The sequence below is a fragment of the Lithobates pipiens genome, unplaced genomic scaffold, assembly GCF_037356315.1.
Source record: "Lithobates pipiens isolate NorthernLeopardFrog02 unplaced genomic scaffold, aLitPip1_a1.2 Scaffold_8, whole genome shotgun sequence".
Taxonomy (NCBI): Eukaryota; Metazoa; Chordata; class Amphibia; order Anura; family Ranidae; genus Lithobates; species Lithobates pipiens.
In genome coordinates, this window is record NW_027507903.1 from 379,330,164 (window position 1) to 379,618,521 (window position 288,358).

Consider the following 288,358-nt stretch of genomic DNA (forward strand, 5'->3'; position numbering starts at 1 on the left):
CGTTGCATGGACTATGGTTTAAATAGTGGACATTATTACCGTATATACTCGAGTATAGGCCGACCCGAATATAAGCCGAGGCCCCCAATTTACCCCCAAAAAACTGGAAAAAATTATTGACTCGTGTATAAGCCGAGGGTGAGACATGCCTGTCCATCCCTGTGTGTCCGTCCATCCCTGTGGGTCCATCCATCCCTGTGTGTGTCCATGCATCCGTGTGTGTGTGTGTGTGTGTCCATGCATCCGTGTGTGTGTGTCCATGCATCCGTGTGTGTGTGTGTGTCCATGCATCCGTGTATGTGTGTGTGTGTGTGTCCATGCATCCGTGTGTGTGTGTGTGTGTGTGTGTGTGTGTGTCCATGCATCCGTGTGTGTGTGTGTCCATCCATCCCTGTGTGTGTGTGTGTGTGTGTGTGTGTGTGTGTGTGTGTGTGTGTGTGCATGCATCTGTGTGTGTGTGTGTGTGTGTGTCCGTGCAGCCTACCTGTGTCCAGCCTGCCTGTGTCCGTCCAGCCTGTGTCCGTCCAGCCTGTGTCCGTCCAGCCTGCGTCCGTCCAGCCTGCGTCCCGTCCAGCCTGCGTCCCGTCCAGCCTGCGTCCCGTCCAGCCTGCGTCCCGTCCCGGCCCGGCCCGTCCCGAGCCGAGCCTCCGTCCTTCAGCTCTTCGTCGGCGGCCATTCTAGGATTCAAAAGCCGCGCCTCCGTCGGTGATAGGCGGAACACTCAATTTCCCACTGACTACTGGGAAATTGAGTGTTCCGCCTATCGGATGTCCGTGATAGGCGGAACACTCAATTTCCCAGCAGTCAGTGGTCCGCCTATCATGGACGTCCGCTCATCCTCATACTACGGACGAGGATGAGAGGATGTCCGTGATAGGCGGAACACAGACTGCTGGGAAATTCAGTGTTCCGCCTATCACCGACGGAGGCGCGGCCTTTGAATCCTAGAATGGCCGCTGTCTGTCTGCTCGACACGCTGATCGGGCAGACAGACAGCGATGACTCGAGTATAAGCCGAGGGGGGCACTTTCAGCCTCAAAAAAGAGGCTGAAAATCTCGGCTTATACTCGAGTATATACGGTACATATATTGTTGTTTCTTTTTACTATATCACCATTTTTATACATATTTGAAGTGACATGTATGATATTTATTGTACTTTAGCACTGGTTTTGTAGGTTTGTGCATGGATTTAACATTTTAAGACATTGGCAGCCCTGATCACTGAACATCGCCTTCCAGTAGGGAATGGTGGATCTATGAGCGCTCATTTGTATATGTTCTGTGTAGACACATTTTTATGTATTGGGATATTTCCGATCACGTGTGATATTTTAAAATTTATATATATAAATTTATATTATTGCTACTTTTATTTCAAGAACACATATTTTGGAGTTTAGTACATGCAGCAGTGCAACAGATGGCATATTTTTATTTTTGTACTAGAGGTGGTGAACTAGCACTAGAGTATATGCAGCAACTGCAAAACATTTAAAGATCGTTATCACAGAGCTGGCATGATGGACTGGGGTTTATATGGTCAAATAAAAGACAAAACAGACACCCCAAAGAACATATTCATTTATTTATTTCTATGCAAAGAAATACCATCCTGGTATTCTATCAACAACCAGTAGATGGCAGAGAAGGTACACGAGCAGAGTCTATATAAGACCACACATAATGTGACTGAAGTGAAACTACTTCAAGCCATAAAGATGAGTGGTCATATCTGATACTGTTTGTGTAATTCTTTGCAGATATGTACATTAAATTGTTCCTAATCCATGTTAAACTGTGATAGAAAGATCCCTAAACATCTTGAGCAGATTCAGGAAAAGTTTCAGCAGATTTTAAGCAATAGTTTTGCTGTAATTAGAAGTTCAGAACAGCATGTGTGAGGAAAACTGAAAGGGCACAAAAGCATAAAAATGCTGTATTAGTCAGAAAAAATGTTTATTGTAAACACTAAATGGTTATACATAGGTATATTTAAACCTGGTTTATGCAAAGTTATATAAAATTAGAAAGCACATGTTGGAAAACGATATTAAATGGGTAAAAAAACCTATGTACTGGAAAGCTTATGCATTGCTTCATACAGACATGCAATGTGCACCATCTAGTGGTCAAAAAAAGAGAACCGATCGGTACAGAGAGGGGAGGGAGGAACCCTTTGTTTAAGGTTTGTTTACAAGTGATCAATTTGACGGAGTGATCACGTGGTAAATGGCTTCTATCAGTGGCGGTTTACCGTGATCCATGATGCACTGGGTCCTCAGGACACAGTGGTCACGGATGTTCCCGGGTGAATGCCCCAGGGGGTGCACGGGAGCAAGATTCTGGGAGGACATCCATGGACATCCACACAGAAAAACACAACTGCGTTGTAGCCATCTTTCGGCTATGGAACGGTTGGCAAGTGGTTAAAATATAATAATGTTCATTGTTGTAACTATGTTTTAAAGTATTTCAGTCAAAATCTATACTATATATTATGTTAACGGTTATGAGCAGGTGACTATAAAAATTTTATATATGTATTATTAAAAAGTGAAAGTGAAACTACTTCAAGCCATAAAGATGAGGGGTCATATCTGATACTGTTTGTGTAATTCTTTGCAGTTCCCGCCGAGCTGATCACTATTTTGAGACAGGTAATATTTTGGGGGCTCGTCTTCCCGGGATTCATTGCGTTACCAGTGAGAGGGAAACGCGAGACAAGTGTGAGCCTACTGCAGAGCTACAAGGAGAGTCATGTGTGTCATCTGCCTTGTGAATGCAAGTCTCCAGAGTTCAACAGATATGGCATCTCCTTGTCGTACGTTGATGTGGGATATCCGGAAATAAATTAATCTGCTTAATAAAGAACTACTGCATAGTCTCGCTATTACACTGGAAGATGAAAAAGATGTGGACGTTCTATCAGTTACTGGTACCAAAGAAATGGAACTCGTTGAATTTATTGAAGACTACTTGAGAAGTGTTCAGCTGGAAAAAGTTAGAAGATCAAGGTATGTCTTACCTACTCATCATCAAAGACAAGATCAATGAACTAAAACTTAACAAGGAAAGTACACCAACTGAAGACATTGCAACCACTGTAAAAAAAAAAAAAGTAGTGGGACTGTAAGGACTGAACAGGTATCGGAGGTGGTGAGATTAACTGATGTTGTTGCTTTATTGCCACATAGAGAATTCAAAATGCATGGTGGTGTAATTTCAGATCATGGTTCAGACATGAGTTACAGTAACGTGTGCAGACAAATTGAAGAGGGTCTAACAGAAAAATTCCCTGAATCTGAAATTATACGCACAGTGTTGAGAATAATCAAACCTGATCGTTTTAAAGATATGTTGACTGACAAAGATAATCTTACTGTTGCTGAATTGAAAAGGTTTTTGAAGTCACATATGAGAGAGTGAAGTGGTAATGAGTTATTTCAGGACCTTAGCAATGCTACCCAGCAAGAAAGAGAAACAGCACAACAATTTGTTTACAGGCTAGTGGGGTTAAAACAAAAAAAACCTGTCTACATCACAACATGATAGGCGAGAGCTTAAAGCGGTAGTAAACCCTCCCACATCAATAAGATTTTCACAATATTATGAAAGACATGTTAATTAAGAAACGATTGATCACTGTGTATATTGATAAAATGTTTATCTTACTGCATTTATAGATTATTTTTTCCATGTTTATCTTGCATATTAGCTAGCGCCATCTCCATTGTGGTCTTCTGCATTTGATTTCATCTGTATTTCCGCCCACAGTACATAATAGTCTCAGTAATACCACGCATGCACACTAATAACATAGCCAAGCCTCTTCTTCATTTCCGGTTACTACGGAAATGAGGCATAACAACTCACAGCTTGCTTGCGCCGTCTGTCTTTCCTGTGACGTACGAGTCACAAGGTTACCATGATCGTCTTGGGGATGAAAATTTAGAGGAAGCATCGCAGGATGTTGGGGCTGACGTCTACAAGAGGAAACGACACAGCCCCGACATAGACACAGAATGTTTCCGGCAGGGTCTCGGCTTGCCGTATTTATCGAGGATACAGCGCATGTGCGTTAGACCTAATCACTGTGCAATATATCGATAAGTCGGAAAGGAAGCCAGTAGGTAAAAAATAAATAATGGCAATACATTGGTATTATTATAATACTGTATAAAATTAAAAGTCATAATTTTGAGTATACAACCGCTTTAACTATGACAAAAAACTGGTGCAAGGTGTATTCCTTCATACACTGTATCAGGGACTAAAACGAGAAAAATTCTAATGTTAGATGAGATATCAACGCTTAAACAGTGCACCTAAATATAAACCTCTTACTGTTCATTCATCACAGACAACAGGGAATAGTGAAAAAGACACAATGCAAAAGAGAGTTGAAGGAGATGCTTGAGCAAATCACACTGTATTAATGGAACTAACAACACAGGTCTCTGCTTTCACGAAGAACGTGGAAAAGATGATGAAGCAAACTCCTGTTGTTGCAAACCGAATGACTAAGCCACTAACCAATGTTCAAGTTCACGATACAGCTCACTGCAAACCCAGGTGTGATGATTGCATCAAACTAGGGAGTCAGAACTACCATTGTTTCTACTGTGGTTGGACAGGACGCAGAACGGTTGATTGCTTGAAGAAAAGAAGGCAGTCGGGAAAAAGATGGTCACTGGGAAGGGACAACCAGTGACCACCCCAAATGATCTGTCCCATGCAAAGGTAAACAGGGTATTCACTCACCGGTCAACTAGAACACTCCCAAAAGAGAATGGATTGTCCAAACAATACATAGCACAATTAATTGAAGGAAAATGCCTACTGTCATACTGTGTCCATCAACTGCCGGTTGACATGTTGATGGACACATGATCTCTGGTCAGCATTGTTGGGAAGGCATGGTAAGAAAAGTTTCTACCCAGCGTCTCCATTAGGCACATACAAGATTTACTTTGTAATGAGAACTTATCCATTACAGCTGCAAATGGTTCTATCATTCCATTCATCGAATGGATTGAAGTCCGCCTGGAATTCGAAAGTAGTGGACATGGAAACTCAGCCATCTATGTGCCAATGCTGGTAAGCAACTGCTGTAATGACAATTCAAGTTTTGGGTTTAATGTTATCAAAGAATTGATCAGAGAAAACCGTGACTGACCAAACAGCACCCAAAACCTATCTTGCTGAGTGAAGCTATGAAAGACCGTTTATTCGGGAGCACTGATTTTAAGGACGATTAAAGTGAAAAAAAAAGTGAAATATTACTTTAAATATCGTGCCTGGGGGGGTGTCTATAGTGTGCCTGTGAAGTGGCATGCGTTTCCCGTGTTTAGAGCAGTCCCTGCACAAAATTACATTTAACGAAAAAAGGATGATATGACTAATCAAATTAATGTGAAGATAATAATTAATATTATACTCTTTAGGAATGTGATGGGGCCTAATTTGCTCGAGCAAATTAAGCCCCATTGGAGGGGTATTAACCTTGTTCGAGAACTCACAAAACAAAAAAACCCAGTGGATTTACTTAACAGATGTTTTAAATCTGAAAGGTCTGAACATTGAACTTGACATAAATTGTTTTATTAGTGATACGTAACTCTGTTTGCCATTGAGTAATTTCTAACATTTATATTTATATTTCGTGTTTAGGTGTTAAAGGGTGTTATTTTTATTTTTATTTTTATATATTTAAAATTTTTATTTTTATTCATTTATGTTTATTTAGTTTTTTTTATTATATATATATATATATATATATACATATATATATATATACAGTGGTGTGAAAAAGTGTTTGCCCCCTTCCTCATTTCCTGTTCCTTTGCATGTTTGTCACACTTAAGTGTTTCGGAACATCAAACCAATTTAAACAATAGTCAAGGACAACACAAGTAAACACAAAATGCAATTTGTAAATGAAGGTGTTTATTATTAAAGGTGAAAAAAAATCCAAACCATCATGGCCCCGTGTGAAAAAATGATTGCCCCCTAAACCTAATAACTGGTTGGGCCACCCTTAGCAGCAACAACTGCAACCAAGCATTTGCGATAACGTGCAATGAGGCTTTTACAGCGTCCTGGAGGAATTTGGCCCACTCATCTTTGCAGAATTGTCCTAATTCAGTTACAGTAGAGGGTTTTCGAGCATGAACGGCCTTTTTAAGGTCATACCACAACATCTCAATAGGATTCAGGTCAGGACTTTGGCTAGGCCACTCCAAAGTCTTCATTTTGTTTTTCTTCAGCCATTCGGTGGTGGACTTGCTGGTGTGTTTAGGATCATTGTCCTGCTGCAGAACCCAAGTTCGTTTCAGCTTGAGTACATGAACAGATGGTCGGACATTCTCCTTCAGGATCTCTTGGTAGACAGCAGAATTCATAGTTCCTTTTATCACGGCAAGTCTTCCAGGTCCTGAAGCAGCAAAACAGCCCCAGACCATCACACTACCACCACCATATTTTACTGTTGGTATAATGTTCTTTTTATGAAATGCAGTGTTCCTTCTACGCCAGATATACTTGGACACACACCTTCCAAAGAGTTCCACTTTTGTCTCATCGGTCCACAGAATGTTGTCCCAAAAGTCTTGGGGATCATCAAGATGTGTTGTGGAGAAATTGAGACGAGCTTTGATGTTCTTTTTGCTCAGCAGTGGTTTTCTCCTTGGAACTCTGCCATGCAGGCCATTGTTGCCCAGTCTTTTCCTGATGGTGGAGGCATGAACGCTGACCTTGACTGAGGCAAGTGAGGCCTGCAGTTCCTTAGACGTTGTTGTGGGGTCTTTTGTGACCTCTTGGATGAGTCGTCGCTGCGCTCTTGGGGTAATTTTGGGCGGCCGGCCACTCCTGGGAAGGTTCACCACTGTTCCATGTCTTCGCCATTTGTGGATAATGGCTCTCACTGTGGTTCGCTGGATTCCCAAAGCTTTGGAAATGGCTTTATAACCCTTTCCAGACTGATAGATCTCAATTACTTTCTTTCTCAATTGTTCCTGAATTTCTTTGGGTCTCGGCATGATGTGTAGCTTTTAAGGATCTTCTGGTGGACCTTACTGTGTCAAGCAGCTCCTATTTAAGTGATGCCTTGATTGTGAACAGGTGTGGCAATAATCAGGCCTGGGTGTGGCTAGAGAAATTGAACTCAGGTGTGGACAACCACAGTTATAGTATGTTTTAACAAGGGGGGCAATCACTTTTTCACACAGGGCCATGATGGTTTGGATTTTTTTTCACCTTTAATAATAAACACCTTCATTTACAAATTGCATTTTGTGTTTACTTGTGTTGTCCTTGACTATTGTTTAAATTGGTTTGATGTTCCGAAACACTTAAGTGTGACAAACATGCAAAGGAACAGGAAATGAGGAAGGGGGCAAACACTTTTTCCCACCACTGTATATATATATATATATATATATATACATATATATATATATATATATATATATATATATATATATATACATATATATACATATATATATATATACATATATATATATATATATATATATATATATATATATATATATATATATATATATATATATATATATATATATATATATATATATATATTCATTGTTTTCATTTTTTATATATTTGTTTTATGAGATGGACCCTTCTTTTCATTTATTCACGAGATACTATCTTTTCACTATTAGTAGGCATCTTTTATCATTAGATTAAAAATATTAACCTTCCCCCCCCCCCCTCCCTCCATCGCATTACTAAAGAGTATAATATTAATTATTATCTTCACATTCATTTGATTAGTCATATCATCCTTATATTAATTTTATTATTGTTTTAATGATAAAAAATAAATACACGGGCATTTGTATGGATATGATGTAGAACATTAAAATAAACTTAAGAGGTAGGACTTGTGTAAGTTTAGATTCAGATACATAGTCACACTCAGTTGTAATCAAGCTGACAGTAGATTTAGTCCCCATACATAGTAATATCCAGATCGTCTGATGCGATTGCATCATACTAGTCTGATATATTAGGAAGAAATGTGGTATAATACACCCTATAGGGATTTAATTGTAATTTAAATTTTAAATTTTTTTGTTTGAAATAGGAGTTAGACCCCGTGTGTGTAATATATTATTTAATATATGTTTTTGTATTGATTTTAAATGGATTGCTCCCGCATAAACAGTGGCGAGCCCGACATTCTGTAATTTTGCCTGTAAGAATAGGCTATATGTATAATTATAGATGTTTACATGAAATGTTTTCATTTTTACCTAAGATCATATATAGTTATCATATGAAGTTTTATATTTGTATATCCTGGATAGGCTTGTGGATGGCTTTATGACTAGACACACGGAGTCCTTGATTGTTTACAGTCCCGGTGGTGTAGATAGGGACGTGATTCCGATTGGATCGTATCCCTGTCACTCTAGCTGTGGCGTGCGGTCATTGGGCCTCGTGGCGCATATAGGCATCCTTCCGGTGGTGTGTGTTGCACCCTCCGAAGAAGTCGGAAGTGACGAAACGCATCAGGGCGTAATACACACTGGAAGTGACGTGTGCGTTCCGTGCACCGAGTTTTGAATAACCAAGGCACCAGGAAGTAAACCAATCTATAGAACGGACGTCCGCGGTGACCGTGGTATATCGAAACAGGGAAAAAGGCACAGTACACATTTTTTAAAGCGATTGTTCTGTTTGGTACGCATAATTTATTTATATGGGTGGTTCTAATAAAAAGGTTAAAGCAATATCAAGCTATGTTGGTACATTCTTGTCTTTTATATGAAAAACACCGGACCTCCCATTACTGAGACATCTAGCGGCCAAGGAGTAATTTGTTTGATTTTATGAAGGCTCAAATGCTTTAGAATTTTGGTGAGTGCATCCCCAAAGGGGGCTCTCGTTTTGGAGCACAAAAGGTGGAACCTGAGGTGGAAGCTGTTTGTATCTCTCTCCTTTTCACAAACTGAATTGTATCCAATCACCATTATTTCATGAGCACTGAATGAAGGTCTTCTGAACAAGACTCGCATGTTTAAGCGCTGCTATATATAATAAGTGGACTCTTGATTTTAGGATTTGAGCTTTTTATATATTCTCTATGATTTTATGTTATAAATAAGCAGCAACTACTATTTCTATTTTTATTCATTTGTATTTTAATTGTTTGTTTAGTGTTTAAGTAGTGTCTACTCACTTAAAGTATATCTCATCCTAAAGAGCTGAGCAGTGTGCAATTGTGGTTAGGGACATAGAATTTTCAGCACGCAGGCTTTGATTATTTTTTTTATTTGTTTAGCAAAAAATAAAAACCATAGAGGTGATCAAATACCACCAAAATAAAGCTCTATTTGTGGGAAAAAAATGCTAAAAATTTCATTTGGGTACAGTGTAGCATGACCACGCAATTGTCATTCAAAGTGCGACATCGCTGAAAGCTCAAAATTGGTCTGGGCAGGAAGGTGTTTAAGTGCCTGGTATTGAAGTGGTTAAAACTGCTTGCGGTTTTAATGAAATATCTGGTTCTGGCAAAATGGATGAAAATCATTGATAAAAATGGCATGGGTAGCCCCCCTGCCCATTACCAGCCCCTTTGGGTCTTGTACGGATATTAAGGGGAACCCCATACCCAAATTAGAGAAAAAGGAAAGGCGTGGGGCACCCAGGCCCTATATACTCAGAACAGCAGTATACATGTGGTGCAAACAAGACAGGGACTATGTAGATTTGTTGTTAAGTAGAATCTGTTTGTAATTTTAAACTGGTACATTTTTAAAGTGTAGCTCCAGTCAAAAAATCTATTTTTAAGCTTTTTGGAAAACATAGGGAAGGGTTATCACCCCTGTATAATTTTTTTGCCCGTCTGTCTTTTTTCATCTCATTTTACTGTTGTTTCATTCCGTTTGCAAGTAGGAGATGTTTGTAAGTTGGATGTTTGAAAGTAGGGGCCTGCCCTATATGCTTTGCAGAAATGGGGGCCTAAGGTGTAGGTGTTGCCACAACACTGTAAGCCCTCAAAGTGACTCTTGGTGGGCGCTGGAGCTCCCTGCTGTGAACAATTATATCAAGAATTGTAATTACATGCCATTGTTGAACAGTGGTAGAAAAATTGGGCCTTTGGTGGTTGTGGTGGTGATGCTGGTGCCACAACACTATAAGTCCTCACAGTTACTCTCGGTGGGCGCAGGAACGGGCCCTGCTGTGAAATATTATATCAAGAATTGTAATTACATGCCCTTGTTAAACAGGGGCTGAAAAATTGGGCCTTAGGCACTGGTGCTGGTGACATGACACTGCAACCTCTCCCATATACTCTAGTTGGAGTGTAGGAATGAGCCCTACTGCAAATCATTGTACTCTAATTACACGCCCCTGTTAAACAGGGGCTGAAAAATTGGGCTGGTGGCATCACCCAGAACCAAAAATGTTCTTCCAAGATATCAGAAGGATCATTGAGGAGGAAGCGGATGGTCAGTCAACATAACAGGACAGTCACTCAGCATCAGCATAGGCAGTCGTGAAGGGATGTGACATTTCTAAAAAACATTATTTGGTTACATCAGCTTCAGGTGCTTGGCAGCTGGTGGTGATCCAAGACTGATTCATCTTTATGAAGGTCATTCGATCAACCGAGTCGGCGGTCAGGCGCACCCTGTGATCAGTTACAAAGCCACCAGCAGCACTGAAGGTGTCCAGGACCAGGAGTTTGTAACCTACCAGTCTTTGGGAACGCGTTGCACAGACCTTTCTGCAAGGCCTCCCGGAGATATCTCATCCTCTGCTCCCTCTGCGACGGCAAGATAAGGTCCGCAACCTTACCCTTGTACCGTGGATCAAGGAGAGTGGCCAGCCAGTAATGGTCCCTCTCCTTGATCCAAAGAATACGAGGATCCTTGCGCAGGCTTTGCAGGATCAGGGAGGCCATGCAGTGTAGGTTAGCTGAGGCATTCGGTCCTGAGTCCTCTGGGTCACTAAGGACAACATGATCCACAGCCACCTCCTCCCAGCCACGTACAAGTCCACGTGTTTCTTGGGACTGTAAATCATCCCTAATAGACTGCTGCTGCTGCTGCTGATGCTGAGTGCCAAGCTCCACCTTCATGCTGACACAAGCTTCTTCCTCCTCCTCCTCCTCTTCCTGTGTGATAGGTGGGACAGCAGGAACACTGTCTGGATAAAGGGGGCCTTGAGAGGCAAAGAAGTCCTCCTCTTCCTGCCTCTGTTCTGCCTCAAGTGCCCTGTCCATTATTCCACGCAGCGTATGCTCCAACAGGTAGACAAGAGGTACAGTGTCACTGATGCATGTACTGTCACTGCTCACCATCCTTGTGGCCTCCTCAAATGGTGACAGGACAGTGCATGCATCCCTGATCATGCCCCACTGGCGTGGCAAGAAAAAACTTAGCTCCCCTGACCCTGTCCTGGTGCCGGAGTCGCACAGGTACTCATTGATGGCCCTCTGCTGCGTGTGCAGCCACTGCAGAATGGCCAATGTTGAGTTCTACCTGGTGGGCATGTCACATATAAGGCGGTTCTTGGGCAGGTTCAACTCCTTTTGGAGCTCAGCCAGCCTAGCACTGTCATTAAATGATCGGCAGAAAGGCACACAGACTTTTCTGGCCTGCCTCAGGACATCCTGTAAGACTGGGTACCTGCCCATGAACCGCTGCACCACCAGGTAAAGGACGTGAGCCACACAGGGCACATGGGTCAGTTGTCCCTGTCGGAGGGCAGAGAGGAGGTTGGTGCCATTGTCGCAAACCACCATTCCTGGCTTAAGCTGGCATGGTATCAACCACTTCTCGGCCTGCCCCTGAAGAGCTGACAAAATATCTGCCCCAGAAGAGGAGGGGGTGGAGGAGAGAGGTGTGTCACAACCAGTTGTAGTATTTTGGAGGGGTTGTGGCGGAACAACCTCCAACACTACGGCACCTTGCACTGCATCCTTCCCAGCTGCCAGAAGGTTGACCCAATGGGCCGTGAAAGATAGGTAACGTCCCTGGCCATGCCTGCTGGACCATGAGTCAGCGGTAATATGCACCTTACTGCTGACCGCCCTGTCCAGCGAGGCAAGGACATTGCCTTCCACATGCCGGTAGAGAGCCGGAATCGCCTTCCTGTAGAAAAAGTGGCGTTTAGGGACCTGCCACTGAGGAACCGCACATTGCACAAACTCACGGAAAGGGGGCCAATTCTACCAACTGAAAAGGCAGCAGTTGAGGCTCTAGCAATTTAGCCAAGCTAGCATTCAACCGCTGGGCATGTGGATGGCTGGGAGTGAACTTCTTTTGATGGTCCAGAAGCTGGGGCAGGGAAATTTGCCTGCTACAATCGGACATGGGTGTACTGCTAGCAGAGTGCCCGCAAGTACTTGGTATGACACACCTAATTCTACACCTTCATTCCTCTCAGTGCAGGTTTCAGAGAGGACTGAAGGTCTAGTGGGGTTGGAGATCCCAGCTGATGAGGAGCAAGGAGAGGTCTGCTTTGTTCTTTGGTGTGGGTCTTTAAGGTGTGCTTGCCAATGAGCTGCATGGCAGGTCAACATATGTCTGGTCAAGCATGTGGTGCCCAAGCGGCTGATGTTTTGGCCATGCAAGATACGCTTGAGACATATGTTACAAATAGCAGTGGTGTGATCTGATGCACTCGTCTCAAACAAGGCCCACACCAAAGAACTTTTGGAATATCGCACAGAGGCAGCACCGTACACAGGCGGAGCTCTGCGGTGTGATTCAGTCGGTGTGCTGCCCCTAAGCTGGCCCCCGGAGGGCATCCTGGCTCGTTGGAGATGTGCCTCCTCCTTCTCTCTCCTATCAGGCACCCACGTGAAGTCAGTGACCTCACCATCCCCTCCCTCTTCATCACTGGAGCAAACCTGGCAGTATGCTGTAGCTGGTGGAACATGACTGCCAGATTGCTGTCCTTCTTGAGCATCCCCTCTCTCTGCGCTCACGCTACTGCCTTCCTGGAGCTGAGTATCATCATCAGAGCCTTCAAAACGCTGGGCATCCTCCTGGAGCATGTACCCAACACTGTGCTCAAACAGTTCGGGGGACTCCTCAGGAGGACAGGGTGGGTCTAGGGAAGGAGTGACTGATGATGACATTGAGAGGAAGGAAGAGGATGCGTTGGCAGCTGCTTTGCTAGTACCCTGAGCCTGGATGAGAGAGGATGAGAAGGATGAAGAGGGCTTGGTCATCCACTCTACCAAGTCTTCAGCATGATGCGGCTCAACACGTCCAGCTGCCGAAAATAAGGACAAGCATGTCCCATGGCCACGTGCTGATGACGACGTACCACGTCCACGACCAGCACTTTTGTCTCTAGACACAGAGCCTGCTTGCCCTCTTTTATTGGCTCGTGACTGTCTATCTCTCCTTGTTGGCCTTCCAGACATAGTAATGGCCTGTAGGGAGATGGGAAAACCAGCAATTGGGTAGTGTATATTGTGCTGGAGGCACATAACACCCACTAACTCCTGTAGATGCCTGTATGAGAGAACACCAGCAATTAAGGGTAGATACAGTTGTATACTGCACTGGAGGCACACAACACCCACTAACTACTGCAGATGCCTGTATGAGAGAACACCAGCAATAAAGGGTAGATACAGTTGTATACTGCGCTGGAGGCACACAACACCCACTAACTACTGCAGATGCCTGTATGAGAGAACACCAGTAATAAAGGGTAGATACAGGTGTATACTGCACTGGAGGCACACAACACCCACTAACTCCTACAGATGCCTGAGAAAAGAACACACTGTCCCTGCATATCTAGCTCTTTCCCTGCATGCCGGAACATACTACACAAGGCCGCCACGCTGGCGGCTGTATATAGTGTGGGGCGTGTACTAAACTCCCCAGAGCTATAATTGGTCACATGCATCTTGCCTGTGGCCAATTATTGCTCTCTTCGCTGCCGGCGCTGTGATTGGCCAAGCATGTGGGGTCACAGTGCATGCTTGGCCAATCATGAGCCAGCAATGCACTGCAATGGCGCAGTGCATTGTGGGCCATGAGCGCCACACAAATTTGGTGCGAAATGCCCATAACGTTCGATATTCAGTTTATTTGCCGTCACGGTTAGTTGTACTGATATTTATTTTTATCTGAAGCCCATTTCATTCATAGAACATTGACAAACGGTTGCTTTGGTAGTTATACAAGTCTCTTTCTGTAATGATTTCTTTTAGGAGGTCTGTTTCCAATTGACTCAGAGTATGCTATATATGGACAGGAAGATATATTGAGGCTTCGGATAGTGTCACTCTTTAAATGCCCTTTTCTGTATCGTTCATTGAGGGACACAGCTCCTTTAATTCTTGACCTTAGGGTTATCACGCCACCTTCAGGAGAAGACTAGGCAGAACATGTAAAAAAGCAAGACTGTACAGCACCACCCAAGGGGAAGTCCCACGGGCTATACCCCCTCCCCCTGCTTCCTGCAGCCCGGTTTTTGTCTGCCCAGTGTAGGAGAAGGACCAGGCTCCCTGACAGGACCATTGGTCCTGGGAATTTGTAAATTTTTTCTGAAATTTTGATCCTGTGATCAACAGCCGGGCTGAGTGACAGGCTGGATAATATAAATCCTTGTAGTCTTTCCAGCATGGCCATCGAGCGTGAGCAGACCCTAGCTACGCGCTGGGTTCGGTCACTACATGCCCCTTCTGCTCCAGGGGCGGCTGGTGAGCTATATGCTCCTGGGCACACATACGAATGGGCTACTGCTGTCCGTGTCACAGTGTGCCATGGCCAGCAGCCACCCCATACTGCTCAGGTGATGGGTCTGTGGTGAAATGCGTCCAGCAGTCCCAACAGGAGGGGTAAGTATGGCTCCCCCTGACTCGGCAGGAGGGAGCAGCTGGGCATTCCCAGGGTGGTCGACTAGGGGGTCTCTCACTCTCCTTTCCCACTCTCTCCCTCATTCCTTCCTCCCCTTGCTGGGGCCGCTGTGTGACTGGGCATGAGATGTGGTGTATGTACCTGGCTGGGGGTCCTCTGGGGGGGCTCTGGGCCTTGGCGGGGGGATGCACTGGCTGTCAGGGTCCGCTTTTTCTTTCCCTGCTTTTTTTCCTTCACAGTGAGGTACTGAGGTGGTTTGCCATGAGGGGAGGCCGCTGTGTGGGCCATGGCCATTTTGCTGAGGCCACGGCCATTTTCCTGTAGCCCTATTCAGTTTATTTGCTGTCAGACATTTTCTAGAAGGTTCGGCAGCCATTTTCTTGGTGTTTTTTTTGCTAGGATGGCTGGCGGCCATTTTCTTGTAGCCTCAGCACATTTTATCTCTAGGCTGTTGTCTGTATACTTCAGAACGGCATGCTTTTTACTCTGAACACTTAATGACTGACACAGGGCAGAGCAGACGGCTCAGTACTCGGTCAGGGTGGTGAGTATTGTGGGGGTCCCCTCAGTCCGTGAGCAGCTAGGAGGGTGGGACTTTGTGTACTTTGCCTTAAGTCCCTAAGTTGTGGCAGGTGAGTGAGGGTTAGCATGGCGTCATCCCTGCTATTGCAACCGGCTCACCTGCCGGTGGACACTTTGTCGGTGGTCCTGGAGACCTTTGTTGCCAGGATGAACACTTATCACAGTGATACAGGATACCCTGAAGATACAGGATGCAGCAGGAACCGCAAACCGGCCAGCATGCCTAAGGTGTTTCCGTATTTGAATTATTTTGATAAGTTCATCTACAAGGAATGGGGAAGCCCACAATGGGCCTTTTCAGTCTCAAGAATAATATCAGTGCATTACCCCTTTGAGGAGAGCCTCCTGAAAAAAATGGGTGTCTCGTCCGGTCGTTGACCCCCCGGTATCCAGGTTAAATAAATTAACCACGATTCCGGTAGAAGGGACTCCTGCCTTCAAGGACCCTGCCGACAGGAGGGCCGAGGCAGTGGCCCGGTCCATGTTTATGGTGGGGGGGTCAGCATTAAGGCCTTGCCATGGCTTTGGTGTCACAGACGCTTACTGAATGGGCAAAGTTGTAGCACCGTGAATTGGAGAAGCAACAGACTTCGCCGTCTGTGTAGAACTGGCAGATCTGTTAGTGCATGGCCTTAAGTATGTCTGTGATGCGGCCCTGGATACGGTCCCCCTGCTCACAAGAGCATCAGTATCAGCAATGGTGCTACGGTGCCTGATTTGGCTGAAATGCTGGTCTGCGGACCAGGCATCTAAAAAAGCACTGGCGGATATGCCCTTCAAGTTGAGAGGATATTTGGAGCTTCGCTGGATGACATTATTAAAAATGTTACCAGTGGGAAGAGTACCTTGCTCCCACAGTCCAGGAAGGGTAAGAAGCCATGCCATAGGCAAGTGCCCTTTTCCACTCAGAAACGGCTTGTTCGCCCGCCAGGGTCGGCAGGTAAGCGTTCCCAGTCCGACAAGGCACCTGCTGAAGGAAAAAAGAGTCCCTGGTATCGCAAGCCAAACAAGTAAAAATGTTATCGCATGAAGATTTGCCCCACCCGACTCTCGGGTGGGGGGGTCGTCTTTGGGAGTTTGCAGCTCAGTGGACCTCCCTACTGTCCGACCAATGGGTCTGTGAACTGGTTTCATCGGGATATAAGATAGAGTTTCTTTCTTGTCCACCAACCAGATTTCTTTCCCTACAACCTGCGTCTGCTTCCGGTTCGTCGGGAAGTCCTGTTCGGGGTGGGACAGGACCTGCTGCTGTGCAGGGTGATAGTGCCTGTACCGATCCTGGAAAGGTTTCAAGGATTCTACTCCAATCTGTTTGTAGTCCCCAAAAAGGAAGGGGTACGTCCAATCCTGGACTTGAAGGCCCTCAGCTTTGTGAAAGTGCAAAGATTCAAGATGGAATCAGTTCGCTCCGTGGTCCCTGCACTCCATCAGGGGGACTTCCTGGCATCTTTGGATATCAAGGACACATACTTTCATGTACCCATAGGTCTCAGGCATCAGAGGTTTCTGCGATTTGCAAATGGGGAAGAGCACTACCAGTTTGTGGCTCTCCCTTTTGGTCTGTCGTCAGCACCCGAGTCTTCACCAAGGTGTTAGTTCCATTTGTGGAGTTGTTAAGGCAGCGTGGGATCACAATTGTGGGTTACCTAGACGACTTCCTTCTGAGAGCAGCTTCTGCCTCAGAATTAAGGGAGGATCTAGAGATCACCATATAGACTCTTCGGGAGTTTGGTTGTGTGCTGAACCTAAATAAGTCGGTGTTAGTGGCAACTCAATGCCTGGAGTATCTGGGCTTACTGCTGGACTCCTCAGAAGCGAGAGTCTTTCTCCCTTCAGACAAGCTGTAGACTCTCCAAGCTTACTTACTTACCTTACTCTCCGGTAAGGTTGTTGGTGAACTGCAGGTGTGCCAGGGCTTGCTTAGCCCTTCCATTTCTGGGCTGGCTGCTCAGCTGTCGGCTAATTGCCAGCTCTCATCTCTCTCCACAGTTACACAGCTGTTCCTGATCCACTTTCGAAGCTGTATTGTACACTCAATTTCACACTCGAGTCCTGCAAAACGAGATTTTGTCAAAATGGGACAAATATCCATTATCCCTGGATTGTCAAATATGGGTGAGCCAACTAGTCTGGGATTCCCTTCTCTGGTGGCTGAGGTCTCTGGCCCTTCGGTCCAGAAGATTGTACCTTCCTCTCCATTGGACGGTGGTCACAACGGACACCAGCCTGAACGGTTGAGGGGGGAGGGTTGGGTGTACAGTTTGCCCAGGGCCTTTGGTCGTGGGAAGAATTCCAACTGCCGATCAATGTCCTCAAGCTTTGGCGATCAGGCAGTGCTTCTCTATATGGTTAAGGAAGCTACAGGGGCGTCCGGTCAGGATCCAGTCATACGTGGTGGCATACATCAACAATCAAGGAGGAACAAGGAGCTTGACTGCAGCACTGGAGGTCGCTCACATCCTCCAGTGGGAATAGCGGCACGTTCCCGACCCTGTTGGTCATATACATTCCAGGCGTAGAAAACTGGCAGACGGACTACCTAAGTCGTCAGATACTGGACCCAGGGGAATGGTTGTTGCATCCAGATGTATTCCGGCTCCTTTGCCTAAAGTGGGGCACACCAGATGTGGACCTCTTGGTCTCTTGGCTCAATCAGAAGGTGCAGAGGTTTGTGTCCAGGACAAGAGACTCCCGGGCAGATGCGTCAGACGTGTTGGTGGCTTCATGGGGGCATTATCGGCTGATTTATGCCTTCCCTCCACTACGCATAGTGGAGGCCAAGGGGATTCCAGTAATTCTGATTGCCCCAGATTGGCCTCGGCGTCCTTGGTATGCTGACCTAGTATGACTGGTGGTGGATGTTGCTTGGTGGCTGCCTCTGTGTGTGGACCTTCTATCTCAAGGTCCGATACTTCATCCTGCTTTACCATCACTGGATTTAATGGCATGGCTGTTGAAAGCCAGCTGCTAAGGGACCGAGTTCTGTCAGACTCGGTAATTTCCATTATTCTGTGGGCACGGAAGTCATCTGCTCTGAAGATTTACCATTGTACCTGGAAGGCTTACATCACCATGTGTGAGGAGATGGGGTGGCGTCCGCGCAAATACTCAGTTTCCAGGATCCTGCTGTTTTTGCAGCGAGGAGTGGATCAGAAACTTGCCTTAAGCGCTATCAAGGGGCAGATATCAGATTTGGCTGTCTTTTTCCAACGTCCCTTGGCAACTCACTCATTGGTGAGTACTTTTGTGCAAGGGGTTCGACACGTAGTCCCTCCGGTTACACCACCGTTACCTCAGTGCGATCTGAATCTGGTGCTATCGGTGCTTCAGAAATCGCCATTTGAAAATATTAGCGAGATTCCCTTGTTAACTCTCCCAGTTTGTTTTTGCTAGAAAATTACTTTTTCTACTTATTTTTTTTATAATGTTTGGGGGTTCTAACACCCTAGAGAATAAAATGTCGGTTTTTGCAGTACTTTATGTCACACCGTATTTGCAGTCTTACAAGCGCACTTGTTTTGGAAAAAATACACTTTTTAAATAAAAAAATAAGACTACAGTAAAGTTAGCCCATTTTTTTTATATTGTGAAAGATAATGTTACACCGAGTAATGACACCCAACATGTCAAGCTTAAAAATTGCGCCCGCTTGTGGAATGGCGTCAAGCTTTTTCCCTTAAAAATCTCCATAGACGACATTTAAAAAATTATACAGGTGGCATGTTTTAGGTTACAGAGAAGGTCTAGGGCTAGAATTATTGCTCTCACTCTACTCACTCTACTCTAGTTCGTTGGGACGGGGCACATTTAAAATTTGTTTTTCTTATTTTACCTTTTAGATTTTATTTTTACACTGTTTAAAAAAATAAAATAAATCACTTGTATTCCTATTACAAGGAAACATCCCTTGTAAAAAAAAAAAAAGCATGACAGGACCTCTTAAATATGAGATATGGGGCCTCACATCTCATATTTAGACTAAAATGCAATAACAAAAAAAAAATTTTAATTTAAAAAAAAAAATGTAAATGGCCTTTTAAGAGCTGTGGGCAGAAGCAATTGTATGGAGATGGGTGGCGGCCATCTTCCCCTAACTTGTCTTCATACCCAGCTAGTGACAGGATGCTGAAAGGTTATGCTAAAACTCCATCTTGTCTTGTCAGCCATCTTAATATTCACATATTTCCATTTTTGATATGTACAGTTTGAACACCCCTTTAACTTCTCAGATAACTTTCTCAGCATGAGATTCTTCTAACTCATTTGTTCTCACACACTTATCTAAACTTTCACACATTTTCTCAGCATTCCTTTAGCTAGCTTAGAACAATGAACAAAAGCTTCTTGTCTTGACCAGCTGTAATTGTCTTAATATTTACTGCGCATGTCTTATTATGAATTTTTCGTGTGACTTGTAATTTTCTATAAAGACGCTAGGATGCAAAACAAAGTCAGTCAGTTACCAGAATATAGTATCATGTGAGTGTCATCTGTTTTGGGACTTGACTCCAGATATATCTGAAATTACATAATACATCAGATCTGAGGTCTGAGAGGTTGAAGGGACCCACCTAGACACAGGATAAACTCTAACAGCACTGGGAGCTCACCCGGGATGGATGGAGATCTACCCTTAATGGGATTGTAAGGCTACTCTTAATGGACGGTAAGTTAATTATATTCTTATTAAGTGAAATTGACTGGCTGGGGTCCAGGCGTTTGGCTTGGCTTCCATCCCACAGAGATTGTTGGGTTATAGAAACTCTCATAAGTATAGATAAGTTGACCGGTCATGGTTTTGGTGACGTTAGGAGAATTTACAGAGTACTCAAGAGTTTTAGTTCTGTTTGGGACAGAACAGGTGACTGATGGTCAATGTATTGTGTAAACTGTGTATGATTGTATAACTGCTTTGCTTTAAAAGTATCACGCTGAATGAATTGCGTGTGGACTGCTATTTTGTTTCAAGACCCAAAAGGCATACTTGGTGAGTGGTATCCCCGGAGGTTATAAAGCTACAATTTGGGTAAAGCTATTTTGGGAAAGGTAAACAAATGAATGTACATTGTAAAGTTAATTTCACAGGTGGTTTAAATTTGTCTGAAACAAAACAGCAGATCTGTGAGCAAAATCGTGCATTTATTGTATGTCCGAAATACTCTGGAACTTGTTCCAAATTTATTCTGTTAAAGACTTGAAGTGATTGTAGCCGTATTGGTATAAAAAAATATCTTGGACAGTACCAATTTTTTTGTTAAAAGAATCTAAGTTGAGGTATTGTCTGCACCGCTAGGTGGCAGTCAAGCACTGTAAATTGTTCTGTTTTTATAGGAAACCCTAGTTAACCCTTGGGTGGATCATATGACAGGACGGACAGAAGGTCTAGGCAGCTGTAGTCCCTTTCCCCGGGATGGCGCAAATAGATGAAGGGTACACCATATGCACGCCATACAAGGCCACTCTCAAAGAAGGTGCATTTCCTATCTATCACAAACAATATCCACTCTCTAACTAAAAGATGGATGGCATAATGCCAATGGTGAAAAAGTTCCTGCAGGATGGCATCCTGGAAGAAATTATTTCTGCATACAACACACCTTTTAATCCTATAAAGAAGCCGGATTGCTTCTTCAAATTTGTACAGGACTTGAGGGCCATAAATTACCTCATAGTCCCAATAGCACCTATTGTACCTGATGTTCCATCACTACTGTCCTCCATTCCAGCAATAGCCTCATTTTTTACTGTGATTGGTTTAAAGAATACTTTTTTCTCTGTCCTGTAGACAAGGAGACACGGCCACTCTTTGCTTTTACTATGTCAATTGACCAACACAATCGCCAGTTTACCTGGTGTAGAATGCCCCAGAGTTACATAGACTCACCTGTGGTCTATTCTATAGTACTCCACGCCACCCTTAGGCCTTGGACTGCCCCTCGTGGTTCTGTACGGTTGCAAAATGTTGATAATCTTTTGATTTGTAGTTCTTCAGAGGACGACTGCCGAGCTGATAGCTTATACTTATTGAAATGGTTACGTACATGTGGTCACAAAGTGTCTAAGAAAAAATGACAGTGGTGTAAACAGAAGGTTGAGTACCTAGGGTTGTGCTGTCTCCGGGAGTTAGGAAAGTCAGTCACAAAAGAGCTGATGCTATAGTGGGTCTGCCCCGCCCACTTACCAAGAAAGACATGCTAACCTTTCTTGGAATGATTGGTTACTGCCGCCAATGGATACCTGACTGTGCTTTCTATGACAATATATTGAGACAAGCAACCCTCTCTGAAATGTCTGATATTAAAATGACCTGATGAAATGTTAAATGCTTTTGCCATGTTGAAATGTGCAATGGTAACCAGCCCGAGCCTCGGCCTCCCTGATTTTGGTAAAATGTTTCACTTGTTTGCCAGGGAAAATTGCAGAACCATGGCAGGAGTACTGGCCCAGGAACATGGTGAGAGACTGCGCCCTGTTGCTTTTTTCTCAAAGGTGGTTCCAGTACAGGTGCAAGGCATCCTTGTCCAATCCAAACCTGAAAATAAAAAGTTCAAAAAATTCTGGCCCAGCTCCAATTTTGAATGCCTTATTAGGTCTTAAAGGAGAACAGGATCACTTACCACCACCTCATGACTGTACACAATTAATACATAAGGACACTTCACCTAGAGCACATATGCTTTCAGTACCAATCCCTACTGCACAAACAGTTTTTGTTGATGGCTCTTGCAGCAGACCAAGTGATAATGTCTATCATGCAGGATATGGTGTAGTCCAACTGCCGGATACTGTTCTCGAGGTCAATCCAGTACCCTATCAGTCTGCACAGGCTGCTGAATTGATAGCATTAACCTGTGCATGCCAGCTGTTTGCAGGAAAAGGGGTAAACCTTTACACCGATTACAGGTATGCTTGTGCTGCCCCAACGGGGCATAGAATATATATATATATATTTTTTTCCCAACCATTTTCTATGGACGTTTAAGTTTAGTTCACATGCTGCCATCTAGTGACCCTTTGTGGTAATGCATTTGTGTTCTCAAGTTTATTTTTATTTTCTTTATGTTATGACATACTTCCTTTGCATGTAATGCTCCAACCTTCTTCCTGTGTTTTGTATTCTATGTATTCTACATTGTAAGCTACAGACAATATCATCTTCTGACCGCACAATACCACAACCTGTTCATCGGTTTGTATCCTGTCATCTGCTGTAATCTGATGTTCAGAATAAAAGCATCTTGTGGATGGAAATCGATATTGGTGAGTTCAAGCTATCTGATAAAGATCGTCCTCAGTGATTATATCTTCTTATACAGGCCAGGTATAGAGGTCTCACAAGGGATAGATTGCTTCACAAAAATTGGAGTCAGAATAATGCTCAAGGTGTGGTCTGGGACCATGGTGTAATATGGCTTCATAGAGGATATGTGGCAGCAGATGGAAAGAGCATCTCACACTCTGACCTGGTCACAGCATTACTAGATGCAATTCAGTTGCCTTCAAAACTGGCTAACATGCACTGTAAGGCACATACAGGCCAAATGACTTATATAGCCAAAGGTAATGCACTAGCTGACAGAATAGCTAAAGAAGCTGCATCTACACAAAAGGCAGACATTCAAATGCCCATGCTAAAACCTCAGCCATGTTCCCTGAAAGAGACACATTGGATCGTGAAACTACAGATTTTTGCCACCCCTGATGATATTGCACAATGGAACTGTGATGGGATTGTACAGAAGGATCCTAAAACAGGATTAATCTGCAAAGAGGGGAAACTGTGTATTCCTGTTGCTAGCACCCCCCTGTTCATTGCACAATACCATGGTCTGGGTCACAAGGGCTGGAAGGCCACATGTGAACTCCTAGATGCAGATTTTTTCATTGCAGGATTACCTAATCTAGTCAAAGCTTTTGTACGGAGATGTGTCACTTGCATTAGGAACAATCCAACAAACCCAAATAAATCAAAAGCATGAACATCTTGAGTACCCAACAAAGCCATTTACCCATTTACAGATAGACATTACACATATGCCCAAAGAAGGAAAGAAACAACAATACCTTTTGATCATAGTGGACATGATGTCACGCTGGCCAGAAATCTTTGTCACCAACAATGAAAGCGCACAAACTGTGGTGAAGATCCTCACACAAGAAATCATTCCTAGATGGGGATGTCCATTGCAAATAAATTCAGACAATGGCCCAGCTTTCACAGCTAAAATCTGCCAAGATCTTGTAAAAGTACTAAAAATAGACTGGAAATGTCACCTCCCCTACCATCCACAGAGTTCAGAGATTGTAGAGAGAATGATTAGAACAATTAACGACAGGATAAGGAAAGCTACGGGTGGGAATTTTGGCAAATGGAGAAAAGTTCTCCCAGCTGTATTAGCTGAAATCAGAATGACCCCTCACAGTGTGATGGGTTATTCCCCCGCTGAGGTACTCATGGGTAGGCCATTCTCCACACTGTGGGCTAATCATCCTTTGATGGTGGAGAAAGGTGATTTGGAACAAATACAGGAAGAATATGTAAAAAAAAAAAAACGATTGAAACTCTTGATATTGTTGAAAGAAGAGTCACTCGCACCTCTCCTCCTTCACAGGTACCAACCCACCTGTTCCAGGTCAGTGATCAAATTGTGGTCCAGAGGCTTCAGAAAGGTCGATAGCTGCTAGAGGTTCCATTCGGACCATTGACCAAAGTGGTAGCCGTCACCAGGACCGCCATCCTTACCGAGGAAAGTCCTACCTGGATCCATGCCAGCAGAGTAAAGAAGGTTGAGCTAAGCCCAGGAATTGAAGAAAAGCTGAAAAGAGATGAAGCAGGTGTTTTAAGTCCTCAAAAGACAAACACAGAAATAAAGGACAGTGATGTCACTCATTTGACCACAGACTTCTGGGAAGGCCTTCTGCCTTCTGGTGATGTTTCTACTTCTGATCATTGCCCCAGTGTGGATAATAACTAACTGTATCTATCATCCTGATGACTTAGGAACCTTGAAACTCATATGTGGTAAAAGCAAAATACACACCAACCATACTGACTTTCACCTCAGAAATCGCAGTAAAAAGGAGATGTTTCTAATGAATTGATCAAAGAAAACATTTTTTGGGGAAAAATGTTACTGTTAAAATTTAAATATGCTTATGCTAGAAAGTCAGGATATGAAAAATGCTGGATTTGTAGTAAGTTACACCCAGAAAATGCTCAGATCCCACTTTTAGCTGTCCCTTTAAACCTCAAGCCATTATTGGAAAATACTCTAGTTTTAAGTATTAAGAATGTCTTAGAAGGGTACTGCAATCAGAGTATTATGTTTTAGGGCCAGTTCACACCACATGCAGTCCAGTGTGTTTTTTTTTTTGGCATGGAAAGTAGGTTAAATGGTTTTCAATGGCATAGTTCACACCAGTGCGGTCAGTTCCAGTGCGTTCCAGTTCCAGAAAAAAAAAGTAGAACATGCTGCATTTGTTCTGCACTGGACTGTACTGGAACGCTGTAACACTTGTCCTTATTTAAGATTAAGAAAAAAGAGAGGGGGTGGAAGCACTGGACTGCATAAAAAACGCACATGCAGAAAAGCACCTGGAACGCATCCGGACTGCGTTTCTATGGTGTGAACTGGCCCTTACAATTTAGGTAGGACACATGAACCGGAATAGGTATGTGTTCCAAGTCAGTATTTAACATTTCAAAGGGTATTCCCTTCCACACCAGTGATGTTATCATAGGTCATATGTGTAGTTACAAAAATCAATACCTTAACAACACCATTAGTAAACTTACTACATACAAGAATACAACCTCTGGGATACTTGTGAGTAAACTTGTTAGTGCTGTGCTTGAGGCTTTAGCTGAGCCCTAAAGTAGTTTTCTGAGAAGTTTTTCTTCGGGAAACAATACATACAGTGACTACAAGTAGTATTCAACCCCCTGCAGATTTAGCAGGTTTGATAAGATGCAAATAAGTTAGAGCCTTCAAACTTTAAACAAGAGCAGGATTTATTAACAGATGCATAAATCTTACAAACCAAAAAGTTATGTTGCTCAGTTAAATTTTAATAAATTTTAAACATAAAAGTGTGGGTCAATTATTATTCAACCCCTAGGTTTAATATTTTGTGGAATAACCCTTGTTTGCAATTACAGCTAATAATCGTCTTTTATAAGACCTGATCAGGCCGGCACAGGTCTCTGGAGTTATCTTGGCCCACTCCTCCATGCAGATCTTCTCCAAGTTATCTAGGTTCTTTGGGTGTCTCATGTGGACTTTAATCTTGAGCTTCTTCCACAAGTTTTCAATTGGGTTAAGGTCAGGAGACTGACTAGGCCACTGCAACACCTTGATTTTTTCCCTCTTGAACCAGGCCTTGGTTTTCTTGGCTGTGTGCTTTGGGTCGTTGTCTTGTTGGAAGATAAAATGACGACCCATCTTAAGGTCCTTGATGGAGGAGCGGAGGTTCTTGGCCAAAATCTCCAGGTAGGCCGTGCTATCCATCTTCCCATGGATGCGGACCAGATGGCCAGGCCCCTTGGCTGAGAAGCAGCCCCACAGCATGATGCTGCCACCACCATGCTTGACTGTAGGGATGGTATTCTTTGGGTCGTATGCAGTGCCATCCAGTCTCCAAACATCACGTGTATGGTTGGCACCAAAGATCTCAATCTTGGTCTCATCAGACCAGAGAACCTTGAACCAGTCTGTCTCAGAGTCCTCCAAGTGATCATGAGCAAACTGTAGACGAGCCTTGACATGACGCTTTGAAAGTAAAGGTACCTTACGGGCTCGTCTGGAATGGAGACCATTGCGGTGGAGTACGTTACTTATGGTATTGACTGAAACCAATGTCCCCACTGCCATGAGATCTTCCCGGAGCTCCTTCCTTGTTGTCCTTGGGTTAGCCTTGACTCTTCGGACAAGCCTGGCCTCGGCACGGGAGGAAACTTTCAAAGGCTGTCCAGCCCGTGGAAGGCTAACAGTAGTTCCATAAGCCTTCCATTTCCGGATGATGCTCCCAACAGTGGAGACAGGTAGGCCCAACTCCTTGGAAAGGGTTTTGTACCCCTTGCCAGAACCTTGCCTTGCCTTGCCCATCCTCTTTTTTTATTAATAAACATTTACAATATTAGTCTACCTTCTACATGTCAATGTTATTTATATTATACAGGTTAAACTTTGCTGGTAAAAAGCCCCACTCTGGGGACACCATTTTCTTTTTTTGTACCCCTTGCCAGCCTTGTGACCCTCCACGATCTTGTCTCTGATGGCCTTGGAATGCTCCTTTTGTCTTTCCCATGTTGACCATGTATGAGTGCTGTTCACAAGTTTGGGGAGGGTCTTAAATAGTCAGAAAAGGCTGGAAAAACAGATAATTAATCCAAACATGTGAAGCTCATTGTTCTTTGTGCCTGAACTACTTCTTAATACTTTAGGGGAACCAAACAGAATTCTGTTGAATTGAGGGGTTGAATAATAATTGACCCTCTGAATAAACTTTTCACTATTTAAAAAAAAATTAAACAAAGAAATAACATTCTTTTTTGCTGCAGTGCATTTCACACTTCCAGACTGATCTACAGTCCAAATTTCACAATGCCAAGTTAATTCCGAATGTGTAAACCTGCTAATTCTGCAGGGGGTTGAATACTACTTGTAGGCACTGTACATATACTGTAAATATTTTACCCATGGATCCCTGAAGGAGTGAAAGGATGGTGTTATCTAGCACAATTGGTACCAGTCATGTCAGCTCTAGGCCAGACACAGGAACATCACATACGAGTTACTTCAAGTCCAGTACATAGGTTAACTTATAAATACAAGAAAGAAAACCCACCTATGTTTTCTACTTCGGATAAGTCATGGGACATGGTTTCCACCCTGGACAGGATGGGGCATAACCATAATGGACAAATTAAATAACTACACTAGTCTAATAAATGATGTTATGGAAAAAAACTCCTAAGATATAGAACTACTCAATGTCAAGCTCAAAGCAATTAGAAGACAACTAGAGTTAGACGAATTAGCTATTGAAAGCATGAGTGCAGCTCTAACAGGTTTATGCGAAATGACCCAAGATTATGAATGTTGTACATGGTTTCACAATACCAGCCTGGAAATCCCAGACTACTATGACGTTATTAATCAACATCGAATACAGGTGAATTAATTAATGAAACAAGCAAGGGACATAGGTAATTATGGATGGAACCCCTATTCTAGTTTAGGTTTAGGTGGAATGTTTTCATGGTTAATGGACATAGGGATTATGATTATCATAGTACTATTGTTAGGATTGATAGGCTATCTGATTCTCAAGCTTATTTTACTTTGTATTAGCAAATGCACTACACCAGACCAACCTTCTCTTGCATATACACAATATCTGCAGCTTTATGTAAATGACTATAACAAACGTAGCAAGAACCGTAGATTTCAGGAGGATGCGGATCTGTAGATAGTCATTCCATGACTTAAAAGGGGGTTGAAAGGTTATGCAAAAACTCCATCTTGTCTTGTCAGCCATCTTAATATTCACATATTTCCATTTTTGATATGTACAGTTTGAACACCCCTTTAACTTCTCAGATAACGGTCTCAGCATGAGATTCTTCTAACTCATTTGTTCTCACACACTTATCTAAACTTTCACACATTTTCTCAGCATTCCTTTAGCTAGCTTAGAACAATGAATAAAAGCTTCTTGTCTTGACCAGCTGTGAATTTTTCGTGTGACTAATTTTCTATAAAGATGCTAGGATGCAAATCAAAGTCAGACAGTTACCAGACTATAGTACCGTGTGAGTGCCATCTGTTTTGGGACTCGACTCCAGATATATCTGAAATTACATAATACATCGGATCTGAGGTCTGAGAGGTTGAAGGGACCCCCCTGTAACGATATCATGTCCGGGACAGGAGATGTTGTAACTAGTTTCCATGTTGTTTGGAAAGCAGCCATGACCTTAGAATAATCTGAACTCCCCCTCCCTGTTTTAGGAATCCAAAGCTTTTACATTTTCAAAAGCAAAGAAAGGTTATCTCAGCAGAGGAAGCAGAACCAGGCTAGGTCAATAAACAAGGCTCAAGTTGCCTGGCAAGATATTCAGGCCTGTCGTAAAACTGTCACCCTCTCCATTCAGAGAACCAACAGATACCCGTCGTAAATATTTCAAACCACATAGTGCAGACAGATTAGTAAAGTTTTGAAACTTCAACATTTCTATAACTTCCAAAGTAATCATAGCATAGCCATAATATGGATATATTTAGTTTCCTCAGATAATTCCTAACATTTCAAGTCCAGACACCCCTATGTCAGGTCATATGGGAAGCCACTGGGACCCCTTACTCCTCCTAGGTAACCCTGAAATGGGAAACCTGTCATGTGTGGACTTGTTTTGAAGCAAATATCATGCTGATCACTAAAATGGATATCTGCAGTCTATAAACAGTAGAGAGGCAGAGATATGAATATGTATCACAAAGTGTACCTGGGACAGGGTCATGAGTGTAGACACCTCCCAGCAACAAGCCCCTAAACAAGATGATCAGACGATTGGTCACTGGTCGCTGTCAACACCCCCTTTGATTTGACAGAAAAGAGGAGAGGCCAAGGCAATGGGCAGTTCTCCTTTTACCATCCAAGCAGGAACATCTGGCAAGTTTGAGAACCCATTACCTTTGCTCATCGATCGAACTCTGATCAACCCTCGGACATTAATTGCAAGTATTCTTCCTTCCCAATTCTACCTTATTTCTTTGTGGCTGTATATTGTCTTTATTTTTTGAAACATCCTTTTTCTGTAAATGTTTTAATTCGCACCAACCTTGACCTTTTCATAATAAATCCTTATGTTGATAAGTGTTAACCTTGTCTTTAAAGCTCTTGATGCAAACTATAAACGAACCTGTCTCTTAAAAGGGCGCTACTGTGGTAGAGTAAGGCACTGAGCAGACCTGTCTGTGGTGGTAGTGTGTGTTGCAGACGCTTATTCTAAACTTATAATCGGTATTGCTAAAATTACGAGTCCCCCCAGCTCTGTCTTTTAAACGGGGGTGGTGGCAGTTAAAGGGTTAATTGTGTAATTAGCCCAGTGACAATCGCTCTCAGGCTGCCCCGCACCTAGATTGTGGTCCCGCAAGCTGGAAAATCTTTGTGCTGGGTGCAGCTGAGTGTGGCATTGTTACGTAAGTGACAGCGTGGTGTGAGGTTGGCCGGTCCTTTGTCGCCAGTTAGCGAGGAGGGCAGGGATCTGACACCCACGTTCGTCACACCCCCTAGACACAGGATTAACCCTAACAGACGCAATCCCCTCTGCCGCTGCTGACAGCTCCGGTAAGTGGTGGAGGGCACCAGATTATGGCAGGAGGGGGTCCCTTCTCCCGCCGCTGATAAAAGTGATCTTGCGGCAAATCCGCCTCAGAGAAAACTTTTATCTCATAGCAGACCGCCCACTGAAGAAGGGCATACCGGGGGTTATAGCAGCTAGCTGTTGCCATAACAGTGATATCCCCCTTCAAACAGCCAACGTAAAACTGCGGCAGGCTGTCCGTAAGTGGTAAAGAAAAATCTTTATTGTAACCTTCTATACATGACATGGCACAGTTTTAACCCCTTCCCGCCGAGCGTACGCAGATCTGCGTACTCGGCTTCCTGCAGGCATCATCCCAGTACCGTTCTTTTCAGCAGGCGATTGGCTTTCCAGCCATAACAGCCGAACGTCCCCCCTCCCGCCGCCTCCCGCCGCTGTTACCGGTGCTCCGGTTCGATCGGGAGCACCGATTCCGTGTGTGATGCCTCCGGCCGCTGGGGAGGAACTGGAACGAAGCCGTCGTTCCAGTCTCCTCATAGTAAACACGGAAGCGACGTCATGACGTCACTTCCCGTTTACTCGGCTGCCAATGCCGCCGGTTTAAAAAAAATATACGGTATTCAGAATCGCCGTTTTCGGCGATCTGAATACATTGAAGTGTAAAGGAGGGGTGGGGGGGGGTCTTTTAGACCCCCGATCCCTCCATAAAGAGTACCTGTCACCACCTATTACTGTCACAAGGGATGTTTACATTCCTTGTGACAGCAATAAAAGTGATCAAATATTTTTTTTTTTTTAAACAATTTAGTCATTTAAAAATACATAAAATAAATAAAAAACTAAAAAAAATTTTTTAAAGCGCCCGTCGTCCCCGCGAGCTCGCGAAGCAAAGAAAACGCATACGGAAGTCGCGCCCGCATATGTAAACGGTGTTCAAATCACACATGTGAGGTATCGCCACGATCGTCAGAGCAAGAGAAATAATTCTAGCACTAGACCTCCTCTGTAACGCTAACCTGGTAACCGTAAAAAATTTTTAAAGCGTCACCTATTGAGATTTTTAGGTACCGTATTTTTTCGTCAATCCACAAGTGCGTGCGATTATAAAGTGTGACACGTTTGGTATCTATTTACTCGGCGTAACATTATCTTTGACAGTATGCAAAAAAATTGGGCTAATTTTACTGTTTTTTTAATATTGCAACAATCGTCGTTTTATTCTCTAGAGTCTCTGCTAAAAAAATATATATAATGTTTGGTTGTTCCAAGTAATTTTCTAGCAAAAAATATGGATTTTAACTTGTAAACACCAAATGCCAAAAATAGGCTTAGTCATGAAAGGGATAATCCCTAAAAAAACAATACTTTTTCTCTTGACCTTCAGTACAAGGGATGAGGTGCAGGATCATTCAAGGTCACTCAACCTACACCCCTACCAATGTAAAATACAAAGAATGACATCCTAAAATACATTCTGCTACTCCTGAGTATGGTGATACCACATGTGTGAGACTTTTTTTCACAGCCTGACCACATACATAGGCCCAACATCCAAGTAGCACATTCAGGCTTCTAACACATAGCATGTAAATACCAAAAATTACACCCCAAAATACATTCTGCTAAGCAAATGGTAAAAAAAAATAAAAAAAGGGGGGGGGATTACTTAGAATGCAGGGATACTGTCACAGCACAGGCAAAGCATTAGTCCAGATGGCAGGCAGAGATGTGGTCAGCAACAGCCAAAGGAATTGTCCAGGAATTACCCAGGTAGCAGACAGAGATATGCCAAAGTATTGGTCCTGGCAGTAGGCAACAACATGGTCCATAAGCAGGCAGAGGCATAGCCAGTTCAAGTGGCAGCAGGCAGAAATATAAGGCTCTCACATTGCCTAATGTTAATTATGAAAAGAAGAATAACATGGGATGTTTAGATTCAGATACAATGTCTGTTAGTAACGTAAGCACCAAGAACAACAATTCAATAAAAAGATATATATTTATTAATAATATCTTAAATACATCCATAATGCACATTTGAGACCATAGATGGATGCTTGAAAATCAGATGCGTAGATTTGCAGGATTAACCAACATGTTTCACAAAATGCTTCATCAGGGCTTTGCATCTAACAGTGATTTCATCGACATTCCATAGGAAATAAACAGGTCATTAGTATAGTATCAGATATACATTTATACGTTCATTGATAATAAAAACTAGCCTTTTTTTGTATATAACAACAACGACAACCATTAAGTGCTTACCTGGTCTTCAAAAGCATAGGACGCTCTACTGCACCCCCCAACACCATGACCACCCATTAATGGACACCCAGATATGTGCCGATTCCCGATGAAAGCCAGATCCAAACAGGACAGCCAGTGGGGAAGTTGGATCATGCTGCTATCAAAGATCGATCGGGGGGTAATCTAAAGAGATAAATTATAAACATAATACTAAGGATAATTTATATATAGATATAAGTGTAATCCTCATTGCTAGGTAGCATGGCAAGGCAGGAAAGAACTTAGGGGGGGATGTAGGAAGAAGTATTAGTATAAAGAAATAAAGTATATATATACTACACAAGGTATTTTAACCCATGGTTAGCTCTACGGTTTATTAACAATGCCATTAGTTGCAGCCCTGTATAGTCATTTATCCCTGCCGCTGTATATCCTGCATAGTAAACCTAAATGCTAAGAGTAGCCATACTTACCTGATGGAAAAGGATAACAATCATGTATGAAATCCCCTGGTAAGAAAGTACCAGCAGTGGTGTGCAGTGAACTGCACTACGGACAGCAAGATGTGTGTGCCGACGTGATGCCGACACCGCCATCTTAAGAGTCCATGATCCCACCAGAAGTAATGTGTCAATACTGACCCCTGACATCACTTCCGGTCATCCCTGAAGGCGCACATGCGCACCAGCACCAGCGTCATCAGTCACACGCTGAATCAGCGTGGGGAAGATGTGAGGAGGGAGATGGAAAACCTCCCTCCTCACCACCAGGGACGCTCAAACGTCTCCACTAATGGCCACAGCCTTAGGGTATACAACCAACAGGCAATAAATGAGGGGAGTGGAAAATAGTACTCTTCCATGCATGAAGATCAAAATTTAAATAGACAAGGAAAAATGAAAAAACTATGAAAAAACAAGAGAAAACCCAATAAAATAAGCGATCTCTAATAAAACCATTCTTTTGCCTGTAATAAATAAACGCATTGGAAATATAAGTGATGATGCATATCTTATCAGTAAGAATCAAATAAGGATGATTAAGTATGAGGTAATCTACCTTACATACAGACATAAATGTCATCAGTGATATACATCCATTTGAATTGCTGAACAGAGAGCTAAAAAAAAAAAAAAAAAGGCTTATGGCCTCGGTCTGGTAAGAACTGAGGACAAGGGTAGAGGCTTCTTTCCACCCAAATCTCATTGAAGCCTCTGGGTCTCCAGACCCTAATCCGAGATAACAAAAACCCAGAGAAAGCCAAAAAACTGAAAATTGTATACTCACCTTCCGTAATTTTCCTTTCCTGACACATCTTCATGGCAGCACACACTGGGTTGTGACTCCGCCCCCACAACCTGACCGAATTGGATTAGCTATAAATTTGAATGGGAGACCCCCCGCTGCATTCTCTGTATATATCATCACAAAGAAACAGGGTGGGAACTGTGTGCCCGCCATGAAGATGCATCAGGAAAGGAAAATTACGGAAGGTGAATATACAATTTTCAGTTTTCCTGACACCTTCATGGCAGCACACACTGGGAAATAACTCGCCAGTCGGGTGGGTGCAAGTAAAAATAAACTTTAATTCCTTATAATGTGGAAGAATTTACTCTAATGATGGATCTGCCAAAGTCAGTCAAGGACAAGTGAGCCGGGTCCACCTTGTAGTGGGAAATAAAGGTATGCCTGGAGGACCAAGATGTTGCTCTGCATATTGTCTCTGGAGAAACTCTGCAATACGCTGCCCAGGAGGTAGCCACTGCCCTTGTTGAATGAGCCCTGATGCCCTCAGGAAATCGCCAGGCGCTGGGAGGAATATCCCTTTTTAATGATTCTGACCAGCCAGGATGCGATGGTAAGTGAGGAAGCCGCTTGCCCGCATTTGGATCCATGAGGGATGATCAAGAGACAATCTGTCCTTCTAAAAGAGGTGGTAGCAGTTAGGTAATTAATGATGGTTGACCTCACATCTAGTGGGTGCGGATCTCCCTGATCGTTAGAGAAGGATGGAAGAATGATGTCCTGGTTGTAGGTTGAAGGAAGTGGCTACTTTGGGTATAAACCGTTCTGAGGGTCTTAGAACCACTCTGTCGGGAAAGAGAACCAAAAGAGGTTCCGAGATCATCAATTCTTGGATTTCTGACACCCTTTTTGCTGATGTAATTGCAATAAGGAAAGTTAGCTTCAAAGTCAAGTCCCATAGAGAGATTGTCTCAAATGGAATAAATGGAGGGGAAGATAGAGCATGGAGAACTACTGATAAATCTCATGATGGAAAAACTGGTTTCCTGGGAGGTTTGATCTTTAGATAGGCCCTCAGGAACTGGATTACTAAAGGATGGAATGCCCACTTCGTATCCGTTTTGGCTGACAGGGCAGATACTTGAACTTTGAGGGTACTTAGACTCAGACCCTTGTTGACCCCCGATTGGAGGAATTCCAGAATATGAGCAGGTTCCGGAGAAATGCTATTCCATCCCTTCTGTTGAGCCATGGAGCAGAATCTTTCCCAAACTCTAGAATAAATGGTATTAGTCGTAACTTTCCTGGCTTGCATCAGAGTTGATATAACCTCCTGAGAGCAGCCCTGAGCTCTCAGCCTAGCCCTCTCAATTTCCAGGCCATTAGGTGTAACTTTTCTGGTGCTGGATGCAGGAATTGACCTGGGGATAAAAGATCCAGAGTTATCGGAAGAGGAATAGGAGGTTGCAGGTTGAGTTGTAGAAGTGTCGTGAACCACTGCCTCCTTGGCCACAGTGGAATAATTGTGATTACTGTCGCTGAGGACCTCCGGAGCCTGGACAGCAACCTTGCAATCAACGGGTTGGAGGAAATATATACCCCAACCTGAAGTTCCATGGGTGACTCAGACAATCCACCCCCTTCGCGGATGGGAATGACCCCCTTGATAGGAATCTGAGGCATTTTCTATTTGTTGGTGTGGCTGCTAGGTCTATTTCTGGTATCCTCCAGACCTCCGCAAGGAGAGAGAAGGTTTGAGGGTTCAAGGACCACTCTGATAAAGTTTCTCGACTTAGGTAGTCGGCTAATATGTTCTGTGTTGCTGGAACATACACTGCTTTTAAACTCAAAAGATGTATCTGGGCCCACTCTAAAATGGGCCGAACCTCCTCCATCAATGTGGCACTTCTGGTACCTCCTTGCCTCTGAATATAGGACACTGCCACTTTGTTGTCCATGCAGATAACCACATTCTTGCCTCACAGGAGTGGTGCAAACGCTCTTAAGACGTGGAAGGCTGCTCTGAGCTCCAGAATGTTCGAGACTAGGCCTAAGGCCTGAAAATGCCACTGCCCCTGGGCTGCCTGATCCTGAAAATGGGCTCCGCAACCTGTCTGGCAGGCATCCAAAGTGACTACTTCTGGATCCAGGGGGACTATTGGTCTGTATCTCTCGAGAATGCTCTGGTGTGGCCACCACCATATCGAATGCTTCACCGATCTGGAGATAAAGATGGTCTGATGCATCGATACTCCATCCCACTGCCTGAGAAATGAGTTCTGGAGAGTTCTCATGTGCCACTGCGACCACTGCACCATAGGTATGGTTGCAGACATGGACTCCAGTACACTCAGACAGGCTCTGGCTGGCAACTGATTTGTTGACAACAGTGTCTGCATCTTCCGTATTAAAGGTTTGACCTTCTCCTGCGGAAGCTGTATCCTGTTCAACCTGGTGTCTAGGTCTGCCCCCAGAAAAAACATTTTCTGTGTAGGTTGTAAACTGCTCTTTCTCCAGTTGATTATCCACCTGAACTTCTGAAGTGTTGTAAGGAGAATCTCCCGGTGGTGGATCAGAGTTACCTAATCCTCTGCTAAAAGCAGGATGTCGTCAAGGTAATGGTGGACTTGTAATCTTTTTTCCCTGAGAAAGGCCACTAGTGGCAACAGAACTTTGGTTGAATGTCCTCGGAGCTGAGGAGATGCCGAATGGGAGACACCGGAATTGAAAATGATGCTGTTTTATGGGAAATCGCAGAAACTTTTGAAAAGCCGGATGAACTGGCACATGAAGATAAGCGTCCGATAAATCTATAGAACGCATCCAGTCATCTAGATTTATTGCTAGAAGAATGGACTGTAGACTTTCCATTTTGAAAGATTCTACTTTGATGCCTCTGTTGAGCCTTTTGAGGTCTAGCACAGGTCGCAAGGTTTTTGGTATGATGGGACCTCCAGAATTGCTCCCTTCTGTTTCAACTCTGTTCGGTACTTCCCTAACAGATTTCTTTTGGATAGTGAGGATGGAAGTCTGGTTGTCCGGAAGTGATTTGGTGGGAATCTGTTCTTGAATTTCCATCTGTGACTGAATTTGATTGTGGATAACGTTCATAAGTCCTTTATGTGGTTTGACCAAATTTTGAAGACGTTTTTCAGCCTGGCGCCCACCTGAGCCGGGCGGGCGGGGGAATGATTTCTGCTGTTCCCCAGCCGGGGTAGCCTTGGACTTCTGTATCCTGAGAAAGGAAGGTTTTATGTTTTTCCAGTCCCTTCTAAACTCCCTACCCAGACGTTAGGCTCTGGATTCCTGGTATTTGTCTGGCAGATTACGTTTGAAAGCTGGACCTTTCTGTGTTCTGGGTCTTCTATCGGAAGGAATCAGACCTGATTTCCCTCCTGATACCTTGGAGATGGCCGAAATCTAATTTGGCACCAAACAGGTTCGAACCATCATAAGGAATCCTCCACCAATTTGTTTTGGAAGCCGTGTCTGCCATCCATGGTTTTAGCCATAGTGCCCTTCTTGCCATTACTGAAGCCAGCATTGACCTGGCTGAAGACCTTATAATATCTACGAGGCCTCTGCCAGGAAATCTCCCGGTAGTTTGATTTCCTGCAGAGAAGATATTATTTTCCCCATCTCAACGCCATCCTGAAGGTCTTTTTCTATTCTGGATGTCCATCCCGAGATGGTTTTGGCCACTGCCGCTGTGGTAATTGCTGGCCTACAAGCTCCCCCAGCCGTGGAATATGCTTTTTTCAATTCCAAATCCATCTTTCGATCAAGTACATCCCGAAAAGATCCTCGATCGGTAATGTAACGTGACGGGCGAGACGCATTAAAGAAGAGTCGACGATGGGAGCATTGATTAAGGATTTCACTTTTGTTTCCTTTAAGGGGTCCATTTTTGCCAATCTATTGGTAAGACTAGCCCTTTTATCCGATCTCTCCCACTTATCCTTAATGAGATCCTTGAGTTCCTCAATGAAAGGAAATTACTTTTCAAATTTGGAAAATATTTCCACACTTTTGGGGGATTGGTTGCATCTTCCTGCCAGCCAATTGCCTCTTTGACAGATTTTGCAAAGGGTTCCACTAGAGAAAAGTCTAAACCGGCTGACATTTCCTGATCCTCACCCTCAGAGGAAGACTCAAATGCCTGAGTGAGATGGGGGTCCGCTGAAGATGTGCTGGGAACTGCTCTATCCAAAGCTGGTGTTGCTGTCTCCAGTAATGATTCTCGTGCAGATTCCCTTATGAGGTCTGTAGCCATCCTTGCATCTGCTTCCTTCTCTCTGGTAGCCTCATTGAAACAGGAACGACATGCAAGCTTATCTGGCAAAGCTGGAGCGCTGCATACCCAGCAAGCGTTTGCTGCAGGGCGGGCATGGCAGCTTTGATGGTGTGAGGAAGGAGACCTCCTGTGACCTGACCAGCTGTGGTGTGAATGGCTATGCTGTGAATGGCTATGCCTTCGGTGACGTGAAGGAGATCTTGAGCGGCTTCTGCGAGATCTTCTACTTGAGGTATGGCTAGATCTTCTCCCATGCCTGGAACTTGTGGTTCTTGATTTAGCCAGGCTGCCGAAAGAGAAAGGCAGCACTAAGCATCTGGCACTCTTTTTTCCATCTCCCCTTCAATACCTACCTATGTCCGGTATAACCTCTTACCTAACTTGCTGATGGTGGTCTGCGTGGGCAGTGGACTCCATGAGGAACAAAATACAAGACAATCTAGAAAATGTAAGAAAGAATAAATAAGTAGGAGGCGATCGCTATTGCCTCCTACTATGAACTCTATAATTTAATTGTCACTTATGAATAATATATACGTATATATATAAAATCAGAACAAGTCTTGTGCACTTATTTCATCCCATCAAATATGACACTTTTAGGATGTGGTATGACTATAGGTCTGTACTGTTCCTTTGTCATTTTGTTCTTGTCTGTTATATGAGTTTTGACTGGTAGGTTGATTTTCCCAAGGTAAGGTATACAGCTATGTTCGGTCCCCCTAGTATATTCTGGCATCTCTACTGTTCAGGGCCTATTGTGTGAATCACGGGGGTCATCTGTAAGAGTGGTTGATGTGTGTAGCTCTTAAGAGACTTGAGAATATAAATTATGTGTATTCTGTTGTCGTTTGGAAATGCTTCCAACATGCCCATTTGGTAGTAAATTTGTTGGGTGTGTCTCTTGCTATGTGAATCAGTTCTTCCAGTTCAGCGATTTTGTGAATTCTACAAAGCCACTCTCCAGTGGAGGGGGGGGGGGGGGGTTAGGAGATTTCCAGTGTACCGGTATGCATTGCTTCGCTGCGTTTATCATGTGCATGATAAACGCAGTTCTCTTTCCCATGAGGTACAGATTGTGGAATCATTGGGTTTGTGGTCTCTGAAGAGGAGGGAATGAATGATTGAGATCAAATGAGATTGGGGTGTCTTTTGAGAGTAGAGACGTTCAAAGGGGGTTAGAGGTCTAGAGCAGGGGAAGTTTTTGTTTAATTGTCTCAAAAAGTGTTTAATCATAAGATATGGCCAATCTGGTATCTGGGGTTTGTTATGTCTGATTGATAGATATTCTGCAGAGCACAGTTTTTCCTGATCGTAAAAGCTGTGGGCCAAAATTCTGTCATCAGACCAATGTTGTCCTAGAAAGTGGATATGTATGCCTGGTGGGAGGTCAGGATTTCGTTTAATCGGAGTCATAGGTCCAGGAACCGTCGATATAGTCGATTGTTTGCATATCTTGTGGAAGCATTGAACGGTTGGTTTGATTAAAGGGTATGTTTATGGTTCCGTCGGGATATGTCTGTCCCTTATCCATGGTAGAGAAGCCAATGGTAGACTTGAAAATGACTTTTCAAGTCCGACCCAATCTTTTGTAGAACCATGAAGGTTCCAATCCACAATCCTGGTCATGTGTACTGCTTTGTGGTAATTGTTTACATCTGGCAGGCCTATACCTCCTAAGTGTTTGGGCAATGCTAATTGTGAGTATTTAATCCTGGGCCTACTACCTCTCCATATGAATTCAGTGCTCATAGTCCTGTATTGTTTGAGGAAAGTCAGCGGGACATGGATCGGAACGGCCTGTAATATGTAAAGAATTCTTGGTAAAGTGTTCATTTTCAGAATCGCCGCTTTTCCGAACCATAAGAACATTGGTATATTTCAATTTTTGAGGTCTCTTGTAAGCTTTTTTAGTAATGGTAGGTAGTTTTTCGAGTATAGATCTGATAGTTTAGTGGGGAATTGTATACCCAAGTGATGGATTCTGGTTGCCAATGAAAGGGAAAAATTTCTTTGCATTGTGTGACCATGTGTGTGGGTATAGATACATTAAGGGCGCATGACTTTGTGAAATTTATTTTGAGATTAGAGAGGAGGCCAAATTTGCGAAATTCCTCTAGTAACACCGATATTGTGACATGTGGGTTGGAAAGAGAAAGGAGAATGTCATCTGCATATGCAGCTAATTTATATTCTTTTTCGATTGGTGGATATTCCTTTTATGTCAGGATTTAGTCTTATTGAACACAGGATGGGCTCAAGTGGAAGTACAAATAGGATGGGAGAAAGGAGGCAGTCCTGCCTGGTTCCATTGTGGATGGGGAAGGCATTCGACAGGGTGCCATTTACTCTGATTCTGGCTGATGGTTTAGCATATAGTGCTAGTTGGGGGCCGAGTCCTATAGTTTCCAAGACTGCCGCCATGTAGTCCCATGACACCCTGTCCAATGCCTTCTCCGCATCCAGGGATAGGAAAAAGCCTGCTTGGTTGGTGGATGTCATAAGATGGTGTAAATTAATTTCCTTTATAGTGTTGTCCCTGGCTTCCCTACGAGGGACAAAACCTACTTGATCTTGGAAAACCAGCGAAGGGAGTTATGGTAGGAGGCTGTTGGGCAGAATTTTAGAAAAAAATCTTGATGTCCACGTTTAACAGTGAGATCGGTCAGTAGTTAGCTGGTTGGGAAGTGTCTTTGTTGTCTTTAGGTATTACCGTAATATGGGCCTGAAGCATTCCTGGTGTCAGTAGATTAGACTTGGATAAGGCGTCAAAGGCTTTTAGAAAAGGGGTGCTTAAGGTATCTAGAAACGTTTTAAAGAAGACCACTGATAGGCCATCGGGACCCAGGCTTTTACCAGGTTTTACGTTTTTAACCGCTTCTTGAAGTTCTTGTTGGGTGATTGCACTTTCTAGGGCTGCCGAGGACTCTGGGGAGAGTCTCTGAGGACAGTGTTTTGCTAAGAATTGTTTGAGTCTCTTTTGGTGACTGTCCCTATTAGGTGCGTGGTGTAGGAACCATCTCAATTATATAATTTTGTGTAGAACCTCTCAAATTCTAGGGCTATGTCAGTGTTGCTAGTGTGTGTGAGACTCCCTCTGAGGAACGTAATTTGTGAACAGTCATTTTGGCTTTTTTTGTTTGCAGGGTTTGGGCTAGTAAATGACCACTCTTATTTCCTGATTCATAGAATAATTTTTGTGACAATATGTACTGTTTCTTCAAATTGCGATCTAGTTCTTCTTGCAAAAATTTGCGTGTCTCAATAAGTTCTTGATAGGATTTTTGTGCCAATGTACGTTTGTGTATAGTTTCTAGTGTTTTGAGTTTGTGGAACAACGCCGCTATTTTCTTCTTTTTCTCTTTTCTAAGTGTAGCCACCATTAATATAAGTTTGCCTCTTATCACACATTTGTGTGCTTCCTATTGGATCAAACATCATCTGTATCGTTTTCTTTGAAGTAGTCTGTCAGACAGTTTGTGAGCACCTGCACTCTGGATTTGTCTGTCAAGAGCGTGGGGTCTAGTCTCCATATATTGGTCTATGTGGTTGTTTCAGGGAGAATCAGGGTCATAGTGACTGGGTAGTGGTCAGATATGACCATGGGTTCTATTGTTGCCTTGGACAAGAAGGAAAAAAAAGTGAAGTCTTTTTCTTGTGGCTTGAGGGTTTGACACGTGTCATGCAGCAGAAGCGATTGGATGCTGAGCTTTATTTGGCACAGAGCTCTGGAAGGTATACTGGAAGTACCCGTTGAAGTATCGAGAAGGGGGATCGAGAGGGACAGTAAAGTGCCCCCCCCCCAGTATGAGTATGTCGCTTTGGAACATGGTTAGAGTTTGTAAGGTTTTGCGGATAAATGGTACTTGGGCTGTGTTGGGACAGTCAATGTTTACTAGTGTAATTGGTCCATTTTGGAAAGTCCCTTTTCAGGAATATATATCTGCCTTGTTCATCTAGCATGGAGTCAGTGATTGTAAGAGGAGTATTTTTGGAATCAAGTATAGAGACCGCTTTTGTTTTGGAACGTGGCGTTGTGGCATGATAACTGATCGGAAAGGCTTTATCGTAGAACTTTGGGGTTGTCTGTGGAGAAGTGAGTCTCTTGTATGAGTACAAAATCGGCCTTTGTGCTTCTCATGTAAGTTATCACCTGAGAGCATTTCTCCGGTAAATTTAGGACTTTGGCATTGAGAGACAATTTTCAGAGATATATTTGTGGTTCGCTTTTTGGTGTTGTTAGCCATGACATCGCTAGACGGCACTCTACAGTATGTAGGGTCTTTGGAGGAGGGAAGCAAGAAAGGGGGTTGTCTGCAGAAGGCGTTGGGGTGTTGGTGTCTGTGGCCGCTCAGGTGTTGGGGGGGGTAGAGGGGTGTATAGTGTATAGAAGGTGGAAAGGGAGTACAGTAGTCTGAGTGTATGTGGGTGGGGTATTGGTGGGGGGGGGGGGTAGATGAGGTAGGGTGGTCTTTGGTGTTACTGGGGGTGAGTAAGAGCACTTGCTCTATTCACCAAAAGTCAATCTGGTAATGGTCAGACAGTACTTTTGAAGTCCGCTGTGTGTGGGTGTGGTTGGGAAAGGTACTCCATTGAAGTGGAGTTCCCATTCCAGAGAGGTCTAGGTGATTGTTGTGACTATGTTATGGCAGGATATGACAAGAGTGTCTTTTCATATACGGATCCAGGTGGTGAGTAGGATAGGTCTATGTTTATATGTGTGTGGGTGTATCTGCAGTCGTGGTGTGTACGTTGCTGTGTTTGTTATGTGTAATTATTTGTGTGGGTAATGGAACAATAGTTATTGTTTCTTACATGTTGTGCTGTGATGAAGAGCCTGTCAGGTATAAGAACTCATATGCTATTTAGGCAATCCTAACATTATCAATGCAATAAATCGTAGAACTGGTACAAACTTAACATGAAATTCATGAAAACTGTTGTGATTTAATTAAGATTGGGGAACCTTAAACTTTAACATTAGTTTTAACAATAACTTGCCCGCTGCTGTACCAGGTTGACAGCATCCTTGAAGGGAAATTGGAAGAGGGAGTCTAAAGTAAGGGGAGGGTGATCGCTTTTGGGGCAAAGTACATATAGGTGACCAGAATCTGGTCTCTACAAAACCATTGCTTTGTAGTAGAATGTGAGGTTCCCTGCTGTCTAGGAAGTTATTCAAGGAATATTGTTTGGTCTCACGGTCCTGCTTTTATGAAAACATCTTCACGTGCTAGTTTATGAGCAATGGTGTTGACTCATTCACTTATGGGGTCATACTGAGTTATAGGTATGGGGATTCTGCAGAAAATCTTGTTAAAAAAGAAGGCTTCTTGCTTCCCCCTAACTTCAACATCTTTTCCCCACTTAACCCCTTTTTTTTTTCCCCTTGTTTTTTCTTACGTTTTTTTTCCCCTTCTTCCTTCCCACCCCTCCCCTCTCTTTCTTTTTTTTGTTTCCCCCTTTTCCTTTGTTTTTCTCCTGTTTTCATTTTCACCTTTTCTTTATTTCCCCTCTCTCTCCCTATTTCCCTTTTTCTCTCCCCTCCTTTGTTTTCCTTTCCCCATTTCCTCCCTTCTCCCTTATCTTTTATGGATCCCCCCCCCACATCCAGTACATCCCACATCCACAAATATATTTAGCATTTGCCCATTACTTTGTGATGTGAGGTTATGCGACACAGTCGACAGTTTGTAAGAGAAGTGGTAATAGACAAGAAATTAAAAATACTGTGTCTAAAGGACTCCCATATGTGTAAGTCTTGTCATTGTGCTCAAGGTTTTCTCTTGGCCTTACAATTATAAAGCAACTATATCTGTTTTACCTCATCAAGTGAACCCCAGAATGAAGAAAGACAAAAAAACAAACAAAAAAAAAAAAAACATTAAGTCCTGTTCGTTAATCATCTTTCAGTCCATGTAGTCGCCGTAGTAGCTTCTCTCTTCCCCCTTACATCAGGCTTAGGAACAGCAGGTGGGTGCATGCAAGATCCTTTGTCTCAGTTTAAGGGTTGGTTTGAAGTCTATCTGGGTCTCTGTCATGCGTTTTGTCCAGGCCGAAGTCGCATACTTTGTGTAATGAAATGTTAAAGTCAAAGAAATATCATGGAATGCTGTAATTGCCGTGTCATTTTGTCTGTCTCGTTGTAAAAGATGAGTTTGTACCTTGTTAAGAACGTCTTGCCCTGCGATGGTCTGGGGAGGCAGTCAGGCTTCCGTTTCTGGCAATCCCTGGTCCTTTCGGAGGAGACAATGGAGGGTGAGTGCAGCAGTATCTGATGCTGAACTGATCATTACCTGCCTCAGTAATGCCTTCCATGGATGTAGCTTTTCTCAATGGCGGTAGGCCAAAGTCATTGTAGAAGTCTGGTAGTTCCACCAATGGTATGTTGAGGGTCTTGCAAAAGCGTTCCAGGTCCTCCGGCACTCTGAGGTTCGCTGTATGGTTGTTAAAGCTTGCGGAGAGACAGAAGGGAGATTTCCATCTATATACAATAGCTCTGGCTCTGAGCACTTCCAGCAAGCGTCTCACTTCCCTTCTCCTCTGTAAGGTGATGTTAGAAGGGTCTTGGAAAATTTAAATTTCAGAGCCCTGGAACAGAATGCGTCCCCTCTGCCTGGCTTTACGCAGTATTACCTCTTTAAGTATAAAATCAGTTAGGCAGCACACTAGGTCTCTCGGTGGATCTGTGTCTTTACCTCTGGGACTCAATGCCCTGTGTATGCGCTCTATGGTTAGAGGTACTTCAGGAGGTCTCAAGAAGAAGATCATTGAAAATGGCGCCGACTGCTCTGGAAATCTGTGCCGTGCCGCTTCAATCGACTCAGGGAGGCCTCTCACCCGCAAGTTGTGGCGTCTGCCGTGATTGTCGAGGGTTTCCACGTGTCTGTTCACTTCTTGTAGGTGTATGGAATGTGATTCCGTAACCTGTTAAATCTGACACAGAGCGGCATCATGGCGGATTTGTGTTTCTTCTACATCCACCACCCTCACTATGATTGCCTATAAGTCTGTTCACAATTCTGCAATTGCTGCTGCCAAGGTGGATTTTATGTCCATCGCTACAGAGCGGAGGTCCACCAGACTCAGCGGGGAAGCAGGAGGAATCTCTGGTGGAGGAGAGAAGCGCGTGTCTCCTGTTAGGAGGCCTGAGGCGCCATCATGGCTCCCTGTGGTTTAGACCGGAATATGTCTGTTACTTGTTGGCTGGGTAGTACGTCTTGATCCCTGGGTGAGCAGGAGCACATCACCGAGGTGCTCCGGTGTGTACTGGTCATTGCGGGATCCGTATTGGGGCTCTGTAGGCAAGATGCTGGAACTCAGGAACAGGAGCTCTGAGATTAAGTGGCCATCTCAAAACAGAGTCAAGCCAAGCCCTGTTTTTATTTTATTTTTATTTTGTCATATCACATCTATGTCACATGTCACTTACGTCACATTAACACTACACGTGTTTGTTTTAATCTTCAGCACGCATTTATTGTGTAATATTTGAAAGCGCAGCTTATTATTCATTATAGAGGTTTTTACTGTGACAGAGTTGATCACTCTGTGGGAACACTGTGACAGGACACGGTTTGGTGACTAGCTGGGTGATCAGTGTGTATAAAACTTTAAAAAAATGACTATAAACTCAATGATCCCTGGCCGGCAGCACAGATCGTCTCTCTTTCTCCTCACTGACAGGCTCTGTGTGACGAGAAACAGAGCCGATCGCCTGACAACCGGCTCGGTTTACATTACACGATGGATGTGATTGGACATAGTCATCATGTGATCAGGAGGGCCAATTGCAGAGCCCTCCTGCCGAGAGAAGATGCGCTGTGCCCAGGGGACACAGGCACATCGGAATCACGCAGCTGCGTGGTCTCGTTCTGAGGGACATTCCTGAATATCCACTTAGAACAGCAAAGCTCCCACCGCGCCGTTTATGTGTAGTTTATTAAAGTTTGTATTTAGATGGAGACACCCTCTTCCACAGTTCAGTTATGAATGGACACAGTGAGTGATTGATAGATAACTTACTGTGTTTATTCAGAAAAGAAAGGGCCTGGTAAATTACATATTTACTGGCCCCTTACCTGCTTTCCATCCAGAACATTTACCCCCCCCCCCCACCCCCATGCCCGCAGCAGCCAGTGGGAGAGGGAAGCCAGCACTGCTGCAGGTGTGTGCACGCAAGGGGGTACACAGCATGTGGGTAGGGCACGGAGAGATTTGTGCAGGGGGGGGCAACTACAGAAATTATGCCCTGTGTGTCTCTCCCTGCAGCTTCAAGCCAGCGGGAGGGAGAGGTGGAGAAACTGGATTTCAGCTGTTACAGGGAGAGACACACAGGGCATTGATCCCATAATTGCAACACCACCTTACCGATCATCCTCCCTGTCCTGCCCACATCGGTTTCCCCCTGCTGCCTGGGCCCCACTTTGTGCCCGGGTCCTGTACAGGTGCATACCTACCAACTTTCTGAAACGGGAATGAGAGACACCTATTAGCAAAAGTATGTAGGTATAGGACCCCCCCCCCCCCCCACCATGCCCCCTTAAAGGACAAGTGTACCAGAAGTTGATTAGTTAAACCAACTGCTTTTTTTTTACCACCACTATTTATTTATGTTGGCTTTTGGCATTTACAAATGCAGCAATTTAGAAATTGGATGGAAAACAGGTGGCACTCCTTTATCGGCGGCTCTAGCTGGAACTGTGCAGTATGTGTACGAGGTTTGTTGTTTAAAGTGGAATGTTACACATAACAAATTGATAAAAATAATGTTCTTTAGGAAAGAACATACATTCCACATTTATAATTATGCTACCATAATAAGTGTGTGATGTAAATTGTCTCTTGCATTCTTACTGTTTCTTCTTGCTGGAGGCTGCCATTCTGCTGAAGCCCAGAGCCCCTGAACAGCAGTAAATCTTTAGGCTGTCAGCAGATTGGCCTCTACAAATTCGGCACAGTGCCTGAATATAGAGAGCAACTGACCATGTGCAGAGCAGTGTGAGAGAATGTATTACTGGATTTGAAACAGTATAGGCATTTATTTTTAACCACTTGCTTACTGGGCACCTAAACCCCACTCCTGCCCGGATCAATTTTCAGCTTTTAGCGACGTCACTATGACCACAATTGCGTGGTCATACAACACTGTACCCAAATTAAATTTTTATAATTTTTTTTTTCCCCACAAATGGAGCTTTCTTTTGGTGGTATTTGGTCACCTCTGGATTTTTTATTCTTTGTTAATTTTTTTTTTTTAAAAGACTGAAATTAAAAAGAAAAGTACAAAACCATTTTATATTTTGTTAATAAATTTTGCAAACAGGTAATTTTTCTTCTTCATTGATGTACGCTGATGAGCCTGCACTGATGGGCACTAATAATGCAGCACTGATGGGCACTAATAGGCGTCACTGATGAGGTGGCATTGGAGGGCACTGATGAGGTGGCACTGGAGGGCACTGATTGGCAGGACTGATTGCTGGCATTTGCCTCTTCCTCTTCAGGACCAATGTCCCTTCAACAGAAGTCAGTGATCAGCTTTTTTTCTCCTCACACTGTCAGTGTGAGAAGAAAAAAAAAATGATTACCGATCTTCTGTTTACATCACGTGATCATCTGTCATTGGCCATACCATACCAATGGGTCCTGATCTCTGCTACATCAGCGAGGTGTTGTTCCAGATTCATCCAACAACTGTTTACCACCAGGCTGAATGGGGGGAGTCAGCCAGTCTGAGGAATGAAGAAATTTTGGCCCTGTAGTGGTTATCCACAACAACAGCGCATTGGAAATTTAAGAAAGGTCCCATCCAAAAACAAGTGCATACACGACTACAACATGGGGAGAGTGGATTTTAATGAGCAAATGTTACAGCCCTACTTACCCACCAGAAGATCAATCCATTGATATAAAAAATGCCTGTTGCTTACTAATTGTGCATTTTTTATATTCTTCAGTAAAGCTGTTTTTATGGGTTTACACTATGGGATTGCTTTCTATATCTTACCTTTAAGAATTGTGGCTGCAAATATTTGATTGGTCTGGTGGAGCAATCATATCAGCCAGTGGGAGGCTATTATCCCTTTCAGGTGTTGAATGACTATCTGTAAATCATAGTGGCCATTGAGATTTGGCAAGTCATAGTTTGTTTCTTGTGTGCACAGTGCACGAATTTAGTATCATCACAGATTTTTCTCAAACATCTGGGTGTTTTTCTTCTTAGCCTATGAGGATTCACATTTTATGTGACAGACTTTATGGGATTCATTTATGTGGCATCCTAATGTTTCAACTTGATGCATCACTTTGTATGGACGCTGGAAAAAACAGAAACAACCTTACCGTAATTTTCCTTTTGTGATAGACTCCATGGCAACATACGTGTGGGTTAGCCCCACCTCCATAACTGCCCTATAGGACACTTCTGTCCGTGTTCCATAACTAGCCTACTCCAAGCATTGGGAAGGGACTCCTGCTGCCATAGAGTCTATCAGGAAAGAAAAATTACAGTAAGTATTTGATAGTAAATTTTCAGTTTTCCTGAGAGACTCCATGGCAGCATACGTGTGGGAAATAACTTGTCGTACACACCCGGGTGGGCAAATGCTGAGCAAAGAAAATTAATTTAACACCGTCAACTGACAGTACTTGCAAACCAAAATTGACAGAAGATAAGGCAGCTGGTTCAACACAGTAGTGCGACAAAGAAGACCAGGAAGCCACCTTACAGATCAGTTTGTGGCGTAAAGTTGGCCCAAGATGTGGAGATACTCCGGGTTGAATGCGCTGTCACTGCCTCTGGAGGAGTCAAGCCCTTTGCTTTATAAGCCCATTGAATGGTCTGAACAATCCATGCAGCAATGGATCTAAATCGAGGCCCACATTCCTCTGTTTTTCCCGTGGAAAAGGGTGAAAAGAAAATTTGATTGTCGAAAGGGAGCCGTGATTTCCAGATATTGTTTCGGGGTGTTCCCCACATCAAGGGGATGGACATCTTGATTTCCTTCTAGGCCTTCAATAAATCCCACTTGGTCAAAATGAATAGCTCTCGGAAGCTTCAATGTAAGTCTATTCGCTATAAGTTTTGAATATATTCGAAGATCGATGTTTGTCAGCGAGATTGGCTGATAATTTACGCAGAGTGTGCGATCTTTCTCTGGCTTAGGTATAAGTGAGATGTATGCTTGCATACTCTGTGGGACAAATGGCTGAGATAGGGACACTGAATTAAAGGTCCGTCTCATAATTGGGGTTAATAGATCTTTAAATGTTTTATAAAAGTGAGGAGTGAAACCGTCCGGTCCTGGGCTTTTGCCTATTTTTAATGTATCAATTACTTTCCGAAATTCTGTCCCGGAGAACTCGTTTTCTAGACGTTCTATTTCCATTAATGTTAAAGTTGGTATAGCTGTATCTTTTTTATATTGCCTTATATTCTGCCGAAATACTTTGGGGTCGTGTTCTGCTGATTGATTAGGTATATTATATAATTTTGAGTAAAACATATGGAATTGTTTCAGAATAGCTTTTGGGTCATATATCATTTCCCCTACTTCCGTTTTTTACTTTAATGATGGCTGTCGTATTTTTTTTGTTGACGTAGGGCTCTGGCTAATAGTTTACCAGGTTTATTGCCTTGCTGATAATATAATGTGCGATTTCTATCTCTTATCTTTAATGTTTGTTCATTTAATATTGTACATAATTCTAATCGCTTCTCCGTTAATACCATTAATATCTCCCTTTCTGGATTTTGTTTGTGTTGTTTTTTTAACTATGCAAATTCCTGTTGGAGCAATATTATTTTCCTTCACTTTTTTTAACCTGGCTCCATGCTTTATGAATAAGCCCCTCACTATGCATCTTAATGTTTCCCATTGATTAGGAAACTACAGTGATCCCAAACATACAGAAAAATCTACAAAGGAATGGTTCACAAATAAACGTATCCAGGTGTTAGAATGGCAAAGTCAAAGTCCAGACCTGAATCCAATCGAGAATCTGTTGAAAGAGCTGAAAACTGCTGTTCACAAACGCTTTCCATCCAACCTCACTGAGCTCGAGCTGTTTTGCAAGGAAGAATGGGCAAGAATTTCAGTCTCTCGATGTGCAAAACTGATAGAGACATACCCCAAGCGACTTGCAGCTGTAATCGCAGCAAAAGGTGACTCTACAAAGTATTAACGCAAGGGGGCCGAATAATTTTGCACGCCCCACTTTTCATTTTTTTATTAGTTAAAAAAGTTTCAAAAATCCAATAGATTTCGTTCCACTTCACAATTGTGTCCCACTTGTTGGTGATTCTTCACAAAAAATAAAATTTTTATATCTTTATGTTTGAAGCCTGAAATGTGGCAAAAGGTTGAAAAGTTCAAGGGGGCCGAATACTTTCGCAAGGCACTGTACATATTGTCATTTATGTGATCTCGTGTAAAATTCAGTATTGCTGATTGTATTTCAGAGATACATGGTTTATCATACAATAAATTATCATTTAATTTCCATGTTCCTCTGGGTGTATGACTTTTTAACATAGCCATTTCCAAAAAAATAGGGGCATGATCTGACCAGAGAAAAGTACCTATCTCTGAGGAGGAAATTGTGGCTACTGTCCGTGAATTTATCAGACTTCAGATTTCAGACTTTTTGCTGAAGTAACAGTCACCAGGAAGGTGATCTTGAGAGTAAGTTCCTTCACTGGCGTGGCTTACCAGAATCTGATCCGAGCTGGGAAAGAAAATCCAGAACAAGAGGGAGGTCCCACTTGGGGAACCTTGGAACCTTGGTTTCCTCTGAGGCCTAAGCCTGATAGCACCTTTGAAAAACCGTCAAACAAGAGTGTTTGGCTTATGAAACTCCTGTAAATGCCGAAATGGGCAATGCCAGTACCCAAAGTGAACTAGGGACAGGTCTAGACTGCCAGAGCGCTACATGGGTTGAACTTGGAGGACACGTGATCTGTGAACCTGGTCCATATGCATTCATAGACCCTATTGGTGCCATTTCTTCTAGCATTCAGGAGGGTAGGAATGACTTTTTCTGGGCAACCTAAAGCTTTGAGCCTTCCCCTCTCAAGAACCAACACAATAGCTCCAGCCTGAGTGGCAGGGGAACTGAGTGTCAGGAGAGGAAACCATGGTCTGTGGGGCCAGAAAGGAATTGCTATCACCTCCACCTTCTCTGTGCAGAGTCTCTGGAAGAAACTGCAGCATCACAGGCATTGGAGGAAAGGCATAAGCCTTGCAGAATCTCCACTGGCCCCTGAGGGCATCTATTCCATAGACCTGAGGGTCTCTGAGCCTTGAGTAGTACTTGGCCAACTTGTTGCATGGGGATGCAAAAAAGGTAAACTTCCAGCAACACTCCCAGGGGCAATAGCCACTCGAACACCCCTTTGTGGAGAGAAGGATTGTTGGGCCAGTGATGTTGTGCAAGGGGTAGTGCCACATTCAATATTAAAAGAAGAAAGGAAAAGATCCCCTGTGTGGTGGACTTTTAAAGGCACAATACTATTTCAAAGGATTTTAGTAAAGTATATTAATGGTTTCAAAAATATTTATTTAGAAAATGCATAGGAAAAAAAAATATATATATATATATATATATATATATATATATGTATATATAAACCATGCAATGTTTAAACACATCTAAAACGTATACATCATCATACACATAAAATGTACAATACAGTTTTGTGATTTCTCGCACCCAATGCATTTCAGAGTACTAAGTTGCCTCCTTCTTCAGGGGTATAAGCAAGAAGAAACCATATTTCTAGAATAGAATAATGATTGAATAAACACATATATTTGTTTCCTATACATTTTCTAAATAAAGATTTTGTGCCTTAAAAGTCCACCAAACAGGGGATTTTTTCCTTTTAATATTGTATGGCGCACTAACCCTTGCGCAACATCACTGGCCCAACAATAGTTCTTTCAATATTTGGTAGTAGATACCGCTCCCCGTTTTGGCCAGGATTTTGATGCATAAAAACAATATACTAATATATTTTTTTTAAATCATTTTCTAAACTTATATTTTTTAGCTGAAGTGTTCAGCAAAATCTTAAATTTAGAGCCCATGACAGGGTTCACAGGTAATGAATGGTAGTCCCTCATAGGAGGATACCTCAAAGAGTTGGTAATAAAGAACATATTGACTCTGAAATATCCTCCCCATTTTATAGACTGTCAAAGATTTTGGAGAAAAAAAAAAAATCAATGCTATTTTGCCACACCAAGTCTTTTGAAGACTACATTAAGGAGGACATTAACCCCCTAGGTCTCAGAGTTCAGATCTTCCCTGCCCTGGAAGGCCTGGACTCTGAATTTAAAATCAAATGGAAGGAAGTGCTGAAGGTCTGTTCACAAGGCCTACAGAAAATTTTGATCAAGGAATATAGAAAAAGGATCATCAATTTTGGATATAGATATAGTTAAAGTGGTTCTGCACCTAAAAAAAATAAATATTAAAAGCCAGCAGCTACTAATATTGCAGCTGCTGACTTTTAATAAAATCACACTTACCTGTCCCAGGGTCCAGCGATGTTGGCGGCAGATGACGAGCGATCGCTCATCTCGTTGCTGCCCCCGCCGCCATCCTCTGTCAGGGAATCGGGAAGTGATTAACTGCCCGGTTCCCTACTGCGCATGCGCGAGTCGCGCTGCACTTCTCTTCAGATCCCCTGCTGTGTCCTGGGAACTGTGTGTTTCCCAGAACACAACGGGGGGCGGGGCGTCTGCGGGGGTCTGCGGCGGTCTGCCCGGAAGTGGGTGCAGATACTTGGATTATCCAGGTAACTGCACCCCCCTCCCCCCTAAAAGGTGCCGATTGTGGCACCGGAGGGGGGGAGGGATCAGATTAGCAGAATTTCCCCTTTAGGGTGAAGAACCGCTTTAACATCTGTGGTAGGCTTCAGAAATTAAAAACGCAGAAGCCTAGAACAATTAAGAAAAATTAAAACACATTTGGAGGTGTTTAATTTAGATATATTAATCAAAAAGGGACTTAAGTTAATTCGAGATAGAAATGTGTTAAAAGATGGTAGGACTTACAAGTGGACCCAAAATAATCATATACATAAAGGTAATTCCAATAAGGGTAACCTAAATCACGGACAATCTTCCGCTACTATACAAAAAACCCTCACCAATCAAATCTTCCCTTAAAACCCTCTCACAAAATCAAAAGTCACTCATAGCACCAATATCATGGTGACTCTCCCAAAAGGTCAGAAAGCTAAAAAATTAACACTTGAATCACCCTCACATGACTCACTTCCAACCCAACGCACTATGATGAGTGACATGGCAGTAATGCACCCCACTAGTTTGCCTACATCACAGTAGGATAATCTTTCTCCCAAACTAACACTGGAATCACTGAACCTTTTGACACCCTTTCAAGTGATCCTTCTTTTTTTAGAGAGGATTTTAGCAAGCGTTCAGCCCTCATCGCACAATCCCAATACGTACACACAAGTGATATTCTAGTTAATTCAAACAGTACTGATAGATGAGACAAGGTCGATCTCATTATTATCAATCTCTCCTCACATCCACTATCTGAGGAAGAGATAGTGGTCCTCAAAAAAGGGTTACATTTTTGTCCAAACCAAGACCTTGAAAATTTTGAAATATACAAAGATCTTCAGCTTTTCATCTGCAAACTAATTTTAAAAAACGTTTTCACAAGCAGGGAATACTACCTCACTGTACCCCACAAGAAAGTCGAGTGCTCGACCATTTGGTTTCACTTCTGGGAGGAGAGTGATCCGGCCGATCTTATCGACCGAATTGATCTCCAACAGATTTTGGACTTGGTAAAAAAACAAGGTGAGGATCCCAGAGTCAACAGGCCAACACTGAAAAAGAAGTCAGACTTCTGCCCAGCACTAATCTGAATGCAGCAGCATTCTTGAGCCTGGTGAATAGTGACAAATTGAAAGTACACACGCATAAGCCAACCAATATAACAGAGAAAGAAGGTGGCTTTAAAACAACTGTCAAACAACAACCAAATTGTCATTAAGCCTTTGGACAAGGGCGGTAACGTCGTCCTTTTAGACAATAATAAATACATCAATATGTTTAACCAGATACTAAAAATCCCAGATTGATATCAATGCATGCCAAGCGGCATAGTCGAAAAGTACAATAGGAACTTTTACCTGTTGATTGACACTGCCCTCCATAATAACATAATCACCAAACAATTGTGGAATTTTATTTGGAACAATTTTCCTTGTGTGCCCACTTTTTACACACTCCCAAAGATTCATAAAAATGAAAAGGATCCCCCAGAAGACCAATCATATCCGGGGTAGATGCAAGAATGCTAGTCGACTGATCAACGACTTCTTAAACCTCTACATTATAGCACTGCTCTCCTTTGTAAAAGATAAAACACGCTTTTTTGGTGACAGTGGACATCGAAGTGCTTTATAGCTCTATTCCACATGGAAAGGGTGTAGCAGCCATTAAATGTATTATACAGAGAGACAGAAATGTTGACCCAACATAAATTTATTGTCTCCCTATTGGAGTTCATCCTCAAGCATAATATATTTACCTTCAATGGCTCCCACCACCTCCAGGTGCAGGGGATGACGATGGGGACCTGTTGTGCCCCGTCCTACGCCAACCTGTACCTGGGAGAGTGGGAGCAAATGTTTCTGGAAGATGAGGCCCGGTCCAATGTATGCGGACCACATTATGGGGTTGTACCGATACATTGATGACATTTTTATTATCTGGAACGGGCCACACGAAATGCTTGAACAATGTCACTCGAAGACGAACAGAAACTATTTCAACCTTAGTCTCACAATGTCTCACAATGAACATAGTATTGCATTTCTCGATGTGGAGATCTCTTCCCAGCAAACTTTATAGGAATCCCACATCTGGAAACGTAATCTTGCACGCCACAGGCTTTCATCCCAAACCACTCTTAAGCCGCGTACACACGTAGCCGTCTGTCCGACGGACTTAGTCTGGCGGACTTCCCGCCAGACTGTCCGTCGGACTTTCCGAATGGGCTACTTGCCCACACACGGCACTTTTTCAGTGGACTAATACGGCATACTAAGTCCGCCGTACTATCCGCCCTACTTTTGAAATGAACGGACTCGCCCACACACGCGGAGGAAAGTCCGCTCATTTAGAGCGCATCTCCAGGTAGGTGGGGCCCGCGAAGGAGACGCCGCTGGCCCCGCCACCTTGTATGGACTTAAAGGGGAACCCCAACGCCGAAAAAATCGGTGTGGGGTCCCCCCAAAGTCCACAGCAAACCCTTGTCCGAGCACGCTACCCGGCCGGCCAGGAAAGGAGGGGCGAGCGAGCCCCCCCACCCCCTCCTGAGCCGTACCAGGCCGCGTGCCCTCAACATGGGGGGTGCCTTGGGGAAGGGGGGGCCGCGCGGCCCCCCCACCCCAAAGCACCTTGTCCCCATGTTGATGAGGACAAGGGCCTCTTCCCGACAACCCTGGCCGTTGGTTGTCGGGGTCTGCGGGCGAGGGGCTTATCGGAATCCGGGAGCCCCCTTTAATAAGGGGGCCCCCGGATACCTGCCCCCCACCCTATGTGAATGAGTATGGGGTACAATGTACCCCTACCCATTCACCTGTGAAAAAAAGTACAAAAAAAACCACAACACACAAGATAAAATAATTTATTGCACAGCTCCGGGGGTCTTCCGGGGTCTTCTCACCGGACTCCTCCGCTATCTTCTTGTAGCTCTTTTGCTAGCGGAGGAGCCCGGCATTCTTCTTCATCGCCGCGGCCTCTTCTTCAGACTTCGGGACTTGTTTGATCGTGTGTACGCGGCATTAGATTCAATACCATATAGCCAATTTCTCAGGGTAAGGTGAAACTGTGCCGATGATGCCATCTTTAAAATAGAGGCAGACAAGCTACACGATCGACTATTCTTAAGAGGTTACTCGCATACCACTCTTAAGAGATCCTAAGAGCAGGCATCCTTGCAATCAAGGGAAAATAACTTTTACATTAAAAAAAAACGTAAAGAGGAGGTTAATCCCCTTAGAATAATTATCAGATAAATGAACCAACAACAGCAAGTGAGAAATATTGTAGAGAAATACTGGCACATGCTGGCGTTGGATCCCTCTTTGGGACAATTTGTGACAGAGAAACCATTGTTCACATTTCAGAACCTCTGTAAGGGACCAAATTGCCAGTAGTGAATTCAAAGGGGAAAATAAAAAAGATCACTGTAAATACAAAGGGACCTACATGTGTGGGTCATGCTGTAGGTTCATGCTTACCGAAAAAATCCAACTTTACCGAATTGTCAGATCTTTCGGTCTAATCACTTCGCTAATTGTAAACCATTTTGAGTGGTTTACATGCTGTTATGTGATTGCACATGCTTCTACATTGGTAAGACCAAGCTGGATTTCTGGAGAAGGGCCTACAGGCATGTGAGAAGCATGCAGGTATGCGATCCATATCTCACACTTGGTCGACACAAGGATTGTTACTTAATGGCAGATTCCCAAAAATTGCCATCTGTTTTATGTCATTTCTTGAGGGCTTTCCTCTGGAGGAATGGAAAAGTAACATCCAATTTGTTTAACAATCTTATGGATTCTGGCCTGCTCAGATAAATTTAATATCATACATTCCTTTTTTCAAATATTATTGTATGATATAATAATCTTTACCACCGATTCAATGTGTATGCGTATATCCCTATGTAATCTTGGGCTGCACACATTTATTATTTGTAACTGGTTGACCCACTTCACTTGCCATACTTACCATCCATGCATTTCTTTACATCTGTGCAGATATTATAAATATTATTGTGAGGGGGTTCGCTCGGTAGCGGGTGTGTGTGACCCCCTGGATGGGTTCACAACACAAAGTCAGGCACAGTAGACAGCGGTGTAGGTGCAAAAAACAAAAGGTCCGGTTTATTTAGGCTACATGCAGTGATACATATAACAGCCAAACAAAATAAAACAAGAAAATAAATCCTGGTCAGCTTGACCGCTAACTACACACGTAGACTCCCTGTCTAACAACTGGGTGCAGCCTTGTGCTGCCCCAGTCCCTGTCTCTATTGTAGGGGTTTGCCACACAGGCGTTAACTCACCACACAGAACAGATCTCAGACTCCCCAGTCTATACACACAAAACTGGTTCCAGGATGGAGCATCTCCCTATGCATGCTGGGGTTTTTTGTAGAGGTCTTAATGAGCCCACTTACTTCAGCTGGGCTCATTAACTCTTCCCCTCTAATTGTAAAAGTCTGCATAAGGCCTGAATCTAGGACACACATATTTCCCATCCTGAATACAACCAGGTGATTTTACCTGCGTGCTGCCACATACCCCCCCCTCTTGTTTCAACCTTGGGGTTGTAACACAAGCAGCCAGACACGCATGTATCCGAGACAAAGCATCCACATTCCCCATTTTAACACCAGGGCGATGCTTAACTGTAAAGTTAAATTCCTGTAGGGCCAGGAACCACCTATTTACCCTTCTATTGGTCTCCTTGTTTTGAGCCATCCACTTTAAAGGAGCGTGATCAGTCACCAGGTCAAAGTGCCTACCTAGCAGATAGTACCGAAGGGAATCTAGAGCCCACTTCACTGCTAAACATTCCTTCTCAATCGTGGAGTAATTTACCTCATGGGACTTCAACTTCCTGCTGAGGTAAATGACTGGGTGCTCTTCCCCGTTCCAGACCTGGGATAACACTGCTCCTAACCCAACGTCTGATGCATCAGTTTGTACAACAAAGTCCTTAGAGAAGTCTGGTGAGTACAACACTGGCTGGCTACATAAGGCTGTTTTTAAGGACTGAAATGCTTCCTCAGCCTCTGGGGACCATTTAACCATAACCGACTCTTTCCCTTTTGTCAGGTTGGTGAGGGGCACAGCCTGAGAAGCAAAATGGGGAATGAATCGTCGATAATAGCCAGCGATTCCCAGAAAGGCTCGTACCTGTTTCTTGCTGTTGGGACGTGGCCAACTCTGTATGGCCTCGACTTTATTGACTTGGGGTTTTATCACCCCCCTCCCAATAGTGTACCCAAGATATTTGGCCTCCTCCTGTCCAATGGTACACTTCTTTGGATTGACCGTAAACCCAGCTTCCCGGATAGAGTCTAGGACTGCTTGTACTTTTGGCAAATGTGAGACCCAGTCTGTGCTATGGATAATCACATCATCCAGGTAAGCTGCAGCATATTTATGATGGGGCCTCAGAATCTTATCCATTTTCCGCTGGAATGTTGCCGGTGCATTCTGTAACCCAAACGGCATTCTCTTATATTGGAATGCCCCATCTGGGGTTACAAACACAGTTTTCTCCTTGGCCGACTCGGCCAGGGGAATTTGCCAATACCCTTTGGTGAGATCAAGAGTTGTCATATATCGGGCTGTTCCCAGCCGGTCAACCAACTCATCTATACGTGGCATGGGGTAGGTGTCAAATTTTGTAACTTTATTTAATTGTCTAAAATCGTTACAAAACCGCCAGCTCCCATCAGGTTTGGGCACTAGTACAATAGGACTGGACCAGTCACTCTGGGACTCCTCTATCACACCCAATTCCAGCATCCTTTGAACCTCCCCACGTATTGCCTCCCGTCGGGCCTCTGGTATTCTATAAGGTTTTCGTTTTACCCTTTCTCCTGGCGGGGTGATAATGTCATGCTCTACGCCAGATGTTTGTCCCGGAAGCTCAGAGAAAATCTCTTTGTTACGAAGTACAAACTCTTTAACCTCCTGTTGTTGGGCTTTCGATAAGGTGTCTGCTATTCCAACCTCAGGAACTAAGCAATCAGGCTGTACTTGTGACAAAGTCTCTGCGACTAGGGATTCCCTATCCCTCCAGGCTTTCAGCAGATTGACGTGATAGATCTGCTCCGGCTTTCGCCTTCCTGGCTGTCTAACCCTGTAGTTCACCTCACTAATTTTTTCAATTACTTCATATGGACCTTGCCATTTGGCCAGAAATTTGCTTTCAACCGTAGGGACTAGCACCAAGACCCTATCCCCCGGGGAAAAAGTACGTGTCTTGGCCCCACGGTTGTACACTCTCTGCTGTGCTAACTGCGCTTGGGTTAAATGTTCCTTTACAATTGGCATTACCTGTGAAATTCTATCTTGCATCAGGGCGACATGCTCAATCACACTCCTGTGAGGAGAACTCTCATTTTCCCAAGTTTCCTTGGCGATATCCAGCAGCCCTCTTGGGTGTCTCCCATAGAGCAACTCGAAGGGTGAGAAACCCGTAGAGGATTGGGGTACCTCCCTAATGGCAAACATCAGATAGGGTATTAGACAATCCCAATTCTTTCCATCTCTATCCACCACCTTCTTTAACATTTGTTTTAGGGTTTTGTTGAATCTTTCAACCAACCCATCTGTTTGGGGGTGATACACAGATGTATGCAATTGCTTCACTTTGTACAACTTGCATAATTCTTTCATAACCCGGGACATAAAGGGTGTACCTTGGTCCGTAAGCAGTTCCTTACAAATACCCACGCGGCTAAAAACAAGGGATAGCTCTTTGGCTATGGTTTTGGCCGAGGTATTTCGGAGAGGAATTGCTTCCGGATAACGGGTGGCATAGTCCAATATAACCAAAATGTACTGATGCCCCCTAGCAGACTTCATTATCGGACCTACCAAATCCATTGCGATCCTCTCAAAGGGGACCTCAATGATAGGAAGAGGTACCAGTGGGTTACGGAAATGTGGCATAGGTGCCGACTTCTGACACACAGGGCAGGAGGAACAATAATTTTCTATTTCCTTCATGACCCCAGGCCAATAGAATCTCTGCAATACCCTCTCTCTGGTTTTCTCTGTCCCCAGATGACCTCCCAGAATGTGTCCATGAGCCAATTCTAACACCAACTTCCTGTAAGGTTTGGGCACTACAAGTTGCTCAATGGTTTCTTCTGCCCTTTGAGCCACTCGATATAGCAGGTCCCTTTCCATAGTGAAGTAAGGATAAGGGCAAGTCTTATCTGGGTTCACTAACTCGCCATCTATTTTCACCACATTTTCCCGTGACTTTATTAGGGTGGGGTCTTTTAACTGTTCTGTGGCAAAATTTTCCCTGTGAACCTCAAGATCCGAAAAATCCACAGACGGCATGTTTTCATCTGAGGATGTTGGCTCCTCCCCAGTTTCTCGAGTTTCCCTCGCCAATACCGACAAGGGAAATTCAGGAGAGTCCTCACCACTCCCAGAGGAATTCTGGTCATCTTCCTGGTTTATAGGGGCACCAATGGGGGCCTCAGGACAATCCCAGAGTTCCCAGAATTTTGGAAAATCCCTTCCCACAATAGCATCATGTGGTAACTGAGACACTAACCCCACCTGATGAGAGAGGTTACCTTTGGGGGTCTCAAAAAACACTGAAGCTACAGGATACTCTCAGGTGTCCCCATGCACACAAATAACAGCCACCCTGTTCTTCCCAGAGACCTCTGTAGTAACTAATTCAGCTTTTATCAATGTTACCAGGCTACCTGAATCTAGCAACACATCAACATGTCTACCATTAATACACATCTTACATAAATGTTTCTCAGGTCCCCGAATGGCAGTGCATGCAACTGTCGCAAACAGCGACTGACGTCTCTCCCTTATAAAGTCACATTGCATAGGCTCATCCACAACTGGGCAATTGGCTGCAATATGTCCCTCTTGCCGGCAGCGGTAGCAAATAATTTTTTTCGCTGCCTCTTGCAGCATGGGCTTCCTGGGCTGCTCCCGCCAGACCTTAGGTAGAACTCCCACCCTCTCACTCTCTCCACCCTCACCCCTTGGAGTCATCTTACCCGCCACTGGGGATGATCTGGTCTTAGGGGGGAAAGTCCATGAGTCCCTGGAAGAGGTGGTCAAGTTCTCTGTAGCCAAGTACCTCTCAACCAGATCCACAAGTTTATCTGCATTTTCTGGGTCTCCATGGCTTACCCATTTTTGGATGGCAGTAGGAAGAGCTCTCAGGAAACGATCCATAACCACACGTTCCACAATGTTTGGTGCGGTCAAAATCTCTGGCTGCAGCCACTTCCTGCTCAGGTGAATGAGATCATACATTTGAGACCTGGGAGGTTTTCCAACCTGAAAAGTCCAGTTATGCACACGCTGAGCCCGGACTGCCAGGGTGACACCCAGCCGTGCCAATATTTCTGCTTTTAGCACCACATAGTCTTTTGCTTGGTCAGGCTCTAGGTCATAATAAGCTTTCTGCGATTCCCCAGTTAACAGAGGGGCCACCAGCCCAGCCCATTGCTCCTTAGGCCACTTTTCCCTTTCAGCAGTCCTTTCAAATGTGGTCAAAAACACCTCCGGATCATCCTCTCCAGTCATTTTTGTCAGTAAACGGCTCACACCAAAGGTTGCGGTATTATTGTACCCACTTGCTTCATTGGTCTGCGGACGTTGCTGTATCAATGTCTCTATTTGCTGTTGAAAATTCTGCTCTTGCTTCTGCAACAGGTCTATGAAGCGGGCTTCAGATCGCTGCTGGGCTTGTTGCTGAGCTTCCAAACTCTGCTGCAAAGTTGCATTTGTCTGCTGCTGATTTGCATTTGCCTGCTGCTGGGCTTCCAAACTCTGCTGCAAAGTTGCATTTGTCTGCTGCTGATTTGCATTTGCCTGCTGCTGGGCTTGTTGTTGAGCTGCAAGGCTCTTTTGTAAAGCTGCATTTGTTTGCTGCTGATTTGCATTTGCTTGCTGCTGGTTTGCATTTGCTAGAGCCAGCTGTCTCAGTATCTCCTCCATGCTGGCCTTAACAAAAAAAAAAAAAAACTGCCCGCATTCTCCACCAACTGTGAGGGGGTTCGCTCGGTAGCGGGTGTGTGTGACCCCCTGGATGGGTTCACAACACAAAGTCAGGCACAGCAGACAGCGGTGTAGGTGCAAAAAACAAAAGGTCCGGTTTATTTAGGCTACATGCAGTGATACATATAACAGCCAAACAAAATAAAACAAGAAAATAAATCCTGGTCAGCTTGACCGCTAACTACACACGTAGACTCCCTGTCTAACAACTGGGTGCAGCCTTGTGCTGCCCCAGTCCCTGTCTCTATTGTAGGGGTTTGCCACACAGGCGTTAACTCACCACACAGAACAGATCTCAGACTCCCCAGTCTATACACACAAAACTGGTTCCAGGATGGAGCATCTCCCTATGCATGCTGGGGTTTTTTGTAGAGGTCTTAATGAGCCCACTTACTTCAGCTGGGCTCATTAACTCTTCCCCTCTAATTGTAAAAGTCTGCATAAAGCCTGAATCTAGGACACACATATTTCCCATCCTGAATACAACCAGGTGATTTTACCTGCGTGCTGCCACAATTATATATATATGTATGTATATATATATATATATATATACATACACACACACACACACACTCATATTCCTGTTTAGGATGTAAAACTGCCTTCTGTATGATGTTCTTCCTATGTCTAAACTTGTTTAGATTATACATAATCTTCAGCTTTTTGATATGGCCTTTTTTGTGTATACTGTACCTCCTATCATGTTTTAGTCCTTTTGCTTCTTCCCTTGGGAACTCCCTGTGGAAATTATTAATGTGCCTTTCATATGTCAGCCCTGTTTAGGACTCTGGCATTTACTCCTTCCCCCTGCCTTTGTTCATCATCTATTGGTTTGGGCGTGTCTTGGCAACCGCCCGGCACGCAGAGCCGTCTTTGTTCTATTGAACCTGTGGCAGCATTATATGGGGTCTGTGTCAACGATCTTTAGCGCTAGGCCTCCATCTTGCTTCACCCAGTGGACATACGCTCTTGCAACCCTGTTTCTCTCCCATCTCCTCATGATCAGCTGTGTATGCAACAGCTCATTGGGGAGGGAGGGTAATTTATACTCACCTGAGACAGCTCATTCTCACATCCCCTTTTTAGTGTATTGCTGGGTGTCGAGACAAGTGATCACAAAAAAACATCTGTTACCAAGGTACATGACTTTACTCTTTTTTTTTCAACTTCTCTAACAGCTTGGGCTTCTTCTGTCAAGGAAGTTTATGATGTTTATTTCTTAAGTATGGCTTAGCATTAGCACTTACACCTTCTGGGCATAGGAGCAATTTTAAGCATAATTTAAACTTTAATTGTGAAACTTTGTATACACTAACTACTTGTTTACATAACACAATTTATTAATAAAAATGAATATATTAAAACTATATATAAATAAGCCTCCTACTGGTTACTTAATTGGAGTATTACACTCACCCAACATTTGAGGCATATTCATATCCCATGCATATATTATAGTTAAGCTCTTTATCCCATGATAATATTTATAGTACTTAGGCTATAGAGAAACAGCCACATTGACTACGGTTATGTAACTACTACTTTTCAGAGCTGTGGCTCTACATTATTTTATTTGCTTTGTGTAGGAACAACTCCACCTCTAAAAAGGTACTAAATATTTCTCTATCATGACTACATATACAACAAATATTAGGCTGGATTCCCACCTATGCATTTTTAGTGTTTTTTGCATTTTGTAGATTTGCACTACAGAACGTGTTCCATAGGAAACAATGTTAAATGGACTGTAGTACAAATCTGCAAAATGCAAAAAGCAGCAAAACTGCATAGGTGTGAATCCAGCCTTATAGATGTTTATTTTTATAAACTTTTTGTCTACATTTTACAGGGCTTCTCTTTTTCCCCGACCCCAGTGTGTCCTCAGGCTCTCCCTACCCATTAGTCAGTTATCCCTCCTCTGGTGGAGGAGGGGGGTTTTTGGGCAAGCGGTGGGCTTCCTCCTGGGTGCGACAGTTGCAAACATCTGCACACATTCATGCTACTGGGGGTCTCCGGGGTGAGAACTTGAAGGCATTTGTACCCTTGTATGTTTTTAATCACTGGAATATTGACTACACCGTTTTAATATCGGTTCTTTTCTGTGTTCTTTTCTGATACTGTACTCTACTGTACTCTAATAATACTGTATGTTACTGAATACTAGTGTAATTATCATGTGTTTATTCATTCATTATTCTATTCTAAAAATATGGTTTCTTCTTGATTATACCCCTGAAGGAGACAACTTAGTACTCTGAAACGTGTCTGGTGCAAGAAATCACAAAACTGTATTGCACATTTATGTATATGACGGTGTATACGTTTTAGATGTTTAAACGTTGCATGCAATGTTTAAATGTGTTTAAACATTGCATGTTTTTATATATATTTTTTCCTATACATTTTCTAAATAAAATATTTTTGAAACCATCAATATACTTTACTAAAATCCTTTGAAATAGTATTGTACCTTAAAAGTCCACCACACAGGGGATTCCTTTTTTCCCCTTTGTGGATAGACCACTCGTTGTTCACACAAGAAAGGAAGTCTACCTAAACATTTTGGATCCCGGGTATGTCGACCGGTGAAATGTTGGACAAATTCCTGAGCCCAGCTTATGATTGGCTCCACTTTCCGTAGCAGGGACCAGCTGCGGGTTCCACCCTGCCTTCTTATGTAGGCCACCATGGTTATATTGTCCAACCTGAGCATCACCGAGGATCTCCTCATTAAATGATGACTTACTAGTAGCGCCTGAAATGCGAACCATAGTTCCACGATGTTGGACTCAATCCTGAGAGAAGGGGAGTTCCACCTGCCCTGCTATTTCCAATGAGCGACCCAGCCCTTGTTGAAGCTATCGGGACCCATGTTATGGGGATGATTGAGTGGCAATTGCGAAGATTTTTCCGCTGGAGCCACCAAAGGAGAGACACTCTTGTAGCCAGAGTAAGGTGGATGCGCTGACTCTTGTTGTCGGACCTCCATTGTTGGAGTAACCCTTTCTGTAAGGGTCATGTCTGCCACAGTGCCCACTTCACCATGGGAATTGTGGGTGCCATGGTCACCAATCACCTTCAGGCACTGGAGGACAGAGAGATGAAACAAAGCAAGGGCTGAGTGGATTCTGTCTCAGACCACTACAATCTTCTCCTCAGGCAGCGAGATGGTGCCTTTCAACTTGTCAAAGTGGGCTCTGAGAAACACGAGGGACTGTGAGGGTTCCAGGTGACTCTTCTCTAGATTCAGGAGCTACCCGAACTCTTGAAGGGTGGAGATGACCAGGCTTCTGTGTTCTAGAAGCGGACCTTTGTCTTGAACCAAGAGAAGGAGGTTGTATAGGTAGTGATGAAGAAGAACCCCCTTGAGTCCGAGCAGAGCCACAACAGCTAACAAGACTTTGGAGAAGACACAAGGTGATGTTGTTAGACAGAAGGGGAGACAGGTGAATTGTAAGTGCTGCTGGCCTACTGCAAAACGAAGGAATGGTTGGAAATCCGCTGCCACCGGAAAGTGGAAGTAGGTGTCTTTTAGATTGATCGACACTAACCAATTTCCCAGTTGGACTGACTGCTGGATTGTGTATAAAGACTCCATTTGTAATTTTTCTTTTCTGATGAAGCGGTTGAGATGGGTCAAATCTATAACCAATCTCCACGTGCCTTTCTTTTTCTGTACCATGAACAGAGGAGAATACATGCCCTGGCCTTGCTTGCCATTGTTGTGGAAAATTTTAGATGTATTTATTATATGTGTTGTCATAAGAGTCCTCCTGTGTTCATTCTCCCCCAGCCCGCTCTAAAAGAGCTGACTGGGGCAGACTGACGCTGGTTGAGATCCGTTAGGTAGTGGATAATATCTTGGGATTGGAAAAAAGGTGTTTGCGGAGTGGGGGTATGTCCGCCAGCAAAAGGGCCCCTGTACATTGTACAGACGATCGTCTGGGGACATATGCTTACTCTGCGGGGATTGGTTGTGTGCGGATGTGTGCTCATTGTCTCTGCTGTGTCTGATCAGCACATGGAGATAGGCAGTGCACATCTGTAGATAGCTTTCCATTCACAAGAGGTAGAATAATCCAAGTATACATTGTTCTCTGGAACAATGTATATATTAAGGATTTCTATCAACGGAATTATAATAATCGTTCATTGGTTTTGTATGGTTTCCATCATTGAAAGCATTTATTCAGTTTGCATCACTGACTATTTGAATGTATACATGTCTGTGATTGGTACCTTCTTCTGTATTGTATTGTATTGTATTGTATTGTATTGTATTGTATTGTCCTTATATGGGCATTCACATCCTGTGTTACTGCTGTGAGGTCACACCCTTTGTGGAAGGTGTTCAGCTGTTGGAGGCAAACCCTCCAGGGCGTGGCTTCCAGTGGGAAAGGTAAATAAATAAAGCTTTGGTCAAGGTGAGGGGAGGAGATGCTGACCGTTTTGGAGAATGAAAGACTGCTGGTGATGTCTATTTAATGGGGAACCAGAGGGGCCTGGCTGAGAAGCAGCCAGGCTGAAATGAGGATGTAGGTTGCATTGGGGATGTCTGGTCATTGGGATGAATGGGTTGGAAAAGGTAAGCCTACAGCATTATATCATTAAGATGGAAATGGGTGCTTATTGGAAGCATAGTAGATGGGGCTGTGTGCATAGCATAGCAGCAATTTTACCACGACACCATCAGGAACAGAAACAGCTGCTCCTTGCTCCAATAAAGAGTATATGTAGGCTAATAGGATCTGCTTTTTTCTTCTGAATGTGGAAGAGACGTAGGTATGACTCTGAGCCTGGGGGTGCTGCTGAAGACCCAGGCATGACCCAAAGAGACCGCTTTGATGGCCCAGAAGTCCTGCATTGAGGCCCAGGCATGCCTAAAGTGGAGAAGACAAGCTCCCACCTGGCATGCCTGAACAGGCTCAATCTCAAAGACTTCATAGATTCCTGGTTGCCGGAAGAACTGTCCTTTGTGGGTTTCTTGAATGAAAACTGTCTAGCTTTCCAGAATCATGTAAACTCCCAGCCAGGCCTGTAGCTGCATGCTTCTCTGGCCCAATTGGAATTCGGTCTTCTTGGAAAAGTGCATCTCTGGCTCTGTAAGCACCGAACTTGAGGGAGAAATCCAGACTTGCCACCTGTGGCCCGGGTTATGGCGCCATCAAGTTTATTGTCAAAAAGGGAAGTGCACTCAAAAGGGAATTCAGCACCAAACCTGCTTGAAAGCCAGATCCACCAACCATGGATGGAGCCATAAGGAGTGACAGGCTGAGACAGCAATGGAAGCCTTCCCAAGAAAGGCCAATGCCAGCCTGATTTCCTGGATAGGTGAGCTTCTGGTTACCTCACTGGAGATGCCCCTGAGGGTTTTGTCAATGCTGTCTGACCAGGTTTCCGAGGCTTCAGATACTGCGGCTACAGCTAGGACCGGTTTGCAGGCCATGCTCACTGACAGGTAGATCCACTTCAGATCAGAATCAATCCACCTCTCCAAGAGGTCTTTAAAGGAGACCATGTTTTCCAGAAGAAGGGTCACATATCTGACCAACCTCATCAGAACTGCGTCTACCAAGGGAGCTGACTCGAGATGCCTACCCTCTTCCTCCCTGAAGAGATACAGTTTTAGGATTTTGGATTGCATGGAACTCTTCTTGTCCATTTTGCACCACTCATGATAGATGACGTTGCCCAACTCAGTGAGAAAGGGGAAATATTGACGCTCCTTATTGAGCTGCTTGAAGAATTCCCCCTGCTTTGGAGGAAAAGTTACAGGGCCTTCCCAATTTAGGGCTTCCCTCACTGCATTTACCAAAGAGGAAACCAGGGCATACTCAAAGGTCATCCCAGGATCCTCTGTTTCCATCTCCTGTTGGAGGGTATAGTGGCTCCGGCAGGGGGTCACGAGGCCGACAAGCCTCCTTCCCCTGCAGTGATTCCCTCATGATCCGCTTGGCTAATGTTTCCAGGTGCTGGTCTGCACCCTCCCTCTCATTTGCTACTTTGGAAAAACAGTGGTCACAGAGGGATTTGCCAGTAGGCCAAGGTCCTACACCCTCAACATAATTTTACCTTCCCTCTGCTGGGGCGAGATGGGGGGGGGGGGTGAGGAAGGTCTTTACTGTGGTGTTTGGAACAGAGGAGGAGTGTTAGCAGTGTGATTTTGAAGAACCGTGCTGTTCATCAGACCTAGAAGGGGTGTGTAAAAAAAGAGAAGCGAAGAGAGAAGACAGAAAGAGAAGAGAGAAGAGACCTGTACCCCACTCCCCCCCCCCCCAGCAGGCAAAACAGGGATAATTAGTAATGCATACTTGCTGCGAGAGGGCTGGCCACTAGAGGCCAGAGAGGTATCCATGACGTCCAATGCAGGTCACTGCAGGGAGAGAAACAGTCAGGCTGCAGACAGAGGACAACCATCCCAGAATGGATCCTTACCTGGGAAAACCAAGCCAGAGACCTGGGGAAGTCATCGCATAAGTCCACAAACATTCCAGAGGCTCTGCTGGCTTCCCCAGGATTTTAAAAATGGTGCCACATGACGTCAGCGCTAGCACCAGGAATGAGACGTGTGCACTCATGCGCAAACCAGGCCCCATTTTTGTTCCGGATCTCCACATGCGCAGAGCATACGCCGGAACCCGGAAGAGAGTGAGAGTACAGTGGCTGGAATGCAGAAGGAGCCAGCCGCCATGCTCCAGGTAGAACAACAGCAGCAGAAAAGGGAACAGGTACAAAGGGGACAAAACAATATATAAAAATGAACACTGCATACTACGGGTTTAAATCTAGTTTTCCTATCCAGAGGAGCACTCGACAGGGCTGTTCGCTTTAGTCTCTTTTGTTCGTCTTCGCTATGGAACTTTTGGCAGAGGCGATCCGTTCACATCCAGAGATAAATGGTATTGAGGTGTCGGGTTCTTCTAATAAGATCCCCTTGTCTACGGATTACATCCTCTTGACTCCGACATCACCCAGAATCTCGTTGCCCAATTTATTCTCCCTTTTGGAGACTTTTGCGTCTCTTACGGGTCTACATGTTAACCTTACTAAGTCTAAGGCGATGTCCGTAAACCTTTCCCTCCCAGAACTGACCTCTCTAAAAGCAAATTTCCCTTTTCAATGGCTTCCCTCATTGTCTTATTTGGGTAGAAGTCTCACCCCTAAATACGGAGGACTGTACCAGGCCAGTTTCCCCCCTCTTTTTAGAAAGCTCACTGACATGCTATCTTCCTGGTCCCACTTCCCGCTATCCTGGTTTGGCAGGATCTCTGCGGTTCGTATGACCTACTTCCCAAAATTATTGTGTTTCTTTTGAGTATTACCAGTTTCGATCTCCTTGTATATATTGCGAATTCACCAATGCAAGCTTCTGAAATTCACCTGGGGTTCCACTCGACCCGGAACAATAAACAGACCTTGTATACTCGAAGGACTTTCGGCCCCCTATGTTCCAGCATACTACACGGCAGTGAACATGCCCCATTATCCCACCTTCATGACGCATCAAATGGCACTATGGGCTACTATTCATCTGGTTGAATCTCACCCTATTCCCATTTGCTCTGTATCCTAGCTCCCTCCCATATAGCACCCACACAGTTGAGCCGTGTTTGATACATTCTCTTTGTATATGGGACTCTTAAAATTTCGGCAGGACTATTATCCCGCCACTTACCATTACTGTGTCTTACTCATTATTTCCCCCCAGTTGTAAGAACCCTAAAAAATTCTCATGGTGGACATATAATAGGTTCACTGACATTCATTCTCTGGTCACCCCTAAACGAATATGAACATTCAATGTTCTTAGATTTTCCCATTATATCCCCCTACAGGAATATTACAGTTATCTTCAAAACTAGACACTTCCTCCAACAACTTATAAAGGCCCAGCCCACCCCATACACATTGACCCCCTTTGAAAGCATCTGCAGGGCTAAACCTCATTCCCCAGGATTAATATCTTTACTTTACTCCTCAATCATTTCCTCAAGGAAACTCCCAGTGAGATTGTATCATCTTCAATGGGAGAGAGACTTGGGTAAACAATTGGATCCAGAGGACTGGCAGACCACCCTTACTAAGAGTTCTAGGTACTATACACCAGCTAGATTAGCTTGTTTTATTCCTTGCTATTCCTCTCTATGTTTTCGGGGTTGCTCGCAGGAAGGTACTATGACCCACGTTTGGTGGGCATGTCCTAAATATGTAGACTATGGGTAATGGTCTATACCCTTCTCCGTAATATGCTCCATTCCGTTATTAAAGTGGTTGTAAACCCTTACAAACCACTTTGACCTACAGGTAAGCCTAGATTCTATTGTACTAATGAATAATGTATCTTGTGTATAGCATCTTTACTGGGATCTTCTTCATGCTATGTTTGATGCAACCATCACACTGTTGCATTAATCTGTTGATTTCAAGCACTGCTACCATGAGAAAGTGTAGTTTGTCTCACTACTCCTCCATACAATCAGCTGGACTGAGAGGACCACCCACACATGCCAGACTCTTGCAGATAATGGACACTTGCTAATAGCTAGGCAATCTGGCCCGTGCGCGCTTGCCTGCCAATGGCCAGGCTTCCAGCTCTTTAGTGCCACTTTGCTTATACACTCCATAACCTGCTTAACAGTCAAGGCCTATCGGAGGGATGTGGCGCATGGTCACTCGGCCGATCCTGATCACAGGGGAGTCCTGTGACTGACTTGGTCATACGGAGGAGGACAAAAAAGGAACATGGCCATTGGCCCAGAGAAAAGATTTATGGGAGAGGTGTCCTATAGGGTAGTTATGGTGGTGGGGCTAACCCACACGTATGCTTCCATGGAGTCTGTCAGGAAATCATAATTACCCTATCATGTAATATATTTTGGAATTTCTAAAATGAAACATGTGTACCCATAAGAAGTCTAAGGAAACACATGGACAACAAGCGCCATGAAGATATAATACTCTTGCATTTCAAACCAGAATCTTGGTGCTAAATAACAGCAGTAATCACTGCACTCCTCACTGTCATTGTAAAATGTTATTCATCTTACACCATGATCCAATGTGATTCAGAAAAAAAAAATTGTGTTAACTAAAAAGATCTGATCAAAAGCTGTTGTGAAAACCATGAATAAAACTCCCTAAGCCCTTGTACACACGGTCGGATATTCCGATGGACAATGTCCGATTGGACCGTGTTGTCGGATAATCCGACTGTGTGTGGGCTCCATTGGACTGTTATTCCGACGGACCAAGTTTGAGAGCTGAGCTATAAAATTTTCCGACAACATAATCCGATCACGTCAGTTCCGATTGTGTGTAGCCTAGTCCGACACATGCTCACAATAAAATTCTGAGACTGAAGCGCTCGGTCAGGTAAAACGACCACTCGTAATCGATATAGCACATTCGTCTCGCTTCAATGTTAAACATTCTTTCATGCAGCACATTCTCTTTTTCTTTACAATGCTACAAGAATTAAGTTGTTTTGCTGCTCATATTCACACACACTTCTCCCAAACTTATTTCTTTATTCTTTTTACTCATTTCATCAATACAATATTTTAATTTGTCACATCTCCCTAATCTTTTTTTTTTTTTTTTTTGTGGTTGGTTTTTTAATCAACATCTCCATTTTTGACAGTTTGCTCATCTTTGCATTTTTTTTGGTGTGTTTTGTGTCAACTTACCACAACACCATTATTATCTTTTTAATTTATTGTTTTTTTTTTAATCTAGAGGAGGTTGTTTGGTGTTGGTGCCCCCTGTTATTCATTTGACTTTGTATTTTTGAAATGTACCTGCCTACTCATAAATAAACTGTCCTTTTTGAAGTAAAACACATACGCAAGTATTTCTTCAACCAAAAAAAACCTTTATTTAGGTGTCAGTAACAAATAAACAGGAAGGCAACGCTGGAGAAACGGGTCAATTTGGCAAAGCCTTTGCTCCCCAGGGCAGACATGAACTAATTTGAAAATGCAAAATTGGTGGCCTGAGGAGTACATATCTCAGGGAGAGTAGTCTGGTCCAGAAGTCCAAGAGATCAGGAAGAGCAGATGACATCTATGTCCCCAGGCTGCAGTCCTACAAGAGGCTGCATCTTCTGTCAGACCAGACTGAACCCAGGCCATCACTCTCTGGTCTTCCTTAGGCACTTCCCTCCAGGCTTCCTTCCAAGCTGTGGCTCGGCTCCTGTAGTTGTGGTAGGAGGAGGAGGAGGGCGATGGTCGACCACCTGGCTGCCACTTGCCACAGCCTCCTCCCGGCTGAGGTCTTCCTGTGTGTGAAAATGGGACATAGTTTTAGTTTTTTGGTCATCAATCACACAATTTTGTGCTCATGACTGTTGAAAATTGAATGTTACCAAATAGAAAAGACTATCATTCTGAGCCCAGCATTTTTCATTCTTGTCCCAATCATTTTTGGTCACTACTGTCTATTGAGATGTAAACCACTTTGTTAAATCACAACTTACTGATCAATAACAACATCTAGTTGGGGGCGCTCGCGAACCAAGATTTTTTTTTTTGTTTAATATGCGTTTATTGAAAAGAAAGAAAGAAAATACATGACGAAGAAATACGAACAAGGAGCTTGGCACACATATGGCATAACGTAAAGAGACACTTGAGTTATAAACAGCACAGGGCAGAGCTATTGACCTGGTACATTACATTACACCTGCCAACAATCTAATAATAAGCGTCCGTCTATATAACCATGACAACCAAGCTAGTGATAAGAGGTAGACTCCAACCACAGTTTGTATATGCCAGTGCAATGACTAGGAGCATCTAGTGCGCCATTCCACTTGCGGTAGTCCCAAGCATTGAAAAAGTAGAAAGTAGAAAACAGAAAAAAAAAGAAAAAAAAAAAAAATAAATATAGGTAGAAGAAAGTGAGAGAGGGGAAGAAGGAATAGGATAGAGGAAAGAGGGAGAGAAAGAGAGAGAGAAAAAGAAAAGGGAGAGAGAAAAAGAGAAAGAGAAAAAGAAAAAACTGCCTCGGCCGTATCCCCATCACCAGAATCGCAGACATACAATATATCATATATGGAATGCAATGTAAAGTAAAGTAAAGTAAGATCACCAATATTCAATTAGTTTGCGCCATAATCTCTGCGTATGCAGCTGTATACTTAAAGGCTACCCAGCAGGACCAAATCTGTTTCCCCACCTCAGATTTATTTCGGAGAGAGTAAGTAAGATCTTCCAGGTGGTAAGTGCGATCAACTTCCGCAAACCATTGCTGTAGGGAAGGTACCGAACGTTTTTTCCACCAACGTGGTATAAGCGTCTTTGCCGCATTGAGCAAATGGGGGGTCACAGACTTTGTATAAGATCCTGCTGGGGAGTCCGTACAGTGAAACAGCATAACCCAAGGATCGTTCGGTATCTCATAACCCAGAATTTTTTGCAACCAATGTAGGACAGATGTCCAGTAGGGCCTAATAAGGGGGCAAAACCACCAAATATGTGCATGTGAGGCAGCTTCACCACACCCCCTCCAGCATAAAGGAGAAATATGCGAAAAGAGTTTATTTAGGACAACAGGGGTATAATGCCACCTCGACAATAGTTTATAGTTCACTTCTGCCGATCTAGAAGCCGAAGATGATATATGGGCCATGGACAATACAGTATTACAGTATACAGATTTCTGTACGTCCGTAATCTTATTTTGCAAATCTTTTTCCCAATTGGACAAAAAGGTGGGGTAACCCTTAATCAAAAGGTGTTGTAGGGTGTGATAGAAAAAGGACAAAGGTCTCTCCACTGGTTGGGCTTCCAAAAAGGCCGTTTCAATCGGGTTTAGATCTGCTAAGGAGCAAAGTGGTTTCGGGAGAGAGCGTACAAAGTCCGCCAGTTGACGATAAGTCCAGTGATCCATGGGTGTGGCCTGAGAAGGGGGTATTATGCGAGAAAGTGGAAGAATGCCATCTTGATTGGCTACGTGATGTAACAACGGTGTAGTGCCCAGGTTCCAATGCGTAAATTCTAGGGTCAATGTTCCCCGGGGGGAAGTAGTTATGTCCGGTCAATGGCATAATAGGGGAGTGGGGTAACCACTTATGTTGTTTGCAAATCGAGCCCCATACTTGTAGAGTGGAAAAGGTGAGGGGAGAAGTAGTGGGTGCAAGCGAACGATATTTGCGAGGAATCCAAATTTGGGTATATAAATCCGAACCACTAAGTGCCCTATCGATAGCAACCCACAGCTTTGAGCGTTGGTGGTATTTCCAATCAGATATCCTGCTGAGAGCAGCAGCCCAGAAATAAAGTTTAACGTTCGGTAAAGCCAGACCCCCCATCTGCTTAGGTCTGTACAACAGAGATCGGGACAATCTCGGACGCCCTCTGTTCCATAAGTATTTGCCTATCAAAGAGTCCAGGAGCCTAAAAAAACTCAACGGCACACCCACCGGAATCATCTGCATCAGGAACAATACCCTGGGCAGAACATTCATCTTAATCACACTAATCTTCCCTAACCAGGAATGCGCAATTTGGGACCAACGTTGAAAATCTATTCTAAGAGAGTTTAGCAGGGGAATATAATTCGCGTTGAAGAGAGCCTGGGGCTTTGAAGTGAGATAAATGCCTAAATATTTCATTTTGTGTTTTTGCCAAGTAAACGGGAATGAGGTCTTGAGGAGATGGACAGTTTCCACCGGAACCGAGATATTCAAAATTTTAGATTTGGACATGTTAATTTTAAAATTAGAAATGAGACCGAATTGTGAGAAGGCAGACAACAAATTGGGGAGGGAGATCATAGGCTGTTGAATGTAGAACAGAATATCATCGGCGTACGCCGCGTATTTATGTTACCGCTCACCGACCATGATCCCATGGATATTTGGGTTGTTTCTAACTGTAGAGAGGAAGGGTTCTAAAGACAAAGCGAAAAGGATTGGGGAAAGGGGGCATCCTTGACGTGTGCCATTATATAGTGTGAAAGGGTCACTTAAAGTGCCGTTGATACGAATTTTTGCCGTAGGGGAATGGTATAGTGCTGTAATGTGAGCTAACAAATTTTGACCAAGGCCTAAATAAGATAGGGTAGTCAAAAGGTACTCCCAATCCACCCTGTCAAACGCTTTTTCTGCGTCCGTGGAAAGTAACAAGGTGGATTGGGATGACCCCCGCACAAAAGACATCAGCGAGAGGGTGCGAAGGGCATTGTCCCGTGCCTCCCTGCCCGGAATGAACCCAGTCTGATCGCTAGAAACCCAACTCGGGAGGAGAGGAAGTAACCTGTTCGCGATAACTTTAGCGTAGAGTTTTGCGTCCATATTCAGAAGAGATATGGGACGATAACTCCCGCAAAGACTGGGGTCCTTCCCCGGCTTGGGAAGCACTGAGATGTGAGCGTGCAGAGTTTCCGGGCGGAAAACCCCGCCACCCGAGATCGTGTTAGCATAGGAAGCCAGGCGTGGCAGCAAGACCCCCGCAAAGGTCTTGTATTATAAGGCCGTAAAGCCGTCAGGTCCAGGGGCCTTGCCGCTCGCCACAGCCTTCAACGCCATGTTGAACTCTTGGGTAGAAAAATCCCCTTCCAAGGTAGCGAGGACCTCCAGGTCCAATCTGGGCAAGTTGGCCTGCTGTAAATAATCTCGGATCAGAATTCTCTTAGTTTCCGAGTCCGACACAGCTGGAGGGACATGGTATAAACTTTGATAAAAAGTATGGAACTCCTTAGCTATACTGGTGGTCTCATGCGTGAGGGAATCGGAAGGTGTCTTGATTTTTTCAATAAAAGTCCTAGTCTTTGCCTGATGGAGGGACCTAGCAAGTAGCCTCCCCGGTTTATTACCCCATTTATGAAATCTTTGGGACACCCTACGGGCCTCTCTCTTCCACTGCTCATGGAACAAGGTTTTTAACTCCTCCCTTTTCACCATCAGGGTATGGAACGTTGCTTGTGCGAGGCTAGCTTTGTGTTGCGATTCAAGGACAGCGATCTCAGACAACAATTTAGATTGTAACCGAGTGGCCTCCTTTTTCCTTCTGGATCCCAACTCCATGAGTTTACCCCTTATGTGAGCCTTATGGGCTTCCCACAACACGCCAGGTGAAATGTCTGGGAGGTCATTGTCGTTAAAATATTGAGTGAGTTCCTCCCGCAGGAGAGAAATATCTGCCTCCTCACTAATAAGGTTCTCATTCAATTTCCAGTTATTTGATTTACGGGGCATATACGACAAATTGAGTGTGATTAAAATGGGGGAGTGATCTGAGATGGGTGATGACGCTATACTTGATTTAGACAAGAGGGAGAGATGGTGGTGGTCGAGGAAAAAGAAATCAATCCTGGAATAAGATTTATGAACACTTGAAAAAAAGGAGTAGTCCCTGTCCCGCGGATGCATCGTCCTCCACGCGTCTATCAACTGTGCGTCACCCAAGCGCCTACGTATGAACGCAACACGCTTATGGGGAACCGAAGATTTCCCCAAGGAGGTATCTAGTGCGGGTTCCAAAGAGATATTAAAATCCCCGGCTAGGACCACGCATCCGTGGGCAAAGTCCCTCAACCTCTTCAATGTGGTAGCAATAAAGTTAGCTTGATCTCGGTTAGGTGCATAGAGGGTCGCCAGCGTGCACTGCATCCCTCCCAAGCTACCCTTGAGGAACAGAAAACGTCCGAGAGGATCACATTGCATTTCCACCAAGTTAAAAGGGGTGCCTCTGCGGAACCCAATGGCCACACCCTTTGCCTTATGCACATCAGACAGACTGTAATACCAGGTTGGGTATTGCGGGGAGAACAACTTCACCGAGGTAGTGTGGGTGAGGTGGGTCTCCTGCAGAAAGACAATGTCCCCCCTCAGGCGACCCAGCTCCCGATACAAATTATGGCGCTTACCAGGGGCGTGAAGGCCCCTAACATTAAATGATATCAATTCAACCGTGGCCATGGAATTCCAACAGAGCACATTACATAACACCTAATACAAAGAGATACGACCTGAGGCAGAAGGATAGAGAGGCAGAAAAGGAAGAGAAAGAGAGTAAGAAGGAAAAGGTAGAGACAAAGCTTAAGAGTAAAGTAATGCAAACAGGGCATCACAAGGAAATCCTGAGACACCAAAGGCAAAGCCTTAGCTGCACCAAGGGCAGCATGTACATACAGCCGCCCATGGTGCAGAGCAGGGGCAGTCGAACGCGACCCCACCCCCGGGCCCCCCGCCAAAAAGGCAGTGGGAGCCCGGGAGCCGAGACCCGTCCGACGCCCCTCAACGGGGTGGTACGAAGGGCCAGTCCGCAGCAGCCCGCAACCGTCTAGGACCGAGAACGCAGGCCTCGGCCCCGACCCCAACCCCTTCTTACAAGATAGACATTAGTATTAGTGTAAGAACGATAGAAAAAAAAAAAAAAAAAAAAACACACACAACCCAAAAAGCATGAAAGCCGTCTAGGAAAATAAAAAACAGAGAACTGCACATATCCCTCAGTTACAATAATAAAATGGGGGACCGAGTTGTGTAGGTCCGAAACCCACACGATCATCGTTCACTTATCTTCACGGCAGTTCCAATCGTAAGTTTCCAGAGGATCAGGTTCCCCACTCCCTTCACTCTATGGGAATCCATAATAATGTGGGTGAAAACAACACAACAGAAAAACATAAGGAACAAAAAAAACTGCATGGAAAAAACGACTTGTATTTGCAAGGTCCAGAACGACAGGTTACCCAAACAGGAACAGGAGAACCAACTCAGCAGTGCCATCAGAAGTAGCGACTACGAATGGCCTTCCGAGGAATTGAAGCAGGGGGCATGATGCTTGCGGGACACCTTCTGCCAGGGCTCCTCGGACGGAGGCTCCAGAGGCGGGATGCCTTCTTGCCAACCAGGTAGATCCGGCGGGGAGATGTTGAGATCGGAACAAAAATTTCTCCAGCTCCTCCGGGAATCTCAGCACCGCTATCTTCCCATTCCTTTGTGCGATCAAGGCGGCGGGAAATCCCCATCGATAGGAAATGGCGGCCGCACGCAGTTGTTCAGTCAAGGGCCGCAGCTCCCTACGACGCTCCAGAGTCTCCCTGGCTAGATCGGGGAAAAAGGTAAGCGGAGCTCCGTCAAAGTCCAAGACCGGAATCGCCTTAAGTTTTTGCATGATTCTGTCTTTTTCCTCAAAAAAGTGCACTCTGCAGATCACATCTGAGTGTCCATTGCTGAGCTGCGCGGGCGGAGTGCCCTGTGAACACGGTCTATTTTTAGGGGGTGATCTGCTGCGTTTCCCAGGAGGCCATTAAAGATACCTCTCACCGTCGGGAGTAGATCCTCGTCACCGGTAGCCTCTGGGAGCCCTCAGATCCGGATATTGTTCCGTCGGTTACGATTTTCCTGGTCTTCGATCTTGTAAAGAGCGGATCGATGTGCAATGGCAAGTGAGCGAGTTGTTGTTTGCAAGGATCTAATGGCGGCCGCGTGTCTGTCCAGCCTTAGTTCAGACTCCTCCACTCGGTCCAAAACCTGCGCCAGGTCCGACCGGACCGCGGATACTTCCCGCTTGATAGATTTCTCAAGTCCCAATAGCATCGAGGCCAGCTCCGATTTAGTGGGGAGCCCGCTCACCAATGCCGCCACCTCCGTCTGACGAGATCCGCTCTCTTCTCCATCAGAGCCCACTGACGAGGCCGGTGATTGCGCTCTTCGTTCAGGCCTGAGGCGGGGGGCGGGGCCTACCGTCCCGCTCGAGATCAGCGGCGAGCGGCCCAGGCCATCCGCATCTCCCACCTCGTCTGGTTCCGCCAGAAAGCGTTTAATCGAGCCGTCGGGAGCCCCTTTCTTCGGCAGGGATTTGCCGGTTCTCCTTCCCATCGCTCCTGGACGTGTAGAGCTGTGCATGCGGCTGAAAAGTGCGAATTAAACAGGGTCAGAGCCGGAGCTCAAGAGCTGTGCGTCCTCACCGCTGCATGTCCAAACCACGCCCCCGCTCGCGAACCAAGATGGCCACATGCTAATCACACTCATCCTCCGCCAACCACACCGGCTGTGATATCATCATCCCTGCACGCAGATACGGACTCATTTGTTACCCGCGAACAGTACAGACTTCATGGGGTGCAGATCGGGCACCGTGCAGAGCTCCTCGAGGCGCCAGGCCGTGCGTACCAGCCTCGCGGCCTTCCTGCTGGACAGCCCTCCAGAGACCCAGGCCTCGGACATGGACTCTTCTCCCCCGCTGCTCTCAGGTGAGATGGAGGCCCTTTCGGATGCAGAAAGCTTGCAGGGAGCCCAGCAGCCTTATGTGACTCCAGCTCTGAGGGATGCAGACATGCTGGCACGCTTTAAAACAATGCTGCAGGAGGAATTGTCAGCGGCTACCTCCAAGCTAGCAGCCCATCTGACTAAGGAGATCCGGGAGCTGGGCAGCCGTACAAACGCCCTAGAGGATAGGATGGAGGCTGCGGCAACAGTTATTGACCACCACAAGCAGGACCTGCTAGGCCTCCGCAGGGAGCTAGACGCAGCCTTCCTAAAATTAAAGGACTTTGAAAATAGGTCCAGACGGGGGAACCTTCAGCTCAGAGGACCCCCCCCGAATCCATAGAGGACTTGACCTCCACTGCCACGGCTCTGTTTCAAGAATTGGTCCCTGCCATCCCTATAGATCGCATGGAGTTTGACCAGATCCACCGGGCCCTGGGGCCCCGGGAAGAAGGGGGTCCTCCACGGGATATTATTATTAAGTTTACCTACTTCCGCACCAAGGAAACTCTCCTTAAAGTGTCTCGGGACAAGCTTGACCTATGCTTCCAGGGTCACAGGTACCAACTTTTCACTGATTTGGCCCCACGACAGTACAAAAGAGACTCCTGAAGCCATTTACATCTGTTCTGCTGGATCGCCGCATCAAGTACACCTGGGGCTTTCCTTTTCATTTGGCATTCACCCACCAGGGACGGAGCTATTCAGTGCGCACTGTGGAGGAGGCCCAATCAACCTTTGAATTGCTACATTTGCTCCCCCCCACCGGAGATTCCTAACAGCGGGGAGAGGGCTGCGGGCTCTCGCCCCCCTTGTAAACGCTTGGGTCGTGTGTGGGAACCAGTCGACAATCGAAAACGGGCCCTGCCCGGCACACCACCGCCTGCACGATCCCCCCGCTCGGATCCGGGATGAGGATTGCTTGGGTGCACCCATTCACTATTTCCTTTTTGGCTGATAGCCTCCCCCGGGCCCCTGATGAAAATTTTTTTTTGCCTTGTACTGACTTTGGGTTCCTTTCAGGATGATGCGGCCACGTCCTGGTAGCACTTACCTCTGTTTGTGCCTTGGCTATTGTTTTATTGAAGCTTTTATATTTTTACCCTTTTTTTTTCTTTTTTATTCTAATTTTATTTTACTTGATTTTTTCTAACCGGCCTGCAAGCCTCTGGAAACCATCCCGAAGGACCTTGTGCTCTGTTGTTGGCCTGGACTACCCCGGACCGACCGGCTTGATTTAGGCTCCCTGAATGACTGGAAGACCTTCTCCTGGGGTAAGCTTTTTAATTTTTATTCTAATTTTCTTTCTTGCCTTTTGCAGGAAAATATCCCCAGTGAGATAGACACAGCCTCTCTAGAGGTTTATATCAGGGATTACTGTGTGCAAAAAGTCCATGCCTTGAAATATGCAGGTTGTTCATTGAACCTTGGGGACTGCCTGGTATACCGACCCCACCCCTTCTCTCTTCCCTGGTCTCCCTTCCCTTTCCCCCCTCCCCTCCCCCGTGGATTCCCTTCGTCCTCCTCTCCTGCTCCCTTCCGGTTTCCCCTCCTTGTCCTCCGCCTCTCCCCTCCCTTCCTTCCCTTTAGCTTCCCTCCCCCTCCTCTCCCTCCCTTCCCCTCTCTTTTTCCCTCCTCCCCCCTTCTCCCACCCTCTCCCTTCCCCCTTCTACTCCTTCTCTTCCCCCCTCCTCCCCCATATTTTATTACTTTTTTGTTTTTTCCCTCCCCGGCTCCCGCCCTCTTCCTCACCCCCCCCCTTATCCCTTCACCCTCCTTGCTGTTTGTGCAATATGGCTTGTTGGGTGGGCTTCCCCCTGGGGTGGCGGAGTTGGGCCTACGATGGTGGCTTCCCGGGGGTCCGCCGCTTTGGGCCTGGCGGGGTCCACCCTTTTTGGGGGACTCTGGGCCCGGCGGTGCCCCTGCAGGGGAGCTACGTTCGGGGTCCGGGGTTACATCTTCCCCTCGGGTGCTCACTGCATAGGGACGCCGGTTGGGGAATACTTTAAATTGTTTATTTGTTATACGTGTTCTGTGTACGGGTATTCGGGTACGGGCACCATGAGATGGGCCTGACCCCTCTGTTTTGATTTTGCCCGGGTTAAATAGCCCCAGTGCAGGGGCAGTCTCTTTATTGTTGGATTAATATTTTGTTCCTTACAAGCCTTGTGGTTGGTGGTAGAGCCACCTCCCCCTTAGCGTCCTGTAGCTAGGAAGCCGTGGGACACCAGATTTGGTGACTGAGTGTTTAATATGCCTATTTCATTTCTTCTCTCCTCTTCTTCTCTTTCCTTTACTATCCCTTTCCCTTTCCCCCTCCCTCTTGGGCTCGGAGTGCCTCGCCTCGGGACCCAGGTAGGTACGTGGCCAGTCGGTTTCTGTATATTTATATGAAATTTATTTCCACCCCCAGATGGTTCAGAATGTGTTGAAATGATTCTCACAGAATATCCATGGATTTAATTCCCCCACTAAACGGTCGAAGGTCTTCCACCATCTAAAATCTCAGTCAATTGACGTGGTCTGTCTGCAGGAAACCAGGTTTTCCCAATCCTCGTCTCCCAAATACTTTCTTCCCATTATCCAGTATTTTTTATGGCCTCTGCTCCCGAGAAACATAGGGGGGTGCTGATGGCGTTTCGGCGTAATATTCAATTTAACTGTTCTAGGGAAATAGCGGACCCCACGGGCAGATATTTAATCTTGCTAGGCACCCTGTGGGATCAGGAGGTCACCCTGGTGGGATGCTCCTAATTCATTTCAGCAGATGTTTTTCTCGTATCTGCTTCAAGTAATCGCCAGGCACCAAAAAGGCCTATGGATTATGATGGGAGACTCCAATTCAGTTTTTAATTCCACTCTGGATAGGCGTAGTCTCAGGGACGTAACTCCATCCCACAATGCCTCCCAAGAACAAGCGCTGGGTGACCTTTTCCAATCATATGGCATGGTGGACATGTGGCGTGAGCAGCACCCGGGCTCTCTGGAATTTACGTTTTTTTCAAACCCCCATCAGAGTTTTTGTAGAATTGATCATGTGTTTGGCACCTGAGCTCCTTGCCATTGGTTTATAAAATTATTATTTCTACCTCCCCATGGTCTGACCATGACCCCCTGATCCTCGGAATTTCTCTGGCTGGACTTTCCTGCCCGGCCTATCTTTGGAAGATTAATGAATCTCTACTGACCACGCCTGATACCTGTTCCCAAGTACAAACACACATTCAGACTTATTTTGCAGAAAATGTGGGCTTGGTTACATCCCAAGTCGCCCTGTGGGAAGCTCACAAGGCGACGGTCAGGGGTCACTTAATTCAGATCGCCTCCCGTATGAAGCAAGCCAGGGAGCAGCCGATACGGGAGTTGAACTCTTTATTGGAGGCAGCGGATGCGTCTTGGAAGGCGTGCCCAATAACAGCCAATAGAAGGGTCCGTGACAATTTGGTCACTGAGTTGGACCTACTAGCCACCGCTCAGGCTGAAAAGGCCCTGTGCTGGACCAGGTACAAATTTTATAGTAGCTCCAACAAACCAGGTCCCATGCTGGCTAGAAAGCTTAATTCAGTGGGGCGCCCATGCAGACCGGTTCGTCTGCAGGTGAGGGGTGGGGGATTTATGTTAAACCCAGCTAAGGTAGTGGCCGATTTTGCTTCCTTTCTCTCTCTTTATATAGCAGACCAGCCACCTTTGATCAGGAAAGGGCCGAGAGATTGTTTCAAACGTTTAGCCTCCCCTCCTTGTCCCCGAAAGCCCCGGACACTTTGAATGCTCTCTGAACAAGAGGTCGCTCAGGCCCTCGAGTCTCTTAAACCGTCTAAAGCGCCTGGCCCAGATGGCTTTACGGGTCTTTATTATAAAACCTTTGCACCCCTGCTCACGCCCCACCTGACTTCCTTTTTCAACTCCTGGCGAGAAGGTGAAAGGCCCTTGCCAGACTCACTTAAGGCCCATATTACTATGATCCCCAAGTCCCTGGAGGAAGCCACGGACCCACAATCGTTTCGCCCCATCTCCCTTTTGAATGTCAACCTGAAGGTCTTAGGAAAAATTCTGAGCATGCGAGTCAACAGACACCTCCAGGCCCTCATTCACAGGGATCAAGTGGGCTTTGTGCCAGGTCACCAGGTGGGGGATAATGTTCGCAAGGTCATCCATCTTATTCATATCCTCCACCAACGTAAGATACCGGGCTTTTTGCGCTCCCTAGATATTTATAAAGCATTTGATTCGCTCTCCTAGGATTATCTGCATTTTGTCTTGACTAGGTGGGGTTTTGGGGTACATTTTTTGAATTGGATCCAAGCCCTCCATTTGGCCCCGTCAGCGTCGGTTAAATATGCAGGCTTTCTTTCTGACCCTTTCTCCATTCTTCGGGGTACCAGGCAGGGCTGCCCCCTGTCCCCGCCGCTTTTTATCCTAGCACTGGAACTGCTGGCGGTGGTGATCAGGGCCCAAGGTAGCATCTCAGGGGTTCCTTACGCGGGGTCGGATTATAAAACAAGTTTTTTCACGGATGACACCCTCCTGACTCTCTCTGACCCACTTATCTCCTTGCCCAACCTGCAACTTGTATTGGACCGGTTCACTACCTTTTCTTGCCTCCAAATTAACCCCTCCAAGACCACGGCATTGAACATTAATCTTCCTATGGACCTGGTACAACGCCTTCAGGACCATTTCCCCTACCGTTGGGCATCCCACTCGATTGCCAAATATTATCCCCTGTTGCGCACAGTTTCACCCTTATGCAGGCCTGGCACTTCCCCACCCTTTCATGGGTTGGCAGGATCGCGGCTGCGAAAATGACGATTTTGCCAAAGGTCCTTTATGATTTTCGCAGACTGCCGGTCCGAGTTCCCGCCTTTTTCCTCCGCCTCCTTCAGAATAAGATCCTCCAATTTATCTGGGTGAACAAACGACCCAGGGTATCTAGAGCGACCCTTTTTACCCACAGGCTTCAGGGAGGCCTGGGGGTTCCAAACATCTCAAAATATTACACGGCGGCACAGATCTCCCCATTGACCATGTTACATGCAACCAGGGATGTTACCTTATGGGTGCTTTTGGAGGTGCCTAACTGTGACCCTTGTTCTCTCCAAGCACTACTCTGGCTCCCCCGGGCGCAGCACCCCCTTCTGTTGAGCCCCATGCTGCTGCATGGTTTGCAGATTTGGGACTCTGTCCGCTCCTCCAACAACTTTATGTCCTCTTTCCTTCCTTTGCTCCCCATCACTTGCAACCCTCTCTTCCCCCCCAGGTTTGGAGGAACCTCAGGCCTTTTCCTGTGGCCCTCACACGGCTACCCGCGTGTTCTAAACTTTCTCTCCACACGCTCCTTCCCCACCTGCCAGGCTATCCGGGAGCAGCATGAGGCACCGGCTAGTGAGCATTATCGCTACATTCAATTGAAGCACTGGAATGCTGCTTTGCCTCGCACGTCCACCTATCCATTTCAAAAAACCTTTTTTGAGCATGTATGCCAGCATGCCCCTGGGTCCCCAGGCCTTATTTCGGCCATTTATTCTTCCCTGAATGGACGAACGCCATCAGCACTCCACTGATATATGGCCCAATGGGAAAAGGACCTTCAGACCTCTATAGATTTGGAAGATTGGAGTAAGGCCTGGAGAATGGTAGCCAAATGCTCATTTAATACAAATACCTTAGAGGCCGCATATAAAGTATTGTTTCGATGGTACTGGGTACCAGCCCGCACTGCCCAGGCCTTCCCTGGAAGCGCTGACACATGTTTCCGCAACTGTGGGCAGCGGGGAGATGTTATACACACATGGTGGTCTTGCCCGAAGTTGGTGGGGTTCTGGTCAAGGGTCTTTGGTTTGCTGCAGACACTCTTCCACTTGACGATCTGAAGGGACGCCAAGCTGGCTCTATTACATTGTCCGATACCAGGTTTGCAAGGCCCTCACCAGAAGCTGGCTATGTACCTATTTATAGCAGCTAAGCGGACCATTGCCCAGGCCTGGAAGACTCAACGGGTGGAGTTCTACGGAGTAAAGACACGCATAACCACTATGCCTCTACATGAACGTATGTCCAGCCTTGTACACAATTCACATGCTAAATTTCTAAAAGTCTGGGAGCTGTGGATTTCCTATGAGTTCCCTACGCTTCATGCAGCGTGTCTAGGCCTGGTTTGACTCCCCTTGGTGGGGCCCCCGCGTCCAAGTTCCCTTATCCCTCCTCTCCCTCTTTTTTCTCTAACCTCCTTTCTTTGTGCTTTTGTTGCCTTTACTCTTCTTGTAGCCTCTCTTCTTAGATTCACTGCCGCCCCCTTTGACAAGGGGTAGCGGATGAAGGGTTCTCCCCTCATAGACGAAAGGGGGTTTAGAATTTATATTGTGGCTAACTTTGATGCCACTCCCTGTTTACATTACATTATTTGTATAACGGGGCAATTGGCCCTTTTGTCTGTTTTTTTATGTATTATAGCCCCTGCGAGGGCGCTACGTGAGAAGTTTATGTTTTCTTGTTTACTTAAACTTCTAATAAACAGATTGAAATGAAAATAATAACAGCTAGTTAACATCATTAAATGTACGACAATAAATATGTTGAACAATGCCATACCTGTCTCAAGCTGGGCCCCTCCACATGTTGCTGGCTGGAAGGCCCAGGTTGGACATTGGAAGCCTCAGCTGGGGGCAAAGGAAGCCTTGAAGGAAGACTGGAGAGTGGTGGCGTGGGTTCCCCCTGTTCTGACATAAAATGCAGCCTCTCGTAGTACAACATCCTGGGGTAATAAATGTCATGTGGATCTCCTGATCTCAGGGAATTCTGGTGCTTCTTTCGCTCCCTGAGATATCTACTCCTCAGGGCACCAACTTTGCCCTTCACATAGGTCATGTCTGCCGTGGGGACCATGATCTTCACCAAAGCAAGAAGTTTCTCCAGCGCTGCCTTCCTCTTTTTTAGGCCATTATAAAAAGGGGTTGTTCTTCTGCCACAGGCAGGGCAGCTCCCTGAGCAGATCAATGAATAGCCCCATAAAATTTGAGTGTTTGAAGGGATCCATCTTGTCTGCAAGACACAACACAAGACAAACCCTAATAATGCCATGCTAAGCTCTCCTAATCTTGTCCCAACATAGGCCTATATAGAAGCAGTATAGGCTAGTGATGTACCAAGCTAAAAATTGTACCTTCGTTTGCACGATCGTCCTCACTCTGCTCACAGATCGTACGTACGACACACGCTTGTTGTGCTTTATATACAGTGCGCATGCGTGAAACTCCGCCCGCCCCGACGTTCTTTCTAGACTATTCCCCGCCCCTTCTCTTTCGGCGCAGTGGGAAGAGCAAATGGCGGAGACAACGAAGGTACGCAATCATAGTTCCACTAACGAGGAGGAGGGCGAGGAAAGCCCGAAGCCTGAAATGTCCCAATCCTGGAGGAGAAGATTTAAGGCCTCAAATATGTCTTTTGGAGAGATGTTGGACATATTGAAGAGGAACGACGATGATGGGAAGTATGGACCTTACCCAAACCCAAATATCAGAAAGGCCAAGATCATGACTAAAGTTTTGAAGAGTCTTCAGAAGAATTTTGGGGTACGACGATCCAAGGATCAACTGAGAAAATGCTGGTCAGACCTGAAACCCAGGGAGCACGATCGGATCAAGCGAGTTCTTCAAAAAAGTAAGTAGTTGTTGTGGGTTCATATTATTATTATTACTGCTTGCATACTGCTCCATGTGCTTTGATTTAATGTTGTACAGTTTAAAATGGCCACTTTCAAGTTCATGGGTTCAATCATTCGTACTAACATTGTTCGTTAGCCCACTCCCAAAACAATGTTTTTCCAACTTACACGTCACTACATTTCACACTGCAGGTAAGTATTCCAGCTTTAGAAAGTGTCAAAAATAACGTTCCCAACTTTGAACTCGGCCAAAAAACGCAATTGTACGACACTTCCAAGCAATGTTTCATATTCCTATTTCTGCCCTCTGTGTCCTAAGTATTCCTTTTTTACATTCTCATAGGGGAGCGATGACTCGGGACATCTGAGGACACCAGGGACCCCACACCTCCCAAAGAAGGGGAAATACCAACACCAGAAGCAGAGGAGGAGGAAGGAAAGGTTGTTGAAGTTGGACAAATTGCCACCACAACAGGTGACTGTCGGAGACCACAGCTTCCGGTAAGCTAAATCAATGTATGTCTGAATATTTATAATACATGGTGTGTTTATTTTATTTTTTTAGGGGATGTGGAAGAAGAACCACATTTTACCAGTGAAAGTGCCCAGATACTCATTGGGGAGATAATGAGGTGCAATCGCGATTTAGAGAATATACAGAAAAACATGAATGATGTTCAACAGAAAATGAACAACATCATTGATGTTTTGGGGAGAGTCTGAAACACCCCAAACTAGCTAGCATAGTTTTTGATTTTTCCACAAAACTTTTATATTTTTCAAAAAGATGCACACAGTGTGTCAACATGTACTATCTCCCATCATGGGGGATCAATGTACGTGTTTGTGAGTGCAACCCCTACCTTTCTACTAAAGTGGCTGAGATGAAGGCGTTGCACCCCCAAAACATGTACATTGATACCCCATGATGGGAGATAGCACATGTTGACATTAGGCATGGGATCAGGAGGAAACTGGCCACTTTTGTATTCTCAATGTGTGTGCATCTTCCAAATTTGGCTTTTCCACGGGAGACACCCCATCTGATGAAGGCAATATCAGCACAGGTTGTACATACTCATGTCTGATATTGTCTTCACTTTTCAAAGTTAAACTTTGTAAGTTCCTGTTTATTGTATGTTATGCTTTGATACATGCCTGTTTACACAAAAACGCCAAGTTATAAAAATGTTACCCAAAATAATGTTTTCTATACACCAAATATGTTGGTTTGTTGTAAAACCCTTTTCTAAAACGCACATGTGAATGTGCTTTGAGTAAAAAGTGAAATTATCAACAATGTGTGGCTTCCTTTTTCAATGCGAAAAAGCAGTATTTGGAGTAAAGTTGTTGGTTTCTATGAAAATGGGTGTTATTTACTAAAGGCAAATCCACTTTGCACTCCAAGTGCAGTTTCAGGTGTACTTTTGCAGTGCACTTGTAGTGCATAGTGGATGTGCCTTTAGTAAATAACACCCACAGTGATGTTTACATTTCCTCAATCACGCCATTTTCATGATCCCACATATTTCTGCCATGGTGCTGAAAATTAGCAATATTTTTGTCAGTAATGCACTACATACATTATCAACAAAAACAAGGTGTGTGTGGGTAGCAGACCCACAACATAATACGATTATCTGAAGAAGAGACTGTCGCCTCATCTTGCTCAGAACTTGGGTTTGCACTGTTAAAAAAGGCACAAAAATAAATAAATAAATAAATAAATAAATAAATAAATAAGCAGTAAAAATACCTATGAGACACCTTAAAACAAAGCCAAGCCATGAATGAAAACAAAGATTATTGGAGTTTCAAAGAAAAATGTATTAAAAAAAAAAAGTCTCTCAGACATTGTCTGGCATATCAATGGCCCCCCTACCCACAAAGTACTCCATGTATTGGTTTCTGACCTCACGGGCGCATGCCAGGACGAGCAGCTTCAAGGGCCGTGAGGTTGTCATTTTCTGGCAAGTCTGCATCTGGGCCAACTGAGACCACATAGTTTGAGGAATGCTTTTTCAAAAAATTGTGCAGAACGCAGCAGGCAAGCACTATATGATTTAGTTTATATTCTGCCACGTGGATTGGCATCAACAATAGGCGGAACCGGCTGGCCAGTATTTCGAAAGTGTTCTCCACAGTTCTTCTGGCTCTGGCCAGCTGGAAATTAAAGATCCTCTGATCCGGGTTGAGGGTCCTGATTGGGAAAGGCTGCATCAGATGGTTTGACAGAGCAAACACCTCATCCGCGACAAAAATGAATGTCCTTCCAGATTCTCCTCTGGAGGTGGCAAGCCCAGACTGCCACTCTGGAGACGCCAGTAGAATTCCGTCCATGCGAACACTCCACCATCCGACATCTGGCCATTTTGCCCCATGACCACATACAGGAAGTCATAGGTCGTTGACACCACCGCCAACATCACAATACTATTAAACCCCTTGTAATTATAATAGTAGGACCCCGAGTTGGGGGGGGTGGGACGATGCAAACGTGTTTCCCATCAATTGCACCTCCACAATTGGGAAAGTCCGAATGGCTGGCAAAGTGGGAGGCCACAGTCTGCCATTGTGGCGTTGAAGGAAACTAGAGTGAAACAAGAAAAAAAAAAAAAAGTAATTTTGCACATCAACATTGCAAGCAGATTAGATACAAACATTTTTGGACAATATCAGTATAACATTTTGGGAAATGAGTAAAGCCTAAATATAAGGTCCCCTTATCAGAGTCATCACCCTCCATCCCCCCATCTGATGGGCCCTTGCAAAAAATGAGGGGGGCGGATGTTTTGGATAGGTAACCCTCTCCACTTCATTGAGAGCTGAATGCAGAAACAATGTGTGATACTTTGGCCAGCCCCTCCTTACTTACACTATTGGCAGACCACCGGACAGGTAAGAAGTGTCATAATACCAAAAAAAAAAAGGACAAAGGGGCACAGCATATTATGAGCCTCTGCTCCGGAGTGATGGCTTGCCGCTTGCAGGTATCCTGCCTGGTGATATAAGGGGACAGCAAAGCCAGCAGATGGTGAAAAACTGGGTCCGTCATGTGGAGATAATTCCTGAAATCATCAGGATTATTTTCCCGGATCTCACGGAGCAAAGGCATGTGCGAGAACTGGTCACGCTGCCGCAACCAATTCTTGGTCCACAAACTCCTCCTCGCCCTGTTCATGGACCGGGCTTGTGTCAAAGCTAAAAGCCCAACACCAAGCCCCTGCACAGCACAAACTCTACGATGAGTACGTACACGAAACATGGCTTAAAAATGGTCGGCTGGTCAGAACGGACAACAGAAAGCACCGATAAACAGCAATGCCTGAAAGAAAGACCTGATAACCAGAAACGAGCAGACAATAAGCAATGAAAATCAAAAGCGTACTATACCAAGATATAGTCCAAAATGAGCAACAAATGCTAACTGACTACACGCACTGATAAGCAGATACGCACCGACAAGCACAAACTGAAGAGCAGTAATGAACTGAAGCACAAATCTGAAAAGCGTGAATCGTCTCTCACCAAACTTCTACTAACACGCGATAAACACGAGATCAGCAGAAAGAGCCCAAAGGGTGGCGGACGTGGTGCTGAACTTTCCTTTTCTAGTCCCGTCGTACGCGGCTTACGGCCCACATTCTTGGCAACCGGAAATTCTCACAACTGAGTCCGACGGTGTATATGGAACACCACTTCCGGACTAATTCCGACGGATTTAGTTGCCGGAATGTCTGACTCTGTGTACGGGGGCTAACAGTCTTGCATGAATGTGCAGTTTGTACGTTGATTCTACCATTCAGTCATTGACCAATGCACTTCACCTGTAGTGCATGCTATTTGAAAATATTTCACAGATGATATATCTCAATGTACATCGGCAGAATGGCACGGAGAGGCAAATGGGCATACCGGTACATCCCTTTAAATTTTCCGCCATGCCATCGTGTGCGCGCCGGTCAGGACTACCCTTAGTCCGATCGTGGGACCCGTCGACTGGATCGCAACAGGGATACTCGCAATCGTCTCACGGTGAGGAAGAACAGGGAGATGCTAATGTAAACAAGCATTTCCCCGTTCTGCCTAGTGACAGTCACTGATCCCTGCTCCCTGTGATCATACACAGCCTCACAGTTAGAAACACTCCCCAGGGCTCACTTAACCCCTACACTGTCACCTTGTGGTTAACCCCTTTGCTGCCAGTGTAATTTACACAGGAATCAGTACATTTGTATAGCACTGATTGCTGTATAAATGACAATGGTCCCAAAAATGTGTCAAAAATGTGTCCGCCATAGTGTCGCAGTCACGATAAAAAAATCGCTGATTGCCACCATTACTAGTAAAAAAACAATGAATAATAAAAATGCCATAAAACTATCCCTTATTTTGTAAACTCTATAGTTTTTTTTTTTTTTACCAAAAATATGTATCGGCTTCAACTGAGGAAAAAAAAATAGTTTTTTTTTTATATATTTTTTGGGGACATTTATTATAGCAAAATGTAAAAAAAAAAAAAAAAAAAAAAAAAATGCTAAATTGGCGATTTTTTTGTTTATAGTGCAAAAAAAACTAAAAAACGCAGGGGTGAGCAAATACCACCAAAAGAAAGCGCTATTTGTGGGGAAAAAAAAAACCACGTCAATTTTGTTTGGGAGCCACATCGCGCGACCACGCAATTGTCAGTTAAAGCGACAGTTCCGAATTGCAAAAAGTGCTCTATTCTTTGGCCTGCAAAATGGTCCGGGGCTTAAGTGGTTAAGGAAATCCATGCTACACTACATCGCTGCATACACAAGGGGGCAGCCACTGTATTCACACTATCCAGGCTGTAAGGATCACCACGCACGTTCTGCCCTGTGTGTCTCAGGACTGCCCAAAAACATTGCTTCTTTTCAACACACCTTGGGACAAGTATGAAGTTAATGAAGATCCTGTTTGTAATAATCATTGAAGGTATGAGTTCCTGAATTTCCCAATAATTCCTCTCAGTTTCTAGTAAGTCTGTCTCACTGGCTATTTTTAGTCAATAGCTTCTATAAATGGATGCACTCGTACTACACTGTGAAATGCAGCACAAGTTTATTTTTATCAGTACTAATAGACTTTTTTTCTTGGGCTTGTAAAACATGTAACAGTTAAAATATAGAAAGAAACCAATCAGGGGCTATTTCTTTATTTACAGGTTTATTTTCCTTTTCTTTTCTTCATGGAGCAGTATTGAAATCTCATCAGAATGACGCTTCCAGTAAAGCTACAAATGACATTACAGCAGTTGGGGGAGGATTGCAATACGATAAAACACTGTTAGCAAACCAATATCAAATTATTTCTTCTTCCAGCGGTAAGTTTGGAATACAAGTTAGTAAACATTTTGTTGATGGTAGATCAGAGGTCCTGTCCAATTACTTTTGTTTAATCATTGATGCATTCTATACAGTACACATTTGGGTACTGCTTTTTATTATCAGTATGTTTCTTTGACATATGGATTGGCTTTGTGCTTTTTGTATGCTTTTTTGAGCCCCTGTTCTGTTTTCTAAACTGAATTGGCAGCTGCTATTTTGTTCTCACAGAAGTTGACATATGAGATTTAGAGGTTTCAGGAGGTAGTTGATTCTATTTCCACTATAGTAATCATTAAACTAAATTTAAGGGCCAGTTCACACTATAGAAACACAGTCCAGATGCGTTCCAGGTGCTTTTCTGCATGCACGTTTTTGATGCATTCTGGTGCATTTTTGATGCAGTCCAGTGCTCCCCTCCCCCACCCCCCCCATGGAGGATAAGTGTATAAGTGTGTTGCAGTGCGGTTTTGGTGCATTTAGATTGTGCATTCCAGTGTGTTTTTTGATCCGTTTTACAGTGTTCTAGTACAGTCCAGTGCAGGAAAAATGCAGCATGTTCTATTTTTTTTCTGGAACTGGAATGCACTGGTGTGAACTATGCTATAAAACCATATAGCCTACTTTCCATTTGTTTTTGATGCAGAAAAAAAAAAAAAAAGGCACTGGACTGCATGTGGTGTGAACTGCCCAGTTCACATCAGACGCAGTTTGTTCAGTTCCGTTTGCTTTTTTTTCTGCGCTAAAAATGCATGCACAGTGTTTTCCATGTATTCCAATGGTTCTAGCTCACACCATGCAGTCAGTTTCTGGTTGGTTTCTGGTGCATAAACTGACTGTATTGGTGCAGAAAAAAACACAACTGCACCTTAGGGCCAGTTCACACCAGACGCAGGTCCGTTCAGTTCCATGCGCTTTTTTTTTCCTGCTAAAAATTCATGCACAGTGTTTTCAATGTATTTCAATGGCTCTAGTTCACACCATGCAGTCAGTTACCGGTCAGTTTCTGCAGATACAGTTTGTAAGGGCGCACTGAACTTCAGGACCAAGCGAAAACAGATGTCTTTATGAACCAGAAAGTCTATAATAGGGTATCTTCTACACTTAGGGCTGCACTTATGGAGAGAAGCAATCTCTGAATAGGAAACAGAAAAACAAAGAAAAGGCGCCTCTAAGTGTAGAATTAAAAGCTGTTTAATTTCCCCAAAAAGGGTTAAAAACACTTACAAGATATGTAGACTGGCAGAGCATATCATTAATATCCATGTAGGTGGTCCGGCATGAATGCAGTGGTCACTGGCATATACCAGTTCTTTAGGCTGTGTGTGTCCAGTAGCAGGGAGGTCCAGGGGATGCCAACAGGAAAAACAGCAGGGAGCTCCAAGAGAACTGACAGGCCAGCCTGCAATCACAGTCTCAAAACACAAGGATCCTGGAAGTGACATCAGCGGCAGGAGACAATAACCAGCAACCAGCGTGGACCACAAACAGGAAGCAAAACAGGAAGCAATCAAAGAGGGACGCGTTTCGGAATATCTCATTGGTTCCTTTATCAACCTGATGACTGTGTGTGTATGGGACTAATTTATATTACCTGGGCGGACCTTAGGGGCGGGAATATGTAAATGGAGCATTATCACAATATAAAGGTATAGGACAGGAGGAGAAACAGAAACAAAATCCCTATCCAAACAAAAAATAAAAAATATGATTTCATACAGAACAATAACCAATAAGCGACATTTAAAAATAAACATAAAATTAAAATGAGGATCAATATTTTTACACAGTCTTCAATAATGCTTAAGATTAGGCATATATATATATATATATATATATATATATATATATATATAAGACTGAAGGGGAGGGAGTAGGGAAAAAAGGGAGGGGCAAAAGAAGAAAGGGAATATAGGGGCAAAGAGAAAATATTTTGAAAAATATCTAGGGCAAAAAATATGTATAAATATATTAGCTAAATATATAATAAAAAAAATTATATATACATACCGAAATGGTTAAAATTATTTAACTAGTTGCTGACCGCCGGCCAGGCGGCGCACCTATTGTGGCGGGAGGCCGTCATATGACGGCCTCCCGTTTAAACAGGGAATGCGCGCGATCGAGCGCGCGCATCCCTGTTTCTTCGGTGGCGGCGTGTCACGGAGACACCGCTCACCACCGAAGGGGGTGAACAGCCATTCGTTATGGCTGTTTACCACGTGATCGGCCGTGATGAAGTCACGGCCGATCACAGATGGTCACACCCCGAACGTGCACGGCGCATGCGCACGATCGAGAGCGCGCTGCGCGTGCACGTCGGTGGCGGCGTGTTCCCCGGGAACACTGCTCGTCACCGACGCTGGTAAACAGCCATTGGCCGGCTGTTTACCCACGTGATCGGCTGTGATCCTTTCACAGCCGATCACAAAAATGTAAACAAACTGCGGTAACGGGATGTTACCGGGTTCTCCTCCTCACACACCGATCGTGTGTGAGGAGGAGATTGCGGTAACATCTCGTTACCGCATACAGTGTACACCAATCATACTGATTGCCCCCCCCCCAATAAAGAGGACCTGTCACCACCCCTCATAGTACCTGTCAATCACAGTCCATCAGAGTATCTGTCACAGTCCATCAGAGTATTTGAGTACCTGTCACAGCCCATCAGAGTACCTGTCAGCCCATCAGAGTACCCGAGTACCTGTCACGGCTCATCAGAGTACCCGAGTACCTGTCACGGCCCATCAGAGTACCCGAGTACCTGTCACGGCCCATCAGAGTACCCGAGTACCTGTCACGGCCCATCAGAGTACCCGAGTACCTGTCACGGCCCATCAGAGTACCCGAGTACCTGTCACGGCCCATCAGAGTACCCGAGTACCTGTCACGGCCCATCAGAGTACCCGAGTACCTGTCACGGCCCATCAGAGTACCCGAGTACCTGTCACGGCACATCAGAGTACCCGAGTACCTGTCACGGCCCATCAGAGTACCCGAGTACCTGTCACGGCCCATCAGAGTACCCGAGTACCTGTCACGGCCCATCAGAGTACCCGAGTACCTGTCACGGCCCATCAGAGTACCCGAGTACCTGTCACGGCCCATCAAAGTACCCGAGTACCTGTCACGGCACATCAGGGTACCCGAGTACCTGTCACGGCCCATCAGGGTACCCGAGTACCTGTCACGGCCCATCAGGGTACCCGAGTACCTGTCACGGCCCATCAGGGTACCCGAGTACCTGTCACAGTCCATCAGGGTACCCGAGTACCTGTCACAGTCCATCAGGGTACCCGAGTACCTGTCACAGTCCATTAGAGTACCGAGTACCTGTCACAGTCCATTAGAGTACCCGAGTACCTGTCACAGTCCATTAGAGTACCGAGTACCTGTCACAGTCCATTAGAGTACCGAGTACCTGTCACAGTCCATCAGGGTACCCAAGTACCTGTCACAGCCCATCTGAGTACCCGAGTACCTGTTCCAGTCCATCTGTGTACCAGAGTACCTGTCACAGTCCATCTGAGTACCCGAGTACCTGTCACAGTCCATATGAGTACCTGTCACCGCCCTTCAGAGTACCCAAATACCAGTCACCAAACCATCAGAGTACCTGTCACCAGGCCATCAGAGTACCCGAGTACCTGTCACCAGGCCATCAGAGTACCCGAGTACCTGTCACCAGGCCATCAGAGTACCCGAGTACCTGTCACCAGGCCATCAGAGTACCCGAGTACCTGCCACCAGGCCATCAGAGTACCCGAGTACCTGCCACCAGACCATCAGAGTACCCGAGTACCTGCCACCAGACCATCAGAGTACCCGAGTACCTGTCACCAGACCATCAGAGTACCCGAGTACCTGTCACCAGACCATCAGAGTACCCGAGTACCTGTCACCAGACCATCAGAGTACCCGAGTACCTGTCACCAGACCATCAGAGTACCCGAGTACCTGTCACCAGGCCATCAGAGTACCCGAGTACCTGTCACCAGGCCATCAGAGTACCCGTGTACCTATTTGCAGCCCATGTCTCAGAATATACGTTGGGGTGTTTGAGTTCCAAAATGGGGTCATTTTGTGGGTAATTTCACTGTCCTGGTGGTCCAGGACCTTCAAAAGTGTGATGGGTAGGAATGAAATGAGATGTGTCATTTATGCTCCTAGAACGCCTGAACGTACTACTTCAATGTTCGGCCTCTCTATGTGGCCAGGCTGTGTAAAAGTCCTACACATGTGGTATCGCCATACTCGGGAGGAGTAGCAGAATGTATTTTGGGGTGTAATTTTTGCTATATACATGCTATGTGTTAGAAATATCTTATAAATTGACAATTTTGTGTAAAAAAAAATGCGTTTTAATTTTTTTCCACATATTCCAAAAACTTCTGGAAAAAAATGAACCGTTCAAAAGACTCATTATGCCTCACAGATTATACGTTGGGGTGTTTGCTTTCCAAAATGGGGTAATTTTATGGGAAATTCCATTGTCCTGGTACTCCAGGGCCTTCAAAAGTGTAATAGGTGGTTGAGAAATGAGATGCGTAATTTTTGCTCGTAGAACGTCTGAAGGTACTACATCAATGTTAGTGCTCTGTATGTGGCCAGGCTGTGTAAAAGTCCTACACATGTGGTATCGCCGTACTCGGGAAGAGTAGCAGAATGTATTTTGGGGTGTAATTTGTTGTATGCATATGCTGTGTGTGAGAAATAACCTGATAATATGACAATTTAGTAAAAAAAAATTAAAAAAAATAAAAAATCTTCATTTTGCAAAGAATTGTGGGAAAAAATGCCAACTTAAAAAAACTCACCATGCTACTTACTTAATACCTTGGGATGTCTACTTTGTAAAAAGGGGTCATTTGGGGGGTATTTGTACTTTCCTGACTTGTTAGTGTCTCAAGAAATGAGAGTACCTGATGTACTGAAGGCCTGATCAGAAGTGATCAATTTTCAGTGATTGGCACCATAGTTTGTAGACTCTATAACTTTCACAAAGACCAAATAATATATACTAATGTGGGTTATTTTTACCAAAGATATGTAGCAGTATAAATTTTGGGCAAAATTTATGAAGAAAAATTACTAATTAGCAAAAATTTATGACAGAAACGAAGAAAAAGGCATTTTTTTCACAAAATTTACGTTTTATTTTATTTATAGCACAAAAAATAAAAAACCCACTAGTGATTAAATACCACTAAAAGAAAGCTCTATTTGTGTGGAAAAAAGGACGCAAGTTTCATATGGATACAGTGTAGGATGACTGAGTAATTGTCATTCAAACTGTGAGAGCGCTGAAAGCTGAAAATTGGTCTGGTCAGGAAGGGGGTGTATCTGCACTGTATTGAGGTGGTTAAAAATATTTACCATATTTAAAATAATATACTAATAGAAAATGATATACTACTAAAAAAAATCTTGCACAAATATATTAGGAAAGGAGGAATCTAGAGAATGGCACTAGTTTCAAAGTCCTCGTTCAACCCTCCAGGGGCAAGAACATTTAAAGTAAAAATCCAAAACATTTCTCTATGACAGAGTTTTCTGAAACGTTCGGCTGAGGGGAGGTTCTTTGGCATTGTCTCAATGACCCAGACCCTTAAACCATGTGTAGATCTTTGATGGTACTTGAGGAAATGCCTAGGAACACTGTGATTATCGAATCCACTGGCGATGAAACGGGGATGCTCGCCGAAGCGCTTGCGAAGTGGCCTAATGGTTCTCCCTACATAAAACAAGCCACAAAGACATGTTAGACAGTATACCACATGGTCAGTGGAGCATGTGTGAAAACCCTTGATAGGGTATGTTTTTCCTTTTACAACAAAATCCTTCTGGCCATGTCTCACAAACTGGCAGGTTTTGCATAATGGTTTGCGGCATTGGTACATATCCGAGATAGCTGAAAAAGTGGGAATAGAGCTACCAGGGGGAGGAGGTTTCTTTTTTTAGTAGTATATAATTTTCTATTAGTATATTATTTTAAATATTTTTAAATAATTTTAACCGTTTCGGTATGTATATATATATATATATATATATATATATATATATATATATATATATATATATATATATATATATATATAGGTAATATATTTATACATATTTTTTGCCCTAGATATTTTTCGAAATATTTTCTCTTTGCCCCTTTATTCCCTTTCTTCTTTTGCCCCTCCCTTTTTTTCCCTACTCTCTCCCCTTCAGTCTTATATATATGCCTAGTCTTAAGCATTATTGAAGACTGTGTAAAAATATTGATTCTCATCTTATGTTTATTTTTATTTTTAAGTGTCGCTTATTGGTTGTTGTTCTGTATGAAATCATATATTTTTTTTTTTGTTTGGATAGGGATTTTGTTTCTGTTTCTCCTCCTGTCCTATACCTTTATATTGTGATAACGCTCCATTTACATATTCCTGCCCCTAAGGTCCGCCCAGGTAGTATAAATTAGTCCCATACACACACACTCATCAGGTTGATAAAGGAACCAATGAGATGTTCTGAAATGCAGCCCTCTTTGATGACTGCTTCCTGTTTTGTTTTCTGTTTGTGGTCCACGCTGGTTGCTGGTTATTGTCTCCTGCCGCCACTTCCAGGATCCTTGTGTTTTGAGACTGATTGCAGGCTGGCCTGTCAGATCTCTTGGAGCTCCCTGCTGTTTTTCCTGTTGGCATCCCCTGGACCTCCCTGCTACTGGACACACACAGCCTAAAGAACTGGTATATGCCAGTGACCACTGCATTCATGCCGGACCACCTACATGGATATTAATGATATGCTCTGCCAGTCTACATATCTTGTAAGTTTTAACCCCTTTTTGGGGAAATGAAACGGCTTTTAATTCTACACTTAGAGGTGCCTTTTCTTTGTTTTTTCGGTCAGTTTCTGCACCAGAAACTGACTTCATGGTGTGAACTAGAGCCTTCCATGGAAAACACTGTGCATGCATTTTTAGTGCAGAAAAAAAAACAAAAAAAAAAAAAAACACGGAACTGAATGGAATTGCGTCTGGTGTGAACTAGCACTTAAAAGTAGGTAGGCCATACACCGATTGAAATTTGAGTGGCAGTCTCCGATCGACAGCAGTTGATCAACTTTTTTCCAAGTAATATTTTGGAAGATTCACCTTTATCAGTGGGTGTATGCAGTCTGGCTGTGTGAACAATCGCCAATTGCTGCAGACACCACATAGACAACCACACAGTTATTCACACACACCTATCCATTCCAGCTGCAGGAATATGCAGATTTTTTATTTTTTTTTCTGCTGAAACTCAGAGCATGGTTAATCTGCTGTGCGAATAGACCCTTTTATAAGGAAAAGGGAAGGTGTTCTGTAGTCCTAACACTTCCTCTTCTAGTCTGACAATGCTACTCTTCCAAATAATCAGTACAGTGAGTAAGCACTGTCCACTGAGGTTATGAATTGTGTTATTGTGTCAGGGTCAGCAGGTCTGGTAAATTGCAATATATTAAAATGTTGTTTTGGAGCTTAGCTACACTTAAAAATATATGTCTGCACAACATAAAAACTGTATATTTTATATTTGTTTTATCCCTTGAACAATACTGAAAGTACAGAAAAATACCTGTTGATGTATTAGAAAGCCAGTGTACTCCTAACTTTGTTTGAGCTGACAACATATTCCATCTGCTGCACCAAAATCTCAAGCAGTGTTTTTAGGCCTGTCTAATTTTTCCCTGCTGGTCTACAGATTACCTCCCTATCTAATTATTTCCTCCCTTGTTTACATTCTTTGCATGCCCTCCCCTCCCACATAAGCTGCATGTCCCCCTCTGCTGCTATCACATGCTGTTAAAGAGGAAGTAAACCCTGATGGGTTTACTTCCTCTTTTTTTCCCTGCAAAGGTAAAGCATAATGGACTACTATGCATCGCATAGTAGCTCATTATGTGTCACTTACCTGACACAGGAGCCAGCGAAGTCGCCGCTGTCCCCTGTAGTCCGCCGCATCCATGTTGCTTGTGGCGTCTCGCAGCTCCGACGAATCACAGCGGCGCAACCGCGATGACGTCACTCCCGCGCATGCGCACGGGAGTCGCGCCTCGCAGCTCCGCCGCTGTCATACGGCGAAGCCGCGATGACGTCACTCCCGCGCATGCGCACGGGAGTCGACAAATTTGGCAAATCCATTCTTGGATTTGCCGCATATAGTGCGCCTGCGCGCCGCTGTCTACGGCGCATGCGCCGTAGACAGCGGTGCCCATTTTCGGGCAAATATCTCCTAAACCATATAGGTTTAGGAGATATTGCTTGGACCTACAGGTAAGCCTTAATCTAGGCTTACCTATAGGTCCAAGTTGTTTGGAAGGGTTTACTTCCTCTTTAAGTGGTTTCTGGAAGGAGGAACGGCAGGTTTTTGTATACGTTTTCATTCTGTTAGCAGCAGAGGTGGATCAACGTATATTTTTCTGCACAGTGTGCAGGCATCACAGATATAGTGTGTGTGTGGGGCCGCTGATAGGCCAGGAAAACTGGCCCTGTTCTACCAGGCCAGGCCAGCACAGAGACAAAATTAAAAAAAAAAAAAAAAAAAAAAAAAAAAAAAAAAATTCCTCTCCGTGACCCATCAACCGACCTCATTCGTCCAGGATTAGCCAGGTTTTTTTAGGGGGCCAAATTACATAGCACAAGCACTGTGCTGTATTATTATTATACAGCGCCAACAGTTTGCACAGCGCTTTACAACATGAGGGCAGACATTACAATTTGGTACAAGAGGAATCAGAGGGCCCTGCTTGTTAGAGCTTACAATGCATAACATGCTTTTAAGGGAAGAGGATCTTTATTTTTTGAGGTTAATAAATGCTTTAAACCTTTGAAAAATCTGTCTTCAGATATTTCTTGGCCCAGTCTTAACATTTTAACTTATGTGTCTTGTTCAGTGGTGGGGTTTCAGCCTTGCTTACCTTGGCCATGTCTCTGAGCACTAAACGCCTTGTACTGCTAGGCACTCCAGATACGTTGCAGTTCTGGACTATGACCACACTGGAGGATAATGGGTTCTTGGTAGCTTCCTGATTGATTTTTTTCCTAAATCTTCGGCAGTTAAATCTTTTTTTTTTTTTTTTTTTTTTTTTTTTTCTCAATGAGTTTCTTGCAACCCTGTTGACTATTTGCAACAAAACGTTTGGTTCTGTGATCACGCCCCAATATTTTAGCAATTTTAAATCCCTCTGAAAGACTTTTTGGAATTTTTGACTTTTCATGGTCAATTCTCTTTTTTGGCCCAGTTTGCCAGAGGAAAATATGCTGACTAATAATTATGCACTTGATATAGAGTGTTGATCTCCTTAGGCTGGGTTCACACATGTGCTGTGCAAATTAAAGCTCAGTTTTCAAAGCTAACTGACAAAGTAGTAGTTCAGGATTTTAGGTTAGTTTTTGATCAGGTCAGGTTTACATCAGGTTCAGGTCATGATTTTATCCTGTTCACAGCTGAATTACATGGCAAATAACAAGCGTTACCATAGAAGTCAATGGACCTGAATTCACACCTGACCCGCAGCACACTGCTCAGAAAACTGACAGGACTCTTCAATTCACATTGAATCTGCACTCCGGACATATGTGAACAGGCACAATAAAAAGCAATGTTTTTTCACAAGTCATGCTAAATGGATAGGGTTCATAGCGCATCCAAATCGCATACATGTGAACCTAGCCTTAGTCTCTTTAATTTAGAAAAAAAAAATCAGCACAAGGGATATTACTTACTATTATTCTTATATGCCTCTTGCCTTGATTACTCCTGCATTCATTGAAATACTCCTTCATCAATCCCCATCCGGCTGCTGTAATCTTCTGGTGCAGCTGGGGTTAATATATCCGATTGACCTGTCACAGACACTCATCAAGTGTGCCCAACCATTCCCTTCCTTATTGCGTACTATAGTTTCAGTGAATAAAACAAGATCTATGAATCAAGGGGGCAGACCTTACATTCAGCCATCTGTCCTCCATTAACAGAGCAGAGGAGTAAAATGCATTGGAGGCCTGGCCTTGTTCTGATGTGCTGTTTCCGGCATATTCTGCAGCGATCTTTCATTGTCCGACGCGTGGATGGGCTCCTTCCCAGCCAGCAGACACAGGACTACACTTCCTAGCAGCCTTAGCGGCTCACATACACACCACGGGTTTGCATTTGAACCTACCAGACACATCCATTGAGGTGCTCTAATTAATAGTGAGTAATGTCCCTTGTGCTGATTTGGACTTTAAGGTTCTTGTTTTACAATTGAAGTGCCAGAAGAACAAAATGTCTAGACATGTCCATTTATGAGCCAAGGGAAATACATATTAGGCGTGTCTGCTGTATTTGTGAAATAAAGGTTTGGCATTTAGGGTGGCTATTGATTGGAGGATTAGTAATACTTTATTGAAAACTTCAGGTGGAAAAGGTCCAGAAGTGGGTCTGAAACAGTAGGAGATGAAGGAGGAAAAAGAAGGGATGACAAAACTAAGTGGAGGGATGGTGAGGAAAAAAGACGAAAAAAGTGGAGGGGAGTGAATATTCTCTCCCCTGTTAAATCAGTAGTTGAGAAGGGTCAGGGCATATGGCAGTATGCTTAGGTCAGGGGTAGACAACCTAAAGCCCTCCAGCTGTTGTAGAACTACAAGTCCCATCATGCCTCGGAGAGTAATTGCAACCGCCAGCCTTGCAATGTCTCATGGGAGATGTAGTTCCACAACAGCTGGAGGGCCCCAGGTTGCCTACCCCTGGCTTAGGTTATAATGGTGTCACATATGGCTAGATATCATGTCCCATCTGTGCAGAACAATAGACATGAGGATCTGTGAATGCACACACTACTCGGGTCACTGGAATGTCATACACATGGGCTGAATGTCGGGAAACAGCGGCTGGTTAAAAAGGAAAGACGTCTGGCATTTCAGATTGTGTGTTTACCGGTCTGCTTGACAGAAGCCGGCCATTTGGTAGTGGAAAACCAGCAGCCAACCAACTCCTGATTAGCGCTCTCAGCACAATCTTTTATATATGTATGATTGTGTGTGTGTATATGTGGGTGCTGAAAAACGTACTAGAAATTGGATAATGTATTTTTCATGTATTGGGTATAATCACCACTATCTTTTATTTTTTATTTTTATTGTTTTGTTTTTGTTTTTTGACTGCGACATTACGGCAGACACATTGGAAACTATTTTTGGACTATTGTCATTTATACAGCAATCAGAGCTATAAAAATGCAATGATTACTGTGTAAATGACACTGGCAGGGAACACTAGGGGCGATCAACTGTGGGGAGGATGGGATTCCACTCACATGACAGGAAGCAGTGATCTCTGTCATGTCAAAAGGCCGAACGGGGAAATCCCTTGTTTACATGCATCTCCCCATTCTGCGGCTCCGTGACACGATTGCCGCAAGACCGGCAGACATCAAGTCCACGGGACCTGTGGGCATGGTCACGCTGTATGCGGCACGTGTGACTGCTAGCCCCGCCAACTAAAGGGGACCTACATGTATGCGCATTTGCCCACCATTGTGCCGAAGTATATCGACTAGCAGCGGTCGGCAAGTGGTTACAGACGTAGGCCCCATGCACACGAGACGCTGTTAAACGTGTGTTCAGAGGCAGCTGGACACTTGGGTTTTTTTTTTTTTTTCTCCCCCCCCAACTGCTCCTGAACTCATTCAATGTTATCCTATGTGTCCATGTACACAGTCTCGTTTTTTGCCATTTTTATGCAGTTACGTTTAACCTCGGTTTTTCAGAAGCAAAAGAATGGGTTCAGACGTAAACGTTTTCCACGTTTCAGATGCCAAACGCGGCAGGTGATGTGGCAAGTGGACAATCCACAACTTGTGGCAAGTGACATGCTAAATACAAGTACACTGCTGCTCTCATGGCTGCTGCTACTCGCTCTGGTCTCACAAAATAGCTGAAATAGTAAAATAATACTGTTTTTTTTTTTTTTTTTTTCAGCTTTTAAGAACATGTGTTCAGCAGAGTTTGCACCGGCGTCTCATGTGCATGGGGCCTTAAGCTGACCATACAATTTTCTTATTCAATTTTCTGTAGGTTTACCTTTAACTATGTAGTGCAAGGGCCTGCCTGATTGCATACAAATGGAAAGTGTTCAGGTTTGTCCTCCTATTATATGGTTTTGGTAAATTTAAGGACCGTTGTACAAGAAAATTGTATAACCCATGGCCAGCCTAAGTTCACCTTTTTGGACAAAATTTAAATTTGCATAATAAATAGAAGCCCCTTCTAATGCCCTTTCTGCCCAAGCTATCTCAATGTACATATCTGTCACTTTGTCTGTGGAAGCATTGAAATTTCATGTTTCTGTTGGAAGTAAAAAGCATTTATTTTTAATTTTAATTTTTTTTTTTTTTTAATTCAATCACTTTCTGTAGATCTCCCATCATGCACTTCCCTGCTGCATCACAGAATAAACATGTGTAGCCCGCTGTTCCTAAAATTGGGGCTATAGTGTAAATTTTTAGTTTTTGTAAACAGCTCAGAATTGATTGTATATTTGGTTCTGTTCTAAACTTGACTGAGTTGTGCATTTCCCACTGTTGCCAGTAGGTGTCACCGGTACCGCAGGACAGTATGAGAATTGCAACTTGGTTGAGCTGTAATGAATATTCTCTTTCCAGAGGCAGCCCAGTAGGAGGATCCTGGCCGCTGTGCATTCTGGGAAGGGGTATTTATTGGAGAGATGCCATGTGCTTAGTCATTCGTTACCTCGGGGCCCTCCTGGCCTGAGGATGTGCTGATGCAAGTAGGCCCAGAAGCCTGTCTAGGGCCTACTAATCCTGAGGTGGTCCTTAGGCTGTCTTGCCTGTGTGGAAGAAGCCGAGCCAAGTTGAGATCCAGGGGAGGACCCCTGCTGAAGAGAGCCAGGATGAAGGCTGGTCACTCAGGAGGGCCTGGTGACTCGTTTGGAGGATGCACGTATATCTAAACTACCCTTAAAGTATCGCTGGGTCAACTTAAAGGTTATGTGGTACTGTCAAGCTCTTCTACAATCTAAACACTGTAACTAGCTCCTGGCTGATAAGTCTGTGAGAGAGATGCCGCGTACACACGTAGCCGACTATCCGATGAACTTAGTCCGGTGGACTGTCCGGACTTTCCGAACGGGCTACCTGCCCACACACGGCACTTTTTTCAGCGGACTAATACGGTGTACTAAGTCCGCCGTACTATCCACCGTACTTTTGAAATGAACGGACTCGCCCGCACACGTGGAGCAAAGTCCGCTCATTTCGAGCACGTCTCCAGGTAGGCGGGGCCCACGAAGGAAACGTTGCTGGTCCCGCTAACCTGGTATGGACTTGAAGGGGAACCCCAACGCCGAAAAAATTGGCTTGGGGGTCCCCCAAGGTCCACATCAGACCCTTGTCCGAGCACGCTACCCGGCCGGCCAGGAAAGGGGGACGAGCGAGCCCCCCCCCCTGAGCCGTACCAGGCCGCGTGCCCTCAACATGGGGGGCGCCTTGGGAAAGGGGGGGCGCGCGGCCCCCCACCCCAAAGCACCTTGTCCCCATGTTGATGAGGACAAGGGCCTCTTCCCGACAACCCTGGCTGTTGGTTGTCGGGGTCTGCGGGCGGGGGGCTTATCGGAATCCGGGATCCCCTTTAATAAGGGGGCCCCCAGATACCGGCCCCCCACCCTGTGTGAATGAGTATGGGGTACAATGAACCCCTACCCATTCACCTGTTAAAAAAAAAAATAATAAAAAAAATAAAATAAACACAACACACAGGATAAAATAGCTTATTGCACAGCTCCGGGGGTCTTCTCGCCGGACTCCTCTGCTATCTTCTGCTAGCTCTTTTACTAGCAGAGGAGCCTGGCTTTCTTCCTCTCCGCCGCCCTCTTTTTTCTGACTTCGGGGGTCTTGTCCCCCTCTTCGGTTCTTCTAGCTCTTTTACAGGCGGTGGCCCGGTCTTCTGTCGTCGCTGCCTTCTGATGTTGCCTCGTCGCTCCCTCCGCTCACAATGACGGGGACCGGGCGTGCGGCGACTTATATAGGGACATCACTGGATGATGTCCCCTCCTATTATGATGTCACTGTCCCAGCATCCTCTGGGACTGTGACACCATAATGGGCGCGGACATCATCCGGTGATGTCCCTAATATAAGTCGCCGCATCTGAGCCATTGTGAGCGGAGGACGCGACGAGGCAACATCTGAAGAGAAGAACAGAAGGCGGCGGCGGCAGAAGACCGGGCTACCGCCAGAATAACCGAAGAGGGGGACAAGACCCCCTGAAGTCAGAAGAAGAGGGCGGCGGAGAGGAAGAAAGCCGGCTCCTCCGCTAGCAGAAGATAGCGGAGTAGTCCGGAGAGAAGACCCCCGGTGCTGTGCAATAAACTATTTTATTGTGTGTGGTGTTTTTTTTTTTTTTTTTTTTTTTTTTTTTGCGTTGGGGTCCTTTGCGGGCCCCGCCTACCTGAAGACGTGCTCAAAATGAGCGGACTTTTCTCCAGGCGGGAAAAGTCCACTCATTTCAAAAGTACGGCGGACTGGCATAAGCACAGCCGGATTGTCCGCCGAAATGCAAGTCCAGCGGGAAGATTGGAGTGCAAAACTACTTTCTAAGTCCGCCGTACTTTCGGGTAAAAAAAAGTATGCCGGAGGCTACACACGGGGGGGGGGGGGGGGATTGTCCGGCGGACTTGAGTTTGCTGGACTTTTCCACCCGATTGTTTGATCGTGTGTACGCGCCAAGACATATCCAGGAGTTCTTGAGAGAGGCTTGTCCAGACATTCTACTGCTTGCTAGGTCTGTGTGAAAGACCTACCCAGGTATCCAAGATCCTATTTAAAGGAAGCTGTTTTGCCTTTAGGCTTCAAGGAGTCTGTAAGTGATCTGCAAAAAGGTATCTGAAACCTCCCCTAAACCTCTTTCCTACTACTTCTTTCAAGTTCTCATTAACCGCTTCCCACTACCGCATCATGCTGATATATGTCGGTAGAAGGGCAGGCAGAATCATGTACCTGTACTTTGCCCTTTAAGAGGCAGTGGGGGCCCGCACACACTCCTGCGGCAAGCTCCGTGAGTCGGGTTGCGGGTCCCGGGGACTCGATCGCAGCGGGGATACCTGCATTTGCCTCACGGAGAGGGAGAACAGGGAGATGCTAATGTAAACAAGCATCTCCCTGTTCTACCTAGCAACAGTGACACTAATCTCTGCTCCCTGTGATTGGAGCAGAGATCAGTGATGTGTAAAACACAGCCACACCCCCACAGGTAGCAACACGCCCCTAGGACACGCGTAACCCCTACACTGCCACCTAGTGGTTAAACCCTTTTACAGCCAGTGTCATTTACACAGGAATCGGTGCATTTGTATAGCACTGATTGGTCCCAAAAATGTTTGATGTGTCCCCCATAATGTCACAGTCACGATAAAAATCGCTGATCGCCGCCATTTAAAAAAAAATATATATATTAATAAAAATGGCATAAAACTATCCCCTATTTTGTAAACGCTAACCAATCATCGCTTTTTTGCTTTTATTTATTTTTTAACAAAAATATGTAGAAGAATACATATCCGCCTAAACTGAGGAAAAAAATAGTTTTTTAACCATTTAACGACCAGCGCACGACAATGTATGTCCTATTTTTGAAGAGGGATATCCGAGATATCCATCTCTTCAGGCGCCGGTCGTCTGTACGATAACGGTGGTCTCTGCAGCAGATTCGCCATGAGATCACTGCTATCGGCGGCGGGAGAGGTGCCGTCGGTAGCGGCGGAGGCGATCGGGTCCTTTTGCTAGCTGGGTATGGAGACAAGTGAGGCTAAGATGGCCCCCACTCGTCTCTATACCATAGGAGGGCGGAAGCGACGTCAAAACGTCACTTCCGCCCATACCTCTTAAAGGTGTTTTTTTTTTTTTTTTTTTTTTTTAAATGTAATTTCAAAATAAATAAGGAAAAAATAAATAAATACGTTTTTAAAAACGCCCCGTCACGACGAGCTTGCGTACAGAAACAAGCGCATACGTGAGTAGCGCCCGCAGATGAAAACAGTGGTCAAACCGCACATGTGAGGTATCGCCGCAATCGGAATAGCGAGAGCAATAATTCTAGCCCTAGACCTCCTCTGTAACGCAAAAAATGCAACCTGTAGAATTTTTTAAATGTCGCTTATGGAGATTTTTGAGGCTAAAAGTTTGACGCCATTCCACGAGCGGGCGCAATTTTGAAGCGTGACATGTTTGGTATCAATTTACTCGGCGTACCATTATCTTTCGCAATATAAAAAAAAATTGGGCTATTTTACTGTTGTCTTATTTTTTTTATTCAAAAAAGTGCATTTTTTCCAAAAAAAGTGCGCTTGTAAGACCGCTGCGCAAATACAGTGTGAAAAAAAGTATTTCAATGACCGCCATTTTATTCTCTAGGGTGTTAGAAAAAAATGAATATAAAATGTTTGAGGGTTCTAAGTGATTTTCTCGCAAAAAAAAACTGTTTTAAACATGTAAACACCAAATCTGAAAAAGAGGCCTGGTCCTTAAGTGGTTAATATATTTTTGGGGATATTTATTATAGCAAAAAGTAAAAAAAAATGCGTATTTATTTTTTTTCAAAATTGACGCTTTTTTTTTGTTTGTGTGTGTGTGTGTGTGTGTGTGTGTGTGTGTGTGTGTGTGTTTGTTTTTTTTTTTTTTTTTTTTTTTTTTTTTATAGTGCAAAAAATAAAAACCGCAGTGGTGATCAAATACTACCAAAAGAGATCTCTATTTGTGGGGAAAAAAAGGACGTCAGTTTTGTTTGGGAGCCACGTCGCACGACTGCGCAATTGCCAGTTAACCGCTTAAGGACCGCCTTACGCCGATATACATCAGCATAATGGCACGGCTGGGCACACATGACCCGGTCCTGAGCTCTGTAACCGTGGACGTGGTACTCACGGACCCAATCACCACCGGTTTCCAGCGATCAGGTCACAGAGCTGAAGAACGAGGAGAGGTAAGTGTAAACAAACCTCTCCTTGTGCTTCCTAGTGAGGCTGTCACTGATCGTCTGTTCCCTTTTAGGCTTCATGCACACGAGACACAGATGCAAACGCTGCTGGACACATGTTGAAACGCGCGTTTTGCCGCAATTTTTACAGCGATTTAGCGGCGTTTACCGCGTTTGCCTCTAGAAGCGTTTAGTTAAGCTAACATCATAGACCCTCCCCAGCTCAAAAAAACAGTATTATTAACTATTTCAGCAATTTTGTGAGACCAGAGTGAGTAGCAGCAGCTGTGAGAGCTGCAGTGTACTTGTATTTAGCGTCGTGTCACTTGCCACGTCACCTGCCACAAGTTGTGGATTGTCCACTTGCCACGTGACTTGCCACATCACCTGCCATGTCACTTGCCACGTCACCTGCCACAAGTTTTGGATTGTCCACTTGCCACATCACCTGCCACAAGTTGTGGATTGTCCACCTGCCACGTCACTTGCCACAAGTTGTGGATTGTCCACTTGCCACCTGCCATGTCACTTGCCACAAGTTGTGGATTGTCCACTTGCCACGTCACTTGCCACGTCACTTGCCACGTCACTTGCCACAAGTTTTGGATTGTCCACTTGCCACGTCACTTGCCACAAGTTGGGGATTGTCCACTTGCCACATCACCTGCCACGAGATGTGGATTGTCCACTTTCCACGTCATATGCCATGCCACCTACCACAAGCTGTGGATTGTCCACTTGCCACGTCACCAGCCACATCACCTGCCACAAGTTGTGGATTGTCCACTTGCCACGTCACTTGCCACATCACCTGCCACGTCACTTGCCACATCACCTGCCACAAGTTGTGGATTGTCTACTTGCCACGTCACTTGCCACATCACCTGCCACGTCACTTGCCACAAGATGTGGATTGTCCACTTTCCACGTCACCTGCCATGCCACCTGCCACAAGTTGTGGATTGTCCACTTGCCACACCACTTTCCACGTCACCTGCCACAAGTTGTGGATTTTCCACTTGCCACGTCCCTTGCCACGTCCCTTGCCACGTCCCTTGCCACGTCCCTTGCCACGTCCCTTGCCACGTCCCTTGCCACGTCCCTTGCCACGTCCCTTGCCACGTCCCTTGCCACGTCCCCTGCCACGTCACCTGCCACAAGTGGATTGTCCACTTGCCACGTCACCTGCCACAAGTTGTGGATTGTCCACTTGCCACGTCCCCTGCCACGTCACTTGCCACAAGTGGATTGTCCACTCGCCACGTCACTTGCCACAAGTGGATTGTCCACTCGCCACGTCACTTGCCACAAGTGGATTGTCCACTCGCCACGTCACTTGCCACAAGTGGATTGTCCACTCGCCACGTCACTTGCCACAAGTGGATTGTCCACTCGCCACGTCACTTGCCACAAGTGGATTGTCCACTTGCCACGTCACCTGCCAGGTCACTTGCCACGTCACCTGCTACAAGTTGTGGATTGTCCACTTTTCACGTCACTTGCCACTTCACCTGCCACGTCACTTGCCACAAGTTGTGGATTGTCCACTTGCCACCTGCCATGTCACTTGCCACAAGTTGTGGATTGTCCACTTGCAATTGTTTAAAATATTTTTCTAATGGTTTTTCATCATTTGCAATCATTTTTGAGATTTTTAATGTAAAAAAAAGGTCACCTTTAAAAACGCGGCTAAACGCGGCAGCGGCGTTTTGCGTCTGAAACTTGGAAATTTTTGCTTCTGAACGCATTTTTTTGCTTCTGGAAAAACGAGATTAAACGCAACTGCATAAAAACGGAAAAAAACGAGACTGTGTGCATGGACACATAGGATAACATTGAATGAGTTCAGGGGCAGTTGAAAAAACTGTCCAACTGCATCTGAACGCGCGTTTAATTGCGTCCTGTGTGCATGAGGCCTTATAGGGAAAGACAATCAGTGATGTCAGATGCCAAGCCACGCCCCCTACAGTTAAAAAAAAAAAACACACACACTTAACCCCTACACTGCCCCCTAGTGGTTAACCCCTTCACTGCCAGTGACATTTTTACAGTAATCGGTGCATTTTTAATCGCACTGATCGCTGTATTAATGCCAATGGTCCCAAAAATGTGTCAAAATTGTCCGTGTCCGCCATAATGCGCAGTTAAAATAAAAATACCCGCCATTACTAGTAAAAAAAAATATTAATAAAAATGCCATAAAACTATCCCCTATTTTGTAGACGCTATAACTTTTGCACAAACCAATCAACCGCTTATTGCGATTTATTTTATTTTTTGCCAAAAATATGTAGAGGAATACGTATCGGCCTAAAACTGAGGAAAAATAATGTTGTTGTTTTTAGATATTTTTGGGGGATATTTATTATAGTAAACACGACCGCGTAATTGCCAGTTAAAGTGATGCAGTGCCGAATCGCAAAAAGGGCTTGGTCCTTTAGCTGCAAAATGGTCCGGGGCTTAAAGCGGAGGTCCACCCTAAAGTGGACCTTCCGCTCATCGGAACCCTCCCCCCCCCCCTCCGGCGCCAAAATTGGCACCTTTCAGGGGGGAGGGGGGTGCAGGTACCTGTACAGTACAGGTATCTGCACCCACTTCCGGGATAGCTCTCTGCGGAAAGGGGCGTAGATTACACCCCTTTCCGAAAGTCCCCCGCTGCCTGCTGGGAAACACACAGATCCCAGAGGCAGCGGGACCGTCCTTATTGCGCAGCGCGACTCGCGCATGCGCAGTAGGGAACCGGGAAATGAAGCCGAAAGGCTCCACTTCCTGATTCCCATACCCAAGATGGCGGCGGCAGCACCCGAGAGACGATCGAGAGATCGGCCTCGGATGCCGACATCGCGGGCGCGCTGGACAGGTAAGTGTCACTATTTTAAAAGTCAGCAGCTGCAGTATTTGTAGCTGCTGGCTTTAAAAAAAAAAAAAAAAAAAACGCGGACTCCCGCTTTAAGTGGTTAAAGCATTGCAATGCCAAATCGCAAAAAGTGCTCTGGTCAGAAAGGGGGTAAATTCTTCCGGGGCTGAAGTGGTTAAAGCATTGAAAAATGCCTAAAGTGACCGGCGCCTAAATTCTGTTCTAACTTCCCATTATAGCCATGGACTCAGCCCCGGGGTGAATGTAAGCTCGCTCCCTGCCTCTGGAGGTATCTCTTTCCTCCCAGTAGACCCAGGGGGGCGCTACACATGTATTATTAGTCTAGAACACACCTCCATCATTACTATACCACCTCTTGTTTTATTTCCATTTTCTGTTTGAATTTAAATATATCATATCATCCTCCTATGTAGTGAAGGCATCTGCTGTTCAGGTGAGTCTTCTGTTTTCACAGTTTTGGTAAATCTAAAGGAAATTGTATAGATATTGTATAATCAGGTTGCATAGTGTATTAGTTTGTGTTTTTTTTTTTTTTTTGGGGGGGGGGGGGGGCGGCATTTTGGAGCGTTTCCGCTCTGCAAGCATAGAACAGCCCACTCAGTTGAATAGGCTGCCCTATGCACAACAAATGCCCCAAGGAGGCTCTAGAACTCTAAGAGCAGCGTGGCACGCTTTTTTTTTTTACTCCACTTTTTGGTGTGCTTGCAGTGCATTTGTTGCAAAGCAGACAATTCCGCTGCAAATGCGATGCACATTTGCAGCCTGTTTACAAAACGTGCACCAAAGTGGTTTCTGTGCAGTTTGCTGTACATTTTAGAAATGCACAGATGAGGTGAATGGAGCCTCAATGTGGGTGTGTAAACATACCAATGTCACTTACAGGCACCATTCACACCTATTTTAGTAGAGCGTGTTTTTAGCTTGTTTTTCACGCAATACACATTGGGCAGCCTGTTGGTTTCAATGGGCCGGACTTCACATAGCAAAGTAGCTCATGGGACATTCTTGCATGTAGTGTGCACATTTTTTTTTTTTTTTTTTTTTTTTTTTTTTCTTCCTGTGAATTTTGCTGCCTTTGTCACTTTTTTTTTGTGCAGCAAAATGTATGTTTGATTTCTGTGTTTGGGGTGCTGCTAACAATTAATGGCAGTGAAAGCGTGACTAATTTATTTTAGTTTTAACGGTGGCCATACACTATACAATCTGTACAGAAATTCTACAATCTCCTTTATATTTACCAAAACTATATAATAACAGGACACAACTATCTTTTCAATCACTTTGCATACAATCAGGCGGACTCTTGCAATAGATAGTTTATGGTAGATCTAAAGGAGATTGTACAATCAGGATTGTATAGTTTATGGTAAGCTTTACAGACTTCCAAGAACACATTTCTCCTTTTTTCAGTACTACAGATCTGCTCCACATAGAAACAAAGAAAAAAAATTTGATTACTGGCTAAGTATTTAGTGAGAACAGATAATGCTATCTAGACTATTGAGTGTATGTAAGCACACAGGTGGGCAGGGGAGGGCAGGTGCAGGATGTGTATTAAGGAGGTCAGCTGGTGAACTCCCTTGTACTATTTTTATGTCCCAAATACCACATTCAGGACTGGCAATAAGAGTTTTCTATGCACATAGCCAGCAGAGCCTGAAGTAAGGCCTTGTCATAAAAGACAGAAAACGGAAAATTTATATCAAATACTTACTGTAATTTTCCTTTCCTGATGGACTCCATGGCAGCATACGTATGGGTTAATCCTGCCTCTCCTACCTCATAGGACCCCACTCCCATAAATCTTTGCTTCTAGTCAGAGACCACGTTCCGTAACTTAGCCTACTCCAGCAAATGGGAGGGAACTCCTGCTGCCATGGAGTCCATCAGGAAAGGAAAATTACAGAAAGTATTTGATATAAATTTTCAGTTTTCCTAACAGACTCCATGGCAGCATACGTATGGGAAATGACTAGCCATACACACCCGTGTGGGCAATTGCTGGTTAAAGAAAAGAAGGTTTAATTGGCACCGTCAACAGATAAGACATTCAAACCAAAATTAACCGAAGACATGGAAGCCGGTTCTACACAATAGTGTGTCATAAAAGTATTAATCGACGACCATGAGGCCACTTTACAGATCACTTCCTGGGAAACATGACGGGACGCTGCCCACGATGTAGAAACGCTCCTGGTAGAATGAGCAGTAACCACTTCTGGGGAAGCCAGACCCTTAGCCTTATACGCCCTTTGGATGGCTTGGACAATCCAAGATGCTATAGTTCTTGAAGAAGCACGTAAACCTCTATTCTTCCCATAAAAGTAGATGAATAAGTGGTCAGAAATCCTGGAAAGGAGCTGTGGCTTCTAGGTATTGCCTTAAGACTTCCCCAACATCTAGAGGATGAATATTGGAGTCTTCATCTGCCTGGAAAATTGGAAGGACAATTCCTGATTTTCGTGAAAAACAGTTGTTGCTTTCGGATTTGATCCTAACCTAGGCATCAAGACTGCCCGATCTGGGAAAAAGGTGAGAAATGGCTCCTTGCAGCCTAGAGAACTAATCTCGGAGACCCTTTTGGCCGATGTTATGGCCACTAGAAAAGCAGTTTTAAGAGGCAGATCCTTAATAGATGCTTGTCCCATATGCCTTTCTGAGAAAAAATCCAAAACAAAAGGAAGATCCCATTTTGGAAACCTCGGCTTTCTCTGAGGTCTGAGTCTTCTTGCCCCTTTGAAGAACTGCCTAGTGAGAGGATGCTTGGCCCATGAGACACCTGAAAATGCAGAGACCAGAACCCGCAAGGAACTTGCAGATAGGGACAAGTCTAGACCTGTTTGTAGAAAACCAATAACATCCCGTATCTTCGGATCTCTACATGAACCGTTGGATGTAGACACATAGTCTGCAAATTTTGACCAAATCCTCTGATAAACTTTGTTGGTACCTGGTCTCCTGGCATTTAGTAGAGTAGAAATGGCTGTGTCAGGACAGCCTAATGCTTCCAGCCTTTCCCTTTCAAAAACCAGGCCATCAGATGGAGCTGAGATGGGCAAGGGTGATAGGTTGTTCCCTGTGACAAGAGGTCCGGTCTGAGAGGGAGAGGAACTGGATCCTGGTAGCTGAGTTGTAACAAGAGAGGGAACCATGGCCTGTTGGGCCAGTAAGGAACAACCGCTACTGCTTCGACTTCTTCCCATCTGAGCCTGGACAGAAATCGGAGAATGACCGGAACCGGGGGGAAAGGCATAAGCCTTGTGGAACATCCACTGGTCCGTCAGTGCATCCACTCCGAAGGCCTGGGGACAACAACACCTCGTGTAATACTTCTCCTCCAGCTTGAAATTGCACGGGGAGGCAAACAGGTCCACCTCTGGTAGAACTCCCAGGGACAGAATCCAGTTGAACACCTCGATGTGGAGAGACCATTCGTTGTTGTCCAGGGAACAACCTTGATAGAAAATCCGCCTGGACATTTTGAATTCCCGGAAGTTAGACTGCCATTAGATTCAACAGATTCGACTGGGCCCAAGACATGATTGGCCTTACTTCCCTCAACCAGGAAAGACTGCGGGTGCCCCCTTGTCTTTTGATGTAAGAAACAGCCGTCGTATTGTCCATCCTTAGAAGGACTGAGGATCCTGATGTCAGGTGGAGAAAGGCTTGTAAAGCACGGAAGGTGGCACGGAGTTCCAACACATTTGAGACTACCTTCTGGGATGGGAAATCCCACATGCCTTGGGCTACTTCCGACAAGCATAGAGCACCCCAACCTCTGCTGCTGGCGTCTGTTGTCACTGTTACCCAGGAGACCGGAGCTATTGAATGGCAATTCAGTAGATTCTTCTGCTGTAACCACCAGGGAAGACTCTCCCTCATTGAAGGGGTTATCCGAACTAGATAGTCTCGGGAGTCCGAATCCCACTGTTGGAGAAAGCCCTTCTGAAAGGGTCACATTTTCCATTGCGCCCATTTCATCATTGGAGCTGTGGCCACCATGGTACCTATTATCAGACGCTGTGAGGCCCTGAGAAGGGGAGATGACATTGTGAGATAGATTCTGTCGCGAATCACCGGAATCTTCTCTAGAGGTAAGGAGATTGTACTCTTTACTGTGTTGAATTGGGCTCCAAGAGACGATAAGGACTGAGTTGGGATTAGATGACTTTTCTCCCTGTTCAATAGCCACCCGAATTCCGTCGGGGTAGAAACGACCTGATCTCGTTGTGACAAAAGATGGTCTCTGTTTTGAGCAGATCGTCCAAGTAATGGTGCAATCGAATCCCTTTGACCCGGATTAGAGCCACGATAGCCAGTAAGAGCTTGTGAAAACACTTGAGGCGATGTTGTAAGCCCGAATGGGAGACATGTAAACTGAAGGTGTTTGACCCACTGCAAAACGGAGATACTTCTGAAACTCCCTTGCGATAGGAACATGAAAGTAAGCATCTTTCAGGTCTATGGAAATAAGCCAGTCGCCTGGTTGGATCATCTGGCGTATTAACAATGTCTCCATCTTGAACCTTTCTTTCTTTATAAATGTGTTCAGGTGTGTCAGATCAATGACCGGCCTCCAAGAACCACTCTTTTTGAGGACCATGAAAATGGGAGAGTAAATCCCTTTGAACCTTTCCTTGGTTGGAACCCGAATGGCGGCTCCTTGGGCCAACAGGGATTCTGTATAAGACAGGAGAATTTTGTCTTTTTTTTTTTTTTCTTCTGAGTGTGGCAGAACTGTCGGAACAAACCGGTGTATGGGCGGGCTGCTGAAGACCCAGGAATGGCCCACTGACACTGTTTTGATTGTCCAATAGTCTTTGACCGAGGCTGCCCAGACGTGCTGGAAAAGGAGTAACCGGGCCCCAACCCGCTCCGCCTGGACAGGCTCTATATCAAAAAAAACTTGGAAGGATCACGTCCCCAGATGTAGCTGACTTTGAGGACTTCTGACCAGAGGGCTGATTTCTCCTCCAATTTTTTTCTAAATTTTGTGACCAGGCCTGTAGCGTCGGGCATCTCTAGCGCGTTCTGGATCCGACCTATGCTGAGATCTTCTCTGGCCCAGGAGACGGCGATCCTGGGGGTAAGAACCCCGACTTACCACCTGTAGCGCGTGTAATGGCTGAATCCAATTTGTTCCCAAAAAGGAAGATCCTTCAAAGGGAATTCTGCACCACGCCTGTTTGGCGGCAGGATCAGCAACCCAGGGACGAAGCCACAAGGTACGCTTGGCCGTAACAGAGGAAAGCATAACACGCGCTACTAGGTGAATAATATCAAGGGACGCCTCCCCCAGGAAAACCAAAGCAAGTCTCAGCTCATGTATTGGTGATCTCCTGACCAAATCTTCAGACATACTGCCCAGGGTTGCACCAACCTCATCCGTCCAGGCCTCCATAGCTTTTGATAACGCTGCCAGGGCTAAGGCTGGTTTACAAGCCATACCTGCTGTTATATAAATGCGTTTCAAGTCCGTATCAATCTTTCTTTCTAGGCCATCCCTGAAGGACACAGTACCTTCCAGAGGGAGTGTAACATGTCTCACTAGCCTCATCAAGGCTGCATCAATGAGAGGGGCCGACTCCAGATGTTTCACCTCATTGCTTTTAAATGGGTACATTTTTGAAATTTTTGAAATCAAGGAGTTTTTCCTCTCAACTTTACTCCATTCGTCCATGATAATTTCGCCAAGTTCACCCAAGAAGGGGAAGTTTGGGCGCTCCTTCTTGAGATGTTTAAAATATTTCCTCTGTTTAGAGGGAGCTTCTATAGGATCTTCCCATCTCAATGTCTCCTTGACCACTCTGACCAACTGCGGATCTAAGGAAAAGTCAAAACCGGCACCAGATTCCAAACCTTCAGTCTCGCTGTCAGAAGAACCGGAAAATGAGATGCTATGAGGAGAGGAACCAGGAACCTCTGTATCCGAAATATCAGTGGCTAGAGCCGTACCGGAGGGAGGGATAAACTGTTGATCGGAATCTGCTTTATTCAGTGATTCCTGAACTACTCTCCTGACCAGAGCATCCACTTGCTGGTCCCCAGCTCCTCTTTTCTTCATGGCTCTTTCATAACATAGCTCGCAGAGGGATTTACCCTCTGGGACCTGAGCATTACATCCCCAGCAGGCTCTTTTCTCTGAGCGGCTGGCATGGCGGTGAGAATGGCGACCAGACTCAGACTTAGACCTTTATTTACGGTGTCTGGACGGTGACCTAATATGTCTAGAACTCGAAGTGGAATGGTGATGTTGCGACCTAGACTGGTCTGAATCTTTATGCGCTGATAACTGAGGTTCAGACCTAGAAGGGCTGGAAAGAGAACATGCAAAACAGTCATCCTGATCCTTACCCAAGCAATACAGGCAGAATGAAAGGAAAAGATTCATGCCTACCTGCGGGTTGGCCACTGGGGGGCGGCGATACGTCCATAGCGGCAGACTCAAACAGCTAAGAGTAAAACAAAACCGTGCTTGCAGAGTACATAATACAGGGTAGACACAACTGACCCTAGGAAAAAGGAGACATGCCTTGAGAAAACGGAGAAGCAGACACTGGGATCAACAGCCTGAGCTCAAAAGCATCCCAATCAAATAGCTGTCTCTGACAGCTATTTGAATCTGCCGCCGAGTGATGACGTCATCGCGCCCACAGCGTACTTGCGCCGAGACTGACACAGCCGTACAACGCATGCGCAGCCGACGGCATCTTGCCCCGACCGCGCCTGTGCAAACCAAGCCTTGATCTCAATCGAGACTCGGCAGCTGTGCAGATCAAAGCAGGAATCAGCGAGTTGGAACGCAGGAGCGTCCCAGCACCATGACCAGGAAGACCACCAGACAAAAAACGGTACAAAACACACAAAAACTGCTGCCATAGAGATAAAATGTGTATACATTAAGTCACCGCACAACACATGATCCGACCTGGTACTGGGAGCTTGAAGTACTCATAGTGCACCTGGGGCATCATAAATGGGGGGGGGGGGGGGGGGCTCCTGCTAATAGCAAGGACGTTTGGCCAAATTGCCGCTTGCCAGCCAATGGCTGGTTAGTAAGCTCTTGGCATTGCAATAAAATCGCCCGTGCCCACCCTGCTAATAGCTGGGAACTTGGGCTTCCAGAAAGAACCGCCATCCTGAAATTCGTGCACAAACCAGTCGGTCTGGATCCAAACTTCATAAGGTAAAGCACCTTGGTCCTAGGAGGAGGACAAAAAAGGAATGTGGTCTCTCACTAGAAGCAAAGATTTATGGGAGTGGGGTCTTATGAGGTAGGAGAGGCGGGATTAACCCATACGTATGCTGCCATGGAGTCTGTCAGGAAAAAGCTTTTTTATTTTCTGCAAAAGAGGCTCAATAATAGTATATTGGTACATGGGGGAGCTGATTTTTATTTTTTATTTATTTTATTTTTTTAAAAGACGGGAAAACTTGGTATCCTCTACGGATATCATATTACTTATTCACTCATCTTAATTCTGAATCATAAATATTATGAAAACATACTACTTTCTTATTTTAGGTATTACAATAATACACTGCTCAAAAAAATTAAAGGAACACTTGGAAAACACATCGGATCTCAATGGGGAAAAATATCATGCTGGATATCTATACTGATATGGACTGGGTAATGTGTTAGGAACAAAAGGATGCCACATCGTTAACCACTTCACCACCAGAAGGATTTATCCCCTTCCAGACCAAGCCCTTTTTTTTGCGATACGGCACTACACCGTTTTAACTGACAATTGCACAGTTGTGCGACGTTGTACCTAAACAAAATTGAAAAAAGAGCTTTCTTTTCGTGGTATTTGATCACCTCAGCAATTTATTTTTTGTGCTATAAACAAAACAAAAAAAGAGCGACAATTTTTTGAAAAATTTTTTTTTACTTTTTGCTATACCAAATATCCCCCAAAAATAGTTTAGGCCAATATGTATACTTCTACATATTGGTAAAAACCACAAAAGCAAAATCACAATAAGCGTATGTTTATTTGTTTGCGTCTACAAAATAGAGGATAGATTTATGCCTTTTTTTATTTTTTTGTAATGGCTGCAATATTTTTATCATGACTGCGACATTGCAGGCGGACAGATCGGACACTTTTGCCACTATTTTGGGACCATTAGCATTTATACAGCGATCAGTGCTATGAAAATGCTGGCAGGGAAGGGGTTAAACACTAGGGGGCGATCAAGGGGTTAAGTGTGTTCCCACTTTAGGGGGGATGGGCTCACTAGAACATGACAGAGATCACTGCTCCTGATTACTCGGAGCAGTAGATCCCTGTCATGTTGCTAGGCAGAACAGAGAAATGCCTTGTTTACATAGGCATCTCCCCGTTCTGCCTCTCCGTGTCACGATCCTGGGCCTCTGACGGGCATAGAGTCCGTGGGACATGCGGGCATGCGTGCCAGCTAGCCTCCGATGATGCAATGACATACAGGTACATCATTTCATGCACCCATGCCACTTTGCCGACGTATATCGGCGTGAACGTGGTTAAATGAAAATGATCAACCTACAGAGAGCTGAATTCAAAAAATTATGCAGCAGGCTAGTCCATTTTTCTGAAATTTCATTGCAGCAACTCAAAACAGTACTCAGTAGTTTGTATGGCCCCCACATGCTTGTATGCATGCCTGACAATGTTGGGACATGCCCCTAATAAGACAACAGATGGTTTTCTGGGGTATTTCCTCCCAGATCTGGACCAAGGCATCGCTGAGCTCCTGAACAGACTGAGGTGCAACCTGGCGGTGATGAATGGAACAAAACCTAACTTCCCCAAGGTGTTCTATTGGATTTAGGTCCCGCAAGCGTGGGGGCTAGTAATGGACGAACTTCCGACGGGACGTTTCACAAATGCGAACCACGAACGCAGCCAAAAGTTTGCGAACGGCAACCCCATTGACTTTAATGGCAGGCGAACCTTAAAAACCTCCAGTTCATATTTTCAGCCACAAAATACTTACTAGCTGTGCACACATAGTCCCACAACATGGACACTGACATAACAAAACTATTAAGTGAATCTGGGATCGACAACGACAAGCATTCTTTTTTTTTTTTTTTTTTTTATCTGTGAAATTTTGACAATTCAGGAGCGCATGAAGGCCATGGAGGAGAGGCAAGGTCAGGGCAGGCTATGAAGGGGGTGCAGGAGATGATCAGTTCCACAGTCAGGGCAGCGCAGTCCTGTGCCAGTGTCCCAGTGTGCCAACCTGTGCTTGAGCCCCTCCCTCTGCCTGGCCCTTACCCCCACCTATTCAGGGCTCCACTGCAGTGGTCCGGAGGTGCCAGTCCAGTGCTGATCCTCAGCCATGGTGCTGGCACTGCCTGCTGATTGGCTTCTCCGCTGCTATCTCCCTCACTCTCTGAAACCAGCACCGCGATGGAGACTGAGCACTGACACCAGCACCATGATAGAGAGCACTGACACGAGCACTGGTACAAGCAACTTGCTGCGGGACCCAAAAATATGACACTGCTCAACCTCTTCAAACAGGAAAAATGTGGCTAGAGATCAATTTCCAAAAAATCTGTATGCATAAAGGTACCGACATCCCATTTTGTTTGAAAAATAGTAGAGTACTGGATAGGGGATTTTAACCACTTCCCGACCAGCGCACGACGATGTACGTAGACAGAATGGCACGGGCAGGCATATTGGCGTACAGGTACGTCCAATATTCGATGCCGCCCTGCCATCGGGACCCCCGTGAGTCCGGTCGCGGGACCCGCGGACTCGATCGCCGCGGGCATCCCCGCGATCGTCTCACGGAGCGGCCGAATAGAGCAAATGCTGTGTAAACAACATTTGTCTATTCTGCCTAGCAACTAGTGATGCTGATCTCTGCTCCATGTGATTGGAGCAGAGATCAGTGTACACTAAATGAAAGCCCAACCCCCCCACAGTTAGTAACACTCCCCTAGGAACACTTAACCCCTACACTGCCACCCACTGGTTAACCCTTTCACTGCCAGTGTCATTTACACAGGAATCACTGCATTTATATAGCAGTGATTACTGTATAAATGACAATGGTCCCAAAAATGTGTCAAAAATGTCCGATGGGTCCCCCACAATGTCGCAGTCACAATAAAAATCGCTGATCGCCACCATTACTAGTAAAAAAAAAAAAATAATAAAAAATTATTAATAAAAATGCTATAAAACTATCCTTATTTTGTAAACGCTATAACTTTTGCGCAAACCAATCAATCGCTTATTGCGATTTTTTTTTTTTTTTTTTTTTTTTTACCAAAAATATGTAGAAGAATACGTATCGGCCTAAACTGAGGGGGAAAAAAAAATGTTTTTATATATTTTTGGGGGATATTTATTATAACAAAATTGTCGCTCTATTTTTGTTTATAGTGCAAAAAATAAAAACCGCAGGGGTGATCAAATACCACCAAAAGAAAGCTCTATTTGTGGGGAAAAAAAGGACGTCAATTTTGTTTGGGAGCCACATCGCACGACCGCGCAATTGTCAGTTAAAGCGACGCAGTGCCGAATCGCAAAAAGTGGTCTGGTCTTTGACCAGCAAATTGGTCCGGTCTGAAAGTGGTTAAAGGTACATATTTCAGATATACACTACAACGTGTTATTATAAAAATACAAAAAACGTCTCTTTATTTATACACAACACTCCAATAAAATGGATACGAACATATATTCAGAGTCATAGGTAGGTATATACACAGAATCCCTATTAGTGACACCGTTAAATGCGGCAATTCCATACTTAAAATACTGCGTCCAAAAACGGCTTAATCAGGAAAAATGGACGAAGTTTTTCAAAAGTAATTTTTAGATAAATACAAATCAATAAAATACACATTACACAATCACATACAAACAGCATTAGATCAATCCGAAGTGGCCACATGAAACCCCACCGGGGACGTCCATATCTGACATAATCTCTCACCCCCATCCAAAATCCCTCCCCTTACGCAAAGAAAAAAAAAACACAACCCACCTGTATTGCAACACTACATACCTCAACGTAGGTCCAGGGGTGAGCACTTACAGGGAGTCAACCAAAAATGTCATCTGACAAACCTATTTTGTCCTCCGTGGTCAAACGCAGCCATGTTGGGTCACCCGTAGGGGGGGGGGGGGGGTGACTTGATGTAAATTTTATCACAGCGGGTATTGAATAATAGTACTTAAGATACAACATATGTAGTTATAGTCCTTAATAGTCAAATTCTACCATTTGGAGTTTGACAAATTATGTATATAAACGGGAGAACAGGTCAGTGGACTAAATATAAGCAGACCCCAGACTCGCCCCTTTTAGTTCCTAAATTTACGCTGAATATATCTAGAATCGCTATTGGAAGCTTAAGCACATGGAGGTCAGGTAAATAACACACAGCACACCTAAAAATTAAAAAAAGAAATGACAAGGTATATAAAAAAAAATATTCACAAAAATACCTTTTGTATATTTTTCAGAATCTTATCTGGAAACAGAGGAATTAAAATCAGAGAGCATATCTCGCCTCTATTTTTGCACTCTGTGGGGGGTGCAAGGCTGTATAGGGGTCCCCGTATGGACACCCAAGGGTGCACGGCGGTTTGGCAGCTCATGTGCCTTCTTAAAGTGGCTGTCCCTAGGTGAGTGTTGGGCTTACTGCGACTTATGCGTTGACTGCAAAGGCTGCAGATGGCAACACTATTGTCAGCAACAGACACTTTGAAAAAAAAAAAAAAAAAGCCCACACTGCGGAGCCATGTTCCGGCATCCTGGGAGTGCCAGATGTTACCATACATGGTTGATGCCTCGCTCCTGATACATTAGCAGTTTGCTTTGTCCCTCCTGTGCAATCTAAGTTCTGCCAGCTTCTCCTCCCTATCTGCTGGTCCATATCTCCCTCTGAACTCTCCTCCTCTTCCTCTCTTGTGGGCACCCAGGTGACATCACTAGACACGTCATCGACGTCAACTTCCCCACCGCTATAATTGGAGATCTGAGTAGGCAGCAACACCAGGGACCAACCTCCTCCTTGGGCTGATCTGGGTACTGTCGTCAGACTGTTGAGTGGCAGTTGTTGCTACCTCCTCTTCCTCATCCAATGCCAAGAGTGGCTGCTCATCGGCAATGTCTTGTGATGGATCGGAAAAGAATTCATGTGACTCAAGCGGAGGGTATGTGGTGGTGGTGGTGTTGGTGGTAGTGTCTTTGGGGGTAGACACAGCAGAGCATGAAGAAGAGGGTGCAGATCGAGAGGATGAGGGTGCAGAAGAGTAAGGCTGAGTGAGCCACTCAACAAAGTCTGGTGCGTCCTTTGACATAATCGAACACAATTTGCCACTTTGGCTCAAGCCTGTTGCTCCTGCCCTACCCCTACCACCCCTGCGGAAGGGCCTGCCTCTTCCTCTGCCTGTCATTTTTTTTTTTTTTTTTTAAATGACCCTGTGACAAAAGTCTCTAGAGAAGTACAGTATGTATGTGGCAGAAGGTATATAACACCCCGCTTCAATCTGATGTTTTGGGGGGGGCCAGTGGTCTATCACACCAGTTATAATATATATATATATATATATATATATATTTTTTTTTTTTATTGTGTTTGTCACTCTTTGTAGTATCGCTGCAGAACAGCTCAGCAGTCACAATGCTGCACAGTGGAAATGCACTATACTATGCTTTCTATATTTGCAGGTATTTTATACGTGTATTACACCCCTATGTACTGCACACCAAATAGTACACCTATACCAGTCCTTAAAGGGACCTTTGTGGACCTGCTAGTGAATTGCAGACTGTCCCTGCTCCAAACACCAAACTGTCCCTCCCTACAATGAGAAACAGCTGCAGAATCGGTCAGCAGCACAGCAGTGCACTATAATATGCTTTCTATATTTGAAAGAAAGTATATTATACGTGTATTACAACCCTATATACTGTACACCTATACCAGTCCTTAAAAGGACCTTTGTGGACCTAATAGTAATAGCTAGTGATTAAACTGACTGCCCCTGCTCCACACAGCGTTCCTTTCCCTACGCTGACAAAAGACAGCTGCAGAATCGGTCAACAGTGCACTCAGCAGCACAGCAGTCAGCAGCAGTGAGCCAGAATGTATATTTTGAAAGACAGTATATTCTAAGTGTATTACAACCCTATATACTGTCCACCAGGGATATGGAATTAGCGGACCTCCAGCTGTTGCAAAGCTACAAGTCCCATCAAGCCTCTGCCTCTGGGTGTCATGCTTGTGGCTGTTAGAGTCTTGCTATGCCTCATGGAACTTGTAGTTCTGCAACAGCTGGAGGTCCGCTAATTGCATATCCCTGCTGTACACCTATACCAGTCCTTAAAATGACTTTTGTGGACCTAATAGTAATGGCTAGTGATTAAACTGACTGTCCCTGCTCCACACAGCGTCCTGTCCCTACACTGACAAAAGACAGCTGCAGAATCGGTCAGCAGTGCACGCAGCAGCACAGCAGCAGTGCACCAGATAATACTTTGTATATTTGAAAGAAAGTATATTCTAAGTGTATTACAACCCTATATACTGTACACCTATACCAGTCCTTAAAAGGACCTTTTGTGGACCTAATAGTAATAGCTAGTGATTAAACTGACTGTCCCTGCTCCACACAGCGTCTTGTCCCTACACTGACAAAAGACAGAATGTAAAATGGCCGCCAGATCAGGTCTATTTATAAGGTAGGGGGTATATCCAATTGTCCATGCTGAAATGTCTCAATTGGCTGTCCTGTACCCCATGATGGATGTGTCATCATGGGTCAAAGTTCTTCACAATATAAATGCATATGTCCGCCGCCCGAACAGCGCCAGAAGTCCGCCAGTTTGGCAGATCACCAATGAGCAAAATTTTCCGCGAACCGACAGCCGGGTGAACCGCAAGGCCATCCCTAATGATTAACCTCTCAAAGCACTTCATCATTATTGGAGTTATTGCTATAGGATGATAGTCATTCAAATAGGACACAGGTGTCTTCTTTGGCACTGGAATTATTATGGTGGATTTAAGACACGTAAGGACAACCGCCTAGCTCAGCGAAATGTTAAAGATATCTGTAAGGACATCTGTCAGCTGTACAGCACAGTCTCTCAGCACACGTCCAGGTATGTCATCAGGGCCAGTAGCCTTCCGTCGGTTGATTCTGAACAGGGTTTTCCTTACATCGGCTGAAGAAAAGCAGAGCGCCCGGTCATTTCGGGATATGGGTAGTTTTTGTGAAGGTATTTGGTTCTGCATCTCAAACGTGCATAAAATTGGTTGAGTGCATCTGGGGGAGAAGTATAATTATCATTGGCCTGTGGCAAGGGCTTATAGTTAGTGATGGTCTGGATGGCTTGCCACAGGGCCCATGTGTCTTTGCTGTTGCTAAAGTGTTCATACATTTATTTTTTTTTATTTTTTTTGCATATTGTTGTTTTGCCTTCTTGATGCCATGAGACAGATTGGCTCTTGCTGTTTTAGCTCCTGATCTGAATACCTCATCTCTGGTCTTTAGCAGCCCACAAACCTCTGCTGTCATCCATGGCTTATGGTTGACACATGTGGTAGTAATCTTGGTGACTATCACATCATCTATGCACTTTTTGATGTAGGCAGTCACTGTTTCAGTGTACTCTTGTAAGTCTGTATGATTGTTGTAAGTGGCTGCCTCTTTAGGGTTGAATATATTTTTATTATATGCCAGGTAGTATGAAATAACAAACATGAAAACAGGCAACCACAACATGTATGTCACCATTAACATCAAAATAGGCACATTGGTGAGAACAAGAAAAAGAACAGGGGAGGGGGGGGGGGTACAGGGGAGTAAAGCGGGTGAGGGTGGGGCAGGGAAGGGGATGAGGGAGCTAAGGCATCCCTTCCTTAGTGCTAAGTGCATAAGAGTGCAATTGCGGACAGCTTTAATGGCTAGGAACATTTCTTCACCTGACTATAAACCTTTAATTCCCTGCATAGTGTCATAGTCTTTCGGACACCACCCAGATACATTCGCCATCCATCGTTCTGTCATATATAGGGGGGTAGCCGGGGTATCGATACAAGGGGGCAAGGGAGAATATAAAAATGAGAAAACAGAAACGGACAACAAAAAAAGGGGGGGGGGGAGGGGGGAAGCACAGCAAACACATTTACCGGAGAGGATATGTGTAGGATATTCTCAGTTGTTGGTATAAAATCCACTGTAAAGGTCGGGCTTGGGGGCAGATTCAAGTAAGTTCCACCTCTAAATGTCTCCTGTGGTCACACCGGCGACGCCAACCTCCAGAAGTGGCGGTAGGCTTGCTTATTAGATCCTAAGATTATTAAGAAACAGTTCCGTCTGGGAATGGTGCCACCAGAGGGACCACAACAGGGTGAACTTATCATAAGTGTCGTCCGCCTTCGCCTGCAATTCCTCCATGAGCATTGTCATTAAGGATATCCACCCACTTGGAAATAGGGGGGGGGTGGTGGAGTCCTTCTTCCAGTATAAGGAAATGACATGGCGAGCTGCTGAGAGGAAAAATCTTAAGACTACTTCTCTGAGATTGGATCGTTCCAGGGAGGATGGATAGGAGAGCAGACAAAGGCGAAGGAGGCAATGAAGTCTGATATACATCATTATATAAATTATTAAAGATACACACACACACACCGAACCCTTTACCTAGTGTATCACCACAGCGCTTAAATGACACAAATTCTACACCTTAGCTGCCACTTCTTACAAACTGTCAAAATATATAAAAGTGCATACAAACTAGTGCTAAAGATACAATTAACTAATTGGTTGCACGTGGCGCTGTTACCTGTGTGCCTTTCAGTCAACACTCCCTAATCTCCTAAAAAATCCTATCCCACATCATACAAAATGTGATAATTAGTAAACACTTAAGTAAATATCCAAATTTACATTTAGATTAAGTATACAGTGACATAGATGAGCAAACGTGAGTATAGTCCATCCACCAAATACAAAAAAAATCTAGAATATATAAAAAATTATTATATATAAAAATAAAACAAAAAAAATGTATATAATATCCAAATAATAAAGAGTCTTTTTATAGAAGCGTGAATAAATCTCCTTATACATGTGACTCCTTCACCACACCATCCGTGCTTAATGGCCCCCCTTCGTGAAAAAACTCACCAAATGCTAAGCCTTACACTCTCGTGTGAGGCAAAAGGGCTTGCAACAGATCTCTCAAGATGTAATTCAGATATCAGCACATCTGATTTTATCTTCTCCAATTGCGTACTTCAATGTGTATATATAAATACCTCAAAGAAAAATCACAGAGGGAGACCCCAATAGTGTAATACTGCAATCACTCTTTAATGTAAAAAATCGCACTCTTTATGCACTCACATGAACTTAAAAGGGTAAAATCACTTCAAAAGGATAAAGAAACTTGCTTCACAAATCCACTCCACAACAGCATTCTGAATACGTCGGGGCATTGGTGGTCACAGCGGACTTATTAGATACGGTACTGGATCACTTAATCTCACCCCTCCTCGTGCGTCCCGCCTGGTCCCACACAGCAGGTCCGTTTGAAAAAGGCGCCTTCAAATCAGATGATTCAGTCCACTTAGTCCTGTACCTCCTTCCCAGCTCCGTGTATATCAGCTCAATGTTCACCAGATAGCCACGCCCCCGACATGTTTCGTCATATCAGACTTATTCATGGGATTGGCTATCTGGTCTAGCAACCCACCTTATATTCCCCCATCGTCCAATCAGCTCATCTCACTATCAGTCTCACATCCATATTGCTGGGATGTGTCCTGTCGTACATATTAAGCGCCGAAGCCAGAACTATGATTCGCGCATGCTCAAATCACAGTATTCGATATTCCCCTTTTTCGAAAACTGGTGATCGAAATATTCGATCCGCCAATGCGCTACGGTCTCCGGTGCGTGTATCAAAGTATACTAGGTACGTTGAAACATTCGACCATAGTTGTAATATTCGACATACGGTAAATTCCGCTCAGGTATCCACACAGGCTGCGTCCCACCAGGTCGCGCGTACGCCGAGATCGAAACCGCATGTCCCCGTCTCCACAATATTCAAGTGTAGGAATCCGTGTCACCGTCTTCTGGAACCAAACAAAGTGCGAAACCAATCACAATACCTATGGTGGTGTCAGTCCCCATCTATAGTATCTCTCCATCTATGAGGCGGTATCGTTCTACATAATACCCTGTACCCAGTACACTCTGCTTAATCAATGTGTCCTCACACAGTAGATGAACCAGTCTGTCTACAAATACAGACTGGTACACTTATCTACCGCTGTGTCACCAATGCGCCAACGTTTACACCAATGATTAACATATAATATAAACTAACCCATTAGTGCACATTTTCATTATTATCCTGGAACATTCGATATTAAAGTCAAATGGAGATGTATATATATCTGAAGCAACATCTAAAATGTAAATCCACAAATAAAACTCCAAATAAAAATAAGCATCATTTTAAAACAAATAAAACAGGAACCTACTACTATTAGCCCTAAAAAGCCATAATAGGTACTCTCATAATAATCTCAGAACTCCCCCATCAATAACTTCACATCTATTATGAAGAATTGAAGATTAATAATCGGTAACCTCATAAACACTTCCATATCGGAGTGACACCCTTCCCTCTATAATATTTGAAAGACAATACTTATGGCCTATTAGTGACTAAAAGTCACTAATATAGCAGTTCAGGTCCAGTTCTACATTCATACCCCTCGGATGAAGGCTCTTCAGCGAGAAGATCCACCTGGTTTCCCTTTGCGACAGATCTCTAACTCGATTAGAACCCCTCCAAGAGGGATGAACATGGTCTATTCCACAGAACTGCAATAAATTCGGATTTTGTTGGTGATATTCTTTGAAATGTAATGATACGCTATGATACTGGTAACCTTTACGGATATTAGTCAGATGTTCTGAGATTCGTACTCTCAATAATCTCTTTGTGCGTCCTACATACAGTAAGTTACAGGGGCACCACAATAGGTACACGACATGTGTCATATTACACGTCATGAATTCCTTAATGTCAAATGTTTCACCCTCACTGTTCGTTATTGAGGTGATTCCCCTGTTTACCTGCTGTACAGTCCTACAACAGATACACCTCCTACAAGCATAAAAACCTTTCAGTTCACCCGAAATAGTTGCTCGCTGAGGAGGGTCCAGGATCTTTTTTACAACTCGATCACCGATGTTAGGTGCCCGTCTGTAGATGAACCCCGGAGTTTTGGGTATCACACTCCCCAGATGTTTATCCCTTCCCAAAATATGCCAATGTGTCCTGAAAATTTGCTCTACCTCTCTAAATTGATGATGGAAATTAGATAGGAATCTAAATTGGTGTTGTGTCCCCCCTTCTCCCTTTCTCCTCCCCTCCAGGCAAGCTTCCCTTGGAATATTCGCAACTGTCCCAATAGTTTCATCCAAGATGGTCTCTGAATACCCTTTCTGTATGAACCTTTCTTTCAAAATTTGGGATTGGGCTACGAAATCTTCTCTAGTTGTACAGTTCCTGCGGACCCTTAAAAATTGTCCCTTAGGGATATTTCTAATCCAGGATGGATGATGTCCGCTCTTCGTTGTTAAATAGCTGTTCCTGTCTGTATTTTTAAAGTACACTGTGGTATTGAATCTATCATCCTTTCTCTCTATCAAGAGGTAAAGGAAATTTACCACCGTGGGATTAATATTGAACTCCAACTTAATGTCGTTCGAGTTGGAGTTCAATCTCTCCAAAAAGTTTACAACTGAAGCCTTAGTTCCCCCCCATATGAAAAACAGGTCATCTATGAATCTGCGATAGAAAATTAGCTGTGGCCACTCAATACCAAACACATATCTATCCTCCCACTCGGCCATAAATAAGTTGGCAAGGCTAGGGGCATATTTAGCCCCCATTGCCACGCCAACTCTCTGGGCATAGAAGGTCCCATCAAACCAGAAATAGCTGTGGGTCATGCAAAACTCAAGTGCCTGGCCCACAAACACCTTCCGGGCATGCGGGATATCCTCCCTTCTGCTCATAGCCCAGTTAAGTGCTAATAGGGCATCTTGATGTTGAATAATAGTGTATAGGCTAGCTACATCAGCCGTAACCAAATACACTTCCATAGACGAGGGGATGGAGATCATATTGAGGGATTTTAGCAAATCTGTTGTGTCCTTCAGATATGCTCTTGTGTTTTTCACACTGGGTTGGAGTGATCTATCTAAATATTCTCCCAGTCTGGAGGTGACCGATCCTATCCCATTCACAATAGGACGTGGTGGAGGAGCCACCACATCCTTGTGAATTTTGGGCAAGGTGTAGATCACCGGTATCCTGCAGCTGCTAGGGACCAGATATTTCTTTTCTTTTAAACTGAGTACTCCCTTCCCATATCCCCACTCCACCAAAGCCTCTAATTGGTTCTTATATTCATCTGTAGGATCAAAGTTTAATTTTTTGTAAGTGGTGGTGTCCCCCAACAGATCATTCAGCTGGTCATGGTAAAATGATCTATCGAGGATCACCACCCCCCCCCCCCTTTGTCTGCCGGGCGTATGATAATATCATTATTCTCCTCTAGGGATTTAATCCCCTCTTTAATGTACCTTGGGTTCACGCCCTTGCTAACGGGGAGTTTTTCCAAATCATTTAACACCAAGTTTTTAAAAACCTCTACAAAATGATTACCAGTTAGCTGCGGATTAAATGGCGACCGATTTCTCAGTCCACTATCCATTTGACTACTAGGATTATCAATCACTAATTTCGAAGTATTGGGGTGTAACAAAAAATATTTCTTAATATTTAAGGTACGAAAATATTTGTGTGCATCAATATACAAATCAAACTTATTCATACTCTGTCGTGGAGCACATTTAAGTCCCATATTCAGAATATTTAATTCATTATATATCTCAAAAATCTTATCCCAAAATGGGTGAACCTTATCACAATCCCACCATACATGGATGTAGGATCCTTGCGCTCCGTGACATCGCCAACACATATTTGTGGTTGATGGCAACATCCTGTGCACCGAGACCAGAACCCTGTACCATCTCGACAACAATTTGTAGTTCTTCTCTTGTGTGAACCCGGACCTAGATAATTTATGTGTGAGTGTAAACGAGGTAGTCCACTGTGCCGGGGAGATCTCCATATTCAAATCTCTAGACCATTGTGGCTGCCTCTTTAAACATTTTCCAATCTGTGTGCTTAAAGCAGTCCTGCAGTACTGGGGTAACATTGTCTGGCCATACCGTGATTTCTTTTTGAACTGGTTTTGCAAGTGTAAGCAATGGTTTGTATGCTGGAATTAGCATAACAGAGATGTGATCTGAATACCCAAGGTGGGGGAGGGGTTCAGCCTTGTATGCATTTTTCTCTGTTGTATAAACAAAGTCCAGTATGTTTCCCCTTGTTGCAAAATTCACATGTTTGGTAGAACTTCGTAAAACTGAGAATAAGGAGGATGGTTAAAAAGAAAACACTGAGAAATGGAAGAATAAAGATAGGAACAATTTATTAAATAGATTCAGTTAATGTGTGAACAATTGATAGGTATAAACTAGTGTTTCTTTTATATATTTTATTATTAGGACAACTGTATGTATTATGTATATAGAGGGGAAAGGTGATAGACATGAGGGAGTAAGAAATATATATAAAAAAAAAAAAAACAAGAAAAAGATTATCCAAAAAAGTGTGGTTTTCAGGATATCTATTTTAAACAGAGGGGAGGGGAGCAATTGACTGTTAGATGATGGTGGATATTTCTATGCTCTCTATACCACCAGGGGAACGTACATCTAAAATGTAGATCCAGTTGGTTTCTCTAGAGTAGAGTTTTTTTGAATCTCTCTGCTGCGGGAAGGGAACTGGGGATCTGTTCAATGACCCACACTTGTCCTGCAGTGGATTTTTGGTGGGCCATGGCGAAATGTCTGGGAACATTGTGGTGATCTTTACCACCCTCCTATGTATCTTCTGTGTTCACTAAACCTAGTTCTCAACACCCGAATGGTTCGGCCTATGTAAAGTAGGCCACATGGGCAACTGAGACCATAAATTACGTAGTCCGATGAACAGTTGTAGAACTCCTTTTTAACTGGTATGATTTTCCTTTTGTTGTAAATGATTTCTGGCCATGATTGACAAATTTACATTACATGCCTATGATAAGTATCAGGATGGGTACAGGTGGTGGAGCTGTATTAAATTTAAATTGGTGCAATTTTGTATCTTAGATTAGGAGCTCTTCGATAAGTAACTCTGGGGTACACAGGAAGTATGGTTTTTAGGTGGGGATCCTGCTGTAGAATATTCCAGGGTTTTGATAATAGTCTTTCTATATTTCTATGTTTTTAATGACAGGTTGTGACAAACTTCATGGGGCAGTCCTTCATGTTTTGGCCTGATGTCGGTGGCTTGTTATGGAGGTAGAGTTCATAGGCGTCATCAATTAAATCTTCAGAAATTTACTTTTTAGATGGGTACTGAGCTCAACAAAATCAGAGTCCTTAGTACAATTTTGCTTAAGGTGGCAAAATTGGCCTTTGGGGATATTTTTTATCCATTTTGGATGGTGACAACTTTTAAAGTGTAGGTAGGAATTTCCTGCCGTGGGTTTAGTAAAGTTCATAGCACAAATATGATGACCATCATGTCCTAATTTTAAATCTAGAAAAGCCATGGTGGAAGGGTTAGTGACAAACGTGAATGGCAATCTATAGGTGGTGTTGTTGCAATGTTGAACGAATGAAGTAATGAGGTCGGGGGGACCATCCCAGATGATGTCATCAATATACCTTTTGAAAAAAACTATGTTGGCTACAATCTGATTATTTATTTTTATGAATATGATTATATTCCCAGAATCCCATAGCTAGGTTTGCGTGTGAGGGGGCAAAGTTGGCCCCCATTGCAGTACCTTGCTGTTGTTGGCAATATTCACCGTCAAAAGTGAAATAATTGTGCGTCAGGCAAAATTTGGTAGCCTCTACAATGAAATCTGCCTGACGAGAGTTGATAAGATAAGAGCAGAAATTGTTCTAGTGCCATAAGTCCAAAAGTGTGTGGAATGGAAGTATTAAGTTCACAAACGTCAAGTGAGAGCCAAACGTAGGTTGGTTCCCAACTGTAGGGGTACAGAAGTTAAAGTAGGTGTGTGTGTGTGCCATTGTGGATGTAAGATTGTAGTTGAAGAACAAGAGGTTGGAAGATTTGGTCTATGTAGAGTCTGAAGCCGGTGGTGGCACTGTCCATAACCGCTACAATCGGCCTCCCTGGAGGATTTTGCAAACTTTTAGCTGTCATGTCCCCATTAATTTAATTTATATCATTACATCCCTTTTATTGTTTAATTGGCCGCTGTGCATTCTGCACCATATATTCACTAATTAAAGTGCTGTTCCCTGCACATACTTGCAACAACACCCAAAAATACATTCTGCTGCTCCTCCTGAGTATGGCGATACCACATGTGTGAGACTTTTACATAGCCTGGCCACATACAGAAGCCTAACATCCAAGTAGCACCTCCAGGCATTCTAGGAGCATAAATTACACACATCATTTCCTGACTACCGATCACATTTTTGAAGGCCCTTCATATTTCTAACACATAACATGTACACACCAAATAACAAAAGATTACCTGTGGTCTTAGTAATGTAGTGGTCTACAGAAGAGAGCATCGGTCCAGGCAGCAGGTAGGGATATGGTCAGTGACAGCAAAAGCAATCGTACACACAGCAGGCAGGAATACTGTCCATAGTTAGTTCAGGCAGAGATACTGCCAACACAGCCAAAGCATTGGTCCAGGTAGCAGGCAGAGATTTCCAGGCAGAAATACTGTCTATAGTCAGTAGAGGCAGCAGGCCGAGATATGGTCAACACAGCAAAATTATTGGCCCAGGCAGCAGAAAGAAACAGTCCATAAAGTCCTGGGTCATTACAGGCAGCAATATGGTCAGCACAGCCAAATTATTGGTCCAGGCAGCAGGAAGGGCCATCAAGCTTAGGGCCAGGGGGACAGGGGTAGAGGCTTCTCCCACCCAAATCTCTTTGAAGCCTCTGGGCAACCAGACCCTGTTCTGGGAAAACAGAAAACCAAAAACTGATTTTCTCTACTCCAGAATGCTATTCTGAAGCCCCTCACATATGTGAGACCCCTGTGTACTGAAGTAGAAGGGCAAAAGATCGGTCCAAGTGGCAGGCAAAAACATGGTCCATTTAACAGGTCGAGGTCGGTGCATGTGGAAGTCAGAAACGTGTTTAAAAAACGTCAGGCAAAGGCATCATCGGTAAACAGGCTGAGGTTGGTGCAAGCGGAAGTCAGAAACATGGTTAAAACGGCAGGCAAAGACCTTGTCGGTAAACAGGCCAGGGTCAGTTAACATGGAAGGTAGAAACATGGTGGCAGGCAAATGATGCACACAGGTAATTGAAATGGGGAAATGGCAGTCTGTTACTAATAAGGGGATCAATATCTGATGCATGTGTGATAATTTTTGAAGCAATTACCAATACATAGGCCAGGTTGGGAGGGACAATTGGGACAATAATAACTTGTATCTCTTCTAGCTCCTCTACTTGCGCATACACAACATTTCTTTTGGCGTCTTCTTACGGATTCTGTTAGGGGAAACTTAAAGGGAAAATGTTACTCATGAAGTCGACTTACACTATCAGAGCGAATGCTTCCTGGGGCGGGTCCTTGCTGGTAAATAAGGGCAGTGATAATGTTTTCAATATATTTGAGGTAGTTGATTGGTTTTCGGGTGATTTTTGATAGCAGACAAATGAATTGAACAGAGCCATATGAAACAGATGAATCGCAACTTTTTTATACCAATAATAGGACTTGCGGGTTGACAGATATGGTTGCAACAATTGATCATTTAAATCCACCCCCCCCCCCCCATATAAACATTGTAGTCATGGACAAATTTGGACACTACGGGGCCACGTCTTATCTGAATCTCCACCAAGATGTCATTGTGAATGGTAGTCATCATGTGAACATCCTTCTTGTCCCGCCACTTCATGGCCAACACCTCCTCATTCCTCATGAATGCGGCTTCCCCCTTTTGTAGCCGTTTTGATAATAATTTCTGTGGGAAGCCCTTCCTATTTTTTTCGGAAGGTACCGCAGGCCAGGGTTTTTTTCATGATACAGGTGACGAAAAGGAGCAAGCTGCTGTAGTAATTATCTACATATAAGTGGTAACCTTTTTTGAACAGGGGGTATGCAAGGTCCCACACAGTTTTACCACTGGTTCCTATATATGTGGGGCACTCACGGGGCTGGAGCTGGGAGTCTTTGCCCTCATAAATACGAAATGAGTACACGTATCTCGTGGCTCAGTCACATAATTTATTAATTTTCACCCCATACCTGGCTCTCTTACTTGGGATATACTGCTTCATATGCAGCCGGCCAGTAAAGTGGATAAGGGATTTGTCTACACAAAAATATTTTGGTCGGGGATAAAGACTTCAGAAAATCATTTGGTAAAAGAATTTATTAGGGGGCGAAGCTTATATAATTTGTCGTGGTTGGGAAGATCTTGGGGAGGGCACTGTGAGTTGTCGTTGAAATGTAAGAAGCGCATAATCATATTGTAGCGTGTCCTGGACATAACAGAAGAATATAAGGGCATGGGGTGGGTGGGCCAGTAGGCATGCTGATCGTTTTTCTTTGTAAGGCCTGGTAGGGCGTGTCCAAGATGGCGACCGGAGCAGAAGCATAGTGAGGGAGCTCCATGGGCCTGACTACTAGATATCCGCAGGGAATCAGGATAACGCTATCTCCGAGGCCAACGGAGCCTGGCCAGTGACCTCCTGGAGTGGTATGCCCGGTAAGAAGAAATCGGCGATGCCGCAGAAAGCCTGTACACAGCCTCGCGGTGGGGGATCTCCGCCCTGCATGCTCTCCAATATGGCGTCTCAGACTGCAGCTGCAGACTCTGCTGACCCTGCACTCCGGGAGCAGGACAACTTCACAGCCCTTATGCAGGCCATTGGTACATGCCAATTCACGCTAATGGCGAAGATTGACACCATACAACTTGAGATGGGGCTGATCCGGAGGGATATGGACAAGTTTCGTACCAGGATGAGGGAGGTGGAACACCGTGTGGGGACTGCGGAGGATACCCTGACAGAACACTATGCCTCCCTTCATAGCCTCACCACCAAGGTTGGAATACCGTGTGAAGGACGTAGAGAACCGCAACCAAAGGAACAACCTTTGGGTTATTGGGCTGCCGGAGGGATCGGAGGGCCCCAACCCCGCTGCCTTTATAGAACGCCTTTTCCGTCAGCTACTCCCCCGGGTGGCCTTTTCGCCATTCTTTGCGGTTGAGAGGGCCCACAGAATGCCGGCGGCTAGGGGACCTCCTGGAGCCCCCCTCGCACACTTATCCTCTGCCTCCTGAATTTTAGGGATCGGGATCTGGTGCTGAGAGAGAGCAGAAATGTGGAGGAGCTGCGCTTTGAGGGTTTCCGGCTCATGATTTTTCCAGACTTTTCCGTGGAAACGCAGAAACAGAGGAAGTTATTTGATCATGTGAAGCTTGCCCTGCGGCAGAAGGGCCTGAAATATAGCATGCTCTTTCCAGCACGCCTCAGAGTTCAAGATGGTGAGACCCATAAATTCTTTACCTCACCTGAAGAAGCTTCCAACTGGCTGGAGTCTCTACCACGGCATTAACTGGTGAGCCTGATACCAACTCTCCTCTCTTTGGCCCTTTCTAATAGACAGGTCTTTCTTGTGGCCCCTGCTGACTGAATCTGTGAGCCCAAAACAGTTGTTCAGTGGGGAGGACTGCTCATGACATTCGGTTTCCCCTGTGCCTGCCCATTATTCCCCCCCTTCTTCCATGCTAGTTGGACTATAAGACCCAGGGCAACTGCTGAGGGTCGGCATTACCCCTGCTACCCATCATATGATTTGGAGAAAGAAGATTGCTGTATTCTGTGCGGGTTCATGCACGCGGACACTTTGCATAAGTGCATCCTTTCCCCTACCATTAGTAACATCAAGAATTGTGCCCCCGGACCCACTCGTCCGGGTGACTCCCTATCCGCAGGGAGGACAGTAATATTGTGATATTTCTCCGGTTGTCAGCGCAGTTGCTGAGTGGACACAAGTGCCTTCTACTGTGCCTTCTAGGCGCTATTTTGCTACATTGCTCCCAAGGGACTGAGTGTCATGTTCTATTTCGCGTCTCAAACGCACCCAAGTTGGGGGGGTAGTGTGGGGTGGGGGGGGGGGTGGTAAATTTCAGTGGGTTTGACTGTTGGTTATATGTAATTGCTAGATTTCTTGCACTTCTCTCATTACAACGTGTTACATCGGAGCCTTCGATCTCAATGCTAAGATTATTTTTCAATTCTGTTTTGTGGCCGGGCAGGGCGGGGGGTGGAGATGGGGTTGGGGTTGTAATTACTTTAACCTCAGGGGAGCCATAGGAAGAGAGACAATCTCCTGGAATGTGCAGGGGCTGAACTCTAAAATTAAACAATCCCTGGTCTTTATGTATCTAAAGAGATACCTCCCGCACATTTTGTATTTTACAGGAGACTCATCTTACAGGTTCCTGTATACTCTCGCTCAAAAAACACTGGGTGGGATCTTACTACCACTCCACTTTCTCCTCACATTCTAGGGGAGTTAGTGTTTTGGTACATAAGACACTCCCTTTTCGATTGATGAATCTACACCTAGCCCACCTAGCCAAGCCCAACTCTGGCCTGGCTAGGTGGGCAGAAACATTTGGCCTGCATGACGTGTGGCGGTGGAAACGCCCAGTGGCAAGACAATATGTGTGATTCGGCTACACATTCGACGCTGTCACGCATAGACTTGATTTATGTGAGTGCTCCTCTGTTACAAAAGGTGTCTGCGGTTTCCATCTTGGACCATGCCCCGGTGATGCTGACTCTACACACAGACTCGGTGGCGGGGATGGGACTCTGGAGACTCTCCAGATACTGGATCACAGATGAAAAGGTGGCACCATTGATGCTGTCAGAGTTGGGGGACTATTGGAACCATAATGACCGCTCGGCACCACCAGCCTCATTGTGGGATGCATTTAAAGCATACGCAAGGGGGAGATGCCAATTTAATATTTCCCAAATTAGGAAGGCCTCGAGACTGGAACTCTCGGAGGCAGAGCTCAGAGCGGTAAGACTGGATGACCAATATGCGAGCTCCCCGAGTCCGAGTACGCATGTGGACATGCTTAATGCGTATAGGGAGCTGCCACTGATCCGCACCGCTTCCTGCCGCCGCTTTCTCCTCTCCCAAACACAAAGGATATTTGAACAAGGAGAAAGGCCGGGGAGGTTGCTGGCGTGGCTGGCGGCAGAGCAGATGGGGGAGTCCCTGCATAGCTAATATCAAGGGGGCAGATGGCTCTCTGATCCAGCCCAAATCAATGCCTGGTTCGAGCAGTACTATACTCGCCTATGAGTCCAAAGCTACATATTCTCTGGCAGATTTAACCTCCTTCCTAGACAAAATTGAGTTCCCCGCCCTGACTGGGGAGGCTGCGTTGGTACTGGAGAGCCCCATCACCCTGACAGAGGTTCAAAGGGGTATCAAGTCCCTTCAGGCAGGGAAAACACCAGGCCCCGACTGACTCCCATCGGAGTTTTACAAAACCAACTTAGAAGTGGTGGCCCCATATTATCATTCCACCCTCACCAAGGCCTTAGCGACGAATGTCCTTCCCAACTCCTTTTCAGAGGCTGTAATTGTACTCATACCGAAACCAGGGAAAGACCCAGAACTGTGCTCCTCTTCTAGACCAATATCTCTGCTGAATGTTGTTGCTAAAATACTAGCAAAGATACTGGCCAATAGACTGAACACAGTGATACTCTCCTTAGTCCATGGGGACCAGACCGGCTTTATGCCTGGTAAAGGCACTGACATCAATATACGGCGTCTCTACACTAACATAGTGCGGTTGGGGGCGGGGGCCGGGGAGGGAGCGGTGGCCTCTCTGGATGCGGAGAAGGCCTTTGACTCCGTAGAGTGGAGCTTTCTCTGGCAGGTCCTCAACCGGTTTGGGTTTGGCCCTAGATTTATGACCTGGGTCCAACAACTGTATGCCTCCCCTACGGCTCGGGTACGCACAGGTGGGTCCTCTCCTCCCCTTTCCACCTCTGCAGAGGCACTAGACAGGGCTGCCCCCTCTCTCCAGGGCTGTTTGCCCTGGCCATTGAGCCTATGGCAAGTCTCCTTCGCTCAACAGAGGGGGGTGGGGAGATTACAGGTGGGTCCCTTGGTAGAGAGGCTGTCGCTATATGCGGACGACATGCTTTTGTACCTTGGGGACACTTCTGACTCCCTTACGACAGCCTTATCAGTTATCGACTGTGACAGTGGGGTCACTTTGGACACAGGGTGAATAAAAGAAACCCCCGATATGGTCTGTGATAGCCATATTCAAGGCTGTATATACATTGTATATAGATTGGATGTATACTATATACTGTATATGGGGGTTAAGTATCATTGCTGAGGAATTAAGTTGTTTTGCATTTCTATTGTTCATTTAAGTCTGTCCTTGTGTGTATTGTAAAGTGCCAGACAGACTGGCTGCCAACCCTTTGTGAAAAGATGTGTATTGGGTGGGATCGTTTGAAGCCTAGCAGACGTCAGGATGAGGTGTTGAGTCTTGGGATGTGTGGGTGGAGCTGGGCCCTTGTTCATGTTAAAGCATGTGCCTTGAATTGTGTATAAAGTTACAATGTTTCTCAATAATAAAGTCATTCCTACTACAGAAGAGACAGAGTGCGTCTCGTCTTCTTCCAGAGGGGTTGGCTCCTATAGGAAAGGGTCGTTTAGCTGTGGATATTGGTAGCGAGTGGATGTGTGTCTAGGAGAGGGAACATCGTAAACGGCGTTAACCCCCAGTATATTAGGGGTGCCGTTACATCGACGAATATGGTAAATTTTCGGGAGTCAGGATTAATTGGGGTAAATCCAGCTTGTTTCTACTCTCTAACTCAACGCCCCCTCCACCCCCTCGTCTCCTCTGCAAAGGGTTACCCATTTTCGATACTTGGGGATTGAGATCACCAATGACCTCTCCCACTATCTGGCAGACAATCTCTACCCAATCTTGCGCGCTCTAACGGCAAAATGCCTGATATGGAAGATGCTACCCCTGACACCGGTAGGACGGGTTAATCTATTAAAAATGAAGTTTCTCCCTAAATTCTTATATATTTAGAAATACCCCAGTTCCGATCCCTACCACATTCTTCCGCAAACTACCGTATATACTCGAGTATAGGCCGACCCGAATATAAGCCGAGGCCCCCAATTTACCCCCAAAAAACTGGAAAAAATTATTGACTCGTGTATAAGCCGAGGGTGAGACATGCCTGTCCATCCCTGTGTGTCCGTCCATCCCTGTGGGTCCATCCATCCCTGTGTGTGTGTCCGTGTGTGTGTGTGTGTGTGTGTGTGTGTGTGTGTGTGTGTGTGTGTGTGTGTCCGTGCAGCCTACCTGTGTCCAGCCTGCCTGTGTCCGTCCAGCCTGCGTCCCGTCCAGCCTGCGTCCCGTCCAGCCTGCGTCCCGTCCCGGCCCGGCCCGTCCCGTCCCGAGCCGAGCCTCCGTCCTTCAGCTCTTCGTCGGCGGCCATTCTAGGATTCAAAGGCCGCGCCTCCGTCGGTGATAGGCGGAACACTCAATTTCCCACTGACTGCTGTTCCGCCTATCGGATGTCCGTGATAGGCGGAACACTCAATTTCCCAGCAGCCTGTGTTCCGCCTATCACGGGCATCGTCTCATCCTCGTCCGTAGTACGAGGATGAGACGATGCCCGTGATAGGCGGAACACAGGCTGCTGGGAAATTCAGTGTTCCGCCTATCACAGGCGAAGGCGGAGCCGGAGGCGCGGCTTTTGAATTCTAGAATGGCCGCTGTCTGTCTGCTCGACACGCTGATCGAGCGGGCAGACAGCGATGACTCGAGTATAAGCCGAGGGGGGCACTTTCAGCCTCAAAAAAGAGGCTGAAAATCTCGGCTTATACTCGAGTATATACGGTAGATGGGGTAGTTTCCTCATTTATCTGGGGTGGCAGGATTCCGCGGATCTCTAGGGCCAAGCTGCAGCTTCCTCTATCTCTGGGTGGCCTATCACTGCCCCGCTTCCGTAGGTACTACTGGGCAGCGGTGTTAGTCACAGTCCGATGGTGGTTCACTCAATCGAAATCCAACCCTGCGGTCACTTTGGAAGCAGCGATCATGGGCTCCTATGCAGCACTAACAAACTTAGTCTATAGGGGAGCCAAGTCTAGCCCGCAGGTAACGACCCTGATGCAGACCACAATCCAAGTTTGGGAAAAAGTCACTGCCACTGTTAAGGCGGCTGACTCTATATCCCCTCATACCCCGCTATGGGGCAACCTCAAACTTCCGCATTTCCGATCCCGGATCCCAGCCTCTGGACCAGATTTGGAATATACAAGCTCAAACAAATTATGCCAGCTGGTGCTCTCCTCCCCTTTCCGGACCTTAGAGAGGCCTATAGGCTTCCCTCCTGGATGCTATTCAGGTACCTCCAGTTAAAACATGCGACACAGGCGCAATTTCCAGGGGAAATTTCGGTGGAGCCTCATGTGATAGAGAGGTTTCTCATCTCTCGAAGAGTGGACAGAATTCTCTCCTCCCTATATCTCCGCTTGACTTGTGAGCAACCAAGGAGGGAATCACCCTTATATCAGCTTTGGAAAGGGGATATCCCCGCCCTTACCGAGGAGGAATGGGCCCTAGCCCTGCAACACTATATCCCCAAGGTAATCTCCGCAAGAGATGGGTTCATCCAGCTGAAATTTATACACAGGGCTTATTATACCCCTCAGCGCTTAGCCAAAATATATCCCACCCAGTCAGGGCTATGCCCTAAGGCTGCAGTCACACCTGAGCGTAGCGTGTTTGAGCGTTTTTACCGGCGTTTTGTCGCGCCTATTTGCGCGTTTGCATACAGCGTTTTCCGGTGTTTTTTAACTTCTGCGTTTTTTTAACTTCTGTGTTTTTTTTTTTTTTTTTTTCAGCCAATAGGAAAAATATTTTTCATCTGCTTCCAGAGTACTGTACTTTAATGTACTTCCGGTTCAGCATTGTGCTCCCTGCTCCATATCTACTATCTACTACAAAGATGAGTGACGATGAGATGGCATGTTTTGTGGCAGCATCCGCTGTTGCCACATTTTTTCTGCATGAACAAGAGAGGAGGAAGAAGAGGGCACGCAGATATTGGATCCACCCCCGTAATTGCCGATCGGGAAGAGAGAGGGCAATTTTGAGTTATGTACAGTGGCCTACATGACCATGAAGATACATTTTTGGACTACACCAGGATGTCCATAAAAAGGTTAGTCAAAATAGTTGGTTTCATGATATTTGTCTTATTTTATAACGTCCACTAATAAACGCCATATTTGTTGTGTTTTTTTTTTTTTTTTTTTTTTTTTTTTTTTTTTCACATCTTTGAGTTACTGGGTTTACTCAGTAGTCGGTTGCAGCGAATGGACACATGTTTTCGGAACAGTATACCCCCTGTGGAACGACTAATTATCACACTGAGGTAATATTTTCATATTTCTATTTCATTTTTTTTAACCACTTACCACCTCACGCCAATGTACATCGGCAGAATGGCACGGCTGGGCACAAGCACATACCTGTACGTTGCTCAGTGCCCAGCCGTGGATCGGGAGTGCCCCGCCAGTGGTGCGTTCCTGACCCGGTCCTGAGCTCTGTGACCGGGACCAGCGGACCTGATCGCCGCTGGTGTCCCGCAATCGGGTCACAGAGCTGAAGAACGAGGAGAGATCCGAGTAGACAAACCTCTCCCCGTGCTTCCTACTGTGGCTGTCACCGATCGGAAAGACAATCAGTGACGTCACATGCCAGGCCACGCCCACTAAAATAAAAAAACACATAACATCATACATAACACCTACACTGCCCCCTAGTGGTTAACACCTTCCTGCCAGTGTCCAAAAATGTGTTAATGTCCGATGTGTCTGCAAAAATGTTGCAGTTACAATAAAAATCGCTGATCGCCGCCATTACAGGGAAAAAAAAAAGATAAAAATGCTATAAAACTATCCCCTATAAAGGACATAAATTTTGTTTTGGAGCCACGTTGCACGACCGCGTACTTGTAGCGACGCAGTGCCAAATCACAAAAAGGGGCCTGGTCCTTTGGCTGCAAATTGGTTTGGGGCTTAACTGAGATTAAAGCGGTAGTAAACCTGTTTTTTTTTTTTTTTTCTTTCACACCTGCAAAGCAAAAGGCATAATGAGCTAGTATGCACCGCATACTAGCTCATTATGAAATGCTTACCTTAGAACGAGGGCCCGGACATCTGGCCCGATCCACGCCAAGGGAGCTGACATGCTCCCTCTGCGTTTCTTCCGGGTATCGCGGCTCCGGCGCTGTGAGTGGCCGGAGCCGTGATATCGTCACTCCCGCGCATGCCCGCGGGAGATTTCATGCCGGTCGGCCACTGCCGGATTTTCAGGTCGAGAATCCCCATGTGCGCATGCGCCGCTGCAGTCAGCGGCGCATACCGAGGGGAATATATCCTAAACCGTACAGGTTTAGGAGATATTTTTTTTTTTACCTACAGGTAAGCCTTATTATAGGCTTTCCTGTAGGTAAAAGTCCCAAAAATTAGTATACAACACCTTTAATGAAGAACCTAATATGAATAATTTTTTATATGCCTAAAATAAACACCAATCACACATTTTTAAAGCCAAATAAAAACTTTATTTTTTTTTATTTAAAATATTCCTGAAATATAACTTTTTCTGTTCGTTTGTTCGTTTTGCACATATACAGCTCAACAAAGAAATAGAGCTAACGTAGCTCATGAACCAAAAAAAAAAAATTAGAGGCGATGGAATGTTTGGGAGGAGTTGACTCCCTCATTGGGTGTATTCACCACATTCATTGCATGGCCATATTGTGACCAGGTGGAGGTAGAGGGATTCTCATTTTGCTGCCAATTAGAAGGTGGTGGTGGTGGTGTTGGCAGAGGAAAGTAATTTGAAGGTGGTGGTGTTGGCAGAGGAAGTTAATGAGAGGATGGTGGTGCTGGCAGGTGGGGCGGGGGGTGATTTGCATAGGGACCATAAGGTGGCGGAGGCTCTGAGGACCTATATGTGGGGGTTGGTGGTATAAAAGTCGCAATATAGCGTATGGTACCTGCCAACATGTCTGCCTGGAGTTCTAATGGCACCTTCTCCATCAGACCTTCCAGACATCTTGCAGAAACCTGCACATGAGACCTGTTGCTGTTCATTTTTTCTGACATACTGGTCATAATGTCCAGCATGCGGTTGAAGTCAGGTTCAGGAGCCTTCCTTCTTATTGCTCTAGCAGGTACACGAGCCTCATCTCGCACATGTGTCTCAGATGTAGACCGTGCTGGAGTCGACAATTGGCTCTCCAGATCTCGGCCTCCTTGATCACTTGATGCTTGGCTTGCTTGCTGACTTTGATCACTTGATGCTTGGCTTGCTTGCTGACTAGCATCTGTGTCCAAATCATCATTTGGATTACTGTCCTCCCAGCAGTTTTCAGTCCTGAAAATAGAATTTAATTATTATAACTTTCTCTTTACATTTTGTTTAATAACATTCGTACACAGATGATAGCTTACCGCCCCAAAGCCAGCAATGGCCGAAGGAATTCCATTTCTTTTGCATGCAGATAATCTCTCGGAGCACATGCCCCAGATCCACTCCTAAATTCCCTTTGCAGTCTTAGATGTCGAGTGTAGGCATCATGTATACTCTTCCACTTTATTTTGAGCAGTTTAACTGTTAAAAAACACATTAAAATATATATGTTTATTTCTTTGTAGGTACCTAGCAACCGGACAATCTTTATCAAGTATACACTATGCCTTTCGTGTTGGAAAATCCACAGCAAGCTACATAATTCGTGGCGCTTGCTCTGCTATTTACGACATACTAAAGGATATTGTATTAAAAAAACCTACAGCGGAAGATTGGTCAAGGATCTCAGATGTTTTATGGCAACGCTGCAACTTCCCCAACTGTGTTGGAGCCATCGATGGGAAACCTATTCGCATCGTAAAGCCCATGGGTAGTGGAAGCCAGTATTTTAATTATAAGAAATATTTTTCTTTTGTTTTAATGGCAGTGGCTGATGCTAATTATTGCTTCAGCTACATTGGCATTGGATCATATGGTAGCAGCGCTGACTCTATTTTTTCACATTCATCATTTGGACATCTGCTGCGCAAGAATTCTCTGGACCTTCCAGAAAACAGGCCACTCCCTGGCACAAATGGCCCTCCCCTACCCAGTGTTTTTGTTGGAGATGAGGCCTTTGCTCTGAGTGAGCATCTTCTACGGCCTTACTCGGGGCACAACCTGACTGAACAGAGGAGTGTGTTTAATTGTAGACTAACACGAGCACGTCGCGTTGTCGAATGTGCATTTGGCATATTGGCAAACAAATGGCAGGTACTGCACACTCCCATTGTTCTCAACATGCAAAATGCAGTTTGTGTTGTTAAAGCTGCATGTGCCTTGCATAATTTTGTTCGCCAACGGGATGGATTTGACTTCGAGGACCCAGTACATGAGAACATGGAAAGAGCTCATTGGACCGGTGTTCGTGGAAGCAGACAAGGGACACAGGTCAGGGATCAATTTGCCTCCTACTTCATGTCTCCAGCAGGACAGGTCCCATGGCAGCTTGAGGCAATATAATAAATTAAAAACTTTAGTTCTTTGTAAATACGACCATATACTATGCTGTACTGATTTATTAATAAAAATGCTTGATGTATTGACAAGAAGTCCCATGTTTTTTTGTTTTTTTTTGAGAAATATATATATATATATATATATCCACTAGGGGTCAGAGTGTGTCATCATGTATTTATGACATTCTGCTAATACTATACTCATACTCCCATGCATAGGCCCCTTTCACACTGTGGCATTGTTCAGGCAAAAGCAGTGAAGGAGCAGTGTATTCACTAGCTAGCGCACCGCTCCAGTGTGAAAGCCCTCCAGCTTTCACAATTGAGAGAAAGGAGCCTGTATAGCACCTGAAAAAGCGACTCCTTTCACTGCACTGTGAAAGCAGGAGTGCTGGAGCAGTGCACTAGCAGGACGGTAAAAGTCCTGCTAGCAGCATCTTTGGAGCGGTGAATACCGCTCCTACCCATTGAAATCAATGGGCCAGCGTGGCTATACCACCGGCAAAGCGCCGCTGCTAGCGGCCGCTAGAACGCTGGCAAAGGGCCTCTGCAGCGGTGCTTTGTGTGCGATTGCGGCCCTTTGCCAGGGTTCTAGCAGCCGCTAGCAGGGCGGTTTTAACCCCTGCTAGCGGCCTAAAAAGGGTTAAAATCGCATGCAAAGCACCGCTGCATTAACCCTTTTCGGCCGCTAGCGGGGGTTAAAACCGCCCTGCTATCGGCCGCTAGAACGCTGGCAAAGGGCCGTAATTGCACACAAAGCACCGCTGCAGCGGCCCTTTGCCAGCGTTCTAGCAGCCACTAGCAGGGCGGTTTTAACCCCCGCTAGCGGCTGAAAAAGGGTTAATGCAGCGGTGCTTTGCGTGCGATTTTTAACCCTTTTTAGGCCGCTAGCGATGGTTAAATCCGCCCTGTTAGCGGCCGCTAGAACGCTGGCAAAGCGCCGCTGCAGCGGTGCTTTGTGTGCGATTGTGACCCTTTTTCGTCCGCTAGCGGGGGTTAAAACAGCCCCGCTAGCGGCCGCATACCACAAACAAAATGACGGCAAAGCGCCAACCCACCAACACTCGCACTGTCCCAGTGTGAAAGGGGCCTTATAATGTACTAATCATCCTATTATGTCCCTATTGTGGTTATGTTTGCAGGGGTTTCTTTTACTTTTCTCATCCTTCACATGGCCAGTTAGGTCTGCCCAGTTTGTAAAATCTTGGATGGCAATCTGGTTCCATGCTCTCCTCTTGCTCGCTCAGTTTGTAGCATGGATCTCTAGTATCTTACAGACAGGGGTGCTTCTTCACCATTCTTATGAACCTCTCCTGATCTAGGAGACATACTGTCTCATCCAGTTCTCCTTCCATATTGCTGGTCTCCATGTGAGCTAAAAATGGTGATCTGTGCACTTCCTGTGTGTTTTTTTATGTCATTTCCTTATTTAAATTATGTAAATGATATTTTTTCTTGAGCAGATACAGCGACAAAACGCCCATAGAAACGCCCGTTGTCGCGCTAAACACTCAAATCGAGCGTTTCCATTAGTTTCTATGGGAATAAAATCGCCCAAATCAGCCCGATTCGCGCGACAAAAAAGGGTCCGGAACTTGTTTGAGCTTCAGGCGTAGGGCTTCAGGCGACTTGGAGTGGAGATGTGAACCATCTCCATTGAGAATAATGGATTTTTTTTTCCCCCTCCAGCGTTTTGTAGCTTCAGGCGACAAGCCACAAAACGCTCAGGTGTGAATGGGGTCTAAGTGCCAGCAGGCAATCGGTACATATTACCATGTTATATGGGACTGTCCGGCTATCCAGGGCTACTGGGAGCAGGTGCTGGCGGACATTAATGCGGTCACTGATCTTTCAGTATCAATGGAACCTAAGGTGCTTCTCTTGGGGATAACAGACCTATTGGTACAGGCCACATACAAGAGTCTCTTGCTGTTTTATCTTTGCTTTTCTGCCAGGAAGGTGCTATTGCAGGAGTGGAAGCAGACGTCTCCCCCTACACTTGCCCAGTTTGGTGGTATCTGGGATCCGTGGTTGAGAGCTCGATCCCTTAATGTTTGAGAGTGGGATTGTCATGCATTAATTACCCGACATCCATGTCCTTGCCTCCCCTGTGTTTGGTAACCCCCTTTTTTTTCTTTTCCTTCCCTTTTCTTTTCTTTCCTGGTGAACTAGATTGAAGGTGTTGATCTGTGTAGCTATCCATTTATAGAGAACTGTGCATAAGTTGTAATGATGCCTTATTTTATCAATATAAACATTTCTGTTACTTTGTTTTTGGGCCTTAAAATAAAAAAATAAAAATTGAATTTGTCTAGTGTGAGACGTCGACAATTGAACAATCGGGTGTAGGACGAACTGGGGTTGGCAGCAATAAATTGCTCTGCATAGAGATTTGTTTGGTCCACCATGTACTGCAAAAAATCGTCAGGGGAAAACAAATAGAAATAGTCTAATTGTGCAAAATTTGAAGTGTTGGGCTGCACACCTGGCTGTGCAGTGAAAGTGGGGATTGTAGCGGATCCTGAGCTGACAGGCAACCATAAGGGGTTTGCTAGGGCATTGGGAAGGTAGGACTGGGCCCGGATTCTTTGGGTTGGATGTGCAATTCCAGTACTTGTACTGGGGTCTGGCACTGCTGGCGGTAGGCAGTTGTTCTGATCTTGGTCCTGATCGCCTTACTCTTTTAGGAGAGGGGGTTTCGTCCACTGACTCGGACTCCGATCCACTGGCTCGTATTCCGAACCAGAATCGGATAATGAGAGCTCCCTGCTGCTCTCATCATCCGACATGGTAAGGATGTTATATGCCTCCTCAGCTGTGTAAACTCTTTCGGACATGATGGTGGTACTTTTGGCAAGCATGTGTGCTGGAACTGGTGTTGATACTGACAGCTGACTGATGGCGGGCCTGTGTGATGGGACTGACAGGTTACTGATGGCCTGTGTGATGACGGGACTGTGCGGTGGTAGTTCTGTCGGGCCTGTGTGACAGATGGGCTGTCAGATCCAGATGGTCCTGCTGGGCTGCGACGGGTCCCGATGTCCTCTTGGGCTGCGACGGGTCCCGATGTCCTCTTGGGCTGCGACGGGTCCTGATGGGCTGCGATTGATCCTGATGGACTGTGACAGGTTCTCTTTATTGGTAAGGGGGGGGGGTTTGTGTTGTGAACACAGTAAATGTATGAAAAAAGTGTTTGACTCACTGGTCAGATCTCTCCTTCTCTCTCCTCAGGATCGGTGGGAGGAGAGAGAAGGAGAGATCCCTGGATGGTGGGCTGCATTGGCTGTGTCCGAAGGACAAGTGTCATCCCCAATCGCCGTGGTGCGCGATATGGGTGAATCCTGAAGGATGTCCTATGACGTCCAGTCAGGATTTTAAAACCACTTTGCAGCCGTCATTTTTAGAATCGGCGGGCGGCAAGTGGTTAAATTACACTTTCTGCTGGGACACGATGCATGTAGCCACGATGTCCGCCAGCCACCCGCAATCACGGGCACGAGAGCCAGAATGGGGAGGAGACACAAATATGATGTTCCTAGTAATTAGACACGGCGATCTATCTCCTCCTCCAGTCAATCCCATTCCCCCCACAGTTAGAAACACACATGAGGGAACATATTTAACCACTTGATCACTCCCTAGTGTTAACCCCTTCCCTGCCAGTGACATTTACAGAGTAATCAGTGCATTTTTATAGCACTGATCGCTGTTTAAATGTCAGTGGTCCCAAAAAGTGTCAAATGTGTCCGATCTGGCCACCGCAATGTCGCAGCTCTGCTAGAAATCACAGATCGCCGCCATTACTAGTAAAAATTGCATAAATCTATCCCCTATTTTGTAGACCCTATAACTTCTTTTTTTTTTTTTTTTTTTTTCTCATTTTATAACAAACGAGTAACATTCCACATCTGTATACAACATGTTCAAATTGTACATCCAGGGATTGACTCTGGCCTCCAGAGACCAGGGTTGCTTAGTTACAAAATTCAAACAATAACAACATTTCCATCCTACTGCTCTACGTAGGCACCATCATATTCCCTCCACATTCTTCACCAATACCAAAAAGAGAGGATAAGCACCATGATGTGCAGGTTCTTGAGCATTATATATATCCCTTACTTTAGCAACTGTCTACCCCTCTTCCCTCCCTACCCTAATCCGTTAATCCATCACACGGAGCACATTGAATCCATCCCGCCCAAATTTTGTCAAACTTTTTAGTGCTTTCCCTGGCTGTATACGTTAGTTTATACATCGGCAGTGCGCCGTTGACAATATCAATCCAATATTGTAGGGAAGGTGGGGAGGCCTCCTTCCATTTTAAGAGCAATTGCTTTTTTAGCATAACAAAAAAGTATTCTAAGTAGAGACTTCTGAGATGCAGATATACCTTCTTCCTCCAGCACCCCCAACAAACACCGAGCAGGAGAATAAATATTGGGTAGGGCTAAAGCATCTTCTAGATATGTAAGGATTGCCCTCCAGAATTTTACAATGTCTGGACATAGCCAGACCATGTGAAAGAAGTCCCCTACCGCTCCCCTACATCTATAACACTCAGGGGAGTCCTTCCTTCCCATTTTGTGGAGCCTCAGTGGGGTATAATAGATCCTGTGGAGATAATGAAACTGTATCAGTTTGTCCCTAGCCGAAATCACCGATGAGAGGGCCGTGTCCAAGACCTCCTCCCAGGATTCCTCTGTGATGGACGGAATGTCCGACTTCCATTGTGCGGACACCCTGCCCATCCTGACAGAGGAAGATGTCATTAACCACTTGCTTACTGGGCACTTAAACCCCCCTCAGTCCCAGACCAATTTTCAGCTTTCAGCGCTGATGCACTTTGAATGACAATTGCGCGGCCATACAACACTGTACCCAAATGAAATTTTTATCATTTTTTTCCCACAAATAGAGCTTTCTTTTGGTTGTATTTAGTTACAGCTCGGAGTTTTATTTTTTGCTAAACAAACAAAAAAAGATGCAAAAAAATAAAAAAATAAAAATCATGTTTTAATAGTTTGTTACAAAATTTTGCAAACGGGTCATTTTTCTCCTTCATTGAAGTGCGCTGATTAGGCGGCACTGATGGGCTGCATTGGTGGGCACTGATGGGCTGCATTGGTGGGCACTGATGGGCTGCATTGGTGGGCACTGATGGGCTGCACTGGTGGGCACTGATAGGCATAGTTAAGGCGGCACTAATAGGCACAGATAAGGCGGCACCGATGGGCACAGATAAGGCGGCACTGATGGGCAAAGATGGGCACAGATAAGATGGCATGGATGGGTGGCACGGATGGGTGGCACGGATGGGCACTGATAGGTACCACTGATAGATGGGACTGATGGGCACTGATAGGTGGCACTGATGGGTGGCTCTGATAGGTGGCACTGCTGGGCACTGATGGGCGGCACTGCTGGGCACTGATGGGCGGCACTGGGTCGCAGCACCTTTGAGGCAGATTGTGGGCACTGTGGGTGGCACTGCTGGATGGCACTGTGGGTGGCACTGTAGGTGGCACTGTGGGCACTATGGGCACTGATGGGGGGCACTTACTTTTATTCAGGATGGCACGGCGGTGGGCAGGTGGGCACTGGCAGGGGGCAGGTGGTCAGCTGTATTGCTGGCCATGATCGGGACTGATGTCCCGATCACGGCCGCCGGTGATCGGCTTTTTTTTTCTCTCCTCGCGCTGTCAGCGCGAGGAGGAATAATAGCCGATTACCGGCTCCGTTCTATCACATGATCAGCTGTCATTGGCTGACAGCTGATCACGTGATAAGGGGTCGGGATCGACCCCTTGCACGGATCGGTGATCAGGCGAGTCTCACGGACTCGCCGATCACAGAGCGCGCCGCGCGCGCCCCTCAGGGGGCGCGCAGGCCGCTCGTATCCGGGACGACGTCAATAGACGTCGTCCCGGAAATGTAGGTCCGCGCTGATGCCGTCATTTGGCAATAGCGCGGATCTGTAGTGGTTAAAGCCAAATAGTACCTTGATATGAGCTTGGTGTGGTCCTCCTCCTTTATTAGCTGCTCTAATTTGGAAGGGGTCAGTATCACCTCCTGTCCGCCATATTGTGCACATACAGCATGCCGTAGTTGCAAATATCTATAAAAAAATGTATTGGGCAGTTTGTATTCAGTCTGAAACTGTGTAAAGGACTTAAAAATTCCCTCTCGAAAAAGTTGATGTGCATACTTTACCCCATATTTTTCCCAACAGTCCCCATCTGGCATTTTAAAGATCTCCACCAGCTGGGGGTTATGCCACAAGGGGGCATTGGGCGACTCAGCTAGGCTAGATCCCTTCATTTTAGCATTACAGATATGGAATATTTTATGGGATAGCTTCAGGATACCAGCTCCATGTGTAGGATAGAGACCGTTCCTATATAGCACATTAATTAGTGCCTCATAAGAGTGGACCTGGGCCGCCTGGGTGGCCACCGAGGCAATTGCCGGGAAGCCCCACCAGTGCACATATCTCAATTGGGAAGCTAAATAATAACCCTGTAAATCTGGCAAAGCTAGACCTCCCGAGCGAATCGGCAGATGCAACGTGTCCAATGACACTCTAGCCGGTTTGGCTCCCCACAAAAAGGATACCAGGATTTTATTGATACCCTGAAATACTTTTTTTTAGGGATGTAGATCGGTGCATGCCACAACAGATACAAAAAACGGGGCAGATATATCATCTTGTATATGTTTATTTTACCCAGAAGGTTAAGGGGCAGGGTACGCCATGTCTGTAGATTTTCTTTCAGTCTTAGGACCAAAGGTGAGATATTGTTTTTAGTATAATTACTCAGTGGTAACTGCACCTCAACCCCCAAATAACGGAACTGGGAGACCTTCTTTAAGGGTACCTCCGGTGGCAAAGCAGGATCATAGCCGGGGGATAACGGGAGAAGCACGGACTTATTCCAGTTTACTCTAAATCCTGAGTATGCACCAAACCTAGAGATCTGGTCCAGTGCATTCCTCAGTGAGTCCCCTGCGTCTGCCAAATATAGGAGCATATCATCAGCATAGAGGGAGGTTTTTTCCTCCCTGTTATTTATCTTGCAACCCTGGATTCCTAAGTTCGACCTTAAGCTCGCCGCCAGTGGCTCAATGGCTAGGGCAAACAGGGGCGACAATGGACACCCCTGCCGAGCGCCCCTTGTAATCTCAAAAGGATCTGTAATAATATTATTCACTTTGAGCCTCGCCCTCGGCCTAGTGTACAACAATTTCGCCCATGCCACAAATCTCGGGCCAAAGCCCAACCGCCCAAGGACCGCTAGCAAATGGGACCATTCAATGGAATCAAAGGCTTTATGCGTGTCTAAGGACACCACTACTCGCGTGTCCGGATCCTGGCCCTCCGACTGAAGAATGGTAAACAGACGCCTAAGATTGATCGCCGTCGATCTCCCGGGTATAAAGCCCGTTTGATCCGGATGAATAACAGACGCTATCACCCTATTAAGTCTCAGGGCCAGAATTTTTGCCAATATTTTGGCATCAACATTAATCAATGATATGGGTCTATAGGATTCACATAGCTCATGGTCCTTGTGTGGCTTCGGTATCGGTACAATAAGCGCCTCCCTCAGGGATTCGGGAAGCTCCCCCTATTCCAAAGCAGCTATAAACATTTGCAACAATCTGGGGGCCAGACCGTCCGCAAACGTTGCGTACCACTCAGCCGGAAAACCGTCCAGACCTGGCGTCTTGTTCGGGCTGAGGGCACGAATTGCAGCGAGTGTCTCCTCAACAGTGATGGGAAGTTCCAAGTCCTGCACCGCCTCCACCCCCAATTCTAAGAGCGGAATGGGGGCTAGGTAGTCACGCACCTCTTCCTCCCCATAGTCCACCCTAGAAGAATACAGTTCAGAATAAAATTGCACAAATGCCTGCGCTATTTCTGTTTGTGTGGTACATAAGGTCTCATGCTTGTCATATATACGTGGGATAGAAGCTGGGGTTTGCTGCGAGTGGGCCAGGTATGCCAACAGGCTACTATTCTTATTACCAAATTCAAATATGCGCTGCGCCTGATATAGAAGTTTTTTCCGGGTCTTTTCTACTAAGACAAGATCTAAGTGGCGCATCCCTTCCCTCCAACTTCTATACGTATCGGAATTTGGGGTTTGCTATGTATTCCACCTCTGCATCTGTCACCTTCCTTTCTGCCTCCATGAGTTTCCACTGCCTGTCTGATCTAAGTTGTTTAATAACCCCGGCTACCGAGCCCCTAAGTGTGGCCTTAAACGCTTCCCAGGTGACTCCAACAGGGGCCCCTGCCCGGTTGTCAACCCAGAAGTCACCAATAGACGACTGAGTAGACCTCTCGAAACTCTCCTCCTTGAGCCACAATGGGCTCAACCTCCACACCACGTACCCTCTCGGTCTCTCCATGTCAAAGGTGACCATAAGTGGGGAGTGATCCGAGACAGCACGAGGCAGATATTGGGCCTCCAACACTCTCGGCAGCAATTCATTGGACACGAAACATAAATCAATCCTAGCAAGAGTATTAAACGTGGTGGAGTGACAAGAGTAAGCTCTAACATGTGGGTTTTTCCACCTCCAGGCCTCCACCAGGTTATATGACCCAACACACTGAGCCAACGGGGAACCATGCCTAGGCGCCATTCCAAATCTGTCGGCATCAGGTGCTAACACCACATTCATATCCCCCGCAAGAATAATGGGACCTTCTGCAACTCGGAGAGCAGCCTCCATGATTGTTCCCCATATTTCTATAGTAAAAGGGGGAGGGGAATGTATACCGCTATAAACGTATACACTCTGTTGTCTAATTCCAACACCAGAACCACAAACCTACCCATAGGATCCGTTTTGACCACCTTAGTATGACACAATGTCTTGGAAACCAAGACCGAAACCCCTCTGGCATAGTTGGAATACGTAGAGTGGAACGCCCTGCCCACAAAAGCCCTATGAAGGGCCAATGTCTTAGATCAGGGGTTGACAAATTTGCTTGGAATCTAGGAGCCAGCTAAAAAAGTTAGGAGCCAAGTCCGTGACGGCGATCTGGACCTGTCCCTGGCCTGACATGGAGACGAGTGAGGGGAAGATAGCGCCCCCAGCCCTTCACCTGTCTCCAAGTCATTGCCCATAGCTATTAGAGGGACATTTTTATTTTTTTTATTTTTTTCAAATGACGATTTTTTTTTAAATTGCATTTTAGTGTAAATATGAGATGTGAGGTCTCTCTGACCCCAGATCTCATATATAAGAGGACCTGTCATGCTTTTTTCTATTACAAAGGATTTTTACATTCCTTGTAATAGGAATAAAAGTGACACACATTTTTTTTTTTTTAAAAGAACAGTGAAAAAAAATAAAAATAAAAGTTAAAATAATAAAAAAAAAAAATTTTTTTTAAATGTGCCCTGTCCCGCCAAGCTTGCGTGCAGAAGCGAACGCATATATGAAAGCAATGTTCAAACCACACATGTGAGGTATCGCTGCGATCGGTAGAGTAAGAGCAATAATTCTAGCCCTAGACCTTCTCTGTAACTCAAAACGTGCAACCTGTAGAATTTTTTAAACGTCGCCTATGGAGATTTTAAAGGGTAAAAGTTTGTCGCCATTCCATGAGCGGGCGCAATTTTGAAGCATGACATGTTGGGTATCAATTTACTCGGCGTAACATTATCTTTCACAATATAAAAAAAAATTGGGCTAACTTTACTGTTGTCTTATTTTTTTTTATTAAAAATTTCCCCAAAAAAAGTGCGCTTGTAAGTATGCTGTGCAAATATGGTGTGACAGACATTATTGCAACGACCACCATTTTACTCTCTAGGGTGTTAGAATAAAAAAGAAAAAAAAGTGTATATGTATGTGTGTGTGTGTGTGTGTGTGTGTGTGTGTATATATATATGTATATATATATATATATATATATATATATATATAGTGTGTGTGTGTATATGTATGTAATGTTTAGGTGTTCTAGTAAATGGAAGGAGATCTATTAGCATTAATGGTTGTAATTCCAATGGCCACCACAAGAGGGCGCCAGATTCCAGAAGGAATAGGATCACAGAAGGGAATAGCTAGCATCACAGAAGGCCTCAAAGCCGGGGGCTCAATTACCGGCCGCCGGCGGCGCGGCCCAACGCAATCACGCTGGGGGGGGGTCCACGGAGACAGGATACCCCCAGCTGTGCTGCCCCAGGCGCCAGTCGCTAATTCTAGTCGCCAATGCGACCTGACGCCCGGGTTTTGTCGAGCCCTGTCTTAGATCCCGTCAGGTGTGTTTCCTGGAGAAAGATTACACTTGGGTTATGTTTTTGGATATATTTGAATACTAAGGCACGTTTAATCTTGGAGTTGAGGCCTCTCACATTCCACGATATCAGTTTAAGTGATTGCATGGTGAGTGAGTACTAAAATCAACAAGTAAGGAGCATGACAGCGGCTATAAATGGTGTGTTTGGGATCCACATAGAGCGGGCAGAGCATCCCACCCCACCCTCCCATGCCTCCTAATGCAGTATAGAGCAGCAGTAACAACTCCCCCCAAAATAGGGGGGGCACATTCAAACTCCACAATACAAACATGTTATAAAAAATAGTGCAAAAGTCAGAAGATCCATCTGCAGTAAACTGTGATCCATAACCGTGGATCAGAACTTCCCCACCCCCCACCCTGCCCGTAGCCCCAAACAACCCACGAGCCTGTACCCCCAACTGCAAACCAATAGACATGTTCACCCCTGAGAGGGGAATACTTTCAGTCCAGCCGGACCGGGGGATCAAGGGTGGGTATGTGATTCCAAAAGAGCAAAGTACAGACCGCGTCGCTAGCAGGATTTCTCCCAGCCTGCCAGGCTGCAGCAACAGTGCAAGTGCAGCAATACTTCAAGTGTCAATGCCATGTGAGCTTTCTGGTGTATCATTTATCAGGCAATCACTGGCTGGACATCTTTCGCCGTCCTCCAGTTCCACAACAGGTATGTCAGTGTTTATCAAGCCGGGCCCAAGGATTCAATCCAGTTGTTGGCCTCCCTGGGTGATGTAAAGAACTGCGTTTTCCCTCCCTGGACCACACGTAATCTGGCCGGGTACAGCATGCTGTATGGAAGGCTTCATTCCCGCAGCCTCATTTTCACACTCTGAAAGGCCACCCTCTGCTTCTGTGTCGCAGCCGAGAAGTCAGGGAAAATAGTTATCCGGTTGTTGTTATACAGTATCTCAGGCATGTTGCGGGCCTTGCATAGTATGGCTTCTTTATCTCTGAAGTAGAGAAAGCGAGCTAGTATGGGTCTAGGATACCTGCCAGGTTGTTGTGCCCTCAGTGGGACTCTATGAGCCCTCTCAATAGCAAAGAGGTGAGAGAAGCAGTCTGTGCCAAAGGTTTGTTTAAGCCAGGATAACAAACTCTTCTGCTTGCTTTCCCTCAGAACCCTCCGGGAACCCCAAAAAGCGTAGGTTATTCCTTCGAAGGCGGTCTTCAATGTCCCCCAATTTGGCCTCCTGGGACTTGCAGTCCGCCGCAGTATCTCTCACCTGCACCATTAATGCATTGAGGTCATCCTCCACTGTGCTGATGCGATGCTCTGCTTCACTGACCCTCTGCCTGATTTTCTGGACATCATCTTTCAGTATAGCAAAGTCTACTCGGATGGTTTCTATCTGGGTAGATAGCGCCGCATGGCAGCTTTTAATAGTGTCCATGATTTGAGCCAGCGTGGGTTCTTTTACCTGTGCACCGGAGCCTCCTTCCTCAGCATCAGGCGGAGGGGATGGCAGGGGAGTAGCCAGAGGATCCGTGAGATCAGGCCAGTCTGGGTCCCCCTCGGTGTCCCGGCCCGCATTCAGCTCCGCTGCGCCATGTGTCCCTGCACCCATCCGGGCGCCATCTTGGCTGGCCTCACGTGCGAACCGGGCCAAACGGTCCGCGGGCTTGCCACCCACCCGCGGGCCGTATTTGTTGACCATGCTCATGTGCCCGGTGTGTTCCCGGATCGAGTGCACTGCTCAGCGGGGCGATCCCGGTTCTCAGGCTGGTCAGGATAAGTTAAGGATTTCGGCGCGGTCAGGAGCTCTCACGAACAGGTCTTCACATACCGGAAGTCGGCAGACCCTATAACTTTTGTGCAAACCAATCAATGCACACTTCGGTTTTGTTTTGTGTGGTGTTGTGTGTGTGTGTGTGTGTGTGTGTTTTTTTTTTTTTTTTTTGTGTTTTGCCAAAAATATTACCAAGACATTTTTGTTTTTTTAAAACTGTTGTGTGTTTTTTGTTTTTTTATTTATTATAGCAAAATTGATGCGCTTTTTGTTTTATAGTGCAAAAAATAAAAACCGCAGAGGTGATCAAATACCACCAAAAGAAAGTTCTATTTGTGGGAAGAAAGCACGTCAATTTTGTTTGGGTACAGCCGTGCAATTGTCAGTTAAAGTGATGAAGTGCCGTATCAAAAAAAGTGGCCTGGTCATTTACATAGTTAGTCAGGTTGAAAAAAGTCCATCCAGTTCAACCACAAAAAAAAAATCATACAATCCCATATACTCAATTCTATACCCACAGTTGATCCAGAGGAAGGCAAAAAACCCCAGCAGAGCATGATCCAATTTGCTAAAGCAGGGGAAAAAATTCCTTCCTGATCCCCAGAGAGGCAATCGGATTTTCCCTGGATCAACTTTACCTATAAATGTTAGTACCCAGTTATATTATGTACACTTAGGAAATAATCCAGGCCTTTCTCTACTGAGCTGGCCAGAACCACCTCTGCAGGGTGAAAAATCTTCTGGGGTTGAAGTAATGAGAAGTACTTAAAAGGGGAAGTGATGTAGAGAAAATTATCTACTTTGAGTTGAGGTTAAGTGGGATTTTTTTTTTTTTTAGCCTGCACACGAAAGCAAAATGGTGATACCACACAGCTGCTCTGTACAAACAGGAGGTGATTGGAGCTTCTCTGTCCTAATTTTCTGCTATTTGCCAGTGCACAGGGCTCAAAATAGTGGAGGGCAGGGGGACATGAGCATTGTCACTACTTCTGTGGCCAGCACGGACAGGCCAGGCCCGGGCATGTCTGGAGGGATGCTGGGGCTTAAAGGGGGTGTGGTTTGAAAAAAGAAGAGAAAAGAGAGAGAGTAGGCCCAGATCCTACACCACAATAGAAATATGTATATTCCAGAAAGGTTAACATTCAGCAGATAAAGATACTCCAAACACCTGGTGTTGGCACTTCAATCATCCCAGCACCATTGTTGGTATGGTATCAGGATAATTGAAGTGCATTATTTCTATTATTACATTGTAATATAAATTTGTTCAATTCACCATAATGCAGAATCAGTGGGAGTCCTGAGCTTGTCACCTGCCACCAGGTGTCCCCAGGCAGTGGAGTCCCTCCTTACACCAGGTGTCCTTATTCAAAAAAAAAAAAAACAGGAAAGTGGGAATATCCCAGGAAACGATAAGACCAGGACAAAGGTCCAAATCCCAGGAAATTTGGGACAGTTGGCAACTATGCCGGAGATGCCAATGCAATGGTAGGTCAGCCAATTAAACAAAGAGCTGATGTCCTGCCAGAAAACCACTACCCATCAGGATATGTAACGGAAGTGACATTCTGGCACAGCCATCTTGGTACACCTGCAGTCATCCGCAGTAAACCTACAGTCAGGAGGTCCTCTTTTTACACCCACCAAAGTCTTGCATTTCACACTGACACCCATAACACAACGTTGTACCGGTAAATTGAGTCAAATACAGTATTTGGAAGTCTGTGCAACTGTTTTGATGTTGAATTTTAAAAGCATCTGCAAGCCTCCTGATCTTATATATATATATTTTTTTTTTTGTCAACATACACAAAGGTTTTAGTTTTTTTTTTTTCCTAACTTCGAATGTAAGTTTATATAGGGTTATCGCAACATTGATCAATTTTAGCCATGGAGATTTCAGTGATGTCTGTGACCCCTTCCATGACAACAGTATGGTTTTCCTTGCATAAAAGTGGAGGATGCAAAGGAACCTTTTGGCATGGGTTGAAATGTGGAGGTCCCCAAAAATTTCCAGTAGGCAATTCTTGGGCTCCAAAATGTTTGGGAGGCCTAATGCTGATGATATGAAAGTCCCCACTTCTTTCCAGAATTGCTGGACTATTGAGCAGATCCAAAAGCAGTGCAAAAAGTCTGCCGTTTGGCCACAGCCCCTGAAAACATTCTGTTGTGGGTGTCAGTCCCATTTTATGTAACCTGCAAGAGGTTAGGTGGGAGAGATGAAAAATGTTAACGTTGATGATGCTGTCCCTAGATGATATCACTGACGTTTTATGTTTCGCTAAATTCTGTCCAATCTTCTGTAGTAAGTGTAGAGTCCATAAGGGTACATTTTGTTTGGGCCATTGGGAATCTGGGGTTGCTATCAGTCATAAGGGTAGCTTAGTATGTGGAGATGAGTTTATTGGGATCAGGGTGCCGCAGTACTTTCTCTAGCTGAGGTATAGCTATAGGGTTGCCCAAGGAGCCAAATTGGGCACGTAAAGCATGCCGAAGTTGGTAGTAGAAGAACATATATGAGCGTGGTAGATCAAAGTCAGCCTGCATTTGTTGGAAGGATTTAAATCCCTGTGAGGTCGTATAGATGACACAGGTATTTAACTCCCTTGGTGTACCACCGTTGAGGGTCAGGCAAAGAATACAGTTCTTTAAAGGTGGAGTTAAACCACAGAGGGGTTTTGGGAGATTTTGACCATGGTTCTTTTGTAATATTAGAGACAATTTTAAACAGAGAGAGTGAGGTATTTAGCATAGTTGTACTGGGGCAAGCTGGTGCCTGGCCTCTGTATATGTGTGGTGTCTCCAGTGAGGAAGCAATGGCTCCCTCCAGGGCCAGATTAAGAACATCATGGGCCTGGTGCTGAGGATTTTGGTGGGGCCTTTTATAAACAATAAATAAAAATGCAAACTATTTTTTGTTATAACAAATTAAATTAAAGAGAGGGAAGATGAGAGCGAGCGAGAAAGGGGATGAAAGAGGTGTGAGGCGTAAGGGAGGATGAGAGAGAGAGAGAGGATGCACATGAGCATGTGTGGGAATGACATCAACGCAGCTTGGCCAAGGCAAGTGACCGAAGGCACAGAACCCAGAAGAAAGACCGGGTGAAGTTGGAAGTGCCCGGGTCCTGCCGGATTGATCACAGCACAGCACTGGGGGGCTCAGTCTGACAATTTAAGTGTACCCTAATGTGCTAATATGCTGGACATACTTGTACATTATGGCATAACCTTACCCCAGGGCCTCTAAAAAGTAGTAATGTTAGAAAAGTTTACTACCGCTTTAATATCACAGGAGCCTCTCATGGGGGCCCCCTACCGACCCTGTGGCCCTTGGGCAGTGCCTAAGTGCATAGTTGTCAACATTTCAAAAATATGTTCAGGGACGCTTTTTTTTACAAGTGCTATATTTAGAGTAGCTGACATCCCCTATGTTCCTCTATACATTACAATAGTAATTACAAAATGAAATGAGTACTAATAATGGGGCAGAACAAATATGAGGACTGTGAGATTTCCTTTAGTTGAACTGACAAAAGTTCCCATTCTAGAGCTGGTAACATTGAGGATATTCAGTATAATTTTAAATAACAGTTTTTGTGGGTAAGAGGCATAGGGGAGGAGTACGGATGGTATAAAAGTGGGAAGTATGTGCAGGTGAGGGAGAGGAATGTGGAGGATCTAACAGTGGGCACGGTGTACAGGAGAGGAGTGTGGAGGGTATGGCAGAAGGCATTATGTACAGGAGAGGAGTGTGAAGGGTATGACAGTGGGCAGTATGCACAGCAGATGAGTGTAGAGGGTGTGACATTGGGCACTATTTACAGGAGAGAAGTGTGGAGAGTAGAACAGTAAGCAGTAATTTCAGGAGAGGTGTGGAGGGAGGGTATGACGGTGGGCACTATGTATAGGAGAGAAGTGTCGGAGGTATGGTAGTGGGCACTATGTATAGGAGAGGAGTGTGGAGGGTATGACGGTGAGTAGTATCTACAGGAGAGGAGTGTGGAGGGTATGACGGTGAGTAGTATGTACAGGAGAGGAGTGTGGAGGGTATGACAGTGGGCACTATCTATAGGAGAGGAGTGTGGAGGGTATCACAGTGGGCACTATGTACAGGAGAAAAGCGTATGACAGCAAGCACTATGTACAGGAGAGGAGTGTGTAGGATATGACAGCAGGCGTTATGTAAAGGAGAGAAGTGTGGAGAGTATGACAGTGGGCACTATGTATAGGAGAGGAGGATGAAGTAATCTGGGAAGGAAAAATGTAAAGGTTTGTGGAAGGATGTTTAGGGACTGCGTAGTGGTTAAGCGGGCCATGCATGGATTGAAATTACACCAATTAAGCAGAGACCAGCCATAGTCGATCTATGTATAGGCTAGCTGGTTTTACACAAATCAATCTATTATTACTTGAGTACAACCAGCCTGTCAGGTTTTCCCCAAAACAATCAGTGCTGCCAGCTATAGTTGGCAACACTAATCATTGTATTCACTGGCAGAACACAATAACACTGCGGGAGTGATTGCCCCATTCACAGGTCAGCAGGTGAGAGGGTGTGTGGGGACAGGCTGGAGAGAGATACTAGTCAATCCCTGGGTAGGCACTGGTTAGTATCAGAGCCAGACACACACAGGTTACATACGCCATGATCGTTAGAGCGAGAGCAATAATTCTAGACCTCCTCTGTAACTCTAAACATGTAACCTGTAAAAAAATGTAAAGCATCGCTTAGTACACAACAAAAAATTGTGTAAAAATGTATGTATTGTTTATGAATGAAACTGTTTCTTTCCAAAAAAAAGTTTGAAAAATTACTGCACAAATATTTGGTAACATAAAAAGTTGCAAAGACCACCATTTTATTCCATAGGGTGTCTGCTAAAACAATATATAATGCTTGAGGGTTCTGAGTAATTTTCTAGCATAAAAAAAAATGATGATTTTTTACATGTAGGAGAGAAGTCTCAGAATGGGCATGGGTGGCAAGGGGTTAATTATCATAAGTAATATAAAAATAATTATTATAAGCATGTGAGTTCATCCTCTCAGTCTGCTGCAGAGTGTTCCAGCTTGTATTTAAACTGGTCGCTCTGTATGTAGCTTCTGACGGGCTGCGCAAGCAGCCCTGTATCTCCGGAACCATAGATGATAGCAGCCCCATATTTTAACCAGTGCTGGAGTGCCTACCCCCCAAATGTGGGGTCTCTGTTACTCCTGATCGCCGAGCTACAATCCTCGCAGTCAATCTGTTTTTTATTTAATTTTTTTTGGGCAAATGGGCCTATCTTGAGAAAGGGGCCTGGAGCTGCAGCTCCTATAGCCCCTATGTTAATCGGGCCCTGGCTCCCTCAGTGGATGTGCAGGCATTGGCTGCAGCAGGGTGCAGCCAGTCATGGATATGTACCAGCTGGGAGGCTAAATATAGGTAGAAGTTAGGGAATGCTAGTCCCACCAGGTGTGCGGCAACCACAGTGTTTCCAACGCCACTCTTTGGGGGGGGGGGGGGGGCTACCATTCCACAGAAATGCCGTACATATGGTGTCAATTCTCTTACAGCTAGATCGAGGTATCCTACATTGTGCGTTCGCTAGTGTGTATATATAGCAGTTTGGGTAGATACATAATTTTTAGGATGTTAGCCCTTCCCATTAAATCTAAGGGAAGGTCCATACATTTAGTCTGTGCTAGTAGTTGGGTCAGCAAGGGACACAGATAATGTTGAATGTAGGTAGATAAGGGTTAGGGATGCACCGAATGGGTTTTGTGGTGCCGAAACTGATACCGAAAATAAATCTTCCTTGATCCCAAAAACCGATACCGAAACAGCACCAATACCGACATTTACTGTTTTAAAAAAATATTTTTATACAGGAGATGGTCAGAGACTGGGGACATGGTACGGGAGATGGTCAGAGACTGCGGACATGGTACGAGAGATGGTCAGAGACTGCGGACATGGTACGAGAGATGGTCAGAGACTGCGGACCTGGTACGGGAGATGGTCAGAGACTGCGGACATGGTACGGGGGGAGATGGCCGGAGACTGTGGACATGGTACAGGAGATCAATGCAGCCTGACCAGTGCCCATTATATGCAGCCTCACTGTGCCCAGCAGCCTACCAGTGGCTGTCATGTAGCCTGTCTGTGCTCACCAGTGCATATAAACACACACACACACACACACACACACACACACACACACACACACACACACATTATACACACACACATATTACACACACATATTACACACATATAACACACACACACACACACACACACATATATATATAAACATATGCGTATGATGGAGGTTGCGCTAACTTTTGTTTGCTACAATGGTGTCTTATTTCCAAGGGCAAATAAAATACACTGATATGACTACCAGCTAAACCAGCTAAACCACCACTTTTGCAGGTGATAAAATCAAAAAAGAAAAAACAATATATATAAAAATATGTCTGTGGTGCCACCGCTGCAGTTTGTGTCTGTTAACCAGACCCTTGACTCCTGCACCGGTGTCACCAAACACAACCTATCTTGCTCCAACTACAAACAACTAAAGTATTCCAACCCCAATAATCATATTAGAATTTATATACAAAACCTGTGAAAAAAACATCCACAATAAATAATTTCAATAGTGTGAAAAATATGTGAAACAAACTACTTGCTGCTTACTCTATAACATAAACAGTATATGCCACAATAGGTTCCAATACACCATCGATGTTACAAGTGCTTAAAATATCTCCTGTAAGAAAAATTACAAGTGCTTAAATATCTCCTGTGGGAAAAAGTGCTGCGTGCATATAATACATAAATCTAAACAGTCTCTTCAATGCTGAGGATTTTCCTGATAATGTTTCTATCTCCACCCAAAGTGTCAGCTAGAGACAAAGACCAAGTGCTTCACCACCACCGGAAAGATTGGCCACTCACCAGACCTAGTCTGTGTTATCGCCTTTGGTTCATTTAAGGATAACCATTCCTTCACTGGTCGCATCAATGGTTTCTCCCCAAGGAAAGTACTAATATGGCTCAAAAATGTATTTAAAATAACGTTTAAAATCAATCAGATGTGCACTCACATGGACCAGTGCCCCAGCCGGCACTAAGCTTGTCCAGCAATGTACGTGGATGTGGGAAACAAATTCTACCTCACCCTCCGTTCACAGCCTTCAGTGGTGTCCCATGGATGCACGAAACTCTGTTTGAACCCCGCTATTTGGAAGAGAGCAGAGCATGCTTTAAACCTTTCTGGGATCCCTGTTATGCGTGGATGGGGAGAGGAGAACGAGGAGGACAACATTATCCTGGATGATGAGCAGGAGCCTGGCCACCACAGCACTTCCAGTTTAGTGCAAATGGGGGGCCTGCATGCTCCAGTGTTTTAACAGGGACCCCCGTATAAAAAGCATAAGGGTCAAGGACCAGTTCTGGGTGGCAACGTACTTAGACCCCTGGTACAAACACAAAATGGCAGAAATGTTACCACCGTCAGAGGGCTGTCAGACTGGAGCACTTCCAGGCCTTGCTTCGAGAAATGCTGCATTCTGCTTTTGCGTGCACTGGCAAAGGAGCAATTCCCACTCCCAGAGAAAGAGTTGCGGGTACCAATCCAACAGCGCCTGCAAGAAGAGGGCGGTTTGAAGATGTGTTGGTGACTTCTGATATGAGGTCATTCTTTCAGCTGACCCATCGACGGGTCTCATCCGGATCCAGCATCAGGGAACGCCTAGACCGACAGGTGTCCAACTACATCAGGTTAACGGCCGATGTGGACGCTCTGAGCAGTGATGGACTACTGGGTGGGCAGGCTTGACCTCTGGCCAGCGCTTTCCCAATTTGCAATAGAATTGTTGGCTTGCCTCTCGTCCAGTGTCCTGTCTTAAAGGACGTTCAGTGCAGCAGGGGGGATCGTGACCGATAAGCGCACTCGCCTAGCTCACAACAGTGACTACCTCGCATTTCTGAAAATGAATGAGGCATGGATTTAACACATGTGACCAGTAGACCATGTATATCTCTATAAACAATTTATTTAATCGAGCACACAGACCTTTTTTCTACATTTGGCTCACTTCTCCAAAAAAAGCACACCGTACTATATACTGTTTGAAGAGGTTGAGCGGTGTCATATTTTTGGGGCCCAGCAGCGAGTTGCTGGTATCAGTGCTGGTGTCGATGCTCTATATCACGGTGCTGGTGCCAGTGCTCTATATCACGGTGCTGGTGATCATCTTCTGCACCCTCTTCATAGCCTACCCTGACCTTTCCTCTCGTCCATTGCCTTCATGCGCTCCTGAAGTCCTGAATTGTCAAAATTTCACATATAAAAAAAGAATGCTTGTAGTTGTCGATCCCAGATTCACTTCATACATGTTATGTCAGTGGCCATGTGGTGGGACTATGTGTGCACAGCTAGTAATTATATTGTGGCTGGAAATATATGACCTGTAGGTTTTCAAAGTTCGCCTGCTATTGAAGTCAATGGGGCCCGCTGCGAACTTTGCGGTTTGCAAACTTTCGACCGCGTTTGCGGTTCGCGTCCCATCGGAAGTTCGTCCATCTCTGCGGACAAGCTTAGTGCCGGCTGGGGCACTGGTCCATGTGAGTGCACATCTGATTGATTTTAAACGTTATTTTAAATAAATTTGTATTTGCTTGCTACACTATGATGGTCCTTTGCATGTCTTTTTGAGCCATATTACTGTGTTTCCCCGAAAGTAAGACAGTGTCTTACTTTCTTTTTATCCCCAAAAGCCCCACTATGTCTTACTTTCGGTGTATGTCTTATATTGGAAAAAAATTGTCGAATTTTTTGTTTTAACCATAAAATTAACATTTATTAACAACCTGAACAGTATTGTATTCACCACAAAACAGTTTTATAAAAGGAAGTGCCAAGAATGTCTTGTTACAACATTGCATAACATGTAAAACAATGAAAAATGGTAAGAACGAACAGTGGAATACTGGAAGATAAAACAGATTTATGTGTGATACAGTACCACCTGCTGTATTTAATCCAGGGTGACACCTGCTGATACCCACTGGGTTACATACAGCAGATGATACCCCAGTATGCCAGTGTGTATGTTTTACTGATGTATGATTAATACTGTGTGCATTACCGTATTTTAAGCAGGAGGCGGCAGTGACAAGTGCAGGGGACGGCGCGGTGACGTATGGAGAGGGGGACGGCTCAGGCGTGGGCAGGAGGCGGCGTTTATTAAGATCAGAGGGAAATGGCAGACGCGGCGACGTATGGAGAGGGGGACGGTGCGGACGTGGGCAGGAGGCGGCGCGCAGCTAGATGAGGGAGGCGGCAATACCCCCGTGTTTCCCCGAAAGTAAGACGTATGTCTTACTTTCGGGGTACGGCTTATATTAGCCGACCCCTCTGAAACTCCCGATACGTCTTACAATGGGGGGTGTCTTACTATCGGAAACACGGTAGTACTTTCCTTGGGGAGAAACCATTGATGTGACCAGTGAAGGAATGGTTATCCTTAAATGAACTAAAGGCGATAACACAGACTAGGTCTGGTGAGTGGCCAATCTTTCCGGTGGTGGTGAAGCACTTTGTCTCTAGTTGAATAGTAAAAAGGTTAAGTCTGAGCATGTAGGCCCTTTGCAAAATAATCTGGAGTGGGTGACTGGGGACAAAGAAGGCTAACTTATTAAATACTTTCTTCAGCTCTGTGTATACAAAAGAGCATGGGGGAGCTCATATCCATAATGGGGGTGGTACTGACGCAGCCCCAAATCCACAATGGCTTAAAAGTGATATGGTCCAGAAATATTTGGACAGAATAAAGGTGGATAAAGCACCTGGACCTGATGGCATCCACCCACGGATCCTAAAAGAATTGAGCTCTGTCATTTCAAAGCCATTGTATCTAATTTTTAGGGACTCATTAATTGACAGAAATAGTACCACTGGATTGGTGCAGGGCCAATATGGTGCCTATATTTAAAAAGGGATCAAAGTCTTTACCAAGTAATTATAGACCCGTTAGTTTAACTTCTATAGTTGGGAAGATACTGGAGGGATTAATAAAGGACCACATAGATGAGTTCTTTCAGGAAAAAAATATTTTGAGCAACAGACAGCATGGATTCATGAAAGACAGAAGTTGTGTGAGGTGGTAAGTAAAAGCTTGGACAGAGGGGTGGCGGTGGACGTGATCTATTTGGATTTTGCAAAAGTGTTCGATACAGTTCCCCACACCCGGCTCATGAGTAAGGTAAAGTCTACAGGTTTGGAAATATCAGTTTGTAAATGGATAGAAAACTGGCTAAAAGACAGAATTCAGAGAGTCGTGGTTAATGATTCTTACTCTGAATGGTCTAAGGTTATCAGTGGTGTACCCCAAGATTCAGTGCTGGGACCCTTACTTTTTAATATCTTTATAAATGATATTGGCTCTGGGATCAAAAGTAACATTTCCGTGTTTGCAGATGACACCAAGCTATGCAGTGGAATAACGTCCTTTACAGGATGTCTCCAATTTACAAGCCGACCTCAATGCTCTGTCTACTTGGGCGACTGTGGCAGATGAGGTTTAATGTTGAGAAATGTAAAGTTATGCACTTGGGGGCTAAGAATATGCATGCTTCATACATGCTAAGGGGGTACAACTGGGGGAATCGATAGTGAAGGATCTGGGGGTTTTGGTAGATCATAAGCTCAATAATGGCATGCAATGCCAAGCTGTAGTTTCCAAAGCGAGCAAAGTCCTTTCCTGTATTAAGGGAGGTATGTACTCCAGAGAGAGAGAGATATAATTTTGCCCCTGTTCAAATCATTAGTAAGACCTCATCTGGAATATGCAGTTCAGTTTTGGGCACCAGTTCTCAAAAAAGGATATCGGTGAACTGGAGAAAGTGCAGAGAAGGGCAACCAAACTGGTAAGAGGTATGGAGGAACTCGGCTATGAGGAAAGATTAGAGGAATTGAATTTATTCACTCTTGATAAGAGGAGATTAAGGGGGGATATGATCAACATGTACAAATATATAAGGGGTCCATATAGGGAACTCTGTGTCGAGTTATTCACTTTACAGTCATCAAAGGGGGCACTCTTTACGTCTAGAGGAAAAGAGATTTCATCTTCAAATACGGAAAGGTTTCTTCACAGTAAGAGCTGTGAAAATGTGGAATAGACTCCCTGCAGAGGTGGTTCTGGCCAGCTCAGTGGATTGCTTTAAGAAAGGCCTGGATTATTTCCTAAGTGTACATAATATAACTGGGTACTAACATTTATAGGTAAAATTGATCCGGGGAAAATCCGATTGCCTCTCGGGGGGATCAGGAAGGAATTTTTTCCCCGGCTTTAGCAAATTGGATCATGCTCTGCTGGGGTTTTTTGCCTTCCTCTGGATCAACTGTGGGTATATGGGATGGTATGATATTTAATATATATATATATATTAAATATATTATGTAGGAAGGCCAGTATGGTGGCCTGAATTTATGGGAGGAGCCCGGAGGGTATTTAACCAGCCCGCTTGCCTGTGGTCTTGTCGGTTTCCGGTGCGCGGCACGACGTCAGTAGGGCGACTCTTCGAAACTCGTTAGCGTCCGTGAGTTACCGCTTCGTAGTTGTTCGAGGTCCTCGTTCCCGTTCGTAATTCACGTACTAACGCGTAGATTCGGCTGTCGCAGGTAGGGTTTTTCGGTTGACTTGTCATTTCATACATTATAAATGTCTCGTCACTAAACCTCGATATCAAACTTACGAGTTATTCGTAAAACCCTACACACAGCCGCGACGTCTGTCTACTACTCGTAACGTTATCATACTAAACATTTCGTTCGTGTTTGTGTACCTCACACCGACGCAAAGACACAGCTTAGTTTAGGCGTGTCTCACTGTTTTTGCTCCACAGACTAATCGATGTTTCTTGTGGATTTGATGGACACCGGCCAGTGCCATGTCAAGGCCGAACCATGTCAACCATTTCAAACCATTTCAGATAATTTCAAATCATTTCACTCTCACCTACCGCGCTCCGATTCGAATCCAGTCGCATCCACAATGCACCGATTCGTCCCGGTGTGCCCCAGTTGCTTTTCGGCCTCATTTCAGTACATGCTCCAGAGTCCCATTTGTCGAGTCACCGACTCATGCCTCTGTCATGGTAAATCATTTCACTGTCACGTATCACGTTCCGATGCGAATCCAGTCGCATCTACCATGCACCAATTCGTCCCGGCGTGCCCCAGGTATTTTTCGGCCTCATTTCAGTACATGCTCCAGAGTCCCGTTCGTTGTCAGTCGCAATCGCAGCACGACCGATTCGGGTCTCTGTCATGGCAAACTTTTGTCACTCATTTCACTGTCACTTACCGCGCTCCATTTCGAATCTAGTCGCATCCGCGATGCACCGATTCGTTTCAATGTGCCCCAGTTGGTTACGGCCTCATTTCAGTACATGCTCCAGAGTCAGGATTCATTATCAGTTGCAGGTTTCGGTTCTCTGATTCATGACTCTGTCATGGGAAATCATTTTCACTGTCACGTATCACGCTCCGATACGAATCCAGTCGCATCATGCACTAATTCGTCTCGGCGCGCCCCAGGTATTTCAGCCACGTTTCAGTACATGCTTCAGAGCATACACGATTAACAGATAGTCGCAACAGCGGCATGATCGATTCGTGCGACGCGACCGGCTTATGCCTCTGTCATAACAGGTTTTTTCATTAAATTGACCGTCATATACCGTGCCCCGATTCGAATCGGTCGCATCTGACATGCACCGATTCGTTCCGGCGTGCTCCAGTTGTTTTTATTCGTACGACCGATTCATATCGGATTCATTCCATACACATCCAAGAAACAACTTCTTGCAAATCGCTGCTAGCATGCACCTAAGCATACACTCCCTGCAATCATTGCAAACACATCCCCAGGCACAGACTTCTGGCAATCGTTGCAAGCACGCATTCAAGCGTGGACGTCTTGCAGTCGTTACAAATACGCATTCAAGCGTAGACTTCTTGCAATCATTGCAAACACGCATTCAAGCGTAGACTTCTTGCAATCATTGCAAACACGCATCCAAGCGTAGACTTCTTGCAATCGTTGCAAGCACGCATCCAAGCGTAGACTTCTTGCAAATCGTTGCAAGCACACATTTGAGCATAGACTTCTTGCAATCGTTGCAAGCACGCAGTCAAGCATGGATGTCTTGCAGTCGGTGCGAGTACGCATCCAAGCGTAGACTTCTTGCAATCGTTGCAAACACGCATCCAAGCGTAGACTTCTTGCTAGCATTGCAAGCACGCATCCAAACATAGACTTCTCGCAAATCGTTGCAAGCACACATTCAGGCATAGACCTCTTGCAGTCATTACAAGCACGCATTCGAGCATAAGACCTCTTGCAATCATTGCAAGCAGATGTCCAGGCACAAGCTTATTGCAATCATTGCTAGCAGGCAGTTCTGGCTGGCTCAATAGATTGCTTTAGGAAAAGCCTGGATACTTTCATAAATGTACATTATATAACAGGGTACTTATATTTATAGGTAAAGTTGATCCAGGGAAAATCCGATTGCCTCTCGAGGGATCAGGAAGGAATTTTTTCCCCTGCTGTAGCAAATTGGGCTATGCTCTGCTGGGGTTTTTTGCCTTCCTCTGGATCAGCTGTGGGTGTAGAATTGGGTGTGTCGGGTTGTGCGATATTTTATTTGTTTGATTTTGTGGTTAAGACTGGATGGACTTCTGTCTTTTCCAACCTGGCTACCCATGTATCCTACCACAACTCCTTGCAATCGTTGCAGGCACGCATCCTGGCATAACTCCTTGCAATCGTTGCAGGCACGCATCATGGCATAACTTCTTGCGATCGTTGCAGGTACGCATCCTAGCACAACATTTTGCAATCATGGCAAGCACGCATCCTGATGTAACTCCTTGCAATCGTTGCAGGCACGCATCCTAGCATAACATCTTACGATCATTGCAAGCACGCATCTTGGCATAACATCTTGCAATCGTTGCAAGCACGCATCCAAACACACGTTCAAGCACAACTCCTGCAGTCTTTGCAAAGCACATGCGGTAACAAGAATTTCTCAGAGTCACCACGAACACATCTCCAGTGACAAACTCCCGTGCAATTGTCACAAGCACACGTTCAAACACAACTTTTGCAATCATGCCAAGGCTCGCGACTTAGCATAACCTCTTGCAATCATTCTTGTGCTTGCACATTCTCAGTGGCACAAACTGGCTACACGTCGTTTTCAGCAGCACTTAATTGGCCACTTGTCCCCTGTGGCTTTTCTTACAAGCCACTCACCGTTTCCTATCTGTCTGTCTCTCCCTTAGGACAGTTGAGTTCAACTTCCGTCCGGCACCAGGATCGCGTTGACACACGCAACTGGCTTCTTCCTGTAACACGCTCAGGCTATACCTAGCCAGCGTTCAGCATTTCTTATCCTTACAGGGCCCGGAGAGCCATCTGTCTTTACGGCCCGTACAGTAAGATCCCCACTACGAGGCATCCAGAGGCATCAGCCCATAGCCAACGGCAAACGCTCGCCCATCACAACTGCCATCTTTAGGGACACATAAAATCCTCGCACATTCCCCAGTCTAGTCATCCAAGCGGCCATCTACCTGGCCCTTTATGGTTTGCACGGCCTAGCCAATTATCGTTAGTAGCACTGGCAGCCAGGTTCGACACAGACACCACCTGACGAATGATCAAATCTGCAATACGGGCCATTCCCCAAGGTCAATCTTTATGTCATGCCTCCTGGTCTTCCTCTCACGGACGCAGGACCCCTCTCAGATCCTTGGTTTAGATACCGTGGCATTAGCAGAGCTATCAACGTCGGAAGGTTCCTTTCTGCATGGATTGGTATAGCGATCTTTATACCATCTACGATGCCCCTGTCACCCCTGGTAGTGACAGATGCCGCAGCCTCCACAGGCTTCGCTGCAATTTTTGGCCACCACTGGCTTACAGGACCATGGCATCAGGGATACTCCTAAACCCCGGGTTTACCTGGATTTCCCCCCTCTTCAAGCTATACCCGGTCATGACAGCCTCTCGACTCTGGGGTCATGTCAGGACAGGACAGGTCGTGGCTTTCACCACCGACAACTGGGCCGAGGTTCATCTTGTTGATAAAGCCAGGTCTGGACCGCTCTCGGTTGTGTCCTTCCTGCGCAGACTGCTGCAGTTATCTTGGCCGCACCAGTTTAATGTCCATTGTATGTTCATTCCAGGCCTTCAGCAGTCCCGCAGGCCAAGTTCTGCATAGTCGTCACTTGGCTCGCTACCAACACCATTTCATCCTCCACCTTGCAGTGTCTAAAAACCCAGCAATCTGGCTCCAGGATAGACGTCCATTTCTATAGAACAAGCAGTGCTTGGTGTCGAGTAACCATACTCGACTAACTACTGTCACTCCTACTGGAACGCGTAATCTATAGTCCCCTATTGCCTTTTCGTGCTAACACTTGTGTACCTGCCAGTTTCCCAAACACATGGGGTTCTTCTACGCAGCCTACATCTCGACCCCGGTCCATACCGTGGTCACTCTTTAGTATTTGAGCAACCTTGGCAGCATGTAGGCATGGGTCCCAAGTCACGTCATTGAGAGACTAAGCAGTTGGAACCCTTCCTACCTTCGCCGTTACATCCCCAATCCTCGGGTGGAAATGGCACAAGCGTTCACCAAACCTGCTCAACTAATTAAGCTAAAACTAATAAAACTACACCCCTACCTGAATGTTTTTGCCCCCTTATTTTGGTATACCGACCATCAGACCAGGGCACACTTCCGGTCCATTTCATGTTGTTAATCTTATGGTAAGTCTATTTGTTCATATCCGTATCGGCCATAGGGCTTCGACCATAAATATATATATGTGTGTGTGTGTGTGTGTGTGTGTGTGTGTGTGTGTGTATATTTAGCCGCGTGGGTATTTGTAAGGAACTGCTTACGGACCAAGGTACACCCTTTGTGTCCCGGGTTATGAAAGAACTATGCAAGTTGTACAAAGTGACACAATTGCGTACATCTGTGTATCACCCCCAAATAGATGGGTTGGTTGAAAGATTCAACAAAACCCTAAATCAAATGTTAAAGAAGGTGGTGGATAGAGATGGAAAGAATTGGGACTGTCTAATACCCTATCTGATGTTTGCCATTAGGGAGGTACCCCAATCCTCTATGGGTTTCTCACCCTTCGAGTTGCTCTATGGGAGACACCCAAGAGGGCTGCTGGATATCGCCAAGGAAACTTGGGAAAATGAGAGTTCTCCTCACAAGAGCGTGATTGAGCATGTCGCCCTGATGCAAGATAGAATTGCACAGGTAATGCCAATCGTAAAGGAACATTTGACCCAAGCGCAGTTAGCACAGCAGAGTGTACAACCGTGGGGCCAAGACCCGTACTTTTTCCCCGGGGGATAGGGTCTTGGTGCTAGTCCCTACGGTTGAAAGCAAATTTCTGGCCAAATGGCAAGGTCCATACGAAGTAATTGAAAAAATTAGTGAGGTGAACTACAGGGTTAGGCAGCCAGGAAGACATGCAGGTAGGTTAATTGGCTTCTGTCCAAAATTGGCCCTAGTATATGAATGGGGACCTTAGATTGTGAGCTCCTTGAGGGTAGGGACCAATGTGAGTGTGCAATGTACAGGGATAGGGGTAGACACTCACTCAGGTTGAACTGGATGGACTGGTGTCTTTATTCAACCTTACTAACTATGAAACTATGAAAGCTGGAGCAGATCTATCACGTCAATCTGCTGAAAGCCTGGAGGGATAGGGAATCCCTAGTCGCAGAGACTTTGTCACAAGCACAGCCTGATTTGCTTAGTTCCGGAGGTTGGAATAGCACCTTATCGAAACCCCAACAACAGGAGGTTAAAGAGTTTGTACTTCGTAACAAAGAGATTTTCTCTGAGCTTCCGGGACAAACATCTGGCATAGAGCATGACATTATCACCCCGCCAGGAGTAAAACTAAAACCTTATAGAATACCAGAGGCCGACGGGAGGCAATACGTGGGGAGGTTCAAAGGATGCTGGAATTGGGTGTGATAGAGGAGTCCCAGAGTGACTGGTCCAGTCCTATCTTACTAGTGCCCAAACCTGATGGGAGCTTGCGGTTTTGTAACGATTTTCGACAATTAAATAAAGTTACAAAATTTGACATCTACCCCATGCCGCGTATAGATGAGTTGATTGACTGGCTGGGAACAGCCCGATATATGACAACTCTTGATCTCACCAAAGGGTATTGGCAAATTCCCCTGGCCGAGTCAGCCAAGGAGAAAACTGCGTTTGTAACCCCAGATGGGGCATTCCAATATAAGAGAATGCCGTTTTGGTTACAGAATGCACTGACAACATTCCAGCGGAAAATGGATAAGATTCTGAGGCCCCATCAGAAATATGCTGCAGCTTACCTGGATGATGTGATTATCCATAGCACAGACTGGGTCTCACATTTGCCAAAAGTACAAGCAGTCCTAGACTCTATCCGGGAAGCTGGGTTTACGGCCAATCCAAAGAAGTGTACCATTGGACAGGAGAAGGCCAAATATCTTGGGTACACTATTGGGAGGGGGGTGATAAAACCCCAAGTCAATAAAGTCGAGACCATACAGAGTTGGCCACATCCCAACAGCAAGAAACAGGTACGAGCCTTTCTGGGAATCGCTGGCTATTATCAACAATTCATTCCCCATTTTGCTTCTCAAGCTGTGCCCCTCACCAACCTGACAAAAGGGAAAGAGTCTGTCATGGTTAAATGGTCCCCAGAGGCTGAAGAAGCATTTCAGTCCTTAAAAACAGCCTTATGTAGCCAGCCAGTGTTGTACTCACCAGACTTCTCTAAGGACTTTGTTGTACAAACTGATGCATCAGACGTTGGGTTAGGAGCAGTGTTATCCCAGGTCTGGAACGAGGAAGAGCACCCAGTCATTTACCTCAGCAGGAAGTTGAAGTCCCATGAGGTAAATTGCGCTACGATTGAGAAGGAATGTTTAGCAGTGAAGTGGGCTCTAGATTCCCTTCGGTACTATCTACTAGGTAGGCACTAGTGACTGATCACGCTCCTTTAAAGTGGATGGCTCAAAACAAGGAGACCAATAGAAGGGTAAATAGGTGGTTCCTGGCCCTACAGGAATTTAACTTTACAGTTAAGCATCACCCTGGTGTTAAAATGGGGAATGTGGATGCTTTGTCTCGGATACATGCGTGTCTGACTGCTTGTGTTACAACCCCAAGGTTGAAACAAGAGGGGGGGGTATGTGGCAGCACGCAGGTAAAGTCACCTGGTTGTATCCAGGATGGAAAATATGTGTGCCCTAGATTCAGGCTTTATGCAGACTTGTACAATTAGAGGGGAAGAGTTAATGAGCCCAGCTGAAGTAAGTGGGCTCATTAAGACCTCTACAAAAAACTCCAGCATGCTTAGGGAGATGCTCCATCCTGGAACCAGTTTTGTGTTTGTATAGACGGGGGAGTGTGACACCTGTTCTGTGCGGTGAGTTAACGCCTGTGTGGCAAACGTCTACAACAGGGACAGGGACTGGTGCAGCACAAGGCTGCACTCAGTTGTTAGACAGGGAATCTAAGTGTGTAATTAGAGGTCAAGCTGACCAGGATTTATTTTCATGTTTTATTTTTGTTTGGCTGTTATATGTTTCACTGCATGTAGCATAAATAAACCGCATCTTTTGTTTTTTTGCACCTACAACGCTGTCTGCTGTGCCTGATCTTGTGTTGTGAACCCATCCAGGGGGTCACACACACCCGCTGCCGAGCTAACCCCTCACAAAATTATATATATATATATATATATATATATATATATATATATATATATATATATATATATATATATATATATATAATTAAATGTAAATACATTTTTTTTTTTTGTGGTTGAACTGGATGGACTTGTGTCTTTTTTTTTTTCAACCTGACTAACTATGTAACTATGACACTTTGGGTGGAGATAGAAGCATTATCAGAAAAATCCTCAGCATTGAAGAGACTGTTTAGATTTATGTATTAGATGCACGCAGCACTTTTTCCCACAGGAGATATTTTAAGCACTTGTAATTTTTCTTACAGGAGATATTTTAAGCACTTGTAACATTGAATTCAATTGCATATCCCTGCTTTAGTTGTTTGTAGTTTGAGCAAGATAGGTTGTGTTTGGTGACACTGGTGCAGGAGTCAGGAGTCTGGTTAACAGACACAAACTGCAGTAGTGCCACCACAGACATTTTTATATATATTGTTTTTTTTCTTTTTTGATTTTATCACCTGCAAAAGTGGTGGTTTAGCTGGTAGTCATATCGGTGTATTTTATTTGACCTTGGAAATAAGACACCATTGTAGCCAACAAAAGTTAGCGCAACCTCCATTATACGCATATATTAATTAGATTGACTCACATAGTGATATTTCTATATTGGGTTGCAGCAATATTTTTTATATATATATTTTATATATTTTTTTTTTGTTGCACCCATACACACATATACACTAAACATATACACAGACACAGACCACACAGATGCATACAAACATATATGTAAACAGTCTTTTTAAAAATTTGCAACTGCAGCGCTGTACCTTCAATCTCCATGCTGGGTACTGCATTGTGGGTGGAGGCAGAGAGCACAGCACACACTGCTAGACATCTCTCCCTTGCTTTCACTGTCACAGTAAACAGCTTGACCAAGCTTCTGTACAGCCGATTTACACATCAGCTCAGGAGCCATATGCAGCCACCAGTGAGACCCCACGGGTCGCCTGCAGCATGGGTGAGGGGGGAGGGGAGGAGGAGAGAGTAAAGATAGGCGCTCCAGAATGACACCCCCCTGATGGGCGGCACCAGGGGCAGGCCAAGCCCAGCAGGCCTGCCCCATTTTCAGCACCAGTATCGGCGAAAATTCTCTTTCGGCTTTTTGCCGAAAGGGCCATTTTCGCCCCAAAATATGTTCGGCGGCAGAAATTTCGGTGCATCCCTAATAAGGGTAATTGCACTATGACTCCTAGGTATCTGAAAGAGGACACCACTTGTATTTTGGAGTCTGGGTGTATTTGTACCGTTGCGTCTGGGTCCAGGGGAAAGAGGCTGAACTTGTCCCAGTTCACCCTGAATCCAGAGTAATCACCAAATTTTATCTATTTCCGGTAACAGTGACTGTAGCAATCAGCTAGCTATACTAAAGTGTCATCCGCATACAACGAAATCCGCTCATCTATATTTGCGATGGGAAGACCCTTAATCTGTTGAGAGCAACGAATGCGTACTGTCAGCAGTTCCATGGCCAGGGCAAATGGGAGGGGCGACAGCGGGCACCCCTGCCTTGTGCCTTTAGTAATGGAGTAAGGCATCTGTAGTGCAAGAATTAACTCTAATGCGAGCTTGCGGTTAGGTGTAAAGGAGTCTTATCCAAGCAATCATACGGGGGCCAAAGCCATACCGCTGCAGTACCTGAAAAAGATAGAGGCATTCCACGCTGTCAAAGGCCTTACACGTGTCTAGGGATACAATAGCTTGGGTAGGTGTACAGCCATGTGCAGGCCCAGACTGGGACAAAAAAACAGGCCCGGGCAATTAGACTGAGCAGCCAATTTTCCAGCAACCACCCGTTCGCGAGGGAGGTTGGTGACGGGATAATCACGGAGTCGGTCCTCCGCACTCTAATGTGGCATTATGATATAAAGGGGACAGCACTGTAAAGGAAACTGTAATGATTATAGTCCCCCTTTTCAGTGCAGTTCCCTTTTCATCACAGCCCTCCATCACAGTGCCCCTACCAATCACAGACCCCCATCAGTGTCCCTTGCAGTCATGCCCCCCCTTTCTGCCTCCCCTGTGCAGTCCTACCTTTGGCAGGGCAGAGGCAGGATTCAGCCTGTGTGTCCTCTACAGGCTCTCCCACCCCTCCAATGATGTCATCCTATCAGCAAAGTAGGGCGCGGGAGGAGCTGTAGCTCTGGATCCTATTAACAAACGGGTGATTACCCACTTGTTGATGTGAAAATAATCCCACTCTCTGTGCAGATCTCCAGCTCCTCCCGCCCCCTACTCTGCTGATAGGATGACATTGTTGGAAGGGTGGGAGAGCCAGTAGAGGACACACAGGCATGGCAGCATAGTATCCCCCTCTCTCAAGCACTCTGTATATCAGATCTATGTAAGTAGATCACTCGCTCAAATAATGATGGGGTTGGCTTTCAATGCTGTGATCATTTTTTTTTTTCGTCTAATATTTTAGGTTCTCATATTTTTTCTTTTTTCCCTCTTTCTGGGTTTTTATTCTTCGTGTTCTTTCATTTTTATCCTTTACTTATTATTATTGTTATTTCTTCTTTTCTTTTTTTTCTTTTTATATTTATTTATATATATATATATATTTTTTTATATTTATTAATATTTTTATTTTTTCACACTTATTTTTTCTTATTTAGGTAATTTTCTTAACTTTTTTTTTTAAAGTAAAATTTCCAACATTTTTCTCAGTTTCACCTTATCCTCTTAATTTGTCTATTTTTTCCCACTCATTTCTTCCTCCTTTACTATTCTCATTTCTCTATCTTTATTCTTCTTTTTTTTTTTTTTTTTTTTTTCACTCATATTTTTCTCTTATTTTCCTCTCCTTTTTTGTCTTTTTTTTTTTCTCTCTTCTTCTTTATATATCCCCCCCCTTTTTGTTCTATGCGTTCTTCTTCCCACCTTCCCCTCTTCTTCCCCCTTTATCTCCTTTTTGCCGCCATTTATGTTTATCTATTTACACTTTCCTCCTGTGTCCTCCATTTCTCCCTGGTCTGCCTTCTCATTTACCTGTTTTCCTTCCTTGTGTCTCCTTTCCTTGTATACACTCTGAATTGGCTTGACATCTCACGTTTACATCCATTCAAAGTGAAGAAGAAAGTAATCTGCCTGGCGTCATCCAGTTTCATTTCATCATTGGCACCAGCCCTGGCAGCGTCCCGTTGTCTAGCGATCGTCGGCCGCAGCGCGTACAGCGATCGCTGTTTAAATTGGATCCGACTTGGTATCTAGCAACCATGGATCCCTGTTCAGTGTACAGATCTCCAGCTCCTCCAGCCCCTGTTCTGCTGATAGATGACATCGTCGGCAGGGGAGGAGAGCCTGGAGAGGAGACACAGGCACAGCAGGAGGTGTGCGGGGACTGCGGCCTGTGTTAACCCTCTCCAGGCCACGGTCACCTCTCGCTGTGCAGCCTGGCCATCATCAGGCATCAGATCACGGCCCCGAGGTTGAGCCCGGTGGCCCCGGCCCACCGGGCAAATGCCCGGTATGCCCTATGGCCAGTCCGGGCCTGGTCATGTGGGTATTGAAGATTTTGGAATAATCTATGAATGTTCATTCTTGTGGACCTGCCAGGTATAAAGCCTCCTTGATCACATCTGACCAACTTCGCAACTATGGCATTCAGACGATTAGCCAGTATTTTGGCAAGGATTTTAACATCCACATTGATAAGAGATATGAGTCACATTTAAGTGGATCCTTGCGCTGTTTCAGTAATAAAATAATTAGGGCTTCCCTCCATTGAAGGGGGAAGAATTCCAGATGTTAGGGCTTCGTTATATATTTTAAGAAGAGAAGGGCAAAGTAAGTGCTGAAATTGGGAGTACCATTCAGCAGGGAAGCCATCTAACTCTGGTGTTTTGTGTGCCGGAAGTTGCGAAATGGCCAGTGCGATTTCCGCAACAGAGGGCTACCTCCAAATTTCAGGTCCAGGTACTCACTCAATTGGGAGTCTGTGTATTCTGCTCTCGATGAGGAGTAATGGTTTTTTATAGAAGATCAGAAATGTCTCTGTGATATCTCTAGGGGTGTCGCTAACAAGGCCTTGAGCAGTCAATTCTGGGGATTAAGATGGGGGAGCGTTCAGGTCTGGTCAAATAGGCTAAGAGATGGCCAGCCTTGTTACCATGTTCAAATGATTTTGTGTGGCATGTAGCATGCATTTTTGTGTAAGGTCTAATAAACGGAGCTCATATTTTCTGCGGCACTGCAACCAAGTGTCTTTGTTGGCTGAACTGGGGACAGAGGTATAAGTAGTTTTTGCAGATGTCAGTTCAGCCTCCAGTTCCACAGTGTGTTGCTGTGTATTCTTACGTAGAATGCGAGTGATAGACATGAAGGTACCTCTCAACATGGATTTAAAGGCCTCCCATTCAGTAAGTGGTTCCGCTGTACTATCTCATCCTTCAACCAGTATCAGGCGCCACACACCTGGGCAATTTCCTGGGAGGAGAAGGAGATCCACCATCAAGGGAGCATGGTCCAACACCATGGGCATCCGCAGGTAGGGGCAAGGGGGGGTCAAGTGCCCCCCCCCCAGAATCGGGGATCAGATCTTAAATTCAGCACAGTTGCGCCGCTATCGGGGTGCGGGCAGCCCGCACGCGGTTGCCACCCGCCAGTGGGGAGACTAGGAGAGGAGAGCCTCATGGGACATGTAGTCCCAAAGATTGGTGGCCCCATTTTCCACAGGGAGGAGGCTACAGCTCAATCAAGAGAGAGATTGAGAGACTGCAGCCTGGAAAAAGCTGAGGGAGAGAGCGCTACCCCTTAGCTAGGTGAAAAATCACCAGTGCAGAATTTGGTAGGGGGCGCTAATTGGTCTAAAGTATAAACCTTACATTTTTTCTATTTTTTATTATGACAACCAGCCTGCCTGGTTTTACAACTGAGTTAGATATTTGGTAAACTATAATTGACTTATGAAGTGCATATAGATGTGAATCTTAACAGTATCCACATATATTGCTAAAACTAATCATGTATATGTGCAAAATAATTTACTTATAAAAATATAAATCTTAACAGTATCCACATGTATTCCAATAACCAATCAAAGGTATGTGCAGAATATTGTGATACATTTATCACCATTTAAAATATAGACAACACTTTTGGTTCCTCTGCATTTTTGTTTCATATTCCATCCGTGAGCTCCATGTGCTGGGGACTGGGTATCTGATCCACAGATTTCCCAGACACAGGAAGGATTGTCTTGCAAAAGCCTGCTTGACCTTTTTTCACTAATTAGGTCAAATTCATCTAGTAAACCGACACTCAGTTTTTTTTATTTTTTATTTTTTTGAGCACTTCTCGGGTGATAGTGGTGAAGGTTTTCCATTGATGGTTCGGAAAAATCGGGCACAAGATTCACATACATAAGAGGGGCCTGATGAGGGAGAGGAGACTCGGGAGGGAGTGTGTCCACACCTAGATGCACGGGGGAGGATCGGTTCCCCCCCCCGTACGGCTGTGATGTAGCCGCAATGCCTGGCCTGATAGCGGCCTCGGCGTCCTCGCTGTAGCCTCTCCCCGCTCTCCCTACGCTGCCTATCCTGCAGAGCCCTCTTATTGTGCCCCTCACCTCTGCTGTTGCTGTCTCCCGGAGCTCCGTGTGGGTGCTGGAGACGCCGCTGTGGTGACGGAGCGGAGACGAGCGGAGCCGAGTCTAGTGCATTGTCTCGGCTGAGGGGATCGGTGTCCTGAGCGGTGTCTCGAGCGAGTCCGTTAGCCCTCAGATTCCCGGAGGAGAGGAGTGGTGGCGCCGGGCGCCCGCTGGTGGCGAAAGACGGGATCTGCGGAAACAGGAGTTTCGTTTTGCTGACAATGTGCTCAGATGGAGATGCTAAAGCCTCATGAGAAGGTATGAAGCTATTACTGCAAACAGTAGAAAGATATTAACAGAGCGAAATTCCAGAGAGAGGAAGAGAGGAAGGAAGAGAGAGCGTGAAGATGCGGTATGTGGACTATATAATAAGCTATTGAAACACTGGAGAATTTTTATTTTGATAGACTGATAAATGGTCGCTAGTAGTCTTTTCTAAGAGCTTCTGCATTTATTCTCCTTGCAAGGAAATACCGCTAACAATTTGTTCTTAAAATCTTGTAGCGATTGAACGGAAAATAATGGAAGTACTATTTGCTTTATGCTAATATAGCAAATAAGAGAGACTCTGAGTGTGAAAAGTGACTTTAAACTGGTGTTTTTCAATAGACATTTTTGTTCCGTTTGCATCGGACTCTCTCTGCAAGCGATTGCAACAATCTGGATAATCCGAGAACGCTCGCAAACGAGACTAATGTAATGTAAAGGAGGAGATGGTGTGCAAGCTTGGAAAAGTCTAATGAATGCTGATATTAAGGGTTTGGTACTCGTCAGCCTAGTTCTATAGTATAGAAACATACATAATCAAGCTATAGCAAGGTCAAATCGTTATGTAAAAGTGTCCCCTCATGACAAACGGGGAAAGAGCTTGGGTCTGAAATTTTATACAATAAATATAAACTGAAATTAGAATTATAAAAAAAAAAAAAAATAACTGAGACTACACGGCGACAAAATAGTGGCACAACAGTGACATTTTATTTCTTGGGACTGAGCAAAGATACTTAGACAATGAAGGGAAAGACCTCTAAGACAGGAGCAATCCCTAAATCACCCCGGCGGAGCCTGGTCGCGAGTCTCTATGAATAAATTTGTTACTCAAACAGGGGGTACAGAGAAACAACTAGAGAAGCAATTACAAACAAGAAGTTCCCAAGTAGAAAATAAAGACAAAGGACAAGGAAAAGAGGTAAAAAGGAAAAAAAGGCACCAAGCTCAAAACAATTCCCTACAGGTCCAAGAGTGTATGCCGGAGGTGGAGACTGACCAATTAGTTGATTTAGATCATGAAATAGAAGATATACAGTCTCACTCGACGCAGCTTGAAAATCCCTTAGCATTGCCTACAAAAAAAAAAAAAAAAATTCTATGTTTGCAGCATTGGAAAATTCCATGAAAAAGGAAATGGATAGAGTACATAAGAATCTTGCTCATGTATTGGAACGGGTAGAAGAAATGGGGGGAAAAAAGCGTAAAAAGAGGCAAACCTAATAAAGAAATTAGAAGCTGAAGTAATTTCCTTAAAAAAATTCAACAAGACCAAGCATATAAAGTAGAGGACCAAGAAGATAGGGATAGAAGGAAAAAATATAAGAATACGAGGTGTCCCGGATACTTTGCAGCAAGAAGACTTAACAGAAATAATAAAAAAGATATGTAACCCATTGATGAATAAAGAAATAACAAACCTAATAAATATCGAAAGGGTGCATCGCTTAAGGAAACCCAAAGAATTGTCGCCGGGCATCCCGCGGGACATAATAGTGCGTTTCCCACAGGAAGAAGATAAAAATCAAATATGGAAAAATATAAGGGTAAAAGCACCAATCATATATGAAGGAAAAGACATACAGATATTCCAGGATCTATCTCCAGATACCTTGAGAAGAAGAGCCCTAAAACCGCTACTAGCAGTCTTGATTGAAAATGGGGTGCAGTATAACTGGGGGTTCCCTGCATGCCTAATGGGCAGAAAGAACGGATGGACTGGGAGACTGAGACATATTGAAGACATAACCGAATTTTGTAAAAAAATTGACATTCCAGTCCCAAGGATTGGGGTGGTGGGGTGGGGGAAGAGTGTCCCCCCCTCTCCTGTAACAGGGGGGAGATAAGTAATAGCAGCCGATAGGCTAGACTATTTATTCCCTCTTTAAATCTCTCTCTCTCTCTCGAACTGGAGGGCTATCTTGCGGATATTGTTTTTTTACTGGAGACACACCTAGCCCTGGACTCCAATATTCGGATAGATCCAGGAAAATATCCAATTTGGTATTATGCCGATTTCCCCGATCAAGGGATCTAGGGGGGTAGCTATTGGGATTGCAAAGGCTGTTGGGTGTAAGTTAGATGAGATGGAGGTTGATCCGGAGGGGATGTTTTTACTCTTAAAGGGTAATATATTAAGGCAAAAATACACACTAACATCTACTGCCCCAAAAAATACCTAAATGGGATATTGAAAACTATAGAGAAATATAAACAAGGCCATGTGATTATAGCAGGGGATTTGAATTTTACCATGAAGCCTGAAATAGATAGTACATCAGTTATCCCCCCCCCCCCCCCCCCCAAGAAATTAAACAACATAGAATATTCAACAAAAAACTATACACACAACAGCTTGTGGATGCATGGAGAGCATGTAACCCAGTAGAAAAGGACTATACATATTACTCTTCGGTTCATGATACTTATGCAAGACTGGACTACATAATTTTAGACCAGGAAACACTAGAAAAGCTAGTAAACATCCAGATAGGTAACATTACGGTATCGGACCATGCCCCGGTGATGGCTAATATTAGGCATCGGGAAAAAGAGCCCAGAAAGGGGACTTGGAGACTTAACGAGGCGCTGATTGAGGATGAGGAAGTTGAGAGTAATATAAAAACAGAGAGAACAATATTTTAAAATAAATGACACCATAGTCTCTAAAGCCACCTTATGGGAAGCGCATAAAGCCGTAATTCGAGGGAAACTAATCTGTATAGGCTCTGGTAAAAAAAAAAAGAAAGTGAAGTAAGATGATAATTTCAAAAATGCACTTTACGAGTTAGAACAAAAACATAAGAGACATCTAGATAAAAAGATATATAAGATCATCCAAAAACGTACACAATTAAATGATTTGATAGAGCAAAAACGTAGAAGTGCATATAAAAACGTAGCTAAAGGAATAAGACTGGAAATATCTGGCAAGAATAGCACAGGAAAAAAAAAGCCTTAAATTATATTGAGAAGATCAAAGATGAACACGGGGAAGTGAAATATAGAACGTCAGAGATAGCAGAGGCCTTTAAAACGTACTACAAAACCTTATATTCAATAAGAAGCAACGAGTCAGGGGTACAAAAGGAGAATAGGAAAATTTGAAATTCAGGAATATCTAAGTGAAACAGAATTACCTAAAATAACAGAAGAAAGGGCTAAAAGTTTAGAGGAGCCAATTAGGCCAGATGAAATATATAAAGCAATAAAAGAAACACCAAACTGGAAAAGTCCAGGCCCGGATGGCTTCACAATTAGGTATTACAAGAAATTTAAACATCAATTGGTCCCTGAATTATGCAAATATTGGAATAGTCTGGGTGAAGAGGAGAGTATGAGGAAAGAGGCTTACCTGGTTTTGGTATTATTGTTCTATTTGCCAGTAAAGGATGAATTCATCTGCTCCAATTACCGGCCTATAGCTTTGTTGAATATTGACACAAAGCTATACGCGAAGGTATTGGCAACAAGAATAAAAAACCCGATGCTGGATTTAATTAACAGGGACCAGGTAGGATCCCTCCCAGGAAGGGAGGGACGAGACAACAGTTGGAGGACTCTGCTTCTTATAGGTAAAGATGGGGAAAATAAACCCCCAATGGTATTGATTTCTATCAATGCCAAAAAGGCATTCAATATAATTGATTGGTGTTTTATAATAGAAACTCTCGGGAATATAGGCCTAAGCCCAAAGATGCTGAAATGGATTAATAATTTATATACACAACCAACAGCTAGAGTGGGGGTGAATGGGAGTATGTCGTCCGCGTTTGAAATGCTAAATGGGACAAGGCAGGGTTGCCCACTTTCGCCCCTGCTATACGTGATTGCCCTGGAACCATTTTTGGCAAAGATTTGAAATAACGTAAATATAAGTGGGGTTAAGTGGGGGGGAGAAGACCATAAAGTGGCAGCTTAGGCGGATGACATACTCCTATATATAACAAACCGAGACTGTCCTTACCTAGCTTAATAAAAGAATATGGTGCTATTTTAAAATAAATCCTATAAAAACAGTTATATTGAACATAGGATTAGATAAGGAGAAAGAGATGTTATTACAACAAGAATACCCCTTTACATGGGGGAAAAAAATAAAAATAACATGCTTAGGCATAAAAATAACAAAGACGGTCCAGGACCTATATCAAGCGAATTATATCCCATTAGTAAATGAAATCAAAACTGTGTTAAGGAACATAAGAAAGGGATAAATCTCATGGACGGGCAGAATTAACATTTTGAAAATGGTGGTTTTACCAAAAATCACTTATAAACACCAAATGCTTCCAAATAGCTTCTTTAAAATAATAAAAACATTTTTTTTTAATTTTATATGGCAAAATAAAAAACCGAGGATAAATTACAATATATTAATTAGGAAAAAAAAATGGCGGGATGGCTTTGCCAGATATTTATAGATACTATAGCGCAATCACATTGGCGAGAATGGTGGAATGGGCAAATGTGGACACTGAAAAGAAGTGGGTAAAAATGGAAGAATCACTAATAGGCACACAATTAAAAAAAAATTATCTGGATCCTGCCAAAATTCAGATTTAGAATAGGTAGTAATAAGGCACACGAAATCACGACAATAACATAAAAAATATGGGATGCATTACACCGGAGAAATAAATGGCCATATAATTCTCCACTAATTCCACTAGAGGGCACACATTTTTTTTTATTCCAGGAAAGGGCACTCAATTAGGCAAACAAATGGAAAATATACAATTTAAAAGATATCACTTTAGGCAGTGACTTGATGTTAAAACAAGATATAATCAAGAAGCATGGTTGGCAAAATTTAAAGGAATGGGAGTACTTACAGATTCAATATTTCGTTAATTCAATTCCAAAACCCATAAGAGATGAAAACACTTTAACACCCATAGAAAAAATGATGTAATTCTAAAGTAAAAGTAAAGCACTGTATGTCAAGAGTATATGAATTCCTGTCGGAAATTGAGGCACAAGATGGTAAACCAGCTATAGTAAAATGGGAATTGGATATGGGTATTAAAATAGAGGAGATGCAGATGATGGAGACAGTATATAGGCAGGTGTCAGACACAACGTCTAGGGAGGTTAAATATAAGTGTATGATGAGATGGCATTTGACTCCTGATAGACTGCATAAAAAAGATCCCTCTAGATCTATGTACTGTTGGAGGGAGTGTAAATCACCCGGAACAGCATTCCACATATGGTGGGAATGTCCAGAGATAAAGCTATATTGGCAGGAGATCTTAGCCTACGTAGAAATAATAACAGGGGAAAAAATACCATGCTGCCTGTGGAAATGTTTGTTCTATGAAGTAGAGGAAAAAAGTAGTAATCCACAAACGAAAATTAAAAAAAAAATTAACACGTTGATACCTTTTTTGCTTAATGCGCCAAAAGCTCTGATACTGGTAAACTGGTTACAAGTAAAAAAAAACCCTATCAGAGAATGGGTGCAGAGAATTGAACACACCAACAATATGGAATATTTAATTAAAATGGAGAATAACCAAATGAACAAATATTGGGCAACATGGAAAAAATGGAGATCATTCAAAAGGACTGAATCCTACATCCAGGTATTAGTAGAATAATTAGGGGAGGAAGGGCCAACAAACAAAGGGGAGGTTGGGTGGGGGGTTAGGGTATATATTGGGATAGCGGTGGGCAGGGAAGATAGGAAGTAGGATGAAAGTAAGCAAGCAAGATAAAAGGCCATGAAATGTATTGTACAGAACACTTGTTTTGTTCTCTTGTTCTCTTTTCATCTTTTTTATTGGTGGCCTTGTTGTTTTCTTTTTTTTGTTACTCTCTCTGCCTGTTTTAAAATGTAAAAATGAATAAAATTTAAATTATAAAAAAAGATTCACATACATATGGACTTTTGTTGTTTGGTTCACTCGCAAATGTTATGTAATTTAAGATTTGTACACTGATTTTGATTGATACACCTAGATGGGTATTCATGGTGTAAGCACCATATTGGTATTTTTATATGCGATTTTCCGGTTCACAGGTATAACTATTTTATTTTGTAGTTTTATAGGCAGGCTGGTGCATTTACTTATTCATTGGTAGGGTTTAAATGAATGCAGGTTCTATCTGCTATGAAATTGTGTCTATATTTTATATGGTGTGATAAATGTATCACAATATTTTGCACATACATTTGATTGGTTATTGGAATACATGTGGAAACTGTTAAGATTTATATTTTTACAAGTCAATTATTTTGCACATATATATGATTCATTTTAGCAATATATGTGGGTACTGTTAAGATTCACATCTATATGCACGTTATAAGTCAATTATAGTTTACCAGATATCCAACTTAGTTGTAAAACCATGCAGGCTGGTTGTTATAATAATTTTTAGTTTTAGCAATATATGTGGGTACTGTTAAGATTCACATCTATATGCACTTTATACGTCAATTATAGTTTATCAGATATCTAACTCGGCTGTAAAACCAGGCAGGCTGGTTGTCACAATAATTTTATTTTTATTTTTTAAGGTTTGTTAGACCAATTAGCGCCCCCTACCAACCTACATAGTTACATAGTTAGTAAGGTTGAATAAAGACACCAGTCCATCCAGTTCAACCTGAGGTGAGTGTCTACAATTGTCCCTATCCCTGTACACTGCATACTAACATCGGTCCCTACCCTCAAGGAGCCCACAATCCAGGCTCCCCATTCATATACTAGGGCCAATTTGGGACAGAAGCCAATTAACCTACCTGCATGTCTTTGGAGTGTGGGAGGAAACCGGAGTACCCGGAGGAAACCCACGCAGGCACAGTGAGAACATGCAAACTCCAAGCAGGTAGCGTCATGGTTGCGATTCAAACCAGTGACCCTTTTTACTGCTAGGTGAGAGTGCTAACCACTACACCACTGTGCCGCCCTAAACCTCTCCAGGTTATGACCGACACCAGCGGGAGAGTATCCCGTGTGCCAAATGCCAGGTCTATCCAGGATATGGTGTGGAAGGAGTCCGAGTGGTATGAAAATTAGTGCTCATCCGGATGTTTCCACCTCCATATCTCGGTAAGTCCATGTACCTGGGCCCAGTCAGTGAAGGCATGGTAGGATCTGCCTCTGCCCCCCAGACGGTCCATATATAACAGTGGACCTGGAAGCCTAGACAACAGCATAAGTGAGAGTTTTGCCAACACATCTGCGGAAAATGGGGGAGGTACATAAACTGTTACCAAGGTAAAAGTTACTGAGGCAATCTGAATCAAGAGGACTACATATCTATCTTCTGGGTCTGTATTTATCTGTACAACCTCTGCATGTAGAGATTTGGCCAGCAAAACTGAGACCCCTCTAGAGTAAGCCGTGTAAGTAGCAAGAAAAGATTGAGCCAACCAGGGCCGCTTAAGGGACCTCGTTTTAGAATTAACAAAGTGGGTTTCCTGGAGACAAATAATGTGGGGACGTTGCTTTTTTTAGGACTGAGAACACTAGGGAGTGCTTCTGAGGTGAGTTCAGTCCCTTAGTGTTCCAGGAAATTATTTTTAGTGATCTAGCCATGGCACAATAATCAGTATAAATTGTATATCCCAAAGGCTGATGGCACAGGCGCACCGTTGCATGCCAAGCAGTTCGGGGGTATACACGACTAGAGACACATAGTAACCGGTATAGGGCACAATTCAAGTTAATGCAGCATAAAAACATGGAAAAACCAAAGTGCAAAAACAGAAAATGTTCAAAAACCTGGCCAAAAATAAGGTCTGCCAAAAAAGGTAAAGTGGAAGTTCCTGAAAAACCCTGTACCCCCTCCCCACTCAGCCATCCCAAACATAGCGAGCCTTGGATCCCTGAATATGGAAAAAAAAAAAAACCTTCACCGAGTGAAGAGAGAACTGTTCTGTGGCATCGCCACTTACTGGTGTTGGGGTTTGTGGTGTTTGATGGGGCTCCCGAACCACGGAGATAAGGAAGGAATGCCTCAGCATTGAAGCAGTCCGGCTTCAGGATAGTCAACACTTGATATATTAACATACGCCATCAACAAAATGAATTTGGTTTCAGTACATGAAAAGGTATTGGTCTAAACTGGTTATAAACATTAAGGTTCTAGTTCTGGAACTACTAGGACAAGGAAAAAAAAAGGGGGGGTGTGGGGGGGGGTTACACGTTACTCCAGGATTAGAGAATAACAGTGGGTGATATGGTGTATGTGCCACTTTTCTTCCCATATACATGATAGGTGGTGAAACCACCATTCAGCAGCGAGTAAGGATATGCTGGGAGCTCATTGGTTTGTGTTCAAACTGCTCTACGTCGTGGTACATTACCATTACCATACCGATCATTCAGCCACACTATAGCTTCTTTAGGGATGGTGTAGAAGTAAGCCTTGCCCTCATGGATAATGGGCAGTTTGCCAGGAAAGAACATGGTGTAGGGAAGGCCTTCTGTGCGTAGGTGATTTTTATTTTTTTATTGCTGCAAAGGAGATGCGTTGTCGCTGAACATCAGCTGAAAAATCGGGGTACACTGAAATGGGGTTTCCATTGAACTTCAATGGGCCTTTCTCTTTTGCAAGATGCAGAATGGCAACTTTGTCTTGAAAGTTAAGGATCCATGCGCTAATGGAGCATGGGGGAGCTCCAGAAGGAGGGGGACACGGGGGGGGGGGGGTGCAGTGTGTCCGTTCAATAACATAGGAGAAGGAGGGTGCATCTGTCCCAAAAATGTCCCTCAGCCAGGCATACAGGAATTTTTCAGGGTGGGAGCCTTCTTCCCGCTCCGGGAACCCCACAAAGCAGAGATTGTTCCTCTGTGATCGATTTTCCAAATCGTCGCAGAGGGGTGCTAGTTGACCTGGTGTCTCTTATTAACAGAGAAGGGGTGCACTACATCTTCTATGGAGCTTATACGTTCCTCTGGAACACCCGTTCTGTACCTCAGATTTTTTACATCTTATTTCAGTAAAGAGAAATCCATGCGAATGGATGCAGTTTGTGTCGTGAGAGGGGCCTTACAATCCTGTATAGCTAGCATTATGGTGGCAAGTATAGGTTCTGTGGATGGGGAACCAGGGCCTGAGCTGTCTGTAGCATTCAGGAGTCCTGCGCCTGTATTGGATCTGGCTGCAGGATGTCTGTGTGAAGCTGAGATGGACGGCTGCAGCATGTCACGCTGCTCGGCCTGTGTGCCGGTGCCATCTTGCCACCTGAACTGAACTAGCTGTCCCGGCATAGATGGAGGTGCGGGCAGCCCATATTTCACAATGTGCTGCAGCCTGAAATGTTCCCACAGCTGTGGGGAGTATTTTGTTGCTGATCTGGAGGAAAACAGACCTAAGATGGCTGCAGGATTTGGTTCGGTAGCCGGAGCTCTGTGTCTCTACGCGTCTGCTCTCTTCACCATCAAGCCACACCTCCTGATCTCACAGGTTTGGTAATCTGACGGAACACCGCTGCTTTTAAAATTCAACATCAAAACAGTTTTATGCATTTCTAAATACTGTATTTCACTATATAAGCTTAGCTTACTGATAAAAATAAGACTGGTGGGTGTAAAAAGATGTTACATAGTTACATAGTTGGTGAGGTTGAAAAAAGACACAAGTCCATTAAGTCCAACCTGTGTGTGATTATATGTCAGGGTTACATTGTATATCCCTGTATGTTGCGGCCGTTCAGGTGCTTATCTAATAGTTTCTTGAAACTATCAATGCCCCCCCGCTGAGACCACTGCCTGTGGAAGGGAATTCCACATCCTTGCCGCTCTTACAATAAAGAACCCTCTACGTAGTTTAACCACTTGAGATCCGCGCTATAGTCAATTGACGGCTACAGCGCGGATCTCCTTTTCCGGGACTACGTCTATTGACGTCATCCCGTGTACGAGCGGCCTGACAGCTGATCATGTAATATAACGGAGCCGGTAATCGGCTATTATTCCTCCTCGCGCTGACAGCGTGAGGAGAAAAAAAAAAGCCGATCACCGGCGGCCGTGATCGGGACATCAGTCCCGATCACGGCCAGCCCTGCTAGCGACCACCTGCCCCCTGACAGTGCCCACCTGCCCCCTGCAGTGCCCCACTTATTAAAAGTTAGTGCCCCCCGTCAGTGCCACCCAGCAGTGCCCACAGTGCCACCCAGCAGTGCCGCCCAGCAGTGCCCACAATCTACCTCAAAGGTGCTGCACCCCAGTGCCGCCCAGCAGTGCCGCCCAGCAGTGCCACCTATCAGAGCCACCTATCAGTGCCCATCAGTCCCATCTATCAGTGGTACCTATCAGTGCCCATCCGTGCCACCCATCAGTGCCGCCTTATCTGTGCCTATTAGTGCCACCTTAACTATGCCTATCAGTGCCCACCAGTGCAGCCTATCGGTGCCGCCTTATCAGCGCACTTCAATGAAGGAGAAAAATGACCCGTTTGCAAAATTTTATAACAAACTATTAAAACATGATTTTTTTTTTTTTTGCATCTTTTTTTGTTTGTTTAGCAAAAAATAAAACTCCGAGCTGTAACTAAATACCACCAAAAGAAAGCTCTATTTGTGGGAAAAAAAATTATAAAAATTTCATTTGGGTACAGTGTTGTATGCCCGCGCAATTGTCATTCCAAGTGCATCAGCGCTGAAAGCTGAAAATTGGTCTGGGACTGAGGGGGGTTTAAGTGCCCAGTAAGCAAGTGCTTAAGGTTAAACCTCTTTTCTTCTCATTTTAATGAATTGCCACAAGTCTTGTTAAACTCCCTTCTGTGAAAACATTTGATCTCTATTGTGGGGTCACGAGTATGGTATTTGTATATTGAAATCATATCCCCTCTCAAGCGTCTCTTCTCCAGAGCGAATAAGTTCAGTGCTCACAGCCTTTCCTTATAACTAATTTCCTCCAGGCCCTTTATTAGCTTTATTGCCCTTCTTTGTACCTTCCTGAGAACTGGATACAGCATGCTCTAGGTGCGGCCGGACCAGAGTCTTGTAGAGCGGGAGAATTATCGTTTTATCTCTGGAGTTGATCCCCTTTTTAATGCATGCCAATATTCTGTTTGCTTTGTTAGCAGCAGCTTGGCATTGCATGTCATTGCTGAGCCTATCATCTACTAGGACCCTCAGGTCCTTTTCCATCCTAGATTCCCCCAGAGGTGCCCCCCCCCCCCCCAGTGTATTGATTGCATTCATATTTTTGCCACCCAAATGCATTATTTTAAATTTTTCTACATTGAACCTCATTTGCCTTGTAGTTACCCACCACATTAATTTGTTCAGATCTTTTGGCACGCGTTCCACATCCTGTGGAAAAGTTATTTCTCTGCTTAGCTTAGTATTGTCCACAAATACAGAGATTGAATTGTTTACCCCATCCTCCAGGTCATTTATAAACAAATTAAATAGGATTGGTCTCAGCACAGAACCCTGGGGGACCCCACTACACACCCCTGATCATTCCGGGTACTCCCCATTTATCACCACCCTCTAAACTCGCCCTTGTAGCCAGATTTCAATTCATGTACTCACCCTATGGTCCATGCCAACGAATCATATTTTGTACAGTAAACGTTTATTGGGAACTGTGTCAAATGCTTTTGTAAAATACAGATACACCATGTCTACAGGCCTTCCTTTATCTAGCTAGCAACTCTCCTCCTCATAGAAGGTTAATGGATTGGTTTGGCAAGAACGATTCTTCATAAATCCATGCTGATTACTGCTAATGATGCCGTTCTTATTACTAAAAATCTTGTATATAGTCCCTTATCATCCCCTCCAAGAGTTTACATACTATTGATGTTAGGCTAACTGGTCTGTAATTCCCAGGGATGTATTTTGGGCCCTTTTTAAATATTGGTGCCAAATTAGCTTTTCTCCAATCAGCTGGTACCATTCCAGTTAGTAGACTGTCAGTAAAAATTAGGAAAAATGGTCTGGTAATTACTTGACCGAGTTCCCTAAGTACCCTTGGGTGCAAGCCATCTGGTCCCAGTGATTTATTAATGTTAATTTTCCCAAGTCGAATTTTTATTCTGTACTCTGTTAACCATGGAGGTGCTTCCTGTGATATGTCATGAGGATAAACACTGCAGTTGTGGTTACTGAAGCCCCCCGATTCCCTTGTTAAGACTGAGGAGAAGAATAAATTCAATATACCTTTGCCATCTCCCCATTCTTTGTAACCAGATGTCCTTCCTGATTCTTTATGGGGCCAATATGGTCTTTCCTCCCTTTTTTACTATTTACATACTTAAAAAATTTCTTGGGATTTTTTTTTTGCTCTCCTCTGATTCATTCATGTTCTATCTTAGCCGTCCTTATTGCACCCTTACGTTTCTTGTTGCATTCTTTATAAATTCTGAATGCTGATGATGATGATGATCCCTCAACCTTCTATTTTTTTGAAGGCCTTTTCCTTTGCTTTTATATGCATTTTTACATTGGAGTTAAGCTATCCAGGACTTGTGTTCACTCTTATGCTCTTAAAGCAAACCCGTCTCTCCTCTGTGTTCTTTGTTCATACAATACACATCAAACTTAAAAAAAAGACATAAAAAATGAAACTTTGCAGGGATGGTGGAAACCCCTCCTACAGATATTTGACAGTGGGCGGGGTCAGCAGGGTAGTGGGTGATGTCCACTTCTCTGTTGACAGCATCCACTGCTTTGCTGACACCGTCCACTGCCCTACTGACTCCAGCAGAGAAGTGGTCAATGCGTCAATCATGGTGCCAACAATGATGTTGGCTCTTTACCATGTGATCAACAGTGTCCAATCACAGCTGATCACATATAAAAAAAATGCTGGTTATCACCATTTCCTTTTTTAGTGCTGTCACTGTGTGAGGAATGGAAAGCTGATAATTGGCTTTCCCGTGAGAGGGGACATTTACACTGAGAATCAGGGCACTGATCATCAGTGCCTATCAGTGCAGCCTCATCAATGCCAATCAGTACAGCCTATCAGCGCCCATCATGGTAGCCCCATCAGTGCAGCATATCGGTGCAGTTTATCAGTGCTCATCAGTGCCCATAGGTGCAGCCTCATCAGTGCCTATCAGTGCAGCTTGTTAGCGCCTCATCAGCGCCAGTGTAACCTCAGTGTAGCTTCATCAGTGCAGCTTATCAGTGCAACATATTAGAGCATATCAGTGTCCATCAGTGCAGATTATCAGTGCCCATCAATGCAGCAGGGATCACGGTAACAATTGGGAGGAGAACTGGACCATTGTAAAAGTTTGGAGATTAAAGCTGGCTGCTGTCAAAGTCCCGCTTCCTCCCTCCAGCGGCTGACAGTTTATCTGCAATCTGTGTTACAGTGGGAGATCCCAGCTCTGTGTGATTTGGCTGTCCCTCCTCTGTGATCCCTGTGCACTTTTGTTTTTGGCAGCAGTGACAGATGGCTGGCGGGTGGGCGGCGGTGTTGGGGGTGGCAATATGGCTTCGGGAGGGGGGAGTGCTGGCAGGGAGCAGAGCAGGGACGAGGACACCACTTCCAATGGGTGGTACACCAGGGGTCTGGGAGTCCCATCCACCCACTACAGCAAGCAGGGTTGGAAATGGATAAAGCTACAAATGGGACATGGGGGGGGGGGGGGGGAAACATGAAATCACTGGAGTAATGGTTTTATTTAAAACTCATCAGGCTATTACAGAGCAACTCCTGAGCTAAGAAGAAGATGAATGGCATATTCCTTGAAGGTAGATCAGCAACAAGAACATTTCACTGAGTTCTCCTTTTTAAACATGCATTCCTTTTCCAAACTGTGTAGGCACCGCCAAGGCTTGTAGATTTTTTTTATGAGTGGAAAAGGGAGTTGAGAGCTATAAGTTGTCTCCTAAGGACATTAGATACGTTTAAGGTTAGGTTGACTGTATCATTAAAATCGCCACAAAAGATTGATCTTTTTTGGTAGAGACGTAGTTTGCCCATTATGGTTTGATAACATTGTTTTTGGTGTATATTTGGTGCGTTTTAATATAGGCCATGACCAATGGGTTGTTGTTAATGGGTTGGTTTCCACATTATGTAGTTCAGAGGTTACTGAATTCTACACTGCCGTCACAACCCCTTTTTGCCTTTTTATCCGCATGAGCAAAGAAAGAATGGGGGGGAAAAGTTTGTTAGCAATGCTTTGTTTTGAGGTGCTTTGTTTTGCAAAATGCGTTTTGTGGATGCATAATATATCTGAATGTTGGGATACTGCCTCTTTCCATAACATCAACCATTTGTATGGACTATTATGTTCATTAGCATAGATGGTGGTAATAGCAATAGCCATAATGGATTATGGTAAAGGATGCTAGTTTGGTTTTGGAAAAGTACTACACCTAGTATTGCATCAGTACGGAAACAATTTTCTTTATCGTACATCATAGGACACAGAGCCTCAATTATTTACTTAGTGGGTTATAGCTACCTTCAGGTGTTGACACTGGCACACCCAATACAGAAAGTTGACTCCCCTATATAACCCCTCCTCCTTCTAGGACAGGGGTTGACAAATTTGCTTGGAATCTAGGAGCCAGCTAAAAAAGTTAGGAGCCAGGTCCGTGACGGCGATCTGGACCTGTCCCTGGCCTGACATGGAGACGAGTGAGGGGAAGATAGCCCCCAGCCCCCCACCTGTCTCCAAGTCATTGCCCATAGCTCTTAGAGGGACATTTTTAAATTGCATTTTAGTGTAAATATGAGATGTGAGGTCTCTCTGACCCCAGATCTCATATATAAAAGAGGACCTGTCATGCTTTTTTCTATTACAAGGGATTTTTACATTCCTTGTAATAGGAATAAAAGTGACACACACATTTTTTTTTTTTTTTAAAAGAACAGTGAAAAAAATAAAAATAAAAGTTAAAATAAGAAAAAAAAATAGTTTTAAATGCGCCCTGTCTTGCCAAGCTTGCGTGCAGAAGCGAACGCATATATGAAAGCGGTGTTCAAACCACACATGTGAGGTATCGCTGCGATCGGTAGAGTAAGAGCAATAATTCTAGCCCCAGACCTCCTCTGTAACTCAAAACGTGCAACCTGAAGAATTTTTTAAACGTCGCCTATGGAGATTTTAAAGGGTAAAAGTTTGTCGCCATTCCATGAGCGGGCGCAATTTTGAAGCGTGACATGTTGGGTATCGATTTACTCTGCGTAACATTATCTTTCACAATATAAAAAAAAAAAAATTGGGCTAACTTTACTGTTGTCTTTTCTTTTTATTAAATAAAAAAAATTTCCCCCAAAAAAGTGCGCTTGTAAGTCCGCTGTGCAAATATGGTGTGACAGACAGTATTGCAACGACCACCATTTTACTCTCTAGGGTGTTAGAATAAATAATAAAAAAAAAAATATATATATATATATATATATATATATATATATATATATATATATATATATATATATATATATATATATATATATATATATATATATATATATATATATATATATATATTATTATATTATAATATAATATAATATAATATAATATATATATATATATATATTTTTTTTTTTTTTGTTTAGGGGTTCTAAGTAAAGGGATGGAGAAAGACTGGCCCATTAGCATTGTTGGTTGTAATTCCAACGGCCACCACAAGAGGGCGCCAGATTCCAGAAGGAACCATAGGATCACAGAAGGCCTCAAAGCCGGGGGCTCAATTACCGGCCGCCTGCGGCGCGGGCCGACGCGATCGCGCGGGGGGGGGTCCACGGAGACGGGATACCCCCAGCTATGCTGCGCAAGGTCACTGATTCTAGTCGCCAATGCGACCTGGCGACCGGGTTTTGTCGAGCACTGTTCTAGGAGTACCTGGCTTTTTCGTCAGTGTCTAAAGGTGTTGCTACAAGTGAAGATGTGCTCTGTGGAGCTCCAGGAGGGATCCATGCTGGATTTAAAAAGCCTCCACAACCAGATCCTTCCCGCCACTGCGGCCCCAGGATTGTACCTTTTTGAGGGCTGAACCCTAGGAACCGGGACTCTTTTTGGTCTTGCTACATTACCTAACGTTGCCCTGAGGGGTGCTATACAAGGTCCAATGCAGTGGAACCCCTATTAAAGGGCCCCAATCTTTGAAGGTTTAACCACGCTGCCCGCCGTGATGGGTGAAGTTTGGATCTGTCTGTAGTTTCTATGCTTTCCTCTTACCTTTTCCCCTCTGCAGGATACTGCTGTAAACAAAGTCCACCTATGACTTTTCTTTCAATTATATTATAATGCCTTTAAAAAATCTCCTCTAGAGGGAGTAAAAATGTTTATACCCTGTTTAAAGTACCCTGTTTAGGGCGGCACAGTGGTGTAGTGGTTAGCACTCTTACCTTGCAGTAAAAAGGGTCGCTGGTTTGAATCCCAACCACGACACTATCTGCCTGGAGTTTGCATGTTCTCCCTGTGCCTGTGTGGGTTTCCTCCGGGTACTCCGGTTTCCTCCCACATTCCAAAGACATTAGATTTGGTATATTTTATCCTGTTATATTAAAAAGTACTTTCAAACTCTAATGTATAACAGGATAAAATATACCAAATCTAAGGTAAAAGACCACAAACCTATAATCTGTACCAAATCAAATGAAGGCTAATGTTTGTATGCCAATTCAGTTGCACAGCGAAGGTGAAGCAAAAAGGTATCCATATTATAATGGTCAAATAATTTGTTAAATATTTTTACTTGTCTTTAACATTGTGTGTGTGTGTATATATATATGTATGTGTGTATGTATGTATGTATGTGTATGTGTATGTGTATGTGTGTGTGTGTATATATATATATATATATATATATTATAATATAATATAATGTGTGTTAAAAACAAGTAAAAATTACCACTTTCATCCCGCCAGGTGTGAGTGTATGCATGGTATATATCCATTTTGATTCTTTCTGGCTAATTGTCCTAACTTTATGGCTTCCTCTCCATGATTTGTTGTATTTTTCTATACCTCAGAATTGGAGTTGTCAGGGGTCCCTGTTGTTGTGTTTTAGTGAAAAGTGCTTTGATACATTGTGTTTGGGGAAGCCATTTATTATATTTTGCACATGTTTCTGTATTCTTACTTTTAGGGCTCTCTTAGTGCTACCAACATATTGCAAATTGCAACTACACTGGAGTACATACACTACTCCATCAGTGTGACAGCCTATAAAGTCACAAATAGCGTATGTTTTCCATACATAGCGTATGTTTTGGTGCTTAAGTCCGACCGTGTGTATGCAACATCACTTCCAGACCTCTTCCGGAATTAATCCGTCCGAATAACTCGACGCATTTGGTTGTCGGAATCTCCGACCGTGTGTACGGTGGCTAAGAGAATTCAAAAGACAAGACTGTGGCTGAAGGTTTCCAGAAGGACAACGACCCTAAACATACAGCCAGAGCTGCAATGCAATGGTTTAGCTCAAAGCATATTCATGTGTTAGAATGGCTCAGTCAAAGTCCAAACCTAAATCCAATTGAGAATCTTTGGCAAGACTTGAAAATTGCTGTACAGATGCTTCCCATCCAATCAAAAATGTTACCCTCTAGATGTGCAAAGCTGGTAGAGACATGCCCAAAAAACTTGCAGCTGTAATTGGAGCGAAAGGTGGATCTACAAAGTATTGAATACAAATGCACGCCACACTTTTCGCATATTTATTTATGAAAACATTTTTGAAAACATTTTGAAAGCCATTTATCATCTTCCTTCCCCTTCCCAATGATGTGCCACTTTGTGTTGGTCGATCCCAATAAAGTACATTTACACTTTTCGTAACATGACAAAATGTGGAAAATTTTAAGGGTTGTGAATACTTTGTCAAGACACTATATACACACACACACACACACACACACACACACACACGTGGTGAGGAAAACTAGTTCAGCAAGTTTTTTGGGTATCCATCACGTGTGAATTTGGGATAATTTTACACATCTGCTGTGGTGGACTGCTATATACAATTTCTTATGTAATTATTTTTACTGTATGGGCTTTTTACATTTGATAGTGAATTGACTAGTATTGTTTTAGTTTCACTGTAAATGAATGCAACACTTTCTTTTTAAGTGCTGCACATATTTATATTTAGTATCAAAATCTGTGGTGCCAGCTGCTTTATTTCATATATAATTGCAACTAAGCACATAGTTTCCCCTTTATACACATTGTAATTATAAGTTAAAACTGAGCGAGAGTGCGTATCCCAAAAGCCACCGGGATAGAACTTGACCTTTACAGTAAACCTTTCAGTAGTCTAAAAGTTTGTTTTATGACCATAAATGTAAATTCCTGTAGGATGAGGTAAAAAATATATATTATACTTGTTTTAAATACTGTACCTCCAAGTAACATGCCTCATTTATAGGCGTCAACTTGTATAGCAAACAATCAATATGTATGGGACACACTGATAGTACCATATGGGGGTGATATTGCTATCACATTTATACTCAAAACACTTGTAAGATGTATAACTGGGCATATTTACCAGTATGCCCATACTGCTATAACTGTGCATACAATTGTCTTAAAGAATGCGGATGGTGGCCATCATTGTTCACCTGTCCCACCATGAAATGTACAGTAATTGAGAAAGAAAACAGAAAATTGTATCAAATACTTACCGTAATTTTCCTTTCCTGACACCAAACCATGGTAGCATACTAGTGATAGAGCTCCGCCTCTTGACCACTCCCTCAGGACCAGTGAATAGCATAAATGAAAGGCCTAGTTAGGCCCCAACCCCATTCTCCCAGCTACCTACTGAAACTTATAAGGGTGGGACCGTATGCTGCCATGGTTTAGGAAAGGAAAATCATGGTAAGTATTTGATACAATTTTCCATTTTCTTGACGCCAACATGGCAGTATACTAGTGATAAATAACTAGCTGACTTGAACCACATCCTGGGGACATAGATGGCATCTGCTTTTCCTGATCTCTAGGACTTCTGGACCAGACTGCTCTCCCTGAGATATGTACTCCTCAGGCCACCAATTTAGCATTTTCGAATTAGTTCATGTCTGCCCTGGGGGCCAAAGGCTTCACCAAATTGACAAGTATCTCCAGCGCTGCCTCCCTCTTTTTAGTTGTTTGACACCTAAATAAAGTGTTCTCTTTTTTTTTTCTTGTGTTTTTCTTGTTTTTGTTTGAAGAAATACTTGCGTATGTGTTTTACTTCAAAAAGGACAGTTTATTTGTGAGTAGGCAGGTACATTTCAAAAATACAAGGTGAAATGAACAACAAGGGGCAGCAACCTCCTTTAGATTAAAAAAAGAAAATACAAAAAAGATAATAATGGTGTTGTGGTAAGTTGACACACAAAACACACCCCAAAAATTGCAAAGATGAGCAAACTGTCAAAAAAGGAGATGTTGATGGGGGAAAAAAACCAACAACAAAATTCCCCCCAAAAAAAACAAAATGTGTAGATGTGACTATTTAAAATATTGTATTGCTCAAATGAGTAAAAAAGACTAAAGAAATACGTTCAGAAGTGTGTGTGACTATGAGCATCAAAAGAAGTTCATTCTTGCAGCATTGTAAAGAACAAGAGAATGCACTTCATGAAAGAATTTTTAACATTGCAGCGTGACGAATGTGCTATATTGATTACGAGCAGTAGTTTTACCTGAGCGAGCGCTTCCATGTCCGAATTTGATTGTGAGCATGCGTGGCACCTTGTCCATCGGAGTAGGCTACACATGATCGGAGTATGTCCGATCGGCGCATTTTCGATAGATTAGTCGACAGACAAATTAAATCGTTAGTTGCAGCTCTAGTGTATTTCTCTCTATATTTCCAATTTTCTCTTTGAGTTCTACTAGAGTGTCCAACTTATAACCTTTTTCCACAAATTGTGTTATTAATCTATCAGCCTGTGTGGAGGTCTTCTAGTGAATCACAGTTCCTTCTTATTCTCAATAACTGTCCTTTAGGGACGTTCCCTTTCCACCTGGGGTGGTGACAACTGGAACTAGGCATACCATTGCGGTCTGTACTTTTAAAAAAGGTCTTTGTGTTGAGGACATCGCCCTTTTTAAAGATTTCAAGATCTAGAAACTCAATCCTTTGTCCATCTTGCTTCCCACTAAAAGTCAGCCCATATTTGTTATTGTCTAGGCTGTAACGGAACTGGTTGAAGGAATCAGTTGTGCCATCCCACAAGTCTATCAAGTCATCTATATATCTCCGGAGGTATTTTAACTCTGGTATGTCTCTAGAGTATATATATTCCTCTTCCCACATGTCCATAAGAAGATTTGCCACACTCGGGGCATATCGTGCCCCCATTGCTACGCCCTTTGTTTGTACATAGTAATGGTGTCCATACCAGAAATAATTAATTATATTCCATTGCTAGGCGGAGGCCCTCGAGGATATATTGTACTTGTCTCATGTCAGTACGCTCGTATAATGCTTTTTCTACATCCATCAACCCATCCACTTGTACAATACTGGTGTAGCGTGAGTTGACATCTATGGTTGCCAGTAAATAATTCTGAATCCCTGAGATGTTTTGCAAATCTTCTATAAGTTGAAAACTATCCCGCAGGTAAAACCTGCCCTTGGGGACCAATGGTTTAAGAAACGTATCTAGGTATTCACCTAGATGTAAGAAAACAATTAATTCCACTAATAATCGGTCTCCCTGGAGGTTTGATCAATCTTTTGTGTAATTTGGCAGTGTAATATATAACTGGAGTTTTAGTGGAATTTGATATCAGATATTCCGATTCCTGGGGGCTAAGAATACCACTATCCTTTCCTTTCTTAATATAGGCTGCCAGTTTCCGTTCATACTCAGGTTTAGGGTTTCCCTTCAATTTCTTGTAGGCGTTTTTTACCTTTTAGTAAATTTTCCTTTTGGTACTCCCCCTCCCTTGTCAGCCGGCCAGATGATAACATCTTTTTTCTTCCCCAGTTCTTTAAACGTCTGTGTCTTTCAAGTTTCCTTAGATCATTTTCCACCATTTTGCAGAAAGCTCCCAGGCATTGATTACCTGGGGTATTTGGGTTAAAGACGGAATTGTTTTTCAGATTCGTTTGGGCATAATGCGACGTAGGGGTTTCTCTCGTGTCTGTATTTAATGCAAAGTGTTTCTTTAAGTTAATCTTCCTCATACATTTTTTTAAGTCTATGTAAGTTTCAAATTTATCTAGACCTCTGTCTGGAGCATACTTCAGTCCCAAATCTAAGACTTGTAATTCTTCCTCAGTAAAGTGAACATGACTTAAATTGTATATGCCTTGTCCTCTTACATTCTTCTTCTTCTTTTTCTTGTTCTACCATCCTCGGCATCCCCTGGTTCATTTCTTCTTTCCCCATGTCTCTGGATAGGCCCCATTGTTCTCCCATAAAAATTGTCTCGATATCCCCTGGGAGTATGTTGTTCCATATATCCTCTGGGTTCTTCCCGATCTTCCAAAGGTCCATGGTACCTCCCTCTGGTGTCCCCTCTGTTGGAGTTCCTTCCTCTCCATCTTGGCGTTCTTTTTCCCTGGGCAGACCACCTTCTGCAGCTTGAAATGGACACGCACTTCTGCCCCTTGTGGGCATAGGGATCCGGTGAGTGGGGACCTGAGGGGGTGAGCACGGAAGTCACCGAATTACTTGTATGAGCACCAGTCACTTTAAAAGATTCACCTGTTTGAAGACTCAGAGTATACACAACTACCTTCTGTCAACTACTTTTTTGTTCAGTGGATTTTTTTCTCAAGGACTTTTATGTTAGTCACAGACTTTATGCACATTAATGTTCATTTTTGTGTATTTTTTAGGTTACTGATTTTTGCACTGCTTTGCACCTTGTGCTATTTTTTGCACTCTTGATCCTTCACATATTGCGATTTTTTTTTATCTTCATTTTTTTATATTTATTGCACATTTTAAATGATTTGGCTTTGGTTTTTATATCTATTTATATTGGTTTAGCACATACATATGTGGTCTTTTTTTGGGCACATTTGAGGCACATTTTTCTCAGTTAATGGTTTATTGTATCATTTTGCACATGCTTATATTTGCACATATTTAATTTATTTTTTGCATTTGTGCACACTTGGAAATTCCTCAGTGTATTACAAACATTGATGTATATATGCTACACATTGCACTATTGTTTAGAGGATATATGATCTCCCTAGTTTCACTCGCCTACCTGGACATGTATGCTGGTATATACATGTAGTAGAGAGTGACAGATACACCCCCCCCCCCTCTTTTAGATTACAGAAATCACACATTAGGACCTACTCTGTGGTCCATTTGTAAATATTGAGTGATCATCTTTTCTTGTTTGGTCTTTGGCACTGGTATATGGCAAGTTTCATTAGCAACTAGGAGCTAATATTTACCTAAAGTCTTCCAGCCATCTAGGATATATATAACCAGCAATACATTTATTAGAGGTAGCGCCTGAGTCCTTTACTATATACCTTTATCACACTCGCAGCTCACAGCTTCCTTTTGGGGAGGTGTGAGGTATAGGGACGGCAGCACCTTTCACCTAATTTAGTTTATTATATTTAATACCATAGCGCGGTTTTGTTCTCTCTTTAATTTATCTACCCCTTTAATATGCGCAATTATATTAACAGATATCAATGTGGCCTGCCTAGAATGCCTACATATAACACCATATATAAAATGCAAAAATACATAGACATACACACACACACATTATAATATATGTTGATAGATAGATAGATATATATATATATATATATATATATATCTATCTATCTATCTATCTATATCAACATATAATACACATATATTACAACGTGTGTGTGTGTCCATGTATTTTTTATATATATATATATATATATATATATATATATATATATATATATATATATATATATATATATATATATATATATATATATATATATATATATATATATATATATATATGGTGTTATATGGACACATACAGTACAAGATTGACCAGGCCAGATTTCAGTTGACTGACTTGTTGAGTGACTTGTCCGAGCCAACTCAATTACACATATCAAAGGGGACTTGTTGACCAAAAGGTTGTTAAGGTGGTATCTGTTAATCTAATTGCGCATATTGAAAGAAACTTGTTGATGTCAATATGCGCAATCAAATTGCTTAGCCATTCAATGTGTTGGATATATAACACGGCCTTCAGTCTTGTCTGGGAGTATGGTCATGAAGGCACCAAGGTCTGAGGAAACATGGGGCTCTGAATATTTACTAGATTGGTAAGATTTACTCTGTTGGATTTTGTCATCTACAGTATTACAAGACTTTGTTCTGTATTGGAAGTCAATAAAGTGCATCTCTCTGGAAGAATTGGGTTGCTGCGGAAGAGTACTTATAATAACGAATTAATCATCTGACCACGATATATAAATGATATCTCACTACATTGGTGCCGTTCAAGTGACCAGAAGAGCATTTTCAGGACTTACTAACAGAAGTCAGTGGTGACAACAATCCTGTGAGGTGGAGGGAAGTCTGATGGAGACCTGTGCTGTGACTCCAATGTCTGGTTGTGAGGCTGATCTACAAAATTAAAGAAGTTTGGAACCCCAGAATTAGTCTCTGGAGACTGGAAACAAGAAAAGGACTGTGTCGTGTACCAGAAAACCTGAACTGGATGCTGAAGGAGTAACTAATGCGGTGAGTAAAATATTTCCTTTTTTTTTTAATTATTAGTAATATAGTCAAAATGTTTACTCAGTGTGAAGCTAGTGTCAGTGATGATAAAGTTAACAGATGGGTATTAAAATGTATTAAGCGTCATGGCGGTCCTTATGAAATTCCAGAAAAATGTAAGCAGACGTGGACTGTGATGAAGGAATTTTTAGAGAAAAATATTTTTGATAGCAACATTTCAGAAAGTAAAAGAAAAGGTTGTATTGTGCAGGGCTTATTATCTTGCTGTTTAACCATGGAAAGTTCTTTGAAGGATAAGGTTGAGGAAATTACCCAGTTACAGAATGCAGTCGCTAATAGCAACAATGTTTGTGAGAGGTTACAAAACCAATCAGACACTGAGACAGTACATTTAAAATTGCATGCAGTTACCATTGGGGGAGCTTTGCTTGAGAAATCAAAACGTTGTGATGAATTATCAGAGGAAAATGAGAGATTGAAATTAAGAATTAAGAATTATGGAATTAGAGAAGAGATCCCATGAATGCAGATATGCATCAAATCTTGGATTCAACAATCTGCAGCAAAATACAAACACAAACTTTCTATCAAATGAAACAGAACCTCATATTAAATCTGATAATTAATTGCCAACTGCGCCCACTGTGACCTCCACAGTTGTTGTTATTATTATTATTATTATTATTATTAATAATAATACAGGTGAAATTCAACTTGTAATGAAGCCTTTGAAACCAAAAGAATTAGATGCAATTCTTAAAGAAATAGGAATGATTCCCTGTCATGATTTGGACAGATTTTTAAAACGGTTTTGTGACTTGCAGAATGTCAGAGATATGTACAGTCTAAACCCATCTGACTTAGAAAGAGTCATACAACATTCTATAGGAAGTGGACTTTGGATGAGAATTAAACAGATCTGTATTCAGCCTGTGAGGACAAGGGACATATTACTGGAATTATTATGTGTTTTGTATGGTGTACGTTCTGATGTTACTATTCATGGGAAGATCCAACAAATGCAAAATGAATCTCCCTATGAATTGTCACACAGGATATCTACTATTATGGAATTATTGGTCGGTAATCTTGCATTTGAGCGTGGTGGTTTGATACATATGAGTATGTTTCTAGATGCTTTGCATGAAGATATCAAACAAAATAGCTTATTAGTTATGCCAAATCCTCATGATTTAAAAGACGTATTGTTGAGAGCAGACCATTTATGGAGAAATCAAAAAGTCAAATGAGCAAGCTGTCAAAATTGATTTAACCAAATTGTTGAGGACAAATACTGAACATAAAGATCAAAAGATAATATCTTATGATAACACCCAGGGAGGAGACACCGGGTTAAACATAGGTGATCTTAATTTGAAAAACAGAGCTGAGCAAAATAATAATAAGAAAAGGTCCAAGACCTGGATACCATTTTCTCAGTTAAAACAGAAATATGACCACCTGAAGATGGAGTACGATAAGATGAAAATAGAACATTACACATTATTGGAAAAGTTGAACAGATTCCAGGGTGTCATAAATGAAGATGTACATTCTCCAGATCTAGCAGTGGGGGTGAATTATCTTCAAACTGCAAACGTGTAAATAGTGCTTTGTTTTAACTTCAAACAACGTTTAAGGACCTCGCTAATGAATTTTTGTTGGAGAGTTTTTGTCTTTCAGATATTGCCGGTGATGCTCATTTGCATGTGAATAGCAGAAGCACTAGAAGTATCTGAAATTGCTGGCTAGTGGGGGGGAGAAACGCCAAATTCATGGACTCTCTCAATATTCATCAAGCAATGGACTTTTTTTTGAACATTTAAATTTCTTTTTTTTATTTAAAAGTGACTTTTCTTCCTCAATGCCCTATTTTTTATTTTTCTCCCTTTCCCAGATATATTTTTTATTTTCATTATGTTTTATTTCTTGAACTTTATCTTAAAACCAGAGCAAAGCATTTAAACCTGAAATAATTTTCATAACATCCGTACATATTACATATTGCATATTGATTAATATATTTGACATCTAAGGTGAGATACTGCACAATGGCTTGGCAAAGCAAAAGTTATAGTATGTTGGGTGGTTTTCTTGATCATACATCACGGGACATAGGAGCTTCATTACATAGTGGGTTATATAGGCACCTCTGGTGATTGGACACTGGTTAACCCCCAATTAAGGAGAATTCCTCCCATATATAACCCCTCCCATATGGGAGGCACCTCAGTTTTTTTGCCAGTGTCTATGGTGGTTGGTCACGTAAAACGTGCTATGAAGAAAGCTCTGTGCAGGTCCCTGCGGGGGCCTAAGGGCTACAACAAACCGGATCCATATCTCGGGCCGATATTTTGACTCCCAAGATGATATGGTATCCGGGCGTTGTCATCCGAAGAAACGAGATTTTGCCTGTAAGTCCTCTCCTATTGGAAGACTGGGCTCTGGGAAAACCAGACTTGGTGTACTATTTACATAGTGGCACGAAAGTTTCTGGCAGAGTCTTCTACAAGGTCCAGGTAGAAGGTTCTTCTGAGAAGGAACCCCAAAAAAACCTGAAGTTTGGCACAACTCTGCCCGCCGTGATGGGTGATGGCTGGAATCTGTCTGTTTTCAGCAATTCCTGCGGCGAGGACAGGTAAGGGAAGTTAATCCTATATAAATTATATTATGGATCTCTTCATTGAGTAGTTGTATGTCTTACCTGGTTTCCACCACTAGAGGGAGTACGAGCAGCCTGATGCATACTTACATGCCTTTCAGATACACACGCTCAGTGAAGCCTGGTTCTCCCAGATGACTCACATCTCCACTGCAATCTCTGCCACAATGAAGGTAATACAGGGGTCCCACGTAGTCTGGGGGTCCCACGCAGCTCCGACGGCGATTCCCTTCCCCCCTGGATACCGGTGGTCCTTGTGCATGCGCGCCGAGAGCGCTCCCTTGCTAATGGAGGAGGGGGGAGTGTGGTTGCGAGCCGTGCACGTCGGTGTGCACGGCGCTGTATTGCGCAGGTGGCAGTTTTAAAAAGCCCAGAGCGTCAGGGGGCTGTAAGTGGAGACACAGGAGCTGTGGGCAGTAAGCATCCCAAGGGATTGGATCCAGGCAAACCTAAGACACCTACTCAGCATCAGGTTGTGCAGTTTAAGCATATATATTTATTGTGAGACTTTAAGCACAACAGTGATTGCACTTTATACTAGTACCTATGCTTTGTAGCTTAGGACTATGTCTCCTCGTAAGAGGGTCTCAGGGGGAGGTAACAAGGGCACTGGTAAATCACCGCCTAGGTCTAGGGGTTCTAAAAATGCCTGTAGGTTACCATTCCCCCCCTGAAAGACTGGAGCCAGCCTCACAGGATGAGTCAGTGCCCCTGTCAGGTTTTGCAGCCTCTCCTAATATTTCAGCCCCGGTATACGTCTCTGAGGTCTCCCTTAGGGCTACATTAGGGAGAATCATGAATTTTATTTCAGCTTCCCTGAAAGATAGCAGGAAAAGGGGTAGATCCCCTCCCTCTGCTGAGATGAGACTCACCTGATCACGGATCAGAGCAAGGGGTCGATCTTGACCCCTTACCACGTGATCAGCTGTCAGCCAATGACAGCTGATCATGTGACATAACGGAACTGGTAATCGGCTATTTTTCCTCCTCGCGCTGATGTAGATCCACTCATTGTGCTCTGGGAAGCTTGTACTTGTTCAAAAGAAACATCCTCTGGGAGGTAAACTGCTTTCGAAATTTTGCTGGTGATTTTCACCTCTCCGAATAGCATATTGTTGCGAGTTTCATCCTGGAGCTGAATATAGGCGACTGCTGCCCTGTTGCTAAACTGCAAACTTGACTCTGCTGAAAGGGCTGTTTGAACCCCCAGCGCATTCAAGATTACCCTCCTTGGCTAGGAAGCTGTTTGCCTTGATCGAAAGTCCCTCACAGTGCATCTTCCCGGCTGTCTTGCAGACATTAATAGCAATTCTCCAGTCTAAAAGGTCCTAACGGACCGAGACTTCCTCAAGGTCTTTCCATTCCTGCGGACCGCCACTCATACTGCGTAACACTTATTAACTGTGTTCTATCCTATTTCTTCCCTTGCTATAGATGAAATTTGCGCAGGTGCCCATGCACCCCAGGAATTATCTATATGCATGATGACATTGTGCCCAGATGACCGAGGCACGTAGAAGTCATCAAACAAGCGGAATTATTAGTCCTCAGAAATCTGTTCCCGAGTGTCACCACTTCCTCTGACGGAAATTAAACAGAGGAACTAGCAGAGTTCCATTGGGAGGGAGAAAGTTGGCTTTTCTTTCCCTTTAAAAGGTGTGAGGATAGGATAGGCATCCTGACGATCCAGCAACATCCTCCAGCCATGTGGTTATACTGTTTAATGGACTCAGTCTTAAAGAGCTCAAAGAGGGCCCCACGGGGTTCAACCTCTTCTGATCTGCAACTGGACACTAACCAACATCTCCTGCTTTGTGGAAGAGGGGAGCAGTGAGGAATCTCCCGAAGTGACCATGAGTGTCTGATACCTTCATCCAAGACTCTGTGCAACATGCCATCCAGAAACCCATGAAGCGTGCCTTTTGGGTCTTACCTTAAGAGTCTGGGCATGCACTTGTGTGATTGGCTCACTGATCCCCCCCAGAAGTCTGCACCAAGACACAAGCAAGACCCCTGGCATCCACTGCTACAAAAATGTAATTTTTGGCAAGATACTTCCAATAGGAAATCGTGTCTAAAGGGATGCAGACCCTGCCACTCTCCTCAGTCCTGCAGGTGCAGCAACTGGTTGATAATTATTAAACCATTCCTGTTAGACTGACCCAGTACATGGGCTGGATATTGCTGGTCTGCCGGCATCTGCAGATGCTACAGTATGTAGTAGCAGGTATACAGTATGTAGGAGCAGGTTCAGAGTATACAGTTTTGACATCCTGTTTTTGCAGGTATTTTTCTCGAACCCCTTCATTCGTCCCCACTTTTGTTTCTAGGAAGTAATACGCAGCCCAAGTTCTCAACCACATGGCTTCCCTAACCGCCAAAGTGCCAGGGTGCTCTTTCAGTGGCTATACAAGCAACTAAGAGGGACTTCCTGGTCAGCCTCCATATTTGTGTAGCAGATTGCTGCATCTGTAATATGTGGGAGAAGGGGAGAGAGAGAGAGACGGGGGGGGGGGGGGGGAGAGAGAGAGACGGGGGGGGAGAGAGAGAGACGGGGGGGGGGGGGAGAGAGAGAGACGGGGGGGGGGAGAGAGAGAGACGGGGGGGGAGAGAGAGAGACGGGGGGGGAGAGAGAGAGACGGGGGGGGGGAGAGAGAGAGAGACGGGGGGAGAGAGAGAGACGGGGGGGGAGAGAGAGACGGGGGGGGGAGAGAGAGAGACGGGGGGGGGAGATAGAGAGACGGGGGGGGGAGATAGAGAGACGGGGGGAGAGAGAGAGAGACGGGGGGAGAGAGAGAGAGACGGGGGGAGAGAGAGAGAGACGGGGGGGAGAGAGAGAGAGACGGGGGGGGGAGAGAGAGAGACGGGGGGGGGGGAGAGAGACGGGGGGAGAGAGAGAGACGGGGGGGGAGAGAGAGACGGGGGGGGGGAGAGAGACGGGGGGGAGAGAGACGGGGGGGGGGGAGAGAGACGGGGGGGGGGGGAGAGAGAGATGGGGGGGGGGAGAGAGAGACGGGGGGGGGAGATAGAGACGGGGGGGAGATAGAGACGGGGGGGAGATAGAGACGGGGGGGAGATAGAGACGGGGGGGAGATAGAGACGGGGGGAGAGAGACGGGGGGGAGATAGAGACGGGGGGAGAGAGACGGGGGGGAGATAGAGACGGGGGGGAGAGAGACGGGGGGGGAGATAGAGACGGGGGGGAGAGAGACGGGGGGAGAGATAGAGACGGGGGGGAGAGAGACGGGGGGGGGAGATAGAGACGGGGGGGAGAGAGACGGGGGGGGGGGAGAGAGAGAGAGAGAGATGGGGGGAGAGAGACGGGGGGGGGGGAGAGAGAGAGAGAGAGACGGGGGGAGAGAGACGGGGGGGGGGGAGAGAGAGAGAGAGAGACGGGGGGAGAGAGACGGGGGGGGAGAGAGAGAGAGAGACGGGGGGGGAGAGAGAGAGACGGGGGGGGAGAGAGAGAGAGACGGGGGAGAGAGAGACGGGGGGGAGAGAGAGAGACGGGGGGAGGGAGACGGGGGGGGGGGAGGGAGAGAGAGAGACGGGGGGAGAGAGACGGGGGGGGGGGAGAGAGAGAGAGAGACGGGGGAGAGAGACGGGGGAGAGAGAGACGGGGGGGGAGAGAGAGACGGGGGGGGGGGAGAGAGAGAGAGAGAGACGGGGGGAGAGAGACGGGGGGGGGAGAGAGAGAGAGAGACGGGGGGAGAGAGACGGGGGGGGGGAGAGAGAGAGAGAGAGAGACGGGGGGAGAGAGACGGGGGGGGGGGAGAGAGAGAGAGAGACGGGGGGGGAGAGAGAGAGACGGGGGGGGGGAGAGAGAGAGAGACGGGGGAGAGAGAGACGGGGGGGAGAGAGAGAGACGGGGGGAGGGAGACGGGGGGGGGAGGGAGAGAGAGAGACGGGGGGAGAGAGACGGGGGGGGGAGAGAGAGAGAGAGACGGGGGAGAGAGACGGGGGAGAGAGAGACGGGGGGGAGAGAGAGACGGGGGGGAGAGAGAGAGACGGGGGGAGGGAGAGAGAGAGACGGGGGGAGGGAGAGAGAGAGACGGGGGGAGGGAGAGAGAGAGACGGGGGGAGGGAGGGAGAGAGACGGGGGGAGGGAGGGAGAGAGACGGGGGGAGGGAGGGAGAGAGACGGGGGGAGGGAGGGAGAGAGACGGGGGGAGGGAGAGAGAGACGGAGGGAGAGAGAGAGAGACGGGAGAGAGAGAGACGGGGGAGAGAGAGACGGGGGGAGAGAGAGACGGGGGGAGAGAGAGAGACGGGGGGAGGGAGAGAGACGGGGGGAGGGAGAGAGACGGGGGGAGGGAGAGAGAGACGGAGGGAGAGAGAGACGGAGGGAGAGAGAGAGAGAGACGGAGGGAGAGAGAGAGAGAGACGGAGGGAGAGAGAGAGAGAGACGGAGGGAGAGAGAGAGAGAGACGGAGGGAGAGAGAGAGAGAGACGGGGGGGAGAGAGAGAGACGGGGGGAGGGAGAGAGAGAGAGACGGGGGGGGGAGAGAGAGAGAGACGGGGGGGAGAGAGAGAGAGACGGGGGGGGAGAGAGAGAGAGAGAGACGGGGGAGGGAGGGAGAGAGACGGGGGGAGGGAGAGAGAGACGGAGGGAGAGAGAGAGAGACGGGGGAGAGAGATAGACGGGGGGAGAGAGAGAGAGAGACGGGGGGAGAGAGAGAGAGAGACGGGGGGAGAGAGAGAGAGAGACGGGGGGAGGGAGAGAGAGACGGGGGAGGGAGAGAGAGACGGGGGGAGGGAGAGAGAGACGGAGGGAGAGAGAGAGACGGAGGGAGAGAGAGAGAGAGACGGAGGGAGAGAGAGAGACGGGGGGGGAGAGAGAGAGAGACGGGGGGGGAGAGAGAGAGAGACGGGGGGGAGGGAGAGAGAGAGACGGGGGGGGAGAGAGAGACGGGGGGGGAGAGAGAGAGACGGGGGAGGGAGAGAGAGAGACGGGGGAGGGAGAGAGAGAGACGGGGGGAGAGAGAGAGACGGGGGGGAGAGAGAGAGACGGGGGGGAGAGAGAGAGGGAGACGGGGGAGAGAGAGGGAGACGGGGGGGGGAGAGAGAGAGAGACGGGGGAGAGAGAGACGGGGGAGAGAGAGACGGGGGAGAGAGAGAGAGACGGGGGGGGGAGAGAGAGAGAGACGGGGGGGGGGGAGAGAGACGGGGGGGGGAGAGAGAGGGAGAGAGAGAGAGGGGGGGGAGAGAGAGAGAGACGGGGGGGGGGAGAGAGAGAGAGACGGGGGGGGAGAGAGAGAGAGACGGGGGGGAGAGAGAGAGAGACGGGGGGGGGGAGAGAGAGAGAGACGGGGGGGGGAGAGAGAGAGAGAGACGGGGGGAGAGAGAGAGACGGGGGGAGAGAGAGAGACGGGGGGAGAGAGAGAGACGGGGGAGAGAGAGACGGGGGGGGGGAGAGAGAGACGGGGGGGGGGAGAGAGAGACGGGGGGGGGGGAGAGAGAGACGGGGGGGGGAGAGAGAGACGGGGGGGGAGAGAGAGACGGGGGGGGAGAGAGAGACGGGGGGGGAGAGAGAGAGAGAGACGGGGGGGGGGGAGAGAGAGAGAGACGGGGGGGGGAGAGAGAGAGAGACGGGGGGGGGAGAGAGAGAGAGAGACGGGGGGGGAGAGAGAGAGAGAGACGGGGGGGAGAGAGAGAGAGACGGGGGGGAGAGAGAGAGAGACGGGGGGGAGAGAGAGAGAGACGGGGGAGAGAGAGACGGGGGAGAGAGAGAGACGGGGGGGGAGAGAGAGAGAGAGACGGGGGGGGGGGAGAGAGAGAGAGACGGGGGGGGAGAGAGAGAGAGACGGGGGGGGGAGAGAGAGAGAGAGACGGGGGGGGAGAGAGAGAGAGAGACGGGGGGGAGAGAGAGAGAGACGGGGGGGGAGAGAGAGAGAGACGGGGGGGAGGGAGAGAGAGAGACGGGGGGGGAGAGAGAGACGGGGGGGGAGAGAGAGAGACGGGGGGGAGAGAGAGAGAGAGACGGGGGGGAGAGAGAGAGAGACACGGGGGGGAGAGAGAGAGAGACACGGGGGAGAGAGAGACGGAGGGAGGGAGAGAGAGAGACGGAGGGAGGGAGAGAGAGAGACGGAGGGAGGGAGAGAGAGAGACGGAGAGAGAGAGAGAGACGGAGGGAGAGAGAGAGACGGGGGGAGGGAGAGAGACGGGGGAGAGAGAGAGAGAGAGACGGGGGGGGAGAGAGAGAGAGACGGGGGGGGAGAGAGAGAGAGACGGGGGGGGGAGAGAGAGAGAGACGGGGGGGGAGAGAGAGAGAGACGGGGGGGGAGAGAGAGAGAGACGGGGGGGGGGGAGAGAGAGAGAGACACGGGGAGAGAGAGACGGAGGGAGGGAGAGAGAGACGGAGGGAGGGAGAGAGAGAGACGGAGGGAGGGAGAGAGAGAGACGGAGGGAGGGAGAGAGAGAGACGGAGGGAGGGAGAGAGAGAGACGGAGGGAGGGAGAGAGAGAGACGGAGGGAGAGAGAGAGAGAGAGACGGAGGGAGAGAGAGAGACGGGGGGGAGGGAGAGAGACGGGGAGAGAGAGAGAGACGGGGGAGAGAGACGGGGGAGAGAGAGAGAGAGAGAGAGAGACGGGGGGAGAGAGACGGGGGGGAGAGAGAGAGAGACGGGGGGGGAGAGAGACGGGGGGGGAGAGAGATAGAGACGGGGGGAGAGAGAGAGAGAGACGAGAGACGGGGGGAGAGAGAGACGGGGGGGAGAGAGACGGGGGGGAGAGAGAGAGACGGGGGGAGAGAGAGAGAGAGACGGGGGGGAGAGAGAGAGAGAGACGGGGGGGAGAGAGAGAGAGAGACGGGGGGGAGAGAGAGAGAGAGAGAGAGAGACGGGGGGAGAGAGAGAGACGGGGGGAGAGAGAGAGAGAGACGGGGGGAGAGAGAGAGACAGGGAGAGGGGGGAGAGGGGGGAGGGGAGAGGGGGGAGAGAGATCCAGCTGTTGCAGAGCTACAAGTCCCATAAGGCATAGCAAGACTGACAGCCACAAGCATGACACCCAGAGGCATGATGGGACTTGTAGTTTTGCAACAGCTGGAGGTCCGCTAATTGCATATCCCTGTTGTAGATTAAAGTGTGTTGTAAGGGTTTACAACTTTAATGCTATTACCTTTTAAATTACTAAACTCGTACATGATCTCGGAAGCAGGCAGGGTCCATCTTTGATATGGGTATCTGAAGCCCGCGCCCGTTCATTTCCAGGATTGGGTGCAGCTGGCTAGCCAGCATACACCTACCGACTTTGCGCCTCCACAGTAATGACACTGCACTGTGAAGGTTGTTGTTTGCAGGTTGCCGCAGCAATGATGGTGGTGGCAGAAGTTACTGCCCTGTTATGGCAACCTGTCAATCAAACAAGAACCCATCAAGTGCAAGTGCAGTTGGGAAAAGCTGCAAATACAGTGAGATTTGAATATTGGGCTTTTCAAATACTCCTGGGATAGATGATGCTGATATCCCAGGAGTCAATGGGAACCTCCTAATGACGTAATTGCTTAGGCGTTGCAAGGAGGGAAATTTAAAAAAAGGGTGGAACTCCGCTTTAATATTGCTACAAGGGCTATCTGGCTGAAATCCTGGGAAGGGGACCTTACATTTAAGAATAAGTTAAGCCATATTCCCTTTGAAAGAAAGCTTTTGTTTGGCTCCACCTTATATGAAGTCCTAGCCCCTTCCTCAGAGAAGGGTAAACAGTTTCCCCGTAAGAGGGACATGGTGCTGTAAAATTGATTATTATTACTGTATTAATAACGATATTTCAATAATTCATATTGATGAGGAAAGTTCCAAGAAAATCTGTTCAGTTCTCATGTAAAAACTCAAAAATTGATTTAATAATAAAAGTAGCAAAATATTACAAAAACAATGTCTATCATTAAAAATGTATTATATTCTTAAGATGAAGAATAAATCAAATAGATGTGTAGATGTATCAGCAATGTATCAGGATGCATGTGTGTAGCTGTCCTCGTGGAGTGTAAGTCTGCCCAAAAAACTTCTGTGTCTAGCTCTTACTCCACAACTAAAACCTATGAAAACAGCCCCCACCTTTCTAAAAAGAGTGGGTTTGTAGGGATCAGCACTCTGTTCGGGTCAAACATGAGTTTGACTCGAACATTGGCTGTTCGCCCTATCATCGAAAACCGTACATTATGGGCCAATTGCGACAAATTCGAGCAGCACATAACAGCCCATAATGCGGGAGCGCAGGTGATTCAGTTAGCTGCAGTGTAATATAGATATATATAAAAATAAGTGCAGCGATAGTGACATCCAAGGGTGATGAGTGGTTATTTAAAAGTAAAATTAGATATGTGAATAAATGTCCAAGCAATGAAGTGACATGAGGAATCCAACACCTTAAGCATTGGCCGCTTACCAGGAAGTGTGGACACACACACACACACACGCACGCTTTATTAAGTTGATCCTAAGGATCCAGATTCACAGAAGCGATGGAGACTCCAGATAATCAATCACAAGAGCATTTGATGTAGCCAATATGGGGCAAATGGAGCAGAGCACCTCACCAGGAATTTATAAAAGAAAAAAGGAAAGAAAGAGTCCATATAGCATATTTCCATTTAGCATGTTTAATAAAAATGGAACATAAGAATTGCACTTACATGCTCCCAATGTAAAACAAGCTCTGTATGGAACACTGTTAGCAGTAGTGAGAGGCTCAGCATGCATTCCCAATGCATTTCGCTTCAAAAAGCATCATCTTGGGTGCTGATTCCCCCCTCAATACCGCCTTTAAATAGATGTGAGAATCCCCATCAGCTGTGACACCCAGCTACAATATCTGTATACTTCACTTCCTGTTTCGGACAAGATGGCGCCACCGCTTGCACTCCAAGCCTCGTTTTGAAACACAGGAAGTGAAACCAAGAAATCTAACAGGTGACTTCCTGTCTATGCACTCCAAGCCTCATTTTGGAACACAGGAAGTGAAACCAAGAAGTCTTAACAGGTGACTTCCTGTCTATATCAGAATGTGTGAACCAAGCCTCAATCTGGCACATATAACCAGGAAGTATCCTGTTTATAAGCCAAAACAGAGCCACAATTATAAAGTATTGCAAACGGGGGACAAAGATGCATAATATATAGATTGAGTATTGATCAGACTCCTAAGGAAAAACACACCTCAACATTCAGCACCACATCCCAGTATAAAGCAATAGAGTATATAAAGAGAGAAACTAAGGGATTTTAACGGTGCATCAAATATACAGAAAAATATAACAGCTTACAAATATATTATTTCTTGCAATCAAGGTTAAAAACAATTCACACATAAAATTAGTGCAGAGATTTTACAAAGGTAATAGGCATTGGAGGTCCAAAGTGTATGTAAGTGGAATTCATTGCACATTATCCTGACATGTTTCGCTGTTGCGCTTCCTCAGGGGATGTGCAAGCCACTGCCAAATTACCTCTGCCTGATAGAAATATGTCAGCCAACCAAAGCCTCGGAAGACCTATAAGCCCAAGGGGTCATAGAGGGCAGAAAGGGCCCAGTTCAGGTAGGAATTGTCAAAAAATAAATATACCAGTGCAAGGGGCGATTCAGAGTTCATCAGCGCGGTAGGGCCAATAAGACTGTTTTAGGCAATGATCGTACAGTACAGATATTGAAAATGGCTATTAAAGATTGCTAATAAAGCAATTCAAATCTAATTCAATGTTCAACCCTCTTGAAAATAAACTTTTCATCAAAAAGATCCATCGGTTTCTCTCTGGGAAAGATCCCTGACCCAGTTGGATCCTCTCCAAGAGGGATAAACATAGAGTAGAGTATATAACATACAATATATTGCTATGCCAGACAGCAGGTTTTAAACATAGCCTGCTATCAGTAGCAAGCAGATGTCTAAATAGGTAAGTACAGCTGTGGTTTAGAAAATGGGGGATCTCTCAAAACAAGCAGCAATCATTTTCCATCATAGAAAAAAATATATAAACAATACATTTCTATCAAGTACAAAATGTAACAAATATACATAATTAGAAATATATATAAAAAAATAGAAGTTATATCAATTGTATAAAAAGTATCTACAATATATACTTTTTGTTTAAAAAAGCATAGTTGCCAACTGTCCCGAATTTCGTGGGACATTCCCGCGATTAGGACATTTGTCCCAAATTAATTTTGTCCCGGGAAATGTCCAGCGAAATTCGGTTTGTCCCGGGAAATTGAATTTCCCGTTTTTTGCCGCCGTTTTTTGGTCGGCGGCCGGCGGAGACAATGTCTCCACTGGCTGCCATTTTTAAGAAGACCAGAAGTTGGTCTACACCTGTGGCGCCGCCCACCCCCGCTGCTAGTGTGTGTTTGTGTCAGTGAGTGTAAAGGGTGGTGGGCAGCGCCACAGTTAAATGTCTGCGTGCGGCAACGGCGGCATGTCGGGGGCCAGTCTACAATGTGGATGTCGGGGCGGGGGCCAGTCAGATGTCGGGGGCCAGTCGGATGTCAGGGGCCAGTGACAGTCATGGTATGTGGATGTCGGGGGCCAGTCTGTGAATGTGGGGGTCAGTGGTATGTCGGGGCCAGCGACATTCATGGTATGTGAATGTGGGGGCCAGTGGTATGTCGGGGGCCAGTGACATTCATGGTATGTGAATGTGGGGGCCAGTCTGTGAATGTGGGGGGCCAGTCTGTGGATGTGGGGGCCAGTGGTATGTCGGGGGCCAGTCTGTGGATGTGGGGGCCAGTCTGTGAATGTGGGGGCCAGTCTGTGAATGTGGGGGCCAGTGGTATGTCGGGGGCCAGTCTGTGGATGTGGGGGCCAGTCTGTCGACGTGGGGGGCCAGTCTGTCAACGTGGGGGGCCAGTCTGTCAACGTGGGGGGCCAGTCTGTGGATGTGGGGGCCGGTCTGTGAATGTCGGGGGCCAGTGGTATGTTGGGGGCCAGTCTGGAGATGTTGGGGGCAGGTCTGTGCAGGATGTGGGGGGGCGGTCTGTGGATGTCAGAGGGGCACCAGATGTAAGGAGGGGCTCCGCTGATGAACACAGATGTGAGGAAGGTACCTCTGATGGGGCACCTGATGTAAGGACAGACTCCAACGTGGCTAGTGACGCGCTCATGGCTCCCACTGATAGCATTATGGTGAGTTGAATGATTTGATTTTATATTACAATGTAATAATAGAAATAATGCACTTCAATCATCCTGACCCCATAACAATCATGGCGCTGGGATGATTGAAGCGCCAACACCAGGTATTTGGAGAATCTTTATCTGCTGATTGTCAAACTCTGGAAAACACATATTGCTATTGTGGTGTAGGATCGGGGGGCTGCTGTCCCTCCTTTCCCTCTCCCCCCTTCCCTCTCTCCATCCCCCTCCTTTCCCTCTCCATCCCGCATTCATCTCAGACTCTAACCACACCCCTTTTAGCCACGCCCCATGTAAGCTACGCCCACTATTTTACGTAAACCATGCCCATTTTGTGCCGCGGCATGCTGCGCGCACCGCATTTTTACCTTTTCCTGTGCCCCACCTATAAACGCATGCCCCACCCCCTAATTATACCACGACTCCGCCTACTGCAAATAGAGTGTCCCGAATTTTTTTTTTACAATGTTGGCAACTATGAAAAAGGTGATGATATGACACATTCCTCATTAAGAGTGAATGGACTATTATATTGATTAGATTGCAACCAGGAAGAAATCAATCTGCTAGCTGTAATATAATCAGTATATACATCCCAGCTTTGTGCAGCTACATCTCCCCGCAGGCCATTAGTATATCTGGAAGGCCAACAAGGAGATGCAGATAGTCACGAGCCAATAAAAGAGGGCAAGCGGGCTCTGTGTCTAGAACAGTGCTGGTAGTGAACACGGTGCATCCTCATCAGCACGTGGCCATGGGACACGCTTGTTCTTATTTTCAGCAGCTGGACGTGTTGAGCCGCAACATTCCGAAGACTTGGTAGAGTGGATGACCAAGCCGTCCTCATCCTTCTCATCCTCTCTCACCCAGGCTCAGGGTACTGGCAAAGCAGCTGCCAACGCGGCCTCTTCCCCCGTCTCAATGGCATCAGTCACTCCTTCCCTAGACCCACCATGTTCCTGTCCTGTTCCACCAGCTGCAGCATACTGCCAGGTTTCCTCCAAGTGATGAGGAGTGAGGGGATAATGAGGTCACTCCACGTGGGTGGCTGGTAGGAGAGATGTGCCGCATGTGCAGAGTGCTGCCTCTGAGCATTATTCCAAAGTTTTTCTGGTGTGGGTCTTTTTTGAGATGAGTGCATCAGATCGCACCACTGCTATTTGCAACATATGTCTCAAGTGTAACTCGTGTGGCCAAAACATCAGTCACTCGGGCACCACATGCTTGACCAGACATATGCCGACCTGCCATGCAGTTCGTTGGCAAGCGTACCTAAAAGACCCACACCAAAGAACAAAGCAGACCTCTCCTTGTTCCTCATCAGCTGGGATCTCCAACCCCACTATACCTTCAGTCCTCTCTGAAACCTGCACTGAGAGGAATGAAGGTTTAGAATTAGGTGTGTCACGGCCAAGTACTTGCGGGCAATCTGCTATCGTACACCGACGTCCAGTTGTCCCTGCCCCAGCTGCTGCACCGTTGAAAGAAGTTCACTCCCAGCTATCCACATGCCCAGCGGTTGAATGCTAGCTTGGCTAAATTGCTAGCACTTCAACTGCTGTCTTTTCAGTTGGTAGACACTGACCCCTTCCGTGAGTTTGTGCAATGTGCAGTTCCTCAGTGGTAGGTTCCCAAACGCCACTTTTTCTCAAGGAAGGTGATTCCGGCTCTCTACCGGCATGTGGAAGGCAATGTCCATGCCTCGCTGGATAGGGCGGTCAGCGGTAAGGTGCATATTACTGCTGACGCATGGTCCAGCAGGCATGGACAGGTACGTTACCTATATTTCACGGTGCATTGGGTGACTCTTCTGGCAGCTGGGAAGGATGCAGGACAAGGTGCAGTAGTGTTGGAGGTTGTTCCACCACCACGCCTCCAAAATGCTATTACTGGTGATTCTGACACACCTCTCCTCCACCCCCTCCTCTTCTTCTTCCTCCATAGACTCTTCCTGTGCTTTGACCTCGGAACCAGCGGTGCTTCATAGGCATTCAAAGGGCTACACAAGTACACAGGCAATAAGATGCCATGCCGTGCTTGTACTGGTGTGCTTGGGGGACAGGAGCCACACTGGGGCAGATATTCTGTCAGCTCTGCAGGGGCCTGGCTGAGAGAGGTGGTTGATGCCACGCCAGCTTAAGCCAGGAATGGTGATTTGCGACAATGGCACCAACCTCCACTTCGCCCTCCAACAGGGACAACTGACCCATGTGCCCCGTTTGGCTCAAGTCCTTAACTTGGTGGTGCAGCGGTTCTTGGGCAGGTACCCGGGCTTACAGGATGTCCTGAGGCAGGCCAGGAAAGTCTGTGTGCATTTCCGACGGTCATATAATGCCAGTGCTTGGCTGGCTGACCTCTTAAAGGAATTGAACCTCCCAAGAACCGCCTAATCTGTGACATGCCCACCAGGTGAAACTAACGTTGGCCATGCTGCAGCGGCTGCACACGCAGTAGAGGGCCATCAATGAGTACCTGTGCGACTATGGCACCAAGACAGGGTCAGGGGAGCTTGGTTTTTTTTCCCCACATCAGTGGGCCATTATCAGGGATGCATGCATTGTTCGTCACTATTTGAGGAGGCCATAAGGATGGTGAGCAAGGACAGTGCTTGCATCAGTGACACTGTCCCTCTTGTCCACCTGTTGGAGTGCATGCTGCATGGAATAATGGACAGGGCACTTGAGGCAGAACAGAGACAGGAAGAGGAAGACTTCCTTGCCTCTCAAGGCCCACTTTATACAGACAGTGTTCCTGCTGGCCCGCCAATCACACAGGAGGAGGAGGAGGATTGGCACTCAGCAGCAGTCTTTTAGGGATCATTTTTTTTATTAATTTTTTTATATTTTTTATTGAAAGGCTTGCATGATACACAAAAAAACAGACATCGGATATCAATTACAGACCTTCACGTATCGACTTACAGTCTACAACAGATCAGTAGAAGTATGCAAAACAACCCTCTGGACACCAGAGGGTTAACAAGCCCCACTTTTATAACTATATTTGCAATTGTAAATTATACAAAAAAAAACAGGTTAGTAACGGTGATATTTATACACCTTAACTGGAAAAAACAGAGGAATAATACAACAACTCAAACAATTTTTCAAATGTCAGTCCATGGAGACCATTGTGTACAGAAATTTAGATATTTTCCTTCCATACTAGCCAATATCTGCTCGTGTTTATACATCTCATCAAGTCTTCTGACTAATTCCCCCATGTTGGGGGGGCAGGGGGTTTTCCAGTGTTTAGCTACCAAGAGTCTGGCCGTGGACAGTATCTGGACAACTATCCTTCTGAGGGATGGCGGGTATTGGTCTATGTCTAAACTTAGTATTGCCAGTACAGGAGAACCTAATCTAAGGATGCCAGTAACTTTGGAAACCAAGGAGAATACCCCCCTCCAGAAACTCCTGATGTGGGGACATTCCCAAAGCATATGAAGTAGAGTGCCAACTCTTCCGCAACCTCTCCAGCAAATATTAGACCTGCCCTGGATAAATTTTGCCGTGATGAAAGGGGTGTAATACCACCTAAGTAGTATTTTTTGGGAGACTTCCCAAAGCGTTACCGATCTGATGTATCTGCCGTTGCTTTTGATTTCCTTTCTCCACTGATTGTCTGTGAACTTCATAGAGAGTTCGTTCTCTCATCTATAAAAATGGAAAGTTTTCACAAATTGGTTCTTGCCTTGTAATAAATTATAAAATAAAGAGATTCCCCCTTTAACTTTAGATACATCGGACCAGAACACCCACGCTTGGTGAGGGATTGATATGGAGGTACCTTGATGTTGAGATAAAAATGATACAATTCTTAGATAAGTAAAGTATTCCGACCTGGGGATACTGGATGTATGCACGACTGACTCAAAGGAAATAAGCCTGTCATTCTCCAATAAATCTGAGACCAATGCAATACCATTTCTCACCCAAACCCCCAAATCCAGATCCTGGACATAAGTACCTATGGATACCAGGGGAGTAGAGATGTCAATTAAGGGGTGGGATAGCGCCACATCATTTAAAAAATTTCTCCAGGTATCTACTACGAGTTGTACTATGGGGAAATCCGACTTGAAGGTCTTATTGGTAAAAGAAGATGCTAATAGAGTGGAGTATGGCATGCCAGGCAGAAGCCAAGAGCCCTCAATCAAGGCCCACTGTTTCTCCACTGGAGGACATATCCAGTATTTCATTTGGTCTAACAAACTCGCCACATAGTAATCTTTTAGAATAGGCAAACCCATACCACCAATGTCTTTCTTTCTGAATAAGTAGGAATGGGAGCATCTGGGCTTTTTGTCCCCCCATACAAATTTATGCAGCTGCGCTTGTGCTGATTTAAAGAACGACATAGGGATAGCAATTGGTAAGGCCCTAAAGTGGTACAATAGCTTTGGAAGGATTAGCATTTTGTAGGCCGCCAATCTGCCCATCCAGGACAAATAAAACTTTGTCAGCCTATTAAGTTCCTGTTGTATAGAGGATAGAAGGGGCAAAAAGTTGACTTTGAAAATATGAGTGCTCGTGACATTAAATATATTCCCAAGTATTGGATGGGGTTATCCGACCATGGGTATGGGAATCGTGCGGCTAAGAGCGACCTGGTTTGTTCTTTAACATTAATGGCTAATATATTAGATTTGGAGGAATTCACCTTATAGTATGATATTTTATTGAACTTTTCAAGGGTATCATGTACTGCTTGTAGAGAGGAAGAAGGGTGTTTTAGGGTTAAAATTACGTCATCTGCAAATAGTGTGATAGAATGGGTATGTTTGGGTGTCGAGATGCCTGATATATGAGGATGAGTGCAGATCGTTTCTGCCAGAGGTTCCATCAAAAGGGCAAAAATCAGGGGTGATAGCGGGCACCCCTGACGTGTGCCATTAGTGATGTGAAAGGAGTCAGAGAACATGCCTTCAGTGTAAACCGTGGCCGAGGGATTAGAGTATAAAGCAGAGATAGCTGAATTAATAGTCCCTAGAATACCAAATTTGTCAAGCACCTGACCCAAGTATCCCCAGTGGACCCTATCAAAAGCCTTCTCTGCATCTAATGCTAGAAGCAGAGAAGGAACACCAGAAGCTTCGGCCGCATGGATTAGATTTAGGATCCTCCTGGTCGCATCCGGCGCCTGACGCCCCGGAATAAAACCCACCTGATCATTTCTGATCAGTGAAGACAGGATGCTCGACAATCTATTGGCCAGAATTTTTGCAAAGACCTTGTGGTTTGTCTAGTGGCTTGCCAGGTTTTGGGAGCGTTACAATTGTGGCGGATAACATTTCTGATGGGAAGGAGGAGTCTGCTGTGGCTTTCCTAAAGGTTTCAAGAAGATACCTGCCTAGAATTGGGTAGAATGCCCGGTAGTATTCCACCGAGAATCCGTCAGGACCAGGGGATTTGTCTAAAGCCATGGCCAAAATTGTTTTAGAAAGTTCACTTAACCACTTGAGATCCGCGCTATAGCCAAATGACGGCTACAGCGCGGATCTCCTTTTCCGGGACGACGTCAATAGACGTAGTCCCGTGTACGAGTGGCCTGCACGCCCCCTGAGGGGCGCGCGCGGCGCGCTCTGTGATCCATGAGACTCGCCTGATCACCGATCCGTGCAAGGGGTTGATCCCGACCCCTTATCACGTGATCAGCTGTCAGCCAATGACAGCTGATCATGTGATATAACGCAGCCGGTAATCGCCTATTACTCCTCCTCGCGCTGACAGCGCGAGGAGAAAAAAAAAAGCCGATCACCGGCGGCCGTGATCGGGACATCAGTCCCGATCACAGCCAGCAATGCAAGCACCCACCTGCCCCCTGCCAGTGCCCACCTGCCCCCTGCAGTGCCACCCTTATTAAAAGTAAGTGCCCCCCGTCAGTGCCACCCAGCAGTGCCCATAGTGCCACCCAGCAGTGCCACCCACAGTGCCCACAATCTGCCTCAAAGGTGCTGCACCCCAGTGCCACATATCCGTGCCCAGCAGTGCCGCCCATCAGTGCCCAGCAGTGCCGCCCATCAGTGCCCAGCAGTGCCACCTATCAGTGCCCATCAGTCCCATCTATCAGTGGTACCTATCAGTGCCCATCCGTGCCACCCATCCGTGCCATCTTATCTGTGCCCATCAGTGCCACCTTATCTGTGCCCATCGGTGCCGCCTTATCTGTGCCTATTAGTGCCGCCTTAACTATGCCTATGAGTGCCCACCAGTGCAGCCTATCAGTGCCCACCAATGCAGCCTATCAGTGCCCACCAATGCAGCCCATCAGTGCCCACCAATGCAGCCTATCAGTGCCGCCTAATCAGCGCACTTCAATGAAGGAGAAAAATGACCCGTTTGCAAAATTTTATAACAAACTATTAAAACATGATTTTTTATTTTTTGCATCTTTTTTTGTTTGTTTAGCAAAAAATAAAACTCCGAGCTGTAACTAAATACCACCAAAAGAAAGCTCTATTTGTGGAAAAAAAATGATAAAATTTTCATTTGGGTACAGTGTTGTATGCCCGCGCAATTGTCATTCAAAGTGCATCAGCGCTGAAAGCTGAAAATTGGTCTGGGACTGAGGGGGGTTTAAGTGCCCAGTAAGCAAGTGGTTAAGGAAATAGGCTCATTTAAAGTATCTAGTTGTAATTGAGTGATTTTAGGGAGAGAAATTCTCTCTAGGAACTCCCATATCATAGCTGGGGATGGTTGTGGGATAGACGAATCATCTTTTAAATTGTAAAGGGCATTGTAGTAATCCCTAAAGGCATTGGCAATATCCTTTGGATTGGATAATTTAGAACCAGTAGTTGGGTGGTAAATAAAGGGGATTTTCTGTTGGATTGATCTTTCTTTTATTTGTCTAGCTAGAAGTTTCCCTGCACGGTTGCCTTGTTGATAAAACCTAGCTTTCCACTTTGCAAATGACCGATCCTGTTGTGCAATCAACAGTAATCGTAGCTCATGTCTTAAGTTGTCTAGTTGAGAACTCGTAGAGGGATCTAGAGTTTTTTATTCACTGAGTCTAAATGCTCTATTTGGGAAACAAGGGTTTGCACTTTAAAATTGGACTGTTTTCTGGCCGAACTACTCATTTTTATGAGGATTCCCCTCACAAAAGTCTTGTGGGAGTTCCATAGGATGAAGGGGTCCGACACAGACTGGGCATTGATCTAAAAAAAAACTTTTCAGTTCAGCTGCAATTTCCGCATTAAATTTCGGATTAGAAAAAAGAAAAGTATAATTTTTCCATCTATTTGCCCTAGTTTCTGTGCGCCACCCCTCCACCACTATGGATATCGGCACATGGTCCGACCACGTGATGTTGTGGATAGATGATAAACTGACTTTTTGAAGTAAGAATTTATCAAGTAAAAAGACATCGATTCTCGAGTAAGATTTGTGTACGCTAGAGTAGTAGGAATAGTCGCGTTCTGTGGCGTGTTGACACCTCCACACATCGAACAGGCTTTCAGAGGCCATGAAGCGCGCAAGGGTAATCCTGTCTCTGGCTCTAGAAGGACTCAGAGAAACATCTAAAGATTGATTGGGAATGGCATTGAAATCCCCGCACAATATCAGATACCCCTTGCGCACTGCATTCACCTTCTTCCACACCCTACGCAAAAAAGAAAGTTGCTTGGTATTAGGCACGTATACATTGACAAAAGTATAAACTGTGTTATTGATTTCCCCTAACAGAATAATATATCTTCCGGACTGGTCAGTTTCAACATGAGTACATTTAAATGAGATCGAATTTCTGATCAAGATAGCCCCTCCTCTATGTTTCTTCTGTGCGTTGGAATAGTAAACTGTAGGGAAGTGGTTATTTTGCATTTGTGGATGTTTGGAATCGCGAAAATGCGTTTCTTGTAGACACAAGATATCACTTTGCAATTTCTTCACTTCCTTCCAAAGTAGTCCACGTTTATGCGGGCTGTTCATCCCTCTGACATTAAATGAAGTAACTTTAAAACCCATCGTGCAAAGCTCCGAGATAGGATTCTGCCCAGTAGGATGGAGTTGTAACCGAGAACAAAGATATCAGTCCACACTGAACCACTGTTGGTATGGGCAGGAAAACTCAAACGAAGCAAAAAACAAAAAAAAAACAAGTGAAAAATAACACCGACAGGCTAGTCTGGTCTCCAAGATTTGTTCTGCTTGTGAATATATGGATAGTCCATAGGCCTACTATTGAGGCACCACGTAGCAATGATCAACACTCTGTGCACTTGAGAGTGTGCAACAAAAAACAATACAAAAAAAAGGAGTAAAAACAGGCGATTCAAAAGAATCTGTAGGGAGAGAATCCTTTAAACAACGGAGGGCTTAAAGAGAGCTAGATAAGTTCCACCATGTCCCGGAGCTCTATGTTCCAGTAATGTAATGAGTACCTGGGCAGTCACTCTGTAATGGGCCTCGGCCAAGTGGGGGATCCTGAATGCGGAGACGATCCCGAAGACTCAGCGTCCTCTTCCCTTGCTAGAATTCGCCATTCAAAAGTCGAATGCCTTCCTCCACCGTTTTGATTGCGAACGTTTTCCCCTCTTTGGAAACCAGAAGCTTGGCCGAGTATGCCCATTTGTAGGGAATGCGATGGTTTCGCAGGGGTTTCGTTATAGTCCCCATGCTCCGTCGCCTTTGCATTGTGAATGCAGATAAGTCAGGGAAAAAGGACAAGCCGTGCGCTGACTCTGGTAAGTTTTCAGGATTCCTCACCTGTAGAAGGAATCTTTCTTTGGTTTGAAAAAAGTGAATTCTTACAATAGTGTCTCTTGGCAAGTGGTCTGGGATATGTCTGGGCTTAGGAAGCCTATGGATCCGATCGATAGCACGATCGTTTACAGAAGCTTCAGGTAAGGGCGTCTTGCAGAATTTTTTGAAAGTGAGCTTGTAAATCTGGCGGCTTGACTGATTCCAGGATCCCACGAATCTTTATATTATTTCTCCTTGAGCGGTCCTCAAGGTTGGCCAATTTTTCCTTCATTAAGGTTAATTCGTCATCTCTCTCATTATGGGCATCAATGACTTCATTAATGGTTCCTGCAAAGTCACTCATTTTGTGCTCTATGTGAGAGACCCTGTCTCCCACTGCCTTAACTTCTTCTTTAAAATTGTTTGCAAGAGACAGTATATCAGCATGCAATGTGCTGCGAAGAGATACCAGCATGTCTTTTAAAGTAGTGTCTATTACTGGCTGATTTCTAGTGGGGAATTCCAGTATGGAGCCATGGAGTTTTCTGGTGTCATTTAGGGAAGCATTGCTGAGATCCTCCTCCTCTCTCCCCTGCATATGTGGCTGCTTCACTTTCACTGGGCTGGAAGTGGAGGATGCAGAGGGGGAAATAAGCTTGTCCCCTGGTGAGGATCCTGATCGGGGCTGCGTGTAATCAGTGCTAGGGGAATGTTCCTCTGCCTGCCTGCCACGTTCCCTGTCAGGTCTCTTACCGGCACCATCTTGGGCCTGTGTGTTGCGGGGCTGGCGGTAGAAATCCGTCATCCTGCTCAGCCGTTTTGCCTCTTTTCTGCGGCGGGACATGATCCCCATGTTTGCCCGACCTCGTTGAGGTAAAAATCGCTGTGGATCGCCGCCCAGGTATGCGGTAGTAAGCTCCGGAATTTTGCGGTGGACGGAGCTCTCTTACAACGCGGCCATACTCCTCGGCTGCCGGCCACGCCCCTCCTTTTAGGGATCATTTACAGTCCCAAGAAACCCATGGTCTTGTAAGTGGCTGGGAGGAGGTGACTTCTAACTGATCACAGGGTGCACCTGTCCACCAACTCGGTTGATCGACTGACCTTCATAAAAATGAATCAGTCTTGGATCACCAAGCACCTGAAGCTAATGTAACCGAATAATTTTTTTTGAAATGTCATATCCCTTCAAGACTGCCTATGCTGATGCTGAGTGACTATCCTCTTCCTCCTCAATGATCCTGCTGATAGCTTGGAAGAATTTTTGGTTCTGGGTGCTGCCACCAGTGGCTAAGATCCAATTTTTCAGCCCGTTTAACAGGGGCATCTAATTACAATTTTTGATGCAATACTTTGCAGCAGGGCTCATTCCTGTGCTCCAATTAGAGTATCTGTGAGGGGTTGCAGTGTCGTGGCACCAGCACCAGTGCCTAAGGCCCAATTTTTCTGCCCCTGTTTAACAGAGGCGTGTAATTCCAATTTTTGATATCATATTTCACAGCAGGGCCCATTCCTGTGCCCAACAAGAATATCTGTCAGGGGTTGCAGTGTCGTGGCACCAGCACCAGTGCCTATGGCCCAATTTTTCTGCCCCTGTTCAACAGGTGCATGTAATTACAATTCTTGATATAATATTTCACAGCAGGGCTCGTTCTAGTGCCAGCCAAGAGAAACTGTGACTACTTACAGTGTTATGGCACCACCACCACCAAAGGCCCATTTTTTTTACTATTGTTCAACAATGACATGTAATTACAATTCTTGATATAATAGTTCACAGCAAGACGTTCCAGTGCCCACCAAGAGTCACTTTGAGGGCTTACAGTGTTGTGGCAACACCAATACCTTAGGCCCAAATTTCTGCAGTGCATATAGGGCAGGCCCCTACTTTCAAACATCCAATTTACAAACGTCTCCTACTTGCAAACGGAAGAAGATAACCAGAAGTGAGATGAAATCTACACCTAGGAAGGGAAATTCTCTCCTGTAAGAGTTGATATGGGAAAAACGTGTCTCCTCTCCACTGAAGCTTTATCTCAATCCTTGTGTAGCACTGGTATTCCTAATAAGTACGCACTGTGTTTAAATTTAGTTTTTGCTCAAAACTGTAGTGAGTTTTGGGGCTAATTGTGGTAAATTGTACTTTGGCAGTTTGGCTGGGCTGTATAGAAGTTCTGCCTGGTCATAGGTGGGGTTATACACCTGTGGGAGGCTTTAGAACGCAGTTTGGTTGGACGCATTGGGTACTAATCTCTATCTCGGAGCCAATCAATGGGCACGATTGTCTCACTGCGTAATCTGGGAAGGGGTACTTAAGGTGTCGAAGTTACGTGGTTTGGGGTTCCGGTCCAGAAGTTGTTTCTGACTCCGTGGTCCTTGTCCTCCTGACCAGCCCCCGGGGTCCTCATGGCCTGGGGTCCATCTGTTTCCGAACCTCAGACCTGGCTAGTTCGAGGCACAGTAACTGGAAGGAGGATTCTAAGGTGTTCCGGTGCCATCTCGGGTTTGGAGAGGCCCAGCAACTCTCCTTGTGACCAGAGGAGGACTCCTCAGTAAGAGAGCCATGCACAAGGCTGGCTGCTCAGTGAGCCTGGAATCTGAGCTGCCATGGACATTGATTGAATCCACAATTCTTACAGTTTTTCCAGACCGGCTGAAAGATTCTGGTACAGTAAGTTGTCCAAAAAGCTTCAAAATAGATTTTTTGACACTTTAAAAATGTACCAGTTCAAAATTACAAACAGATTCTACTTAACAACAAACCTACAGTCCCTGCCTGTATACTGCTATTCTGAGTATATAGGGCCTGGGGGCTCCCCTTAATATCCGTACAAAACCCAAAGGGGCTGCTAATGGACGGGGGGGGGGGGGGTACCCATGCCATTTTCTCAATGATTTTCATCCATTGCCAGGACCAGACATTACAATAAAACCCCAAGCAGTTTTAAATGACTTTTTTCCGTTAGAAATGTAATTTTGTGCAGGGACTGTTCTAAACATGGGAAGCACGTGCCACTTCACAGGCATACTATAGACACACCCCAAGCACAATATTTAAAGGAATATTTCACTTTTTTTTTTACTTTAAGCATCATTAAAATCCGTGCTCCTGAAAAAACGTTAGTTTTTAAAACTTTTTTTTGCATTGATACATGTCCCCTGGGGCAGGAGCCGCGTCCCCAAACCCTTTTTAGGACAATAACTTGCATATTAGCCTTTAAAATTAGCATTTTTGATTTTGAACGTTCGAGTCCCATAGACTTTAATGCGGTTCTAAAAATTTTTGTTTCAGGGCACCACCACCAGTGCCTAAGGCCCAATTTTTCTGCCCCTGTTTAACAGGGGCATATAATTGTAATTTTTGCTGTAATATTTCACAGCAGGGCTCGTTCTTGCGCTCAATGAGAGTATCTGTGAAGGGTTGCGGTGTCGTGGCACCACCACCAGTGCCTAAGACCCAATATTTCTGCCCCTGTTTAACAGGGGCATGTAATTACAATTTTTGATCTAATATTTCACAGCAAGGCCCGTTCCTGCGCCCAACAAGAGTATCTGTGAAGGGTTACAGTGTTGTGCCACCACCACCACTGCCTAAGACCCAATTTTTCTGCCCCTGTTTAACAGAGGCGTGTAATTAAAATTTTTGATCTAATATTTCCCAGAATGGCCCGTTCCTGTGCCCAACATGAGTATCTGTGAGGAGTTGTTGTGTTGTGCCACCACCACTGCCTAAGGCCTAGTTTTTATACCCCTGGGGCATGTACTTAAAACTTTTGATCTAATATTTCACAGCAGAGTCCGTTTCTGCGCTCAACAAGAGTATCTGTGAGGGTTTAAAGTGTTGTGCCACCACCATCACTGCCTAAGGCCCAATATATCTGCCCTTGTTTAACAGGGACATGTAATTACAATTCTTAATATAATATTTTTAAGCAGGGCCCGTTACAGCACCCACCAAGAGTAACAGGGCTTACAGTGTTCTGGTACCACCAACACCTAAGGCACAATTTTCCTCCTACTTACAACGGAGGGAGACAACAGGAAGTGAGAGGAAATCTAGGAATCTAGGAAGGGAAATTCTCTCCTGTAAGAGTTAATATAGGAGAAAGTTACTTGACAGTGATGTAATGCGTAGGCTGAGCCTGTGACAGACACATGAGACTTTCAGCTGATGGACTAGTAGCAGTGTCTGACCTCTTTACTGAAAGCGCTTGTTGTTCAACACATGTGAGTGTATACAATCTAGATCCTTAGCGTCTGCACATTGCAGCATTGTGCAATGATATTCTTTATTCTTTGTTTCCTGCAAGCATCCATTCATCCTTGAGCGTAGTATCAGCTTACTCTGTTTGAGCACTCCTTCTGGGCAACATAAAATGGTGAAGACTGTATGCTCATCTTGAAATAATATACTGAAATCTCAATACGCTCAGGAGTTGGCGACAATTTTACCTAATTATCCTCCATCATAATGATCTGTATATTTTAGTCCACTTTATCCAGGAGTATCAGGTCGCTTCTGGTGATTTTAATCAGGACTATTAGGGCTCTTCTGATGACTTTGCCCGAATATCACTGCAGCATGCACCTTATTGCACGATTTGCACATATTCATTATTAGCTTATCTATTTATTGCGTAATTTGTATATATATTTAATATTAGTTCATTTATCCTACCTCATGGTATATTTGATACACTGTTCACTTTTATGGTATTAGTGTATGTTTTATTGTCAGGGGGGTTTGTTGTGGAATCTTTTCCCCTTGTGCTCACCTGTTTTAATCAACACATGCTGTATAGCTCACCTACTTAATCAACACATATAGCACATTGCACCTTATCATGATTCATATTTAACATCATGTATTGGTCATTAGGGATAAGCCAAACACCCCCTGGTTCGGTTTGCACCAGAACTTTCGAACCCCATTGAAGTCGACTTCAACGTTCTAAATGAAAAGTGCTAATTTTAATGGCTAATATGCAAGATATTGTCCTAAAAAGGGTTTGGGGACCTGGCTCCTGCCCCAGGGGACATGGGTCAATGCAAATTTTTTTTTTTAAAACTGACGTTTTTTCGGGAGCACTGATTTTAATGACGATTAAAGTGAAAAAAAAGTGAAATATTCCTTTAAATATTGTACCTGGGGGGTGTTTATAATATGCCTGTGAAGTGGCAATTGTTTCCTGTGTTTAGAACAGTCCTTTCACAAATTGGCATGTAACGGAAAAAAAGTCATTTAAAACTGCTTGTGGTTTTAATGTAATATCTGGTTCTGGCAATATGGATGAAAACCATTGAGAAAAATGGCATGGGTAGCCCCCCCCTGCCCATTACCAGCCCCTTTGGGTCTTGTACGGATATTAAGGGGAACCCCCGTACCCAAATAAAAAAAAAAGGAAAGGCGTGGGGCCCCCAGGCCCTATATACTCAGAACAGCAGCATACAGCCGGTGTAAACAAGACAGGGACTGTGTAGGTTTGTTGTGTTAAGTAGAATCTGTTTTTAATTTTGAACTGGTACATTTTAAAAGTGTAGCTCCAGACCAAAAATCTATTTTTAAGACTTTTGCAAAACATAGGGAAGGGTTATCACCCCTGTATAATTTTGTGCAGGAATGAGCCCTGCTGCAAAGCATTGCATCAAAAATTGTAATACATGCCCCTGTTAAATAGTGACTGAAAAATTGTCCGTAGAAGAAGAGGAGGGGTGGAGGAGAACGGTGTGTACCAAACCAGTAGCAGCATTTTGGAGGTGTGGTGGTGAAACAACCTCCAACACTACTGCACCTTGTCCTGCATCCTTCCCAGCTGCCAGAAGAATGACCCAATGGGCCGTGAAAGATAGGTAACGTCCCTGTACATGCCTGCTGGACCATGCGTCAGCGGTAATATGCACCTTACCGCTGAACAACCTGCCCAGCGAGGCAATGACATTGCCTTCCACATGCCGGTAGAGAGCCGGAATCTCCTTCCGTGAGAAAAAGTGGCGTTTGGGGACCTGCCACTGAGGAACCGCACATTGCACAAACTCATGGAAGGGGGACGAGTCTACTAACGGAAAAGGCAGCAGTTGAAGTGCTAGCGATTTAGCCAAGCTAGCATTCAACCGCTGGGCATGTGGATGGCTGGGACTGAACTTCTTTCGACGGTCCAGCAGCTGGGGCAGGGAAATTTTCCTGCTACAATCGGACATGGGTGTACTGCTAGCAGAGTGCCCGCTAGCACTTGGCTGTGACACACCTAATTCTACACCTTCATTCCTCTCAGAGCAGGTTTTAGAGAAGACTGAAGGTCTAGTGGGGTTGGAGATCCCAGCTGATGAGGAGCAAGAAGAGGTCCGCTTTGTTCTTTGGTGTGGGTCTTTAAGGTACGCTTGCCAACGAGTTGCATGGCAGGTCAACATATGTCTGCTCAAGCATGTGGTGCCCAAGCGGCTAATGTTTTGGCCACATGAGATACGCTTGAGACATATGTTGCAAATAGCAGTGGTGCGATCTGATGCACTCGTCTCAAAAAAGGCCCACACCAAAGAACTTTTGGAATAACGCGCAGAGGCAGCGCCCTGCACAGGCGGTGCTCTGCGGGGTGATCCTCCTCCTCTCTCCTATCAGGCACCCACGTGGAGTCAGTGACCTCATCCTCCCCTCCCTCTTCATCACTTGAGCAAACCTAGCAGTATGCTGCAGCCAGTGGAACATGACTGCCAGATTGCTGTCCTTCTTGAGCATCCTCTCTCTCTGCGCTCAGGCTACTGCCTTCCTCTAGCTGAGTATCATCATCAGAGCCTTCAAAATACTGGGCATCCTCCTGGAGCATGTACCCAACACTGTGCTCAAACAGTTCGGGGGACTCCTCAGGAGGACATGGTGGGTCTAGGGAAGGAGTGACTGATGATGACATTGAGACATGGGAAGAGGATGCGTTGGCAGTTGCTTTGCTAGTACCCTGAGCCTGGGTGAGAGAGGATGAGGAGAATGAAGAGGGCTTGGTCATCCACTCTACCAAGTCTTCGGCATGATGCGGTTCAACACATCCAGCTGCCGAAAATAAGGACAAGCGTGTCCCATGGCAACGTGCTGATGACGATGCACCACATCCACGACCAGCACTGTTGTCTCTAGACACAGAGCCTGCTTGCCCTCTTTTATTGGCTCGTGACTGTCTGCCTCTCCTTGTTGGCCTTCCAGACATAGTAGTAGCCTGCAGGGAGATGGGAAAACCAGCAATTGGCTAGTTTATATTGTGCTGGAGGCACACAACACCCACTAACTCCTGCAGATGCCTTTATTATAGAACATCAACAATAAAGGGTAGATACGGGTATATACTGTGCTGTGCTGAAGGCACACAACACCCACTAACTCCTGCAGATGGCTGTATTAGAGAACACCAGCAATAAAGGGTAGATACAGGTGTATACTGCACTGGAGGCACACAACACCCACTAACTCCTGCAGATGGCTGTATTAGAGAACAGCAATTAAGGGTAGATACAGTTGTATACTGCGCTAAAGGTACACAACGCCCACTAACTCCTGCAAATGGCTGTATTAGAGAACACCAGCAATAAAGGGTAGATACAGGTGTATACTGCGCTAAAGGTACACAACGCCCACTAACTCCAGCAAATGGCTGTATTAGAGAACACCAGCAATAAAGGGTAGATACAGGTGTATACTGCACTGGAGGCACACAACACCCACTAACTCCTGAAGATGGCTGTATTAGAGAACAGCAATAAAGGGTAGATACAGTTGTATACTGCGCTAAAGGTACACAATGCCCACTAACTCCTGCAGATGGCTTTATTAGAGAACACCAGCAATAAAGGTTAGATACAGGTGCATATTGTGCTGTGCTGGAGGCAAACAACACCCACTAACTCCTGCAGATGCCTTTACTATAGAACACCAGCAAAAAAGGGTAGATATAGGTATATATTGTGCTATGCTGGAGGTACACAACACCCACTAACTCCTGCAGATGGCTGTATTAGAGAATAGCAGCAATAAAGGTTAGATACAGGTGTATATTGTGCTGTGCTGGAGGCACACAACATGCACTAACTCCTGCAGATGGCTGTATTAGAGAACACCAGCAATAAAGTGTAGATACAGGTGTATACTGTGCTGTGCTGGAGGCACACAACACCCACTAACTCCTGCAGATGGCTGTATTAGAGAACAACAGCAATAAAGGGTAGATACAGGTTTATACTGTGCTGTGATGGAGGCACACAACTCCCACTAACTCCTGCAGATGCCTTTATTATAGAACACCAGCAATAAAGGGTATATAAAGGTGTATACTGTGCTGGAGGCACACAACACCCACTAACTCCTGCAAATTGCTGTATTAGAGAACACCAGCAATAAAGGGTAGATACAGGTGTATACTGCGCTGGAGGCACACAACACCCAATAACTCCTGCGGATGGCTGTATTAGAGAACTCTAGCAAAAAACGGTAGATACAGGGGAATATTGTGCTGTGCTGGAGGCACACAACACCCACTAACTCCTGCAGATGACTTAATTATAGAACACCAGCAATAACGGGTAGATACAGGTGTATACTGTGCTGGAGGCACACAACACCCACTAACTCCTGCAGATGGCTGTATTAGAAAACTCCAGCAATAAAGGGTAGATACAGGTGTATACTGTGCTGTGCTGGAGCCACAAAACACCCACTAATGCCTGCAGATGCCTTTATTATAGAACACCAGTGGTAGATACAGGTGTATGCTGTGCTGTGCTGGAGGCACACAACACCCACTAACTCCTGCAGATGCCTTTATTATAGAACATCAACAATAAAGGATAGATACAGGTGTATATTGTGCTGAGCTGGAGGCACACAACACCCACTAACTCCTGCAGATGGCTGTATTAGAGAAGACCAGCAATATAAAGTAGATACAGGTGTATACTGTGCTGTGCTGTGCTGTAGGCACACAACACCCACTAACTCCTGCAGATGGCTGTATTAGAGAACAACAGCAATAAAGGTTAGATAAAGGTCTATACTGCGCTGGAGGCACACAACACCCACTAACTCCTGCAGATAGCTCTATAGAGAACAGCAATAAAGGATATATACATCTTTATATTTTGCTGTGCTGGAGGAACACAACACCCACTAACTCCTGCAGATGGCTGTATTAGAGAACTCCGGCAAAAAAGGTAGATAAAGGAAAATACTGTGCTGGAGGCACACAACACCCATTAACTCCTGCAGATGGCTGTACTAGAGAACTCCACCAAAAAAGGGTAGATACAGGTGTATATTGTGCTATGCTGGAGGCACACAACACCCACTAACTCCTGCAGATGGCTGTACTAGAGAACACCAACAATAAAGGGTTGATACAGGTGTATATTGTGCTGTACGCACACAACACTCATTAACTCCTGCGGTTTGGCTGTTTTAGAGAACACCAGTAATAAAGAGTAGATACTGGTGTATACTGCGCTGGAGGCACACAACACCCACTAACGCCTGCAGATTCCTTTATTATAGAAAATCAACAATAAAGGGTAGATACAGGTGTATACTGTGCTGTGCTGGAGGCACACAACACCCACTAACTCCTGCAGATGGCTGTATTAGAGAACAACAGCAATAAAGGGAATATACAGGTGTATACTGCGCTGGAGGCACACAACACCCACAAAGTCCTACAGATGGCTGTATTAGAGAACACCAGCAATAAAGGGTAGATTCAGGTCTATACTGCACTGGAGGCACATGACACCCATTAACTCCTGCAGATGGCTCTATTAGAGAACAGCAATGAAGGATAGATACAGGTGTATACTGCGCTGGAGGCACACAACACCCACTAACTCCTGCAGATGGCTATATTAGAGAACTCCAGCAATAAAGGTTAGATACAGGTGTATATTGTGCTTTGCTGGAGGCACACAACACCCACTAACTCCTGCAGATGGCTGTATTAGAGAATTCCAGCAAAAAAGGGTGGATACAGTTGTGTATTGTGCTGTGCTGGAGACACACAACACCCACTAACTCCTGCAGAGGCCTTTATTATAGAACATCAACAATAAAGGATAGATACAGGTGTATATTGTGCTGTGCTGGAGGCACACAACACCCACTAACTCCTGCAGATGGCTGTATTGGAGAACACCAGCAATAAAGGGTAGATACAGGTGTATACTGTGCTGTGCTGGAGGCATGCAACACCCACTAACTCCTGCAGATGCCTTTATTATAGAACACCAGCAATAAAGGGTATATAAAGGTGTATACTGTGCTGGAGGCACACAACACCCACTTACTCCTGCAGATGGCTATATTAGAGAACACCAACAATAAAGGGTAGATACAGGTGTATACTGCACTGGAGGCACACAACACCCACTAACTCCTGCAGATGGCTGTATTAGAGAACAGCAATAAAGGGTAGATACAGGTGTATACTGCGCTAAAGGTACACAACGCCCACTAACTCCTGCAGATGGCTTTATTAGAGAACACCAGCAATAAAGATTAGATACAGGTGTATATTGTGTTTTGCTGGAGGCACACAACACCCACTAACTCCTGCAGATGGCTGTATTAGAGAACACCAGCAATAAAGGGTAGATATAGGTGCATATTGTGCTGTGCTGGAGGCACACAACATTTACTAACTCCTGCAGATGGCTGTACTAGAGAACACCAACAATAAAGGGTTGATACAGGTGTATATTGTGCTGTACGCACACAACACTCATTAACTCCTGCGGTTTGGCTGTTTTAGAGAACACCAGTAATAAAGAGTAGATACTGGTGTATACTGCGCTGGAGGCACACAACACCCACTAACGCCTGCAGATTCCTTTATTATAGAAAATCAACAATAAAGGGTAGATACAGGTGTATACTGTGCTGTGCTGGAGGCACACAACACCCACTAACTCCTGCAGATGGCTGTATTAGAGAACAACAGCAATAAAGGGAATATACAGGTGTATACTGCGCTGGAGGCACACAACACCCACAAAGTCCTACAGATGGCTGTATTAGAGAACACCAGCAATAAAGGGTAGATTCAGGTCTATACTGCACTGGAGGCACATGACACCCATTAACTCCTGCAGATGGCTCTATTAGAGAACACCAGCAATAAAGGGTAGATATAGGTGCATATTGTGCTGTGCTGGAGGCACACAACATTTACTAACTCCTGCAGATGCCTTTACTATAGAACACCAGCATTAAAGGGTAGATAAAGGTTTCTACTGTGCTGGAGGCACACAACACCCACTAACTCCTGCAGAGGGCTTTATTAGCGAACACCAGCAAAAAAGGGTAGATATAGGTATATATTGTGCTATGCTGGAGGTACACAACACCCACTAACTCCTGCAGATGGCTGTATTAGAGAATAGCAGCAATAAAGGTTAGATACAGGTGTATATTGTGCTGTGCTGGAGGTACACAACATGCACTAACTCCTGCAGATGGCTGTATTAGAGAACACCAGCAATAAAGTGTAAATACAGGTGTATACTGTGCTGTGCTGGAGGCACACAACACCCACTAACTCCTGCAGATGCCTTTATTATATAACACCAGCAATAAAGGGTAGATACAGGTGTATACTGTGCTGTGATGGAGGCACACAACTCCCACTAACTCCTGCAGATGGCTGTATTAGAGAACAACAGCAATAAAGGGTAGATACAGGTTTATACTGTGCTGTGATGGAGGCACACAACTCCCACTAACTCCTGCAGATGCCTTTATTATAGAACACCAGCAATAAAGGGTAGATAAAGGTGTATACTGCACTGGAGGCACACAACACCCACTAACTCCTGCACATGGCTGTATTGGAGAACAGCAATAAAGGGTAGATACAGGTGTATACTGCGCTAAAGGTACACAACGCACACTAACTCCTGCAGATGGCTGTATTAGAGAACAGCAATAAAGGGTAGATATAGGTGTATACTGCGCTAAAGGTACACCACGCCCACTAACTCCTGCAGATGGCTTTATTAGAGAACACCAGCAATAAAGGGTAGATATAGGTGCATATTGTGTTTTGCTGGAGGCACACAACACCCACTAACTCCTGCAGATGGCTGTATTAGAGAACACCAGCAATAAAGGGTAGATATCGGTGCATATTGTGCTGTGCTGGAAGCACACAACACCTACTAACTCCTGCAGATGCCTTTACTATAGAACACCAGCATTAAATGGTAGATAAAGGTGTATACTGTGCTGGAGGCACACAACACCCACTAACTCCTGCAGATGGCTTTATTAGAGAACACCAGCAAAAAAGGGTAGATATAGGTATATATTGTGCTATGCTGGAGGTACACAACACCCACTAACTCCTGCAGATGGCTGTATTAGAGAATAGCAGCAATAAAGGTTAGATACAGGTGTATATTGTGTTTTGCTGGAGGCACACAACACCCACTAACTCCTGCAGATGGCTGTATTAGAGAACACCAGCAATAAAGGATAGATAAAGGTGTATACTGTGCTGGAGGCACACAACACCCACTAACTCCTGCAGATGGCTGCATTAGAGAACATCAGCAATAAAGGGTAGATAAAGGTGTATACTGTGCTGGGGGCACACAACACCCACTTACTCCTGCGGATGGCTGTATTAAAGAACACCAGCAATAAAAGGTAACTGCAGGTGTATACTGTGCTGTGCTGGAGGCAAGCACACATCACCCACTTACTCCTGCAGATGGCTGTATTAGAGAACAACAGCAATAAAGGGTAGATACAGGTGTATACTGCGCTGGAGGCACACAACACCCACTAACTCCTGCAGGTGGCTGTATTAGAGAACTCCAGCAATAAAGGGTAGATACAGGTGTATATTATGCTGTGCTTGAGGCACACAACACCCACTAACTCAGATGGCTCTAATAGAGAACAGCAATAAATGATATATACAGGTGTATATTGTGCTGTGCTGGAGGCACACAACTCCCACTAACTCCTGCAGATGCCTTTATTATAGAACACCAGCAATAAAGGTGGCTGTATTAGAGAACTCCAGCAATAAAGAGTAGATACAGGTGTATATTATGCTGTGGTGGAGGCACACAACACCCACTAACTCCTGCAGGTGGCTCTATTAGAGAACACCAGCAAGAAAGGGTCGATAAAGGTGTATACTGTGCTGGAGGCACACAAAACCCACGAACTCCTGCAGATGGCTGTATTAGAGAACAGCAATAAAGGGTAGATACAGGTATATATTGTGCTTTGCTGGAGGCACACAATACCCACTAACTCCAGCAGATGACTCTATTAGAGGACACCAGCAATAAAGGTTAGATAGAGGTGTATACTATGCTGGAGGCACACAACACCCTCTAACTCCTGCAGATGGCTGTATTACAGAACAACAGCAATAAAGGTTAGATAGAGGTGTATACTGTGCTGGAGGCACACAACACCCTCTAACTCCTGCAGATGGCTGTATTAGAGAACAACAGCAATAAAGGGTAGATACAGGTGTATACTGCTCTGGAGGCACACAACACCCACTAACTTCAGCAGATGGCTATATTAGAGATATCCAGCAATAAAGGGTAGATACAGGTGTATACTGTGCTGTGCTGGAGGCACACAACACCCACTGACTCCTACAGATGGTTGTATTAGAGAACAACAGCAATAAAGGGTTGATACAGTTGTATACTGCGCTGGAGGCACACAACACCCACTAACTCCTAAAGATGGCTGTATTAGAGAACAACAGCAAAAAAAGTGTAGATAGAGGTGTATACTGTGCTGTACTGGAGGCACACAACACCCACTAACTCCTGCAGATGCCTTTATAATAGAACACCAGCAATAAAGGGTAGATACAGGTGTATACTGTACTGTGCTGGAGGCACACAACACCCACTTTATCATGCAGATGGCTGTATTAGAGAAAACAGCAATAAAGGGTAGATAAAGGTGTATACTGTGCTGTGCTGGAGGCACACAACTCCCACTAACTCCTGCAGATGCCTTTATTATAGAACACCAGCAATAAAGGTGGCTGTATTAGAGAACTCCAGCAATAAAGGGTAGATACAGGTGTATATTATGCTGTGGTGGAGGCACACAACACCCACTAACTCAGATGGCTCTATTAGAGAATGGCAATAAAGAGAACTCTATCAGGCTCTATTAGAGAACGATTGGAGGCACACAACACACACTAACTCCTGCAGATGGCTGTATTAGAGAACACCAGCAATAAAAAGTAACTACAGTTGTATACTGTGCTGTGCTGGAGGCACACAACACCCACTTACTCCTGCAGATGGCTTTATTAGAGAACAACAGCAATAAAGGTTAGATACAGGTGTATACTGCGCTGGAGGCACACAACACCCACTAACTCCTGCAAATGGCTGTATTAGAGAACTCCAGCAATAAAGGGTAAATACAGGTGTATATTATGCCGTGGTGGAGGCACACAACATCCACTAACTTAGATGGCTCTATTAGAGAACAGCAATAAAGGATATATATAGGTTTATATTGTGCTGTGCTGGAGGCACACAACACCCACTGACTGCTGCAGATGGCTATATTAGAGAACTCCAGCAATAAAGGGTAGATGCAGGTGTATATTGTGCTGTGCTGGAGGCACACAACATACACTAACTCCTGCAGATGGTTCTATTTGAGAACTCCAGCAATAAAGGTTAGATAAAGCTGTATACTGTGATATGCTGGAGGCACCCAACACCCACTAACTCCTGCAGATGGCTGTATTAGAGAAAACCAGCAATAAAGGGTAGATACAGGTGTACACTGCGCTGGAGGCACACAACACCCACTAACTCAGATGGCTGTATTAGAGAACGGCAATAAAGGATATATACAGTTTTATATTGTGCTGTGCAGGAGGCACACAACACCCACTAACTCCTGCAGGTGGCTCTATTAGAGAACACCAGCAAGAAAGGGTCGATAAAGGTGTATACTGTGCTGGAGGCACACAAAACCCATGAACTCCTGCAGATGGCTGTATTAGAGAACAGCAATAAAGGGTAGATACAGGTATATATTGTGCTTTGCTGGAGGCACACAATACCCACTAACTCCTGCAGATGACTCTATTAGAGGACACCAGCAATAAAGGTTAGATAGAGGTGTATACTATGCTGGAGGCACACAACACCCTCTAACTCCTGCAGATGGCTGTATTACAGAACAACAGCAATAAAGGTTAGATAGAGGTGTATACTGTGCTGGAGGCACACAACACCCTCTAACTCCTGCAGATGGCTGTATTAGAGAACAACAGCAATAAAGGGTAGATACAGGTGTATACTGCTCTGGAGGCACACAACACCCACTAACTTCAGCAGATGGCTATATTAGAGATATCCAGCAATAAAGGGTAGATACAGGTGTATACTGTGCTGTGCTGGAGGCACACAACACCCACTGACTCCTACAGATGGTTGTATTAGAGAACAACAGCAATAAAGGGTTGATACAGTTGTATACTGCGCTGGAGGCACACAACACCCACTAACTCCTAAAGATGGCTGTATTAGAGAACAACAGCAAAAAAAGTGTAGATAGAGGTGTATACTGTGCTGTACTGGAGGCACACAACACCCACTAACTCCTGCAGATGCCTTTATTATAGAACACCAGCAATAAAGGGTAGATACAGGTGTATACTGTACTGTGCTGGAGGCACACAACACCCACTTTATCATGCAGATGGCTGTATTAGAGAAAACAGCAATAAAGGGTAGATAAAGGTGTATACTGTGCTGTGCTGGAGGCACACAACTCCCACTAACTCCTGCAGATGCCTTTATTATAGAACACCAGTTATAAAGGGTAGATAAAGGTGTATGCTGTGCTGGAGGCACACAACTCCCACTTACTCCTGCAGATGGCTGTATTAGAGAACACCAGCAATAAAGGGTAGATACAGATGTATACAGCGCTGGAGGCACACAACACCCACTAACTCCTGCAGATGGCTGTATTAGAGAACTCCAGCAATAAAGGGTAGATACAGGTGTATATTATGCTGTGGTGGAGGCACACAACACCCACTAACTCAGATGGCTCTATTAGAGAACGGCAATAAAGGATATATACAGGTTTATATTGTGCTGCGCTGGAGGCACACAACATCCACTAACTCCTGCAGATAGCTGTATTAGAGAACACCAGCAATAAAGGGTAGATAAACACCCACAAACTCCTGCAGATGGCTCTATTAGAGGACACCAGCAATAAAGGGTAGATAGAGGTGTATATTGTGCTGGAGGCACACAACACCCACTAACTCCTGCAGATGGCTGTATTAGAGAACCACAGCAATAAAGGTTAGATACAGGTGTATACTGCGCTGGAGGCACACAACACCCACTAACTCCTGCAGATGGCTCTATTAGAGAATATCAATAAAGGGTAGATGCAGGTGTATACTGCTCTGGAGGCACACAACACCCACTAACTCCTGCAGATGGCTATATTAGAGATCTCCAACTATAAAGGGTAGATACAGGTGTATACTGTGCTGTGCTGGAGGCACACAACACCCACTAACTCCTACAGATGGCTGTATTAGAGAACAACAGCAACAAAGGGTTGTGACAGGTGTATACTGCGCTGGAGGCACACAAAACCCACTAACTCCTGCAGATGGCTGTATTAGAGAACAGCAGCAATAAAGGGTAGATACAGGTGTATATTGTGCTTTGCTGGAGGCACACAACAGCCACTAACTCTTGCAGATGCCTTTATTATAGAACACCAGCTATAAAGGGTAGATAAAGGTGTATACTATGCTGGAGGCACACAACACCCACTAACTCCTGGAGATGGCTGTATTAGAGAACACCAGCAATAAAGGTTAGATACAGGTGTATATTGTGCGGTGCTGGAGGCACACAACATGCACTAATTTCTGCAGATGGCTGTATTAGAGAACACCAGCAATAAAGGGTAGATACAGGTGTATACTGTGCTGTGCTGGAGGCACACAACAACCACTAACTCCTGCAGATGCCTTTATTATAGAACACCAGCAATAAAGGTTAGATACCGGTGTATATTGTGTTTTGCTGGAGGCACACAACACCCACTAACTCCTGCAGATGGCTGTATTAGAGAACACCAGCAAAAAGGGTAGATATAGGTGTATATTGTGTTATACCGGAGGTACACAACACCCACTAACTCCTGCAGATGCCTTTATTATAGAACACCAGCAATAAAGGGTAGATAAATGTGTATACTGTGCTGGGGGCACACAACACCCACTTACTCCTGCAGATGGCTGTATTAGAGAACACCTGCAATAAAGGTTAGATACAGGTGTATACTGTGCTGTGCTGGAGGCACACATCACCCACTTACTCCTGCTGATGACTATATTAGAGATAAACAGCAACAAAGGGTAGATAAAGGTGTATACTGCGCTGGAGGCACACAACACCCACTAACTCCTGCAGATGGCTGTATTAGAGAATTCCAGCAATAAAGGGTAGATACAGGTTTATATTATGCTGTGGGTGAGGCACACAACACCCACTAACTCAGATGGCTCTATTAGAGAACAGCAATAAAGGATATATACAGATTTATATTGTGCTGTGCTGGAGGCAAACAACACCCACTGACTGCTGCAGATGGCTGTATTAGAGATCTCCAGCAATAAAGGGTAGATACAGGTGTATATTGTGCTGTGCTGGAGGCCCACAACTCCCACTAACTCCTGCAGATGCCTTTATTATAGAACACCAGCAATAAAGGTGGCTGTATTAGAGATCTCCAGCAATAAAGTGTAGATACAGGTGTATATTGTGCTGTGCTGGAGGCACACAACACACACTAACTCCTGCAGATGGCTCTATTTGAGAACTCCAGCAATAAAGGTTAGATAAAGGTGTATACTGTGCTTGAGGCACCCAACACCCACTAACTCCTGCAGATGGCTGTATTAGAGAACAACAGCAATAAAGGGTAGATACAGGTGTGTACTGCGCTGGAGGCACACAACACCCACTAACTCCTGCAGATGGCTGTATTAGAGAACTCCAGCAATAAAGGGTAGATACAGGTGTATATTATGCCCTGGTGGAGGCACACAACACCCACTAACTCAGATGGTTCTATTAGAGAACGGCAATAAAGGATATATACAGGTTTATATTGTGCTGTGCTGGAGGCACACAACATCCACTAACTCCTGCAGATAGCTGTATTAGTGAACACCAGCAATAAAGGGTAGATAAAGGTGCATACTGTGCTGGAGGCACACAACACCCACAAACTCCTGCAGATGGCTGTATTAGAGAACAGCAATAAAGGGTAGATACAGGTGTATATTGTGCTTTGCTGGAGGCACACAACACCCACTAACTCCTGCAGATGGCTCTATTAGAGGACACCAGCAATCAAGGGTAGATAGAGGTGTATACTCTGCTGGAGGCACACAACACACACTAACTCCTGCAGATGGCTGTATTAGAGAACCACAGCAATAAAGGTTAGACACAGGTGTATACTGCGCTGGGGGCACACAACACCCACTAACTCCTGCAGATGGCTCTATTAGAGAATAGCAATAAAGGGTAGATGCAGGTGTATACTGCTCTGGAGGCACACAACACCCACTAACTCCTGCAGATGGCTATATTAGAGATCTCCAACTATAAAGGGTAGATACAGGTGTATACTGTGCTGTGCTGGAGGCACACAACACCCACTAACTCCTACAGATGGCTGTATTAGAGAACAACAGCAACAAAGGGTTGTGACAGGTGTATACTGCGCTGGAGGCACACAAAACCCACTAACTCCTGCAGATGGCTGTATTAGAGAACAGCAGCAATAAAGGGTAGATACAGGTGTATATTGTGCTTTGCTGGAGGCACACAACAGCCACTAACTCCTGCAGATGCCTTTATTATAGAACACCAGCAATAAACGGTAAATACAGGTTTATACTGTGCTTTGCTGGAGGTACACAACACCCACTAACTCCTGCAGATGGCTGTATTAGAGAACAACAGCAATAAAGGGTAAATACAGGTTTATACTGTGCTTTGCTGGAGGTACACAACACCCACTAACTCCTGCAGATGGCTGTATTAGAGAACACCAGCAATAAAAGGTAACTACAGTTGTATACTGTGCTGTGCTGGAGGTACACAACACCCACTTACTCCTGCAGATGGCTGTATTAGAGAACAACAGCAATAAAGGGTAGATACAGGTGTATACTGCGCTGGAGGCACACAACACCCACTAACTCCTGCAGATGGCTGTATTAGAGAACAATAACAATAAAGGATAGATACAGGTGTATACTGTGCTGTGCTGGAGTCACACAACACCCACTAACTCCTGCAGATGGCTGTATTAGAGAACATCAGCAATAAAGGTTAGATACAGGTGTATATTGTGCTGTGCTGGAGGCACACAAGATGCACTAATTTCTGCAGATGGCTGTATTAGAGAACACCAGCAATAAAGGGTAGATACAGGTGTATACTGTGCTGTGCTGGAGGCACACAACACCCACTAACTCCTGCAGATGCCTTTATTATAGAACACTAGCAATAAAGGGTAGATAAAGGTGTATACTGTGCTGGAGGCACACAACACCCACTAACTCCTGCAGATGGCTGTATTAGAGAACTCCAGCAATAAAGGGTAGATACAGGTGTATACTGTGCTGTGCTGGAGGCACACAACACCCACTACCTCCTGCAGATGCCTTTATTATAGAACACTAGCAATAAAGGGTAGATACAGGTGTATACTGTGCTGTGCTGGAGGCACACAACACCCACTAACTCCTGCAGATGGCTGTATTAGAGAACAACAGCAATAAAGGGTAGATACAGGTGTATACTGTCCTGTGCTGGAGGCACACAACTTCCACTAACTCCTGCAGATGCCTTCATTACAGAACACCAGCAATAAAGGGTAGATAAAGGTGTATACTGTGCTGGAGGCACACAACACCCACTAACTCCTGCAGATGGCTGTATTAGAGAACTCCAGCAATAAAGGCTAGATACAGGTGTATATTTTGCTGTGCTGGATGCACACAACACCCACTAACTCCTGCAGACGCCGCAACACTACACAAGGCCACCGCAATGGCGTCCTTATATAGTGTGGGGCATGTACTAAACACCTAGAGCTATAATTGGCCAGAGGCATCCAATTATTGCTCTCCTCGCTGCTGGCGCTGTGATTGGCCAAGCATGCCGGGTCACAGTGCATGCTTGGCCAATCATGAGCCAGCAATGCTCTTGGATGGTGCAGTGCATTGTGGGCCGTGAGCGCCACACAAATTTGGCGTGAACGGGCCACAGATTTCTGGCTTCGCCGAATGGGCGAACAGCTGGTGTTCGAGTCGAACATGTGTTCAACTCGAACACCAAGCTCATCCCTACAAAACACCCACTAACTCAGATGGCTGTAGTAGAGAACAATAGCAATAAATGGTAGATACAGGTGTATACTGCGCTGGAGGCACACGACACCCAGTAACTCCTGCAGATGGCTGTATTAGAGAACAACAGCAATAAAGGGTTGATACAGGTGTATACTGCGCTTGAGGCACACAACACTCACTAACTCCTGCAGATGGCTCTTTTAGAGAACAACAGCAATAAAGGTTAGTTACAGGTGTATACTGCGCTGGAGGCACACAACACCCATTAACTCCTGCAGACGCTGGAACACACTACAGAAGGCCGCCGCGCTGGTGGCCTTATATAGTGTGGGGCGTGTACTAAACTCCCTGTGACGGAACCGATCCCACACTCCAATTGAGTGCTTCCGTCAGTATACCGCTTCCAAAGTCTGAATATAGATATCGGATATTCCAACCGCTCACAAGCACAAAACAAGACGACATTTGCTTAGCTTCTCAACATGGACTGGTTTATTAGAACCAAAATGTTATAATACAGTAGAAGACTAAAACCTAACCTAATTAGCATGAGCTAATTATCTAATCATTGACCCGAACAAGTTGTCTGAGAGATAGGACTTTTCACTGTTTTATATACAGTGCGCATGCATGAAACTCCGCCCGCCCCTGACGTTCTTTCTAGACTATTCCCCGCCCCTTTACATTTGGCGCAGTGGGGAGAGCACATGGCGGAGAGAACGCAGGTGCACAATCACAGTTCCACTAACGAGGAGGGGGGGGAGGAAAGTCCGGAGCCTGAAGCGTCCCGATCCAGGAAGAGAAGATTTAAGGCCTCAAATATGTCTTTTGGAGAGATGTTGGAGATGGAGGACATATTGAACACAGGACCGACTATGATGGGAAGTATGGACCTTACCCAAACTCAAATATAAGAAAGGCCAAGATCATGACTAAAGTTGTGAAGAGTCTTCATAAGAGTTTTGGGGTACGCCGATCCAAGGATCAACTGAGAAAACGCTGGTCAGACCTGAAACTGAGGGAGCACGATCAGTACAGAAGGATCAAGCGTGTTCTTCAAAAAAGTAAGTAGTTGTCGTGTGTTCATATGATTATTCTTGCTTGCAAACTGCTCCATGTGCTTTGATTTTATGTTGTGCATTTTAAAATGGCCACTTTCAAGTTCATGGTTTCATTCATTCGTAAGAAACATCGTTTTGCAGATAAGTATTCCAGCTGAACAAAGTGTCCACAATAATGTTCTCACCTTGGAGCTCGGCCCAAAAGATCAATTGTACAACACTTCCAAGCAATGTTTAATATTCCAAATTCTGCCCTCTGTGTGCTAATTATTCTGTTTTTACATTCTCATAGGGGAGAGAAGACTCGGCAAGTATGAGGACACCAGGGACCACACCCCTCCCAAAGAAGGCCAAATACCAAAACCAGAAGCAGAGGAGCAGGAGGAGGAGGAAGGAGAGATCGTTGAAGTTGGGCAAATTGTCACCACAACAGGTGAATTTTGGAGAACACAGTTTCCGGTGAGCTCATCAATGTATATCACCATATTTTTAATACATGGTGTGTTTTTTTGATTTGTTTTGTAGGTGATGTGGAAGAAGAATCCCATTTTACCAGTGAAAGTGCCCAGATCCTGATTGGGGAGATAATGGGGTACAATCGGGATTTGGAAAATATACAGCAAAACATCAATGATGTTAAAAATAAAATTAAGAACATCATTGATGTTTTGGAGAGAGTGTGAAACAGCTCAAACTAGCTAGGGTTTTAGTTTTGCTATATTAAAACACAACTTTTGTATTTTTAGAAAATCCAAATTTGGAAGATGCACAGAGTGTGTAAACATGCGCTATCTCCCATCATGGGGGATCAATGTACGTGTTTTGTGGAAAGTGGCTGAGATGAAGGGGTTTCAGCCCCAAAACATGTACATTGATCCCCCATGATGGGAGATAGCACATGTTGACACACTGTGTGCATCTTCCAAATTTGGATTTTACAGGGGTGATACCCCATGTGATGAAGGCAATATCAGCCCAGTTTGTACATACTCATGTCTGATATTGTCTTCACTTTTCAAAGTTGAACTTTGTAAGTTCCTGTGTTCTGTATTTTACGCTTTGATACATGCCTGTTTACACAAAAACACCAAGTAAACAAAAATTAGCTGAAAGACAGTTTTTGATACACACAATTTCTTGGTTTGTTGTAAAAACCTTTTCTAAACGCACATGTGAATGTGCTTGGATTAAAAAGTTAACTTATCATCAATGTGTGGCTTCCTTTTTCATTGCACCAAAGATGTATTTGGAGTAAAATTTTAGATTGCGGTGAGAATGGGTGTTATTTACTAAAGGAAACTCCACTTTGCACTCCAAGTGCAGTTTCAGGTGTACTTTTGCAGTGCACTTGTAGTGCATAGTGGATGTGCCTTTAGTAAAAAACACCCACAGTGATGTGTTAATTTGGACAATCATGCCATTTTCCTGCCATGGTGCTGAAAATTAGCACGATTTTGGTCAGTAATGCACTACATACATTAGTTAACAAAAACAAGGTGTGTGACTAGCAGACCCACAACATAATAAGATTATCTGAAGAAGAGACTGTCCCCTCATCTCGCTCTGAACTTGGGTTTGCACTGTTGGTAAAAAAGGCACAACAAGAAAAAAAACTAAATTTACCTAGGAGACACCTAAAAGCAAGCCAAGCAGTAAATGAAGGAGTTTCAAAGAAAAATGTATTGAGAAAATGCCTCTCAGACATTGTCTGGCATATCAATGGCCCCCCTACCCACAAAGTAGTCCTCTCCACTTGATTGAGAACTGAATGCCGAAATAATGTGTGATACTTTGGGAAGCCCCTCCTTACTTACACTATTGGCAGCCCACTGGACAGGTAAGAAGTGTCATAATACCAAAAAGAAAACAAAATTGAAGCACATTTTGACATTCTGCTATCACATATCAAGATAATAAATAGGGGAAAAAACAAAGAAAAAAGCATTTGAAAGTATTGAGGCAGGCCCTTGCACTTCATGCTTTGGTGAACTCGTCCATAAATGTGAGCATCAAAAAGGTACATATAGTGTGTATTGGGTTTGGTAAAGTCAGCAGATAGAGGATTGCTATCAGCTTAGCTAGCAGTTGAGGGGAGGGGGGTTCCTAATGAGTTTGGCACAACCAAAAAAAAGGCACTGAATGAATTGAAGCACACACATCACATTTGTAGACATTTTGGGGGGTGTTTAGGGGAAAGCAATACTATGGAGCTGACAAAAGACATTGGTAAGTGACTAGACTATAGTTTTATGGGCCAAGAAGAGCATGGTGGGGAAGTTAGTGAGGCAAATATGCCTGAGGACAAAGGGGCAGAGTATATAAATTAGAGCATATTGCAATGATGGTAATTAGGGAATGAGGAAAGAAATGTAAGACATTAGCAATCATTAAATACATAGAATATGATATTAAAGGAGAAAACTTACCTTCATATAGTCCTTCTGCAGGACCTGAATGATGGCAGAACAGGTCTCTGGAATAATGATCCCCAGAGACTGGGGGGAGATGCCTGTATAGAACTTTAGGTCCTGAAGGCTTCTCCCTGTCGCCAAGTAGCGCAACGTGGCGATGAGCCTCTGCTCCGGAGTGATGGCTTGCCGCATGCAGGTATCCTGCCTACTGATATAAGGGGTCAGCAAAGCCAGCAGACGGTGAAAAACGGGGTCCGTCATCCGGAGATAGTTCCTAAAATCATCAGGATTATTCTCCTGGATCTCGCAGAGCAAAGGCATGTGCGAGAACTGGTCACGCTGGCGCAACCAATTCTTGGTCCACAAACGCCTCCCCTCCCTGTTCATGGACCGGGCTTGTGTCAAAGTAACAACCCCAACACAAAGCCCCTGCACAGCACAAACTCTATGATGAGTACGTAGACGAAACATGGTTTCAAAACGGTCGGCTGGTCAGAACGGACAACAGAAAGCACCGATAAACAGCAATGCCTGAAAGAACAAACTGAATAGCAGAAGCAAGCAGACAAGAAGAAATGCAAATCAAAGTGTACTATACCAAGATATAGTCCACAATGAGAAACAAATACTTACTGACTGCACGCACTGATTATCAGATACGCACAAACTGAAGAGCAGTAGCGATCTGAATCACTAATCTGAAAAGCGCGAATCGTCTCTCACCAAACTTCTACTAACACGCGATAGACACAAGATCAGCAGAAGGAGCCCAAAGGGTGCCGGACGTGGTGCTGAACTTCCCTTTTGTAGGCCCGCCATACACGGCTTACGTCACCGCGTTCTTGGCAACCGGAAATTCCGACAACTTGGTCCGACCGTGTGTATGCAGCTTCACTTCCGGACCTGGTCCAGAATTAATCCATCGGAATAACTCTGACGGATTTGGTCGTCGGAATCTCCGATCGTGTGTACAAGGGCTAAGACTTTGTCTCCTAGCTAACTGATTGACTATTCAATACACATTACCATAAACATAAACACAGGGTTAATTAGCACAAACAACAATGTGTGGAATATTCTTACAAGCCAGACTAGACTCATTTACACAACAGACAGGTGGCTGGAGTTGATGACATTAGCATCTAACAGTTTGTGTCCCAACAGTGTGATTCAGTCTATTGCTAATATGGCAAATACATATCCAGAGTCTGTGTGTCTTGGGGGACATGGATCTGAATCCAAGTAACACTACCTCAGAGGTCCCCAGGCATACAGCTCACAAAGAGCCCCGTTCCCCCAAATGCCAGGGCCTGTAATCGCAAGGCAAGAGGCTTGCATTCTGTCCCCTCCAACAGCCTCTGTCCTGGCTAGGTCTGTCACACCCCCTGAGCTATAATTGGCCATAGGCATCCTGCCTATGGCCAGTTATGTCTCTCCTTGCTGCTGGCGCTGTGATTGGCCAAGCATGCAGGGTCACAGTGCCTGCTTAGTCAATCATGAGCCAGTAATGCACTGTGATGGCGCAGTGCATTGTGGGCCGTGAGCACCACACGAATTTGGCACGAATGGCCCATAACATTCGGTATTCGCCAAACGTGCGAACAGCCGATGTTCGAGTCGAACACCAAGCTCATCCCTATTGGTCATCTATGTTTATTTATTGTAGTGTTGAAATTAGAGGTAGAGGTACACGGGTTTGTACCACTTTGTGGCTTTGGTAGTGTCGGGGTGAATTGGTTTGGTGGTTCCCCCCTCGGTGGCCACTTTGTTGCACTTTATTTACAATTTTTTGCACTAGTTGCACATTTCACTTTAGATTTGGGTGGAAGACTGATGCGCATCACTATTTTATATCTTATAGAAAAAAGGTGTCTTCACTGATGATTTATCACCAATCTTTGTTTCTACAACAACCCAACATTTTCAAAATCCAATCGTCATTTGGACAGAAAGTGAGGTGAAATCTTCTGAACAGGGACAAAGACAGCAAAACAAATGTTACAGGGGTGATGAGAAACCTTCTCTGTTATCCAAAAAGCTTTTAAATAGATTTCTTGGCTGGAGTTGCACTTAGAAAATCTACCTGTTCCAAGTTACAAACAGATGCAACTTAAGAACAAACCTACAGTCCCTATCTTGTTTGTAACCCGGGGACCGTCTGTATACTGCTGCTATTCAGAGTATATAGGGCCTGGGGGCCCCATGCCTTTTTTTTATTTGGGTGCGGGGTTCATCTTAATATCCATACCAGACCCAAATGGCCATTAATTGGCTGGGGGGGCAACATTACATTACAGCCGCAAGCAGTTATAAATTACTTTTTTCTTTTAGAAATGTCATTTTGTGCAGGGACTGTTCTAAACATGGGAAACACGCGCCATTTTACAGGCATACTGTAGACACCCCCCAGGTATGATATTTAAAGGAATATTTCACTTTTATTTTTTCACTTTAAGCATTATTAAAATCATTGCTCCCGAAAAAACAGTTTAAAACTTTTTTGTGCATTGATACTTGTCCCCTGGGGCAGGACCTGGGTCCCCAAACACTTTTTAGGATATTAACTTGCATATTAGCCTTTAAAATTCGCACTTTTGATTTTTCACGCTCGAGTCCCATAGACTTTAATGGGGTTCGCATTTTTGCACAAATTTTTGGTCTGTTCGCATGTTCTACCGCAAACCGAACCGGGGGGGGGGGGGGGGTGTTCGGCTCATCTCTATTGGTTTGTTTTAAAAGTTCTTATTTCACTTGTAGTCCTATAGAAAGTTGCAGGCTTTCATGAAACATATCTTTCCTTCCAACTCACAAAAGTGGGGGTCAACATTCCCTAGGTGTGGGCCAAGACTACCCATGTTTAAAACCTTTTAACTAAGTCTAGCCATACAATATAAGTTTCCTTTTGACTTCTAAATCAAATAGTACATATATCAGTAGATAGATTACATTAATTTAAAACACAATGTTCTTAATAATATCTTAATCAAGAAATATTGTATAAGAAACTATGTTCTTTAACTAAAACTTTGAAACTTTTGCATCTTAAAAAATATGAGACCTTTTTTCTCATGTGATGGGGCAGGTGAAAGGTCAGCTCACTCCTAATTACTGCCATATGTTAGAGCTCTTTAGAAAAGCATTTGAAGCTTAAAAGAAAATGTATCTTAAAAAATGTATAAAAGTCTATATATTTCACTTTTCCATATCCAAACACAAATGTAAAATAAATCTTTGGAAAATCTGATCCCCAATCAGAACTCTCAAAGAAAAAAAGAGGGGGAGCAAGGGGACTATTACGGTGCACGTCACAACATGTAAGAACCATAGAAACACAAATATAAAAAAATGTTCATTTAATTATTTAGATATCAAAACATTAAGAATAGAAAATAAACAGAGGCTAATGTAAGTGGTGAGGTATTTCGACTAGTTTCGCTTTACAGCTTCTTCAGGAAATACATCCGACCGCTCAGACCCCCCGGGATGATTCAGGCAACCGAGGGAGGTCTTCCCTGGCGGCTGGGAGAAGTATTCACACCAATAAAAGCCTTTATCTATAATTAAATAGAAATAAATTCATGGGACCCGGAGGAAGATGGCAGGGCTGTCTACCCAACAGTGGATAGAAAACTCTGCCCTGTTGATGTGACCAGTCAGCAGGATAAACAGGTATCCAGGGCAGATAAAAGTATTCTAAATATACGTAGTTGACTGGTCACATCAACAGGGCGGCGTTTTCTATCCACTGCTGGGTAGACAGCCCTGCCATCTTCCTCTGGGTCCCATGAATTTATTTCTATTAAATTATAGATACGGGCCTTTGTTGGGGTGAATACCTCTCCCAGTCACCAGGGGAGGCCTCCCTCGGTTGCCTGAACCATCCTGGAGGGTCTGAGCGGTCGGATGTATTTCCTGAAGAAGCTGTAAAGCAAAACTAGTCGAAATACCTCACCGCCCACATTAGCCTCTGTTTATTTTCTATTGTTAATGTTTTTTACGTTCAAAATTTTTATTGATTTTACAATGAACGTAAAACAAAAGCATTGTTACAGGTGTTGGAGAGATGGTACATAATAAAAGGTTACTTAAAGGACAACTGAATAACAAGAGTCTAAGAGTCTGGTATAGCTTCTCTAGATCCGCCCACACACTTCTTACATGGAATTCGCTATGTCACCTACCGGACCTCACCTGCACCCCAACTGGGAACATACTATGCAAGGTGAATGCCTCTCAGTGACCTGCCCCCCCCATCTAGATGAAGGTCATCAAATTTGGTGTAGGACACAGAATCTACAGGGAGCACAACCTACTCTCCAACTCCTCAGCCCTCCTAGGAAGGCTGGTGACATAGAAGGGATTGGGGAGAGACCCCTGGGGACAGGGGAACAAGGGGAGACCGCGGGTGAAAGAAAGGGGACAGGGGACTGGGGGGGGGTGGGGGAAGCATGTCAACTGATGAGCAGCATCCAGACCAGTATCGTGCCAGGGGGACTAAGGCCTCCCTCCCGGCATAAGGGATATGCCCAGGTACTGGGCCCAGGGCTCCCAGGTAGCCTCAAATTGGGCTGTGGAGTCTAATAGGATACCGGTAAGCTTCTCTTGTAACATTATCCATGATATTTTCTTTATGGCCACTTTAAGGGAGACCCTGGGGAGTTTTCAAGCCTTGGCAATTGTCATACTAGCCCCCAGAAAAATAAAATGAATCAGTTTACGGATGTGTTTCGGAACCTTGGGGAGGTTAGCATTAAGAAGGGCGATGGCAGGGCTTCTTGAAAGGGGGAGGTTTAAGATTTTCCAGATTAGGGATTTTTTTTTCCAAAAAGGCCTTATTCTGGGGCATTCCCACCAGATGTGAGCCATGGAGCCTACCAATTGGCAACCGCGAAAGCATCTGCGATCAGCAGCGGGGTACATTATGGAGAGTCTCCCAGGGGTCAAGTACCACCTGGTGAGGACCTTGAGATTGGCCTCTATCAATAAAATATTTCTGATGCCTTTGAAGGCTCTAGAAAAGGAGGCCTGTCATCGCTCTACCGGCATGCTTATTGCTAAGTCATTCTCCCAAGCCAACATACTTTAAGTTTTGGTCGGGTGGTGGGCAAGTGACTGATATACAACAGAGACCGCCCCCCTCTGCTCTGTTGCTTGCCCGCACCACAACTCGTACGATGTGAAGCCGGGAGGAGCCGGCTTTTCCGTCCAAATTTTAAGTAGGAAATGGCAGATCTGATAGAATCTGAAACATTCTGAGGGCGGCATCTCAAGCTGGCTCACACAATATCCTAGGGTGATTCGGACCTTCGCGTTGAAGAAGTGCCCAATTCGATATATAGACCCTTGTCAAGCCACCATCTAAAGGCTTTGATGTCCTGGTCCGGGGGGGAAGTCTGGATTGTTAAACATGTGTGCCAACGGCTTTAGGGGTGATGTCAGGTTAGGACAGGCTTTCAGCTTATCCCATAACTGCAGAGATTGCGACAGGATTGGGGAGAGAATTGGGGATCGGGACCTGGGGGAGGACCAGAGCAGAAAGTCAAGTGTGAAGGTCGGGACAGCCTGCCTTTCCAGTTGAACCCAGTCGGGTTTTTCACTTCTGCTGTACACAGTGGAAAGTTGTTCAATTCTCGCTGCCTGATAGTACCAGAGAAGACGAGGGAGTCCCAGGCCCCCCAGTGATCTGGTGTTGTACATAGTCCTTTGGGGGACCCTGTGACCCTTACCTCCCCATATAAATTTGTTTACTTTAATTTGGAATGACCTTAAGTGGTCTAGTTTAATGTTAATGGGTAGGGCTCTGAAAAGGTAGAGAAGTTTCGGGAGCATAGTCATTTTTATAGAGTGAATCCTGCCCAGCCAAGATAAATCTCCTTTTGCCCAATGTCCTAGGTCTGCCTCAAGTTTGCGATAAATGAGGGGTTAGTTGGCCGCATACAGCTGTTCAATCTTGGCAGTAAGACTAATTCCCAAATACTCTATGGAGGAGTAACTCCATTTAAACTGGAAAGCATTCTGCAAAGCCGACTTAGTGTCTGGCCGAAGAGAAATGTTGAGAGCATGGGATTTAGAGTAGTTCACCTCGAGTCCTGAGGTGACTGAGAACTCTTTAAGGAGTTTGCATAAGTTTGGGAGGGAGGTGGTTGGGGAGGTCAGGAAAAGAAGAAGGTCGTCAGCAAATAGGCCGCATTTGTGGGTTTGTATCCCATCCGTCACTCCTTGGATGTTGGGATTTGAGCGAATGGCAATAGCTTGTTAATGTTTTTATATCTAAATAATTAAATGAATATTTTTTTATATTTGTGTTTCTATGGTTCTTACACGTTGTGATGTGCACGGTAATAGTCCCCTTGCTCCCCCTCTTTATTTCATTGAGAGTTCTGATTGGGGATCAGATTTTCCAAAGATTTATTTTACATTTAATTGGGATGATGGTGCATGATGTAATGGTTTATCTGTAATTACATTCTCTCATGTTTTGAGGCCACTGACTATTTCCATATCCAAACACAAATATAAATATTTAAAAGTATCCAAGTCCATTAGTCTCAGAGACCCAATTCATTCATAAATTCTAACATTTCTCTCTCAAAATGACTAATTAATCAATCTTAATCATTTTCTTATCTAAATTCTTTTATACCTCAAATGCATCACATTCGTACCCATACATACTTTTAGATCTTAAGATAATTGACTTGAATATATTTTCAATTTTGATTCTATATAAGGAAAAGTGAACTCCTAAAACTTTTGCTTTCATATACTGTACCATGAAAAATATTTTCACCCTTCTTATTATCTTTTTTCTTTTACCAAATAAATCAATCCCCTTAATTTTATAATTCATAAATGTAACATTGTTGTACAATCCTTTGAAATATGGATGTCACTTCAGAAATATACTTTCATATTTAATAATATTTTATTTCATAAAATAATTTAATATTTTCCCTACAAATTATGTTTAGCATAAATCTATAATCCATACAACCTTTCAAATAAACGTTGTCAAAATTTGAACTGAAAATATGTTTCTTAACTTCAATTCATTCATATATGTGAGGTGATTTAAAAAAAAAATTATATATTACAATGTGAAAGTTAGTCCTTACTTGTCTATATGACTTTAGAAAAATTTACTGTTATCTTAATTAGCACCAGATGTTGCTTCTAACTAGAATGACTCTATTGTTTAGATGTTTAACCATTTCAATTCTGAAAATATACCATATATGATTGTAAAAATTGATGTGTAAAAAATATCTCATCTTAATATGATAAACATGTTCTGTCACATAAAAATGGTTATATATATCAAAACTGCAATATATATTATGGATAAATTATTTCATCAGTAATCAAAAATTAAAAGTCAATTGAAGATCTTGAAGCTTTTTCTTCTTCTTCTTCTTCTTCTTCTTCTTCTTCCTGCACTCTGCAAAGTATTGAACATTAAAACAACAACAATAATTATAACAAATTAATATCTTCTGTCAACTCTTCTCCCAGAACTGATATTCTTAAACTTCAAGGGTTTGTTTTTATCTGGAAGGTCTAGAAATATTCACTTTATTTTGGTGACTTACATGTCAGATCCTGAAACAAAATGCAGTATCATTATTTTGAATTTAATATTAAATTAATAAATTTAAGATATATCTTAATTTACTTATTCATTTTACATACCACAATTCTAATATTTTATTATGACATGAAATACATATTTTAGTAATAACATTTCTAATAATCTACTTTGCGCTATTTTTCTTAAACTGACCTATTATCCTTCATTTATTATTCTGTGTATTTTAACTATAACAGGATGCAATTTCTCTTTTTGTCATGATTCAAAACCTTGGTTTCACAAACAAAGAAAGGTTTCAAATCAACCCCAGAAGACTGAAGCAAACTGTATCCATTCACTTCTCCTCTTTAAGATTAAGAGTAATGCATCCTGTACTGTCATTTTTGGCATCTTTCAATTTAGCATTTTCTGTAGAATTTTTGCTGAATAGCATAACCATTCTTTGGGTAACACATATTAAGAGTTGTTCAACAGGTCTTCCTAACATTATTAACAAATACTGGCTCAAAGCCTCTCTCAGCACTCGTTCTAAAAATACCATTTACAGGCTTTCTGAATACATTGAACTGAGAATGTTCTGTTACCAAATTTACCTGTATAGTTTTAAATTGTACAGTTTTAAAAAATGGGCAATATTTGTCATATAATTCTCCTGAATGAATTCTCTTTAAAATAATTTTTAATGACAGATAAGGTGTCTGTAATATGATCCTACTATATCTCACAATATTGTCTGTTACTTTGACGGCAAAATAAAGACTTAACAATTGCTTCATATTTGTGTCAAAAGTCTTTTTCATATTTGTCAAACATCTGGAGAAAAACTATTATTTTCTGTTTACCTTTTAATTGAGACAAAGTTACTGAAATTGAATGCTCAGATACATCAGTTTTCAAAACAACAGGCATAGATATACCAATTTCGATTGTATTCAAGAGAAAGATTTGGGGGACTTAATGGACTTTATAGGCACTGAGAGGAAATCACATATTTCATTAATATTTTTATTACAAACAAACAATACAAAATTATGTTAAAAACACATAGAAGAAAATACTTCAAAGCACCATAAACAGCATATCAAGTCCGTAAATGTTAGCATGTATCTTATGCTAACATTTACGGACTTGATATGCTGTTTATGGTGCTTTGAAGTATTTTCTTCTATGTGTTTTTAACATAATTTTGTATTGTTTGTTTGTAATAAAAATATTAATGAAATATGTGATTTCCTCTCAGTGCCTATAAAGCCCATTAAGTCCCCCAAATCTTTCTCTTGTATTTAATGATGTTGGACGTTGGCACTCCTTTTTATTTTTAATCAGTTTAGGGCAGTGATGGCGAACCTTGGCACCCCAGATGTTTTGAAACTACATTTCCCATGATGCTCCTGCACTCTGTAGTGTAGTTGAGCATCATGGGAAATGTAGTTTCAAAACATCTGGGGTGCCAAGGTTCGCCATCACTGGTTTAGGGTATCCACTATGGCCACTTAGTGTTTGCTGATATCCCTCTCTCCAATCCCTATTTTTGATTGTATTCAATTACGCAGCATTCTGCAAGTCTTTTTTCAACATTTCAAAGGCATTTTTCTGGGTTTGACTTCATTGATCAAACATAATATCTTTATGTTTCAAGAAATCAAATAATGGTTTAACTTTATCATCATATTTCTGTAAAAAATATTTTCAAAAATTTACTTCATTCAAAAATTGATATAATGCCTTGTAAGATGTTGGCATTGGAATAGCAGAAATGTTTCTAACTTTTTTCTGTGATAACTGTCTCTGTCCATTACTAATTTGCATATGAAGAAATGTAACTTGATCTTTCATTAACTGAACTGACTCTGTGTTCAATTTCAGCCCTGCTGTTCGTAAATAACTCAGACAACAGATTGACATGTTCATACTTTGTGTAAACAGCAAAATTTTGTCCACATGCTTGAAAATATATTTTGGTCTAGAGAATTTTGATAATACTTTCTCCAAGCACTCATACACTAAACCGTCATTAATATATAATCCTGGAATTATTCTCGTGAATGCACATGTTTCTTTATTAAAGCTGAAGGCAAGTTTATATTGACAGCTTTTAGTTAATGATACTGAAAAATTACTATTGGTGATTTCCAGTACTGAAAATACTTTGGCCTTGGCATCCATGTGTGACATTACATTTAAATTAGGAACAATAGGTTTGTTATTTGTAATGCATTTATTCAGTAGTCTTAAATCAACTGATAAAAAATACGAATCATCAGCATTTTTGATAGGCCAAATACAATTATGCCTTGTTTAATATTCCTTGTTGTAAAAATGATTGTACAATGTAAGAAACTGGACCTATTGATACTTGTGGCAACTTATTTTGAATTTGGTTTAGGATGTCTTCCGTCAATTTTTATTTCAATATTTTTAAACAAACCTGTATTAATGTTGGTCTGACTCCAAAGAATTTTGTGATTGAGCCAACTGTTCCAATATGAATTTGGTTCCTGTATGTGGCCAATTATAATCAGAAGACATGTCAGTGACCGCTGTACAAATATTTCCAACATTACTGTACATTGAAGAATCTATTAACATAGATTTGGGCCTAGATGAATCTTTCCATATAGTATAATTACTTAAATCAATAATCCAATCTAATGTATTAATCACATCCATGCCTAAAATATTCTTTGTATTTTGGCAACACCAGATGTCTATATTTGTTTTCAAAAGTTCTGGAATTTCAAAAGTCACATCAGAAACTGTATTTTCTTTTCGACTGAAACCAATTAAATTAGATTTTGGAGAATCAATTTTCAAAGGTAATTTGTGTTTAGTTAAACTGAGTTCAGCTCCTAAATCGATTAACCATTTTGTTTTCTTACCATTTAATAAACCATGTACCCATGGCCTTCCACCTTCATCTAATACAATTGGAGCAACATAATTTAATGTTGGAGAGGTCTCAGAAACTTTTTTCCTAAATCCTGATGGTGATGGAAGTAATCCATCTATCTCATTGTCATTATTGTTTGTCATATTGGTTGAACTGTCATTAACAGTCAATGTACTGATCTGTTTGACTTCTGAGGCATAAAGCAAATCAATCAACCTATTGTTTGGAGAAGGAATAAATTGCTCAGAAATGTTCTCTGTATTTTCTACTTCCAAAGTATTTTTTTCTGTATCTACTTTATATTTTAAACATTCTTTCTGTACACTACCACATTTCTTACAATGTAGGCAAGTAACATTTCCTGTCTGCTCTGAAACTTTAGTTCCGCCTGTGACGTGTATCTAACCATCTCACGTGACAACGATCTGATCGCCATTTTCCTTTTGTATATATAGAATTGTGTTTACTGCATCTTTTTTCATTCATTTTGGTTTAAACAAACAACGATCATGGTCCTGGTCATATTTTCCTATAGACCGCTTATCTTGTATAAAAGACTTCTGCATAGAGTTTGCATGACTATAGTATGACTGATGCTGCGCTGCTATTATAAGGACCACCCAACTCCATACCTTTCCCGTTCCCATTAAAGAGACCACACCTTCTTTGGAGTAACTAGTGGCCATAGCAGCCCCTTTATTATCAAAATAATAATTAACATATGAAACCAAAACAACAATATAAAAACATCCGTTAACTTAAAACACTGAGCGCGTTGGTCTTCTGCAGGACATTCCTCCTCCCTACCCATTAGCATATCGATCAAACAGGCACTGCGGTGATATTACTGTAACTAGGCCTCAAGCTGACATGCTAGCTCAAAGACACCCAACTCTTGACCGCAGTGCACCCCATTACCAGTTGCCATATAAACCCTTGCTATATGGCATATCAGCAACGAGCCCATATCTCCAATGGGTCCCGCATCAACATTTCTCTGTGGGTAAGGGTTATCTTCCTTTACCTGCACCGACCAACACCCGCCAACCGCTACGACATCCAGCACCAATTCCTGCAATGAAAATAAGTTAACTTCCGACCACCACACTGATTCACCGCAATCCTGAGTAAAATTACCATAAATCCATCCGATTGCACCCTGCCCCGCCCCCATTACACCTCCCCTTGCCATCAACCCGCTAACCAACCATAGAAAACACCAATGTAAGGGAGGGAGGGTGGGAATCTTCTTCCTGACGACTGGCGCTGGGGCGTAGAGCGTGCTCGCCTCCTCGCGCTGGCTCCGCCCCCTAACCTTACGGTCCAATCCTTGCCCAGTGCTATACTCATGACATCCCTCCGCCTACCCTTCGGTCCTGGCTACGTGCTGCTCTTGACTATAGTATGACTGATGCTGCGCTGCTATTATAAGGACCACCCAACTCCATACCTTTCCCTTTCTCATTAAAGAGACCACACCGTCTTTGGAGTAATTAGTGGCCGTAGCAGCCCCTTTATTATCAAAATAATAATTAACATATGAAACCAAAACAACAATATAAAAACATCCGTTAACTTAAAACACTGAGCGCGTTGGTCTTCTGTAGGACATTCCCCCTCCCCACCCATTAGCATATCGATCAAACAGGCACTGCGGTGATATTACTGTAACTAGGCCTCAAGCTGACATGCTAGCTCAAAGACACCCAACTCTTCACCGCAGTGCACCCCATTACCAGTTGCCATATAAACCCTCGCTATATGGCATATCAGCAACGAGCCCATATCTCCAATGGGTCCCGCATCAACATTTCTCTGTGGGGAGGGGGTTATCTTCCTTTACCTGCACCGACCAACACCCGCCACCGCAAACAAGGATAAAACCTTATCCTTGAGAGCACCTCCACGCCCTCAAGGCTCGCTCAATCCCGTCCTGTATGCCTAGAGCCCACAAATCAATTCCCACCGCATTGAGGTGCACCCCATCATCTTTCAGGTACTGCCATGTGTCCACCTCTAGCTCCAAATGTCGAACCGCCAACCCCCATTGAGCACTACAAAACGGCTAATCTCCTGGTTCACCTTCCTCCTGGCTATGTTGATCTTGTCCACCGACCGCACAAATCTCCACTTGGTCCTGGCAACTATATCTGACCATACAATGATCATTTCCGGAAAGGCCACCCGAAGGCGCAAGAAATCATATTTAATGTCCCTCGTAACGTCCAACTTAGTGCGGAGGCCCAGATCATTACCCCCCATGTGTAGAACTAAAACGTTCGGGGCCCTTTTAAACCCCGCAAAACGGTGTACCTCGTGCACCATCCTGCTCCAGAGCATGCCTGGAAAGCCGAACCATTTTACGTGCACCTCTAGCCTGGAAATGCCTAGCTGTCTTCCCTCCGGCCTGACATCACCCCTCCTGGCACCCCAGCAGACGTACGAATGGCCCATTATCCAGACCAACCCTGGCGAAGCACCTGTAAGAAAGAAAAACGCATACCCAAATAACAATAACTGTACATGTGTCACACGAACCCATGCCAACACCTCCAACCCCCCTCAGCTAAACTCCCACCAATTCCGGCCGCACGTACGATTTGAACCTCCTCAACTCCCATCGGCCAATCCGCTTTACCGACTCATCATCCAAACCCCACCTCACCGCCTCAGTCGCGGCCCCAATCCGAAAAGAATGCAAGGAAAACTTTTCCCCCTCCAAACCCAATGCCTTCAGGCACTTCCTAAAAACCCCAATAAACTGATACCTCGATACAAACTCTCCATTAACATGTATCAACAATGGGCCCGGACTCACCGGCCGAACGTACAAGAATTCACGTAACACCATAACCGGGCAGAGCTTGCTGCCAGGAATTGCGAACACCACAACTTCCTTGCCTTTTCCGTCCTGATCCGTCTTTGATCTCTGGATCCGCATGCTCACCCGGTCATTCCCACAACCTACATCCTCAAAAAACAAACCACCCTGCCCTTTCCTAGAAGGGCTGACCAATTCACCGATCCGGAAAGCGCCAAAAAACACCAACACAAACGCAGCTTTGAACAAAATTCTTTCATAAACCGAAAAGCACACCATCCCCAACCGATCGCACTGCCTACCCAACAGATCAAAAGACACCGGTCTCCTGGTATCCTTAACCTGTCAGCCCCGCCGATAACCCCTCATCACTTGCCGCACCCAGAAATCTTTGGTGTAATCCAACTCCCCCCTCAGTTTGAACCAAAAGGCCAAGCCAGCCAATTTTTTCCCCATCTGCGAAATCGAGACGCCATCTTCCAAGTTTCTTGACACAAAGTAAATTACCATCAAACGCCGGTCTCGCACATCAGCCCCCACTTGTAACCCCAAAGCTTCCCATTCCTCCCAAGTTTTTTCATATGCTGACCAAGTGCCCCCACTCGCGACCGCTTGATCCAGTCAGAGGCCCTTTCAACGCAATCGTCCACAACTCCTCTGGGCAGGGGACCCCCTGAGCGTCCGCCGACGGTGCCAGCTCCCGGCACCTGTCCCACTGAAAGCGAGACAGTGCATCAGCTACAACATTCTCCACCTGTCACGTACCTTAAGGCAGAGCCCGGAATGCAGGGAGCAGCCTCTCGTAGACCTCTGACTCGGGAGGCCCTGGTAGTGATGACAGGGGCTCGGGAGCACAGAGGAGCACAAGTGCCTGACTGGATGGTTGATGTAGGAAGCAGCAGACCGTTGATGGTGGGAGGTGTCCTGTAGTCCAGCAGCGGAGTGCAGGTGATGGTAAGGTACAGCAGACAGCGGGAGGATTCCTGTAGTCTGACAGCAGATTGCAAGTGGCCGCAGGATACAACGGACAACGGGAGGAGTTCTGTAGTCCAACAGCGGGTGCAGGTGCAAACAGGATATAGCGGGTAGTGGAAGAAGTCCTGTAGTCCGCAGCAAGAGATAAGAGGCAACAGGGCACAGAGGAGACAACAGCCGGGTACGGTGGTGGACTGGGAGGTGTCCTGTAGTCTAGCAGCGGAAAACAGGAAACTGGCAGGAAACTGGCAGGTAACAGAGTAGTACAACGGTCCAGGTCAGGCACAGGCGAGCAGATCAGGTACAGAAACGAAATCCAGAAGAGTAGTCGGGTACAAAGCCAAAAGTCGGGGGCAGGCAGCAAACAGCGAAGTCAGGAACAAGCCGGGTTCAATACGGATCAGGATACGGATCAGGTGAATTCAAATACAGGATACCAGAGTACACGGAAACGCTGTTGATCGGGCAGCAAGGCAGTAAAGCAAGGATCCACTTTAAATAGCGCTATTGGCGCCAATTGTGTCAAACGGCCGCGCGCGCTCCCACGTACACGCTCCCGCACGCACGCACCGCCGACCGCGATAACGCTCTTCTTACCGCACAGAAGATCTTCTGCGTCTTACGCCGCTCAGATGCCGGTGAGAAGGATCTTCCTGACATTGCCCCCCTCCAATGGGCAGCCTCCGGATGCCCAACTGGGACATCTTACCCGGGTGAGATCTCTTGAAGGCCAGAACCAACCTCTTGCCGTGGATACCAGTCTCTGGTTCCCAGGAGTTCTCTTCTGGCCCATACCCCTTCCACTTCACCAGATATTGGACTTGGTTGCGTCTCTTTCTGCAATCTAAAATCGCTTCAACCTTGAATTCTTCCTCACCGTTAATAAGCACAGGTTCAGGGGTTGGTGAAGGGATCCTGGATTGAGGGTTTTAGAAGGGCCACATGGAACACTGGGTGGATACGAAACGACTCTGGTAGTTTCAGTTCATAGGCCACGTTATTAATTTTCCTGGTTACTGGGAAGGGACCCACAAATTTTGGGCCCAGTTTTCTGGATGGGCATGCCAATTTCAAATTCAGGGTAGACAGCCAGACTAAATCCCCGGGTTTTAGATCGAGCTCCCCTCTCCTCTTTTTGTCAAAAACCGCCTTGTTGCGTTCTTGGGTCCTTGCCATCGTCTCTTGAAGCAGCTTGTTATTGGTGCAGAAAAAGTTAAAAGTTTCTTGAGCCACAGGAACCGTACATTCTGGAATGTTGTTTGATAAGAACAGAGGGTGAAAACCATAGTTCGCAAAAAGGGAGATTGATTCATTGCAGAATGAACGGAGTTGTTGTAGGCGAACTCGGCAAGTGGTAAAAGGGATACCCAATCGTCTTGCGAAAAGGAAGAATAACATCGCAAATATTGCTCGAGGGTCTGGTTTGTTCGTTTGGTCTGGCCATTGGTCTGGGGGTGGTAGGCAGAAGAGAGCAAAAGGTCAATCTTCAGGGACTCACACAAAGCTCTCCAAAATTTAGATGTAAATTGCACCCCACGATCGGAAACAATGTTTGCAGGTATACCGTGGAGCCTTACTATTTCCTTAATGAAGATCCTTGCGGTCTCAGGGGCAGAAGGTGTACCCTTCATGGGCAGAAAGTGAGCCATCTTGGAGAATCTGTCAACCACCACAAAGATAGTGGTGTGGCCTTCTGACGGTGGTAATTCAACAATAAAGTCCATGGAAATCATTTTCCAAGGCCTTTCCTGGAATAGGGAGTGGTTTCAGCAACCCCCAGGCTTTGGTCTTGCTACCCTTGTTCTGGGTACAGGTGATGCATGATTCAACATAAAGCTTGCAATCTCTTAGCAGCTGAGGCCACCAGAAGGTGTGTTGGAGGAGTTTGGCGGTCTTGTGTACCCCAAAATGGCCGGCCAGTTTGTGGTCGTGGCAAGATTTAAGAACAGCAACCCGTAGTTGTTGAGGCACGTAGATCTTATTTTCATGCCACAACAAATCATTGCTGGAGTGTAGGGTGGTGTTTGATGGGTGCGAAGCCGATGATGAGGCCTGCTTGAGTTGGGACAATAGATCTTCCTGGAGCATAAGGAAGTTTCCGGGTGTTGGTTGAAAAACTTCGGGTTCGCTGAACATTCGAGACATCACGTCAGGTTTGGTGTTTTTTGACCCGGGCCTATAGGTAATGTGGAAGGAAAATCTCGTAAAGAAAAGTGCCCATCTGGCCTGACGCGGCTTCAGCCTCTTAGCAGTCTTCAAGTATTCTAAGTTTTTGTGGTCAGTGTATACCAGAATGGGATGAGCTGCTCCCTCCAGAAGATAGCGCCATTCTTCAAGTGCAGCTTTGATAGCGAGTAGCTCCCTGTCCCCGACGTCATAATTCCTCTCCGCTTCAGACAATTTGCGCGAGAAGAATGCCACCGGATGCAATAAGGCCTTGGGGCCCTGTCTCTGAGAGAGTACTGCCCCCACTGCAATCTCGGATGCATCCACCTCTAGGATATAGGGTAGCGCAGAATTAGGGTGCTTCAAGACAGATGCTGACACAAATTGTTCTTTAAGGGAGGTGAAAGCAGCCTGAGCTTCCGAAGTCCACTGGAACTTGATACCCTGTCTGGTCAATCTTGTGATCGGGGCGATGATAGTAGAGAAACCCTTGATGAACTTGCGATAAAAATTTGCAAACCCCACAAAACGTTGGATTCCTCTCTTATCTGTAGAAGCTGGCCAATCCAGGACGGCGGAAACTTTTTGTGGATCCATCTTGACTCCATCCACCGAAATAATCAGCCCCAGAAACTGAATGCTGCGACGTTCAAACTCGCACTTCTCAGGTTTCGCGTACAAGCCGTGTTGACGAAGCCGAGTAAGAACCTTTCTAACGTGTTCCCTGTGAACGGGCAGAGAGGGGGAGAAGATCAAGATGTCGTCCAGATATACTATGACAAACAGGTCGAGATAGTCTCTGAAAATATCATTCACAAAATGCTGGAGCGTTGCAGGAGCGTTGCATAGCCCAAAGGGCATTACGAGATATTCAAAGTGTCCGAAGCAGGTGCGGAAGGCAGTCTTCCATTTGTCCCCGCTTCGGATACGGACCAAATTGTAGGCTCCGCGAAGATCCAGTTTTGTGAAGATAACAGCTGATCCGAGTCGCTGAAATAATTCGGGCACCAAAGGCAATGGGTACCGGTTCTTGACTGTAACTTTATTTAAGTCCCGATAGTCAACACAAGAGCGCAGGGAATGGTCCTTCTTTTCTACAAAAAAGATTCCTGCTCCTGCTGGGGAGGTAGAAGGGCGTATGAACCCCTTTTTCAGATTGTCATCAATGTAAGTCCTGAGAGTCTCAAGTTCCACTTCCGTTAAGGGGAAAATCCTCCCGAAAGGGATTTCAGCCCCGGGGAGGATCTCAATCGGACAATCATTTCCGCCCCCTTCTTGCTGAACACGTCCAAGAAACTATGGTAGGCCTCTGGAACACACTGGCGAGTTTCAACATTGATCTCCATACACATTAAGCGGGGCGAGACCTTAATTGCTTCTTGCAGGCAGTGCTGACGGCAATAGGGAGAAGGAAAGTTAATGTTCCCGGTGGACCAGTCAATTTGCGGGTTGTGTGCCCGAAGCCAGGGCATGCCCAGTATAATAGGGAAAAGGGGAGACTCAATGTCCAGGCAGAGTAGTTCCTGATGGTTACCGGAAATAGTGGCAGTCAAAGGAAGCGTCTCTTGTGTCACCGGCCCGGATTTGATAGCCAATCCGTCGGCAAGGTGTACAGTCAATCCCTTCGCCCTGGGCCGTAGAGGGACTTGGAATTTTTGGGCAAAAGACAAGTCCATGAACCCACTGCACGCTCCTGAATCAATTATCGCGGTGACTAGAGTATTCCCCCCTGGAAGCTGAAGAGAAACGGGAATAGCCAGGTGAGTGGCATTACTAAGCACAGCAGGTAAAACAGTAGTAGACAAAGAAGAGTGCTTACGGAGTTTGGCGGGACAGGATCTCACGTAGTGTCCGGACTCCCCACAGTAAAGACACAGATTGTTGAGCTGCCGGCGTTGTCGTTCTTCGGTAGTGAGAGTAGGTCTAAGTAAGCCCAGTTGCATGGGCTCAGGAGTGTCAGCTGCAGAATGTGCAGGAGGGTTGGGAACACGGGGTAACATCCAGACTGGTCGGGAAGGACCGGCGGTGCGTTCTGCTCTCCGTTCTCTTAGGCGTCTGTCAATCTGGATGGACAGATTAACCTCCTCGCGCCCGCCCTATGGCCGAATGATGGCCGTAGAGCAGGCGCATTTGTCCGGGCGGTCGTCCCTGGACGGCCCGATGTTTACTTCCGCAATGCGCGCCCCCGCGGGCGCGCATCGCGGAAGCTCTGTGTTCGCCGTGTCCCCCGGGGACAGGCAAACACAGATCGCTGTAAACGGCCAATCACAGCGGCCGTTTACAGCGTGATCGGCGTGTCCAATGGGAGATGATCTCATATGTAAACATATGAGATCATCTCTCGGCGCCGCTCTCCTTCCTCGCACTGTCTGTGCGAGGAGGGGAGAGGGGAGAGATGAACGGCTGCAGCGGCAGCCGTTCTGCCTGTGGGGGGAAAAAAAAAAAAGTAAAAAAAATAAAATAAAGTGCCATCCGCCCCCAGCAGTGCCATCCGCCCCAATGCCATCTGCCCCAATGCCATCTGCCCCAATGCCATCTGCCCCAGTGCCATCTGCCCCAATGCCATCTGCCCCAGTGCCATCTGCCCCAGTGCCATCCGCCCCAGTGCCATCCACCCCAGTGCTACCTGCCCCCAGTGCCATCCACCCCAGTGCTACCTGCCCCCAGTGCCATCCACCCCAGTGCTACCTGCCCCCAGTGCTACCTGCCCCCAGTGCCCCCTGCCCCCAGTGCCACCTGCCCCCAGTGCCACCTGCCCCCAGTGCCACGTGTCGTCAGTGCCACGTGTCGTCAGTGCCACATAGTGCCATCCGTCATCAGTGCCACGTATCAGTGCCATTTGTCATCAGTGCCACGTATCAGTGCCATTTGTCATCAGTGCCACCTGTCAGTGTCACGTGCCATCTGTTGTCAGTGTCACGTGTCATCAATGCCACTTATCAGTGCCATCTGTCATCAGTGTCACGCGTCATCGGTGCCATGTATTAGTGCCATCTGTCATCGGTGGCACATATTAGTGCCACGTATTAGTGCCATCTGTCATCAGTGCCACGTTTCAGTGCCACGTATTAGTGCCATGTGTCATCAGTGCCATGTATAAGTGCCACCCGTCATCAGTGCCACATATTAGTGCCATCTGTCATCAGTGCCACATATTAGTGCCATCTGTCAGTGCCACCTGTCATCAGTGCCACGTATAAGTGCCATCATTGCCACGTATCAGTGCCATCTGTCATCAGTGTCACGTGTCATTGTCCTGGTGCTTCAAAAGTGTAATAAATAGTCAACAAGTTAGATGTGTAATTTATGTTCCTAGAACACATGATGGCGCTACCTGCATGTTGGGCCTCTCTATGTGGCCAGGCTGTGAAAAAGTCACACACATGTGGTATTGTAATACTTAGGAGGAGTAGCAGAATTTTTTGGGGGGTGTCATTTGTGGTATACACATGCCACGTGAGAGAAATAACCTATTACAATGACAATTTTGTGGAGAAAAAAAAAAAAATGAAAAATCTTAATTTTGCAAAGAATTGTGGGAAAAAAATGACAACATCAAAAAGCTCACTATACCTCTTACTAAATACCTTGGAATGTCTACTTTCCAAAAAGGGGTAATTTGGGGGGTATTTGTACTTTCCTGACTTGTTCGGTCACAAGAAGCGAGATAGGCCACCAGTACATCAGATGTGATCAATTTTGTGCGATTCGCACCACAGCTTGTAGACTCTCTAACTTTCACAAAGACCAAATAATATCCACTAATTTGGGTTATTTTTACCAAAGACATGTAGCAGTATAAATTGTGACCAAAATTTATGAAGAAAAATTAATAATTTGCATAATTCTGTCACAGAAACAAAGAAATATGCGTTTTTTTTCCAAATTTTCGGTCTTTTTTCATTTATAGCGCAAAAAATAAAAACCCCAGAGGTGATAAAATACCACCAAAAGAAAGCTCTATTTGTGGGAAAAAAAGGACAAAAAATTCATTTGGGTACAGTGTTGCATGACTGAGTAATTGTCATTCAAAGTGTGAGAGCACCGAAAGCTGAAAATTGGTCTGGGCAGGAAGGTGTTTAAGTGCCCTGTAAGCAAGTGGTTAATAAGGGCTTCAAGCGTTGCTGGAATACCAACCCGGGCCAATTCATCCTTTAAGGGTTCAGAGAGTCCCATGCGTAACTGATAACGTAGAGCGGCATCGTTCCAGGTAGTATCGGAACTCCAGCGCCGGAATTCGGACGCATAGTCCTCTGCTGCTCTACGGCCTTGCTGAAGTGAATATAACGCTGCTTCCGCAGTGGCCGCTTGTTGTGGATCCTCATAGAGCAAACCCATCGCTTGGAAGAAGGTACTCAGGTTGTTAAGGCATGTGTCCTTTTGCTCCAAGAGGCGGTAGGCCCATGCCTGGGGCTCACCCAGTAAGAGGGAGATGACAAAACCCACCTTAGTGGATTCAAGGGAGAAAGTTCTGGGTTGGAGTGCAAAAAATAGTTCACAGGCATTGCGGAAAGCCCTATACTTGCTGCGATTTCCCGAAAACCTCTCCGGAGTTGGGACCTTAGGCTCAGGGGGCATCGTAACCACTGATGGTGCAGAAGAAGTTCCCGGCACGGTAGGGTCTGTGGTAGATAAGACCTGGACACGCTCTTCCAACCGGGAATAGCCCTCTTGTAGGGATTTAACAGCCTGGGTAAGTCCAGCAAGATGACGGCATAAATCATCCATAGCAGAATCTCCCTGCGTGGGCTCAGACATGGCTGCCCGATACTGTCACGTACCTTAAGGCATAGCCCGGAATGCAGGGAGCGGCCTCTCGTAGACCTCTGACTCGGGAGGCCCTGGTAGTGATGATAGGGGCTCGGGAGCACAGAGGAGCATAAGTGCCTGACTGGATGGTTGATGTAGGAAGCAGCAGACCGTTGATGGTGGGAGGTGTCCTGTAGTCCAGCAGCGGAGTGCAGGTGATGGTAAGGTACAGCAGACAGCGGGAGGATTCCTGTAGTCCGACAGCAGAGTGCAAGTGGCCGCAGGATACAACGGACAACGGGAGGAGTTCTGTAGTCCAACAGCGGGTGCAGGTGCAAACAGGATACAGCGGGTAGTGGAAGAAGATAAGAGGCAACAGGGCACAGAGGAGACAACAGCCGGGTACGGTGGTGGACTGGGAGGTGTCCTGTAGTCTAGCAGCGGAAAACAGGAAACTGGCAGGTAACGGAGTAGTACAACGGTCCAGGTCAGGCACAGGCGAGCAGATCAGGTACAGAAATGAAATCCAGAAGAGTAGTCGGGTACAAAGCCAAAAGTCGGGGCAGGCAGCAAGCAGCGAAGTCAGGAACAAGTCGGGTTCAATACGGATCAGGATACGGATCAGGTGAATTCAGATACAGGATACCAGAGTACACGGGAACGCTGTTGATCGGGCAGCAAGGCAGTAAAGCAAGGATCCACTTTAAATAGCGCTATTGGCGCCAATTGCGTCAAACGGGCGCGTGCGCTCCAGTATGCGCGCGCACGCGTGCACCGCCGACCGCGATAGCGCTCTTCTTACCGCACAGAAGATCTTCTGCGTCTTACGCCGCTCGGATGCCGGTGAGAAGGATCTTCCTGACACCACCCCAGGCAAGTGTACCACATGTATAAAAATGTTCAACTGCATACATCGCAAAATCAAGTGCCGCAACAGCCGCACCACCGGTGGGGAGGCCGCTGACACCCGGTTAAGGACCTGCACCACCCCCAGATTGCCCCCATGGAAACGCACCTTCCGGTCCCGGAGGTACTTCCCCCACAGCTCAACCGCCAGCACCACCGGGAAGAGCTCCAGCAGCACCATGTTCCTCAGCAGCCCCCCAGCTCTCCAGGAGTCGGGCCAGGGGCCCGCACTCCACTTTCCCTGGAAGAAGGCCCCGAACCCCGTGGACCCCGCAGCGTCCATATAGAGCTCCAAATCAAAGTTGCTCACAGGACCAGCCATCCACAACGCCCTGCCGTTGAAGCGTTCCAAGAACACGTGCCAGATCTTCCCGATGGTCCCTCGACAATCGCACGAAGTGTCTTTGGGAAACCACCCCCCCGTACTGGCCGCCAGCCGCCGACTGAAAACCCTACCCATGGGTATGATCCGGCATGCGAAATTCAATTTTCCCAGCACAGACTGAAGAGTCCTGAGCTGCACCTTCCGCATGCCGACCAAACCACGCACGTCCGCCTTCAACGCTTCCAACTTGTCTTCCGGTAACTGACACATTCCGTCGCCTCCGAATCCAGCACAATGCCCAAGAAACTGATCACCGTAGTCGGCCTTTCGGTCTTCTCCGGGGCCAGTGGGATCCCAAAACCCTCAGCCACTCATTCCAGCATCGTCAACAGCACCGCACAGATCGCTGACGATGCCGGCCCTACACACAGGAAGTCATCCAGGTAGTGTATGACCGAATTCACTCCCGCGACGTCCCTGACCACCCATTCCATGAAGGAGCTGAATCTCTCAAACAGTGGACACGAGATGGAGCATCCCATGGGCAAGCACCTGTCGACATAGTACGCGTCCTGCCAACGGCAGCCCAAGAGCCGAAAACTCTTGGGGTGCACCGGAAGCAATCGAAAAGCCACTTCGATGTCCGTTTTAGCCATCAATGCCCCCCGACCATAGTGTCGTACCCAAAACACAGCTGCATCAAAGGACGTGTAGGACACTGCGCTAAGCCAGGGGTCGATGGCATTGTTAACCGATCCCCCTTTGGGATAGGACAGGTGATGTATCAAACGATACTTACCCGGTTCCTTCTTGGGAACCACCCCCAAAGGCGACACCACCAAATCTGGCAACGGCATTTCGGAAAAGGGGCCCGCGATCCGCCCCAACGCTACCTCCTTCCGCAGTTTCTCCGAAACCACCTCCGGATGCAGCAAGGCGGACCGCAAATTCTTGGACACTGGGGGGGGGGGCGTCCCGAGGACTGCCGGGATCCGAAAACCCTTCCGCAAACCCGAAACCCAAAATCAACGCTGCCTCCCTATCCGGATACTGATCTAGAAAAGGACGCATCCTTTCCAGTCTCACCAGCGTCGTCCCTCTTGTTCGAAGGCTCCCCCGCCCTGCCTTTTCCATGTTTGAAACACAGAGAAACCGGATGGGTTCCCCCCACAACCGGAGCACTCTTGTTTGTATTTGCAACTCCCGGCAAACTTACAACCCCCTTCATTGTATTGCCAGCAGACTCCCTTTTTTCTAGCGGCCGATTGGAAGTCCCAGATCCACCGCCCCCCCCCCTGAAAAAACGGATTCGGCATCCTCGACGACGACATGAGGCGCATCCACAGGCTGATGTCTTTATGATCCCAGCGAAGAGCAGGCCGAAACGCCCTCCGTTGTCGAAATTGTTCATCGTACCGCAGCCATGCCAATCCCCGTAGACTCTTGGACGCTTTCCCAATCGCGTCCAAGTAGCAAAAAAGAGCGGAACAGTGCTCCGGATTCCTTTCCCCTATCACGCTGGCGAGAATCGCAAACGCCTGTAGCCAGTTCGGGAACGTCTGCGGGATCAAACGGTACCTTATCTTCTCCTCATCCTCCTTCTTGTTGTCCTCCGGCTTGACTCTCTCTAAGTAAAATTTTTCCAGGAGCAACAGAGAAAATATCTCCACATATTCCCCTTTCCAAATCTTTTCCCTAACCTCCTGCTTGAGATGTGTGCCCAGCGGCCCCTCGAAGCACACATACACTTCGCACCGCACCGCATCCGCCAACCTGACCAGATCTTGTTTCTTCCCCGCATCCCCACCTTGTCCCCCGATGACCCCGGTGGCACCACGGACGTAGCAGCCACCACCGAGTCCCCCAAGCCATGACCCGAGACCTCCCTCGGCCCCGCGGACGCCCTCGCCGCCCCCATGCCCCCCAGCCACCAGCGGCGACACGCCCGCCGCCCCGGACTCACCCTGCGACACCACGCAGCCCCCGGCACGGTCCCCCGGAGCTACCCACGCCACCCCCGGCGCCGCAGGCCTGGCCCTGCCTGACTCCAACCTCCCAACCAGCTCTTTCAACCCCGCCAGGAAACCCGTTAGCCCCCCATCCGCCGGGGAGCGGTCACCGACCTGCTGGGCCAGAGGGAGGGCGGACGGGGTGGGATCCCCCCCGCCGCGGGCAACCCCAGAGCACCATGCCCCCCCTCACTACCCTACCCCTCCCGCCCCCAAGACCCCAGAAGAAAATTCTACTTGCCGGGCCGCCTGGAAGACTCGCCTCCAGCCGCCGATCCTCCCACGACTGCTGACGGAATGCCTCTTGGCCCTTCCTCCTCCGATGAAGACAGCTCTCCTTCCGACCGGTCCGGGCTCTCCACCCCCTCCTCCTGCGACATCCGATCTGGCGGCCCCGCCTGGGCTGTCGGGGGGCTGCTCTTGGGCCATCCTCTTCTCCGCCCCTTGGCCAATTTCTGTACTGCCTTCCCCCGGCCCTTGCTCCTGACCTCCGCTGCTGTAGAGGGTGGGCCGTGCACCGCCCGCCGCCCCTCCTGATGTCTGGCCGCCATCTCATGGTCATCCCTGGTCCCAGCAGCCGCTGTTGTCATCCTTCTCAGGCGTGACCCCGCCCCCGCTGCTGCCGCGCCAGGAGCCGGGCCCGAATCCTCCCTTCTGGGCCTAGTTGTGCTTCCCGAGGCCACCGCCGGTCCGACGGCCGGCCTCACTGTGCTGCTCCCACCGCCCCCCTGCGCCCTGAGGCCTCCTCTGCCCGGACGGCCGGCCGTTTTACAGGCGGCTCATGGGGGGCGGTGCCAGCGTTCCCCGCGTGGCGGCTGGTGTGAGCCCTGGGGGAGTCTGGAGAGAAACGGGCCGGCGGGCGGGAGCGCCGCACCTGGACCGCTCCCTCTGCTGCTGACCCGGTACCGTCCTGCTGTCCCCCGAGCACCTCTTCGACTTGTTCCCGCAGCCAACGCTCACCATTTGCTGCGGCTGTGGCCAGCAGCTGCAGTACGAGGTCCCCCAGTGACGACGCCATCCTCTCCTTAATCTTCTTCCTGATGACTGGCGCTGGGGCGTAGAGCGCGCTCGCCTCCTCGCGCTGGCTCCACCCCCTTACCTTACGGTCCAGTCCTTGCCCAGTGCTATACTCATGACATCCCTCCGCCTACCCTTCGGTCCTGGCTACGTGCTGCTCTTTACTCTTGCTTGACTCTGTTTTAGACTTTACATTATTCTGTAACTCAAACAACTGAATATCTCTTATTTGAATTGCACTTTGCAAATCGTCCACTCGTTCTGTCAAAATCAGACAATTAGTACATAAACTATTGTCCTTTGTTTTCCCTTTTGTACAAATAACATTCCTTTCAGGAACTCCTGATATCATTGCAAAAACTTTAACTAGCTTTATCACATTTCTAACCTGTTTTCTGAATTTCTTAAAAGTAAATTTTGACTTTTGTATCTTAATATTTGCTTGTAAACATTCATTGAATATGTAATAATTCATCATCTTTAACAAACTTCGACAGCTTTTTGAATTCTAATTTACTCTCACTAGACAATACACCAATAAAGTCCATACTTTATTGGTGTATTGTCTATACCAATTTAGAAACAGACTTTCTTCATGTAACGCACGTCCCTCTCTTGGCTGGAAATTACATCATCCAATTGCACACACGCAAACGTCTCACTAATTCTGATAATTCTATGATTCCAATATAAGAAAAAAGTTTATAGGGTGGCTGTGCATGCACAGACTCGTCTGGCCAATCCTGTGAACAAGCAAAATACCGTATTTTCCGGCGTATAAGACGACCTTTTATACTTAAAAAAATCCCCCAAATATCGGGGGTAGTCTTATACGCCGGTATATGGATGTCACCATTAATGTCCGCGCCGAGCCAATCATGGCAAGCGATGTATTCTATTAATGAATACAAAGCCTGCACGGATTGGCTTTGAGATTCAGAGAGGCATGGGCTGATGATGTTCCAACCTGTGCCAATCACGGTGAGCGATGTATTCTATTAATGAATACAAAGCCTGCTCGGATTGGCAGAGGCTGTAATATCATCAGCCCGCGCCTCTCTGAATCTCAAAGCCAATCCGTGCAGGCTTTGTATTCATTAATAGAATACATCACTTGCCGTGATTGGCTCGGCGCGGTACACTGTAATACTGTATACAGTATGTTACGGAATGCGGCTACCCCTCGGCTCCTCTTCCCTCCACGGCCACCTCGCCATTCAACACCGGAGATTTGGTTTGAAGCACCCGACCCTCCATCTGGCACCTGACCCTCCATCTGGCACCCGACCCTCCATCAGTGGATTTTGCCAGGCACATGAGGTATTTACCACCACAGCACTGCTTCACAAAGCTTGTGATTAAATTGCACAGACTTATTGCTGTTTCAGTATGATACCTAAGCTACTAGACAGACTAGTCGAAAGGGGGTCGTCTTATAGGGCGAGCATATGTCAAAACCAACGTTTTAGCTGGACAATTAGGGGGTCGCCTTATACGCCCAGTCGCCTTATACGCCGGCAAATACGGTAGGCCTAGTGCACAAGGCACAGCAAAGAACCCCTCAGGATATTTGCGGACAGACCAGTAGGTATTTAAAATATGTATTTTTATTAAGAAAAATTCTTATAATATAAATTAGTAGAAAAATATAAGATCAATCAATACAGAAATGTATACATCACAGTATATCACAGTAGTTGCCCTGTATGGGGGCTAGAACAGGTAATCACTCCTTTCAGCCTGTGGTTGGCTAATGTACATGAGTATGAATGGTGATTATTATCTGTATACAAACATAGATGCAAAGGGTAAGCATATAGATATTGGTCAAAATAATGTAAAATAATTTTCACTGCAATTATATTATTGTACTAATGCTAACATTTTCATTGTAGAACATATACATTTGAGATTATATAAATGCCTGTGAAAAAGGATGTATAGTCTGAAACATGTCGGCGTCATCTTCAGTAATTACCTGTTCTAGCCCCAGAGCAGGGCAACTAATGTGATGTATACGTTTCTGTATTGATATTATGTTTTTCTACTAATTTATATTATATGAATTTTTCTTAAAAATACAGATTTTAAATACCTACTGGTATCTTGAGGGGTTCTTTGCAAGTGGAGGGAGAAATAATTAAAAAATGTTCAATATTCAGACAAAATGAAGCTGGAAAAGGCTCGCCAATGTAAAATTGGTAGTTATTGCTGTATTAATAGCGATAATTCATATTGATGAGGAAAGTTCCAACAAAATCTGTTCTTGTGTAAAAACCCAAAAATTGATTTAATAATAAAAATAGCAAAATATTCCAAAAACAATGTCAAAGTATGATTAATAATGTATTATATTCTTAAGATGAAGAATGAATCAAATGTGTGAGTGTAAGTCTGCCTCAAAAACTTCTGTGTTTTGCTCTTATTCCACAACTCAAACCCATGAAAACAGCCCTCACCTTTCTAAAAAGGGTTGTCTTAAAAGGTCTTATTTCACTTGTAGTCCTATAGAAATGCGTGGGCTTTCATGAAACATATCGTTCCTTCCAACTCACAAAAATGGGGGTCAACATTCTCAAGGTATGGGCTAAGAGGACCCATGTGTAAAATCTTTTAACTAAGTCTGGCCATACAATATAAGTTTTCTTTTGACTTCTAAATAAAATACCACATATCAGTAGATAGATTATATTAATTTAAAACGCAATGTTCTTAATAATATCTTAATCAAGAACTATTGTATAAGAAACTTTTCTTTAACCACTTCAGCCCGGACCATTTAGCTGCCCAAAGATCAGAGTGTTTCGGCACTGCGTTACTTTAACTGACAATTGCGCGGTTGTGTGATGTGGCTCCCAAACAAAATTGACGTCCTTTTTTCCCCACAAATAGAGCTTTCTTTTGGTGGTATTTGATCACCTCTGCGGTTTTTATTTGTTGTGCTATAAACAAAAAGAGAACGACAATTTTGAAAAAAACGCAATATTTTTTTGCTATAATAAATATCCCCAAAAAATATATAAAAAAAAACATTTTTTTTTCCTCAGTTTAGGCTGATATGTATTTTTCTACATATTTTGGTAAAAACAAAATTGCAGTAAGCGTTTATTGATAGGTTTGTGCAGAAATTATAGTGTCTAAAAAGTAGGGGATAGTTTTATGGCATTTATATTAACCATTTCAGCCCCGGACAAATTAACAGCCTAAGGACCAGAGGTCTTTTTACAATTTCGCACTGCACTGCTTCAACTGGTAATTGCTCGGTCATGCAATATTGTACCCAAACGAAATTGGCGTCCTTTTCTTCCCACAAATAGAGCTTTCTTTTGGTGGTATTTGATTGCCTCTGCGATTTTTATTTTTTGCGATATAAATGGAAAAAGACCGAAAATTTTGAGAAAAAATATATTTTCTACTTTTTGTTTTAAGAAAAATCGAATAAACTAAATTTTAGTCATACATTTAGGGCAAAATGTATTCAGCCACATGTCTTTAGTAAAAAAAATTTCAATAAGCGTATATTTTTTGGTTTGCGCAAAAGTTATAGAGTTTACAAACTAGAGTACATTTTCTGGAATTTACACAGCTTTTAATTTATGACTGCCTTTATGATCTCATTTCTTGAGGTGCTAAAATGGCAGGGCAGTACAAACCCCCCCCCCCCCCCCAAAATGACCCCATTTTGGAAAGTAGACACCCCAAGGAAATTTCTGAGAGGCATGTTGAGCCCATTGAATATTTTTTTTTTGTCGCAAGTGATTGAATAATGACACAAAAAAAAAAAAGTTTACAAAAAGTTGTCACTAAATGATATATTGCTCACACATGCCATAGTTACAGTGGTGTGAAAAAGTGTTTGGTCCCTTCCACATTTCCGGTTCCTTTGCATGTTTGTCACACTTAAGTGTTTCGGAACATCAAACCAATTTAAACAATAGTCAAGGACAACACAAGTAAACACAAAATGCAATTTGTAAATGAAGGTGTTTATTATTAAAGGTGAAAAAAAATCCAAACCATCATGGCCCTGTGTGAAAAAGTGATTGCCCCCCTTGTTAAAACATACTATAACTGTGGTTGTCCACACCTGAGTTCAATTTCTATAGCCACATCCAGGCCTGATTATTGCCACACCTGTTCACAATCAAGGCATCACTTAAATAGGAGCTGCTTGACACAGTAAGGTCCACCAGAAGATCCTTAAAAGCTACACATCATGCCGAGACCCAAAGAAATTCAGGAACAATTGAGAAAGAAAGTAATTGAGATCTATCAGTCTGGAAAGGGTTATAAAGCCATTTCCAAAGCTTTGGGAATCCAGCGAACCACAGTGAGAGCCATTATCCACAAATGGCGATGACATGGAACAGTGGTGAACCTTCCCAGGAGTGGCCGGCCGCCCAAAATTACCCCAAGAGCGCAGTGACGACTCATCCATGAGGTCACAAAAGACCCCACAACAACGTCCAAGGAACTGCAGGCCTCACTTGCCTCAGTTAAGGTCAGCGTTCATGCCTCCACCATCAGGAAAAGACTGGGCAAAAATGGCCTGCATGGCAGAGTTCCAAGGAGAAAACCACTGCTGAGCAAAAAGAACATCAAAGCTCGTCTCAATTTCTCCACAACACATCTTGATGATCCCCAAGACTTTTGGGACAACATTCTGTGGACCGATGAGACAAAAGTAGAACTCTTTGGAAGGTGTGTGTCCAAGTATATCTGGCGTAGAAGGAACACTGCATTTCATAAAAAGAACATTATACCAACAGTAAAATATGGTGGTGGTAGTGTGATGGTCTGGGGCTGTTTTGCTGCTTCAGGACCTGGAAGACTTGCCGTGATAAAAGAAACTATGAATTCTGCTGTCTACCAAGAGATCCTGAAGGAGAATGTCCGACCATCTGTTCGTGTACTCAAGCTGAAACGAACTTGGGTTCTGCAGCAGGACAATGATCCTAAACACACCAGCAAGTCCACCACCGAATGGCTGAAGAAAAACAAAATGAAGACTTTGGAGTGGCCTAGCCAAAGTCCTGACCTGAATCCTATTGAGATGTTGTGGTATGACCTTAAAAAGGCCGTTCATGCTCGAAAACCCTCTAATGTAACTGAATTAGGACAATTCTGCAAAGATGAGTGGGCCAAAATTCCTCCAGGATGCTGTAAAAGCCTCATTGCACGTTATCGCAAACGCTTGGTTGCAGTTGTTGCTGCTAAGGGTGGCCCAACCAGTTATTAGGTTTAGGGGGCAATCACTTTTTCACACAGGGCCATGATGGTTTGGATTTTTTTTCACCTTTAATAATAAACACCTTCATTTACAAATTGCATTTTGTGTTTACTTGTGTTGTCCTTGACTATTGTTTAAATTGGTTTGATGTTCCGAAACACTTAAGTGTGACAAACATGCAAAGGAACAGGAAATGAGGAAGGGGGCAAACACTTTTTCACACCACTGTATATGTGGAATTGCACCCCAAAATATATTCTGCTGCTTCTAAGTACGGGGATACCACATATGTGGGACTTTTTGGGAGTCTATCTGCGTACGGCACCCCGAAAACCACTCACTGCCTTCAGGATTTCTAAGGGTGCAAATTTTTGATTTCACTCCTCACTACCTATCACAGTTTCAAAGGCCATAAAATGCCAAAATAACACAAAACCCCCCCAAATGACCCCATTTTGGAAAGTAGACACCCCAAGGAAATTTCTGAGAGGCATGTTGAGCCCATTGAATATTTTTTTTTTGTCCCAAGTGATTGAATAATGACACAAAAAAAAAAAAAAAAGTTTACAAAAAGTTGTCACTAAATGATATATTGCTCACACATGCCATAGTTATATGTGGAATTGCACCACAAAATATATTCTGCTGCTTCTTCTGAGTACGAGGATACCACATATGTGGGACTTTTTGGGAGTCTAGCTGCGTACGGCACCCCGAAAACCAATCACTGCCTTCAGGGTATCTAAGGGTGCAAATTTTTGATTTCACTCCCCACTACCTATCACAGTTTTGAAGGCCATAAAATTCCAAAATAACACAAAACCCCCCCAAATTACCCCATTTTGGAAAGTAGACACCCCAAGCTATTTACTGAAAGGCATGTTGAGTCCATGAAATATTTTATATTTTGCCACAAGTTGCAGGAATATTAAAAATTATTTTTTTTTTTTTTGCACAAAGTTGTCACTAAATGATATATTACTCACACATGCTATGGGCATAAGTCAAATTACACCCCAAAATAAATTCTGCTGCTTCTCCCGAGTACGGGGATACCACATGTGGGGGACTTTTTGGGAGCCTAGCTACGTACTAGACCCCGAAAACCAAGCACTGCCTTCCGGATTTAAATATAAAACGCTACAAAAAAAAACTGTTAGCGATCGCAGGGATCAGGCCTGACTCTGCGATCACTGCAGTTATGTGTTTAGTGTTTTGTAAGTGACAGTGATCGATCGATACTGCACTTGGGTGGGCTGGGCGGAGGGGCAAAACGCAGGTGCTAGCAGGTATCTGGGCTGATCCCGCTAACAATGCTTTTTTTGGAACCCTAAACTGCTGGGGACGCTAGTATAGATCTGATCAGATCAGATATTGATCTGTTCAGATTCTATACCACTACGGGAGGTGTATGCTTTGCGCGTGGGTGTTAGCGGTACTAACCTAGCGCTGCCTGGGGCGACGCAGACCCTGAGTCTAAAACCTAATTGATATCACCCACCGGGTGATCAGGGAGTTAAACCTTTATTGGGTAATAAATGGTGGGTGCCCTGATGCTATAAAAAGCAAAATAACTAACCAGAGTCACCCGTAACACGTATACGGTGATCACTGGTGAAAGGGTTAACTAGGGGCAATCAGGGGGTTGAAATTTTTACTAGGTAGTATATGGGGGTCCCTGGAGCTATATAAAAACCTGACGAGCAACCTAAATAACTAACTGGCTAACCAGCATCACCAGTGACACTTATACGGTGATCGCTGGGGAAAGGGTTAACTAGGGGCAATCAGGGGGTTAAAACCATTATTGGGTAGTGTATTGGGGTACCTAGCACTATAAAAACCTGGTGGTGAACCTAAAAAAATAATTAGCTACCTAGCGACACTAGTGACACTAATACAGCGATCAGAAAAATGATCGCTTAGTGACACTGGAAAAAGGGGGTGAAAGGGTTAACTAGGGGCAATCAGGAGGTTAAAACCATTATTGGGTAGTATATCGGGGTACCTAGCGCTATAAAAACCTGGCGGTGAACCTAAAAAAAGAACAAGCTACCTAGCTACCTAGCGACACTAATGCAGCGATCAGAAAAATGATCGCTTAGTGACACTGGCAAAGGGGGGTGAAAGGGTTAACTAGGGGCAATCAGGGGGTTAAAACCGTTATTGGTAGTATATCAGGGTACCTAGCGCTATAAAAACCTGGCGGTGAACCTAAAAAAAGAACTAGCTACCTAGCGACACTAGCGACACTAATGCAGCGATCAGAAAAATGATCGCTTAGTGACACTGGCAAAAGGGGGTGAAAGGGTTAACTCTAAGGGCAATCAGGGGGTTAAAACTTTATTGGGGGGTGGTAGGGGGCTACCCTGGACCTAACACTAACTGCCCTGACACTTTTTACTTTTACAACTGACACTGAATGCAGTGATCAGTAAATAAATGATCACTGCAATCAGTGACACTGTGACTGGGGGGGAGGGGGGCGGGGGACATCGGGGGGGGTGATTGGGGGGGGGGTTTGTGTGCCTATGTGTTATTTAGTGTCAGTGTAGTGTTTGGTGCAGACTTACTGTGTCCTCTCCTCATAGTCCGGTCAATAAGACCGCCCCGAGAATGACATCACTTCCTCCCTGCCTGTGTATACAAAGCTTCTCATTCGCCAGGAGCGATCGAGAGGGGATGGCCAGAAACCAACGGCCATCCCCTCATCCCGGATTGCTCCTGAAGCGAACCGGACCGCCACATCCAGCGGGAGGGGGTCCGATCGGACCCCCCACCCGCTGGAAGGCAAGCACGTACATGTACGTGCTTGTGCCTGTACATGCCATTGTGATGACGTACAATGGCATGCGGCGGTCCTTAAGTGGTTAAAAAAAATTTTATTCGTAATGGCGGCAATCTGCGATTTTTATCGTGACGGTGACATTATGGCAGACACATCGGACACTTTTGGTGCTATTTTGGGACCATTCACATTTATACAGTGATCAATGTGATTAAAAATGCACTGATTACTGTGTAAATGTGACTGGCAGTGAAGGGGTTAACCACTAGCGGGCAATGAAGTGGTTAAATGTGTCCTAGGGAGTGATTCTAACTGTGTGGGGGGGGGGGTGGGCTACATGTGATATGACACTGATCACTGCTCCCGATCACAGGAAGCTGTGATCAGTGTCAGTGTCACTAGGCAGAATGAGGAAATGCTTGTTTACATCAGCATTTCACCATTCTTCCTCTCTGTGAGATGATCGCAGGTATCCCCGCAGACAGCGAGCACACGGGACCCGTGATCACACTCACGGAGCTCACGGCAGGGTTCGCGAATGTGACCAGACGGTGGAAAATTTAAAGGGATGTACCTGTATGCCCATTTGCCTGTCTGTGCCATTCTGCTGCTGATAAATGTTTGTGCGGCCGGCAATTGGTTAACTAAAACTTTGAGACTTTTGCATCTCATATGATGGGGGAGGTGAAAGGTCAACTCTTTTTAAATTACTTCCATATGTCAGAGCTCTTTAGAAAAGCATTTGAAGCTATAAACAAAATGTATCTTAAAGCGGAGGTCCACCCTAAAATGGACCTCCGCTCATCGGAATCCCCCCCCCCTCCGGCGCCACAATTGGCACCTTTCAGGGGGGGGGGGGGTGCAGTTACCTGGATAATCCAGGTAACTGCACCCACTTCCGGGATAGCTGTCTGCGGAAAGGGGCATAGATTACGCCCCTTTCCGCAACTGCCCGTCCCTTTGCGCAAGTGCCCCGCTGCCTGCTGGGAAACACACAGTTCCCAGAGGCAGCGGGGACCGTCCGGATTGCGCCGCGCGGCTCGCGCATGCGCAGTAGGGAACCGGGAAATGAAGCCGAAAGGCTCCATTTCCTGATTCCCATACCCAAGATGGCGGCGGCAGGACCCGACAGATGACCTAGCGATCGGCTTCGGGTGCCGACATCGCGGGCGCGCTGGACAGGTAAGTGTCACTATTTTAAAAGTCAGCAGCTGCAGTATTTGTAGCTGCTGGCTTTTAAAAAAAAAAAAAAAAACGTGGAGTCCCGGTGGACTCCCGCTTTAAGAAATATATAAAAGTCTATATATTTCACTTTTCCATATCCAAACACAAATATAAATATTTAAATATCCAATCCAATCATAAATTCTTTTGTTTACAAACGTTTTTTTTAGCAAAGTATAAAAATAATAAAAGATAATTATATAGACAGTCATTTTACAATATTCATCATAAAATTGACATTAAACACATAACATCAATAGTAGAGATATACAATATTTCTGAAGCATACAGAGATCGTAATATGAAAAAGGTACATTTAAAGGCATAGTCTGTTGAAATATATCAATATTAAGTGGCATTCAGTCCTGTAGAATCAAAACATTTCTATGGGTCTTCCAGGGTCCCCATCTACGATCATATAGATGCATTTTATCCTGTAGGGTATACAAAATTCTCTCCATTATCATTATCATATCTACCCTATCTGGGATGTAGGGTAGGGGCACTACGTGGGTCTTCCAGTGAAGAGCTATAGCCCACAGGGCTGATATGCATATAGTATGTATAAGACATTCCTC

General features: G+C 45.0%; 1 long non-coding RNA gene across 1 annotated transcript; it reads left to right on the forward strand.

The window, feature by feature from the left end:
* Positions 1-91,127: 91,127 nt before the first annotated feature.
* LOC143964103 (uncharacterized) lies at positions 91,128-211,857 on the forward strand. Its single transcript, XR_013271070.1, has 3 exons — positions 91,128-91,255; positions 91,485-91,643; positions 206,317-211,857. It is a non-coding gene; the product is annotated as an uncharacterized LOC143964103 (long non-coding RNA).
* Positions 211,858-288,358: the final 76,501 nt, after the last annotated feature.